Genomic DNA, 283,982 nt, shown 5'->3' with positions numbered 1-283,982 from the left:
CCTGAGGTGTATGTTTCGCAAAAATGCCGGAAATATCTGTCCATAAGGTTTCGGGTCAATTGGCAGCACCTTCATGTTTGGGGCTGCACGATGGCTCAGAGGTAGAGTTGCTGCCTTACAGCAGCAGAGACCCGGATTCGATCCTGACTACGGGTGCTGTCTGTACAGAAGTTGTACGTTCTCCCTGTGGCCACGTGGCTTTGCTCCAGGTGCTTCGGTTTCCTCCCACTCTCCAAAGATATACAGGTTTGGAGGTTAATTGGCTTCGGTAAAAATTGTAAAATGTCCCTTGTGTGTAGGATAGTACTTGTGTGCAGGGTGATCGCTGGTCGGCGTGGACTCAGCGGGTCAAAGGGCCTGTTTCCATGCTGTACCTCTAAAGTAAAGTCTAAAGTTTGAAGCAGTACATTATGGATATAAGCAGTACACTGGGAATTTGAGCTGGTGTTTCAGATTAACTCTACAATACGTCACCAGCGTAACCATCCCTTATACAATAAGTCACTGTGCTCTACTGTTAAATAACTTGGAGATCTTTCAAGGTAATGAGATGATATAATATTACTTTGTATTTTTATATGTTTTACCAGTGAACAGGAGATAGAAATAACATGTCTTTTTTGCGATATTCCATTAGCATTCATAGTTTAGTACAGTTTACTGTCACGTTTACCGAGGTACAGTGAAAAGCTTTTTTATTGCGTGCTATCCAGTCGGCTAAAAGACAATACATGATTACAATCAAGCCGTCCGCATTATACAAATATAGGATAAAGGGGATAACATTTAGTGCAAGATAAAATCCAGTAGAGTCCGATTAAAGATAGTCCGAGGGTCTCCAACGAGGCAGATGGCATGTCAGGACTGCTCTCTTGTTGGTGAGAAGATGGTTCAGCTGGGAAGAAACTGTCCCTGGATCTGGAGGTGTGTATTTTCACACTTTTATACCTCTTGCCTGATGGGAGAGGGGAGAAGAGACAGTGACCAGGGTGAGACTCATTCTTGATTGTGCCAGTGGCCTTGCCAAAGCAGAGCAAAGGTTAGGTGGAGTCAGTAGAAGGGAGGTTAGTTTGTGTGATGGTCATCTGTGAGTAAAGAATTTTCATTTTGTTCCTAATGTTGCTACGGTAATTATAAATGTAGAAGCAAAAAACTGCAGATGCTGGTCAATACACACAGGATAGAACTTCTCCAATGTGCAAGGGTCCCAACTGAAAAACGTCACCTCTCCAGAGATGCTGCTTGACCTGCTGAGTTTTTTTGTGAGTTATCCAGTCGGCAGAAAGACTATATATGACACAGTGTATAGATGCAGGTTAAAGAGTATAATGTTCAGTGCAAGATAAAGCCCAGTAAAGTCCAATTACAGCTAGATGGGAGGTCGGGATTGTTCTCCAATTGGTGACAGCTCTTGTGCGCTAACTTATCTCCACCAAACTACATTGGGTGTTGTCAGTGAATTTATAGATGGCAATTGAGCTGAACTCAGCCACTGCATGTGGTCAAGGGATTTGAATATTAAGTGAGGCGTACGGGTATGTAGGTTAATTTGACTGGGTAAATGTAAAAAAAAATTGTCCCTAGTGTGTGTAGGATAGTGTTAATGTGCGGGGATCGCTGGGCGGCACGGACTTGGTGGGCCGAAAAGGCCTGTTTCCGCGCTGTATATATATGATGATGATATATGAGGCATCCAATTCACAATATCAGGGATGAGTGATACTTCTTCCAAGTAAAGGGGATGGAGTTAACAGGGAAATGCTCGGGAAGTGGTTATTGCTACCTACTGTTTTGCAAATGTTGCAAATATCTTTGTTGGTTTCTGATGAATGCATTAGGGTCATTTGAACACTGACATGCTCTGATGATTAAAAAAAAGGTTTTGAAGCCACAGTGGCCAATGGTATGAATGGCGTACTATTTTTGCAGAGAGATCACCTTTGTTTTAATGGTGCATTAAAAGGCCATTTAAGGCTTTTGCACCCTGATTGCTTTCTGTGATTCATTATGCAGCTGGCACAAATCCTCTGTGGAGTCAACTGTGGGAATAATTTTAAAGATAGTCAGGGTCAGAAAACTAGACATTTTTAGATAAACATTAGTTGTAGCCGACTGAGGGTGGCACAGTGTCACAGGCAGTAGAGCCTCTGCCTCACAGTACCAGAGACCCAGCTTCGTTCCTGACCTCATGTGCTGCCTGTGTGAAGTTTGCACGTTCTCCCTGTGACCGTGTGGGTTTCTGCCGGTTGGGCAGGTTAAGCTCAGTGGCATGAATGTTAATTTCTCTAATTTCAATTAACCCGTGCGTTCTCTCTCTCTCTCCGCCCCTCCCCCAGCCTGGTCGTCCTGCCAGTTCCACTGTTCGCAACCATATGCCCCTTTATTACCACCTCTTCCACAGCCAACAATGGACCATTGTGGGTTCCACCTTTCCTTGGTCACTGGTGTTGGCTCTGATTTGTTCTGAACCTTTACATACCTCTAGTTACCCTCAACCCTGACTCTCAGTGTGAAGCAGAGTTTCAACTAAAAACGTCACCTGCACCTTTTCTCCAGAGATGCTGCCTTACCCGCTGAGTTACTCCAGCATTTTGTGTCTATCTTCGGTGTGAACCAGCATCTGTAGTTCCTTCCTACACATCCTCCAGAATGAGACTGAAGGAGGGTCATGACCCGAAAAGTCACCTGTCCCATGGTTCTCCAAAGATGCTGCCTGACCTGCTGAGCTACTCCAGTACTTTGTGTGCTTTTTTCCCAGTATAAATTGTCAATGCCATACATTTTCTTCCAAGGAGCTAAAATTCCTTGCGGAGGCATTACATGATCCATCAGGCTTAGTTTTGCTGTTTGTTTTTTCGGTGTAATCCAATCTTGAAACAACCTCTTTTCTATTGATCAGGTTGAACATCCATGGCAGCCCAGTCTTGCCAATTGAAGAACAAACTACATCTATAAATTCAAACGAATCTTTTCTAGATTATAACAGTGCCAAGGATGAGAGTGAATCCCTTCTAAAAGGTATGCAAACATTTGCAGTGCATACTTCACTCTGTGTGATGGTTCATATTGTTACTGGTCCATAAAAAGGCCATTAAAATATTTTGAAATACATCCATAATTGGTTCCATAAAATGTGTTTACTAATTGTTAAATAGTGACCTTGAAGTTTATTTGTTTTACCATATTTGACCACAATCTTTTTGCCAAATAAGAAAATAAAATGTTGGAAATATTCAGTCAGAAAGAGAAACAGAATTAATATTTTCAGGTAAAAGAAAACACACAAAGTGCTGGAGTAACTCAGCGGGTCAGGCAGCATCTCAGGAGACCATAGATAGGTGACGTTTCAGTTCTGAAAATCAATCAGTCTGAAGAAGGGTCCCAACCTGAAACATCATCTACCCATCTTCTCAAGAGATGCTGCTTGACACACTGAGTTATTCCAGCACTTTGCATCTTTTAAAAAAATTGTAAACCAGCATCTTCAATTCCTTGTTGCTACTTAATATTTCAGGTACAAGAGGTTGCAGATGTTGGAAATTGCAGTTAAAAAGTGAATAGTGAAAGGCTTGGATAGAGTGGATGTGGAGTGGATGTTTCCACTGATGGGAAATGCTAGGACCAGCGGCCATAGCCTCAGAATAAAAGGATGTACCTTTAGAAAGATGAGGAGGAATTTCTTTAGTCAGAGGGTGGTGAATCTGTGGAATTCATTATCACAGAAGGCTGTGGAGGCCGTCATTGGATATTTTGTAGGCGGGAATTGATAGATTCTTGATTAGTGCGAGTGTCAAGGGTTATGGGGAGAAGGCAGGAGAATGGGGTTGAGAGGGAAATGTAGATCAGGCATGATTGAATAGCGGAGTAGACTTGATGGGCCAAATGGCCTAACCCTGCTTCTTTTACTTATGAAAGAGGAGATCAGCTGGATTAACTCGGCAGGTCAGGCAGCATCTGTGGAGGGAAATGGACAGACAGCATTTCAGGTCGAGACCCTTCATCTGGACTGAAGTGATAGAGGGGAAGTAGCCAATATGAAAGGGATGGGGCAAGAACTCGTAAACGAGGGTGGGTACGGGTGAGGAGGGGTTGATTGACAGATAGCTCTATCCCTGTTCTGTACCGAGAACTATTCTGCACTCTTAGTTTTTTATTCTCATGTGTACCGAGGTACAGTGAAAAGCTTTCGTTACGTGCTATCCAGCCAGTGGAAAGATGATACATGATTATAATCAAGCCATCCACAGATACAGGATAACATAGACAAAATGTGAAAGAAGGAATTGCAGATGCTGGTTTACACCGAAGATAGACACAAAACGCTGGAGTAACACAGCGGGTCGGGCAGCATCTCTGGAGAAAAGGAATAGGTGATGTTTCGGATCGGAACCCTTCTTCAGACTGAAAGATAGAGAAGGCCAGAGCAAATCAGGGCTAGCAACAGATGGCCTCAGGAAGGGTCCATTGTTGGCTGGGGGGAGATGTGCTAATGACAGGGATACAAGGTTGCGAACAGTGAGCCGAGTAGGACGACTAGGGTGGGGGAGGGGTGATGGAGAGAGGGGGGGTCGGAAAGAAATGCAGGAGTTAATTGAAGTTGGATATATCAACGTTCATACCGCTGGGTAGTAAGGAGCTCAAGCGAAATGTGAGGATCTTCCAATTTGCATGTGGCCTCCTCCACATATCCTTGTTCTGTCATAGGGGATGAGCAGAGAGCAGACGTGTGGGAGGTGGAGGAGATGTGGGTGAGGGCTTGGTCAATAACAGGCAAGGGGAGCCAGGTTTCTTAAAATTTCCGATGTCCTGACAGATTTCAGATGTCCTGGTGTGCTAACATCTCAGGTTGATGCATTTCAGTGATAGAGCTGCTGCATCACAGCTCCAGAGACCCGGGTTAAAACCTGATCTAGGGTACTGCCTGTGCAGAGTTTACACATTCTCCCTGTGACCGCGCGACCTTGGTGGCTGTCAGTGTGGAGTTTGCACGTTCTCCCCATGGAGAGGGTTTCCTACGGGTGCTCTGATTTCCTCCCACATGCCAGAGACGAGCGGGTTTGTAGGTTAATTGGCCTCTGTGTGTAGAATGAGAAAGTGGGATAACAGAGAACTAGTGTGAACAGGTGACCGATGGTCAGGAAGGACTTGGTGGGCCGAAGGGCCAGCATCTATGCTGCATCTCTAAACTGAACTGGACTGAGACTGTGGCAGAGTGAAGACCAAGACAGACTGTAGTTTAAATTGTGTTGCTTCCTCCCGAATGTAGTGAAGTTGGTGCAAACGGGAGTTAAAAAACAATATAGTCTCTTAAAAACTTTGTGCTTTGATGATTTAAAATTATAATATTTTTAAAGAATAATGCTTTACAGACTGGACACATGTAAGCTGCAATATATTTCACAGACATTTATGGTAGCAGATGTTATTTTGCAAGAGAAACAGATATATATGTATAAAAATAAGATTCTGCAGATTTTGGTAATTTGCAATTAAAATGGGAGTGCATCAACAGTCTGGAAGTGGATACATAAGAATATTGTGTGTGGATGTGTGTGCATCTATGTGCGTATATGTCTGTGTGCTTGTGTGTGCATGTGTCTATCTACCTCTGTGTGTATCTGTGCCTGTGTGTGGCTGTGTGTAATCTCTGTGTATCTATATCTGCTTGTGTCTCTTCCTGTGTGTATGTGTCTCGGTGTGTTTGTGAGTCTGTCTGTGTCTGCATATGTCTGTGTGTGTGTCTGTGTGTCTGTATGTGTCTGTGTGTGTCTATATGTGTCTGCGTGTATCTGCGTGTATCTGTGTGTGTCGGTGTGTTATTTTGTGATCATATGTTTTTCTGTGAAAATGTATCTGTATGCCTGCGTGTCTGTGCGTCTGTGTGTCTCTAAGTCTGTGTGTCTGTGTATGTGTCTGTGTATATCTGTGTCTGTCTGTGTGTCTGTGTCTGTATTTCTGTATGCCTGTGTGTCTGTCTGTGTCTGTGTGTCTGTCCGTGTGTGTGTAACTGTATGCCTGTATACCTGTGTGTATATCTGTGTGTCCCTTTATCTGTGTGTTGTGTATGTCTCAGTGTCTGTGCGTGTGTGTGTCTCTGAGTCTATGTGTCTCTCTGTATGTGTGTGTGTGTCTCTGTGTCTGTGTGTGTATGCCTTTGTGTGTGTGTGTGTCTCTCTGCGTGTCTGTATGTGTCTGTGCGTGTGTATGTGTCTCTGAATCTGTGTGTCTCTGTGTATGTGTGTGTGTGTCTTTGTGTGTGTATGTCTCTGTGAATGTGTCTGTCTCTGTGAATGTGCGTGTGTGTGCGTGCGTGTGCGTGTGCGTGTCTGTCTATGGGCATGTGCGTGTGTGTGCGTGCGTGTGCGTGTGCGTGTCTGTCTATGGGCATGTGCGTGTGTGTCTCTGTGTGTGTTTGTGTGCGTACGTGTGTGTCTGTGTATCTCTGTGTCTTTGTGTGTGTGTGCCCCTGTGTGCATGTCTGTGTGAGTGTGCACGTGGAAGCCTCCATGTGTGTATGTGTCATTATGTGCATTAGAGGCACTGAGGGTATTTAATGGACATTTCGCCTTGCCTGACCAGCCAAGTTCAGCTTATTCTTCTGCAGGTTGAAGTTTTCATGGAGGTCAGCGTTTAACCAACTGCTTCGTAAGAAAAATTTGAAAATGCAAATAAACCTTTGTTTTTGGATTAATAGATCAGCCGAAGGAGAACAGTATTAGAATGTCCTTCTCGCCATGGGGCAAGCTGTTAAATATGTACAGCAAAATGAAAAAGTCTCCTGTTCCCAAAGTAGGTTGGCATTCTCTTTATGCTTTTTTCCTCTCTTGTGCTTGTTATTATTAGGCTTTTGTCATCTGATCTCTGCAGAAAACAATTCCCATTGTCTCTTTTGTTATTAAAATCTTTCTCAATGATAACTTTCAAGCTTTTGATGGTTTCACTTGGCACAGTTGCTGGCTAAATTCCAAGAGTAAGGTCTTGGCAACACACCATAAACAATACTCATGTAAAATAATACAGTAGACAGTTACAGTCAAAGCAAAATGTGAGGAGTCGCAAGAGACCGCAGATGCTGGAATCTCAAGCAAACGCAAATGGCTGGAATAACTGTGTAGGAAGGAACTGCAGATGCTGGTTTACACCGAAGATAAAACACAAAATGCTGGAGTAACTCAGTGGTTCAGGCAGCATCTCTGGAGAAAAGGAATAGGTGACGTTTCGGGTCGAGACCCTTCTTCAGCCGGTGTGAGGAAGTGTTCCAACCCAAAATGTCACCTATTCCTTTTCCCCAGAGATACTGCCTGACCCTCTGAGTTACTCCAGCATATTGTGCCTATCTGCTGGAATAACTGTTTATTCAAACACAAACGTTATCCCTTGGAGCGTAGGAGGCTGAGGAGTGTTTAGTTTATTTTATTTTAGAGATACAGCTTGGAAACAGGCCCTTCAGCCCACCGAGACCGTGTCGACCAACAACCACCCCTCCACAGGTTATATCCTTCACACTGCGGATAATTTGGAGAAGCCAATTAATCTACAAACCTGGACGTCTTTAAGATGTGTGAGCATCAGGAGAAATCCCACGTGGTCACAGGGAGAAAATACACAGACATCACCCGTAGTCAGGATTGAACCCAGGTCACTGGCACTGTAAGGCAACAGTTCTACCACTGTGCCGCTGTGCGATTATATATATATATGTATAAAATCATTAGGTGAATGCACAGTTTTTCACCCAGGTAGGGGATTCAAGGTCCAGAGAACATAGGTTTAAGGTGAGAGGTGAAAGATTTTTAAGGAACCTGAGCGACAATTCTTTCACTCAGAGGGCTGTGGGTATATGGATCGAGGTGCCAGTGGAGGTTGTTGAGGTAGTTACTGTAACAGCACTTAAAAGACACTCGGTGAGGTATGTGGAGAGGAAGGTTAGAGGGATATGGGCCAAACGTCTGCAAATGGGACTAGCTTGGGGAAATCAAGAACTAGAGGGCATTGGTTTAAGGTGAGAGAGGAAAGATTTAATGTGAACCTAAGGGACAACTTTATCATACAGAGGGTGGAGGGTATATGGAACAAACTGCCAGAGGAGGTAGTTGAGGCAGGCACTATAACAGTATTTAAAACACTTGAGCAGATAGATTGGATAGGAAACATTTAGAGGGATATGGGCCAACACAGGCAAATGGAATGAGCTTAGCTTGGTCAGCATGGATGAATTGGTCCAAGTTATTCCATGCTGTATGACTTTAACTCAGTGGGCCAGGCAATATCTGTGGAATGAAAAGGACAGACAATGTTTGGGGTCGGAATATTTAATTGGGAAGTGAGAAAGATGGGGCAAGTGATAAGTTGTCAGGAAGAAATAAGAGAAAAAGTTGTTTTAACTTGCGATCAGAAGGCTGAAGGGTAATGCACAAAAAGAGTGATTGTTACAAGTTTTTAATTTGTTGACCTGAAACGGTTTCTCACCTTTCCACTTCTTTTCATTTTGAGTTTGAGTTTAGTATATTGTCACGTGTATCGAGGTACAGTGAAAAGCTTTTGTTGCATGCTGACCAGTCAGTGGAAAGACAACACATGATTACAATCCAGCTATCCACATTATACAGATACAAGATAAAGGGAATAATGTGATTAACGTTTAGTTTAGAACGGAGATGAGGAAAAACTTTTTCAGTCAGAGAGTTGCAAATCTGTGGAATTCTCTGCCTCAGAAGGCAGTGGAGGCCAATTCTCTGGATGCTTTCAAGAGAGAGCTAGATAGAGCTCTCAACGATAGCGGAGTCAGGGGGTACGGGGAGAAGGCAGGAACGGGGTACTGATTGTGAATGATCAGCCATGATCACATTGAATGGCGGTGCTGGCTGGAAGGGTCGAATGGCCTACTCCTGCACCTATTGTCCATTGTCTATTGTCTATGAACAGAAGAAGAAATGTTGGTCAGTGTGTATTATTAAATGTTGTTTCTTAAACTGACTTCTAGGATTTACAACAAAGCCAAAAAATATTACTTAGAGTTAATATTGTTTTTCAAGAGAGAATTAATATTGATGTATTCAAGAGAGAGTTAGATATAGTTCTTAGGGCTAACAAAATCAAGGGATATGGGGAGAGAGTAGGAATGGGGTACTGATTTTGGATGATCAGCCATGATCATATTGAATGGCGGTGCTGGCTCGAAGGGCCGATTGAGCTACTGTTGCGCCTATTTTCTATGTTTCTATATTTCTCAGAACACGTGTATGAAATCGTAGAATCTTTCAATGATACAACGCAGAGGACCAATTTACATTTTGCATGCCTGTGCCGTGACTTTGAAAAAGCTATCAGATTAGTAGCACTCACCTGATCTTCCCCTTTGCTCCCTGAATTACTTTCTTTTCAATTATTTATCGAGCCCCCTTTTGGAAGTATTCATTGTCTCAGCTTGTACCATGGTTTCAACTAGCTCATTCCAAATCACATCAGCTCGCTCTATAGGTACAACAATGACATTTAAAAGACATTTGCATAGGGTACATGTATAGGAAAGGGTTGGAGAGATATAAGCTTGCACCATGCTTCCAGCTAGCTCATTCCAACTCGTAGCAACTCATCCTTGCATGGTGCCTGGCTTAAGCCTTTTAGCTTAAATCGCTGTCATCTGTCAGAATCTCTCCCATCAGCAAAAGCAGTTTTTTCCCCCCTTATTTACGACATGAAAGCTGATTGTGACTTTCAATGAAATCTTCTTTTAATCTGCTCTGTTCTACGAATACATTCCCCACATCTTCACATAACCCGAGCCAGCAAAATTCAGTGAAATAAAAACAACAAACATTAGAAATAAATGGCAGATTTGTCAAGATTAATAAGCAGAAATATAAATGCATGCGACCTTGGTACACGTGACAATAAACTAAACTAAACTAAAATGCTTCAGGTATGGATTCCTCAGAAGCATTAAAGACTAATTGAGATCCTGTTCTCGTGTGCTGTCTGTGTGGAGTTTGCATGTTCTCACTGTGACCATGTTGGTTTCCTCCGGGTGCTCCTGTTTCCTCCCACATCCCAAAGGCATGGGTGTTTGAAGATTAATTGGACTCTGTAAATTGCCCCCAGTGTGGAGGGTGGATGGGAAAGTGGGGTAGTATAGAAGTAGTATGGATGGGTGTTCGATGGTCGGCATGGACTTGGTGAGCCAGAGGGTCTGTTTCCATGCTGTAGCTTTCAATCAAAAAAAAACCAGTGTGTAAGGAAGCCTTAAATAGTGGCAAATGTAATATAAGAGATAAAATAACTGTCGTGAAGAGCAGCAATTGAAGTTTGAGAAAAGCAGCAACATGTTAGATAATGTATTTTGGTGAGTTATTACAGGGTGGCACAGTGGTGCAGAGATAACCTTGCTGCTTTACAGTGCCAGAGGCCCGGGTTTGATCCTGACCTCGGATGCTGTCTGTGTGGAGTTTTCACGTTTTCCTTGTGATCGATCGCATGGGTTTTCTCCCGGTGCTCCGGTTACCTCCCACATTCCAAAGATGTGCAGGTTTGTCGGTTAATGAAGGTAATAAAACAAATGAGGCAGGTTACATCAGGGGGTAAAGCTAAAATGTGCAGCAGATCTGTCTGTCATCAATGTGTTTTGAAGACATTTCAAGGCACTTTCACCTACACCTAGAACACCAGTCCCAATGTAGAGAGGAACATTGACATGGTGGAGACAGGTGTGGTCTGAGTTACAGGGAGAGGTTGGGCAGGCTCAGTCTTCCTGGGAACAGGGAACTAGGGTGTATAACATCAAGAGAAGGAACAGGTAATGTGAATGCATGCAGTCTTTTTTGCAGAGAAGGGAAATCAAAAACCAGACAATCATCCATCATTAGTTTATTACATTTACTGAGGTACAGTGAAAAGCTTTTGATGCATGCTAACTAGTCAGCGGAAAGACAACACATGATTACAATCGAGCCATCCACTGTGTAAAGATATATGATAAAGGGAATATCGTGAATAACATTTAGTGGAAGAAAAAACCAGTGACGTCTCCAATGAAGTAGACTGTAGTTTAGGACTGCTCTCACTTTGCTGGTAGGACTCTTTGCTAGTTGCCTGATAACAGCTGGGAAGACACTGTCCCTGAATCTGGAGGTGTGTGTTTCTCACTTCTATACCGTTTGCCCGATGGGAGAGGGGAGAAGAGGGAGTGGCCGAGGTGCGACTCGTTGTTGATTATGCAGCCATAGGTTTAAGATTTGATCTCACGGGCAACTTCTTCACACAGAGGGTGGGGGTATATCGAACGAACTGCCGGAAAACATGGCTGAGGCAGGTACAATAACTACAGTTAAAGGACATTTGGATAGATACATGTATAGGAAAGGTTTGCAGAGAAATGGGCCAAACATAGGCAAATGGGATGAACGTAGATGGGTATAAGAGTTTAGTTCAGTTTAGCTTAGTGGTACAGCATGGAAACTGGCCCTTTGGCCCACTTAGTCCACGCCAACCCGTTCACACTAGCTCTATGTTAGCCCACTTTCTTATCTACTCCCGACCCCCCAGAAGCCAATTAAACTACAAACCCGCATGTCTTTGCAGTGTGGTATGAAACCGGAGCACCCAGAGGAAACCAACAGTCACAGGGATCATGTGCTAACTCCACACAGGCAGCATCCGATATTAGGATCAAACCCGGGTCTCTGACACTGTGAGGCGGCAGCTCTACCTGATGCACTGCTGTTGGCATGGATGAGTTGGGCTCAAAGGCCTGTTTCAGTGTGATATGACTCTGTGACTCTCAGTGCTTTGAGACATCTTGGGAACACGATGTAACATTTGATAACCGCAAGTTCTTTTCTGTGTGGCCTATGCCTGGCACATGAGGTCTCAATTTGGTGTTTATATGCCTGTTCTGTATCTCATTGGTAGGTGACCTTGGCAAAGGAAAAGGAATAATTAGGGTTTGCTTTCTTCCTGTTCCTGTATAATTATCATTCCAGCTATACAGCACGGAGAATACTCAAGAGGCTCTGAAGGAAGATGGTCAACGCATTCAACTGATAGTGTACAGATATAATGAGAAAAACCCCATGGTTTTCAGTCATTTTAGAACAACTGATTCCGTAGGTAAGATTAGCATAATTCATTTTGAAAACTGATTGGTTATTAAGAATTTTTAGAAGATCCAAAAAAGAAGCATTGAGACGCAGAAGAGGTTTATCAGAATGCTGCCTGAATCAGAGGGTATTAGCTGTAAGGAGAGGTTGGACAAACTTGGATTATTTTCTCTGCAGCGTCGGAGGCAGAGTGGAGACTTGATAGAAGTGCATAAAATGATGAGAGGCCTAGATATGGTAGAACCTTTCTCCCAGGGTGGAAATGCCGAAGACTAGAGGGCGTAGATTTAAGGTGAACGGGGCAAAGTTTAAAGATAGATGGGGGAAGTGGTGGGTGCCAGGGGTGGTGGTGGAGGCAGATTCGATAGTGGTGTTTAGGAGGCTTTCAGACAAAATATAGATATGCAGGGTCTGGAGGGATATGGATCATGTGCAGGATAAGCTTGGCATCAATGTTTGGCACAGATATTGAGGGCCAAATGGCCTGTTCCTGCACCGTACTTTTCTATCATTCTATCTTCTATGTTTATTAGCAAGTAGGAGCGCTGCATGTGTCATCGAGGCTATAGATTTGAGAATATTAGCTGGTGCTCAGGATTTAAAATCGCTCTTTAAAAGGAAAATCTAGGAAATTTCTGGATAAATAACAGCATCTGCTGAAAACATGTTCTCTAAAAGCTGCATTAACACTTTTTAATAGTCAGGAGTGCTACTGAGCAACATTGAGATACTTCAATGCTCCAACACTGTTAGATTTTTTTTTAGATTTAGAGATACAGGGTGGAAACAGGCCCTTCGGCCCACCGAGTCCGCGCTGCCCAGCGTTCCCCGCACATTAACACTATCCTACACACACTAGGGACTATTTTTACATATTACTCAGTCAATTAACCTACATACCTGTATGTCTTTGGAGTGCAGGGCTGTAGGTCAGAATGCCTCTAATTCACCCTCTTGGAACATGCAACATAGAACAGTACAGCACAGGAATGGACCCTTCGGCCCACAATGTCTGTGCCGAACATGATGCCCAGCTATAACTGATCTCACCTGCCTGCACCTGATCCATTTTCCTCTATTCCCTGCACTTCCCTGTGCCCATCTAAAAGCCTCTTCAACACCGCTATTGTATCTGCCACCATTCCCACCCCAGGTGTTCCAGCCCCTCATCACTCTCTGTGCAAACAACTTACCCTACAAATCCCCATAAAACATTCCCCTTCTCAACTTGCAACTACGCCCTCTAGTGTTGGACATTTCCTCCCTGGGGAAAAAAGATCTGACTGTCTACAGTATCTGTTCCTCTCATAATTCTGGATACTTCCATTAAGTCTGCCCTCAACTACCAATGTTCCAGAGAAATCAATCCAAGTCTATCCAACTTCTCCCCGTAGCTGAAACCAGTGCTGCAGTACTAATTTTTTAGGTGCCGGACCTGTCACTGGTGCCGGTGCGGCAACTGTTAAATTCCCCGCTGTTTATTGTGGTTTTTTTTACAGAGGTGCCGGAGCTCCAGTGAGCTTCAGCAGCACTGCACACCTGGCTGAAACCCTTTAATCTAGGCGGCATTCTGGTACACCTCCTCTGCATCCTCTCCAAAGCCACCACATCTTTCCTGTAATGGGTTGACCAGAAGTGCACGCAACACTCCCCACGCGGCCTAACCACAGTGCTCTATGCTTTTCGTATGAAATAGAACTCTCTGCTGGGAGAAGGGACCAGTGTTGATCTTGGGAGTCCCAGTCCGATTGACTGCATTCAAATCAATCCTCAAGTTTAAACCTATTTGAAAAGGATAATTCTAATATGAAATATTTTCCTTTAAGTTCCTGCTTTGAAACTGAAGCAGTTTGTAAATCCCTCTATGTTTCTGTAAAATTCCAGGGTGGTTCAATTGAGATAGGAGTGGCAGAGTGGTACAGTGGCACAGCGGTAGAGATGCTGCCATACAGCGCCAGAGACCCAGGTTCGATCGTGACTATGGCTGCTTTCTGCACAGAGTTCTCCCTGCGACCGCGTGGGTTTTCTCCGGTTCTCCAGCTTCCCCCCACACTGCCAAGACGTGGTTAATTGGCTTCGGTAAAATAGAAAATGATGTAGGATAGTGCTAGTGTACGGGATGATGGCTGGTCGGCGTGGATTCGGTGGGCCAATGGGCCTGTTTCCACACTGTACCTCTAAAGTCTAAAGTATTGAGAAAATAAATAGTTTTAAAATCAGCAGAACCTCCTGGATCTTAAATAAACACAACGAAGTTCAGAAATCCCAATTGCATGCAGCATTGCACAGTGGAAGCTTATTTGTGGTGGAGAATTCAAAGTCAGCCTGAATCTCAAGCCATGGTTGAAGAAGAATAAAATGAATGTAATGATGAAGGGTCAACAGCTTGAGAGAGCAACGCATTCAACTACTGCCACAGTCAAGGGAGCTCCAGGGGAATGGAGACACACAAAACTGCAGATGCTGGAATCTAGAGTCGACCACAAAGTGCTGGAGGAACTCAGTAGGTCAGGTAGCCTTTGGTGAGGGACTAAGCAGACTATTCTCTCTTCTTTCATCAGGCAAGAGGTACAGAAGTGTGAAAATGCACACCTCCAGATTCTGGGACAGTTTCTTCCCAGCTGTTATGAGGCAAATGCACCATCCTATCACCAACTAGAGAGCAGTCCTGACCTCCCATCTACCTCATTAAAGACCCTTGGACCATCTGTAACCGGACTTTACTGGATTTTATCCTGCACTAAATGTTGTTCCCTTCATCCTGTATCTGTACACTGTGGACGGCTTGATTGGGATCATGAATAGTCTTACCGCTGACTAGTTAACACACACCAAAAAAGCTTTTCACTGTACCTCAGTACACGTGACAATAATAAACTAAACCAAACTAAATTAAACAGACGACATTTCTGGTTGGGACCCATCCTCAGACTCCAGGGGGATTCAATTTGAAGATGCTACATTCCCAAGGATGATGGATGGAATATGATTTTTAAGCTAAGGATGTCTTATGATGAGCGTTTGACGGCTCTGGGCCTGTACTTGCTGGAGTACAGAAGGGTGAGGGGGGACCATATAGTGAAAGGTCTGGATAGAGTGGATGTGGAGAGATCTTTCCATGTGGGAGAGTCCAGGACCAAAGGGTACAGCCTCTGCAGAATAGGAGGTAAGTTTATAATTTCAAAAGTTCCAGGAGCAGAATTAGGCCATTCAGCCCATGAAGTCTATTCCACCATTCAATCATGGCTGATATATCTTTCCCTCTCAACCCCATTCTCCTGCCTTCTCCCCATAACCCCTGACACTTTAAGTACCCGCGGTACCATTAGAAAGGAGATGAGGAATTTCTTTAGTCAGAGGGTGGTGAAGCTGTGGAATTCATTGCCACATATCGCTATGGAGGCCATCATCGGGTATTTTAATAATAGACAATAGACAATAGGTGCAGGAGTAGGTCATTCGGCCCTTCGAGCCAGCACCACCATTCAATGTGATCATGGCTGATCATTCTCAATCAGTTTCCCGTTCCTGCCTTCTCCCCATACCGCCATATCCTTTTTAAAGAGGATATTGACTGGTTCTTGATTAGTAAGGGTGTCAAAGGTTACGGGGAGAAGGCAGGAGAATGGGGTTGAGAGGGAAAGATTGATCAGCCATGATTGAGTAGCGGAGTTGACAACAGGCCTAATGTCTTAATTCTGCTCCTATGACTCGTAACCTTTTGAACCTATTTATTTGATCACTGGAAATTGGTGAAACCGGCTCAGCCACATTTTTCACCCGAGGGCAGATTAGGTAGGCGTGGTGCACTCCCTCAACTAAAGGGCATTACTGTATTTCAGTATTTCAGCTTTTATAACGATCCGGGCATTAACCAAAAGATTATTTGGTTTGATATTACCCTTATTGGTTTAATTGTCCAATATCACAGCCAAACCCAATGTGCCATGCACATTGAAGGCAACCTTAAAGTCCTGGCAGATTTGATCCTCAGCATAGGAGTACCAAGGATGTATGGTTCAGAAACATCAGTGCTAGAACTCACTGGGCAGCACCATGGCTTTGTTTAGTTCAGTTCAGTTTATTGCCATGTGCACCGAGGTAGAGTGAAAAGCCTTTTTTGAGTGCTGTCCAGTCAGTGGAACATGATTACAATCAAGCTGTCCACAGTGGACAAATACAGGATAATATATACAAAATGTGTAGGAAGGAACTGCAGATGCTGGTTTGCACCGAGGATAGACACAATATGTTGGAGTAACTCAGCGGGTCAAGCAGCATCTCTGGAGAAAAGGAATAGGTGACATTTCTGAAGAAGGGTTTCGACCCGGAATGTCACCTATTCCTTTTCCCCAGAGATGCTACCTGACTCACTGAGTTACTCCACCATTTTGTGTCTATCTTCAGGATACAGGATCACAGGACTCTATATCTTCCCCTTTGCTCTACCTGTGGTACTTGAGTTTGCCATGATCTTTAGTACTATTTGCTCTTATTGGAGAGCATCCAAAACAAAGCTTTTCACAGAACCTTGTACACGTGACAATAATAAACCTAAACCTAAACCCAATTATAATTGAATATCTGGCAACAAATGTAAGTTGCGATGAGATATGCACTTGACAATAATAACTCTAAACCTAAACACATCAAATTAGAAAACTAATAGATCTTTGATGCAACTAGATGAACAGAATAATCTAGCTGTACATTTCAGCAACTCAGATCAAATTAAGCAACCACTTTTCCTCAAAACATGAACCATTGATTACTGGTTTAGTTTAGTTCAGTTTAGTTTAAAGATACAGTGTGGAAACAGACCCTTCTTTGGCCCACTGAGCCCACGCCGACCAGTGATCCCTGTACATTAGCACTATCCTAAACACTCGGGACAATTTACAACCAAAACTGATTAACCTACAAATCTACAGGTCTTTGGAGTGTGGGAGGAACTGGGGAACTTGGAGAAAACCCACGCGGTCACTGGGGAGAATGTACAAACTCCATTCAGACAGCATCCTCAATCAGGATTGAACCTGGGTCTCTGGAGCTGTGATGCAGTAAATCTACGGCTGCAACATTGTGCCCGTTTGTTTTCTAAATTTACCAACTACATTTTAGATATATTAGTACTAGTACTGTATTTGTACGGGTGTTAGGGGACATGGAGAGAAGGCAGGAGAATGGGGTTGAGAGGGAAAGATAGATCAGCCGTGACTTGATGGGCCAAGTGGCTTAATTCTGCTACTGTAACTTATTAACTTGTGAACTTATATTTTATTCCACTTGCATGCATTATTTTTTTAAAAAATTATGCCGGAACATCATCCAAAAGCCAGACAGCAAATCGAAAGATACAAAGTGAATTGTCCAATTAATTTCAACATGTCATCTAATACAGATGAAATGTTAATTTCTGAAAAGGTTTCGTTGAAATGGAAATCAAGAAAATGCTTGATGTTCACCATGATGTCCGGTTGTGGAAGAAAGGTTTGAATGACGAGACCAGTCTACTGCAACGGTCAGATTCAACACTGAAAGATGCTGGAATCCTTCACGAGCAGGTAGAGGAATTGTTCCTAACCTTTTTAACACCCCTTCCCAATCCCATACTGACCTTTCTGTCCTGGGCATCCTCTATTGCCAGAATCTAGGATAGAACTAGCGTGAACTGGTGATTGCTGGTCGACGCAAGCCTGGTGGGCATATCTCTAACAAAAACCGATGCTATGTACTCTCTAATGTTCTTTCCCTCTTCTTTAGGTTCTGCTTCTCGAGGAGAAAACTATACACGGAAGCAAATCTTGGCATTAGGATGGAAATTCTAATTGAGAAAATGAAATAAAAAAGATAAAAATTATTCCAATAGTAAAAGAAGACAGAGCATACCGAAGAAATATCACGTTAATTTAAACAGACTTCAGATTTCAGCCTCAGTGGCCCAGTAGGAATAGAATGAATTTGGGTAAAATGTCCATTTTATCTCCTTTCCACCCCAACCAATGAAAAGTAAAATCAGGCAGGGTGTAAAATGGATGGCCAAACCAAACCAACCCTTTCTCTCCACATTAGAATGGAATTCAGGGTTCGTGTCTCCGAAAGTTTTTAAATCCAGTCAAATGTATTACCATTCCAAGTATTCTCATGGACCCACTTTCTCAGGGTTACAATTCTGCCACAAAATCATCTCTTCCAGAATGTTCAAAGTCCGTCACATCAGACTTGGTGGCCCTCACATTCACAAGACGAACAGGATCTTCCTTTGAAGAATGCATTGGTTTTATGGAAGGAAGATGGATTGTGGTGAAGAATATCTCCTTTGCACTTGCCACTTCTGTCAAAATAGACTGTTCAAAAGGTTGATCGTATTTTTGCTGGATACTGGATTCAGGACTTGTATGCACATTCATGGTTTGAATATGACCTTCTGTGGACTAGTAAAGTAATTGCAATTTTGCAATTAGCACATTTTGATGCATATGGAATCCAAAAATAAATGGCTGTGCCAAGCAGATGAATCCTACTGTTTTTATGAAGTCCACATTTAAAAGTACATAGAGATAAAATTCTGTAGTAGAGTGAAGCAAATGTTTGTTTTAAAACTTGAACCTGTACAATTTATCGCCTAGAACTTCTTGGCTTGAATTCTGGAAACTCTTTATAATTTTCCCTTTTTATATGCACTACATTCTGACATATTTCTCTGCAACTACCGAGAGCGAGGGGGGGGAGGGGCTGCCGAGAGCTTAGCTCGCTGCAGAAAGCGAGGAGTGACCTGCACTTCCAAGAGCTAAGGGGGATCCGCTCTGTTGAGAGCAAGAGGGGACCTGCGCTGCCAGGAGCATGGGGGGCTGCGGAGAATCTAGGAGGTCCCGTGCTGTCCGGATCAAGAGGGGACCCGCGCTTCCAGGAGCATGGGGGGCCGCGGAGAACATAGGGGGTCCCGTGCTGTCGAGAGCGATGGGAGCCGCCGAGAGCAACCAGGCGGGGGGCGTAGAGAATGAAGGGGGGACCCGAGAACAAAGATGGCGTCCCACTGGCGGCCCACCAAGAATGAAGGGGGGACCTGGCAAGGGGCCACCTACTGTCACGTTCAGCGGCAGGCCTGGTTTGCCGCTGCATGCAGAAGAAAAGACCGTTTTGATGAACAATTTGTAACTTTGTCGGCGTCAGAAACGTGATTCTTTGTGTACTGCCTTGGTGAGGTCTGCTGTATGATTTTACCAGGTTGTATGCAAAACAAAGCATCTCACTGTACCTGGGTACAGGTGATAACAAAGCATCAATGAATCATTGTATTTCTCAGTAGAGATTGTCTCCCTTCTGTACGAGACATCACACTCAACACGACGTGTTTGACCTGAGGGGAACACAAAACTGAACCATAAGGAAACATGAGGTGGTTAAGGCTTAAATTTTTCATCGGCTTCGTCATTATAGAGCTGGAGATATTCACATAAATCTAAATCAATTTGCAGCAAGTTATCACCATCGATGTGTGACAGTGTTTCTCCTGCATTTCCATATGACAGTAAGGAGGATCGAGAACCAGAGGACATATGTTTAAGGTGAAGGGGGAAAGGTTTAATAGGAATCTGAGGGGTAACTTTTTTACACAGAGGGTGGTAGGTGTATGAAACGAGCTGCCAGAGGAGGTAGTTGAGGCAGGTACAACCGCAAAGTTTAAGAAACATTTTGACAGGTACATGGATAGGATAGGATAGGTTTAAAGGGATATGGGCCAAACGCAGGCAGGTGGGACCTGTGTAGATGGCACATGTTGATCGGTGTGGGTAAGTTGGGCTGAAGGGCCTGTTTCCACGCTGTATGACACTATGACTCTAAGTAAATTGAATTAAAGAGCATGACTTATTACATATTGGTTAAAAGACGCTATGTTTACAAAGCTGTAATTCAGCAGCTTTGTAGCTGTCTCAGTTCTCCTAGTTGTATCAACTTCAACACAATCCCAAAATAGAATGATGGCCTTTAATTTGAGGTGAACGTTAAAGACAGCTGGTAACTGAGTTCCGACGCCACTTAAGAAAGGTTAAGATTGATGGTTTGAGCAATAGTGGATCTCAGTGATACTGCAAGGTTCACAGAAGAGCAACAGAGGAAGGGTCTGAAGAAGGGTCTCGACTTGAAATGTCCCCTATTCCTTTTCTCCAGAGATGTTGCCTGACCCGCTGAGTTACTCCAGCACTTTGTGTCTATCAGAAGAGTAACAAAGATTGTTTTCAGTTATCCCGTGTATTTGGTGTGATGGGGGTAGCAAAGTATATGGGATCCATGATTTCTTTGAAAGTTCTAAGAACACCACCAACATATTTTTTTTGCCATTTTGTTTCCTTAATCACATGCCTTACATAATCCATCAATTACTCCCTTGTTAAAGGGCTGTGCAAATTATATGTTTCCAAGTCTTTTTGGCTGACCCATGTGTCTTTGAGAATCAGATCTTCTGACTGATATTGGAAGTACAACTGTACAATGAAAGGACAACATATTTTGCTCGTCGGAAATCAAGCTTCCAATTGGAATGTATTCTTGCTGTATTGTGCAGAACGGATTTGTAAACATATGCAAGGGACCATGATATGCAGTCATACACAACATTCTTTCAGATCATTAAAACAGAGAGTCCATGTGCTTGTGATATGTTCACAGTTTGTTTTAATGATTGTACCTTTCAGATAGAATTTGGTATTAATGAGGTGCTAATTGGGAACCACTTTCCCCTTCGATCAGCCATTCATCTAGTAAACTCCCTCACTAAAATGTTCTGTGCATCACTTAGTAAGTTCACCAATGACTCTAAATGGCAGAAATTGGTATTGCATGGTGAAAGTGAACGGTCGGGCTCTGGGGAGAGTTGTAGAACAGAGGGATCTAGAAGTGTAGGTGCATAGTTCTTTGAAGGTGGCGTCACTGGTAGATAGGGTGCTCACAAAGGCTTTTGGCACACTGGCCTTCATCAGTCAGAGTACTGAGTATAAACGTTGGGAGGTCATGTTGCAGATATATAAGACATTGGTGAAGCCGCATTTAAAGTATTGTGTTCAGTGCTGGGCACCATGTTATAGGAAAGATGTCATCAAGTTGGAAAGGGTGCAGAGAAGATTTACGAGGATGTTGCCAGGACCCAAGGGTCTAAGCTATGGGGAGAGATTGAGTAGGCTGGAACTCTATTCCTTGGAGCGCAGAAGGATGAGGGCTGATCTTATCGACATGTATACAATTATGAGAAATATATCGGGTAGACGCACAGTCTTTTGCCCAGAGTAGGGGAATTGGGAACCAGAGGACATGGGTTTAAGATGAAGGGGAAAAGATTTAATAGGAATCCGGGGGTTACTTTTTCACACAAGGGGTGGTGGATGTAGAGAACGAGCTGCCAGAGGAGGTAGTTGAGGCAGGGACTATCCCAACGTTTAAGAATCAATTAGACAGGTACATGGATAAGACAGGTTTAGAGGGATATGGACCAAACACAGGCAGGTGGGACTCATGTAGATGGGACATGTTGGTTGGTGTGGGCAAATTGGGCCAAAGGGCCTGTTTCCATGCTGTGTGTCTCTATGACTCTATAAGTGTGGCTTTCCTACCCCATTATCCTCAGAGAGAAAACAGATTCATCACCATTGGATACAAATAAAAATACCAACCTGACTCAAATAAATTGTGGTTATGAACCCACTTTTAGGGATTGCAATTTGATGCCTGGTTCCGTTACATGAATTCCTTGTTGAATCTGGTTCATCGCTGGTCTCCAGAAGTTCAAGTGGATTCCTACACCACAGATGCAAGGAACTTAACAAGAAGCCAAAGAGTTGGACATCTGAGCTTCTAATCACTGCAGCAGAATAATTTCCAACACAATCTGAACTTTATTTTGCGGTATTGATGGCGTACAAGAGCAGCCTGAACTTCATTGAATTCTATCTCAGTACTTTGTTCAGGAATACCAGTGGTTCTGTTCCCCAGAATGTTTTAAAATCTGTAATTAATATGTATTCTCCCTGCGTTGAGTGCATTGCATCTTTACAATTTAGTTAAAAAAATCTTCACATCTATTATTAACACATGAGACTGTCAAATGCAGGTCTTGGGTTTGGATCCTAGAAGTGTGTAATTTTCATGACCAAGTCGCATGAGAAAACAGTTAAAACTGGATTAGATTACTGCCAATACTCATTGCTGATTGAAATCATGCTCGTTGGGAAATTGTTCTGACCACTTCCGTTGACAATTTGCAGACGTGATCACTCACTAACTAACTCGCTGTGTATCCACACCAGCCTTGCCAAGAAAGCATGGTCTCAAATTCAGATCTGTTCAGTAATATGACGACTGGGACCACCTAATTTCCAGCAGTTCTCAATTCGTTCCTAAGGAACTAATATCTCTTTTGACATCAATCATTTTAACCGTACAATGTGCGTAAATAAAGTGGGTAATTGGAGGCTGGTAGGTTATTATAGTCGAGTCAGTAATTGCATGTGAGTAGACTTCTTAAGTGCGTGAGAGTCAAGAGTCAGAAGTGAAGAGAGCCAAGAGTGTTTAATTGTCATATGTACCGACAACAGAATAATTAAATTCTAATTGCTACATCTTTGCTTTATTGTGCTTTATTGTGCTTCTTGTGCTTTATTGTGCTTTACAACTTTATTGTGTTCAGTTCTGGGCACCATGTTACAGGAAAGATGTTGTCAAGTTGGAAAAAGGTACAGAGAAGATTTCCGACTTGGAACATGCTGGTCCCTGTGGGCAAGTTGGGCTGAAGGGCCCTTTTCCATGCAGTATGACTCTATGACTCCATGACTCTACGAGCTAAACGGGCCTGTAAACACAATGACATTCAGATAAATATATCATTATCGACAATACAATAAATTAATAATCGTAATACCAGGTAACCACAATAATGCAAAATCGAAGTCTGAAGTGCAACCAGAGACACAGTCTACAGAAAATCGTAATTGCTGAGGTTAGTGTTGTGCAGTGTTCAAGAGCTTGATGGTTGCTAGGAAGAAGCTGTTCTTGAACCTGGTGGCCATGGTTTTCAGGGAGATAGAGAGCGAGGCAGGTGGGAGATGGAGGGCATCAGGAAGCAGAGGGAAGTTTGGGACGAGTAGTACAGCAGGGGTGACAGGACCGATGGTTTGGGGGGCACAGAATAGGGAGTGAAGGGGGAGTGGCACTTAGACATTAGGGAAGTATTGGCTGCATTGTTCAGTACAAGGGCACGGTGGAATCCAAGCATGTTGATAAGCAATTCACCTCGCAGGCCGACTAGATTGATGCTATAGTTGCAAGATCACTTCATTCCAGGAGTGCCTAACAGTGAACATTCCTAGGACAACATGATCTGACTTCCCCAATAATGCTCCAAAATGAGCAAATGGTTTAGGTTTGGATTTAAGTTTAGGTTTATTATTGTCATGTGTACTGAGGTGTAATGAAAAGGTTTGTTTTGCATGCTATCCAGTCTGATCAGATAACACTGTACAGAAAGGCACTACTATATCTTGGTGTTATGGCGAGTCCGGAAACTTGTTCTTTGTTGAAGAAGTTTATTGCGACAGCAATATTCGATTACAAAGTTTCTTTAACAAGATAACGGACAACCATCAAAACTCACTGTTTTCTTCGAAGACGTCTCCTAACTAACTCTTTTCGGGCGCCAAAAGCGCACATGACAACATTGTCCAATCAGCGATGTCGCTCTCTGGACCAATCCCTACGGTTGCGCCCACACGTGACCTTGCTGGCCAATCTGAGGGTTCGACGACTAGGACCACTCTCTATGGTCGCTACATGACCCCCCCAGAACCCGAGGTACGGAACCTAGCAGGGAGCCGGATTTCGCGACCAGCACGAGTAAGGAGAGGGGCAGCCTGAACCACAGGAGCAGGGGATTCTGGACTTGGTGGAACTGCCGGAGCGGGGGGTCCTGGACTGATCGGAACTGCCGGAGGCCGGCCTCTCCTAGGTGGTTGGCCGACCAGGACTGGGCGGTCTGGATCTAAATGCGCAGGTTTAAGCCTGGACGAGCTCACTCCTGCCACCCACGTCTAAGGTGAAGGTGACCGTCCCCTTACGCAAAACCCGGAACAGCCCTTCATAGACCCTCTGCAACGGGGCGCGATGGGCATCCTTGCGCAAAAATACAAACTCACAGTCCTTCAGGGCAGGCGGTTCGTGGACCATGGAACACCCATGACGTGAAGTCGGAACTGGGGCCAGGGAACCCACACGTGCCCGGAGTGATGCTAAGACTGATGGGACTGGAGGCAGCTGGCCGGAGGGGTCCGGAAGCAAATCCCCGGGTACTCTAAGTGGCGAGCCATATACTAGCTCCGCGGACGAAGCACCGAGATCCTGCTTAGGAGCAGTCCGAATGCCCAGAAGGACCCAGGGGAGTTGGTCCACCCAGTCCAGGCCTTCTAGCCTCGCACTGAGGGCCGCCTTGAGTTGACGGTGGAACCTCTCCACAAGCCCATTTGCCTGGGGGTGGTATGCTGTAGTGTGTTGTAACCGGGAACCGTACAGCTCTGCTAGCGTGGCCCAGAGGGACAAAGTGAACTGCGGCCCCCTGTCGGTGGTAATAACCGCCGGAACCCCGAAACGTGCTACCCAATGGAGGGCCAAAGTCCTGGCACAAGAGGCAGCAGAGGTATCGGACAATGGGAAAGCCTCTGGCCACCGGGTGAACCTATCCACCACCGTGAGGAGATGGGTGTAGCCCCGGGAGGAAGGCAAGGGCCCGACTAAATCCACGTGAATGTGGAAAAAATGGACCGCTGGGACCTCGAACTCCTGTACGGGGGGCTGGACATGGCGCTGGACTTTAGCGGTCTGGCAGGGGACGCAGGAACGGGCCCAAACAGCTACCTGTTTACGCAGGCCATGCCAGACAAACCGAGCAGCTACTAAAGCAGAGGTGGAGCGGATGGACGGGTGCGCCAGCCCGTGAATAGCATCGAAAACCCGGCGCTGAAGGGTGGGCGGCACTACCGGCCTGGGACGGGGAAGAGAAACATCACGCCAGACTTTTATGCCTTCCGACCCGCAGGCTACCTGAGCCAACTTCAACCCCGAAGTGGTGGACTGGTATGCCGAGGCGGTATCCGCCAGAAGTTGTGCTTCCGCAAGCTCCTGGGGATCCACCTCGCAGTCCACCGCCGAAACGGGGGAAAAAGCAGGCCGGGACAGGGCGTCAGCAACGGCATTAAGCTTACCCGCGATATGACGGACATCGGTGGTAAATTCGGAGATGGCAGTCAGGTGCCGCTGCTGGCGGGCCGACCATGGGTCGGACAATTTGAAAAATGCAAAAGTTAATGGTTTATGGTCCGTAAAGGCCACAAATGGGCGGCCTTCAAGGAAATACCTGAAATGACGAACAGCTAAATAGAGAGCCAGAAGCTCTCGGTCAAATGCGCTATACTTCAGCTCAGCCGAACTCAGTTGCCGGCTGAAAAACGCCAAAGGCTGCCAAAGGCCACCGACCTGCTGCTCCAAAACCCCACCCACCGCCACGTCAGATGCATCAACCGTCAGGGCCGTGGGGGCGGAGGGGCTCGGGTGGACCAACATGGTGGCGTCTGCCAAAGCTGCCTTAGCTGCTGCAAAAGCCAACTCCGCGGCCGGGGACCATATCAACTCTACCGGTTTACCCGCAAGGCATTGGAAAAGCGGGCGCATGACTCGCGCAGCTGCCGGAACGAACCTATGGTAGAAGTTAACCATGCCTACGAACTCCTGTAGCCCTTTTACTGTGGTGGGCCTGGGAAATGCCCGGATAGCCTCCACCTTCTCGGGCAAAGGGGTGGCGCCGGCAGGGGTGATTCTGTGCCCTAAAAAATCAAGAGAAGGGAGGCCGAATTGACACTTGGAGGGTTGGATTATGAGCCCGTGGTCTTGGAGCCGCTGGAATACAGTCCGCAAGTGGACCTGGTGTTCTTGCACTGAGGGGCTGGCGACCAGGATGTCGTCTAAATAAATAAACACAAAGGGTAAACCCCGACCCACACGGTCCATCAGTCGCTGGAAAGCCTGTGCTGCGTTCTTTAAACCGAAAGGCATGCACAACCATTCGAACAACCTGAACGGAGTGATCGTGGCAGTTTTTGGTATGTCCTTCGGCCGCACAGGAATCTGGTGGTATCCTCGTACCAAGTCAATCTTGGAGAACACCACCGCACCTTCCAGCCCAGACGAGAAGTCCTGCAGGTGCGGTATGGGGTAGCGATCAGCCGTGGTGACAGCATTGAGACGCCGATAATCGCCACATGGTCTCCACCCCCCAGATGCCTTGGAGACCATATGCAACGGCGAGGCCCACGGGCTGTCAGACTGACGGACAATTCCCATTTCCTCCATCTTCCTAAATTCCGCCCGTGCCACCACCAGTTTGTCGGGTGGTAGCCTCCGGGCCCGAGCGAAAACGGGAGGGCCCTCGGTGCGGATGTGGTGGACCACGCCGTGCTTGGTCGAAGGGGTGTCAAAACGCTGGATGAGCAGCTCTGGAAACTCCGCCAGGACCTCAGCATACGAGTCAGGGGCCGCGACGACGGCCTGGACAGTAGGGCTGGGTGGGGAGGCGATTGTCGGAGCGACGGGCTCCTCGCTGGCGGAGGGTCGGAGGTCGTTACCGCGGACATCGGGGACCAGTGAAAAGGCCCAGAGAAAATCTGCGCCTAGGATCGCTTGTCTGACGTCTGCTATAATGAATGGCCATTCGTACGTGCGGAGGCCTAAAACAAGTGACATCTTCCGCGTACCGAACGTGCAGATGGGGCTGCCATTAACCGCTATGAGGGTAGGACCTGTCTTACCCGATCTGGTCTCAAGGTCGGTCGGCGGCACTATACTGACAATGGCTCCCGTGTCCACCAAAAATTCTGTGTCCGTGAATCGATCTCGGACGTAGAGGCGTCGGTTCTGGCCAATCGCAACTGCCCCTATGTACGATCGGCCGAGGCATTTCCCGCGAAGGTACAAGGTGAGCGGCAGTTGCGGGATTCTCCACCCCATTGTAGATGGTAATAGCACCAGCCGCGCTTGTGCGGATCCTTTTGGCGGGCTTTTGGAGGACTGGCAGGAGACGCGGCGCCATCTTGATGTCGCTGTGGCGTGGTCACTGATGTCGAGACCTTGTTGATCGAACCGCTTCGTTTTGATTTGGACGCCATGAGCGCATCAGCTTTTTCTGCATATGCTTCAGGGTCCTTAAAAGAACAATCCATGAGCATAAGTCTGACATCTTCGGGAAGTTTCTCTCGGAATGCCTGCTCGAACATGAGGCAATCCGTATGTTCACCGGCTAGCATCATCATCTCGGCCATGAGAACGGACGGCAGCCGATCTCCGAGATCCGGTAGGTGCAGAAGTGCCTATGGAACCCGAAGGTTCATAGTAACAGTGCTTTCATGGCCTCGTACTTGTCTTCCGCAGGAGGATTGACGATGAACCGCATCACGCGTGTGGTCGTCTCCGGCGACAGAGCACTGACGAGGTAGTAGTATTTCGTGGCATCTGTCGATATGTTTCTTAAATGAAACTGGGCTTCGGCGTGGACAAACCAAGATTGCGGTTGATGTGTCCAAAACGACGGAAGGTGAACGCTGACTGCGCTTAGCTCCGGTGTGCCAGGCGCAGCAGTCGACAACGGGGCGTCGTGTTCGCTCATGGTCGGTGATCGCCCAGATCACGTCGGGGTCACCAATATGGCGAGTCCGGAAACTTGTTCTTTGTTGAAGAAGTTTATTGCGACAGCAATATTCGATTACAAAGTTTCTTTAACAAGATAACGGACAACCATCAAAACTCACTGTCTTCTTCGAAGACGTCTCCTAACTAACTCTTTTCAGGCGCCAAAAGCGCACATGACAACATTGTCCAATCAGCGATGTCGCTCTCTGGACCAATCCCTACGGTCGCGCCCACACGTGACCTTGCTGGCCAATCTGAGGGTTCGACGACTAGGACCACTCTCTATGGTCGCTACAGTGTCTCAATTTGACGGTATTCGACGTCTACAGCAGACATGGAAGTAATTTCCCCAACTCTGTAAATGACATTGTGTGTTCATGACCACTTTGGGCAATGACTTTGAATGAGTAGGCCCTTAGTCCACAATGTATGAAAGAATGGGATGAAGTCACAGTCTCAGTCTGGCCATTAGGTGGAGACAAAGAATGGAAGATGAATATTCTCCCGAGATGCTGTCTGACCCGCTGAGTTACTCCAGCACTACATGTCATTTAATGAAGGATGGACGTTTACTGCCCAGAAAGAGACAGAGAATCTCCAAGATTTATTGATCAAATAACTGGCTAATGTGGCAAAGGTTCAGCTGCAATTCATTGACAAATTTATCAGCATGATCAAAATACATGGTGCAGAATTTTGTCAACAAAGGGAGAAAGTAGCTAAAAACTGGAAAATACTTGGATTGTAAATAAAATACCAAATTTAATTAATAATCAGCCAGTGTATAAACTGTAGACTGTGGTAAAGAAGTAGATTTAAGAGCAATCATTTAATATTAATTGTGCTTCAGGCCAGATTTTTTAACCAAAATATTGTTCTTTAATAGCCTTCAGAAGTGCAAGCACCAATCTAAACCCATTTTAATAATATACAATACAATACAATACAATATATCTTTATTGTCATTGTACCCAGGGGTACAACGAGATTGGGAATGCGCCTCCCATACGATGCACTAATTTAGGTAATTTAGACAGCAGCAACCCAACGAAACGAACAGTTGTAACAGTTTTGGACAGGGTAAAGTGCAAGTTGATCTATGCGTTGTGGCCATCCGGCTCAGCAGGACCGGTTCATAGCAGCTATGGCCCTGGGGATGAAGCTGTTCCTGAGTCTGGAGGTGCGGGCATAGAAGGCCTTGTATCGTCTGCCCGATGGAAGGAGTTCGAACAGACTGTTGCAGGGGTGTGAAGAGTCTTTGTGGATGCTGGTGGCTTTTCTGAGGCATCGTGTGTTGTAGATGCCCTCCAAGTCTGGTAGCTGTGTTCCGATGGCCCTCTGAGCTCTATGGACTACCCGCTGTAGAGCTTTCCTTTCTGCCTCCGTGCAGCTGAGGTACCACACAGGGATTCCATGCGTTAGGATGCTCTCTATGGTGCAGCGGTAGAAGGTCTTCAGCAGCTGTTGGGGTAGACCAGACTTTTTCAGTGTTCTTAAGTAGAACAGTCTTTGTTGTGCCTTCTTGACCAGCGCAGCAGTGTTATTGGACCATGTTAGGTCCTCCGAAATGTGAGTGCCCAGAAACTTGAAGCTGGACACTCTCTCCACACTGACCCCATTGATAGAGATCGGGGCATATTCCCCGTTATGTGACCTACGGAAGTTGATGATCAGCTCCTTGGTCTTGGTGGTAGGAGTCAATTATGCTATCCATAAGACAATATTATGCTAAATTCAATTCTTAGTTCGTAGCTTAGTTTATTGTCACGTGTACCGAGGTACACTGAAAAGCTTTGTTGCCTGCTAACCAGTCAGCAGAAAGGCAATATATGATTACAATTGTGCCATTCACAGTGTACAGATACACGATAAAGGGAAATAATGTGTAACATTTAGTGCAAGATAAAGTCTGGCAAGGTCCCATCAAAGATAGCCTGAAGGTCTCCAATGAGGTAGATAGTAGCTCAGGACTGCTCTCTAGTTGTTTGGTAGGATGGTTCAGTTGCCTAATAACAGCTGGGAAGAAACTGTCCCTGGATCTGGAGGTGTGCGTTTTCTTTTTATTTTACCTTTTGCCTGATGGACAGCTTCCAGTGTGAAACTTTACTTGTTACAAATCAAACAAGTTGTGCCATGACCTGAGGGCCTGAGCTATTGGGAGAGGTTGGGCAGGCGAGAACTTTCTTCCATGGAGCGCAGGAGGATGAGGGGAGGGATTTGAACACGTTTCTCTGGGTAATCTGTCCCTCACTGCCCTTTAATACAATTACTATTCTCCTTTTTTATTTCAAAAATAAACTTTATTTCTTGTCCATCTCCCTCAGGTGCCATGATGGGCAGCAGACTTTCAGCAAGAGAGCTCTCCATTACCTCCTCAAGAGGAATTGAGGACGCACAATAAGTGTGGCATTGCTCGTGATACCGATATCCTGAAAAATGATTAAAGAAAATTTAAAAATTTGCATTGTTAAATGCAACACATTAAAGTACAAGTTTAACAAACTTTCCACAAGTACCTGTATTATACTTGTATTACCTGTAATTTACCTGTATTACCTGTAATTTACCCCTAGCTAAAATAATGTAAGAATTAAGTCAAATTATCCAGGGGGTGAAAATAGTTTCTAGATTAAGAAAAATTATTCTGCATTGATTTAACGACACTTATCGGCCATCAAATAGTTGCGCCAATCAGAGTAAGGTTTGCAAATGCCGAAATAAAATATTGTGATGTAGAAATATTGTTAGAATTAGACCGTCAAAATAATACACATTTAGTCGAGAAAAATTCACCTAACCAGGATCGAACTCGGGTCTCTGGCGCAATAAGGCAGCAACTCTACTGCTGCACCACTGTGCCACTGGTGTATACAAGGAACTTCAGATGCTGGTTCACAAAAAAACCCCAACGTGCTGGAAAATGGGTGCCAATCTGAAAAGTCACCTGGCCATGTCCTTCAGAGATGCTGCCTGACCCACTCCAGCACTTTGTGTCTTTTTACTAAACCACCATCTGCAGTTCTTTGCGTCATCAGAGATGCTGCTTGACCCACTAATCTACTCCAGCACTTGCTTTATATTTGGTAAACCAGCACCTGCAGTTCCTTTTGTCACAAAGAAGGGTCGCGACCCGAAACGTCACCTATCCATGCACTTCAGAGATGTTGCCTGACCCGCTGAGTTACTCCAGCACTTTGTGCCTTTTAGTTAGAAACCAGCAATTGATGTTCCTTCTGCACCAGAGATGCTGCCTGAGATACTCCAGCACTTTGTAGACAAATTGCTACTTACTGTGGGTTATTTATGTTTGAAACGTTAATGGTTTTCCATTAATGTCTGACAACAAGAAGGGTAATGCTACTCAAACATCCAGTTTTGGAGGTTTGCTATTTTGCTATGTCCGGGCTGGGTAGTTCCAAGGCAGTTTGTATGGTGAGCTTCATCGGGCGCGCTGTACAGTCTTCACATCTTCTCAAATGCTTTTCACCCAGCTTGTCGAAATTTCCTTTGCACACTAAAAATAGGAGAGTATAATTGCTATTGCTGAAAGAGTCGCTGAAACATGTCTATTTTAGAAACAAACTTATTTGTAAACACTTAATGAGATTATTATTAACCGTATTAACAATCGGGTTTGGCAGCATCCGAATTGCTTCTGATTTATGATTTAGCTTCAACAGAAAGTTACAAAAATGTAGTTAATAATGTAAATGGCAGAATGTGAAATAATCATAGAGTCATACAGCATGGAACTAGGCCCTTCGGCCCATCACACCCATGCCAACCAAGATGCCCCATCTAAGCAAGTTCCATCGATCGTGGCATTGGACTTTGTCCATGGAGCAGGTGCACTACAATGCTGAGAATTCTATTCAGCACTCTGTATCTTTCCCCTTGCTCCACTATTGTACTTGAGTTTGACTTGATTGTATTTATTTATGGTAGCTGGATCGGTTGGGTAGCATGTGAAACAAAGCTTTGTACTGTACCTCAGTACAGGTGACAATAATAAACCTAAGCCCACACCTATCCATATGTCTATTATACATGGTTATTGTATCAGCCTCAACTACATCCTCTGGCAGCTCGTTCCATAAATGTATGTGAAACTCCCTTCCAGTGATCTGTGAGGAAAATACATAAGATTTAAACTCTTATTGTTGGATTTCTGTGGAAAATAAAATGAAGAGGGAAACTGAGGTACATTTTCATAAAATTCAGAAACAGGACCTCAAGAAAATCTTTGAATACAGAAAGCCATTTAAAAAAAAATCGCAATATATTTAATTTAAAAATAGAAATCTGTCAACTGTAGTATTTTCATTTTCTTAAATATGATTTTACAAATATTGCGACGAACTCTTAATGTTTATTTAAATATATTTTGCCTCCAGCAGTGAAGAATTACTACACTGCTTTCTCCCCATGCCATAAGGAATTACAATTTGCACAATAATTTAAATAATTACAGGAGAATTTAAAGGAACAATTATCATTACAATTATCTCTAAGTTCAGGAATGTTTATTAAGTAATTTTCAGTGGTAGTGATTTTTGAAGTTTCAATGATCATATACATAGTTTTAAAATGTGATCATATGAAGCAGATGAATCATTACAGTAAGGTAGCCAAACAGCAGCAAATTATTTACAATCTAATTTATTGAAGGCAACATAGAAGGTGGCACAGTGGCACAGTGGCACAGTGGCACAGCAAGGTAGAGTTGCTGCCTCACAGCGTTGGAGACTTGGGTTTGATCCTGACCTCAGGTGCTGTCCATGTGAAGTTTGCACGTTCTCCCAGTGACGGCGTGGGTTTTCTCCTGGAACAGGCTCTCGCGCCCACAATGTCCCCGCTGCCCATTGTGGGAAGATGAACTATCTCCTCTGCCTGCACGTGATCCATATCCCTCCATTCTCTGCATGTCCATGTACCCATGCTGGAATCTTGAGGACGAAACCAACTGCTGGAGGAACTCAACAGGTCAGGCAGCATCTGTGGAGGAAAATGGACTGGGCAGTCTAAAGAAGTGTCCCAAAATGAAACGTTGCCTTTCCATGTTCTCCACAGATGCTGCCTGACCCGCTGAGTTACTCCAGCACTTTGACTGGAGTAACATAGACTGTCCATTTCCCTCCAGAGATACTGCCCACCCAGCTGAGTTTAATTTCGTTTAGTTTGTTATTGTCACCTGTACCGAGATACAGTGAAAAGTTTTTTGTTTGCAAGCTATCCAGTCAGCGAAAAGGCCATATGTGAATACATAAACACAATCAAGCCATCCGCAATGCACAGATAAAGGGTAAAGTGTTCCAGCACTTTGTGTTTCGCAAGGACTTGTAGTCTGGCGAAACTCCAGGTCTTGACACTGAACAGTTAAAAAAGATTGTGTTGAGGAGATAGGTCGACCCCTACATATGACTCAATAGTTACCCTGAGGTCTGGAAGCTAGCAGGCATTGTTGTATTTCTGCAGCTACATAAGGGCTCCTCAGCAGTTTGGGGCTCCCAGGTAATATCCTTGCCTTGTCCCCACTCCGGTCATTATGAGTGGCAGCACAGTGGCGCAGCTGGGGCGGCACACCGGCGCAACGGTAGAGTTCCTGCCTTACGGCGCCAGAGACCCAGGTTAGATCCTGACTATAGGTCCTACCTGTGTGGAGTTTGCACGTTCTCCCTGGGACCACGGGGGCTTTCTCTGGGTGCTCCGGTTTCCACCTACACTCCAGGTTTGTAGGTTAATTGGCTCCTGTAAATTGTAAATTGTCCCTAGTGTGTAGGGTAGTCCAGGGTGATCGCTGGTCGGCGCAGACTCACATAACTCCTGAAGTTGATTGCACGTGGAAACTGTCTCTAACAGCACTAAAGGCCATAGAAACATATCCCTTAATGCAAGCCATTTTCCTTGTCAAGTACAGACAAAATTCACTATCTTATGGTCCAGGAATCTGGAGAAGGTTGACTACATAGCTTTATTTTAGCCTGCAATTATCTGCCTGATACATTTGTTAACCAAATCCCATGAATTAAAAATGCTGGTTGCAAAAGTTTAACTAATCCATCTAAAAATAGGCTTGTCGCGAAAAAACATTTTAATCGCCCTGCCAATCTACCATTTGCGATTAAAACAAGTTCAAGTTGCAGCAAGTGATACAGATATACAAAACCATTTCCTTGTTATCTTTGGGTGCAGCAGCTAATTCATTTAGTAAACAGAAAAATAAAATTGAAAAATGTTCTAATTTTACTTTTTAAAGCTTGCCTTAAATCCCACAAATAGCCATGAATTCCCAATTGTCATGAATAAACCGAATGACAAATGGACAAGTATTGACTTGTATCCACTTATCACTTGCCAGGCTTTGTCCTGCCCCTATCTCTCTTTTCCAGCTTTCTTCCTCCTCCTACAACCAATCTAAAGAAAGGTCCCAACCCCAAATGTCGTCTGTCCACTTCCTCCGCAGATGCTGCCTGATCTGCTTAGTTCCTCCAGTACTTTGTGTTTTGTTCAAGATTCCAGCATCTGCAGTTCCTTGTGTCTTCAAGTTAGACCAGGGGTCCAGTTTTTCTAGTTCTTTTGCTAGCATGATTATCTTAGTTAGCCAATTCCTTATAAATCCATTTATTTGTTGATCTGTCAACCTCAAGGATTAAAATCTATTTGCCTTTGGAGGAGGATGCATAGATATCTTCAACATTGTAAGAGCAAACATGATTGTGTACCCAATAACATTTTTTTATCAAGCGTTACATTTAAAGTGACATTTGTGGCTCTCTTTTCTTTAAAACTGATATAAATACAGCAACCACACACTTAACAATTCCACCCTTCCACTAGTTTTCTGTTTCACTGTGCAACTAATTAGTGATATCCAGCATCAAATGAGTTTTCTTTGCCCCCCCCCAGTTATTCCTTCTTCTCCCTGCTCCCATTGGGCAGAAGGTACAGAAGCTTGAAAGCACGCACCACCAGAGTCAGGAACTGCTTCTTCCCCTCCGTTTTGTTTAGAGATACAGTGCAGAAACAGGCCCTTCGGCCCACTGAGTCCGTGTCGACCAGCGATCCCCGCATATTAACACTATCCTACACACACTAGAGACTATTTACAATTGTACAATTTACAATTAGCCTACAAACCTGCAGGTCTTTGGAGTGTGGAAGGGAACGGTAGATCCCGGAGAAAACTCATGCAGTCACAGGGAAAACGTACAAACTCCATACAGACAACACCAGTAGTCAGGATCGAACCTGGGTCTCTGGCGCTGTTAGGGCAGCAACTCTACCGCTGCGCCATCGCGCCGCCTCTGTTATTGGGCTCCTGAACAGTCTCTCCTTAGATTGGGGTCCTGTTTTCCAAGGCACAAGGAGGGTTCAGTCCCGATTCTTCAGTCTACCTCATTGCAGACATTAGACTCCTTCTCTGGAACCGTAACACCTTCACACTCGGAACTATGTTCTGCAAGGCCCTGGGTAGAGTGGACTTCCAAATCTCTCCTATCCAACATAAAGCAGCTCTATTTTTGTCTCCCATTCTTTCACCTTTCTCTGCTTCTGAGAACTTGTTTTAATTTACCATTTTTCCTCATTATAATGCAAGATCAGTCAGCTTGAAATCCTAACGTATGAACATTGAATTCTCCAATTTTAGGTAACCTTCCACACCCCTCCATCTCCCCTCGTCTTTCTCCCCCACATCCCCTTTCCTCCCCACTTCCCCTTCTCTGTGTCCCACCTGCACCTATTTCTCCCCTCCCCGTCCCCCTCCCCCTCCACCTTTCTCCGCCTTCACAATTCATGACTCTTCAATCCTTTTGTCTCACAACTTTTTTTTGCATCTAAGGCCTTTGTCCAACTATCTGCCTATCATGACCCTCCCTCGCCTGTGTCAACCTGTTACCTGCCAGGCTTTGTCCTGCCCCAGCTTTCTTTTCCTCCCCTACAATCAGTCTCAAGAGGGGCCCCGGCCCGAAACGTCACGTATCAGTGTTCCTCAGGGATGCAGCCTGATCGGTTGAGTTACTCCAGCACTCTGTGTCTTTTTTTTGTTGTAAAGCAGCATCGACAGTTCCTTGTGTCTTCAGTAAGCTTACATATTGACTTTGCTTCTCCACGGATGTTGCATATCCTGCATTGGAATTAAAGCTTGTTTGTTTTAGAGGTTAGCACAATTATTTTTGCAAGGGTTCAAAGCTTATTTGTTTTGGAGGTATTGCTCAAGAGTACTCTGTTCCACCAGGTGCATGGTATCTTAACGTGCAGAGAACATAGACCCGGGCTTGGGGAGACAAGGAACTGCAGATTCTGGAATCAATGATACTTTAGTGTCACGTGTACCTAGGTGCAGTGAATTAATTTGTTTGCGCATACAATCTAGTAAAACCACACAGCAGACTTCACCCAGGCATGACACAAAAAGTCACCATGTTTCTGGTGCCGACAAAGTTTCAACAGTTCTTAGTAAAGTCTTATCTTCTGATAAACCAGGCCCTCTGTCGCACTTGGCCACATGAGGCCCACCAGGTGCCCTCTATTCTCGGCACCCAATCCTCTCGCTCCTGGCTGGACCCTCTTTGTTCTCGGTGCCTCCCCCCCCCACCTGGTTGCTCTCTGCAGCCCCCCCAGCCAGCCATTCGGCTCTGCGGTGCATCCTGGGAATTTTAAGCAAAGCACAAACATAGAAATATAGAAAATAGGTGCAGGAGTAGGCCATTCAGCCCTTCGAGCCTGCACCGCCATTCAATATGATCATGGCTGATTATCCAACTCAGTATCCCGTACCTGCCTTCTCTCCATACCCCCTGATCCCTTTAGCCACAAGGGCCACATCTAACTCCCTCTTAAATATAGCCAATGAACTGGCCTCAACTACCTTCTGTGGCAGATGGATAAGATTAGTACATGACAATGCTCTGATCATGAATTTGCTCTGCTACAGAATTGTTCCTTTTTTCCAAAACACCAGAATGTAAATGAATAAGTTTAAGAAACCCTGAGCAGTTTCAACAGGCAAGATTTACATCTGAAGCCAGTATTAAAAATGATTGCCGCTGAATCTTTAACTCTGCAGGTTGATGGGACCAAGTTGGGGAATTCAACTAACAGTTGGGTTCACATTGAGAATTTGCCAAGGAGCCATTATTAGACTAATAATGAAATGTCACAGTGACCCATAAGAACACCACAGCAGGGCTAAGCAACAAGTCCGAACAAATCCATGGCTATTTTTAATGTTCTCCAAAGTCATTTTAAAATCTCCCCCGGTGACGACGACAAGACCTATTTAAAATGTTAACACTAAATCTCTGTGTGATGTCTGACCAATTTCCAACTTTATATTGGTGCAATGACCAACATGGTAATGTTTACATTATGTGGTTACCCAGGAATGTACTTAGGGCTAAAAGGACACAAGGTGCTGCAGTAACTCAACAGGTCAAACAGCATTTCTGGAGAACATGCATAGGTGACGTTTCGGGTCAGGACCCTTCATCAGTTTAGTTTAGTTAATTTATTACTGTTATCACATGTACCGAGGTACAGTGAAAAGCTGTTTGTTGTGTGCGATCCAGTCAGCGAAAAGACTTTACATGATTACAATCAAGCCATCCACAGTGTACAAATGGAACAATGTTTAGTGTAAGATAAAGTCCAGTGAAATCCGATTAAAGACAATCTGAGGGTCTCCAATGAGGTAGATGGTAGGTCAGAACCGTTCTGCAGTTGATGATAGGATGGTTCAGTTGCTTGATAACAGCTAGAAGAAATAAGGAACTGATTGTCAAGCTGAGTAGCCACAAACTCACCTCCTCGTGTTTCACCTCTGGAACCCATGTAGGAGCTTGGCCAAAAGTCTCAGTATTTGCATGCAATACATGAACTGGCATTTTCGTGATAAAAGCCAACAGTCCCACAGGTCTAAAGGGGCTGCTCCTTGCTTTTTGGCTGCATTTTTCACCCACCATCCTCATCTTTGGACACCCTGTGCGTAGGGGAGAGGGCAGGGCCGAAGATGTCCTTGTTGGGCCTGGCCAAGCTGGCCATCCGCGACTCACGGCGCCAGGCGGAAGAGGGCTCTGCCCGAGCCAGCTGCCTACCCCTTTTCCGGGGTTACATCCGTGCCAGGGTGGTGCTGGAGAGGGACTATGCGCTGTCCACGGGCACCCTGGGGGATTTCCGGGACCGCTGGGCACCGCGGGGGATTGGATGTATCCTGGATGGGGATTGTAATATAATTGTATAATAGTTTCAATTGGTATATTTGTTTGTATAATATTCTGGTGGTGGGTTCTGTTTTGGTTTTATTGTATTGTATATATTATTTTAATATTTGAATAAATATTTTTGATTAAAAAAAACAACCAAAAAACAGTCCCACAGAGTCGGTAATGGTCTGAACCTTTTATTTTCCTACAGCTCTTAACCAGTGTTAGTGGCAAGCTGCACAAGTCCTTCCCCTGACTGCCAAATTGGAGCTGCATTCCCCAGTTTACGTCCTTTAGACCAGAGATACAGCACAGAAACAGCCCTTTCAACCCACTGAGTCTGTGCCGTCCAGCGATCAACCTTCACACTTGTACTGCTCTAATAATAATAATAATAATGTATTTTATTTATATAGCGCTTTTCATATACTCAAAGACGCTTTACAGAGATTTAGAGAGCATAGGGAAATGAATAAATAGATAAATAAGTAAATAAATAAACGAACAGAGAAAGGAGACAGAAGGTGAGGTGACCTTCAGTGACCTTCAGTGGTTGAAGGCAGTACTGAACAGGTGAGACTTCAGTGATGTTTTGAATGTGGTGAGTGTGGAGGAGTCTCTAACGGTTTGGGGTAGTGAGTTCCATAGGGTGGGAGCAGCGATGGAGAAAGCCCTGTCCCCCCAGGATCTGAGTTTGGTCCGGATGTGGGGGGATAGGAGATTGGCAGCAGCAGAGCGGAGGGTGCAGGTGGGAGTGTGCCTGTGGAGGAGGTCGGTCAGGTAGGATGGGGCCAGGTTATGGAGGGCTTTGTTGGTTATGAGGAGGATTTTGTACTGGATTCTCTGGGGGATGGGGAGCCAGTGGAGTTTATAAAGGACGGGGGTGATATGGTCACGGATCGGGGTGGGTTGAGTAGACGGGCAGCGGAGTTTTGAATGTATTGAAGTTTACTGATGATTTTTGAGGGTGCGCCATAGAGGAGGCTGTTGCAGTAGTCCAGACGGGAGGTGATGAAGGCGTGGATGAGGGTTTCTGCAGCTGTGGAGGAGAGGGATGGACGGAGACGGGCAATGTTTTTGAGGTGGAAGAAGGCTGTCTTTGTGATGTGTTTGATGTGTTTGTCGAAGGAGAGGGTTTGATCAAAGATGATTCCAAGATTCCGGATGTGAGGTGAGGTGGATACTGGGAGACCATCAATGTTGATGGTCTACACACCAGGGACAAATTTACTCCCTACCAAAGCCAATTAACCTACAAACCTGCACATCTTTGGGGTGTGGGCAGAAACCGGAGCACCCGGAGAAACTCACGCGGTCACAGGGAGAACGTACAAACTCCATACAGATAGCACCCGTAGTCAGGATCGAACTCGGGTCTCTGGCGCTGTAAGGCAGCGTCACTGTGCCGATCCTCTTTTAACCCTGCCCATCTTGACAGAAACCTTGGAGCAAGATGTTGTTTGATTCGCTGAGTGTTACCTGCATTTTCCGTTTTTATTTAAAAATGGTGGCGCAGCGGTAGAGTTGTTGTCTTACAGCGTCAGAGAAACGGGTTCAATCCTGACTATGGGTGCTGCCTGTATGGAGTTTGTACGTTCTACCCATGACCTACATGGGTTTTCTACGTATGCTCTGGTTTCCTCGCACACTCCAACGACGTACAGGTTTGTGGGTCAATTGGCCTTGGTAAAATTGTAAATTGTCCCTCATGTTTGTAGGATAGTATTAGTGTGCGGGGATCGCTGGTAGGCGCGGACTTGGTGGGCTGAAGGGCCTGTTTCCATGCTGTATCTCTAAACTAAACTACCTACCTTAGTCTGAAGAAGGGTCTCGACCTGAAAGGTCACCCATTCCTTCTCTCCAGAGATGCTGCCTGACCCGCTGAGTTATGCCAGATTTTTGTGTCTATCTCCGCTCCGTCAAAGAAGCACTGAAGGTACTATCATGTATGAAGGTAGACAAATCTCCAGGGCTTGATTAGATATATCCGAGGACATTGCGAGAAACTACAGAGGAAATTGCAGGAGCCCTGGTTGAAATTTATGTCGTCCTTAAATACAGGAGAGGTGCCAGAAGACTGGAGGGTGGCAAGTGTTGTGCCTCTTTTCAAGAAGGGTTGCAGGGAAAATGTTGGGAACGATAGTCCGGGGAGCTTAACATCTGCAGTTGGTAAGTTACTGGAGAGTATTCTGAGGGATAGGTTATCCAGGTTTTTAGATGGGCAAGGGCTGATTAGGGATAGTCAGCATGGTTTTGTACGTGGGAGGTCGTGTCTCACATATCTGATTGTTTTTTTTGAAGACATGACCAAAAAGGTCGATGAGGGCAGAGCTGTAGATGTTGTGTACATGGATTTCAGTAAGGCATTCGACAAGGTTCCGCATGGTGGACTGCTCTGGAAGATTAGATCGCATGGGATTCAAGGAGAGATAGCTGAATGGATAGCAAATTGGCTCCATGGAAGGAAGCAGAGGGTGATGGTGGAAAGTTGCTTCTCGGACTGGAGGCCTGTGACTAGTGGTGTGCCTCAGGGTTCGGTGCTGGGCCCATTACTGTTTGTCATCTACATCAATGATATGGATGAGAACATACAAGATTAGCAAGTTTGCTGAGAATAGACAATAGACAATAGGGGCAGGAGTAGGCCATTCAGCCCTTCGAGCCAGCACCGCCATTCACTGTGATCGTGGCTGATCATCTACAATAAGTACCCCGTTCCTGCCTTCTCCCCATTTCCCTTGACTCAGCTTTCTTTAAGAGCTCTATCTGTTGAAAGCATCCAGAGAATTGGCCTCCACTGCCTTCTGAGGCAGAGAATTCCACAGAATCACAACTCTGAAAAGAGTGAAAAAGTTTTTCCTCATCTCCGTTCTAAATGGCCTAGCCCTTATTCTTAAACTGTGGCCCTTGGTTCTGGACTCCCCCAACATCGGGAACATGTTTCCTGCCTATAGCGTGTCCAATCCCTTAATAATCTTATATGTTTCAATAAGATCCCCTCTCACCCTTCTAAATTCCAGTGTATACAAGTCCAGTCACTCCAGTCTTTCAACATACAACAGTCCCGCCATCCTGGGAATTAACCTCGTGAACCTACTCTGCACTCCCTCAATAGCAAGAATGTCCTTCCTCAAATTTTGAGACCAAAACTGCACACAATACTCCAGGTGTGGTCTCACTAGAACCCTGTACAACTGCAGAAGGACTTATTTGCTCCTATACTCAACTCCTCTTGAAGGCCAACATGCCATTAGCTTTCTTCACTGCCTGCTGTATCTGCATGCTTACTTTCAGTGACTGATGAACAAGGACACCCAAATCTCGTTGTACTTCCCCTTTTCTTAACGACACCATTCAGATAATAATCTGCCTTCCTATTCTTGCCACCAAAGTGGATAACCTCACATTTACAACAATAGTGAGTGGTTTTGCAGATAGTGAAGAAGGTCGTGAAAAATTGCAGCAGGATCTGGATCGATTGGCCAGGTGGGCGGAGAAATGGTTGATGGAATTTAATACAGAGATGTGTGAGGCGTTGCATTTTGGGATGTCTAACAAGGCAGGACCTACAGAGTAAATGGTAGGCCTCTGGCTAGTGTTGTAGAGCAGAGGGATCAAGGAGTGCAGGTGCATGGTTCTTTGAAGGTCGAGTCGCAGGTAGATAAGGTGGTCAAAAAGGCTTTTGGCTCATTGGCCTTCATCAGTCAGAGTATTAAGAACCAAAGTTGGGAGGTCATGTTGCAGTTGTATAAGATGTTGGTGAGACCTCATTTAGAATATTGTGTTCAGTTCAGGGCACCATGTTATAGGAAAGATATTGTCAAGCTTCAAAGGGTTCAGAAAAGATTTACAATGTTGCCAGGACTAGAGGGTGTGAGCTGTAGGGAGAGGTTGAGTAGGCTGGGTCTCTATTCCTTCGAGCGCAGGAGGATGATGGATGATCTTATAGAGGTGGACAAAATCATGAGAGGAATCGATCGGGTAGATGCACAGAGTCTCTTGCCCAGAATAGGGGAATCGTGGACCAGAGAACATAGGTTCAAAGTGAAGGGGAAAAGATTTAATAGGAATCCGAGGGGTAACTTTTTCACACAAAGTGTCGTGGGTGTATGGAACAAGCTGCCAGAGGAGGTAGTTGAGGCTGGGACAATCCCATCGTTTAAGAAACAGTTAGACAGGCACAAGTGTAAGAAAGAACTGCAGATGCTGGTTTAAATCGAAGGTAGACACAAAATGCTGGAGTAACTCAGCGGGTCAGGCAGCATCTCTGGAGAGAAGGAATGGTGACGTTTCGGGTCGAGACCCTTCTTCAGACTGATGTCAGGGGAGAGCGGGGGGTGGGGGTAGGGCAGGGGTGTGGGTACATGGATAGGATATGTTTGGAGGGATATGGACCAAGCTCAGGCAAATGGGACTAGTGTAGCTGGGACATTTTTTGCCGGTGTGGGCAAGATGGGCCGAAGGGCCTTTTTCCACACTGTATCACTCTATGACTCTATGACTCTATAACCAGCTTAATTTAAAGTGATCATCAGATGCTCACTGATCAAATTTCTCCTGCCTTTTGCTGTAATTCTGCAATTACCTACTTCTAAGTTTCCTTTAATCACCTCAATAACAAACCAAATCAGCGCCTGTAAGGATGCAGGGTTGGATTTCCTACAATACGTAATAGCTGTGTATCATCATATCATATCATATCATATATATACAGCCGGAAACAGGCCTTTTCGGCCCACCAAGTCCGTGCCGCCCAGCGATCCCCGTACATTAACACTATCCTACACCCACTAGGGACAATTTTTACATTTACCCAGCCAATTAACCTACATACCTGTACGTCTTTGGAGTGTGGGAGGAAACCGAAGATCTCGGAGAAAACCCACGCAGGTCACGGGGAGAACGTACAAACTCCGTACAGTGCAGCACCCGTAGTCAGGATCGAACCTGAGTCTCCAGCGCTGCATTAGCTGTAAAGCAGCAACTCTACCGCTGCGCTACCGTGCCGCAGTGTAATGTGTTCCAACACGTTTTCACCTTAGGCACAGTATACATCCATCAAAATGATAGGATGAGTCTGAATAAGGGCCTCGACCCGAAACGTCACCCATTCCTTCTCTTCAGAGATGCTACCTGTCCCGCTGAGTTACTCCAGCATTTTGTGTCTACCTTCCATTGAAATGATACGCAGGTTAAAGTTAAAAGTTAAGTCACTTGCTTATCTTCTCTACAACAATTGGATTGTTGTTACTACAGTTATTCCAGCTGAGATAGGAGATGCATATTTCTGTCTTTAGAAGGATCCTGACCCCAAAAGCCACCATCAGACTTAATCGAACTTCAATGTTATATCTTGTATTAAATGTTGTACCCTTTATCCTTTTATCCGTGTACTGTGGACGGCTTGATTGTATTCATGTATCGTCTTTTCTTTGACTGGAGAGCACGCCAACAAAATATTTTCGCTGTACCTTGGTACGTGTGACAATAAACCAAAACACAACTAAACGAAAATACTGAACTACACGTTGCAATGAACTGAACTAAATTAAACTAAACTCAAAAACTAAACTGCACATGACAATAATAAACGAAACAACTAAACGACAAGTGACAACAAAACTAAACTAAACTAAACTAAAATACGAAACTACACGTGACAATAAATTAAATTAAAATAAACTACGGGTGACAATAATAAACTAAACTAAACTATCCATTCCCTCCACGGATGCTGCCTGACCCGCTGAGCTCCTCCAGCCCTTTGTATTTCGCTCAAGATTCCAGCACCTACAGTTCCTTGCTCCTTGCGCACATTTCAATCCGTCAGATCAAATCGAGAGGAAAAATCCAGACTGAAATTGTGTGGGGCATATAAAATGAGATGATTTATTGTGCTGACAGTGTATAGATGGTTCAAAAGGCTGATCAGAACGTCTATGTTAGGGAAAGGCAGCAAAGATTGCTGAGCCGGGTCTAGCTGGCTGACTGACTTATGGACAGTATTTTTATGAGCAACCATTTCTCGCTCAGAACTGTCAGAAACATTAACTCGTAAAACGTACTTCGCCGCGCCAGACCGGGTAAGATTAATTCATAGGTTGCGATTTGAAGCCAGAAAATGTGACTCTGCTGATCCTTGCAAAATGCGAGGCAGAAGAAATGGTGCGTGAGAAGATGTGGTCCAGGAGATGTGCTGGGATAACTAAGGGATGAGATAAACTGCTCCATGAGTTATTCAGAGTCGTTTGAGATGGTAAAACATTGTGTGGTAGTTTATCAATGATCGATTGTGGAGTGGTTGAGACTTTAAGATCGTGATACTTACTGGATCGGACATTCACCTCTGATTAGTCGTTCCAGACGTGCGATAGCTACATGTTAGGTTTCATATTTTCTTCCATGATCGGTGGCCTTTCAGCTCGTCATGTCCACTCTAGCTTTCAGTCCCACATCGCAGTTATTTTTTTGTAAACTGTTCTCTCTAACATGCTAATCAAATCTCGTCGCCCCCTCTAATACCCTTCTACACAAGAGAACATAGGGCATTACAGCATAGGAATAGGCCCTTCGGCCCACAATGTCCATGCCGGACAAGATGCCAAGCCCAATTCTTATCTACCTACACATGATCCATATTCCTCCATTCCCTGCAGATCCATGTGCCTATCCAAAGGACTCTTAAATCCCACTATGGTATTTGCCTTCACCATCCCTGGTAGTGTGTTCCAGGCACCCTCCACCCGCTGTGTAACAAAATCCTTGCTCCGCACTTCTCCTTTAAACTTTACCTCTCTCACATTAAAGCTGTGCCTTCTCGTATTTGATACTTCCATTCTGGGAAAATATTCTGACTGTCGACCCCAATTATTTTCTTGTAAACTGTTCGCCCATACCTGCTAATCAATTCTTCCGGCAACCTCTATTGCCCTTCTACAGAAGAGAACATAGAGCAGTACAGCACAGCAACAGGCCCTTCAGCCCACAATGTCGGTACCGAACATGACGCCAAGCCCAACTCTTATCCGTCCACACATGATTCATATATCTCCATTCCCTGCATATCCAAAAGCCTCTTAAACACCACTATCGTATCTACCGCCACCATTACCCCAGCAATGTGCTCCAGGCACTCAACACCCTCTATGTGAAAGCTTGCCCTCACATCGTCTTTAAACATTGTCCCTCTCATCTTCAAGCTAAAGAGATAATTTCCAACAGTCAATTAAGCTAATGGTCTTAAACGTTGTGATAGTACCTGTCTCAGATACCTCCTCTGGCAGCTCATTCCAAACAATTACTGCCTTTCGTGTAAAAACATTGCCCTTCAGGTTCCTGTTAAATCTTTCTCCCTCAGCTTAAAGCTACGCCCTCTGGTTTTTGATTCTGGGCATGCTTTGTGCATTAACCAATCTATTCCTTTCATTCTGATCTAGTTGTACAAATCTATACAGTCCCACAGATGTTAGACTGTTCTATGATAGATATGCAGAGGCACGGGGAGTTATTGTGAGGCCGTAGGTTTTGATGGAGACAGACCTGAGGAGGTGTCTTTACCCGAACCATCACCCGTTCCTTCTCTCCAGAGATGCTGCCTGTCCCGCTGGGTTAGCCCACAATGCATTTTGTATCTATCTTTGATTCTTTGGTTTAGTTTAGTTTAGAGATACAGCATTGAAACAGGCACTTGAGCCCACTGAGTCCACATCCACCAGCGATCCCCTTTACACTAACACTATTCCACACACACTAGGGACAATTGTACAATTTTACCAAGCCAATTAGCCTAGAAATCTGTACGTCTTTGTAATATGTAATATGGGAGGAAACCAGAACCCCCGGAGAAAGCCCACACGGTCACAAGGAGAATGTATAAACACCGTGCAGAAAGCACCTGGAGTTAGGATCAAATCTGGGCCTCTGGCGCTGTGAGGCAGCAACTCTACCGCTACGCAACTGTGCTGACATCTATCTCCCATCCCTGAGTCCTGCCTTGCCCTTTTGTCCCCCCCTCTTTCTTCCACTGCCCTGCCTCCTTCTACTATATCCCTTCCTCTGACTTTACATTTCACTCCTTTATTTTACCTATTTCGCACATCTATCTTCTCTCCTTATCTGATACATTTTTTTCTCCTTTCCATGTCTAGCCTTTATCACTTGCTCCAACCATCTACCAATCAAACTCCTCTCACCTGAATCCACCTATCACTCATCCTGCTCCCCACCTCTCTTTTCTATCTTTCTTCCACCCCAGACTACAATCAGTCTGAAGATGGATCCTGACCCGAAACATCGTCTGTCCATTGCCTCCAAGATGCTGCCTGATCCGCTCAGTTCCCATTTCATTCTGTGTTTTGCTCAGGATTCCAGCATCTGCAGTTCCTTGTTTCTCGAAGTTCTGGGTTCATCTGTTGCCACCGGTAAAACAAAACTATTTTATTGCCCCTTTTGCTGGAAAGTTACTCACTGTGAGGAAGACAACCAAAACCTTTGCCAAACAAAACTAAAACTCCACATCTCTCATGTGAATTTTTGTGTCCTTCTATTCCCCCTTAAAAACTTGCTTCAAAACGTAATAAGAGAGACTTTACTAAGAGAGTAAATGGTAAATGTTCACAACAATTAAACCAATCTAAGATTATAAAGAGTTTATGCATTGGAGTATTGTGATCTTAATTATACCCTGCGATACTCCAATCAGTCCAATAAACTGGCAACTGATTTTAAACAGAAACTTGATTGTTGCAACTACCAACAAAACTGACCATGCGAATATGAGCCTCACTGAGATAGTTTAGAATGCCAAGTCTTTTTTTATGTTCCATGTTTTTTTCCAGAGGACAAAGGTTTAAGGTGAGAGGGGGAATGAGTTAATCAGAACCTGAGGGGCAACTTTTTCACATAGAGAGTGGTGGGTCTATGGATCGAGATACCAGAGAGATGGCACGGTGGTAGAGTTGCGACCACTGTGGTAGAGTTGCTGCCTCACTGCGCCTGATACGTGGGTTTGATTCTGATTACGGGTGCTGTCTGTATGGACTTTGTACGCTCTCCCCGTGACCGCGTGGGTTTTCTCTGGTGCTCCGATTTCCTCCCACACTCCAAAGAGGTACAGGTTTGGAGGTTAATTGGCTTCGGTAAAAATTGTAAATTGTCCCTGGCATGTAGGATAGTGACCGTGTACAGGGTGATTCCTGGTCGGTGCGGACTCGGTGGGCCGAAGGGCCTGTTTCCAAGCTGTATCTCTTGGTTGTTGAAAGAGGCACTATAACAACATTTAAAAAACATTTGAACAGGTACATGGATAGAAAAGGTTTCGAGGGATATGGGCCAAACATGGGACTAGCGTAAATGGGACATTATTGCTGGCATGGACAAGTTGGGCTGAAGGGCCTCTTTTCTTGCTGTATGACTCTATGACTAAATGATGCAAGGTGCCACAGAGATACAGAGGTGTGCAGAGCTGTTTTTATTTGGCTGTCTTTGTGAGATCATTAAATTAGTGTCACTCGGAACATTGCTTGTTATATTGTTAAATTGCATCCAATGCCATTAATGCTGAGACATTTACTTAGTTATCTGCCATCAATTAATTACATAATTTGAAATAAGAATCTGGCGTTCCAGTTTTGTCATGAAGCCATGAGAGAGAGGTAAAAGTCCATCGAGTTCATTGATGTCCTTCTTTTACTTTGGACTTACTTGACTATCCAGCACAGAAATAGGCCCTTGGCCCATCGAGTCCGCAATCCCCGTACACTTGCACCATCCTGCACACTAGGGACAATTTACAATTTTACCAAAGCCAATTATCGTACAAACCTGTCCGTCTTTGGAGAGTGGGAGGAAACCGGAGCACCCGAAAAAAACCCACGCAGTCACGGGGAGAACGTACACACTCTGTAAAGACAGCACCCGTAGTCATTATCGAACTGGGTCTCTGGCACTGTAAGACAGCAACTCTACCACTGCACCACCGTGTCACCCTGCGAAAAAAATTGACCATCAGATCGATGATGAGTTCAGACCCAGAACTGTGTATGAAGGCAATGACTTCACCAAAGGCTAAATCAAGGAGCATAGTCAATAGATTGGCACGAGGCAAATTACATACGCCTCACAATTCTGCTCAGGGACATTTTTTGGCAGTTCTAGGCCGTCCCATTACAAGAAGGCTGCGGAAGCTTTTGAGAGGCCGTAGAAGAGGTTTACCTGAATGCTGCTTAAATGAAATGGTATTACCTATGTAAGATTGGACAAACTTGGATTGTTTGCGCTGGAGACAGTCGGCGACAGTCAAAACCTTTTTCCCCTGTGTGGAAATGTAAAGACTAGAGGGCATACCTTTGAGGTGAGAGGGGCAAGTTTAAAGGGCTATTTTTTTACACCGAGGGTGGTGAGTACCTGGAACACCGGAAGTGGAGGGGAGACCTGGTAAATGTATATAAAATGATGAGAAGCATAGATAAGGTAGACAGTCAGAACCTTTATCCCGGGGTGGAAATGTCAAGAACCAGAGGGCATAAGTTTAGAGGGGCAAAGTTTAATGGAGATATATGTGATCTCTTCCCCACTAGCACAATGTTTTGCAGGGTGTATCGTGTACAAAATTCTTTACCACTCACTCAGAAGGTATTTACCAATGGTTTCTCAAGGGAAATCAGGAAGGGAAATAAATACAAACCTAGATGTTGTAAATAAAGAAAAAATACTAAAACTGTGCACGACAAGAACTTCAAGAAAAGTCTCTGCAAACTAGCAATAGAATCATATTTCCTGTTGCTCAACACTGCTGCAAACTTGCTTAGAATTGGACAGATAACCAATCTACACATTGATAATGAAAGCTGTTGAAACTTAACAGAAACAATTTAACTGAATTCAACTTAATTCAAGTTGAACTGAATTTAACTTAACCAACGCAAGTTTCATTTTTATCTTCATTCTTATTCTGCCAATTCAAACAGTTCACCACCTAGCAAACCAAACAATTAAATTATCTAATCTTTCGTGTTACCTGAGCATGAGCTGCCCGAGCATAATTCATAAATCAATCTATTTATCTTGTGCGATGTTGACAATTGAAATATGTCTATATTCTCTGGAAAGATAATAATGGGACCAACCCTGGCAAACACAACACTGAACCAAATAAAATGCATGACTCAAACATGAATAAGCAGATTGCAGCAGATAAGCAGATGGCGGCAAAGTGGCGCAGTGGTAGAGTCGCTGCATTGCAGTGCCAGACACCTGGGTTTGATCCTGACTACGGGTGCTGCCTGCATGGGATTTATACGTTCTCCCTGTGATCGCATGGGTTTTCTCCGGGTGCTCCAGTTTCCTCCCACATTCCTAGGATGTGCGGCTTTGTAGGTTAATTGGCATCTGTAAATTGTCCCTAGTGTGTAGGATAGAATTAGTGTATGGTTGGCGCGTAGACGGTAGACGAAAGGGCCTGTTTCCATGCTGTATCTCTAAACTCAAAGTGAGAATGTTTTTATGCGGCTTAAAATGAGCAAGAATAGCCCTAGGCACTTACATTTTTGATCTTGTTGATGAACTATTCTTTATTTTCTCACCATATTTACAATTAAAAAAAAAAAAAGTATTGGAGGCCATTTAGTCTCTCAAGGCAGTTCCAGGAAACATTCAGTAAATGACTAATGACCAATACCTCAATTCAGCTTATCCACTTTACCTTGATATCCTGGTAGACCTGCTGCCTCACAACGACAGAGGCCCAGGTTGGATCATGACCTCGTTTGGTCTCCGTGCGGAGTTTGCACATTCTCCCTGTGGCCTCTAAAAATTGGCCATAATTTGTAGAGTGGATGAGAATGTGAGATAACATAGAACTAGTGTGAACGGGTGATTACACAAAATGCACTATGGGTTAGGATGAATGTCCAAGGGAAAGTGTATGGTTCTGGGTTACCGAGTCCATTAGTTTAGATTCATTTGTATGAGGCATAGTGGGATAGATAGTCAGAACCTTTTTTCCCCAAGATGAAACTATGAGAGGGCAAAAGTTTAAGGTTTGAGGGGCAAAGTTTAAAGGAGATGTGTGGGGAAGAAATTTTAAGCAGAGGGTGGTGAATGGGGGCAGGTACAATAATGCGTGGGTTTTCTCCGGGTGCTCCGGTTTCCTCCCACACTCCAAAGACGTACAGGTTTGTGAGTTAATTGGCTTCGGTAAAATTGTAAATTGTCCCTAGTGTGTAGGATAGTGCCAATGTGTGGGTGACCTCTGCTCAGCGCAGATTTGTGGGCTGAAGGGCCTGTTTCCACGCTGTATCCCTAATTTAAAGTAATCAGAGTGATACAAGGAAAGATTCTTTCCCACGCAGTGATTAGTCATGAAAATCTACTGCCTGGATGAGTAATAAAGACCAATCCATTTGTCATAGAGTCATGCAGCAGGGAAACAAGCCCTTCGGCCCATCTCTGCCCAAGCAGGCCAAGATGCACCATCCATGCTAATCCCATTTACCCGTATTTGACCCAGATCCCTCCAAACCTTTCCTGTCCATGTACCTATTTAAACTTAGATTAGATTAATTTGGTTTATTGTCACATGTACTAAGTTACAGTGAAAAGCTTTTTTATTGCGTGCTATGCAGTCGGCGGAAAGACTGTACATGATAACAATCCAGCCATCCACAGTGTACAGGTACCAAGATAAAGGGAATCATGTTTCGTGCAAGATAAAGTCCAGTAAAGTCCGATTAAAGATAGTCCTAGAGACACTAGTAAGGTAGATGGAAGGTCAAGATCGCTCTCTGGTTGGTGGTAGGAAATTTCAATTCAGTCAAACACACGCAAATGTGACTTGGTTATAAAATGTGGTCGGCATGGATGAGTTGGGCCGAAGGGCCAGCTTCCAAACTGTATGACTCTGCGAAACTGGAACAAACCAAAAAAAAAAGTCCTTCTTGAGAAAATTTGTTTCAAGTTGTTTGCGAGTTCTCAGATTGCCATTAAATCTTGATCCTGTCGTATAAATTAAACAATGGAGTGTCAGTAAGCTCACACAATACCTGTTTAATAAAGCTCCTGAATGATTAGTTGCTGTTTGCAGCCGGGCCTACACTGAAAGACTTGTAAAGAAAGCATGCACATTTACGCAATCGGGTTTGACAATAATATCCAGATTTCTTATCGGTTTAAGCAAAATTGGCTGCAACCTGTCTCTACACGGTTTCACATGCCAGTTCTCCTTGGCCAGGTGCATCAAAGCATTTTTAGTGTTCAGGGTGACAGAAGCGTAAACAACTGAGTTTCGGAGTCCAAGAATTACAGTATATCTTAGTAAACATTCCCATTCATTGGTGTGCGTGGCAAGCAATCATTGCTAAAATACCCTGCTCCAGGCAACGCTATCAAAGCACTTACAACGTTCAAATGTAATCTGAATCCTTGCAGATTTTGGTATCTCACAACACATTCTGATATCCGACACTAATTTGTATAACTGCTTCTAGTGTGACAAAGAGCATCGTCGGTGAGCTTCTGGGTTTACGGGAAGCTTGATAAACTCATGATGATGATGTGGAAGGATCACATTCCCAGGATTGGGTGAAGAGGGGGAGGGAAGGCCGTTGGTGAGTCCAATCATAATCATGGACTTATTGGTGCCAATGAGCTAGACGAAATCATGAGGGGAATATGTAGGGTGAATGCACAGTCTTTTACCTAAAATAGGGGTTATCCATGTGATTATGCTGGAAAGAGTGCAGAGAGGATTTATGAGGATGTCGCCAGGACTTGAGGGCCTGAGCAAAAGGGTGAGCAGGCTAGGACTTGGAGTGCAGGAGGATGAACCTGCATCCGCCCGCCCCGAATCGCGGGGCTTGGGTCGGCCCGCTGTGGACCTTTCACCGTCCGGCGCGGCCTGGAACGTGGCAACTACAACAGCCTGACCGCAGGAGAAGACGGCAGGGGAAGAGAAAAGACATTCTGGCCTTCCATCAATCACAGTGAGGAGGTGACTGGAGGAGACTCACTGTGATGGATGTTTCGTTTTTTTGTGTTGGTTGTGATTGTGTGTGAAATTGTTTATTTTTATTGCTCTATTGCTGGACTGTGGGTGACCTTTCATTTCACTGCACATCTTGTATGTGTATGTGACAAATAAACTTTAGATTTAGATTTAGTGATACAGCGCAGAAACAGGCCCTTCGGCCCACCGGGTCCGTGCCGCCCAGCGATCCCCGCACACTAACACTATTCTACACCCACTAGGAACAATTTTTACATTTGCCCAGCCAATTAACCTACATACCTGTACGTCTTTGGAGTGTGGGAGGAAACCGAAGATCTCGGAGAAAACCCACGCAGGTCAAAGGGAGAACGTACAAACTCCGTACAGACGGCGCCCGTAGTCAGGATCGAACCTGAGTCTCCGGCGCTGCATTCGCTGTAAGGCAGCAACTCTACCGCTGCGCCATCGTGCCGCCCTTGACTTGACTTGAGAGGTGATCTTCTCGAGGTGTACAAAATCATGAGAGGAAAAGATTGGGTAAACACACAGAGTCTCTGCCCAGAGAAGGGGAATCGAGAACCGGAGGACATTGGTTTTTAAGGTGAGAGGGGAAAGATTTAATAGGAACCTGAGGGGCAACATTTTCACACAGAGGGTGATGGCGAAACAGAACGAGCTGACAGAGGAGGTATTTGACCAGGTACATGGATAGGAAAGGGTTCGAGGAATATGGGCCAAACGCGGGCAGGTGAGCTTGCGTAGATGGGGCATTTTGGTCGGCATTGGCAAGCTTTTTAAAAAAAGTTTTTTTTAAGTTGCTATCTTCTTTAAGTTGCTATCCAATATTCTTTTCATATTGTCAAATCAAGAATCTTCCATGAAAGTCAAGTCAAGTCAAGTCAATTTTACTTGTATAGCATATTTAAAAACAACCCACGTTGACCAAAGTGCTGTACATCTGATTAGGTACTAAGGAAAAAATAAATGAAACATACAGTAGCACGCAAACATAACTGCACATAAAAACAGTTCACAGCACCTCCTCAATGAGCCTCAAATGCTAGGGAGTAGAAATAGGTTTTGAGCCTGGACTTAAAGGAGTCGATGGAGGGGGCAGTTCTGATGGGGAGAGGGATGCTGTTCCACAGTCTAGGAGCTGCAACCGCAAAAGCGCGGTCACCCCTGAGCTTAAGCCTAGACCGCGGGATAGTGAGTAGCCCCAAGTCGGCTGACCTGAGGGACCTGGAGTTAGAGAGGTGGGTTAGAAGATTTTTGATGTAGGGAATCATTGGGAAAGAATTTTGAAATAAAAGCCATTCCATTTCTCCTTATTGATTTAGGCATTGCGTGACTTTATTTTTACACCCAGAGATATGCATCTTTAATCAAGGAGTTTAATCAAGAATAATTTCTAATTGTTTAAGCAGTAGTGAAGTGGTAGAGTTGCTGTCTTACAGCGCCTGAGACCTGGGTTCGATTTAGTCCAGAGATTCAGCATGGAAACAGGCCCTTTGGCCCATCGTGTCCGCGCCAACCAGCAGTCACCCATTCACACTAGTTCGATCCTACACATATACACATAAGGAACAATTTGCAGAAACCAATTAACTTACAAACCTGCGCGTCTTTGGGATGTGGGAGGAAACCGGAGCACCCGGAGGAAATCCACGCGGTCACAGCGTGAACGTACAAACTCCATACAGACAGCACCCGTTGTCAGGATGGAACCCGCGTCTCTGGCGTTGTAAGGCAGCAAATCTATCACTGCGCCACCGTGCCGCCCAAAGCTTGATAAAGCTGTTGACTGTCCATTAACAAAAGTCGAACAGTTGTCCTGAAGGCTAGCAGGCAGCAGAATTAGCCAGAGGGACAGTAGCCAGAGGGGTCACACAGCCAGTGTGTGGACTCACACAGCCAGTGTTTTTAAGACCACGATGAAAGTGTGTGGAAACGTCAGTTGCACCAGTGAGATTTTGTGCCTGAAGGTTTGTGTCTGGTCTTTGACTGACTTGGTGGATTTTGAGGGAGTTTTGCTGAAAACAAAAACTCTACTGGAAATTTAGAGCCAGGTATTGCCACGTATTTTGCACTGAGACAGTCGTCTACACATTTCATTTTTTATGCTCTCAAAAACATAAAATGGAAAAGATAAATTTCAACACAAAATGTAAGTTTCTGTTGCCAGAAAACTCATTTCCTGGCGGCACAGTGGTGCAGCTGGTAGAGCTGCTGCTTCACAGTGCCAGAGACCTGGTTTTGATCCTGACCTCAGGTCCTGTCGGTGTGGAGTTTGCACGTTCTCCCTGTGACCGCGTGGCTTTCCTCCGCGTACTCCGGTTTCCTCCCACATCCCAAGGACGTGCGGGTTTATAGGTTAATTGGCCCTCTATAAATTATCCCTGGTGTGTATGTAAACCGAGTGTTTCCATAAAACCATAAATGTATCCCTAGTGTATCCATAGAACTAGTGTGAGTGGGTGATCGATAGTCAGCGTGGACTCAGTGGACCAAAGGGCCTGTTTCCATGCTGGGAATATTGAAGATGTACAGTTGTACAAGACGTCAGTGAGGTCACACTTGGAGTACTGTGTTCAATTTTGGCCAATGGATAATTGTTGGTCAGCATGGACTCAGTGGGCCAAAGGGCCTGTTTGCATGCTGTGTCTTTCGATAAATGATGATCTAGCAAAGGAGGAACTGATGCTTGTGTTCTTGATTTTACAGTTCTTATGCATGACATATCAATTAATTGAGCAGACCAATCCTTTCATTGTTATTGATTTAAATTGTCTCCACAAAATCCACAAAAGACTCCAGAAGAGATGATTCCATCCATATCACATTTATCAGACCTGCACTATCACAGTGAGTTTGAGAAGTTTTATTCCTGAGATGTTCTTCTCAGGAATAAAACTTCCCAAACTCACTGTGATAGTGCAGGTCTGATAAATGTGATATGGATGGAATCATCTCTTCTGGAGTCTTTGGGATCGGATTGGGATGAACTGGCCTCTTGTCCAGGCATGAAATAGCCTCTGAAAGTTAGAAAATGGAGAATTCACGCTCGACCAGCGGTCACACTGCATCCTAACATTATCCTACACACTCGGGACAATTTACAGAAGCCAATTAACCTATAAACCTATACGTTTTTGTAGTGTGAGAGGAGACTGGAGCACCTGGAGAAAACCCACGCAGTCACAAGGAGAAAGTACAAATTCCCTACAGACAGCACCCGTAGTCAGGGTCCAATCCGGGTCTATGGCGCTGTAAGGCAGCAACTCTACCACTGCGCCACTGTGCAGCACAAACATTGTCCAAATAAATATGGATCTTTATTTTTAGTAGTGGCTCGGATGAAATGTGCGGACAAATCTGTAGGAAAATGTCAAGTCTTTCAGCTCTATATAAAACTCGGCGCACAGAGTTAAAAGGGTCATTCGATAACCTGGATGGGGTTTCCCTTTGTATTTTGTCATTTATCAGTCAGAACTTATTGGAAATATTCTTCACGATCTTGGCTCTTAAATGAAAATAATGGGTGACTTCACAGGATAAAATAGAGATTTTATGAAAGTTGCTGAGATAGTCCAATTTAATGAGGGTGAAGATTGAATTAATATCCAAATTACTGGAGACATGGACAGCTGACACGTTTGGTCAGGGCCCCTCTTCAAATTGAGGGAGTGGGGAGATAGAAACATAGAAAATAGGTGCAGGAGTAGGCCATTCGGCCCTTCGAGCCAGCACCGCCATTCAATATGATCAAGGTTTCAAGGTTGTCAGTTTATTGTCACATGCACCAGTTAAGGTCCAGTAAAATTTGAGTTACCATACAGCCGTACTAAGTGAAAAGCAACAAGATACACAGCCACATAAAAGTTAACATAAACATCCACCACAGTGGATTCCACATTCCTCACTGTGATGGAAGGCAATAAAGTTTAAACTTCTTCCTCTTTGTTCTCCCGCGGTCGGGGCAGTCAAACCGTCCGCAGTCGGGGCGATCAAAGCCTCAGCAGCTGATGATCGAAGCCCCCATCGGGGTGATCGAAACTCCCGCGTCGGAGCGGTTGAAACTCTCTCCGCGGCATGGAGCTCCCGAGTCGGCCTCTTTGTACCAGAGACTGCGGGCTTCACAATGTTGAAGTCCACAGGCCCCACGGTTGGAGCTTCAATCCCCTGCAAAGGGATCGCAAGCTCCGTGATGTTAAAGTCCCGCAGACTTCCGCGGCTTGGAGCGCCAGGCCGCAAACTCCGTGATGTTAGGCCGCAGTGGGGACGGAGATACGATACGGAAAAAATCACATCTCCATCAAGGTAAGAGATTGAAAAACAGTTTCCCCCAACCCCACCCCACACCCCACCCCACCCCCCACCCCACATAAAACAAATCAAGGAACACTAAAACACATACTAAAAATAACCAAAAAGAAGAAAGCACAGACAGACTGTTCGCGAGGCAGCCACATGGCTGATCATCCAAAATCAATACCCCGTACCTGCTTTTTCCCCATATCCCTTGATCCCGTTAGCCCTAAGCGCTAAATCTAACTCTCTCTTGAAAACATTCAGTGAATTGGCCTCCACTGCCTTCTGTGGCAGAGAATTCCACAGATTCACAACTCTCTGGGTGAAAAAGTTTTTCCTCAACTCAGTCCTAAATGGCCTACCCCTTATTCTTAAACTGTGACTCCTGGTTCTGGACTCCCCCAACATCGGGAACATTTTTCCTGCATCTAACGTGTCCAATCCCGAAAGAATTTTATATGTTTCGATAAGATCCCCTCTCATCCTTCTAATTTCCAGTGAATACAAGCTAGTCGACCCATTCTTTCCTCGTATGTCAGTCCCGCCATCCAGGGAATTAACCTGGTGAACCTACGCTGCACTCCCTCAATAGCAAGAATTTCCTTCCTCAAATTAGGAGACCAAAACTGCACAAAATACTCCAGGTGTGGGGAGAAAGCTGGAGAGGAGATGGGGGTGGGACAAAGCCTAGCAAGACAGGTGAATACAGGTGAGGGGGAAGAAGACTAGGAAATAGGGACATGTGTAGACTTCTGATAACCTGCTCTAACATTCAAAAAGATCGTCCCTGATCTATAATGTAGAGAAATGTAGTCTTTGGAAGAGCAGCGGTGATTGTACTCACTTCCAACTCATTCTTTCACATTCAGATCAGTGGAATCGAATGAATAGAAGTGAGTGCAGCTTACTTTTACTGCCGAAGATAGACACAAAAAGCTGGAGTAACTCAGCGGGACAGGCAGCATCTCTGGAGAGAAGGAATGGGTGACGTTTCGGGTCGAGACCCTCTTCTTCAGACTTTTACTGCCATTGACTGAAGACAAAATCCTCTCCTGTGCTGTTTGTATTTTATCATGCAAAACAAATTGAGGTTGGTATCCAGAGAACATAGTTTATATTAATCGATAATCGAGCGATAGAGCTTGATTTAAAAAAAATCACTTTGTTATAATCGGACTTGCTTTCTGAAGGAAAAACATGGAAACAGATTTTTCTCATGTACAAAATCACGAGAGGAATAGATCAGGCAGATGCATTGCCTCTTGCCCAGAGTAGGGGAATCGAGAACCAGAGGGCAGAGGATTAAGGTGAGGGAGGAAAGATTTAAAAGGAACCTGAGGGGTAACCTTTTCACACAAAGGTGGTGAGTGTATGGAATGGGCTGCCGGAGGAGGTAGTTGAGGCAGGGACTATTGCAGCATTTAGGAAACATTTGGACAGGTACATGGACAGGACAGGTTTAGGGGGGTAGAGTCATAGAGTGATACAGCGTGGAAACAGGTCCTTCGGCCCAACCTGCCCACACCGGCCAACATTTCCCAGCTACACTAGTCCCACCTGCCTGCGTTTGGTCCATATCCCTCCAAACCTGTCCTATCCATGTACCTGTCTAACTGCTTCTTAAATGTTTGGATAGTCCTTGCCTCAACTACCTCCTCTGGCAGCTTCTTCCCTCAGATTGCCATTAAATCTTTTCCCCTTCATCTTAAACCAATGTCCTCTGGTCCTCGATTCACCTACTCTGGGCAAGAGACTCTGTGCATCTACCCGACCTATTCCTCCCATGATCTTATACACCTCGATAAGATCCCCTCTCATCCTCCTGCGTGATGGAAACGAGCCAAGTGCAGGCAGGTGGGACTAGTGTAGATGGGACATATTGGTCGGTGTGGGCAAGTTAGGCCGATGGGCCTGTTTCCAACTTTATGACTCTATGACTCTGCAAGATTCAGTATTAAAGAACTGGATAACCAGGGGGGGGGGGGGGGGGGGGGTTAAGGGCTTTCTCCATCGCTGCTCCCACCCTCTGGAACTCACTACCCCAAACCGTCAGAGACTCCTCCTCACTCACCACATTTAAAACATCACTGAAGTCTCACTTGTTTAACACCGCCTTCAATCATTGACCGCCGCTCCCTTATTCATCCTTTTCTGTTCGTTTATTTATTTATCTTTATGTTAGATCTAATATGTAAAGCGTCTTTGGGTTTCTAGAAAAACGATATGTAAATGTAATGTATTATTATTATTATTATTAACATTGCATGATTATGGGGAAAAAGGCTGGCAAGTGGCTTCCATTTGTTTTTAAACACAGAGCAGCAAGCAAGCTGATGGTTTGATAAAATCTTTGCATACATATTTGTCTTTTTGATAAGGGTTTTGTTTGGGCTTACTTGGAAGACGTAGTAAGCGTTTAATAAAATAATTAATACCACGTGGGAGATACATTTTTCCAGGTAAATATATTTCTGGATAAAGAGATTGTAAGATTTAGCCTACAGTGAATTAGCTTAAGAGTAGATTAGTATCATAATGGAACACAGAGGGACATGATGTGAAGTTAAAGATGTAATGCTTTACTCTGCAGGGTGGCCTTTTAATGTCGTGCTGAATTTGAATGAAGATTAGCTAAATTAACGTGTCACAGCAAAAGGGATTAAAAATCACTTGTCAAAAGTATATTGTGAAGGGAAGATTGTACATTTTGTGGCACAGGGGATCAGCATTGACTACACTGGCAATCATAGCAGGGAGAACTTACACAATAGGCTTTATTACCAATGTCGGACAATAATGTCCATAAGGTCCCAGTCCCCTCGAAGACACAGTCCCCTGTTATCAGTGAGGATGAACAGGCAAACTGGACTCATCCCAGCAGCTCCCCCTGCCCTCCAGAGGAAGTGCTGACAGTCTTGGGTTTGACTGGATAGCTCACTCTTCATCCAAGCCTGGAAAAACAGTACAGTTAACAGGGGATCAGGATTCCTTCTTCCCTCCCTTCGTCCCCCCCCCTTCTTCCCCCCCTTCCTCCCTCTCAGCCTCACCCCCCACCCCCTCCCCTCCATCCCCTCCCCTCCATCCCTCTCTCCCCCTCCCTCTCTCCTTCCCCTCTCTCTCTCCCTCCCCCTCTCTGTCTCCCCTCCCCCTCTGTCCCCCTCCCCCTCTCTCCCCCCCTTTCTCCCTCTCTCTCACCCCTTCCCCCTATCGTCTCTTCCCCCCTCCCTCCTCCTCCTCCCTCCCCCACTCTCCCCCTCCCGCATGGTGCAGGTGAGTGGGTCCAGTGCCCACTAATTGTTCCCACCTGTGGCTCGTTTACCTGAGGCCTGGATTTGCCGCAGAGTGCCGGCGTTTTCCATGATTGAATGGGCAGTAGATGATGGGCCGAATGGCCTAATTCTGCTCCCACAATGTATGAACCTATGAACTTATGCCTATTGGATAAACACCATCTCCGGAGAAAAATACATTAGAGCCAGCATCAGAATGTGTATCATGAAACCCTTCAAGGTAAATGTGACCAACATTGTTCAACAGTTCAACAGTTCAACAACAGTTCAACAGAGCTTTATTTGTTATTCGGTACCGAGGTACCGAACGAAACTACATAGCAGTCATACACAAAAAAGAACACAAGACATAACCCCAACACAAACGTCCATCACAGTGACTCCAAACACCCCCTCACTGTGATGGAGGCAACAAAACTTCCACTCTCTTCCCCACGCCCACGGACAGACAGCTCGTCCCCGACCGACCCGCACAGTCCCCGCAAGGGGATGGAAGTCCCCGCGGCCGAGCCGCACAAAGTAATGTAAACCTTTGAAGGACATTGAAATTCAATGCTTTGCCCCATTCACTAGCACTATCCTACACATTAGCATTATCCTGCACACCAATGACAATTTACATAAGCCAATTGATTTACAAACCTGTATCTCTTTGGAGTGTAAGATGAAACCGGAGCACCCGGAGAAAACCCACGCGGTCACAGGGAGAACATACAAACTCCGCATAGACAGCACCCATAGTCAGGATTGAACTCGGGTCTCCGGTGCTGTAAGGCAGCAACTCTACCACTGTCCCACAGTGCTCCCCCGTAAACTCTATCTATTGGCCTCTTGATTTTACACACTTCTATAAGATCACCCTCCAGCCTCCCGCGCTCTAAGGAATAAAGTCGTAGCCTGCCCAACCTCTCCCTTCTTCGCTCAGTGCCTTGAGTCTAGTTTAGTTGAGTTTAGTTTAGAATTGCAGTGTGGAAACGGGCCCCATCGGCCCACCAAGTCCGTGCCGACCAGCGATCACTCATTCACTAGTTCTATCCTCCACACTGGGGACAATTTACAGAAGCAAATTAACCAACAAACCTGCACATCTTTGGAGTGTGGGAGGAAACCGGAGCACCCTAGGAAAACCCAGGGGTCACGGGGAGAACGTACAGACACCGTACAGATAGCAGCTGTAGTCAGGATCGAACCCGGGTCTCTGGCGCTGTAAGGCAGCAACTCTACCGCTGTGTCACTGTGCCGCCCTGGGTCCTGGCAACATCCTCGTTAATATGCTCTGCACTCTTTCCAGCTTAATGCCATAAGCCTTCTTGATAACATCATTCCTGACCACCATATTCTTCGACAAAGGCGTGATTCTGTGACATTTTACCCTTCCGGTATATTTTAAAGCAGATGCGGGTTGATTATTATCACAAATGAATATGTACGCTTAGAAATGATATTTGAGGTCAGAATAACAGCCACGGCTAAATTCTGACAACACAGACAGCAATGTGTGTAAACTATATTTGGTTCACTTATTTTCTGAAACGGATTTGTAACGCTCATACTTGACCAGTTATTTTCTTTTGGTCCATCTTAGCTCTGTTCTCGTCAATGTTCAAAAGAGGTATTTACTTTACAAAAGAAGCATTTATCCTTAAAATTCAGAAAAAGTTCATCTGGCACCATTCATATTGTAGTTGCTGGCTTACCATCCTCTCAGTTAATAACCCAGTTACTTATGCTTACTCGTCAAAAACAATTGCTAACCACCGCTCAGAAGTTTTATCTCGATTAAACCAACGCTGACTAATTAACATGTCATGTTATACCATACAGTGGAAGCTAAAGCAGATAATACAGGATTCTGAGAACGGTTAGATAAGTGGCTGGTAATTTTCTGTCATTCCTTCTTGAATAACTGGGTGTCAGGGGTCATGGGGAGAAGGCAGGAGAATGAGGTTAGGAGGGAGAGATAGATCAGCCATGATTGAATGGCCTAAATCTGCTCCTATTCCTTATAACCTTATGACGTAACTGAATATTTATAAGACGGAGATTGACATACACTTCATTCACCCACCAGCTCCTGTCTCACCTCTGCCCCGCACTTCTACTGACTGACCACAGACGGCTGTGGAGGACGTCAATGGGTATTTTTAAGGCAGAGATTGAGAGATACTTGATTGGTGAGGATGTCAGGGGTGGTGAAGAATTTAAACTTTGTTGCTGACTTCACCCATCTGCCAATCACTCCCGCCACCTCACCCGTGTCCATCTATCGCTTCTCAGGATTCGCCCCACCCCCACCTCTGCTTCATCAACCTGAAGGAAGGTCCCGACCTGAAACGCCACCTGTCCATTCGCTCCACAGATGCCGCCTGACCCATTGAGTTCTTCCAGCACTTGTTTTTCCTTGTCACTTTATCGACCGGGGAGGAAATCTGGTGTGAGAAGCTAGAGTGTAGGATTTGCATCTTCAATATTCATGTCAAAAGAAACAAATGTGCTAATGTAGCAGTGTTATTTCACCAATATACAGCAAGAAATTCACAGCAGAAAGCGAGCCTTAGTTTAGTTTAGTTTAGTTTAGAGATACAGCATGGAAACAGGCCCTTCAGCCCATTGACTTTATGTCACCATTGATCACCCGTTCACACTAGTCCTATGTTATCCCACTCTCTCATCCACTCCCTACACTTTAGGGACTATTTAAAGAGGCAAATTAAACTACAAACCTGCGCGTCTTTGGAATGTGCGAGGAAACCGGAGCAGCCGGAGAAACACGATGACCACACGGTCACAGGGAGAACACAAAAACTCTGCACAGTAGTCAGAATCGAACCCTGGTCTCTGACGCTGTGAGGCAGATCCCAAGGACAAATCTATCCAAAAGGACAGACCTACAAGGAAAAAAATCTAGGGCTCCAGAGAGACTGCAAGGGTGAATGGTGAAATGAAAGTGAATGAAAGCAAAACAATGAAGGGATATTTTGCGTCAGAAGGAATTGGATGCAAATAAGGGTAATGCTTAATATATTCAAGAATATCTCAACTTTGCATACATTATGGAAATCACGAGCTGCAACAAGCAAATAGATGACACCATGCAAAGCATCAAACAAGATGCCTACCTTTCAACACGCATTTCCTGATGATGGGGGTTCAGGTAGACAGGGTGGTGAAGAAGGTTTTTGGCGCACTGTCCTTCATCAGTCAGGGTATTGAATATAGAAGTTGAGATGTTATGATACAGTTGTGAGGTCACATTTGCAGCATTGTTTCCACACTGTATAATGACTCGGTGGCTTGTTGATTCTCGGCTTAAAACTCCTTCGGCCACAGGGACTAATTATCTTCATGTTTTCTTTAATTAAAATTGGAATTAGCCATAAACACTCCTACATTCCTCCTCCAGTTAATCAACAACTTCACAAACTTCTTTACTCACTCCTAAGCATCTAAGTATTTGGCTGAATATAAAATCTTTGTAGCTACTCTCACCCTGTTTATTTAGTGTCATAGAGTCATACAGGGTGGAAACAGGCCCTTTGGCCCAACTTGCCCATGCCAACCAACATGCCCCATCTACGCTCGTCCCAAAAGCCTGCTCTTGGCCCATATCCTTCTAAACCTTTCCATGTATTTGTTCAAATGTCTTTGAAACATTGTTAAAGTACGTGCCTCGACCACCTCCTCTGGCAGCTCGTTCCATATACCCACCACCCCTTGCGTAAAAAAAGTTGCACTTCAGGTCCCAATTAAATCTCCCCCCCCCCCCCCCTCACCTTCAACCAATGTCAGATTCTTGATTCTCCTACTCTGGGTAAAAGAGCCATTAACTGACTGCATTTAGCCTATCCCCCTTATGTTCTTACACACGTCTAGAAGATTACCCCTGATCCTCTGTGTTCTCAGGAATAAAGTCCTAGCTTGCTCAACCTATCCATTTAGCTCAGGCCCTCGAGTCCTGGCATCATCCTTGTTAATTTTATTTGCACCCTTTCCAGTTTAACATCAACTTTCCTATAACAGGGTGACTAAAACTGAACACAATATTCTAAATGTAGCCTCACCAATGTACTGTACAACTGTAACATAACCTCCCAACTTCTATACTCAACACTCTGACTGATGAAAGCCTTCTTAACCTACCTATATAACTGTGACCACAAGGAACTCTGTACCTGCACTCCCAAATCCCTCTGCCCTGCAACACTCCGCAAAGCCTTGCCATTCACTGTGAAGGTCCTGCCCTGGTTTGACCTCCTTAAATGTGGGAGGAAATTGGAGCATCTGGAGAAAACCACGTGGTCACAGGAAGAATGTATAAACCCCGTACAGACAGCACCCGTAGTCAGGTTCAAACCAGCGTCTCTTGTGCTGTGAGGCAGCAACTCTGCCGTTGTGCCATCATGCCGCCCTAACTCTTCTGGAACACTGGAGGTTGCGGGGAGATCTGATAGAAGTATATAAAATGACCAGCGGCACAGACAGGGTAGACATGCAGAATCTTTTTCACAGGGATGGAAATACTAGAGGGCATAGCTTTCAGGTGCGAGAGGTAAAGTTGAAAGGAGATGTGTGGGGACGTTTTTTTAGGCAGACGGTGGTGACTGCCTGAACATGCTGCCAGGTGAGGCGGTGGAGGTTGATACATTAGTGGCATTAATGAGACTTTTGGATCGGTACATGGATATGCAGGGAATGGAGGGACATGGAGGCAGATACAATAGTGGCATTTAAGAGACTTTTGTATGAACACGTGCATATGCAGGGAATGGAGGGATATGGATTATGTGCAGGCTGGTAAGAGTTGGTCTTGGCATCATGTTCAGCACAGCCATTGTGGGCTGAAGGGCCGTTGCTGTGCTGTACTGTTCTATGTTCAATGTATTGCATTCAATGTATTTCAATTGATATTGCTTCAGGATTCCTTTGGATCCTGATTGGTTTCTTTCCGAAGCAGGTGGCTAGTGGAGTGTTTAGTTAGGTAGAAACTTGATGGCCTGTGTAAATATATGATGTAAATGCATGAGGTATGAGTACACATACCAGTGCCTGGGGAGCTGAATGATCAAGAACTACATGCTTCAGCAGTTTTGGTTACGCCTCTACACATTAGCTGTAGTGCTCACAATTAGAACAAAGATTTTGCACATACGCACATACATTACAACTTTATCGGGAAAGAAGGAACTGCAGATGCTGGGTCACAAAAAAAGACACAAAATGCTGGAGTAACTCAGCAGGTCTGGCAGCATCTCTGCAGAACATGCATAGGAGAACATGAAGACATTTCAGGTCTGCAGACTAAAGAAGGGTCCCAACCCGAAATATCACCTATCCATGTTCTCCAGAGATGCTGTCTGAGTTACTCCAGCACTTTCATTCATACGTTCTAGGAGCAGAATAAGGCCATATGGCCCATCAAGTCTACTCCGCCATTCAACCATGGCTGATCTATCCTTCCCTCTCAACCCCATTCTCCTGCCTTCTCCCCATAACCCCTGGCACACGTACTAATCAAGAAGGTGTCAATCATCGCCTTAAAAATATCCATTAATGGCCTCCACAACCTTCTGTGGCAATGAATTCCACAGATTCACCACCCTCTGGCTAAATAAATTCCTTCTCATCTCCTTTCCAAAGGTACATCCTTTTATTCTGAGGCTGTGGCCTCTAGTGTTAGACTCTCCCACTAGTGGGAACATCCTCTCCACATCCACTCTATCTAGGCCTTTCACTATTCGGTAAGTTTCAATAAGGTCCCCCATCATCCTTCTAAACTCCAGCGAGTACAAACCCTGTGCTGTCAAACGCTCATCATACGTTAACCCATTAAAACATTACTGTTTCATTTAAACTTGACGGTACCTTCATTACTGATCCTTTACCATACAGGTAAATCCATCCTCCAGCAAAAAGGGTGGCAAAGTAGCTCACATGGTCACATCTAACTCCCTCTTAAATATAGCCAATGAACTGGCCTCAACTACCTTCTGTGGCAGAGAATTCCACAGATTCACCACTCTCTGTGTGAAAGAAAACGTTCTCATCTCGGTCCTAAAAGACTTTCCCCTTATCCTTAAACTGTGACCCCTTGTTCTGGACTTCCCCAATATCAGGAACAATCTTCCTGCATCTAGCCTGTCCAACCCCTTAAGAATTTTGTAAGTTTCCATGTTGTATCTCTAAACAAAACAAAACTAAAAATCCAACGAAGTATGTAAAATTACAGATATTCCCATTGTTTCTATCTTTTCTCTGCAGATTTAAACAGGCATGTTTTCTCATTTTTCCAGTTCTCTTGAAAAGTAATAAGCCTAAAAGTTTAACTCTGTTTCTTCCTGCAGAGAAGCTTCCTTTCTTTTTAGCTTAGTTTTAATTTAGTTTAGTTTGGAGATACAGCGCAGAAACAGGCCCATCGGTCCACCGAGCCCACGCCAACCAGCAATCCCCGTACACTAGTACTATCCTACACACACTAGGGACAATTTAAATGTTACCAAGCCAATTCACCTATAAAACCCGTAAGTCTTTGGAGAGTAGGAGGAAACTGGAGCACCCGGAGAAAACCCATATGGTCACAGGAAGAATGTACAAACTCCGTAAAGACAGCACCCGTGGTCAGGATTGAACCCGGGTCTCAGGCACTGTGAGGCAGTAACTACCACCCCTCTCGCCAGCATTTTCTATTTTTTTTGTCTGGACTCTTCTTACTTTGTAGATGGTTCCCGGACTGAATGAAAATCTATTTTTCAAATAACTCTGCATCATTGGCTATATTTTGTATGTTATCTTTGTTCGTGCAGCCCACAATTAATTCCTGGTTAGTTTAGTTTATTGTCGTGTGTGGTGAGGTACAGTGTAAACCTTTTTTGTTGCGTGCTATCCAGTCGGCGGTTCAATCAAGTCATCCACAGTGCACTGATACAGGATAAAGGAAATAACATTTAGTGCAAGATAAAGTCCAGCAAAGTCAGATTAAAGATAGTCTGAGGGACTCCAATGAGATAGATGGGTCAGGACTGCTCTCCAGTTGGTGATCGAATGGTTCAGTTGCTTGAGAACAGCTGGGTCTTCGAGGTGTGCGTTTTCAAACTTCTGTACCTCTTGCCTGATGGGATAGGGGGGAGAAGAGGGAGTGACTGAGGTTATTTCTTTCCGCAGAGTATCTGCCAATATTCTACCATTGAGATTCTTCTGGACTTATATGTCTGTTATCTCTCCCACTATTTGAATCAATTCATCAATTGTTCAAAAGTTCATCAATTTTCCAAGCCGACCAGAACAGCTTGGAAAACATTCTTTACAAATCATCATCATCCTAAAAAGCAGCAAATTAATTGAAGAACTCTTTTCTCTTTCCTGTTGGTTTTTCTCATTCTCTATTTATTAACACATAGGGATATAAATCGTGGCATTATGCCACTCCTATCCTTTTGAGGTTTTGCAAATCAGTGGATACTCATCGTAAAAACATTTTTGCCCCCAGGTCTGAAATACTTTTCATTCAGAAAACTCCATCAACATCAAATATAATTAATAATTAACCTTGTCGCATCTGATACTTATGGAAGAGGCTTATACGATCTTTTGAATATTGAAGTGTTCTATTACTGCCTTCGGGTTCTGCTTTTTACACTGTTGTGGGCGGCACGGTGGCGCAGCAGTACAGCCGCTGCCTTGCAACGCCAGAAACCTGGGTTTGATCCTGACTACTGGTGCTGTCTGTATAGTTTGTACATTTTCCCCGTGACCGCATTGGTTTTCTCTGGGAGCTCCAGTTTCCTCCCACAATCCAAAGACGTACAGGTTTTTTTGGTTAATTTGGCGTCTTTAAATTGTAAATTGTCCCGAGTGGATAGGATAATAATAATAATAATAATAATGCATTACATTTATATAGCGCTTTTCATATTCTCAAAGACGCTTTACAGGGATTTAGAGAACATAGGGAAGTGAATAAATAGATAAATAAGTAAACGAACAGAGAAAGGAGACAGAAGGTGAGGTGACCTTCAGTGGTTGAAGGCAGTGCTGAACAGGTGAGACTTCAGTGATGTTTTGAATGTGGTGAGTGTGGAGGAGTCTCTGACGGTTTGGGGTAGTGAGTTCCATAGGGTGGGAGCAGCGATGGAGAAAGCCCTGTCCCCCCAGGATCTGAGTTTGGTCCGGATGTGGGGGGATAGGAGATTGGCAGCAGCAGAGCGGAGGGTGCAGGTGGGAGTGTGCCTGTGGAGGAGGTCGGTCAGGTAGGATGGGGCCAGATTATGGAGGGCTTTGTAGGTCATGAGGAGGATTTTGTACTGGATTCTCTGGGGGATGGGGAGCCAGTGGAGTTTGTAAAGGATGGGGGTGATATGGTCACGGATCGGGGTGTGGGTGAGTAGACGGGCAGCGGAGTTTTGAATGTATTGAAGTTTACTGATGATTTTTGAGGGTGCGCCATAGAGGAGGCTGTTGCAGTAGTCCAGACGGGAGGTGATGAAGGCGTGGATGTGGGTTTCTGCAGCTGTGGAGGAGAGGCATGGACGGAGACGGGCAATGTTTTTGAGGTGGAAGAAGGCTGTCTTTGTGATGTGTTTGATGTGTTTGTCGAAGGAGAGGGTTTGATCAAAGATGATTCCAAGATTCCGGATGTGAGGGGAGGTGGATACTGGGAGACCATCAATATTGAGGATGAAGTTTTGGGTGGATTTGGTGAGCGTTTTTGGACCAATGATGATGATTTCAGATTTGTTGCAGTTGAGTTTGAGGAAATTTGATTGAAGCCAAGATTTTATTTCAGTGATGCAGTTTGTCAGTGTAGAGTGTGTGGTGGTGGAGATTGACTTGGTGGAGATGAGGAGCTGGATATCATCGGCGAAGCAGTGGAAGTTGAGACCATGACAGCGGATTAATTGACCAAGGGGGAACAGGTAGAGGATGAAGAGGAGGGGGCCAAGGACTGAGCCTTGGGGGACACCTTAGGGGAGGGGAGCGGTGGAGGATTTACAGTTGTTAATGGAGATGAACTGGTGCCTGTCAGAGAGGTAAGATTTGAACCAGGATAGGGCTGTGCCGGTGATGTTAAAGGAGGTTTCAAGTCGGGTGAGGAGAATGGAGTGATTTATGGTGTCAAAGGCGGCGCTGAGGTCAAGTAGGATGAGGATGTTGAGGTTGCCAGCGTCGGAGGAGAGGAAAAGGTCGTTTGTGATTTTGAGGAGCGCAGTTTCAGTACAGTGGTTGGAGCGGACTCGCTGGGCCAAAGGGACTGCTTCTGCACTGTATCTCTAAACTTATATAAACTCAGAAGAAAGAATTTTACTTCATTCATCCTATTAATTTCTTTTGGAATTTGCAACGTCAACTAATTTATTTTTAAATTTTCAACTCTTCAAGAATGAAACCATACCTGTGTAAACTCTCCTTGTGAATGATCTTTGGAGCCAGGCATATCTCTTTTACCTCCTGAGGAGATGGAGGAAATTCAGCATCTTTCCGATGACTCTTGCAAACATCTACAGATGCACCATAGAAAGCGTAATGTTAGGTTGCATCACGGCCTTGTTTAGGAATAGCTCTGCCCAAAAAACCACACGAAATTGTAGAGATTTGTAAATGTAGCCCAGTCCATCACACAGACCAGACTCCCCACCATCGACTCCATCTACATTTCACGCTGCCGCGGGAAAAAGCAGCTAACATAATCAAAGACTTCTCCCATCCTTCTTCATTCCTTCTTCTCCCATCCCGGTCATTCCTTCTTCTCCCAGCTCCCATCCGGGAAAAAGTAAAGAAGCTTGAAAGTGCGCACCACCAGTCTCAGGAGCAGCTGCTTCCCCTCTGTTATCAGGCTTCTGAACGGTCCTTCCATAAGCTAGGGTACCTTCCAATTCACCTCTACCTCATTGCGGACATTGGACTTTGTCCATGGAACTGATGCGCAAACAAGCTGAGAACTATATTCTGCACTCTGTATCTTCCCGTTTGCTCTGCCTATTGTATTTGAGTTGCACTTGATTGTCTTCATATATGGTATTATCTGAACTTTTTGGACAGCATGCAAAACAAAACTTTTCACTGTACTTCAGTACATGTGACAATAGTAAAACTAAATCTATTGGTGTTAAGTCTGTACTGTATGGCCTGTTTTCATGCTGTGTGACTTTTTGTCTCTATAACACAGCTTTAAGAGGTGAGGCGGTCAAAGTATGAAGGTGATGTACAGGGCATGTATGGGGTGATCGCTGGTCGGCGAGGACACGATGGGCTGAAGGGCCTGTTTCCACGCTGCATCTCAAAACTAAACTAAACGAAGAAAAGTAAATGTCTTTGGAATAACCAGATCATAAACAAATATGCTGAAGTCTAAAACCTTGGTGCAGGAAGGAACTGCAGATGCTGGTGTACACCAAAGATAGACACAAAGTGCTGGAGTAACTCAGCGGGACAGGCCGCATCTCCGGAGAAATGGAATGGGTGACGTTTCAGGTCGAGACCCTTCATCAGACTAAGAAACCTTGGTGATTGGACAATGCCTTGGAATAAAATCATTCAACATTTTTCTTGTCCATGTTGACCAAGATGCCCCATCTACGCTAGTCCCATTTGCCTGCAGTTGGTCCATATCTTCCTAAACTTTACCTATCGCTACATTTGATATATATATATATTTAAAATTAAAATGTTTGAAGACCTGAAATGTCACCTATCAATGTTCTCCAGAGATGCTGCCTGACCCACTGAGTTACTCCAGCACTTTGTGTCTTTCTTTGGCATTAACCAGCATCTGCAGTTCCTTTTTATTACTCTTCTCCAGAGATGCTGCCTGACCCGCTGAGTTACTCCAGCACTTTGTGTCTTTCATTGGTATAAAACAGCAGTTCCTTGTACTCTAAATAGCAATTTTGAAAAAAATCAATGTTATGTTTTATTTGTGTATCTGCAATCCGTATACAGTAGGTTAATTTGGGACTCAACAAAGACATTCAGAGATTAACGTTTTATTTTGACCGGGCCATTGAGTGCCAACGACTAAATGCGATGGCTTTTATCTTTGTTGATTTCCCATTCATTAATTGCGTCTCGATTTGTTTGTTCGAATTCGGAAAAACAAAGTTAATATGAGGGGCGGTAACTAATTAACGACCACGTTTAGTGGGTTGAGTCAACTTGTTAACCACCTTCAACTTTCCCCGCAAACACCTTCTGCTTTCTGTCTTATTTTTTTAATAACAACACTGGTGAACATTGGACAACAACTTTGCTGCACACGCGTGCCCGTCTCCTTCCAAAACATTGGAGTTCATTTGAGTTCTGGCTTCCCCTGGAAATAGCCCTCCTATTGCATTTCTATGCAGTGCTGCAAAGTAGTTATGAGGATCTGGCTGTGTTTGTTTTTTTTACACGAGGGCTTTGACTATTTGCAGATAAAAAGTTGCAGCACACACTAAAACTTCCTGTATTGACATTTCTGCCTCTCCATTGGCTGCAGGTGACCACATTGACGAGCGCGCTCATGCAAATACTTGCAGCTGAGTTTTTTTGGATCTCTTTGCTCTCAAGGGGGTGGATGCTGACGGCGAGGGTGGGGAGATAGATGTCAGGGCGGAAAGTTGCAGCGTTGCCTGCCAGCGCTTGAAGAAAGAGACTCTGGGCGTCTAAACTCGAGTTGCAAGACCTGTTCAGGTGGTCCCCGGGGCGCAGACTGCAGCGAGCGCACGGTCGGGCAGTGGTGAATTGGGGACCATGTCTGAGATGTCAAGCTTCCTACATGTCGGGGATATCGTGTCCCTTTACTCCGAAGGCTCGGTCAATGGCTTCATCAGCACACTGGGGTAAGCGAGCACTGCGCCTACATTCCACACAGGGCAGGGCAGGGCACCCACAACTTCTCAAAGTCCAAGCCAAGTTTGGTATTCTTTAGTATTTAAATGCCAGTTGAAGTGCCTGTGGAGGTAAAGCAAACCCCCCAGCAGTGTCTGTATAAGGAAATAACTGCAGATGCTGGTACAAATCGAAGGTATTTATTCACAAAGTGCTGGAGTAACTCAGCAGGTCAGGCAGCATCTCGGGAGAGAAGGAATGGGTGACGTTTCGGGTCGAGACCCTTCTTCAGACCCTTCTTCAGTGTCTGTGCCGGGTCCTAATTTCAGCCAGGCTCCCCAGCTGAAATCTGTGCTGCAATTGCATCTCGGATTATTAATCGAAAATGAAACAAATTTAGTTAGAACAGACAAACATGGAACACAGTGCAGACGAAATGTGCAGGAAGGAACTGCAGATGCTGGTTTAAACCGAAGACAGACACAAAATGTTGGAGTAACTCAGCAGGACAGGCAGCATCTCTGGGGAGGTCGAGACCCTTCGACTGAAACGTCACCCATTCCTTCTCACCACAGATGCTGGCTGTTCTGTTGAGTTTCTCCAACATTTTGTGTCAATGGAACGGTACAACACAGGAACCAATGTGTTTTTTTTACCCCAATGTTTGTTAAACTGATCTCATGTGCCTGTACTTAATCCATATCCCTTTGTTCCCTGCACTTCCAAGTAAAAGCCTCTATCTCATAGCTTCTATCTGAACGCCACGGTTGTGTCTGCCTCCACCACCATCCCTGGCAATGTGTCCCAGGCCCCCACCACACTCTGTGTAAAAACAATCTTGCCTGCACATCTCCATTGAACTTGTCCTCCCTCACCTTTACAGTGACGCCCTCTAGTGTTGGACATTTCCACCCTGGGGAAAAATGGTCTTGACTGACTACCCTATCTATGCCTCTCATCATTTTCCCAACTTCTATCAAGTCTCTCCGCATCCTCTGACATTCTGAAGAAATTATACTACTTTATATACTTTTTTTTAAAAAAGGAAAACAACGGTGGAGTAACTCAGTGGGTCAGGCAGCATCTGTGGTGGGAATGGACACTCGACCTTTTGGGTCAGGATTCTTCTTCTGATTTTGTTTGCTGTCCTGTCCCTGCGAGAAATGTGCGAGAGTTTTTGAAAATTGGTTTGAAAAATTGAAACTCCAAGTAATTATCTCAGAGCTGCTTACATTCTTATCTCCAGTAACATTCCCTGTGGCGTTTACATGCAATATATTTTGCTTTGGGTGTTCCAAGGATAAGAAAAGCTGTTTTAAACCTTCTGCTTTCCCACATCTGTTCTACTCTTTAATTTCACAATCCCTTCCTCTCCCCTCCCTTCCCCCAAATAGCAGTGACATTCTCAGTGACATCAGTCCGAACTACACAATGGCAGGTCTCAGAGTTTGAAACAGTCCTGGCTTAAAGAGCCACTTCTCCCACATCCCAAAGACATGCATGTTTGTCGGCCGATTGGCCCCTAGCGTGTAGCTAGAAGCAAAAATGGGATAACGCAGAACTAGTATGAACAGAGAGCTTGTTGGTACAGAGACGCAGTGGCCTTACAGCGCCAGTAATCCGGGTTCCACCCTGACTATGGGTGCTGCCTGTATAGAGTTTGTACGTTCTCCCTGTGACTGCATTGATTTTTTCTGGGTACCTTCCATATCCCAAAGATGTGGAGGTTTTGTAGATTAAATAGCTTCTGAAAATTGTCCCTGGTGTGTAGGATAGACATCATAATCTGTATGTGAAGCAAAACTGCTGCAAGCTGGCCAGTTACTGGGCCTGCTCTTCGGGGGTATGTTACTGGAGCTGTTAAACTACCTTGGAAAGGGATTTGGAATGGCTGAGCTAAGTCAGAAAGGAAGAAACAAATCAGGAAGAGAAAGTTAGAAGAGTAGCTGGCAGAATGAATAGGCCGAGGAAGCAAAGACTAGCATTAGCTGGGGTCAAAGTACAGAACATAATTAACAAGTTAAAGACGCTATGTTGAAATACGCACAGTGTAAATAACAATGGTTTAAATGTGCATTCTTGTCACATGCACAAATGCACAGTGAAATTCTTTTCTACCTTAACCCTGCCAATTTAACTTGTCCGGTCGAGATGACGAATAAAGTCCCAAAAGTTTATTATCTCACCCTTTTTACATGCACTCAAATTTCCTGATTTCTGCTGTGTAACTTTATAAAAAAAATGTTAGTGGGAGATATTCATAAGTTATATTGTGCATTATAACTTAGGAATGTCTCCCACAAACATATTTGTTTTGCTCTTTTCAAACTGATTCTTAGTCTAAATCACAATCTACTGAATCCAGGTCATTTCTCATGATACATGGATCCAACAGCACTACCACATTTCCTTTTCTCTGCTCTTACCCAAGATGAATATCTTAAATATCCAGCAAAACATCTTAAACATCCACCGGGACCATCAGTGATTGCCATCGCCCTTTGTCTTTATCCGACACACTAGCGACAATTTACAGAATCCAATTAATCTATAAATCTGTATGTCTTTGGAATGTGGCAAGAAACCGGTTCGTAGAAAACATAGAAAATAGGTGCAGGAGTAGGCCGTTCAGCTCTTCGAGCCAGCACTGCATCACTGGCGGAGAGGGGTTAATGGAGGGGGAGTATACAGAGACACAGCTCTGTATCGCTGTCTCTCTGCTAGATCACACGGAGAAAACCCATGTGGTCTCAGGGAAAACGTACAAACTCCATATGGATTCCCCCCCTGAGTCAGGATCATAGAAACATAGAAAATAGGTGCAGGAGTAGGCCATTCGGCCCTTCGAGCCAGCCATTCAATATGATCATGGCTGATCATCCAGCTCAGTAACCTGTACCTGCCTTCTCTCCATACCCCCTGATCCTTCTAACCATAAGGGCCAGTGGGTTCCAGGCACCCACCAATCCAGGCACCCAAGGATCGAGTTTGGCACTCTGGCGCTGTAAGGCAGCAATTCTACCACTGCGCCAACGTGCCACCAAATATTAACGCTTCTAAATTTCTAACACCCAGAATGATTTGATGATCATTCAGCTCCCAGGACCTATGGAGCCAAGTGTGTGTGTCTTTTTTTTTTGGAAAGGACAAAATATCTGAAAGAAAGATGACAACTTTATTTTTTGGAATAAATGTTTCAGTTGTCTGCATTGGTGCACTGTATTTGAATCATCATGTATCGGAAGTGACCCGAGTCATTCAACATGAATGTCAGGGTTACTGAATTGCTTGCCAATTAAATACTGAATTGTGTAAAACCATTAACAGAGACGATAGAAAAAATGTGAAACACAGTACAAAACTGCCTTGTGTATGGATTTGAGCAAGGAATGCAGTGAGCAGAATCCAGCAGTTAGTTTTCTGAAGTGGTTTCCTTTTACGAACAGCAACCAGACTCCATACAATTGATAGGTTTCCATCTGCTGAAAACTGTTTCTCTAACTTCATTCATTCTCCCATTGGTCTGGCTTCAGTTTTACTCTCTCGCTACATGCTCTTGGTTTCTTCAGGACTTCTATTTTCTTATACAGAACATTCATTGACCTTTTGTGCACTTCCCCTGAAAACATCTGACTGGCTATTAAACGGAACAGCATTGATTAGTTATGTTATCCATCATTCTATGTGCTGTAACTGCCCCTAACAAAGTGTCAAAAGCTGTTTCATTTTGAAGCTCATCAGTTTGAAGTCACAGCCAAAAATCAATAAAACCTGCTTTCTCCAGACGGCTTCTTCCCTTGGAAAGGAAACGTTCTGGGTTCCCACTGGATCTTTGTGCTTTGATATTCACACAGACCAATGATTAATGGCAGAGGAAAAATGTGCCCAATATTTGTTTCTTCACACTATCATTTTGAAACAATTCATACTTAACTTAAGAAGCCTCAAATAAATTTGATGCAAGTAATGCAATTTACAAAATTTTGTATCAACAGCCTTATAAGGCACAGTGGCACAGCGGTAGAATTGTTGCCCTACAGCGCCAAAGACCCAGGATGCATCCAGGTGCTGTCTGTCCGATGTTTGTACATTTTCTCTGTGACCACGTGGGTTTTCTCCGGGTGCTCTGGTTTCATCCCACATTACAAACACATGCAGGTTTGTAGGTTAATTGGTGTCTGTAAATTGTCCCTAGTGTAGAGGATATAACTAATTTACGGGGGATCGTTGGCCAGTGCGGACTGGGTGGGCCGAAGGTACCGTTTCTGCTCTGTATCTTCACACTAAACTAAAGCAAAACAAAAGATATACATCGAAGAGCAATTAAAGCACAATTCATCCATAACTTGATTCTAAATTTCACAGCTTTAAGGTGAGAGGGGCAAAGTTTAAAGGAGATAAGCAGGGCAAGTTTTTTTACACAGTGATTGGTGGGTGCCTGGAACCCACTGTCAGAGTGGTGATGGTGATAATACACTTTTGAATGTAGAGTTTAACTTACTTTAGAGATGCAGCATGAAAACAAGCCCTTCGGCCCATCGTCCACGCCGCCCAGCAACTCGCATACGCTAGCACTATGCTGTAGGCTTGGGAAAATTTACAATTTTTACTGAAGCCAATTAACCTGCAAACCCGTACGTCTTTGGAATGTGGGTGGAAACCAGACAACACCCATAGTGAGGATCGAACCCGGGTCTTTGATGCTGAAAGGCAGCAACTCTACTGCTGCGCCACTGCGCTCTCGGACAGCACCAGTGATGCAGTCTGAGGGTGTGTACTCCACCCTGCATCTTGCCATCAGTGACCAGCTCCTTTATGTTGCTGACATTGAGGGGTGTTTTCTTGACACCATTTCACGAAGCTCTTTTTCCTTCCTGTACTTGGTCTTGTCATGGTTTGAGATCTGGCCCATTTCTGTGGTGTCAGCCGCAAACCTGCAAATGGAGTTAAGATCGGAATTTGGCCGCCCATTTGTGAGTGTGTAGGGAGTAGAGTAGCTGGCTGAGAACGTGCCCTACCCAGAGAAGTAAAAGAAGGGTCCAACAATGTCGCCTGCCCATTCCCATCCCAGATGCTGCCAGACCTGCTGAGTTCATCCAAACACTTTGTGTTTTGATCAAGATTCCAGCATCTGCAGTTAAGTTTAGTTTTGAGATGAATCGCGGAAACATGTCCTTCGGCCCATCCAGTCTGTGCCGATCAGTGATCCCTGTTCACCAGCACTAGCCCACACACATTGGGGGATATTTACGATCTTTACCAAAGCCACTCAACCTACAAACCTGTACGTCTTTGCAGTGTGGGATGAAACCAGTGCACCTGGGGAAAACTCAGACGGTTACGGGAAAGTGTGCAAACTTCGGGCAGACAGCACCCACAGTCAATATCGTACCCGGGTCTCTGGTGCTGTGGCAGCAACGCTACCGCTGCGCCACCGTGCCGTATCTCTGATGTCTCCAGTGAAACTATTGGCTTGGCATTTGAAGGCTCAGTGCCAGCACTTTTGAAAAGCAGATTGAATGATGCCTAAGGTGAAAATAGTTCAAAATATGACTGATTCAAATTGTGCTACTGATAATAGGAAAATGTCACAAAGAAAAACTTAATGCATTCTGTAATATTTCTACATTGAATATAAGTCATTGAGATGACCCTAAATATAGTTTACTGAAAATGAATGATTTGGAAGTGGAATTAAGTTTGTGGAAATGTTTCATTGTGGCTAATATGCATTTATTTTTGATGTAACGTTCTCTGAAATATCTCTTTAATCTGGTGGTTGGCTGCCTGTTGAAAACTTCCCAGCCCCCGAAAATATCCAGGGATTAGGTTCAGTGAAGAATTTTATAAATGTGTTACAAAGCAGTTAATTTAAACTTTGAAGGCTCATGACTGATCTTCTTTAAATTCATGCAAATTCAAAAAAATGGCTCACTTCTTACATTGAAAAATGTTGGGCCTTGCATTTCAGAATTCATTGGAAGTTATTATGAAATTCAATTGAGGGATAATAGGTTGTGAGCAGAAAGATAACGTGAACAATAACTGCCTTTTCAATGAACTCTCTAAATGAATAAAAAGGCTTAATAATTAACCTTGTGTGATAGGAATTTTATCATAATACGTGTTCCAACATAAATATAGTATATCATCATCATCATATACATACAGCCGGAAACAGGCCTTTTCGGCCCTCCAAGTCCGTGCCGCCCAGTAATCCCCGTACATTAACACTATCCTACACCCACTAGGGACAATTTTTACATTTACCCATGTCTGAACCTCAAAATTATTTCACTCAAATTTCTCATGTCAGAATGATCTTGGGGGAATTTTTAATGAGAAGATTAAGCCATTTAGGCTTAATAGTTAACATCTCTGTAAAATAGTGGACAGAGGCAATACGTAAAAGAAAGTCTTTTGCGCATTTAAAAGATAGTTTTGCTTCAACTGATTTTCCAGGATTGTAATATTAATTTGTTAGAAATTAAAGGTTGTAAGGCACAAATGAATGGTATTGTATGCACGTAAAGTTATATTAAGATTGCTAATCTGGTCAGCTGCTTATATGTAAGCTTTTGTGGTCAGACTGTATTTGGTGGTATCTTAATATTTGTACTTTTTAGTTGGACTTTAGAAATACAGCGTGGAAACAGGCCCTTCAGCCCACCGAGTCCATGTTGACCAGCGAATACCCCATAGACTTGCACTATCCTACACAATAGGGACAATTTACATTTAACAGAAGCCAATTAACCGACAAACCTGCCCATCTTTAGAATGTGGGCGGAAAACGGAGCACCCGGAGAAAACGCACACGGTCACAGAGAGAACGTACAAGCTCCATGCAGTCATTGTCTGTAGTCAGTCATTGCCTGTAGTGTTGCCTGTTGAACCCCCCCCCCCCTCTCTGGGGCAGTAAGGCAGCAACTCTACCTTTGCATCACCGTGCTGCCCCATCACTAAAGATTTGTTCTTTTATTAACTCACTGTACATTATCTCTTGATTTCAGTGGATTCTAACATTCAGCAAAAACATTAGTTTAGAGATATAACATGGAAACAGGCCCTTCAGCCCATCGAGTCCATGGTGACCATTGAACACCCAGGAACATGCCCCTCTAACCTCAAAGCTATGTTTTCTAGTCTTTGACAGTTCCACCCTGAGGGGAGAAGCTTTCTGACTCTCTATCCAATCAATGCCTCTCATAATTCTAGCAGGTAATATATTACCACAGTTTCTGTACAGGCCATATCTTGAGGCAATATTAAGTCCCTCCCTGCTCCCAAGCAAGTAAAGTACATTTGTTAATTATAGTCTTAGCCTTAAGAATAGTATTTACTGCACATCTGCCATTGTCTATTTGATATTTCTTCGTAACCCCTTCCTCATCTATTTGTCACCTTTACACTAATCATACATTCAATTTGCTGAGCCCATAAGGGTTTCCACAGATGACAATAGAATCCACGCGGTCACGGGGAGAACGTGCAAACTCTGTACAGCCAGCACCCGTGGTCAGGATTGAACTCTGGTCTTTGGCGCTGTGAGGCAATATCTCTACTGATGACGGCATCTTGAGCAAAAGAGAAAGTGCTGGAGGAACACAGTGGGCCCGGCAACGCTGAGTTCCTCCAGCACTTTGTGTTTTGCTCAGACAAGTACTTGAGTCGCCTGCAGACCTGACGTGAGCAAATGGAATTAGTGTGGATAGTTACACCAGGTAGCATGGTTAGAGTGGGCCGAAGGGCCGGTTTCTGCATCAGACCACTCTAACTCATGCTCGCCCTTCTTAATACGCAAATTCTTAACTTCATCCTGTTTGACAGACTTGCTATGTCAGCAGGTGAGCTGGTAAATCAACTCAGTCTGGTTTTACAATTATACCTCAATAAAAATTTTAACTGATTGAAAATGATTATCTTATTTTAGCAGAATGTTGCCTGGATTAGGGCAATTTAGCTACAGGGAGAGGTTTGTCCAGATCGTCTCTTGCAGTCTTGGGACATTTTCTCTCCATAAAGCTTCAAATAAGTCTTCAAATAAAATGTTGCCTGTTTTTGAAAGGGGTAAAGTTAAAAGGAGATGTGCAGGGCAAGTTTTGTTCACACAGATGCATGCCTGGAATATGCTGCCAGGGGTAGTGATGGAGGCAGATTCGATAGTGGCATTTCAGAGGCCTTAAGACCAGCGCACAGAGATGCAGGGAATGGAGTGTTATGGATCGTGTGAAGGCAAATGAGATTTGTTTATTTTGGTATCATGTCAGGCAAAGAGAATGTGGTCTGTAAGGCCTGTTCCTGTGCTGTACTTTTCTATGTTCTCCTTGTCTAACCTGTCTAATTTCAGTCAGAGCGACTTCACTTGTTTTTTGACATGAATCCCTGTTTTTTAGTTGTGTAATGTACAAATAAAAAAAATGCAGCAAAATGTTTTTTTGATTTGGTATTTGAGGCAAAGTAGTTTGGGCCATTTCTGATTGTGCCTATAACATCAGCGAACTAGGAGAACAGACACAGATAACTTGCTCACCACAGATGAAGTCAACATGTGATAACAGGTATATTTTATTGGAGGTTATTAAGCGAGACAGGATGAAACATGCTTCTGGATAGGCAAGGACTGATGGGCACGGAATAGTCAATGCGGCTTTGTGTATGAGAAATTATCTCACGAATTTGATTGAATGTTTTTGAAGAGGAGACCACGCCGATTGATGAGGACAACATAGTAGATGATGTCCACGTGGACTTTGACAGGATACCACATGGTAGGCTGCTCTGGAAGGTTAGATCACATAGGATCCAGTGCAAGCTGGCCAGCTAAACGGATATAAAATTGGTTTGAAGACACGCGACAGAGACTGGAGGCCACATTATACATAAGCACGATCAAACCATACTCAAGGACCACACAAGTATTCTCTTATCCTGTATCTGTACACTGTGGATGGTTTGATTGTGATTGTAATCGGTTTGATTGTGATGGTTTGATTGTGTAGCATGCACACAAAAGCCTTTTGCTATACCTTGGTACATGTGACAATAATAAACTAGACTAAACTAGGTAATGCAAAGAAAAAAAAAAACAGAGTGCAGAATATAGTATTTCAGCATTGTATCATTACAGTTCCAGAGAAAAAAAGTTCAATGCCTGTAATAGGTGGGTTGGAAGATGGGGACTACACCCTAGCTTATGGGAGGACCGATGAGGACTCTGATAACACTGGGGAAGAAACTGTTCCTCCAGATTGTAGATGATGTGGAAGAACATTGCCAAGAAGGTCTGAAATGCAAACTAGAACTGATCAATTAAGAATTTTGTCTTTGTTTTGCAGGTTGGTGGATGATAGATGTGTCATCGAGCCAGGAGCCGGAGACCTAGAAAATCCTCCCAAAAAATTTCGAGGTAAGTTTCCATCCCAACATATTACAGTATAAAAGATTAGAAGCTGGATAATGCAAATGGCTAACATGTATATGTCAATTTATTTTGCTAATGCAAACTTGTAGTAGTAATTTCGGTCTCGATCCGAAACGTCATCCATTCCTTCTCTCCAGAGATGATGCCTGCCCCCGCTGAGTTACTCCAACATTTTGTATCCAAGTTTCTTAATCTGATGGGCGGTATCTGAGGGTCTGAAAAGAGGTGGCTAAAGAGAAAGCAGATGATTTAGGAGTAACATTCAAACATTTACGAGATTTTGGAAAGGTTCAATATGTTTTAAAAACCCAAATTTAAGGTATCCTTATCAATAGACAATAGACAATAGACAATTGGTGCAGGAGTAGGCCATTCAGCCCTTCGAGCCAGCACCGCCATTCAATGCGATCATGGCTGATCACTCTCAATCAGTACCCCGTTCCTGCCTTCTCCCCATACCCCCTCACTCCGCTATCCTTAAGAGCTCTATCCAGCTCTCTCTTGAAAGCATCCAACGAACTGGCCTCCACTGCCTTCTGAGGCAGAGAATTCCACACCTTCACCACCCTCTGACTGAAAAAGTTCTTCCTCATCTCCGTTCTAAATGGCCTACCCCTTATTCTTAAACTGTGGCCCCTTGTTCTGGACTCCCCCAACATTGGGAACATGTTATCTGCCTCTAATGTGTCCAATCCCCTAATTATCTTATATGTTTCAATAAGATCCCCCCTCATCCTTCTAAACGGAGGAAGACAGAAAACAAGGAATGATAAACCCATTAGCCTGATGTTATTCCTTGAAAAACAGTTGTAATCCGTTATAAAGGATTATTAAAGGAAATATTAAAGGAAAATCACTTTTGAAAATGTTATTGGAGCTCTTTGAGGATATAACAAATGTAAGGGCTGTAAACATAAACAACTGCAGATGCTAGTTAACGAAAAAGGATACAGTGCCGAAGTAACTCAACGGGTTAGGCAACATCTCTGGAGAACATGGATAGGTGATGTTTTGAGTCAAGACCCTTCTTCAGACTGATTGTGGTTCGGGATTGGGTTGGGTAGGAAGCTGGTGGAGGCAAGATAAAGACAATGTGCCGGAGTAACTCGGCGGGTCAGGCAGCATCTCTGGAGAACATGGAGAGGTGACGTCTTTGGTTGGAACCCTTCTTCAGACTGCTTCAGACGGCAGGATGTAAGTGGTTGGACAAAAGCCAGAGTAGAAAAGAGGAAAAAGTGTGAGGTAAGAATAGAAGAGGTACGAATTGTGAAGCCAGAGGTATGAATATAGATGGAAGGGGAAGAGGTGTGGGAAGAAGGAGAGTAATAGGTGTAAATCCAGGTGGGACATGGAAGGGGGAGGGGGAGGGGGAGGGGGGATGGGGGGTGGGAGGCGGGAGGCGGGAGGGGAGGCGGGAGGCGATGGGTTTGTGTATAGGTTAGTTACTTGAAATTGGAGAATTCAATGTTCACATATAGTGTATTTGTATTTTCAAAGTTGACAGCAAAAACTGAGTTCAAGGCGTTGAGGGTAATATCTTGGCATAGTTAAAATTGTTTATTGATAGGAAAGAGAATCAGGATAAATGGATCTTTTTAGCTTGGCAAGCTCTGATATTGGCTAACTGTCTTGGCCCTGAACAACTTACAAAATCTAAATTAATGACTTGGATGAAGGAACCTTGAATATTGTAGACAAATGTACTGAAAGATAGGAAGCAGATCGGACAGCAAGTTGCGATGTGGATGCAGTGAGTCTCTCGGGAGGTCGAAATAGATCTGTTGAGTTGGCAACTATTTGTAATGTGATTTTTGTTTAGTTTAGTTTACAGATACAGCATAGAAACAGGCCCTTTGGCCTACCAGTCCACTCCAAACAGCGATCACCCGTACACTAGTTTTATCCTGCACACCAGGAACAATGTACAGAAGCCAATAAACGTACAAACCTGCACGTCTTTGGAATGGGGGAGGGAACCGGAGCACCCGGAGAAAATCCATGTGATTTAACGCTGTAAGGCAGCAACTCTTCCCCCTGCGGCACTGTGCTGCCCAAATGTGGGGAAGTGATGAGGTTCACGACTTTGGTTCAAGGCAAGCAGAAGATTGATTAGTTAGAGTGAGACTACAGAACGCCGTGGATTTGAGTGTCCACAGGTACAGGACACAGCAGGTTAGTGTGCAGCTGAAGGAAGTGATTAGGAAGCCAGATGTGACGCCGGCATTTATTGCAAATGGAAAAGGTATATAAAAGGAGGGAAGGCTTAATACAGTTGCACCAAGTGTTGACAGGATCACCCCTTGCATGGGGGAGGTCTGTTATGTTGAAACGTGGGATAAAAGTGGGGATGAAGGGAGTGGAGGGATATGGATCATGTGTAGGTAGACGAGCTTAGTTTAACTTGACATCATGTTTGGCATGGACATTGTGGGCCAGAGTGCCTGTTCCAGTGCTAGATCATAGAACATGGAACATTGAACAGTACAGCACAGGGCCGTTTTTACAGCATTATGGGCCCCCGGGCAAATCAGTGTACTGGGGCCCCTACTGTTACTCTCCCCCACCCCCCTTTCCCTACCAGCCCCCCCCCCCCCCATCGTGCCGGCGAAAAGCACTTGCCAAAAAGCACTTAGCGATGGACTTAGGGTGCTACATTGTTGCGAAAAGCACTTACAGATCACTGTGAGAAGCACTTAGTGACCGAAAATGTTGCGAAATAACCACTTATTGAACCTACATTTTTAAAGTAGTATTTATTTATTGCAAGTCACTTAACATACACAGATCAACATGGGGCCCCTATGCTCGTGGGGCCCCGGGCAAGTGCCCATCAGGCCCATGCGTTAAGACAGCCCTGGTACAGCACACTTAGGCCAACAATGGAAGGGACAACAAGGGAAGGAATATCACCTCATGATGCCAAGCTAAACTGATCTCATCTGCATGATCCATATCCCGCTCATCCTTGCATGTCCGTGTGCCGGTTCGAAAAGCCTCTTAAATGCCAATATCGTATGTGCCTCCAACACCCCTGATAGTGCGTTTCAGGTCCATAACAAAAAAAACTTGCCCCGCTCATCTCCATTAAATTGTTCCCCTCTCACCTTACTGCGAAACACTCTAGTGTTGGACGTTTCCACCCTGGGGAAAAAGGTTCTGACTGTCTACCCTATCTATGCCTCTCATAATTTCATATACCAATCAAATCTCCCCTCAACCGTTGATGTTCCAGAGAAAACAGTCCAAGTTTATCCAACACTTATTTCCCTGCAGCTGAATGTCTCTAATTCAGCAGCATTCTGGTAAACCTTCTCCACACCCTCCACAAAGCCTGTCGGCGCTGTGCTGTTCTATGTTCAATGTCATATGAGGAAATGTTGAACAGATTGCCTCCATGTTCACTAGAGCTTATAAAAAATAAAATCTGATCGATAAATATATTCAGAGCTGAGGTAGACAGAGCCCGAGGACATGGGTTTGAGGTGAAGGGGGCAAGATTGAACAGGAATCTGAGGTGTAACTTTTTCACACAAAAGGTGCAGGGTGTATGGAATGAGCTGCCAGAGGAGGTAGTTGAGGCAGGGACTATTGCAACATTCAAGAAATAATTAGACAGGTACATAGATAGGACAGGTTTGGAGGGATATGGGCCAAATGCAGGCAGGTGGGACTAGTGTAGATGGGAAATGTTGGTCGCTGTGGGCAAGTTGGGCCAAAGGGCCTGTTTCCACGCTGTATGACTGTAGGTAGACAGATTCTGGGTGATGGTGAATTAGCAGGAGAATGGAACAGAGGGCAAGATAAGGTTGGCTGTGATCCTATTGAATGATGGAGTATTCTGGTGAGGCCATTTGGCCTACTTCCATTCCTATTTCTTAGGTTCTTGAGGAAAGCGACAATTTGCCAAGGCTCTGAGCAATTTATCCAAGCTGATACTAAATCTTCTGTTCCATGAATCTCAATTATACTCATCAGTCTTTTCCATGGTACTTCATCAAACACTTTCGTACAATCCATATGGATGGTGCCCTTTGAAATTCCTTAATTATCTCACATTGTTATTTCATCAAAAACTTTAGTTCGATTAGACAGACACCACCCGCCTTTTACAAATCTACACTGGCTCATGTTAAAATTGACATTAACTTTTCTATGTATCCCTTTTTTCCCCTTGTTATTGTTTCTTAAACATTACCAAAACCCGTTGTTGTATTGACACCTTTAATTACAAAGAATGTCATTGCAATTTTCTGGCTTGTTAAAAAAAAAAGTTTCATTAATTGCACCTGTCAAAGTGTTCACATTGAGAACTGTTGGGAGATGTGCACAGATAATACCCAAATAGGGAAGATTCCAATCAATAGTTTAAAAAAGTTAAGCTGTTCTGCTGGTTTGGCAAGTGTTTTCCTTGCTGCATGATCCACCTGATCTCTTGTGCAATAGATCATACCTGCACGAGATAACCACTTATGAGGTGTTTGTGTGGTAATCCACCAGAACCAGAACCTGGTGGAACGGGTGAGGGAAATTTGTCCGAGGGCAGGATATTTTGCGTGCTCCTTCATTGACTAACACTGAGCTGATGATGCTGAAACTCGGCTAAGGAACTGGGCACCCATTGTTCACGTATGGAGGCCCAGAAAGTATAAGGCTCGAGAACAAAGTAACATGGTGAAGAAAATTGAGATTCTTAACACTAGCAATCTTTTCTCCAGATATTAGAACATTGTAATTTATTATTTTTGGAAACATTTCCTTCTTATTTTGAAAGTAGCCAATATCCCACCAGCCATCAGACTATTAAACACAACCAACACCGACAAAACTTCAAACTAGTAACTGTCTTGGTTGTACCAGAGACTTTGGGCTTTGTTTTGTTCTACTGTATTTAAAAAAAATTATAGTACTTTTTTTTGTTTTTGTTTTTTATGTTATCTATTGAGTACTGTGTTTGCAGAACTATTATGCTGCTGCAAGTAAGAATTTCATTGTTCCATTTTTGGTACATATTACAATAAATTTAGAGATACCAGATGGAAACAGGCCCTTCGGCCCACCAGGTCCACGCCGACTAGCAATCATCCCGTACAGTAGCACTATCCTGCACACTAGGGACAATTTACAATTTACAGAAGCCAATCAACCTACAAACCTGCACTTCATTGAAGTGTGGGAGGAAACTGGAGCACCCGGAGAAAACCCACTCTGTCACAGGGAGAACGTTAAGAAGAATCCATACAGACCACCCATAGTCAAGATCGAAACTGGGTGTCCAGTGCTGTAAGGCAGGAACACTACCACTGTGCCACCCAACTATTGACTCTTTTGTGGCAATCTCTTTTACTGGCCCTTTCTCTGACCCATGGCTTCTGTACCTTTTGCTGCAACATCATAGTTGAATCTTGGCCAAACTGACCTTGTGACAGCCATCTCCTCTCCAGGTATTCCAAGGTGATCTATCTGAGCACTCTAATTCTTTCTTCTTTGGGGGTCGCTGCAGTGGCGGCTTTCTGGGTTCTGAAGTAGCTCATGATGGCAACATGAAAACTGGGGCCTCTTCCGAAGCGATGTGACAGGAGATGCTTGAATGGCTGGGCACGTGGGTACTTTGTGGTGATGTGTTCCTTTTGCCACTCAAGTGAGGTTTGTGTAAGATCTCAATGCATGGAATCCAGGTTCTCATTGTCATCTTGAAAGCTCCTTCTCTTTTGAATGGTCAAGGGCTGAGGGTTGTCAGGAGTCACTGGAGATATCTCTCTTCGCTGTTGTGTGTATTTATGCACAGTGGTGTCTCCTTATACACATGGTGGTAGGTATGTGGAATTTTACACAGGGTGGTAGGTATATAGAATTTTACACCAAGGGGAGTAGGTACCTGGACTTTTATATAAAGGGCAGCGGGTGTGTGCAATGAGCTGCCAGAGGTGGTAGTTGAGACGTGTACTATCACAACATTTAAAAAGTATTTGGAGAGGTACATGGATAGGACAGGGTTAGAGGGATATGGACAAAACGCAGGCAGGTAGGACTAGTGTAGATGAGGAATGTTGATCGGCGTTGGCAAGTTGGGCTGAAGGTCTTGATTCCGTGCTGTATGACTGTGTCGCAAACACCATTTATGGTAAGCTCTCCACGCATTAACAGCATGCATTTTAAAATAAGTAACTTCCTTCTTAATTATCTCCTCTGTCTTGTAATTGATTTTCCAAAGGATAGCGGAGTGAGGGGGTATGGGGAGAAGGCAGGAACGGGGTACTGATTGAGAGTGATCAGCCATGATCGCATTGAATGGCGGTGCTGGCTCGAAGGGCTGAATGGCCTACTCCTGCACCTATTGTCTATTGTCTATTGTCTATTGAAAGGGATTCCAGATTCTGTGAAAATTGGTGTTCGTGTGAGAAAACGAGTTCAAATCCTCCCTCAAGTGTAGAAACCTAAAATTCCTGCTGTTGACTCAGATGCCTGTCTAAAGATAAGATTACTTTGCAGGGCGGGGAAGGAAATAACACCGCGGCGAAAGAAGTTTATATAGATTTTGTCGAATCTTTGAAGAATTACAATTACAGAGCATTACAATTGTTCGAATGAATGCTGGTAAAATGGAGCAAATGAAAAGCACAGTACAAATACTGAGCCTTTTCCGCTTTGTAAAGTGTTACCAATATTGATGTGTAGGAAAATAACTGCAGATGCTGGTTCAAATTGAAGGTACACACAAAATACTGGAGTAACTCAGCGGGTCAGGCAGCACCTCGGGAGAGAAGGAATGGGTGATGTTTCGGGTCGAGACGCTTCTTCAAATAATGTTTTATTGAGGCACAAGGAACTGCAGATGCTAGAAACCTGAGCAAGACACTGTGTTCCAGGTACCCACTGCTCTCTATGGAGCCACAAACCTGCCCTGCACATCTTCTTTACACTTTGTAGGAAGGAACTGCAGATGCTGGTTTGCACCGAAGAGAGACACTGAAGAAGGGTCTCGACCTGAAACATCACCCATTCCTTCACTCCGGAGATGCCACCTGTTCCATTGAGTTACTCCAGCATTTTGTGTCAATCTTCTTTAACCTTTGCCCCTTTCACCTTGAAGCTCTGCTCTCTCGTCTTTGACATTTCCACCCTGGGAGAAAGTAGTTCTGACTGCCTTAATTTCATGTACTTTTATCAGGGCTCCCCTCAATCAATTGAATGAGAAGCAATTATTGCAGAAATAGGTCATAAGGACCTTATGACCTAATCTGCGATTATTCCTTCTCATTCGATTTTCTGCGGTCATAAGGAATAGGAGTCGACTTAGGCCATTCGGCCCATCAAGCCATTCAGTCATGGCTGTTCTATCTCTCCCTCCTTACCCCATTCTCTTGCCTTCTCTCCAGAACTTCTGACACCTGTACTAATCAAGAATCTATCTATATCTGCCTTAAAAATATCGCCGACTTAGCCTCCACAGCCTTCTGTGGCAAAGAATTCCACAGATTCGCCACTGATTAGGGTCCAATCAGGATCATGGATCCTAAACCTGGGCTTGGCTTGGTTTATCTGGAATGCTGGTGGTTGGCGGGAGACCTGATGGAAGTTGATGAAATTACAAGAAGACAGGTCGACAGACAGAACATTTTTCTCAGGATAAAACAACCTGATCCTAGAGAGCACAGGTTTAAGGTAAGATTGGCAAAGGTTAAAGGAGGTGTGCAGGGCAACTGTTTACACAGAGGGCAGTGGGGAGACAGATACTTTAAAAGAGTTTTGGTTAGGCGCATGGATATGCAGGGAATGCAGGGATATGGGTTATGTGCAGGTTGATAAATGATGGTCTGGGCATCATGTTCAGCACTGACATTGTGGGCGAAAGGCCTGTTCTTGTGCTGTGATGTCCTATGTACTTCTGTATCTAAAGCCATTAAGAATGGGCTATAGGGTGGCACAGTGGCGTAATGATAGATTTGCTACTTCACAATGCCAGAGTACGATACTGACTATGGGTGCTGTCTGCGAGGTGATTGTACGTCCTCACTTTGACCGCATGTGTTTTCTCTGGGTGCTCCAGTTTCCTCCCACACTCCAACGACATATAGGTTTGTAGGTGAATTGGCTTTGATTAAAATTGTCCCTAGCGTGTAGGATAGTGTTGGTGTACAGTGTGATCGCTGGTCGACGTGGACTCGGTGAACCGAAGGGCCTGTTTCCGCGCTGTATCTCTAAAGCTTAAATTAGCAGGTTGGGTGACCTGTGTCAATCGACCAGCTATATCAAAGCTGCTGATAACTTTCACAAACACACCTTTATTTGATTCAGGACAAAGTTTGATCAAACTATTGCAAATAACAATGGATTAGATATTGTTGGACATGACCCTTGACAGACTTTGAAAAGATGAATTGGAATTCTGTACAGATCATTATTCATACTTGGTGACATAACATTAAACATAGAAAATAGGTGCAGGAGGAGGCCATTCAGCCCTTCGAGCCAGCACCGCCATTCATCGTGATCATGGCTGATCGTCTACAATCAATAACCCGTGCCTGCCTTCTCCCCATATCCCTTGATTCCACTAGCCCCTAGAGCTCTATCTAACTTTCTCTTAAATCCATCCAGTGATTTGGCCTCCAGTGCCCTCTGTGGCAGAGAATTCCACATTCACAACTCTCTGGGTGGAAAAGTTCCTTCTCACCTCAGTTTTAAATGGCCTCACCTTTATTCTAAGACTGTGGCCCCTGGTTCTGGACTCCCCCAACATTGGGAACATTTTTCCTGCATCTAGCTTGTCCAGTCCTTTTATAATTTTATATGTTTCTATAAGATCCCCTCTCAGCCTTCTAAACTCCAGTGAATACAAGCCTAGTCTTTTCAATCTTTCCTCGTATGACAGTCCCGCCATCCCAGGGATCAATCTCGTGAACCTACGCTGCACTGCCTCAATTACAAGGATGTCCTTCCTCAAATTAGGAGACCAAAACTGTACACAATACTCCAGGTATGGTCTTACCAGGGCCCTATACAAATGCAGAAGAACCTCTTTACTCCTATACTGAAATCCTCTCATTATGAAGGCTTTCTTCACTGCCTGTTGTACCTGCACGCCAACTTAATTCTGCCTCCTTGTTTTTGCCGCCAAAGTAGATAACCTCACATTTATCTATATTATCCTGCATCTGCCACGCATCTGCCCACTCACTTAACCTGTCCAGGTCACCCTGCAACTTCCTAACATCCTCTTCACAGTTCACACTGCCACCCAGCTTTGTGTCATCCGCAAACTTCCTAGTGTTGCTTCTAATTCCCTCTTCCAAATCATTAATATATATAGTAAACAGTTGAGGCCCCAACACCGAGCCTTGCGGCACTCCACTCGCCACTACCTGCCATTCTGAAAAGGACCCGTTTACTCCTACTCTTTGCTTCCTGTCTGCCAACCAATTTTGTATCCACGTCAACACCCTACCCCCAATACCATGTGCCCTAATTTTACTCACCAATCTCCCGTGTGGGACCTTATCAAAGGCTTTCTGAAAGTCTAGATACACTACATCCACTGGCTCCCCTTCATCCATTTTACTTGTCACATCTTCAAAAAATTCCAGAAGATTAGTCAAGCATGATTTCCCTTTAGTAAATGCATGCTGACTTGGACTTATCCTTTTACTGCTATCCAAATGCACCGTTATTACCTCTAATAATTGACTTATTTAGCATCTTTCCCACCACCGAAGTCAGGCTAACTGGTCTGTAATTCCCCGTTTTCTCTCTCGCTCCTTTCTTGAAAAGTGGGATAACATTAGCTATCCTCCATTCTATTGAACATTGGAAAATGATCACCAATGCGTCCACTATTTCTAGAGCCACCTCCCTGAGGATCCTGGGATGCAGACCATCAGGCCCAGGGGATTTATCATCCTTCAGTCCCATTAGTCTACCAATACTATTTCTCGCCTAATGCAAATTTCTTTCAGTTCCTCTATCCCCCTAGATCCTCTGTCCTCTAGTACATTTGGGAGATTGTTTGTGTTTTCCTTTGTGAAGACAGATCCGAAGTACCTGTTCAACTCTTCTGCCATTTCCTTGTTACCCATAATAATTTCACCCGTGTCTGCCTTCAAGGGACCCACATTTGACTTTGCTACTCTTTTTCTCTTAACATATCTAAAGAAGCTTTTACTGTCCTTCTTTATATTCTTGGCCAGCTTCCCCTCGTACTTCATCTTTTCAGCCCGTATTGCCCGTTTTGTTACCTTCTGTTGTCCTATGAAAGTTTCCCAATCTTCTGGCTTCCGGCTACTCTTTGCTGTGTTATACATCTTTTCTTTTAGTTTTATTCCATCCCTAACTTCCCTTGTCAGCCACGGTTGCCTCCTACTATATTCTGAGACATCAAAGAAGGAAAGAGCAACAGATGCATGGAACTGCAGATGCTGATGTACAAAAAAAAGACACAAAATACTGGAGTAACTCAGCGGGTGAACATGGAGAATGTGGACAGGTGACATTTCAGGATTTGACCTTTCAGGTCAGGACCCTTCTGAAAGGTCACCTATCCATGTTCTCCAAGATGCTGCCTGAATCCGCTGCGTTACTCCAGCACTTTGATCCTTTCATTGGTATTATACCATGTTTTCCCACTTTCTCATCCACTCCCTACACAGTATAATTGGCATCAACACGTTGCCCCGAGTGTGTGGGATGTGAAAATGGGACAGCTTGAAACTAGTGTGCTGGTGATCAATGGTCAACGTGGACTCGGGGCTGACGGGCCTGTTTCCACACTGTATCTCTGAACTAAACTCAGCAGGTCAGGCAGCATCTCTGGAGAACGTGGGTAGGTGATGTTTCATGTTGGGCCCTTTCTTCAGACGGACGTAGTGGTGGGTGGAAATGTGGAAGAGAGGAGGGGTTGGACAAAGCCTGGCGAGTGATAGGTGGATACAGGTGGGGGAGAGGGGGTTTTGATAAGCAGATAGTTGGACAAAAGCCAGACAGGAAAAGACAAAAGGTTGAGATAAGGAGAGAAGAAATGTGAACTGTGAAGCCAGAAGGAGGAATAGAGGGGGAAGGGGATAAATGGATGCGAGTCCATGGGAGGCACAGGGAAGCGAAGGGGAAGTTGTTAATATGGTTGTTAATATATTGTACAATTGAATATTTATTTCGGTGTCATTATGTCAATGGACCTGTTGAGCTGCAACAGGGAAGTATTTCATTGTTCTGTTGGCAATTAATCTCTTGATTTGAGTCTCAAATCATTGGACACACCTTATGGTCTTTGTGCAATGATTTATAGACAATAGACAATAGAAAATAGGTGCAGGAGAAGGCCATTCGGCCCTTCGAGCCAGCACCGCCATTCAATGTGATCATGGCTGATTTGTCATGTGTTAGGGAACAGTTCTGAACGCTGTGTGTGAAGTATTCTAGATTGTACCCTGCCTTGTAAATAACAACGGTTTTAACTAGTCTGTGCTTAAAAATAGTTATTCAAAATAATTTCTGTGTCAGCATGTTCTGATTATGTACCATTTAAGTGACCGAGAGGCACTTCCTTCTCCCTCATTGTCACTGATTGAGAAAATAGGGGCAGTTATACTGTTAGAATGGATAAATCTGATGAAGCATCTTGTGAGATCTAAGTAGAGAACTTTGTAGATTTAGGCCACTTTTTTAAAGTACTGAATCCTTTCCATACCTCAGTGGACTCGACAAGTACCATCATAAAATTTAGGAGACGTTTGTACATTGTATGGATAGGATATGTTTAGAGGGTTATGGGCTAAGCGCGGAGTAGTGGGACAAGTGTAAATGGGTCATGTTGGTCGGCATGGGCCAAGTTGGGCTGAAGGGCCTGTTTCCATGCTGTAAGACTCTATGACTTGAGTTAAGACCTGACCATAAACAATTCTGAACTGGAAGTATCTATCGGAGCTAATCCAACCTTGGTTTTCTTTCAGCACAGGCTAGTCTTTTAACTAGAGGGCGGCACGTTGGCGCAGCAGTAGAGCTGTGGCCTCACGGCGCCTGAGACTCTGGTTCGATCCTGTCTATGGGTGCTGTTTGTACAGAGTTTTGTACGTCGTTCTCCCAGTGACCACTGGGGTTCTCTCCGGGTGCTCCGCTTTCCTCCCACGCTCCAAAGACATGTAGTTTTATAGGTTAATTGGCTTCTGTAAATAGTCCCTAGTGTGTAGAACTAGTGTGTGGGTGATTGTTGGTTGGCACAATGGGCCACAACATTCCCTGCATATCCATGTGCCAATCCAAAAGCCTCTTAAACATTACTATTGTATCTGCCTCCATGAACACACCTGGCAGCACGCTCCAGGTATCCACTACTCTGCGTGTGTGTAAAGAAAAATTGCCACATGCATCTCCTTTAGACTTTCTCCTCTCACCTAAAAGCTGTGTTCTCTCGTCTTTGGCGCTTCCATCCTGGGGAAGAGGTTCTGACTATTCACCCTATCCAAGACTCATTTGACATACTTCAATCAGGTCTCTCCGCAACCCTCGGTGTTCCATAGAAAACAATCCGAGTCGTTCGATGTTCTCTGTAAACAGTAGAAAATTTTATCCTTTCATGGGTGAAAAGGAAACAAGGGCGTGGATTCCAACTCTCTCTGGAGGTGGAGAGGATGGAGAGAGTGACTCTCGAACTCTTGAAACAGGCTCTTATTTGATCATTGAATGATTCACCATGCAGCTGCTCAGGGAAACATCCCAGCCCAAATTAGTGGCACTGCTGGTAAAGCTGCTGCCTCACACTGCCAGAGACCCAGGTTCAATCCTGACCTCAGATGCTGTCTGTGTGGAGTTTGCATATTCTCCCTGTGACCACATGTGTCTTCTTCAAGACCTCCAATTTACCACCACAGCCGAAAGACGTGCGGGTCAGTGGGTAAATTGACCTCTGTAAATTCACCTATTGTACAGGGAGTGGAGTTGACACTGGCGTTGTAGACTGCTATCTTTGTCTTCACTGTCAGCTTTGGATTGGTCCACACTCGAGTTGTGAGGCGAGCGAGAGTTGTAGCTGCCTTCCCGATCCTCTTGTCAATCTCCGTGTCCAAGGAGAGGTTGTCAGTGATGGTGGAGCCGAGGTACGTGAACTGATGGACGGCATCGAGTTCGTAGTCGTCGATGGTGATGACAGGCGGTGCCTCTGTATCCTGTCCCAGGACGTTTGTCTTCTTCAGGCTGATGGTCAGCCCAAAGTCCTTGCAAGCCCGATAGAAGCGTTCCATCAATGACTGTAGTTCTTGCTGTGTGTGGGACACAACTGCTGCGTCATCGGCGAACAACATGTCTCTGATGAGAGCTTCACGTACTTTGTCTTGGCTCGGAGGCGGGTGAGGTTGAAGAGCTTGCCGTCTGATCTAGTACGCAGGTAGATCCCTTCTGTTGGGTGCCGAAGGCATGTTTCAGGAGCAGAGCGAAGAAAATCCCAAAGAGTTTGGTAGCGAGGACACAGCCTTGTTTGACGCCACTGCGGATGTCGAAAGGCTCTAAGAAACTGCCATTGAACTGCACTGTCCCCTTTGTGTTGATGTGGAAGGATTCTATCATGCTCTGCAGTTTTGGTGGGCAGCCGATCTTTGGGAGAGCCTTGAATAGGCCATCTCTGCTGACGAAGTCAAAAGCCTTGGTGAGGTCAATGAAAGCAATATACAGGGGCATCCGCTGTTCTCTGCACTTCTCCTGGAGCTGGTGAAGAGAGAAGACCATGTCTACTGTTGACCTTCCAGCTCGGAAACCGCACTGTGCCTCTGGGTAGACACGTTCTGCCAGCTTCTGCAGGCGGATCAAGATGACCCGAGCAAAGACCTTGCCGACGATGTTGAGGAGGGAGATGTCTCTGTAGTTGTTGCAATCGCTTCTCTCACCCTTGTTCTTGTAGAGGGTAATGATCGTGGCATCCCTCATGTCCTGCGGTACAGCTCCTTCTTGCCAGCACTGGCAGAGGACTTCATGCAGACGAAGCAGTAAGGAGGTCTTGCAGTGCTTGATCAGGTCAGGAGGAATCCCGTCGCTGCCTGGGGCCTTGCCTGAGGCCAGGCTGTCAATGGCCTTGCTGAGCTCTTCTACCGTCGACTCTCCATCTAACTCATCCATGGTCGGCAGGCACTCGATGGCATCAAGGGCTGAGGGGGACACAGTGTTCTCTCTCGAGTAGAGGGTGGAGTCGTGTTCCTGCTCTTTTCCCAAAGCCCTCTGATTTATCTTCTTTTTCCCCTTCCATCTGTTTATCCAATTCACGTTTGAAATTTACTGGAGAAATTGGCTTCCATCCGTTTTTGAACAGATCACAGCTTGCATCAGCATTCCTGTCACTGCAGACAGTTTATCATTTAGTCTTTGATGACCATTTATAACTACTTCAAGCACACTTCCCTGTTGCCCCTTTGTGACACCCAAGAGGCTCACTAAATAATTCTGGTGGTTTCTGTTTATCTAAGGAATGCACAGTGGCAATGTAATACTGGTGTTGGCTGCCTCTGTTTATTTGGATGTGAACGTGTTCATGGCCGAGACAGCTGTTTGATCTGACATCCTTTGCCACATGTTGTGTCCAGGACAAAATTTGAAATGTAAACAGTTATGTAAGATTTATTGCAGCCCTGCTGGCATTTCAAGCTTGTACAGTGACAAATTTCCACTACAAATCACGGGACTGATACCTTTATTCTTCATCAAATCACCATTCTGACAGACGTAATGCAAGAACTGTACTTGGAAGCCAAGTCTTGAATTGGTTGTGTTGCCGCCAGGACAACAGGCCTTCATGGCCAGGTTAAGAAACTCTGACTTAGAATGACTGGGACTCGAACATGACACCAAATCTGGTGACTCTTCTATACTGTCTCGGTGTACTATTTCTAGACACTTGCACTATATCTAAGCTTTGCTTATTTATCATAATAGTTGGACTGAACGGTATGTAAAAATGAATTTCGCTATACCTTGGCGCTTGTGACAATAATGTTCATGTCATCGGAACAGAATTGGTCCATTCAATCCATCGAATCCACTCCGCCATTAAATCCGAACTGATTTATCTTTTCCTCTCAACACCATTCTTCTGCCGCCTTTACTTATCCTTTGACAATTTCTTGATTAGTAAGGGTGTCAATCTCCACAAAACTACCCAATGACTTGCCCTCCACAGCCGTCTGTGGCAATGAATTCCACAGATTCACCACCCTCTCACGAGAGAAATTCGTCCTCTAAAGGAGCGCCCTTTTATTCTGCGGCTGTACCACCCTAGACCTAGACTCTCCCACTGGTGGAGACATCCTCTCAACATCCACTCTCTCCAGGCATTTCACTGTTAGGTAGGTTTCAAAGAGTTCCCCTCTTCTCCTTCTAAATTCCAGTGAGTACGGACCCAGTGCCGCCAAACGCTCATCATACGTTAACCCAATCATCCCCGGGATCATTCTCGTAAACCTCTGGACTCTCCAGCGCCATTCAAAATCCCATTGAACCATTGTCTCTCTTTGCAAGTCCACACTCAGCGGAGAGTTGAGAAACTGTCTCCAGTCCGTAGCAGCCGTCCCGAGGGTGGCGTGCACTGGCAGTAAGATTTAGATGGTGCAGGAAGGAACTGACTGGGAGAGTCCCTGTCATCACCAGCGAAGCGAGGTCCTTCAATATTTTTTTAACTGAATAATAAACTTTATTCAGAATAAAAAATGTATGCAAAACAAGAGCTGCACAAAAGTTATTTTCAAAACATCATTGGCGTCATATTGCAGCATTAGCAGAAATACCATTAGACGCGGCACCCTTGCCACTCATGGCCCTCTGGGGTGATATCCCTTCCCTTGTTTGAGGGACGTCTCCACCACACCCTGCCCCCCAATGTGCAGCAGCAGAAGGACCCTAGATAGTGGTCCTCCCCCACAGGGCGTTGGTAGCACCGAGCTTCAGTGCGTCCCTCAGCACGTACTCCAGCCATCTGGAGCGGGCCAGGCGGCAACATACCCTGACGGACATCTCACTCTGCTGGGCGGTCAATAAGTTTCAGGCAGACCAAAGAGCGTCTTTCACCGAATTGAAGACCTTCCAGCAGCACTTGATATCCTTCTCTGAATGTGTCCCTGGGAACAGCCTGTCAATCAGAGAGCCCTCTGCTACAGAACTGTTCGGGATAAACCGTGACAAGGACCCTTGCATTCTTCTCCAGACTCTCTTCGTAAATCCACACTCTGCGAAGAGGTGGGCAATCCTTTTTTTTAATCAAACTAAACATCATTCAAAGTTTAAAAAATATATTCATTACATGAACTCTGCAAAAAATTCTTCTGACATTCTCGGAATCTGTACATACATACATTGAATATTTATTCAAGGAGAGAATACATACATGCATACATTGAATATGTATCCAGGGGGAGTTTAAATTTAGCCCGTTTGACAGCATATTGTCTTTGAGGATAAAATAATTAAAACCTCCAGGCATAAGTCATGTGGCACCTAATTACTTAGAATTTACTACTGTAATTATTTTGTAGGAACTGTTTTTCTAACCAATCTTTAGTAAGACTGATGCACCTTCCATTTATGTAAAATCCATCCAAATATTTCAGGTAAGGAATCGATTGTGTTACAAAAGTTATAATAGGAAATTGCAAAAGTGCACAAATATTAACTTATCTCACTGTACTGACCAATTCTGTAGAGGTTGTTCAAAATCCTTCTGACATTCTCGGAGGCTGTACATCCATACATTCAATTCATTGTTACATCGTGTTTTCACAATTTTACCCCCCCACACACTTTTGCCACTCATGTGCCCCCTGGGGTGAAATCTCCTCTCTAATTTTGAGGGGCATCTCCACCAAACCCTGCCCCCAGTGTTCAGCAGTGCAAGGCAATCCAACTTTGTATCGTAGTGTGCTGCACTCTACCTGAATACCATGTTTCATGAGAATTGAACTTTCAAGTCGTAGTTACACTGTTGAGCAAAGGTGATTTTTCCAATATTTTATTTTGCTGCCAGTCCAAATTGATATTTAAAAAAATATCTAGCAAACAGCACATTTGCAAACATCAGTGCATCATTTTCAAAAAGTCACAGGTGACTCCTGGCAGTTGTAACCTGGGCCATGTGAATTAATTATCATTGCATGACCCTCTGGGCAGAAGTACCTGGACTTGTATGCAAATAGTATTTAATTTGAATGCAATTTAACTTTAAGAGGCTAATGCAATCCTCTAGTATTCTCCAGGGAGAGTTTAAATTTAGTCCTTTTGACAGCATATTTTCTTTGAGGAAAAAATTATTAAAACCTCCAGGCATAAGTCATGTGGCACCTAATTACTTAGAATTTACTACTGTAATTATTTTGTAGGAACTGTTTTTCTAACCAATCTTTAGTAAGACTGATGCATCTTCCATTTATGTAAAATCCATCCAAATATTTCAGGTAAGGAATCGATCGTGTTACAAAAGTTATAATAGGAAATTGCAAAAGTGCACAAATGTTAACTTATCTCACTGTACTGACTAATTCTGTAGAGGTTGTTCAGTTGTACATTGATTATTGAATTATCAATAATCTGTTCTTTTGAACAGCTGTTTCAAGTTTTCTGAAATTTTTAGTTCAATTTAGTTTAGTTTACGATTGTCACGTGTGCCAAGGTGCAGTGAAAAGCTTTTGGTTGCGTGCTAGCCAGTCAACGAAAAGACTAGACATGATTTACAATCAAGAGATCCACAGTGCACAGATACAGATACAGTGTGAGATAAAGTCTGATTAAACATAGTCCAAGGGTCTCCAATGAGGTGGAAGGGAGAACAGGCCACACTCCAGTTGGTGATAGGACGGTTAGGTTGCCTGATAACAGTTGGGAAGGAGCTGTCCCTGAATCTGGAAGTGTGCGTTTTCAAACTTCTGTACTGATGGGAGAGGGGAGAAGAGGGTGAGGCCGGTTATGACTAATTATGCCTGTGGCATTGCCGAGACAGCATGAAGTGTAGATTTGTGGTCGAACAGATATGTAAATTGCCTGCAGGTAGCAGAATTAATTCCATTGAATGCTGAACATAAAAAACATCCTGGCCGTGTGGTTGAGGTTTGATCCAGTGGCTGTAAAGGAAGTGTGTTCAACATTACTGGCTGGGGGATTGTGGTGCTTGGCTATTTAAAGGTAACCTTGAAGGAAGTCATTTCCCTTGGCATTTCCCACTAAGTTAATTGAAAATGTTTCTGCAAAGAACAATTAGTTATTTGACATTGCAGTTTATCAGTGACTGATACTGATGAGGAACCTCAAGGCAAGTGTTAGTTTTTTAGTTTAGGTTTGGAGATAAAGCGAGGAAACAGGCACTTCGGCCCACCGAGTCCGTGCCGACCAGCGATCACCTGTACACTACTTCTATCCTACACACTAGGGACAATTAACCTACAAACCTGTACATCCTGGAGTGAGGGAGGAAACCGGAGCACCCGGAGAAACCCATGTGCCACAGGGAGAACGTGCAAACTCCGTACAGACAGCAGCCTTGGTCAGGATCGAACCTGGGTCTCTGACGCTGTAAAGCAGCAACCCGACCAAGATGCCCTATTTAACCAAGACCCATTTGCCCACATTTGGCCCATGTGTCTCTCAATCTTTCCTATCTGGATAGAGCTCTTAAGGATAGCGGAGTCAGGGGGTATGGGGAGAAGGCAGGAACGGGGTACTGATTGAGAATGATCAGCCATGATCACATTGAATGGTGGTGCTGGCTCGAAGGGCCGAATGGCCTCCTTCTGCACCTATTGTCTATTGTCTATCCATGTATCTGTACAGGTGTCTTTTAAATGCTGTTATAGTATCTGCCTCAACTACTACTTCTGGCACAAAGTGACAATTGACTCTAAGCAATCTATGGTGAAATAAGGAACTGCAGATGCTGGAATCTGGAGTAAAACACATGGTGCTGGAGTAACTCAGTGGGTCAGGCAGCGTCTCTGGAGAACATGGAAAGGCGACATTTTGGGTCGGGACCCTTCTTCAGACTTCTTCAGTCTGAATAAGGATCCTGACCCGAAACGTCACCTATCTATTTTCTCCAGAGATGCTGGCTGACCTGCTGAGTTACTCCAGCACTTTGGGTTGTGGTTTTGTAAACCAGCACCTGCATTTCCTTGTTTCTACCTCCTCTGGCAGCTTGTTCCATATACTCACCACCATCTGAGTCAAAATGTTGAGGCTCAGGTTCCTGTTAAATCTTTCCCCTCTCAACTTAAATCTATGGCCTCTGGTTCTTGATTCACAGGTGCTGGGTAGGAGACTCCATGCGTTCATTAAAAAAACTCTGCAAATTTATAGTTATCATGGGTTTTGTTTTGGTTCTAACCATCAAGTGAACTCTTGTGAAATTAACAGTCCATTTATTTTCTGTTGTGAAGGCACAAGAGTTGTGGGTGGACCATAACTCTTATCTAAATTCATACGAAGGAATGTAGGAGTTTCAAGCAACACTAATGTTTGAAGTCTATTGCCAACTACTGTTGAGAAGGCACATGTGAGCTGCCTTCTTGAACTACCACAGTCCTGGTGGTACTGGTATCTCACAACACCATGATAAAGCCTCCCAGGATTCTACATTGTTAAAGTATTGGCAATATTTTTCCAAATCAGAATGACGTGGGATTTGGAGTGCAATTTTAAGGGTCTCCCAAATGTCTATTGCTCCTAGATTCATAGAGTCTCTGGAACAGCTTCTGTGCTGCACCTGCATTTATAGAGTCATGCAGCGTGGAAACAGGACCTTCTGCCCAACTTGCCCACATCGACCAACACGTCCCTTCTACATTAGTCCCACCTGCCTGGGTTTGGCCCACATCCCTCTAAACCTGCCCGATTCATGTACCTGTCAAAATATTTCTTAAATGTTGCGATAGTACTTGCCTCAACTACCTCCTCCGGCAGCTTGTTCCACGCACCCATCCCCCTTTGTGTGAAAAAGTTACCCTTCGGATTCCTATTAAATCTTTCCCCCCTCGTCTTAAACCTACGTCCCCTGATTCTTGATTCCCCTATTCTGGGCTAGAGACTCTATGTGTACCTGTCGTCCAAGGTGATAGTTGGAAAGAGGTGGGAGAAAAATGGTTGTGGTCGTGTTGTTTGCAGGTTAACTGCCCAAAATTGTACCAGGAAGACGTGATGCATGGGCCAAAATATACTGGCCTCTGTTCGATTTCCAATATTTAGCATAAAAACTCTACCATATTTTGCTTGTTTGCTGAGGACTTTGCAATAATTTCTCACAGGGCTAAAATCAATGTTCAAGAAGGTTTCTGAAATTCTTTAAATTTAGCAGGTAAAAAAAGGCAGAGGTACTGCCAAAAATTTGCAAGATAAAATAACTTAAACTTTTCTGAACAACCAATTGTCATGTGTATGAAGATAGACACAAAATGCTGGAGTAACTCAGCGGGACAGGCAGCATCTCTGGTGAGAAGGAATGGGTGACGTTTTGGGTCAAGACCCTTCTTTAGACATCATGATTATGATGCAGGAGGTTACGTTCACTGAATAATTATTTCTGAAACCCAGTTAAATAACCTAATTGACGTCAAAATTTAATTCTGCTTCATTTATGGTTGTATTTCTATCCTCATTTCTCATCCCCCTATCGAGATTCGTCACTCAACAGATTTGAGTTTATACTTTGAATAAACTTGTTGTGAAACTTTGAGGTTTCTGGCAGTGCATTAATCCTGTTGGGCATTTCTGCTTTTTAAGGCTTGTGCTTTCCATACTGATTGTAGTCAGATGACAGATTGGTCATTTTCTGCATTTAGAATATAAATGAGCCAATAATTTAGCAAACTGTGAATGACTTAGAATTAGGGGATTTGGTGCTAAAAGGATTGAGTGGGTAAATTTGAATCATGACTAGACTTGTATGAATAATCCAACTCATCCCATATTCACTGTGAGGCCGAGAAACAAAAATCAAGGGCTGCACAGTGGTGCAATGTTGGAGCTGCTGCCTCTCAGCGCCAGAGTCCCAGGTTCGATCCTGACGATAGGAGCTCAGACTTTAGAGTTTAGGGAGACACAGTATGGAAACAGGCCCTTTGCCCCACTGTGCCCACTCTGATCAGTGATCACCCCATCCACGAGCACTGTCCTACACACGAGGGACAAATTACATTTTTTTTTACCAAAGCCAACTAACCTACAAATCTGATTATCTTTGGAGAAACTGGAGCACGCGGAGAAAGCCCACACAGTCACAGGGAACGTACAAACTCCGTACAGACAGCACCCATAGTCGGGATCGAACCCCTGTCTCAAACGGCTGTCTGTGCAGAGTTTGTACGTTCTCCCTGTGACCGTGTGGGTTTCCCCTGGGTACTCCAGTTTCCTCCCACATTCCAAAGATGGGAAGGTTTGTTGGTTAATTGGCTTTGGTGAAAATAGTAAATAGTCCCCAGTGTGAGAAAGAGGGATAACATATAATGAGATATGGTTGGCATTGACTTGGTGGGCTGAGGGCATGTTTCCAAACTCTTTTTAAAAAAAGGTTGATGTTAAACTCTGCAGGTTAGAGATGGTAAGAATGTGATTTGAAACTTGTACAACCCTGTTTTACCATTATACCATGCAATAAAATATGCCTGTCTGAATTTTTCACTGGTTAATTACACTGAAAAATTGAAGACCAAAAGCTCTTTGCCCATGATTATAGAAAGAGACATCCACACTTTTTTATGAAATGTGAAATATCGGTAAGGTTAATAATTGCAGAAAATTAATGCTCTGTGCAATTGTTGATAATTTGAAGACTTGCATTAAAATTGGTGATGGTAAAAAACAAAGTCTGCATGATTATCTGGAGCAATAAATAATGGAATTTGAAAGGCAGATTGAAAATATATGTGAAATGGACACAAAATGCTGGAGTACCTCTGGAGAAAATGAGTTCACACTAGTTCTATGTTCCCCCCCACTTTCTCCTCCACTCCTTACGGGCTAGGGGAAATTTACAAAGACCAATTAACCTACAACCCGCACGTCTTTGGGATGCGGGAGGAAACTGGAGCACCCGGGGGAAACCCACGTGGTGTGAGGGAGAACGTGCAAACTCCACACAGACAGCACCCAAAGTCAGGATCGAACCTGGGTCACTGGCACTGCGATGCAGCAACTTTACCAGCCGTGCCGCCGTGCAGCCCCGTTCCTGCCCCTCTGACCTTAAAGCTATGATCTCCTGTCTGTGAGAGGTTACAAGAGACAGCACCCGAGGCCAGGATCGAACCTGGATCTCTGGCACCGTGAGGCAGCAGCTCTACCGGCATGTGAAAGTGAAGATTTTATGAGGATTGGCGACTAGTCCAGTGATGAAGCTACAGAAAGAAATGGATGACTAAATTTTCCTTAGATCTCTTTAATCCTCCAAGAAGACTTCTACCCTGCACTAGACCACTGCGTACGTCCCCCTGCCCAATGAATTATACCTTGAGGAGGCTGAAGCATTGTGGCATTTGCAGCATTTCTCAGACAGGATTCAGCAATAGACTGTTGAATGGATTTGGAAGGACGGTTGACTCACGAGCTGACTCGCAAGTGGTAACCTTGCTCAGAATGAATAGATTTCGACAACATTCATGGCAAAGTGGGGTGGCTGGAAGGGAAAAGGTTTGAGGAACGTGTATGAAAGTTCCTGCTGAAACTCATCCACCACATGATTAGAGGGAGCCTGTTTTGGAAGATGGAACTCCTGGCATCCATCCCACTGTGAAACAGAAGCTTGCTTTTAGAACCAAAGTGAACTATTAAGCTTAGCCCAAACATGCAGCCAAGTAGATAGAGAAGTCTGCCAGCGATACTTACATTATTGCCAGGGTAACGAGTTCAATCACGATGATATTGGAAGTCTTTGAATTCGTTTGCATTTGCAGGGTTTGTTAAAAAAGGCAATCAGTTGCAAACTGTGAAGTGGTACTTTGAGGATGTCTCACCCCCTCTTCTCCCCTCTCCCATCAGAGAAGAGGTACAGAAGTGTGAAAATGCACACCTCCAGTTTCAGGGGCCCCGTTTCTTCCCAGCTGTTTTCAAGCAACTGAACCATACTATCAACAACCAGAGACTGGTCCTGAGCTAGTATCTACCTCATTGGAGACCCTTGGACTATCTATAATTGGCCTTTACTGGACGTTATCTTGCGCTAAACGTTATTCCCTTTATTATGTGTCTGTACACAATGGATGGCTCGATTGTAATCACATACATTCTTTCCGCTGATTGGTTAGCACGCAACAAAAGCTTTTCACTGTACCTTGGTTCACGTGACAAAACACGGAAGACTAATGCCATTGAGGTACATAAGGAAGTGAAGACTGCCTGCTTCAAAGTTTGCACTTTGATTAGCTCTATCTATTGTACATGAGTTTGGCTTGATTGTATTTATGTGTGGTATATCTGATCTGATTAGATATCAGTGGATTCCATTGACTCCATCTGTACTTCATTCTGCAGTAAGGCCGCAGGCATAATCAAGGAGCAGTCTCACTTCCTCTTCTGGACAGCTGGAGAGATACAGAAGTTATCAGGCAACTGAATGGTCATCTCACCAGCTATTAATTGGCTTCCGTAAATTGTCCCTACTGTGTAGGATAGTGCTGGTATACAGGATGATCGCTGGTCGACACGGACTCGGTGGGCCGAAGGGCCTGTTTCCATGCTGTATCTCTAAAGTAGTCTAGAGTAAAGATGGTTGTGGTGAGGTGGGGCAAGTGATAGGTGGATACTGGTGAGAGTTATGATTGGCAAATGGGTGAACAACGGCCAGAGATGGTAAGGAGACAAAAAGGTGTCAGAAGAAGAGTGAAATGTGAAGCTAGAGGAAGGTGGAAGAGGAAGGGATAGTGGTGGAAGAGGAAGAAATAATGGTGGAAGAGGAAGGGATAAAGGTGGAAGGGGAAAGGGGGGGCAGGATCGTGGGAGTATTCCTGAGTTGGGCACATGGAAGAGAGGGGGCGGAAACTGGAGAGGGGAGGAGAGGAAGTTTGTTACATGATATTGGGGAATTCAATGTTCGTACTGTAGCGTTGTTTATGTTGAGGGGAAATGCTAGCAAGTTGTTTTGCTCACATTTTACACATCCCAGTGGCGGAAATTTGGTGTTGGTGAGGAAGGGGGGGGGGGGGGGGGGCAATAAGAACAAGGTGCGCACTGGCAATAAAGGTGGGCCGTCGATTAGCAGGTCGATCCACATGTCCAAGGACGGTGGCAGCTGGAGCCCCCTCAGCAGCCCAGGTCTCGCCTGGATCGGGCACCACTCACAAGACCCAGTGAGCAGACTGGACTTTGAAAATGGTGCCAAAACATGGCACCTCTTGCATGCAGGCTCAGTGGACTATTTCTGTACACTTTGCTAATGAGGGATGTGTTTGTGTATGGCCATACAGTACTGGACTGTTTATAAGAAAAAAAAATCACTGTGCATTTGCACATGTGACAATAAATCACCATTGAACCATTAAATAATGGATACCACTTACTCCCACTCATCCCATTTCCTTGATGCCTTAGGTGTTTACCAGAGCTCCAAGTTTCATGTCATGGCGGGACTGTCATATGTTGAAAGACTGGAGCGACTAGGCTTGTATACACTGGAATTTAGAAGGATGAGAGGAGATCTTATCGAAACGTATAAGATTATTAAGGGGTTGGACACGTTAGAGGCAGGAAACATGTTCCCAATGTTGGGGGAGTCCAGAACAAGGGGCCACAGTTTAAGAATAAGGGGTAGGCCATTTAGAACTGAGATGAGGAAAAACTTTTTCAGTCAGAGAGTTGTGAATCTGTGGAATTCTCTGCCTCAGAAGGCAGTGGAGGCTAATTCTCTGAATGCATTCAAGAGAGAGCTGGATAGAGCTCTTAAGGATAGCGGAGTCGGGGGGTATGGGGAGAAAGCAGGATCGGGGTACTGATTGAGAATGATCAGCCATGATCACATTGAATGGCGGTGCTGGCTCGAAGGGCCGAATGACCTCCTCCTGCACCTATTGTCTATTGTGTATTGTCTATTTAGACTTGACTAGACTTTAGAGATACAGCATGGAAACAAGCCCTTCGGCCCACTAGTACTATCCTACACACTAGGGACAATGTACAATTTTACTGAAGCCAACTAACTAACAAACCTGTACGTCTTTGGACTGTGGGAGGACACCGAGTCACCCGGAGAAAACCCACGTGGTCACATGGAGAACGTACCAACTCCGTACGGACAGCACCCGCAGTCATGATTAAACCTTGGTCTCTGGCACTGCAAGGCAGCAATTCTACCGCTGCACACCATGCCGTCAATTGTGAGACAGCATGTAAGGTGCTATAAAATGAATATAGCTACAATGGATTGAGTTGCATTGATAACCTGTTGGTAGGTGTTCCTTTAAATTGGGCACCAAACTTATTCAACTTAATGCCACAGAATGCACTTGTTTTAAATAATCTAACTTCCTCATTACTCCTACTGTACAATCCACATTTTATAGATTCCTTTAATGCAATTTATAAAAGATTGCACTTGATTGTTTTCATACTTCTGAGTATTATCTGCCTTGCAATTTCCCTTCAATTCAGCTTTCCTCTGTTGGTTATTGTGCAAGATGACAGGTGCTTATTTCTATAAATACAACCTATCCACCAGTTGTTAATGGTGGAAGTTGACTGTTCAGATTGGTCACATTGGTCACACGATGACCATTTATTGTAGGGCCCCGTATACACTTTGCAGCTTAATCCATATTATGACTGTTATACAGTTGGCACAGTGGCGCAGCGGCAGAGTCTCTGCCTTACGGTGCCAGAGAACTGGGTGCGATCCTGACTGTGGGTGCTGTCTGTATGGAGTTTATACATTCTCCCTGTGAACGCGTGGGTATTCTCCGGATGCTCCAGTTTAATCCCACACTTCAAAGACATGCAAGTTTGGAGGTTAATTGGCTTTGATAAAATTGTAACGTCCCTAGTTTGTAGGATAGTCTACGGGATGATCGTTGGTCGCTGGGGACTTGGTAGGCTGAAGGGCCTGTTTCCAAGCTGTATCTCTAAACTAATTTTTCATTGATATTTTCATTTCTGGGGAAAGACTGTAATCTTGTAAAAGAATTGTTTTCCAAAATGAGCAATTTGTATTATTGCCTTGCAAAGGTAAAATCCAACTATTAAACTATGAGTTGGAAAATAGCACAGAACTCAATGCCCATCATGACCTCAATTTTTATTGGTATAGTCAAGTGAGTGCAATAGGTGGACCTTCACATGATGATCAATATTGAGGCTGAAGAAGGATCTGAGTCTGAAGAAGGGTCCTGACACGAACCATCCCTCTGTGTCGCCCCCTCTCCCTCTCTGTGTATCCCCCTCACCTTCTCTGTGTCCCTCCGTCTCTGTGTCTCGCTCTCGCCCTCTCCCTCCCCCTACCTCCATGTGTCCTCTATGTACATGTGTGTAAGTGGGTGCAGAAGAGTCCCTGCGTGAGTGAGTGTCACAGGCAGTGGGCTGGGCAGCTGGAGATGTAGGCCCGTGACCCTTCATTGACGTTCCCTGCTACGTTGTAGACCTGAAGCCAGAGCACAGATGTGAATGGGAGACCATGAGTCACATCCTGTCCCGTCCATTGCCCAACTTCCCATATCCTGCCAGCCGGCCCATTTCCAAACAAGGCCTATTTGTTGTCGGCCGTGGTGCGGTGCTTAAATTACAGGTCGAGTCATCCACAAAACAAAGTTCAAATCTGACTTTGACAGCTGTGGATGGTAAACGCAGCTAGTCATTGATAATAATCACAAAACTACCCGATCGTTGCAAAAACTCATCTAATTTGATCTCACAAGGGAAGAGGAAAACTGGTATCATTTCTCCTTCCGGCCAATATATACGATTCCACACTCACTGATTGACTCTTGCATCTCCTTTTAACATAGATACGCCACTCCCTCTTCTTCCCTCTCCCATCGGGCAAAAGGTATAGAAGTGTGAAAACGCACACCTCCAGATTCAGGGTCAGTTTCTTCCGAGGTGTTATCAGGCAACTGAACCATCCTAACACAACTCGAGAGCGATCCTGACCTACCATCCACCTCATTGGAGACCGTCGGACTATCTTTGATCGGACTTTACTGGCTTTATCTTGCACTGAACATTATTCACATTATTTCCATTAGCATGTATCTGCACTCTAGGTTAATTCCCGGAATGGCGGGACTGTCGTATGTTGAAAGACTGGAGCGACTAGGTTTGTATACACTGGAATTTAGAAGGATGAGAGGGGTTCTTATCGAAACGTATAAAATTATTAAGGGGTTGGACACGTTAGAGGCAGGAAACATGTTCCCAATGTTGGGGGAGTCCAGAACCAGGGGCCATGGTTTAAGAATAAGGGGTAGGCCATTTAGAACAGAGATGAGGAAAAACTTTTTAGTCAGAGAGTTGTGAATCTGTGGAATTCTCTGCCTCAGAGGGCAGTGGAGGCCAATTCGCTGAATACATTCAAGAGAGAGCTAGATAAAGCTCTTAAGGATAGCGGAGTCAGGGGGTATGGGGAGAAGGCAGGAACGGGGTACTGATTGAGAATGATCAGCCATGATCACATTGAATGGCGGTGCTGGCTCGAAGGGCCGAATGGCCTTCTCCTGCACCTATTTTCTATTGTCTATTGTCTATTGTCACACTGTGGCTAACTCGATTGTAATCATGTATTGTCTCTCTGCTGACTGGTTAGCACGCAACAAAAGCTTTTCACTGTACCTCGATACACGTGACCATAAACTAAACCAAGATATGTGATGTTTCGAGTTCCAACTGGTTCTGGCAGCATCTCTGGAGAACACAGATTGGTGCCGTTTCGGGTCACCTTTACCACGTTCTCCAGAGTCGCTGCCTGACCCGCTGAGTTAATCCAACATTTTGTGTTTGTCTTTCATAACGTTGTTCATTGCTAACGAGAAGGGCATATTATTTGGCATGTAGACACAAGGAACAGCAGAAGCGCGAATCTCCAGCAGTTTGCTTTTTGCTATTCCTTAAACATTTTTGTTTTGGAACTCAAGGTGTTTGCCATGAATTTCAAAGGACAATTTAACGATGACAGTTGCAGTCACACTTTTCAACTTACCAAAAGACCTGTTGAGGAAATACATTAAAGTATGAAGAAACATGACATCTCCTCACACAATCGTCTCTGTTTGTGTTTCTCAAGTGTCTTTTTACTGCTGATATCATGCCCCATTGTTCAGTTAGGAATTTGTTGCTTTGTATTTGTTGAACAGGATGTAAAGACTGCATGTTTGTTCAGCATATTTGTGCATGGTGAATCAAAGGATATATTTTTGGGGCTAGTTTTCAAGGAAGCATACAAAGCAGGACTTTGTTCTGTGTACATAAGGACTTTTAGTTTATCGATACAGCGTGGAAACGGGCCCTTCGGCCCACCGAGTCCGGGCTGTCCAGCAATCACCCCAGGCACTAGTTCTGTCCTACACACTAGGGACAATTTACAGACCTGCACGTCTTTGGAGCATGGGAGGAAACCGGAGCAGCCAGAGAAAACCCTGCAGTCACAGGGAGAACGTACAAACTCCATACAGACAGCACCCGTAGTCAGGATCAAACCCAGGTCTCTGGCACTGTGATGCAGCAATTGCTGAAAGATAACCAATTCAAAATAAATGCAAAAATAAATCCTTTAGCTACAACATAGGAGAGGTCGTATCTTAATTGAAAAGAGTCGAGAAGACATTTCAAAGGATTCTCTCCAAACTTTTGGTTATTTGCTGATGGAAATTGAAGTCTGACTTCCTTGTCAGATGAATTATTTTGGAGTAAAAAACAACACATGCACTTGCATCATGTAACAGAAAGCCCAGCCAGAAGAAATAGGCTAAAGACCAGCTTGTTCTAGGCTTTGCTTAGTTGCACAGCACAATGTTAGTAATGGACTAGTCTTGGCAAGCAAGCACTATTAGTGAGACAATAGTAGGGCCATAGCTTGGGAGAGAAAATACCTGGCAGTCCACATCACAGAGGATCTGACATGGACAACACCATTGCCGCACTTGGTGAGTAAGGCAAGGCAGCGTCTTTACCACCTCAGGCAGCTGAGGAAATTCAGAGTCTCTCTGAGGATCCTTCAGTGCTTCTACTCAGGGGCTGTAGAAAGCATCTTGTCCGGCAACATCTCAATCTGGTTTGGGAACAGCTCTGCCCAGGGCAGGAAGGCTCTGCGGAGAGTAGTGCGTTCGGCTGAACGCACTATGGGAACTACACTCGCCCCCCTGCAGGACCTATACATCAGGAGGTGCAGATCCAGAGCCAGCAACATTATGGGGGTCCCCTACCACCCCAGCAACGGACTGTTCCAGCTGCTACGGTCAGGCAAACGCCTCCGCTGTCACGCTGTGAAAACAGGGAGGATGAGATGGAGTTTCTTCTCACAGGCCATCAGGACTGTTAACTCTTATATCACCAGGGACTAATTTACTGTATTAATTGATTTTTTTGTGTTGTGTCTTTAAAAAAAAAAAATTCTATTCTGTTTTGTAGTTTTAGCATAATCCGCAGGCATTGCCATTTTCATTTTCACTGCACATCTTGTATGTGTATGTGACAAATAAAGTAGACTTGACTTGACTTGACTTGTAGTAAAACTGCCAATCTATATAGTATGTTATCAGAGCAGAATTAGGACTTTTGGCCCATCAAATCTACTCCGCCATTCAATCATTGCAGATCTATCTTTTCCTTTCAACCCCTTCTATCCCTCACATGATTTTGTTCAACTCTAGAAGATCACCCCTCATCCTCCTGTGCTCCAAGGAATAGAATCCCAGCCTGCTCAACCTCTCTCGATAGCTCAGACCCTCGAGTCCTGGCAACATCCTCATAAATCTTCTTTGTACCCTTTCCAACTTAACATATTTCCTATAACATGGTGCCCAGAAATGAACTCAATACTCTAAATGTGGCCTCACCACCATCTTATATAACTGCAACATGACCTCCCAACTTCGATGCTCAACACTTTTACTGATGAAGACCAATCTGTCAAAAGCCTCTTTAACCACCCTATCTACATGTGATGGCACTTCCCAGGAATTTTGTGTTCTACTGAGGGCAGCTATTTGCAACGAGTTGAAACAAGTATTAGATGGAAGTGTTAGACCATTATGTTATAAAAAAATAAACAGGTTAGCTAAAAATAACTGCAAGTTTGTAATCAACAAGGGAAAAGGTTGGTCCCTTCTATTTATTCCTTTGAATGAGCAAGAACAAACTCTAGATAACAGTGGTAATCTGATTCCTTCCTGTTACCGTGCAGTTCCAGAGAAATAGCTTTGTGGAAAATATTGATGATCATTTCCTTCTCTGCTCTCAGACCAAAGAACATGAAGAGCGGAAATGAGAAAGTCGGTAATTCAAATCAACTGCATTCCAAACAAACAAACAATTAGTCTGAAGAAGGGTCTCGAACCGAAACGTCACCCATCGCTTCTCTCCTGAGATGCTGCCTGACCCGCTGAGTTACTCCAGCATTTTGTGAATAAATACCTTCGATTTGTACCAGCATCCGCAGTTATTTTCGTAAATAAATAAAGCAGACAGACAAGCTTTTCACTGATTGAATGATACTTTATTGTCACGTGTACCAAGATGAAATCGTACAGTGGACCTCACCTAGGCAGTACACAAGAGTCACCATGTGTCTGGCGCCGACTAAGTTACAAAATGTTCATTGTTATCAGTGTCGTCTCCTGCTCTCCGTGACCCCCCCTCGCTGGGTTCCCCTTTGTTCTCGGTGGCTCCCCCCCACCCTGTCCTGGCCCCCCCGCCAGGTAGCTCTCGCCGGCGCGGGTCCCTCTCCCCCCCTCTCAGTGGAGCGGGTTCTCCTATATCGATGGCCCTCCTTGGTGTTAACCGATGCTCCTTTTTAAAACGTCTCTCGGCAGCTAACCATCTGATAATGGAACAAGATCCGATCACACAAATAGATCATTCTTCCCTTGTTGAAACCAAGTTTAGATTTGGTTTACATCGACACCTGTAAGATCATATCAAGCAGCCCCTTTAAGACCACATTTTTATGTGAAAAGCTTAATTGATTTTTGATCTTGACTAAAACTGGTAACATTACACTGATAACATTTAAATGAACAAAATACAGCAAAGAAGGTTTAAGGTGAGGGGGAAAAGATATAATAGGAACCTGAGAGGCAATTCTTTTACACAAAGGGTGGTGGGTATATAGAACGAGCAACTACCTAGGAGGAGGTAGTTGTGGCAGGTACATCACAATGTTTAAAAAAACACGTGGACTGGTACATGGAAAGGACAGGTTTCGAGGGATAAGGGCCAAACGCAAGCAGGTGGGACTAGTGTAGTTGGTCAGTGTGGCCCAGTTGCCCCAAAGGGCCTGTTTCCATGCTGTATGAATCTATGACTCGGAGGACATTTGGCCCATTAATCCAGTGTTAGCACTTTGAAAAAAGAAGGGTCCCACCTGATACATCACCCATCCTTTTTCTCCAGAGATGCTGCCTGACCCCCTGAGTTACTCCAGCACTTTGTGTCTGATCCTGACTACGGGTGCTGTCTGTGCAGAGTTTGTACGTTCTCCCCAGCACCCTGTGGGTTTTCTCCATGTGCTCCGATTTCCTCCCACACTCCAAAGACGTACAGGTGTGGGGGTTAAAAGGCTTCAGCAAAATTGTAAATTGTCCCTAGTGTGTAGGATAGCACTAGCATACGGGGTGATTGCTGTTGGTGTGAATTCGGTAGGCTGAAGAGCCTGTTTCCACGCTGTATCTTTAAACTGAATGAAAGTAAACTAAGCCACACTTATATTCGTAAAGATATTGTAGAATCTTAAAGAGATCCTTCCATAAGCCAGGGTACTCTACAATATACCTCGACCCCACTGTGGACATTGGACTTTGTCTATGGACTTAATGCGCGACATTGCTGAGAACTACATTATGCACTCTGTATCTTCCCCTTTGCTCTACGTATTATACTTGAGTTTGGCTTGATTGAATTTATGGATAGGGTTATCTAATTTGACTGAGTAGCATGCAAAACACTGTACCTCGGTAGTATAAGAAAATAACTGCAGATGCTGGTACAAATCGAAGGTATTTATTCACAAAATTTTGGAGTAACTCAGCAGGTCAGGCAGCATCTCAGGAGAGGAGGAATGGGTGACGTTTCGGGTCGAGACCGTTCTTCAGACTGTACCTCGGTACATGTGACAATAATAAACCTAAGCCTAAGATAAATATAAGATGTAAAGAAACTGCAGGTGCTAGTTTATACCAAAGATAGACACAAAATGCTGGAGTAACTCAGTGGGTCACACAGCATTTCTGGAGAAAATGGATAGGTGATGTTTCGGGTCGGGACCCTTCTTCAGACCCGAAACAACTTTATGAATCTAAGGACATTCAGCCCGTTGATCCAATGTTAGCACTCCCGACCAGAAGGCTCCCGACCTGAAACGTCACCCATCCTTTTTCTCAAAAGATGCTGCCGGACCTGCTGAGTTTCTCCAGCAATTTGTGTCTATCACAGGTATCAACCAGCATTTGCAGTCTCTTTATGTGAGATTAAACCCGAAGCTGACTGTCGGCTGGGATGGTGTCTGTTTGCCCCAGCACAAAGTACCCGCCTCTGCTTCCTATCATTGCAGTATCACTCAGTGAGTGGGAGCACGTCTCTATGGTTGGTTATCAAGCGTAGTTAGTCCTGTACTGTGTGCCTTTAAGAGCCGAGCTGAATTGAATATAGAACGTAGAACAGGATAGCACAGGAACGGGCCCTTCGGCACTCGATGTTTGTGCCGATAATGATGCCAAGATAAACTGATCTCATCGCCTGTACATGACGCATCTCCCTCTGTTCCCTGCACTTCCACGATCCTATCTAAAAGACTCTTGGACACCACTGCAGTAGCTGCTCCGAGCACGATCACACTTGCTGACAGCTCTGATCAGAAACAGCACACCAGAATGCAATGTCGTTCTGAATACACCCAGTTTCAGCACACTGTTACAGAAGTAAACCTGGTCACATCGTCCTGTCAAACCTTCCATTTAAGTTCTCACTCTTTATCCATTAATGTCATGGAGGTGCTCCCCGACTGCAGCGTTAACACCAACAAAATGGCGATGAAAGATGTAGGAAGTTACAGCTCAGTAACGGGTCCTTCATCCCACCAATTCTGCACCAACCTGTGACCGCATGTGCTTTCTCCGGGAGTTCTGCTTTCCTCCCAAAGACATGCAGATTTGTAGGTTAATTGGCTCCTGTAAATTGCCCCAAGGGCCAATGAACCTACGAACCCACACATCTTCGGGATGTGGGAGGAAAATGGAGCACACGGAGGAAACGGACACGGTCACGGTCTCTGGCGCTGAGAAGCAACGGCTCTACCAGCTGTGCCACTATACTGCCGTCATTCTTCCATCTTGCAAATGGAAGCAAGATTGGCCTAAGAATTTAAGCTGCGAAGATTTGCGGTAGTTACAACGCACGGCACAGGAGACAGCAGAAGAAACACTCTTACTGAAGCAGATGTTTTGTTCGTTGAACAGAAATTGACTTTCATTCGCGTTTCCTGCTTGAACTCTTGTGTCTGTTGTAAAGGATGCACAATAGCAATCTGTTCAAAAGGTTTAGGCAAACAAAACGTGCTCATGGATGCAGCTGTACGTGTACGTATGTGCAATCTGGCAGCTTCTCAGTGACCTTCAGTGAGGAAGGTGGAAATGCAATTCCCACCAGGGCAACATTTCCATAATTTGAACCTCCTCTGAGTTTTGTAACAATACTGAAATATCCTCAAAGGTTTCAATGACTTAAAGATTTTTTTAAGTTTCAAAGCTGGAAGGAGAGCAGAGGAGATTTGCAACGATGTTGCCAGGGCTCGAGGGCCTGAGCTAGAGGGAGAGGTTGAGCAGGCTAGGATTTCATTCCTTGGAGTGTAGAATGGTGAGGGGTGATCTTATAGAGGTGTATGAAATCATGAAACTGGTGAATTTATTATGGGGAACAAGGAAATGGCAGACGAGTTGAACAGGTACTTTGTTTGTGTCTTCCTAAGGGAAGACAGAACCAATCTCCCAGATGTACTAGGGGACAGAGGACCTAGGGTGACGGAGGAACTGAAGGAAATTCACATTAGTCAGGAAATAGTGTTGAAGGCTGATAAATCCCCAAGGCCTGATGGTCTGCATCAAGGAGATGGCTCTAGAAATCATGGACGCATTGGTGATCATTTTCCAATGTTCTATAGATTCAGGATCAGTTCCTGTGGATTGGAGGGTAGCTAATGTTATCCCACTTTTTAAGAAAGGAGGGAGAAATAAAGCAGGGAATTATAGACCAGTTAGCCTGGCATCGGTGGTGGGGAAGATGCTTGAGTCGATTATTAAAGGTGTAGTTGTGGCGCATTTGGATAGCAGTAACGGAATCGGTCCAAGTCAGCATGGATTTACGAAGGGGAAATCATGCTTGACTAATCTGTTGGAATTTTTTGAGGATGCAACAAGTAAAATGGACAAGAGAGAGCCAGTGGATGTAGTGTACCTGGACTTTCAGAAAGTCTTTGATAAGGTCCCACACAGGAGATTAGTGGACAAAATTAGAGCACATGGTATTGGGGGTAGGGTATTGACATGGATAGAAAATTGGTTGTCAAACAGGAAACAAAGAGTAGGGATTCACGGGTCCCTCTCAGAATGGCAGGCAGTGACGAGTGGGGTACCGCAAGGCTTGGAGCTGGGACCGCAGCTATTTACAATATACATTAATGATTTTGATGAAGAAATTAAAAGTAACTTCCTAGTTGTTACTTGCGAGTCGTGTTGTTACTTGCGAGCATAGCACCAAGACAAATTTCTTGTATGTCTGCATACTTGGCTAATAACATTTATTCAATTCAATTCAATTCAACATTAGCAAAGTTAAGGGATTGGACACTCTCGAGGCAGGAAACATGTTCCCGATGTTGGGGGAGTCCAGAACAAGGGGCCACAGTTTAAGAATAAGGGGTAGGCCATTTAGAACTGAGATGAGAAAAAAACTTTTTCTCACAGAGAGTTGTGAATTTGTGGAATTCTCTGCCTCAGAAGGCAAGTGCCGATTCACCATTCAAAAGAGAGTTAGATAGAGCTCGTAGGGCTAGTGGAATCAATGGGCATGGGGAGAAGGCAGGAACGGGGTACTGATAGTGGATGATCAGCCATGATCACATTGAATGGCGGTGCTGGCTCGAAGGTCCGAATGGCCTACTCCTGCACCTATTGTCCATGTATCTAGGTATCTATGAGGAAAATAGATTGGGTGAAAGCACGGAGCTTTTTGTTCCCTTGCTAAGGGAAATCAGGAACTAGAGGACATGTGGCCCAGCGGTAAAGTTGTTGCTTTACAATGCCAGAGACCCAGATTCGATCCTGACTACAGGTGCTGTCTGCACGGAGTTTGTACATTTCCCTGGGACCGCGTGGGTTTTCTCCGAGTGTTCCGGTTTCCTCTCGCGATCCAAAGACATGCAGGTTTGTAGTTTAATGAGCTTCAGTAAAATAGTAAATTGGCCCCAGAGTGTTGGATAGTGCTAGTGTACGGGGTGATCGCTGGTCACCACAGACTTGGTGGGCTGGAGGACCTGGTTCCGCCCTGTATCTCTAAAGTCTAAAAGTAAAGTCTAAAATTCTAAAGCATAGGTTGGAGGTGAGAGAGGAAAGATTTAATCGGAACCACAGGGGCAACCTTTTCACACAGAGGGTGGTGGGTGTATGGAACGAGCTGCCAGCGGAGGTAGATGAGGCAGGTACGATAAAAGCATTTAAAAGACACTTGGACAGGTACATGAATAGGAAACATGTAGAGGGATATGGGCCAAATGCAGGCAAATGGGACGTGTAGATGGGGTGTGTTGGTCAGTGTGGACTTATTGGGCCATGTAGCCTATTTCTGCACTGTATGACTCTATGACAATGATTCTAAGACTTATTAATTTAGATGCACTAATCATCTATTTTTGTTTGGTATTGCAGATTGCCTTTTCAAAGTATGTCCCATGAACCGTTATTCGGCACAAAAACAATACTGGAAAGCAAAGCAAGCCAAGCAGGACAAAGAAAACTTTCCGGACATGTTGAAGAAACTTCAGGTAACATATCCATACCTTGTATTGCTGGCATGGGAAAATGTTTTAATGAGCACGGTATTCAGGACAGATTTGATTTGTTTTGCTTCATTGTGTAGATTTTGTTTGTTTAGTTTAGAAATACAGGACGGAAACAAATCCCTCGGCCCACTGCGACCGTCCGCGCCAACCTGCGATCCATTGTTGGCTGTGGGAAAGGTGATAACAAGTTATATGTCCTCATATTGCACTTAGGCAGCTTCCAACCCTGCAGTATGGATATTGATTTCTGCAACTTCAAGTACCCCTTGCATCCCCTCTCTCTCCATCCCTCCCCCACCCTAGTTTGTCGTACTAGGCACATGGCATCCCTGTGTGGTATCTCAGCTGCACGGAGGCAGAGAGGAAAGCTCTTCAGCGGGTAGTCCATAGATCTCAGAAGATTATCGGAACACAGCTACCAGACTTGGAGGGCATCTACAACACACGATGCCTCAGAAAAGCCACCAGCATCCACAAAGACTCTTCACACCCCTGCAACAGTCTGTTCGAACTTCTACCATCGGGCAGACGATACAAGGCCTTCTACGCCCGCACCTCCAGACTCAGGAACAGCTTCATCCCCAGAGCCATAGCTGCTATGAACCGGTCCTGCTGAGCCGGATGGTCACATCGCACAGTGATCCGGCACAGATCTACTTGCACTTTATTCTGTTTTAAAACTGTTCTAATTTGTTTCATTGGGTTGTTTAAATTAATACTGACTCGCTAATTGATTTATTGCATCGTATGGGAGGCGCATTCATAATCTCATTGTACCCCTGTACAATGACAATAAAGATATATTGTATTGTATTGTATTGAGTTCCACTGTCTGTATGAACTCGTTTTCACCTATCCCACAGCCAACAATGGACCATTCTGGGCTCTACATTTCCTTGATTATCGTTGCTCTCTGTTTCTCTCCCATTCGTTTGTTCTAAGTACCGTTTATATCTCTCGTTTCCCTCTCCCCCTCCCCTGACTCTCAGTGAAGAAGGGCCTTGAACCCGAAATCTCACCTAGTCCTTTTCTCCAGAGACGATGCCTGACCCAATGAGTTGCACCAGCTTTTTGTGTCTACTATGGCGAGTCTGGAAACTTGTTCTTTGTTGAAGAAGTTTATTGCGACAGCAATATTCGATTACAAAGTTTTCTTAACAAGATTACAGACAACCATTAAAACTAACTGTTCTCTTCGAAGACGTCTCCCAACTGACTCTTTTCGGGCGCCAAAAGCGCACATGACCACGCTGTCCAATCAGCGGTGTCGCTCTCTGGACCAATCCCTACGGTCGCACCCACACGTGACCTTGCTGGCCAATCTGAGGGTTCGACAACTAGGACGACTTTCTATGGTCGCTACACTACTCTAAATGCAGCCCAGCCAAAGTCTTATAAAAACCTGCTTCATGAAATATGCAGCACCTAACATCAGCAATCCTGGAGAAATGCTGTCCCCAGTATACAGAAAATATAGTTAGCCAAAGCTTTAGAACTTGTTTATAACGCTTCAAGGTGAAACGTTGTTTGCAGTTGTCCTCAAAAGTTGTCATGTAATGTGGTTGTTGGAATGTAGAATTTCAGGGGAGGCTTAAAGACAATGTTTATTATATTAAAGTCATTATAAACTTCTGACTGTATTGATTGTACATAAAAAGGGACTCTAAAACCTTCTCAGCTCACACTTTTTTTTGTGGTTTTGCAGGATGCTGCAGACCTGGAGCAGAAACAGAATGAAACGGAAAATAAGAAAATACATGGAGAGGTGATAACGTATGGCGCTGTGGTGCAGGTATGACCCAACATAACAATTACTTCCATCAAAAGTTGCAGCCTTACGGGTTTGATCCTGACTGCGGGTGCTGTCTGTATGGAGTTTGTACGTTCTCCCCGTGACCTGCGTGTCTTTTCTCCAGGTGCTCCGGTTTCCCCCCACACGACAAAGATGTACAGGTTTGTAGGTTAATTGGCTTTGGTAAAAATTGTAAATTGTCCCTCATGCGTGTAAGGCAGTGTGAGCTTGCAGGGATCGCTGGTCGGAGCGGACTTGGCGGGCTGAAGGACCTGTTTCCGCTCTTTATCTCTAAACTAAACTAGACGAAACCTTACGTAGCACCTCTGACATAACAAAACATGGCTGAAAGAAAATCAGCGAATGCTGAACTTAAAAAGTAGATACAAGCAGGCAGATTGAACAAGAAAGCAGATCATTATCTGAATGGTATCAGATCATCCGGAAAGGGGGAGGTGCAATGAGACCTGGGTGGCCTTATACATCAGTTACTGAATGTAAGCACACAGGTACAGCAGGCAGTGAAGAAAGCAAATGGCATGTTAGCCTTCATAGTGAGAGGATTTGAGTATAGGAGCAAGGAGGTCCTGCTGCAGTTGTACAGGGCCCTGGTGTGACCACACCTAGAGTATTGTGTGCAGTTTTGGTCTCCTAATTTGAGGAAGGACATTCTTGCTATTGAGGGAGTGTAGCGAAGACTCACCAGGTTAATTCCCGGGATGGCAGGTCTGACATATGATGAAAGAATGGATCGACTGGGCTTATATTCACAGGAATTTAGAATGATGAGAGGGGATCTAATAGAAACATATAAAATTCTTAAGGGATTGGACAGGCTAGATGCAGGAAACATGTTCCCGATGTTGGGGGAGTCCAGGACCAGGGGTTACAGTTTGAGAATAACATAGAAACATAGAAAATAGGTGCAGGAGTAGGCCATTCGGCCCTTCGAGCTTGCACCACCATTCAATATGATCATGGCTGATCATCCAACTCAGTATCCCGTAGCTGCCTTCTCTCTATACCCCCTGATCCCTTTAGCCACAAGGGCCACATCTAACTCCCTCTTAAATATAGCCAATGAACTGGCCTCAACCAGGGGTAGGCCCTTTAAGATTAAGATGAGGAAAAACTTTTTCATCCAGAGAGTTGTGAATCTGTGGAACTCTGCCACAGTAGGCCGTGGAGGCCAATTCACTGGATGTTTCTAAGAAATAATTAGATATAGCTTTTAGGGATAACGGAATCAAGGGATATGAACTTATGAACGTATAAGTCTTGAGAAAAATATATCCTCTTAGAAAATTGACAGTGAAGAAGCATTATAGGATTTGAGAGACATGGCACAGTGGTGCAGCGGCAGAGTTGCTGACTTACAGCGCCAGAGACCCGTGTTCGATCCTGACTACGGGTGCTGTCTGTGCGGAGTTTGTACGTTCTCCCTGTGACCGCGTGGGCTTTCTCCGCAGAGGTCCTCAGGAGAATTGGAGGAAGATGAAAGGGTCTGCTGTTGGATTGATGTGGCAGACCACACCAAAGAGAAAGTGGCTGAATGAATGGTGTCTTTTGACTCAAATGAACCTGCATGTCAAAGTAAAGGAAGCAAGGGCTAGGGGTTTATCAGAGGGGCTTGTTTGTTGAAAGATAAATCTTTGCCCTTTGGGACAATCCTGGGACAATCCTGGAGAGGAGGTATTTATTCACAAAATGCTGGAGTAACTCAGCAGGTCAGGCAGCATCTCAGGAGAGAAGGAATGGGTGACGTTTCGGGTCGAGACCCTTCTTCAGACTGATGTCAGGGGGGGGGGCGGGACAAAGGAAGGATAATGGTGGAGACAGGAAGATAGAGGGAGATCTGGGAAGGAGGAGGGGAAGAGAGGGACAGAGGAACTATCTAAAGTTGGGTCAGAATGTGGTCGTAGAGTAGGAGGGCAGGAGAAATCACAGAGGGGGAGCAGCGAGAGAGCATGTTGCTAAACTCTCGTCGAAGAGAGGAGGAGAACTTCTTCAAAGTGGACATACCTTGAGGGTCAGAATGTGGTCGTAGAGTAGGGCATCCTGGAGAGGAGTGTCATCCAACACGTTTTGATATGGCTCTGTTTAAAAAAAAAAAAAGTTGCAGAACAATGATATTTCTGCAACAAGGCAGATGAATTGACGTCAATTCCCAGAACCTAAAGGAAAATGAATTAAAATTGCGCCCACACATAAACGTGTTTTTTATAAATGTCAGTCAGTGAATGTTTATTTAAGTCGGGAGGGAACTAAGAGTTTGATTGTAATGGAGTGGGGATGGGCTGGGCCGACCATCTAATTCCAGTCTGCGGTTTATGAGAATGACTCTCAATTGGAAGTGCAGGAACAGATCAAGATTTTATAATCTGTGATAAATCAGCCATTACTTATACTTATCTATAAATTACACAGGGCTTTGGGCATTAATGCGTGGAATGTTTGCCTGCTGCTCTCCGTCAGTGAACTTCACAATGCTTTGAATTGAAGGTTTATTCACTGTTAATAGTGAAATTCTTGTGGTGATGATGATGACGATGATGATACTTTTCACCTGTACCTAGTTTGGTGCAGTGAAATTCTTTGTTTTTGCATACAAAGTACACAAAAGAATTGCCACGAAGGTGCTGACGAAATTACAAAAAGTACTCATCCCTTCTCTGCCCCCCCCCACGCTGGGTCATAGAAACGTAGAAAATAGGTGCAGGAGTAGGCCATTCGGCCCTTCGAGCCAGCACCGCCATTCAATATGATATTGGCTGATCATCCAAAATCAGTACCCCGTTCCTTCTTTCTCCCCATATCCCTTGATTACGTTAGCCCTAGCAGCTATATCTAACTCTCTCTTGAAAACATCCAGTGAATTGGCCTCCACTGCCTTCTGTGGCAGAGAATTCCACAGATTCACAACTCTCTGGGTGAAAACGTTTTACCTCGTCTCAGTCCTAAATGGCCTCCCCTTATTCTCCGGGTGCACCGACTTCCTCCCGCATCCCAAAGACATGCGGGTTTATTGATGAATCGGCCTCTGTAACACACTAGGGACAATTTTACTGAATCCAATTAACCTACAAACCTGGACGTCGTTGGAGTGTGGGAGGAAAATGGAGCACCCGGCGGAGAAAACTCACGCAGTCACAGGGAGAAAGTACAAACACTGCACAGACAGCACCCACAGGCAGGATTAGACAATAGACAATAGGTGCAGGAGTAGGCCATTCGGCCCTTCGAGCCAGCACCACCATTCAATGTGATCATGGCTGATCATTCTCAATCAGTACCCCGTTCCTGCATTCTCCCCATACCCCATGACTCCGCTATCCTTAAGAGCTCTATCTAGCTCTCTCTTGAATGCATTCAGAGAATTGGCCTCCACTGCCTTCTGAGGCAGAGAATTCCACAGATTTACAACTCTCTGACTGAAAAAGTTTTTCCTCATCTCCGTTCTAAATGGCCTACCCCTTATTCTTAAACTGTGGCCCCTGGTTCTGGACCCTCAACATTGGGAACATGTTTCCTGCCTCTAACGTGTCCAACCCCTTAATAATCTTATATGTTTCAATAAGATCCCCTCTCATCCTTCTAAATTCCAGAGTATACAAGCCTAGTCGCTTCAGTCTTTCAACATATGACAGTCCCGCCATTCCGGGAATTAACCTCGTAAACCTACGCTGCACGCCCTCAATAGCAAGAATATCCTTCCTCAACTTTGGAGACCAAAACTGCACACAGTACTCCAGGTGTGGTCTCACTAGGGCCCTGTACAACTGCAGAACGACCTATTTGCTTCTATACTCAACTCCTCTTGTTATGAAGGCCAACATTCCATTGGCTTTCTTCACTGCCTGCTCTACCTGCAAGCTTCCTTTCAGTGACTGATGCACTAGGACACCCAGATCTCGTTGTACATCCCCTTTTCCTAACTTGACACCATTCAGATAATAATCTGCCTTCCTATTCTTACCACCAAAGTGGATAACCTCACACTTATCCACATTAAACTGCATCTGCCATGCATCCGCCCACTCACACAACCTGTCCAAGTCACCTTGCAAACTCATAGCATCTTCCTCACAGTTCACACTGCCACCCAGCTTTCTATCATCTGCAAATGTGCTAATGTTACTTTTAATCCCTTCATCCAAATCATTAATGTATATTGTAAATAGCTGCGGTCTCAGCACAGAGCCTTGTGGTACCCCACTAGTCACTGCCTGCCTTTCTGAAAGGGACCCATTTATCCCCACTCTTTGCTTTCTGTCTGCCAACCAATTTTCTATCCATGTCAGTACCCTACCCCCAATACCATGTGCTATAATTTTGCCCATTAATCTCCTATGTGGGACCTTGTCGAAGGCTTTCTGAAAGTCAAGGTACACTACATCCACTGGCTCTCCCCTGTCAATTTTCCTGGTTACATCCTCAAAAAATTCCAGAAGATTAGTCAAGCATGATTTCCCCTTCGTAAATCCATGCTGACTCGGAACGATCCTGTTACTGCTATCCAAATGCTCTGCAATTTCGTCTTTTATAATTGACTCCAGCATCTTCCCCACCACTGATGTCAGACTAACTGGTCTATAATTTCCTGTTTTCTCTCTCCCTCCTTTCTTAAAAAGTGGGATAACATTAGCTACCCTCCAATCCACAGGAACTGATCCTGAATCTATAGAACATTGGAAAATGATCACCAATGCGTCCACGATTTCTAGAGCCACCTCCTTAACTACCCTTGGATGCAGACCATCAGGCCCTGGGGATTTATCAGCCTTCAGTCCCATCAGTCTACCCAACACCGTTTCCTACCTAATGCGAAGTTCCTTCAGTTCCACTGTCACCCTAGGATCTCTGGCCACTAGAACATCTGGGCAATTATTTGTCTCTTCCTTAGTGAAGACAGATCCAAACTACCAGTTCAACCCGTCTGCAATTTCCTTGTTCCCCATAATAAATTCCCCTGCTTCTCTCTTCAAGGGACCCACATTTGCCTTAACTATTTTTTTCCTCTTCACCTACCTAAAAAAGCTTTTACTATCCTCCTTAATATTATTGGCTAGCTTACCCTCGTAATTCATCTTTTCTCCCCTTATTGCCTTTTTAGTTATCTTCTGTTGCTCTTTAAAAGAGTTCCAATCCTCTGGCTTCCCGCTCTTCTTTGCTATGTGATACTTCTGCTCTTTTATTTTTATGCTGTCCATGACTTCCCTTGTCAGCCACGGGTGCCTCTTACTCCCCTTAAGGGCCTATCCCACTTAGGCGATTTTAAGACAACTGCTGGCGACTAGGCTGTCACCGACAGTTTGCCGGGGTGTCGCGGGCATGATCGTGAGGAGTCTTCCAAAAATCGTAGTGGATCTCGGCGCGTCGCTGACAAATCATCCGGTTTGAAATTTCTCGGCGACAGCTGGCTTGTCGCCAGGTATCGTTGCTTATTGCGGTCGCTGTCGCATGCTGTCCCCAGGTTTGTTAGGTTCTCTGAGATGCAGTTAGAAGCACAAAATATTAAAATTAGTAAAGTCATTTCCAAATACCATAAAATACCTGTGTTTAACCAATTTATTTACCGTCAGGCCATTTGACAGGTAGATTGGAGGCGACAGTTTGACGGTCAGGTAAGCGTGGGAATTTTCGCGATGTTTTTGGCCTCAGCCATTACATTTAAAGTGGGCTCCAAACCCAGATATTCAACCCAGAAACCAGATATACATCTCCCTTACATTTTCAAAGAATGTCCACACACTTTTCACAAAAATCCACTTAACCACTTTTTAAATTTTTTTTTTTAAGACTGCTATTAGTAAACTGGAAGTAAATCCAGTTTAGGCCTTGTTACAATGAAGCTTGGTTTTTAAGTAACCCATACAAGGTGTTATAGTTCAAAACTCCCAAGTACTTACCGACTTGTCAGTGATTTCACCGAAAATTAGGAAGCCGGAGAAGCATGGACAGCGTGGGAATTTCGCGATGTTTCAGAAGACGCTGTAATCTCGACCTGACTCAGCATTGTCGTGGTCATTGTTGTCGGGAAAAGAAAATTCTGGCGATCTGCTGCGACTTTGACAGTCGCCGGCAGTCGCCAAAAAAATCGCCTCAGTGGGACAGGCCCTTTAGAATCTTTCCTCCTCTTTGGGATGAATTGATCCTGCAACTTCTGCATTATTCCCAGGAATACCTGCCATTGCTGTTCCAACATCTTCCCTGCTAGGGCCTCCTTCCAGTCAAATCTGGCCAGCTCCTGCCTCATGCCTCTGTAATCCCCTTTGCTATACTGTAATACTGACACTTCCCTTCTCCCTCTCAATTTGTAGATTAAAACTTATCATGTTGTGATCACTGCCTCCTAATGGCTCTTTTACCTTGAGACCCCTTATCAGAACAGGTTCATTACACAACACTAAATCCAGAATTGCCTTCTCCCTGGTAGGCTCCAGTACAAGCTGTTCTAAGAATCCATCTCAGAGGCACTCCACAAACTCCCCTTTCCTGGGGTCCAGTACCAACCTGATTTTCCCAGTCTACCTGCATGTTAAAATCTCCCATAACCACCGTAGCATTACATTTGTGACATGCCAATTTTAGCTCTTGATTCAACTTGCACCCTATGTCGAGGCTACTGTTTGGGGGCCTGTAGATAACTCCCATTAGGGTCTTTTTACCCTTACAATTCCTCATTTATATCCATACTGATTCTACATCTCCTGATTCGATGTCACCCCTTGCAAGGGAGTGTATATCATTCCTTACCAACAGAGTGACCTCACCCCCTCTGCCCACCTGTCTGTCTTTTCTATACGTTGTGTACCCCTGAATATTCAGTTCCCAGCCCTGGTCCTCTTGTAGCCATGTCTCTGTAATTCCCACAACATCATACTTGCCAATGTCTAACTGAGCCTCTAGCTCATCCACTTTATTTTTTATACTTCGCGCATTTAATTACAACACTTTAACTTCGGTATTCACCTCACACCGGTCACCATTGGCCCTGACCTTACTCTCTTACCCCAACTAGAACTTTCAATGGAGATCCGTGGGGCAAGTTTCTTACGCAGGGTGGTGGGTGCCAGGAACGCGCTGCCAAGGGTGGTGGTGAAGGCAGATACGAGAGCAGTGTTTAAGTGGCTTGAAGATAGACACATGGAAGTGCAGGGAATGGAGGGATATGGATCACATACAGGCAGATGAGATCAGTTTAACCAGGCATCATGTTCGGCACAAACATTGTGGGCCGAAGTGCCCGTTTCTGTGCTGTACTGTTCTGTGTGGTATGTTCTATAGAAACATAAAAAAATAGGTGTAGGAGGAGACAAGGTGTAGGTGCACACAAGAATTGTATGTAATATTTCAAAACATGCACTGTGTATTTGATATTTTGGTGCATAGGTTCATAAGTACTCAGAGAAGAATAAGGCTATTCGGCCCATTAATTCTACTTCGCCATTCAATCATGGCTGATCTATCTTTCCTTCTCAAGCCCATTCCCCTGCCTTCTCCCCATAAACCCTGACACCCTTACTAATCAGCTAATCAACAGCATATATCATGACTGCAGAAATGCATGGCAGCATCATGGAGAGATGCCAGTGAAGCTTTGTGCATTTCTCGCAGCCGAGGGAGATGTCATCGGAGTTTGATTACATCATATTCTGCAGGGTAAATAAAATGTTCTGCCGCATGACAGACATAGGGCATTTAGAACCATCCATACCTTTGTATGAGGATTAATGTGTATGGTGTTCTATTCTTAGACGTGGAACGACTTCATAACAGGTGTTCAGTTTGAATCTAGCCACATAATGTCTAAATTAATTGCAGCAAACATGTTGATAAAAGCAACTACTTTGTTTATCCCTGAAAGTGGAAACGTGTCACAGTTCAAGTGGGTGGCACCGAGGCACATCTGGTAGAGCTGCTGCCTCACAACGCCGGAGATCCAGGTTCAATCCTGACCTCAGGAGCTGTCTGCATGGAGTTTGCACATTCTCCCGATCACTGTGTGGGTTTCCTCTAAGTGCTCCGGTTTCCACCTACACCCCAAAGACGTGCGGGTTTGTAAGTTAATTGGCCCTCTGGAAATTGCCCCCAGAGTGTCAGGACTGGATGTAAAAATCACAGAACTATTGTGAACGGGTGATTGTTAGTCAGCATGGACTCAGTGGGCCAAAGGGCCTGTTTCCACATTGTACCTCTAAATTATACTCAGTAAACTGTGTGTGGGGGGGAGGGGGGGACACACAAAGTGCTGGAGTAACTCAGCGGTCAGGCAGCAGCCGTGGAGGAGATGGTCAGGTGACGTTTTAGGTCGGGGCCGTTCTTCTGTCTGATTCAACATAATCTGTGGTTGTGGAAGAAAAGAACCGCAGACACTGGTTTACACTAAAGATGGACGCAAAGTGCTGAAGTAACTCAGCAGGTCAGGCAGCATCTCTGGAGAAAAAGAATGGGCGATGTTTTGGGTCAGGACCTTCGTACTGAAAGTAGGAGGGAGGGGGAGGGAGATGAAGTTCTGAAGGTTAAAAAAAATCAGGATCAGTCTGTGCCAGCCACAAATGACCTCGGGCAGGGAGGGGCCTGGCGGGCCCATTGTTGGCCAGGGAAGGTGTGATCTCAAGGAGGAATACAATGTGGTGAACTGTGGAACTGGTTAAATGACAAGGGTGGGGGAAGGAGGCAAGGAGGGAGGAGGAGAGTGAAAGATGACGTTGCTTAAAATTTAGAAAATTCAATGTCCATACCGTTGGGTTGTAAGCTGCCCAAGTGAAATATGAGGTGCTGATCTTCCAATTTGCTAGTGGCCTCACTCTGAAAATGGAGGAGGCACAGGAACAGAAAGGTCAGTGTGGAAATGGGAAGGGGAATTAAAGTGTTTGGCAACAGGGGGATCTGTGTTTACCCCCTTTCCAGGTGCTAAATATTTGAAAGAGCATTGGAATAACTCAAATTTGGGGAAGTAAATAGTTGTAGATTTCAAATGAAAATTCCAATAATAACCTTGAACATTAGTGCAGTCATTTCTTTAAAGTATGTAAATGAAAGTTGCATTGAACCGACGTGAAGCCTCGGCAGACAGTTTAGACTCATTGGCGCTGCAGGAAAGCATTTGCATTGGCAAAATGTCAGATTTAAACCACAGTTTAGTAGTTTAGTGAATGAGGTTACGTGTCACTTTTGCAGATGACTTGTGTCGAAACTATCGATCGGAAGTGACAAAATTAGCACGGAGCGATTCACTTCTATGCAGTTCGCTTCACGTTTACTTGACTGTAAACGGGAGTGCCGCCTTTCGAGGTTCCATCAATACGGGAATAACGCGGGCTATGTGTATCCATCGACTCCATCTACACCGTGCTGCCTCGCCAAGGCCGCCAGCATAATCAAGGCCCAGTCTCACCCCCGATCACCCTCTTCTCCATCTCCCGTCAGGCAAGAGGTGCAGGTGTGTAAAAACGCACACAACCAGATTCAGGGACAGTTTCTTCCCAGAATCAGGCAACTGAACAATCCCATCGCCAACTACAGAGTGGGTCTGACTTATCACCGACTTCATTGGAGACCCTCGGCCTATCTTTAATCGGACTTCACTGGGCTCTATCTTGCATTAAACATTACTCCCTTTACCCTGCATCTGTACACTGTGGACGGCTTGATTGTAATCATGTCTAGTCTCTTTGACTGGATAACATGCAACAAGATAGCTTCTCACTGCACCTCGGTACACGTGACAATAATAAACTGAACTAAACTGTAGTAAATACCAACAGTATTTAGAGTTGTTATTGGGTGGAATGTGCCTGATAATGATTTCCATTGCTGGGTGAACATGTCAAAACTATCAGGTTTGATCTTGACCTCAGTTGCTTTCTCTGTGGAGTGTGCACGTTCTCCCCTTGACCATGTGGGTTTCCTTCAGGTGCTCTGGTTTCCTCCCACATCTGCAAAAGCATGTGTGGTTTTCGGTTAATTCCCCCTACTTTGCAGGGAGTGGATGCGAAAATGGGATAGAACGAGTGTGGATGAGTGATCAATGGTCAGCATGTTCTCGGTGGGCCTTCAGTACTTCAGAAGTGGAAGCATTTAATCTATTACGCTTGGACTAACAAGTAAGTGGCCATATGACACCACATGTGGACATAGAGTGTTGGATTAAATCAGCAGGTCAGGCAGCATCTCTGGAGAACCCGGATAGGTGACTCTGAAGAAATGTCCTGACCCAAAACATGGGACGTGGGAGGAAACCAGAGCGCCCAGAGGAAACCCAGGTGGTCACGGGATAGAACGTGCAAGCTCCACCTAGATAGCAACTGAGGTCAGAATCGAACCTCTGACTCTGTGAGGCAGCAGCTCCACCAGCTGCGCCACTGTGTCGCCCTCTACAAGCGCCTGAATGTAACCATGTGGAGAGGATGTTTCCACTACTGGGAGAGTCTAGGACTAGACTCAGAATTAAAGGACATTCTTTTAGGAAGGAGATGAGGAGACATTTCTTTAGTCAGAGGGTGGTGAATCTGTGGAATTCTTTGCCACAGAAGACTGTGGAGGCCAAGTCAGTGGATATTTTTAAGGCAAAGATTGATGGAATCTTGATTGTTACAGGTGTCAGTGGCTATGAGGAGAAGGCAGGAGAATGGGGACAGGACGGTGAGATAGATCAACCATGATTGAATGGTGGAGTAGACTTGATGGGCCGAATGGCCTATTTCTACTCCCATTCCTTATGACCTTATGATTCACCAGATAATTCAAGAGCTAAACTGGGGGGGGGGGGGGGATGTAGAGAGAATAAACTGGGGGCCACTGGTGCTGTGAGCCAGCTGCACTGGTGCTTTGAGCCAGCTGCACGGGCGCTGTGAGCCAGCTGCACTGGCGCTGTGAGCCAGCTGCACCGGCGCTGTGAGCCAGCTGCACCGGCGATGCGAGCCAGCTGCACCGGTGCTGTGAGCCAGCTGCACCGGTGCTGCGAGCCAGCTGCACCGGTGCTGCGAGCCAGCTGCACCGGTGCTGTGAGCCAGCTGCACTGGTGCTGTGCAACATGAGAACTGATCAAACTACTTTGCCTTCAGTGACTTATTTACATGGTTGATGCAGTGAGTGATAAACAGAGGCACAAACAAGCAGCAGGAAGAATGAACACCTTGGCCAAGGAGGGATATTTCCATTGTACAGTTGGTTGTGCAGCTTGATTGAATCATAATCATTTGACTCTCATACCAAATACTACTATCCGCACAAACCTGTTTGCTTCTATCTTTGGCAGCTTAACATTTTTTTTCACCTCAGTGTCACTTGCGTAAGTCTACTTGGCAGAAGTTTCTTTTCCTCTCTACAAGGAAAAAACTTTGAATCTTGCGTCAAGACAAAGTGGCTCAGGGGCAGCACAGAGGCACAGCTGGTAGAGCCACTGCCTCACAGCGCCAGAGATCTGGGCTCGATCCTGACCTGGGGTGCTGTCCGTGCGGACTTTGCACGTTTCCCAGTGACTGCGTGGGTTTCCTCCGGTTTCATCCCATGTCCCAAAGACGTGCGGGTTTGTAGGTTAATTGGCGTTGTGAAATTGCCTCCAAATTGTAGGGAGTAGATGAGAAAGTGGAATAACATGGAACTCGTGTGAACGGGTGATCGATGGTCAGTGTGGACTCAGTGGGTCGAAGAGCCAGTTTTCACTCTATCTCTGAAACTAATAAGACATTGAGAATGGATTAAGGAAAAAGACTTGCGATCTTCCATTGCTAATCGCTGTACAGAACAGTCAGCATGCACTGCCGCCCATTGACTCCATCTATACTTCACACTGCCTTGGCAAGGCCACCAGCATAATCAAGGACCAGTCTCACTACCTCTTCTCCCCTCTCCCATCAGGCAAGAGGTACAGAAGTGTGAAAATGCATGCCTCCAGATTCAGGGACAGTTTCTTCCCAGCTGTTATCAGGCAACTAAACCATCTTCTAACCAGCTAAGGAGCAGCCCTGACCTCCCATCTACCTCATTGGAGACCTTCTTTTCACAGACTTTATTGGACTTTATCTTGCACTAAATGTTTTATACCTTTTGTCACTGTGGACGGCTCGATTGTAATCATGTATGGCCTTTCCATTGACTGGTTAGCACGCAACAAAAGCTTTTCACTGTACCTTGACACACGTGACAATAAACTAAAAACTAAACTATAATCTCTGAACATATTGAATCAACCAGGGGAACCGGGCATTACAGTCCAATTAAAGTTTTAAAATACTGTCCAGCCCAATATGGTAATTTTAACCACATGAAAAAAATAACGAGGACAAACTTTTTTGCTGATGTATTGCGGATAAAGTTATTTAAAGTACTATTCACCCACAGCTCGTTATGCTGAAGGTTGGATCTTTTCCATGATTTTGAAGGTTACATTTTCTTCCTGGAATAGATTTATTTGTAGCCGTTATTGCCGACCAGATATGGGGATGATTCTACTTGTATCACAGAGTGGAGTTGCCTGTCCATGTTCTCCAGGGATGTTTTCCTGACCCTCTGAGTTTTGTGCTTTCCATGGGTTTATCGCTAGCAGAATATATATATTGTAGTTGTGATTTACATCTGGAAGAGGGGAGGAGCAGGACAGAGCATGGGCGGTAATAGGTGAACACAGGTGAGGGGGTACCCTGATAGACAGATTGTTGGGGGCAAATGCCAGAGATGAAAAGATGGGTGTGAGCCCAAAAGGATAAAGAGTTGCCTATTGTGAAACCCAAGGGTTGTGCATTTGGAAATCATTTGAGCCATTGTAAGGGGTGGAGGTGGAAGGGGTGGAGGTAGAGGGGGAGAAGGGGAAAAACCTGTGCAGGGTCAGCCAGGGTTCAGAGGATGGGAGTGGGGGGAGTGGGAGAAAGTAGGGGAGGGGTCTTGGGTGAGAAAGCGGAAGGGGAAGGAGAAGGGGACTGTTTGTAGGTGAGGTGTCTAATATTGGAGAATCCAATGTTCATTCCTATTTTATTTGATGAACCCATGATCATTTCTGACATAAACATCAATCTTAAGACTGAAGAGTCTGAAGAAGTGTCCCGTCCCGACCCAAAACGTCGCCTGCTCATTCCCTCCGCAGATGCTGCCTGACCCGCTGAGTTCTTCCTGCACTTTGTGTTTTGCTCATCAATCTTAAAGCTGTATTTCTGTTTATGAGAAGATAGTGTGGATAAATTGGAAACGATTTTGTTGCACTCTTACCCCAAACGAGCTGCCATTCCCTCTGTTACCCTCAGCACCGTTCTGTCCTGAGGTCCAATATGATACAGTCTGAATATTAAGAGTCAAGAGTGTTTTATTGTCATCTGTCCTGAAACTGAACAATGACATACATGCTCATTAATCCATCGGGCAGCATAGCGGCCAGCGGTAGAGCTCCTGCCTCACTGCGTCAGAGACCCGGGTTTGATCCTGACCTCAGCTGCTGTTTGTGTGGAGTTTGTACGTTCTCCCAGTGACCGAGTGGGTTTTCACTGGGTGCTCTGGTTTCCTCCCACATCCCAAAGATGATCCTGACTTCAGCTGCTGTCGGTGTGGAGTTTGTACATTCTCCCAGTGACCGAGTGGGTTTTCTCTGGGTGCTCTGGTTTCCTCCCACATCCCAAAGACGTGCAGGTTTGTAGGTTAATTGGCCTCTGTAAGTTGCCCCCAGTGTGTCGGATATCGAACTTGTGTAAGGGTGATCGATGGTTGGCGTGGACTCGGTGGGCTGAAGGCCCTGTCAGAGGAAGGATCTCGGCCCGAAATGTCACCCATTCCTTCTCTCCAGTGATGCTGCCTGTCCCGCTGAGTTACTCCAGCTTTTCGTGAGTACCCTTGGCCCAGTTTCTACGCTGTCTCTAAAACTAAAAAAAACTGAAACTCAACCCTTGACTGGCATTAATGAATAATAAGTGCCTTCATAACTTCTAATATATAACTGATAGATCTTTATGCAGAAGTGAGACCAGTTCTGTGTCATTTTTCTTCTCGTGCTGCATTCATTCCTGGAGAAGCCACACCTGTTTGTCAAGACCTGAATTCGGCAGAAGTGGGAGGCACAGGAATTTTAAATGTCTGCATGCCAGTCACAGAACGGATTAGAAGTTTGAAACCCTGCCAGATTTCAACATGTTTGTAATTGTTTAGAGCAATTTGCTTCCTTTTGCAACAGCAAATTCTCTCCTCACTCCTCTCATTGCAGGTGTCCCAAGCACTTTCAATGCAATGTCCACATCTCCTAGACCTGAGATTAACTACCGCCCCAGGGAATTAGAAGGTGTGCCCGGCCCCTGGTCTGTTCCCAAAAGTGAACTTGTGGGACATTATGGATGTGTAGGTTCAGGAGGAATATTAAACTAATTTTGACTGAGTTGAGTGCCCAAGGCTGCACTCATAGTAGATTGCACCGAAACTCGCACGATTGACACAGAGGGTGATGAGTGCCTGGAACGCACTGTCGGGGTGGTCGTTGAGGCAGATACTGCAGTGGCATTGAAAAGACTTTGCAAGAGGCACATGGGTACACAGGGGATGGAGGGATATGGATTATGTTTGAAGTTTAGTTTATTGCCGCGTGTGCTGAGGTGCGGTGTAAAGCTTTTGTTGCGTGCTAACCAGTCAGTGGAAAGACCGTACACGATTCCAGTCGAGCTACCCAGCCACGGGCGGGTAGATTAGTGATTTTCTTGGTGTAATGTTCAGCACAGACATTGTGGGCAGAAGGGCCTGTTCCTGTGCTGTACTGAAACAAAGAACTGCAGAAAGCTGGTTAAGCTAAACTCAACTGAAAGTAAACTAAAATGACACAAAGTGCTGGAGTAACTCAGTAGGTCAGGCAGCATCTCTGGGGAAACATGGACCGTTGACATTTTGGGTCAAGATCCCCCTTCAGAAGAAAGGTCTCGACCCAGAACGTCATCTATCCATGTTCTCCAGAGATGCTGCCTGACCTGCTGAGTTACTGCAGCACTTTGTGACATTTCCTGTACTGTTCTATGTTCTAACTACAATAGATCGGGACTATCCATAATTACACCAATTTAATCATTCTCATTAGTTCTTACTGAAGTCTCTTTTTAAACTGCATTGAGACATTATATCACGCATCAGGAATGCAATAGACGTTTGTGAACTGCAAACTGTTAAAATGTCTTGAATTTGAATAAAAACAAGATGGTATTGTCCTGACGTGCATAATTTCTGAATTCTTTAAAATTATTAGACGCACGACATTAACAGATCACTTGCCGATTCACCCACAGTGTACTTCACATCAAGCTCGTTGTGGTCTTTTATTTTAAATGAAAAATGAGTGGGCAGTGATTTTAAAAAGATGCCTTTTAAAATTGCAGTGCATGCCTCCGTGTGTGTGTGTGGAATACAATCAAGCTGTGTTCTCTGTGAATGTGCTTTGAAATAATTTGGGAATTATTAAATACTGACTGGCTCTTGCAATTGTATTGCTAAAATTCCATTTCCCTGCAAACATGCTTGACTGAGGTTCAGAGCAAATTTATTCTCAATAATCAGGCCATTATTGCAAATAAAATGAAATCTGTGCTCTTCTACATGAGGTGAATGAGATGGCAAGATACAGCATGGAAACGGGCCCTTCGGCCCACTGAGTCCATGCTGACCATCGATCACCCGTTCACACTAATTCTATGTTTCCCACTTTCTCATCCACTCCCATCACTCTGAGGGCAATGTACAGACCCCAAATAACCTGCAAACCTGCACTTTTTTGTAGATGTGGGAGGATACTAGGAGAAAACCACAGTCAAGGGGAGAACATGCAAACTCCACACAGATTGCACCCAACCCGGGTCTCTGGCGCTGTGAGCTGCATACCAGCTGAGCCACCATGCCACTCAATGAAATGTGATCTTCCATTAATTTTTATTTTGACTCTCAATTTCACAGTGAAGACCCCATTATTATTTACTATTCAAATGCAGCAAATTGACTGCATTGTCCCCCGATCTATTGGCCCTGTATGCAAACTGCAGGGGGTCCAGCAGGGGGTTTGTGATGTTTTTCAGCTGGGCCAGCATGTCTTTCAAAGGTCTTCATGACTACAGAGGTAAGTGCGACAGGCCTGTAGTCATTAAGACCAGTGATCCTTGTCTTTTTGGGTACATGGACAATAGTGGAGACCTTGAAGCAGGCAGGGACAGTGCAGGTTTGCAGGGATTGGTTGAAAATGTCTGTGTAGATCGGTGCCAGTTGGTCGGCACAGAGCTTGAGGGTGGAGGGGGAAACATTGTCCGGTCTTGGAGATTTCTGGCTTTTCGGTCTCTGAGTTGGTATGAATTGCCGCTTGGGGAGGAGTGGGTGGGGACGGATCCAGTCTTTGCAAACTAGAGTCAGTCCTTGAGTACGTGTGAAGTGGTGATTGGGGGTGGGGGAGTGGGGGGAGTGGAGGGGGTCCCAGGGTTATGTTTCTGTTTCTCGAACCTGCAGTAAAACTCGTTCAGGTCGTTGGTCAGCTGACGATTGTCCAAGGAGCGTGGGGTTTTCCTCTTGTACCTGGTAATTTCTTGCAAGTCCTTCCAAACTGAAGAAGCGTCATTAGCTGAGAACTTGCTTCTCAGAGTACCTTTCCTTGGCAGCTCTGATTCCTCTTCGCAGCTTGTACTTGTCCTGCCTGTAGAAGTCTGTATCCCCGCTCCTGTAGGCCCCATCTTTTGACTGGCGGAGCTGTCTGAGTTCTGCTGTGAACCAGGGCTTGTTGTTGTTGAACCAGATCCGGGTCTTCGTGGGAATGCAACTGTCCTGGCAAAAGCTGACATAGGATGTCACAGTGTCTGTGTGCTCATCGAGGCGTGTGGTTGCTTCCCTGAACACATTCCAATCAGTGCAGTCAAAGCAGGACTGTAGTTTTTCAATGCCCTCGCTTGTCCACCTTTTCGTTGTTATGACCACAGGTTTAGCAGATTTTAGTTTCTGCCTGTTGGTCGGAATAAGGTGAACTAAACAATGATCAGAGAGACCCAGCCGCCCGAGGAACAGAGCGATATGCGTTCTTGATTGAAGAGTAGCAGTGATCAAGTGTCCTCTCCTCTCTGGTGGGGCAGGTAACATGAAGTCTGTACTTTGGGAGCTCGCGACTGAGGTTGGCCTTGTTAAAGTCCCCCAAAACAATGACCATGGAGTCACTCTCTACCCTCAATACCTGGTCAGCAAATGTAAAAATGTTATTAAGCAAAACCAACAACAATGAAAGTGTGTGGATCTGAGAGACAGTTTATTTTGGAAAAATAAATCAAAGCAAATTCAACAGAAACCCTTTTCCCGGTGCCAATAAACAAAGCCCTTTATCACCACTCCCTCCTCTCCCAATATTGCGTCTTTCATCTCAGCAAGCTTTGACAAGCAAGATCACAGGCTTCACTTGTTAACTGATTATTGTTCGTGACACTAATCTTTACACACCTCAATTCTCTTCAAAAACCTTAATTCTCCCCTTGTCAAAGTGTTTATACAGCTGTCTGACTCTTTGAGGCAAAACGTTCCCCCTCATTTCTGTGTTAAATGCACGACCTCTTGTTCTGAAACTGTGGCTCTCTGTTTCAACCCCACAGGTTGACATTCCCTCTGAATCTACCTGACCCCCCTCACCTCTCGTTCTTCTAAACTCCAATCGGTAAAGGGCCGAATGATTCGTGCGTTCGAGAAAAGACAGGCTCTTCACGTTGGGAATCAATCTACTGAGCTATCACTGAATTTCCCTCGGTACCGTAACCCTTATCCCATTCTGTGTACAGCCTCCACTTTGTGTACACAAACTGAGGACACGAACCAGTCCTGTAGACGGTTTGACTCCAGGTGTGGTCTCACCAAAGCCTTGTACACACAAGGTACTGCAGATGCTGGTTTACCAAAAAAGACAAGTTTACCAAGTGCAGGAGAAATTCAGTGTGTCCGACGGTATCTCTGGAGAACGTGGATAGGCAACATTTTAAGTCGTGACGCTTCTTAAGACTCATAAGGGCCCCGACTTGAAACGTCACCTATCCATTTTCTCCAGAGATGCTGCCTGACCTGATGAGTAAATCCTTGTACAGTTGTTGTAAGATTTCCTGATCTTTCTGCTCCTTCACCCTTTTTAATTAACTACGCAGAAACGTGGAAAAAAATGTGCACAAAATTAAAATTCCTCTCTTCCTGCCTCACTGTATATTTTTGTTTCCTCTTTCAGCTGCTGCATATGAAAAGCAACAAATACCTGACGGTGAACAAAAGACTGCCAGCCCTTCTCGAGAAAAATGCCATGAGAGTGACACTGGATGCCACGGGGAACGAAGGCTCTTGGCTTTTCATTCAACCCTTTTGGAAGTTACGGAGCAATGGAGACAATGTAAGGATGCCTGCAATTGGTTAGAAATAGGGACAGATCTTTGAAGACAACTGAAGCAAAATGTAAATGTACGGTTTTAGTTAAGTTTGTTTGGTGGCAGCGGACACAAGAGCAAAGGGCCGTTTAGTGAAACCGGGGTCTTACCTTCCACAACCTCAAGGTTGGCTGCGAGAAGCACCCTCAGGTCACAAAAGCTGAACGGTGGCCGGGCGAGGAGAGGGACGATGGTTTGCTGGACGATCTGGATGTAGGCATTGGCTGCAACGGGCCTTTATGACCACCCTGCAGCTTGGATTGTAAAATTATGTCAAAACCTGGCAATTCTTGTATTTGGTCTCAGTGGGCTGTTTCTATACACTTTGGGATTGTGCCGATGTATAGTAATAAATGACTTCACCGCATGCAACAAAGAATTTTACTGTCCCTCAGTACATGTGATAATAACAAGCCATTGAACCATTGAGATGCAGCATGGGAACAAGCTCTTCGGCCCACCGAGTCCACGCCGACCATCGATCACCCGATCACACTAGTTCTAGTAAACACCCAGATTAGGGGAATCGAGAACCAGAGGATGTAGGTTTAAGGTGAGGGGGGAATGATTTAATAGGAACATGAGGGGTACGTTTGTTTTACACAAAGTATAGTGGGTGTGTGGAATGAACTACCTGAGGAGGTAGTTGAGGCAGGTACCATTGCAACGTTTAAGAAACATTTATACATGTATTGATAGGATAGGTTTAGAGGGATATGGGCCAATTGCAAGCATTAGGACTGGTGTAGATCGGACATGTTGGTTGGTCTGGGCAATTTGGGCCGAAGGGCCTGTATTCCACGCTGTATGACTCTGACTCCAAATACTGTGTTTACTGGCCTATTATGCTGCTCCATGTAAATATTTAATTGTTCCATTGTCGGTAGAGATTAAACATTCTTGATGCTTTGACCCTAAATCCTTCTCCTTCTTGACATTTTAACCAATGTTTTTCCCCTTCTCACTTAACATTTATCTCTTTAGCACAGAGTCCACTTTCATCTGATAAAATAATTTTTATCTTAAATTTTTTTTTAATAAAAGATTTTGGAAAACAATTTTGTTTGATTGCTGGTTGGTAATAATTTTACCGTGAACTGTCTCGAGATCGAGTGTGTTCTTAGATCATCAGATAAGACTGAGAACACCAGATAATATAAAACCCAGATGAGAGAGAAAAAAAATGCATGGAAACCTTTACCCTGAGGAACCTGAGGGCATGGGTTTAAGGTGAGCGGGGAACCTGAGGGCCAATGTTTTCACACAGATGGTGGTGGGTGAATGGAACGAGTTGTTAGAGGAGGTATGTGTTGGAAGGAAGTGCAGATGCTGGTTTATACCAAAGATAGACAAAAAAAAGCTGAGGTCACGCTGAAGGTCAGACAGCCACTCTGGATAAAAAGAATCGGTGACATTTTGGGCTGGAATCCTTCTTCAGATCCAGTCTTAGGTCGAAACCAGCATCTGCAGTTCGTTCCTACACAGGTTTCAAAGTTAAAAGATTGCACTGTGTTGCCATTGTGTGTCATTTTTAAGGGGATACTTTTATGTATCATGCTTACACCATGTTAACGGTACATTTCAGGTGGTGGTTGGAGACAAGGTGGTGTTGAATCCGGTGAATGCTGGGCAGCCGTTACATGCGAGCAATTACGAGCTGCTTGACAATGCAGGATGCCAGGAGGTAAGAGTTTAACGAGGGGAATAGAGCGCAGGTGGATAACGGGTGATCCATGAGTGGAATAGAGCGCAGGTGGATGAGGGGTGACCTTGTAGCGGTGTGTAAAACCATGAGAGGAATAGGTAAAGCTTCCAGGTGTGCCCTCAGATCAGAGGAGTTTACTTTAACGCTAAGTTGTGGTAATAATTGGGGCTGCACAGTTGCGCAGCGGTAGAGTTGCTGCCTGACAGCACCGGAGACCCGAGTTCCATCCTGACTACGGGTGCTGTCTGTGCAGAGTTTGTACCTTCTCCCTGTGATGGCGAGGATTTTCTCCGGGTGCTCCGGTTTCCTCCAACACTCCAAAGACAGACAGGTTTGTAGGTGAATTGGCTTCGGTAAAAATTGTAAATTGTCCCTAGTGTGTAGGATGGTGCTAGTGTTTGAGGTGTTGCTGGTTAGCGCAGACCCAGTGGGCCGTAGGACCTGTTTCCACCCTTTTAAGACTAAAGTGATATCTTTGAAGAGCAAGTATTGAGCAAGGTATCTATTCAAGAGTTGCATTTTACAGTTGCATGGTTTTCGATTTGTCAATTATTGAAATGTTCTGTGGAAGAAGACCCAAATGTCGTCTTCATCACAAGTAATAGGAGATCTCTTGGAGACCTGCTAGAAGTATACAATATTACAAGAGGCATAAAATAGGGTTGGCAGTCAGAACCATTTTCCCAGGATGTATATGTCAAAAACGAGAGGGTACAGCTTTAATGTGAGAGGGGCAGAGTTTAAAGGAGACTCGACAAAGTGGACCCGTTGGGCCCAAACCTCTCCTGCATTGGTGCAGCACCATGTCTTCCCCCCCTCCCCTCTCTCCTCAACCCCCCCCATCCCCTCTCCCTTCTCCCCCACTCACCCCTTCCCCCTCCCTCCTCCCCTCCCCCTCCCCCCCTTTTAAACTTTAAAATGTGAATAACTTTAAATATATAACACCGATTTCAATGAAACTACTTGCATTATCACTAACGTGACAACGGTGAGTAAGGTGGGCCTAAAATTGTCGCGCTATCGTGTACCGTTTTGGCTGAAGTTCAGTCACAAACAAGATAACAAACGAGAGTTTTATTATATAGATGTGTGGGGCAAGCCGTTTTGCACAGAGTGGGGTGGGCACCGGAGGTTGTGGTGGAGGCAGCTACAGATACAAGAGTGCCATTTCAGAGGCTTTCAGAAAGGCACAAGGACATGCAGGGAATGGAGGATATGTATCACGTGCAGGCAGAGGAGATTTGTTCAATCTGGAATCATGTTTGGAACTGTGCCGCACTTTTTCTACGTTCAATGTTAAATGCCCACACCAAAATGAACACAAGGATAATTCCTGTTCACAAGCAATTACAATAAATTTAGAACCATTTTAGGAATGCTATGAAGCGATTTGTTGTAGGAGAGGGTTAATTGGTTGTCTATTACATGATCTCTGTTTTGTTGTCATGTTATTCTATTTTTAATCTTCCAACTCTAGGTAAATTCCGTGAATTGCAACTCAAGCTGGAAGATAAACCTGTTCATGATGTACACTGACTATACGGAGGATGCTTTGAAAGGGGTATGGATTACCAGTTAAACACGTTCGTGAAAGATAATCTTGATAAAGTGCAAGGCATTCACGTAGAAATTGTGAACACTGAAATTTAGGTTGGACACCAAATGCATCAGCAACCTTTTTAAACCCGTGACCATTATGGGGTTATTTTAAAATGTATTTAAAACAGAATATTAAGAAGTTGCCTCCCAGCGCCAGAGACACGGGTTCCATACTGAGTACAGGTGTTGTCTGTACAGAGTTTGGACGTTCTCCCCGTGACCACGTGGGTTTCCTTCGGGTCCTTCAGTTTCCTCCCACATCCCAAAGACGTGCAGGTTTGTAGGTTAATTGGCTTCAGTGAAATTGTAAACTGTCCCTGGTGTGCAGGATAGTGCTAGTGTACGAGGTGATCACTGGTCGGCAATGACTTGGTGGGCCGAAGGACCTGTTTCCACATTGTATCCCTAAAGACGAAAGCCATGAAGTGCAAGTATACCCATCAAGTTTATTGGGTTATCATAAAATATATTTAAAACAGAAAAAAAAAAGTTGCCTCGCAATGCCAGAGACCCAGGTTTGACCCGGACCTCAGGCGCTGTCCATGTGGAGTTTGCACATTCTCTCTGTGACTGCGTGGGATTCCACCAGGCGCTCGGGTTTCTTCCCACATCCAAAAGACCTGCGGGTTTGTAGGTTAATTGGCCTCTGTAAAATTGCCCCTGGCGTGCAGGGAGTGGATGAGAAAGTGGGATAGCATAGAGCTAGTGTGAACGCGTGATCGATGGTCGGTGTGAACAAAAACTAAAACAAGAAAGCAGAGTTTGGGACAGGTTGGATTTGTCTTGGGAAGTGCTAGCAGAGGTGCAAAGGGCCAAATGGCCTCCTTTTGTGCTGCAAGCTGTTCTGGTCCCACAATTTTCTAAATTTCACCACTCTTGCATTTTTCAGAATTTCCTCAGTGTCATGGAATCCATATTTTGACATTATAATCGTGCACCAAGCTTGCCAGAGTGAGTCTCCTGGTGATGGGATTGCCTTATGAGAAGCAAAGCCAAGCAGCATAGAAAAATAGAGAAATTAAAACTATTGGAAGTCTTTAGTTCTGGGGAGAGGTTGGAGACACTGGGCTTGTTTTATAACATTAAAGTTTCTCATATATGAGAACAGTAAACTCATACAGTCTCTTGTGAAAACTTTCATTGGTACATAAATAATCTTAAATTTGCCGCAGTTAAAATGGATGATATTGTTGTCACCTGCCTTGTATTATACACCCCGTCTAACACGGACAGTGAGTTGTTTTTCCATTTATATTGTTGCAGAACCAAAGTCAAGTAAAGTAATTCTTCTAAGCTCAAGCGAGACTTTGTTCTCTTTTTCTCCTGTAAAAACCTATCATCGCACCAATCAATCTGGTGAATCATTAGTGCATTTCTTTTATTGCAACGACTTCCTTCCCTGATTGATTGATTGACTGACTGAAAGAGACAGCATGTCAATCATGTTCAATTGGGATATCAATAAGCTGTTCACACTGTTGTTGTCAGCCAACTGAACCACCCTATTACCAACTAGAGCGGCCCTGACCTACCATCTACCTCATTGGACACCTTCAGACTATTTTTAATCGGACTTTACTAGACTTTATCTTGCACTAAACAGTATTCCCTTTATCCACTGTGGATGGTTTGATTGTAATCATCTATAGTCTGTCAATTCAGTGGATAGCATGCAACAAAAAAGCTTTTCACCGTACCTCATTACACATGATGATAACCTAACCTCAAACTCAAACTAAACCCCAAACAAAACCTAAATTCTTGTTCTATGTTATCACACTTTCTCATCCGCTCCCTACACACAAGGGTTAATTACCCAACTAACAATTAATTAGACAGCTGTCCTATACACAACTTTGAAGCTGTGGTCTCACCATAAAAAAAGTGTTTTAATTAAGTAACTTTCCGAAGTTAAGATTATGTTAATAATGAGGATACTAAAACTATAAATTGGCAAGTGTAAATTGTCCTGGATACCAAGCCATCATGTTTGTGCCCTGCAGTGCACTCTTGTGGCTTCTGTACAGGTCTGACATTGGGAATTTTCACTTGGATCAATAGACACAAGCAACTGTAGATGTTGGTTTGCAAAAAAAAAATAAAAAGAGATGTCGTCTGACCCGCTAAGTTACAATTTGTGACAATTTTTTGTTGGAAATTCCAAAGCACACTTATTTAATGTAATATAATGTAATACAAATAATCTGTAGGTGCTGATTTAGACTGGAGACTTTAGAGATACAGGGCAGAAACAGGCCCCTCGGTGCACTGAGTCCACATCGACCAGCGATCACCCCATACACTAGCACTATCCTACACACTAGGGACAATTTACAATCCTTACCCAAAGCCAATTAACATTCATGCTTGTACGCCTTTTGGGTGTGGGAGGAAACCGGAGAAGCCGGAGAAAACCCATGCGGTCATAGGGAGAACACCCCAACTACGTACAGACCGCATCCGTAGTCAGGATCGAACCCGGGTCCCTGGTGCTGGAAAGCAGCAGCTCTACTGCAGACCTGCTGTGTATACCAATATGTTGGAGTTGGGATAGTCCCAGCCTCAACTACCTCCTCCAGCAGCTTGTTCCATACACCCACCACCCTTTGTGTGAAAAGGTTACCCCTCAGATTCCTATTACATGTTTTCCTCTTCACCTTAAACCTTTGGGTCAACGTGCGTTGTTTTTAAATGTGCTATACAAATAAAATTGACTTGATTCACCTACTCTGGGCAAGAGACCTAGAATTCCTAGAAATGTAATCACAAAATGCTGGCTTTTTTCCCCTTTATTTGATTGAAAATATATTTATTTTGTCAAATCCAATTAAGCGCTGCTTTTGGTTTAATATGTGTCACTGCAGATATTCAACTGGATATGTTTGTGTAACTACTGCACCCATTTCTGCATTTCGGTGTACGAGGATAGTCCAGGATGAATGACCCAGGATTTCCTCTGTTGATAGAAGGGAATCCTGGAGTATGTTTCCCTTGTTCCCAGGAACAAGGGGTGAAGAGGGCCGAGCAAGGAGGGGGACAACGTTTGCGATTGAAATCTGCCATTGTCGCTAGGCTGGGATCAAGTTTCCATAGATTGAGTCGGAAGAAGGGTCTCCACTCGAAACGTCACCCATTCCTTCTCTCCAGAGATGCTGCCTGTCCCGCTGAGTTACTCCAGCATTTTGTATCTATCTTCGGGTATAAACCAGCATCTGCAGTTCCTTCCCACACATCACGTTTATGAAACTTTTTTTTACTGTTCACCTGCTTTTAGGTCACTGTACTCGCTTTGCTCTAGTAGGTTACTGAAATAAAAATAATATCTCTCGAGGCTTTTAGCATTCCTTTTCAGAGCTCGACGTTAGACCACTATTTGGCCTGTAAAACTCGTTGGGCTTGTCAAGCTTTGACTTTTTATTTTTTACTTTTTAATTTTTTTAGAGATACAGCGCGGAAACAGGCCCTTCGGCCCACCGAGTCCGTGCCGCCCAGCGATCCCCGCACTATCCTACACACACTAGGGACAATTTTTACATTTACCCAGTCAATTAACCTACATACCTGTACGTCTTTGGAGTGCTTTGGAGACTTGTTTAATCATTCCAGATTTCTCCCAATTCCCTTCCCCTCAACCCACCCCCCCTCCATTCTAATCGGTCTGAAGAAGGGCCCCGACCCCGAACGTCACCTACCCATTCCCTGCACACAGGCTTCCTGACTCACTGTGGTACTCCTTTGAGATACCCGGAGAAAACCCGCGCGGACACACAGAGAACGTGCAAACCCCACCTGTTCACACTAGTTCTATGTTATTCCACTTTTACGTCCACTCCCTGCACACATGGGCCAACTTACAGAATCTAATCGATGTGATTCTTTTCATCAACTCCATTCTTCTGCTTATTCCTTGTCACACTTTTAGTTTAGTTTAGACATACGTACTGGGATAATTTACAGAGGCCAGTTAACCCACAAACCCGCACGTCTTTGCAAGGTGGGAAGAAACCGGGGCACTTGGACCAAACCCGCGCTGTGATGCAGCAGCTCTACCAGCTGTGCTGGCCTACTCTCCTTCCAATTCATGAATTGCAAGGAGAATTCAAGAGCGGAACATCACTTTGGTGAAACTATTGGTGATGCAGCGTAAATCCGTCACCAATTTGTGTTGAGGTGCAGAGCGGTTCTGCCTCGCCAGATGTTCTGACAGATGTGTTCTTTCAGACGGTATGCCGTCCAGATGATGCTATTCCTTTTGGGAAATCAGGAATAAAGCCCTTTGATTAGATATATTACCCAACTGAAAGTTTACTCCAATGAACATTGAGCTTCCTTGGATGTGACGCCTTTATTCTCATCCATCTCAGGGCGACGTGGTGAGGCTGTTTCATGCCGAACAAGAGAAGTTTCTCACCTGCGACGAATACAAGTCCAAGCTGCACGTCTTCTTGCGAACAACGCTGCGCCAATCCGCCACTTCTGCAACAAGCTCCAATGCACTCTGGGAAGTTGAGGTAATTCTGGCTGGAAGAAAAGTTCCTGTTTGTCTTGAGCAAAGTCATGTTCCCTGCGTTTTATCAGCTCTTAGCATTCATAATCAAGAAAGATTCATTTATGATTCAATTTATTTTTTAATAACAGCAAAGAGAACCACCAAGGTTCAACAAAGCCGTAGAAGGGAAAGGCAATCATGCTGAAAGTCTTCCAGCATGAAATTTAGCAACTTAGCAACACCAATGTCCTGGGTTTGCTCTGTGAATGAGACTGACTAGCTGTGTATCATATTCAGTCACATAAGGGATGAGTGAACTGAAGCTCGATACTGCTGGAATATACTCCAGGCACTCTGATGTTTCCTCAGGGAATATCTTGAGCAACAGATACATCTTTGGGCCTTGACTCAACCAAAGGAGAATCCATCCTGTGTGTCATGTAAAAACAAACTTACTGAGTATGGCCTAAAGGAGGCCATTCAGCCCCTTTGAGTCTGTGCTCACCCCCCCCCCTCCCCCCAGTAGAGCAGTCCCATCGATGCTTTGCCTTCTCCCCGTGTTTCGTTGTAAAACATGGACCATAACAGGAATGCCATATGCTTGGGATAAATAACCTGTTAAAGAAATGTACGACTCTACTTTAAAAAAAAAGTGAAACGCTGAATGTGTTGGTTGATTGCCAGTTGCAGAACTAAATTCATTTGAAGTTCATAGGATTAAAAGTGAGTGCAGGTCGGCGCAGACTCGGTGGGCCGAAGGGCCTGGTTCTGCTGTATCTCCAAAGCTGTATCTCTAAAGATGGTGTGCAGTCTCTGCCATAATCACCGTAGTTTTTGAGCAATAACAGTCCATTCTTCTCCTTGCAGGTTGTCCACCATGACCCTTGCAGAAGCGGTGCTGGTCATTGGAACAGTCTCTACAGGTTCAAGCATTTAGCTACAGGCCACTACCTGGCTGCTGAGGTATGATACCCTTCACCTGGTGCAGCAATGGTTCAGTGGGTAGGTCAGAAACTGAGAGGCCTCTACTGACAATCCAGATACTTAAGTGAAACTTGTGCATCACGTGAGAAAACCTGCCATCTGTACTTAATGGGGCCGATATATGATTTCTTACACACCAATTATATTGCCTGTGGCGTAGTAATGTATAGTCCTTCCGCTGACTCATTAACACGCACCTGTTACTGTACCTCGGTACACGAGACAACCAACTAAATTAAACTGAACTAAATTCTGAGATACGAAAGCAAATATTTACCTCAAGGGAAATTAGAGATGTGCCATATAAATGTTATTGTCAGTGGCGTCCAAATCCTTCAAAAATGAATAAATATATAAAACCCACAATCCTTCAACATCGTTTCGAGATTAAAAATATATGGCAGAGGCAAGCTAAGAATTCTAAAGCAGATGCTTGGAAAATCTTCAATTTTAAGCTTCGGGAAGAATTACTTGTGTGACTAATATGATTGATGCTTCTCCTGTTGAATGCCTTCGTCATGAATGGACATCTTTGTTCTACTGGCTGTTGATTGCAGTGGGACTTGAGTAATAATTCACAGACAATTACACCGATCAGCCAAAACATTATGACCACCTGCCTAATATGCTGTTGGTCCTCCGTGTGCCGCCAAAACAGCGCCGACCCGCCGAGGCATGGACTCTACAAGACCCCTGAAGGTGTCCTGTGGTATCTGGCACCAAAACATTAGCAGCAGACCCTTCAAGTTCTGTAAGTTGTGGGGTGGAGTCGCCGTGGATCGGACTTGTCGATCCAGCACATCCATCCACACAGATGCTCAATCGGAATGAGATCTGGAGAATTTGGAGGCCAGGGCAACACCGTGACCACTTCATAATGTTCCTCAAACCATTCCCGAACAATGTGTGCAGTGTAGCAGGGCGCATTATCCTGCTGAAAGAGGCCACTGCCATCAGGGCATACCATTGCCATGAAGGGGTATACCTGGTCTGCAGCAATGTTTAGGTAGGTGACACGTGTCAAATTGACGTCCACATGAATGGCCGGACCCAGGGTTTCTCAGCAGAACATTGCCCAGAGCATCACACTCCCTCCACTGGCTTGTCGTCTTCCCACAGTCGGTTTGGACCAGACGGGATAGCCTTCGTTGCCCTCGCGCATTGATGAACCTTGGGCGTCCAACACCCTGTCGCCGGTTTGTGGTTTGTCCCTCCTCGGACCACTGTCGGTAGGTACTCACTACTGCTGACCGGGAGCACCCCACAAGCCTTGCCATTTCAGAGATGCTCTGACCCAGTCGTCTGGCCATAACAATTTGGCCCTTGTCAAAGTCACTCCTGCACATTTCTCCTGCATCCAACACATCAACTTCAAGAACTGTTCACTTGCTGCCTAATATATCCCACCCCTTGACAGGTGCCATTGGAACAAGATAACCAATGTTATTCACTTCACCTGTCAGTGGTCATAATGTTTTGGCTGATCGGTGTATACTGCTGGGCACCTAGAATGATAGAAGTAGCAATATCTCTGAAAAAGAAACTGGCTGAAGATATACTTAATCAATATGTTTGAGTGTACAAGTTGGGAGGTCATGTTGCAGTTATATAAGACATTGGTGAGGCATCATTTATAGTATTGTGTTCAGTTCTGGGCCCCATGTTATAGGAAAGATGTTGTCAAGCTGGAAAGGGCTCAGAGATTATTTACGAGGATGTTGCCAGGTCTGAGCTATGGGGAGAGGTTGTGTACACTGGGACTCTATTTATTGGAGTGCAGGAGGAGGAGGGATGATCTTATAGAGCTGTCAAAATCATGAGAGGAATAGGTCGGGTAGGTGCACTGAGTTTCTTGCCCAGATTAGGGGAATCGAGGACCAGAGGACATAGCTTTAAGGTGAAGGGGAAAAAATGTAATAGGAATCTGAGGGGTAGCTTTTTCACACAAAGGGTGATGGGTGTATGGAATGAGCTGTCAAAGGAGGTAGTTGAGGCAGGGACTAGTTAGACAGGCACATGGATAGGACAGGTTTAGAGGGATCTGGGCCAAATGCAGGCAGGTGGGAATATTGTAGCTGGGTTATGTTGGCCAGTGTGGGCAAGTTGGGCTTGTTTCCACACTGTAGGACTCTTTGACTCCATTCATGTTAAGAGGTGCAAATCTCAAAGTACTGGATCTTTGTCAGGTTGGTGCAGAGTGATCTTGGATCACAAGGCTTTTGTTCAAACTAACATCACTTATCAAATTTGACACTTGCACACCTTGATACTAATTAACGATTGTCACTGTGCACAGTAAACATGGGGTACACTGGATTTATTATCTAGGTGTTTGAAGATCAAAAGATTGTACTAATATGTTTTTTGAGGTTTTTTTTTGTGGACAAAATTAGTGCCCATATGCACCTTCAATAAACATACATGTCTAGTGGTCGGAAAATGAAATATTGACTTTAATTGGCTGGGTTTTGGTTCATTGAATTGAAAGATACAGCATGGAAACAGGCACTTCAGCCCACCAAGTCGATGCCGACCAACGACCACCCATTCGCACTAGTTCTATTTTATCCCAATGGTTCAATGGTAATTTATTTTTTACATGTACCCAAGGACAGTGACATTTTTTGCATACATTTCAGTGGCAATCTTACTACACATTAGGCACAATCATAGTTTAAGATGGCGAAGCACACTGAGACACTACACAAGAGTCACCACGTTTTAGACACCATCCTATACCCTTTAAGTCCAAAAGTGTAAAAAATATTTTTGCATCCACTCCCCACACACTAGGTGCAATTTGCAGAGGACAATTGACCTACAAACCTTTGGGATATGGGCGAATCCTGGCGAATCCAGAGGAAACCCACGTGGGAGAACATGCAAACTCCGCACAGGCAACACCCGAGGGCAGGATTGAACCTGGGTCTCTGGTGCTGCGAGGTGGCATTTTTACCAGTTGCGCCACTGCCGTCATCGATTTTAATTCCTGGAAATGCCTGGGGAATCTTTGAAGATTTTCATCCCCTCATCCACGTAGACCTGCTACGGGTGCCTGGTTTCCTCCCACATCCCAAAGCTGTGCGCGGGTTTGTAGGTTAATTGGTCTCTGTAAACTGTCCAGTGTGTGTCAGGAGTGGAGGAGAAAGTGGGATAACAGGTATCGATGGTCAGCGTGGCCTCGGTGGGCCGAATGGCCTGTTTCCATGCCGTATCTCTAAAACAAAACTAAAACTAAATTTATATATTGGTGATAGTGAATTCCAATTATTCTCTGTTCGAACTCTATACACATTGTCCCTGACAACTTTGAGTATATGGGCATTACTACCTCCAGCTACCTATGTATAACATCTGCATGCCCCTGCAATATCACTGTTTGCCTATTGTGGACTGTTGTACAGTCTGTTGTGCACATGTTGATACTTTTTTCTTTCGCGGACAAAAACGATTTGTTTCACAATTTTGAATTTCAATTTTATTCAGGAAAACGCAGCTTACAAAGGAGATGCCTCTGATTCGAAAGTTACGGTGAGTTTTATTTTACTGCGGAACTAACAGGAAGATTGCTCAGTGAGTTCACCGTGGGCCTTGTTTCTGTTCATCTGAGCTAGGCTAATGCTGCCCAGTCATAGAATGTAGAACAATATGGCACAGGCCACAATGTCTGTGCCCAACATGATGCCAGATTAAACTAATCAAGCTTTGCCTGCAAGTCAAGAGTCAAGTCAATAGTGCTTTATTGTCATATGTCCCTAAGAGAACAATTACATTTTTACTTGCAGCAGCACAACAGAATATGTAAACATAGCACTCTGTAAACAATATAATAAATGAAAAAAAAGAAAAGTTCAGCATATGTTTATCTGTATATGTCTGTACAGACAGCACCCTTAGCCAGGATCGAATCAGGGTCTCTGGTGCTGTAAGGCAGCAACTCTACCGCCGGGCCACCATACTGTCCCCGAAAGTTGTTGAACCGATGGTCAGATTGAATCGTGTGTTAAATGAGCACTTTGCAAAGGATTTATTTTTTTCTGCTCATATGTCGACGACTATTGATCAAATATGATACAAGTGGTCAAATTTGGCGACTACAGTTTCTTTACTGAACATTCAACAGGTTGTAAGCGTGGTGAGACTGTGGTGTTCTGGATGTGATGAATGGTCTAATCTGGATTTGATCCTTTCTCGTTAGGCGGAACCTAAAGCACTGAGTCGGACCAGCAAGAGAAGAGGAGGGGACAAGATCCGATACAGACTCGTGGCTGTACCGCACGGAAATGATATCTCAAGTCTGTTCGAGCAAGACCCGACAACTCTACAAAAAACGGATTCATTTGTTCCCAGGTACTTACTGTATGAAAGGTGGCACAAAGTGCTGGAGTAACTCCAGGCAGCATCTCTGGAGAATGTGGTTCGGCTACATTTCCGGTTCGGGTCCCTCCTTTAGATGCATCACCTCCAGAGATGCTGCGTGACCCACTGAGTTGCTCCAGCACAGTGATGCGGCAGAAGAGTTTCTGCCTCACAGCAGTAGAGACCCAGGATCGGACCTGACCATGGGTGTTGTGTTTGTGGAGTTTGTCCATTCTTCCTGTGACCACATGGGTTTTTTCCAGGCGTTTTGGTTTCCTCCCACATTCCAGATATTCCAAAGACATGCATGTTTTTAGGTTAAATTGTCCCTAGTGTGTAGGATAAAACTAGTGTGTGGTCGGTGCAGACTCGGTGGGTCAAAGGACCTGTTTCCATGCTGTATTTCTAAACTAAACTAAACTAAACTAAAGCTGAAAGAAACAAAGAACTGCAGATGCTGGTTTATAACAAAGATTGACACAAAGTGCTGGAATAACACAGCAGGTCAGGCAGCATCTCTGGAGAACATGGATAGGTGAGGTTTCAGTTTGGGACCCTTCTTCAGACTGAGAGTCAGGGAGTGGGGAGTGGGTGAAGAGTTGGGGGCAAGAAAAGATCAGGTCTTTGTGTCTTTTTTTGTAAACCGGCATCTACAGTGCCCTGAAACTGTGTGAAAGGTAACAGGTTGTACCAGCTTCCAATGACTCTGATCATGTACTCAACCTGTTACATGATTCATGACAATTTGAATTGTTCTTCATGTCACGTAAAACGTCTGATGCTTTAAAATCCATGTTTAATTACTACTTAAACTAATAAGTATAATGTGTAAATCTGAGTTAGTGTACTTGTAGTTTATGTGGTTTGGCCTAGAATCAATGATGCAGGTTCATGGAATAAAGACACTATTTATTAGATTGGTTGATTGAACACTGTTTGGTTTCCCAAAGTTGTGGTATCTGTGAAATGGTTTTGCATAATAAAGGGGAACGCACTGCGTCCAACGGTATATTCCTGAGTAGTAGCCTTGGGATCCTTCTTCGGACTGATTCAACACTAAACTCAGTCTGAAGAAGGGTCTCGACCCGAAACGTCACCCATTCCTTCTCTCCTGAGATGCTGCCTGACCTGCTGAGTTACTCCAGCATTTTGTGAATAAATACCTTCGATTTGTACCAGCATCTGCAGTTATTTTCTTACAACACTAAACAGTGGTTGTAGACACAAAGAACTGCAGATGCTGGTTTATACCAAAGATAGACACAAAGTGCTGGAGTAACTCAACGGTTCAGGTAGGATCACTGGAGAAAATGGGTCAGGCAGCAACTTTGGAGAAAAAGGATGGGTGACGTTTTGGGTCGGGACCCTTCTTCAGACTGAAAGTAGGAGGTGGGGGGGGGGGGGGGGGGGGGCGTGAAGACAAAATGTAAAGCCAGAGGGAAGGATATGTGTATCACTGTCTCACTTGGAAGGGCTGGTGGGTCCCTGGATGGTGGTGAATGTGGGCATGAAGGGAAAGTGCCTGGGGAGAGGGAGGGAGGAGCAGACAATTTTGCAGAAAGCATTTGGAGGTGCTAACATGATGCCGATTCTATGCCTGACTCTAAAACACAACGAGATTCATACCTTTACCAAAATCTGTGACAAACATGTGACAGAGTTCGCTCAGGTAACGATCAATGGTCTATCGATTGTCACGAATACCAGGGAAAGTGAAATACATTTTTTGCATACAGCTCAGCAAAACGATCCCCATACATAAGCACAATCGTCCCAGTTAGTACTGTATGCACAGAACAGCCCACTGAGTCCATATGCAAGAGGCGCCATTTTGGCACCATTTTATGGTCCCAACTGCAGCTGCACACGAAGGCCCTTTGCAGCCGTTGCCTCCATTTCTGTATTCCCGTGAACCAATTGTCCCTCTCCATGCCTGGCCCTCTTTAGCCCTTGTAATGGGGCATGGTTAAATGAATCTGAGTTGGCCCATTGGAATTTGCTGCCTTACAGTTCCAGACACCGCGGGTTCGATCCTGACTGCGGGTGCTGTCTGTATGGAGTTTGTATGTTCTCCCAGTGACTGCATGGGTTTTCTCTGGCCATCCAGCTTCCTCCCAAAGACATGGGGGTTTGTAGGTTAATTGGCCTCTGTAAATTGTCCCTTGTGTGTAGGATAGAATTAGCGTAACGGTGATCACTGGTCGGCGCACACTTGGTGGGCCGAATGGCCGGTTTCCATGCATTATTTGAATTTAATTTAATTAAACTAAAAGTGATTTAATACAACAGCACAGCATGGGAAATTAGTGCTTAATGCCAAACAGTTTATCTTTCTTAGACACAAGGAACTGTAGATGCTGGAATCTTGAGTGAAAAACACAGAGTGCTGGAGTAACTCACAGGGCCAGGCAGCATCTCTGGAGAACATGGATAGATGATGTTTCGGGTCGGGACCCGTCTTGAAACCCGACCCGAAACGTCACCTGTCCTTGCTTTCTCCAGAAATGCTGCCTGACCTGTTGAGTTACCCCAGCACTTTGTGTTTTTGCTCTGTTTTTCTTTCTTTTTCAGCATGAATTCTTTACATCATCTCTGTATAAAAGTGTTCCTTTTATCTCCTGCTATTTTCTTCAATATTTCAGGAATTCGTTTGTGAGATTAAGGCACCTGTGTACCAATACATGGATTCAAAGCACAAATATCCCCATTGATACCGATGAAGAGAGACCAATAAGACTCATGGTATTTATTGCATTCGGGTTTCTCTGTTTAATTTAATCTGTCATGTTACTTTATAACAGTGGGACATTCATGTTAAGCGATATTTAGAGTCATGGAGTCTTATAGTGTGGAAACATGCCCTACGGCCCAACTCGCCCACGATGACCAACATGTCCCATCTACACTACTCCCACCTGCCTGCGTTCGGACACATCTCACCATTTCCCCCGTATCGCATCTACCTGTTAGTGCCGCTGCCTCACAGCGCCAGAGACCCGCAATCAATCCTGACCTCGGGTGCTGTCTGTGTGGAGTTTGCATGTTCTCTCTGTGACTCCAGGAGCGACGGTTTCCTCCCACAGCCCAAACACCTGCCAGTTTGTAGGTTAATTGACCTCTGTAAGATTGCCGCTAATGTGTCGGGAGTGGATGAGAAAGTGGGATAACATAGAACTAGTGTGAATAGAGGAATATGGATTATGTGCAGGCAGGTAAAAGTTGATCTTGGCATCATGGTCGCCACAGAGATGGTGGGCTGAAGGGCCTGTTCCTGTGCTGTACTGTTCAATGATCTATGCTTTAATTAAAATATATAAAATTACAGCACAGGAAAAGGCCACAACGTCTGAGCCGAACATAATGCCACGTTAAGCTGGCCTCATCTACCTACACAAGATATCCATACTGTTCTACTCCCCCCATGTGCCTTTCAAAAAGCCTCTTAAAGCCACTGTTGTATCTGTCTCCACCACCACCACTAGCAGCGCGTTCCAGGAACCCACCAGGCAATCTCTGTTTAAAAAAAACACTTGCCTACCCATCTCCTTTAAATTTAGCCTCTTTCACCTTGAAGCTATGCCCTCTAGTCTTTGACATTGATTGTGTGTGACTTGCTCTGTTAATAATCTGTTCAGGAGAATTTTACGATGGGATCAAAATTGCATATGAGAAGTTTACTGACGGCCTGTAACTTGTTTACGTGAATGATCCCAGGAATAATTGGGTTAGCATATGATGAGCATTTGACGGCATTGGGCCTGTACTCGCTGGAGTTTAGAAGGATGAGGGGGGACCTTGTTGAAACTTACCGAATAGTGAAAGGCATAGATAGAGTGGATGTGGAGAGGATGATTCCACTAGTGGGAGAGTCTAGGACCAGAGGCCATAGCCTCAGATTAAATGGACGCCTTTAGAAAAGAGATGAGGAGGAAGTTCTTTAGTCAGAGGGTGTTAAATCTGTGGAGTTCATTGCCACAGACGGTTGTGGAGACCATCATTGGGTATTTTTAATGTGGACATTGACTGATTCTTGAATAGACAATAGACAATAGGTGCAGGAGTAGGCCATTCGGCCCTTCGAGCCAGCACCACCATTCAATGTGATCATGGCTGATCATTCTCAATCAGTACCCCGTTCCTGCCTTCTCCCCATACCCCTTGACTCCGCTATCCTTAAGAGCTCTATCAATCTCTCTCTTGAATGCATCCAGAGAATTGGCCTCCACTGCCTTCTGAGGCAGAGAATTCCGCAGATTTACAACTCTCTGACTGAAAAAGTTTTTCCTCGTCTCCGTTCTAAATGGCCTACCCCTTACTCTTAAACTGTGGCCTCTGGTTCTGGACTCCCCCAACATTGGGAACATGTTTCCTGCCTCTAACGAGTCCAACCCCTTAATAGTAAGGGTGTCAGGGGTTATGGGGAGAAGGCAGGAGAATGGGGTTGAGAAGGAAAGAGAGATCAGCCATGGTTGGAAGGCGGAATAGTCTTAATGGGCAGAGTGGCCTAATTCTGCTCCTACAACTTATGAACTTGACAGTACTGGCTGAAGTACATTGAATACAATTACACTTGGATTTTGTCCATTGCACAAGGTTTTCATGAAAATTCTAAACATGATATCTTTATGTTTAGCTTGGAACATGCCCCAGCAAAGAAGACAAAGAAGCTTTTGCTCTTGTGTCTGTTCCAGTTTCAGAAATCCGAGATTTGGACTTTGCAAATGATGCCAGCAAAATTCTAGGAACAGTTGTTGAGAAACTGGAGCAAGGGACCTTAAACCACAACGATCGAAGGTAATGTTCAAACTATCTTCTGAAGAATTATAATAATGTCTCACTTATTCTGCGGTAGAATTGCAGCACAGGTGCAATTTTACAATATAGAAGTTTTGTGGTCATGTTACAGTTGTACAGGATGGTGGCAAGGCCACATTCAGAGTATTGTGTTCAGTTTTGATCACCCTGTTCTAGGAAAGAAACATCAAGCTGGAAAGGGTGCAGAGAAGAATTATGAGGACGTTGTCTGGACTCGAGGGCCTGAGCTATAAGGAGAGGTTGAGCAGGCTAGGACTTGATTCCTTGGAGTGCAGGAGGATGAAGGGCGATTTTATCGAGGTGTATCAGATCATGAGCTGAATGGTTTGGATAAATGCACAGAGTCTTTTGCCCCGAGTAGGAGAATCAAGAACCAGAGGACACGGGTTTAAGGCGAGGGGGGAAAGATTTAATAGGAACCTGAGGGTCAACTTTTTTAACACTGAGGGTGGTGCATGTGTGGAACGAGCTGCCGCAGGTGGTAGTTGAGGCAAGTACCTTCACATAGTTTTAAAAACATTTGGACAGTTACATGGATATGATACATTTAGAGGGAGAGTTACGATAGTGATGATTAGGAGGCTTTTGGATAGGCACATGGATATACGGGGAATAGAGGGATATGGATCACCTGGAGGCAGAGGAGGTTATTTTAACTTGGCATCATGCTTGGCATGGACGTTGTGGCTGTGCTGTACTGTTCTGTGTTCTGTTCAAGTGAAATGAGGCTGCATTTGTGCAGTTCCACCTGAGAGGCAGCACAACAGCAGAGAAATTTGTTCCGTTAATATTTTACTCATTAAAAACTTGAGGATTTGTCGATCAGTTCTTTTATCCACTGCGAAACACTAGGCCAAGGGCGTTGAGAGAAATGAATGTTTATTTTGGCTAACAGCAAAGTAGATAAACTTATTCACATTTGCCCAAAGCTGAAAGTTAGCCCTGAAGTGGGCATTACATGTCTGCATATTATTTCGTTTCTAACAGCAAACTGTTGCAGTAAACATGTTGGGGGGGGGGGGGGGGGGGTTGTATAAAAAGAATACAGAAAAATGTAGCACAGGAACAGGCCCTTCAGCCCACAATGTTTGTGCTGAACGTGAGGCAGAGACAAATGAAACTCGCCTGCCTGCAAGTGATCCATATCTCTCCATTCCCTGCATAAACACATCTTGAGCCTCTTAAATGCCACAATAGTATCTGCCTCCGCTACCACCCCATAAAAAACAACTTGCCCCTTCCATCTTCTTTAAACTTTGCTTTCTTCAGGCTGAGTGTGGTGGGAGGGAAGCAAGCTGGAAGAGAAAAAGGGCAGGACAAAGCTTGGCAAGTGATAGGTGGATACAAGTGAAGGGGTGAGGGAGGGGCTGAGGTTGATAGGCAGATGGTTGGATGAAGGCCAGGAATGAAAAGGCAAGGTGCGAGAGGAAAGAACCGAAGAGTTGTGAATTGTGAAGCTAGAGGAAGGAATGTAGGTGGAAGAGGAGGGGGAGGGGAGAAATAGATGCGAGTCAAGGTAGGGCACAAGGGAGATTGGGGAGGGGAAAAGAAAGAGGGGACTTGATTTTATGCTGGACTTACATCATGATCAGTAGGACATGACGAGAGACCACAAATGGTGGAATCTTGAGTAAAACACAAAGTGCTGGAGTAACTCAGCGGGTCAGGCAGCATCTCAGGAGAACATGGACAGGTGACGATTTGGGTCGGGACCTTTCTTCAGGCCTCTGGTTTTCTTGTTAGCTTTTCAGCCTTCTTCTTTTTGATGACTAACAATGACTTTGCATTCCAACTTGTCCTTTGCAGGTTTGCAATTAAACTATTGGAAGATCTTGTATTCTTTGTTGTGGATGTTCCCAACAATGGTCAGAATGTTGTGGACATTGTTATGACAAAACCCAACAGAGAACGGCAAAAGCTGATGCGAGAGCAAAACATCCTGAAGCAGGTACCTGGTGGATCCGAACTGTAACATTGCCATGAATAAAGTTGGACAAAATAATGCTTACAATAAGCGTTACGGTATATGGCAGTGGTAACACCCAAAGTAAAATCAATACACTCAATTGATTTACTGTTAGTCGATATTAGACTTTATTTAAGATTAAGGGCGGCAAAGTGGCACAGCAGTAGAGTTGCTGCTTTGCAGTGCCAGAGGCAAGGGTTCGATCCTGACTACAGGTGAGGTATTTACGGAGTGTGCTCGTTCTTCCTGTGACTGCCTGGGTTTCCACTTTCCTCCCCCATTCCAAAGAGGTGCAGGTTTGGAGGTGAATTGGTTTCTGTAAATTGCCCCGAGTGTGTTGAATAGAACAAGTGTACGGGTGATCGTTGGTCAGCGTGGACTCAAGTCAAGTCAAGTTTATTTGTCACATACACATACAAGATGTGCAGTGAAATGAAAGTTCACCCACAGTCCAGCAATAGAGCAATCAAAATAAGCAATTTCACACACAATCACAACCAGCACAAAAAAAAAAAAAAGAAACATCCATCACAGTGAGTCTCCTCCAGTCACATCCTCACTGTGATGGAAGGCCAGAATGTCATTTCTCTTCCCCTGCCGTCTTCTCCTGCTGTTGAAGTTGCCACGTTCCAGGTCGCGCCGGACGGTGAAAGGTCCGCAGCGGACCGACCCAAGCCCCGCGATTCGGGGCGGGCGAAGACGCCGCCGCTGCACGTCGGGGCGGTCGTGGCTCCCGACATTGAAGCCCCCGCCGGGCGGAGAAAATCCCGTGGCCTCTGTATCTCTAAACTAAACTGAACAAAAAAAATTGTCGACAATCCTTCAAGCAAGCTTCCAAAATTGCAGCTGAGAAATTCTCTCACTTTTTCTGCTTTCTTTAATTAACAGAATTGTAGCCACAGATAATTGCGATCTGTCTGTTAGTAAATGAGCGACAGATTCTCCAATGTTTACTGATAAGCATAATATTCCCACAATCTTTCCATTTCCTACTGAAAAAAAAACAAAATCAGATAACCCAACCCTATAATTCCTGACAAAAAAATAGACCGCTCCTGCCATTGGAAGAAGGTACAGGAGCCTGAAAATGGTCACCTCCAGGTTTATGAACAACTTGTTCCCATAACACAGGTGGCATGGTGGCGCAGTTCTCTGGCGCTTACAGTACAAGCAGTGCCAGAGATCTGGGTTCGATCCCGACTACGGGTGCTGTCTGTATGAAGTTTGTACGTTCTCCCCGTGACCCGCGTGGGTTTTCTCCGAGATCTTTTGTTTTCTCCCACACTTCAAGGACATAGTTTGTAGGTTAATTGGCTTGGTATAATTGTAAATTATTGTAAATTGAGAATGATCAGCCATGATCACATTGAATGGCGGGGCTGGCTCAAAGGGCCGAATGGCCTCCTCCTGCACCTATTGTCTATTGTCTATTGTCTATAAATTGTCCCGAGTGTGTGTTGGGTAGTGTTAATGTGCGGGGATCACTGGTCGGTGCGAACACGGTGGGCCAAAGGGCCTGCTTCCTCACTGGATCTCTAAATTAAACTAAACTAAATTAAGCTAATGTGCTGTGGTGGCACAGGGAAGCTGCTGCCTTACTGCGCCAGAGACCCGGGTTCAACCCTGACCTTGGGTGCTGTCCATTCGGAGTTTGTGCATCCTCCCTGTGACCATGTGGGTTTCCTCCGGGTGCTCCAGTTTCCTCCCACACTCCAAAGACGTTCAGTTTGTAAGTTAATTGGCTTTGGTTAGTTGTAAAATTGTCCCTTGTATGTGTTGGTTTGTGTATGGGTTGATCGCTAGCCAGCACGGACTCGGTGGGCTGAAGGGCCTGTTTCTGCACTGTAACTCTAAAGTATCCCTAAAGTCTAATATCTATCGAACACGACAAACACTAACTAAACTACGAACCATTTTGTTTCAATGAGGGAATTTAGTTTTTTTGCACTAATGCTGACTTTTAAAAAAATGTATTGAACTTTTTGTTATCACATTATCTGAGTACTGTGTGCACTGACTGTAATGCTGCTGCAAATAAGAATTGAATTGTTCCATTTTTGACACATATGACAATTAAACACTCTTGACTATTTACTATAATTATCTACGATCACTTTCTCTCTGCAGAGACATCTTCAAACTTCATACAAACCAGCCAGGCCTGACCATTTTCCAATTAACCTTTTACACCCATGGCTCTCCATGTTAGTATGATTAAGTTGCCACATTTTCTGTTCTGACCTTACCCCCAATTACTAGTGTTGGAAAGGCACTTTGGTTAATCCAGAGAGCTCGACTACAAATTTCTAACGTGCCAGTAAGATTCAATTCTTACACCAAATATATCGGGCGGCACAGTGGCGCAGCTGTAGAGGTGCTGCCTTACAGCGCAAGAGACTGGCTCTGAGTGCTGTCTGTGCGGAGTTTGCACGTTCTCCCCTGTGACTGCGTGGGTTTTCTCCGGGTGCTTTGGTTTCCCCCCTCATTCCAAAGTCGTAGAGGTTTGTAGGCTAATTGGCCTGCTAATTGTAAATCATCCCTAGTGTGTGAAATTTAGTGTTAGTGTACGGGGTGATCGCTCATCAAAGATTCATGCAGCATGGAAACACGCCAAACTTGCCCACGCCAACCAACATACCCCAACCAACATACCCCATCCACCATAGTCCCACCTGCCTGCGTTTGGCCCATATCCCTCTAAATCTATCCTATCCATGTATCTGTTCAAATGATTTTAAAATGTTGTGATAGTACCTGCCTTAACTACCTCCGCTGGCAGCTCGTTGCATGTACCCACCACCTTTTGTGTAAAGAAGTTGCCCCTCAGGTCCCTATTAAATCTTTCTCCCCTCACCGTAAATGTATGCCCCCTGGTGCTTGATTCCCCCACTCTGGATAAAAGACTGTGTATTTACCCAATCTATAAGATCACCCCTCATCCTCCTGCGCTCCAAGGAATAAAGTCCTAGCCTGCCCAACCTCTCCCTATGGCCCAGGCCCTTGAGTCCTGGCAAAATCCTCATAGACCTTCTTTGTGACCTTTCCAGTTTACTCTTCACTGAACGTATGCCATCTTGTCTTCGGCACCTCTGCCGCGGGGAAAGGTTAACCACCTGCCTGTTGCTTGCATTGCAGATATTTGGAATCCTAAAGGTTCCGTTTGCAGATAAAGGGGAAGGGCCTTTGTTAAAGTTGGAGGAGCTGACGGATCAGAAGAACGCACCGTACCTGTACATGTTCCGCCTCTGTTACCGAGTGCTGCGGCACTCTCAGGATGACTACAGGAAAAACCAGGTATGGTGTAAGAGTCACAACCCTTGGTTCAGGCCCAATTCCTAACCGTGACCTTAAGTGGGACTTAATTTCTTCATTCAGCATGAGCAAAGCAAAAGTATGGCGTGAGATGTTTGTCCAGGTTGCTGTGAAGAATTATCGTGTTTATTAGAAGGAGTGGTGGAACCAAGAACTAACGTGAACTGGTTTGTGATGAGACCCAGGACATCGTTAGCTCTCGTCTCCACTGCCATCAACATGTGGACTTCTGGTTTGATCTAGGAGGCTTTGGCAAGGGTGCAGAGAGAGTATATCAGAATGATGCATGGGTTAGGGGTGGCACAGTGGCACAGCGGTAGAGTTGCTGCCCTACAGTGCCAGAAACCCAGGTTCAATCCTGTCTACGGGTGCTGTCTGTACGGAGTTTATACAATCTCTCCGTGTCCGCGTGGGTTTTCTCCAGGTGCTCCAGTTTCCCCCCACATCTCAAAGACATGGGGCTTTTAGGTTAATTGGCCTGTAAAATTGTCCCTCGTTTCTAGGGAGTGCATGCGAAAATGGGATAACATGCGATTGGTGTGATCAATGGTAAGTGTGGACTCAGTTGGCCGAAAGGCCTGTTTTCATGCTGTATTTTTCAAAAGGTGAAAGAATCTTTTCATTCGTAACTAGTTGCCTTTAGGACACAAAGTGCTGGAGTAACTCAGTGGGTCAGGCAGCATTTCTGGAGAACGTGGTAGGTGACCTTTTGGGTCAGGACCTCATCTGAAGAATGGTCCCGACCCGAAACATCACCTATCCATGTTCTCCAGAGATGCTGCCTGACACGCTGAGTTACTCCAGCATTTTGTGTCTTTTTATGTAAACCAGCATCTGCAGTTCCTTGCATCAACTCATGAATCGATGCTTTTGCATGTTCTGGATTGTCGTTTTGTTAAGGGAGGAAATGAGAGGTGGGAAATGCGGAGGTAAGATTTTGGTATGATATTTTCCCAATGTTACTGTTGCAGGAGCACATAGCCAAGCAGTTTGGGGTGATGCAGTCTCAGATTGGTTATGACATTTTGGCCGAAGACACGATCACAGCTCTGCTTCACAACAACAGAAAACTATTGGAACAGCACATCACGAAGACAGAGATTGAAACCTTCGTCACACTAGTGAGGAAGAACAGAGAAGCTCGGTGAGACCTTCATTTTCCTGTGCCCATCCGTTAAAGCTATAGGGGTGGTGCAGCGGGCTAAACCCAGTCAAGAAGATGCCCAATCATTAAATTAGACCCAGCCTATTCAACGCTGCAGCCCCTGTGTGGCCTCGAAAAAGGACTCAAAGTGCTGGAGTAACTCAGCGGGTCAGGCAACATCTCTGGAGGGCATGGATAGGCGAAGTTTCTGGTCGGGACCTTTCTTCAGTCTGATCATTTACAGGCTTTTGCTCATTTCAGTCACACATTCCATGACAACTTTTACAGAAACGCCAATGAACCTCTATGAATTCCAGGACACATTAGACCAGGCTTTGAGTGGTATCATGAGGAGGCAGATACTTTGGGATTAATTTTGCAATTGCCTTTTGGGGTGGATATAAAATGTCCCTTGACATTGAAATTAATACCATGATTTATTTTTTTTAAATGGGCCTGGTGGGCATTTTATTCCAGTTTATGCAATGTTATGGATGAAGATTCATTGCCATATATAAAATTTACTACACTCCCTGGTAATTAAATGAATTTATATTTTGCTCGGGTAGCTCCTATCCCAGCAGTATTAAAACTGACTTCTGTAATTTTAAGTAACTTTTACAAACACTCCCCTCCCCTCCCATTCTGGCCCCTTCCTCCACCCTAGTCATTTAACCAGTTCCATTGTTCGCCATATTGTATCGCTCTTGAGATCACACCTTCCCCGACTAACAATGGGCCTACCAGGGCACCACCCTGCCTGAAGTCATTAGTTGCCGTCCCTGGTAAGTCCTTGTGTTTTCTTGTCTCCAGTTCTTCAACCTCCCCCCTCCCCCCGACCTTCTACTTTCAGTTTGAAGAAGGGTCCCGGCAGGAAACGTCACCTGTCCTTTATCTCCGGAGATGCTGCCTGACCCGCTGAGTTTCTCCAGTACATCGTGTCTGTCTTTGGTATACACCAGCATCTGCAGTTCTTTGTTTCAATAATTAAATGAACCTGTTGCTTTATTAGATGGGGTGAATATGTAACTTGCTGCCCAGGTATTAAACTAGCAGTGCGAATTAACCAATAGAAACCTGGGTTTCTGTGATAAGAGCCTTATCATAATATCTGGCCTTATCATAATTCCAGTTTCTGGAATCTAACATGAACAATCGATGCAATGTTCTCCAGGGAAGATAATTTGACACCCTTGACTCATTTGATGGTTCGATCCTGACCTCGGGTGCTGTCTGTGTGGAGTTTGCACACTCTCCTGAGTGGATTTACTCTGGGTGCACTGGCTACCTCCCACATCCCAAAGACGTGCGTGTTTTTGAGTTAATTGGCCCTCTGTAAATTAGCTCTAGTGTGGAGAGTGGATGAGAACGTGGGATAATATAGAACTAATTAATGTAAGCGAGTGATCGATGTTCGGTGTGGATTCGGAGGGCCGAAGATCCTTTTTCCATGCTGTATCTCCAAACTAAACTAAAGTCTTAGAAAGTTTTCAAAGTGTACTTACAGTCACCCATAATGGTATGGAAGAGCAGGCATAAAGTAAGAAGGGCGGGACAGTGGCACAGCTGTAGAGTTGCTGCCTCACAGCGCCAGAGACCCGGGTTCAATCCTGACTACAGGTGTTGTCTGTACGGAGTTTGCACTTTCCCCCTGTGACCGTGTGGGTTTTCTCCGGGTGTTCTAGTTTCCTCCCACACCCCAAAGAGATATAAGAAGATAACTGCAGATGCTGGTACAAATCGAAGGTATTTATTCACAAAATGCTGGAGTAACTCAGCAGGTCAGGCAGCATCTCGGGAGAGAAGGAATGGGTGACATTTCGGGTCAAGACCCTTCTTCAGACGAGACCCCAAAGAGATACAGGTTTGTAGGTTAATTGGCTTCAGTAAAATTGTAATTTGTCCCTAGTGTGCAGAACAGTGGTAGTGTACGGGGTGATCATCGGTCAGCGTGGACTCGGTGGGCCGAAGGGCCTATTTCCGCGGTGTATTTCTATTCCCCAGTTATACCTGTTATACCTGTTAATGTCTAAGAAGAGCAAGAGAGTTAAGGAGAAAGTGAAATAGATCTCTTTTTAATCAAGCGGCTTTCTCTATTTGTCCTTTTCCAACAGATTTTTAGATTATTTGTCCGATCTCTGTGTGTCAAATCATGTGGCCATTCCAGTGACCCAGGAACTAATCTGCAAATGTGTACTGGATCCAAAGAATGAAGACATTCTGATCAAAACTGCGTGAGTTCCAGCTTCTTGCCTCAAAATAATGGTTTATTGTGAATGTGTGATGTTAATTATCTTTTTTTTATATGGTAATTTTATCTAATTTGCAGCTGACACTGTTATGTTTTGTGTTGCTCTGAGGTCCATCTTCAAGATAAAGAACGGAGACAGTACTTTGTGTCGTAGTTCTCTTTTACTAGTGCAATGTTGTACAGGCTTCTCATTCTGCAACTGTTCGCGCTATCTAGATCGCATGATGTCTCTACGTTATGCATTTAATTTGCATGTTACAACCCAGTTTCAATTGTAGCAATATATCAGACTCCAAAGCTTTCTGCCTTTATCTTGCTTTAAACTTTATTCACGTTATTCCCATTAACATGTATCTACACATTGTAGATGGCTCGACTGCAATCACGTGTTGTCTTTCCGCTGACTTATTAGCGTGCAACAGAAGTGTTCTTTTCACTGTACTTCGGTACACGTGACAATAAACTAAACTAAACTCAAAAGCTCAGTTGATGATGTGCTGGATGGTGGAGAAGGTTGTCTGAATTTGCATCAGAATCTGGATCAACAGGGAAAGTGGGCAGAGGAATGGCAGATGCAATTTAACTTGGATAAGGGCAAGGCATTGCATTTTATGAAGTTAATCCAGGTCAGGATTTGCACAGTAAATGTCAAGGCCATAGATTTATTGATTCATTGTGCTGAATACAGGACAGAAACAGGCACCTTGACCCAACTTGTCCATGCTGACTAAGTTGGGGGCAGCACAATGGTGCTGTGGTAGAGTTGCTGCCTTTCAGCGCCGGAGACACAAGTTCGATCCTGACTACAGGCCGAGCACTTCAACTCCCCCTCCCATTCCCAGTCTGACCTTTCTGTCATGGGCCTCCTCCAATGCCATAGTGAGGCCCACCGGAAATTGGAGGAACAGCACCTCATATTTCGCCTGGGCAGTTTGCAGCCCAATGGTATGAACATTGACTTCTCCAACTTTAGATAGTTCCTCTGTCCCTCCCTTCCCCTCCTCCTTCCCAGATCTCCCTCTATCTTCCTGTCTCCACCTATATCCTTCCTTTGTCCTGCCCCCCTGACATCAGTCTGAAGAAGGGCCTCGACCCGAAACGTCACCCATTACTTCTCTCCCGAGATGCTGCCTGACCTGCTGAGTTACTCCAACATTTGGTGAATAAATACCTTCGATTTGTACCAGCATCTGCAGTTATTTTCTTATACTCTCTGACTACAGGTGCTGTCTGTACAGAGTTTGTACGTTCTCCCTGTGACCAAGTGGGTTTTCTCCAGGTGCTCCGGTTTCCTCCCACATTCCAAAGATGTGCAGGTTTGTAGGACAATTGGTTTCTGTAAATTGTAAATTATCCTTAGTGTGTAGGATAGTGCCAGTGCATAGGTTGATCGCTGGTCAGTATGGATTCAGTGGGCCGAAGGGCCAGTTTCCACGCTGTTTCATAATCATAACCATACTTTATTAGCCAAATATGTTTTGCAACATACGAAGAGTTTAATTTGCCATACAGTCATTCCAATAAAAAGCAACAAGACATAGATGTATTATACCAAAACTCTTGTTTGTTTGTTTGTTTGTTTGTTCCTGAACTACAGCCAAAACGCTACACGATAGCGCGACAATTTTATGCCCACCTTACTCACCGTTGTCCCTTTGGTGCTAATGGAAGAAGTTTCATTGAAATTGGTGTTTTATTTTTTAAGTTATTCACATTTTAAAGTTTAAATCTATCTCCTAGGGAGAGAGGGAGGGAGGATAAGGGGGGTTGAGGGGGATGGAGTGGGGGGGAGGGGAAGGGGGAGGAGGAGGGGGTCGAGGGGGGAGGAAGAGGGGAGGAGGGAGGGGGAGGGGAGGAGGGGGGAGGGGAGGGGAGGTATGGGGCGGAGGGAGGAGGGGAAGGGGGGAGGGGGAGAGGAGAGAGAGGAGGAGGAGAGGGTGCTGCACCAATGCAGGAGAGGTTTGGGCCCAATGGGTCCACTTGGTCTATTTTAACACAAACATCCACCACAGTGACTCCTCCAAATTCCTCATTGTGATGGAAGGCAAAAAAGAAAAGAAATCTCTAAAGTCCAAAGGTTACCTGGTGACTGAGTTGGTACGTGGACATACCCAATAGACACAAAGTGCTGGAGTAACTCAAAAGTTCGGCAGCATTTCTAGAGAAAAAGAATAGGTGACGTTTTGGGCTGGGACCCTTCCAACAGATTAATACATAAAAGGACACAAAATGCTGGAGGAACTCAGCAGGTCAGGCAGCATCTATGGAGGTAAAGGACAGGCAATGTTTTGGTTCAGGACCCTTTTTCAGACAGAAGAAGATTTTGAGTTTGCACTGGTGTGTGGGATGTCATTGCAGGATACGGATTGTAGTTTTAAGCTTTTTTATCAACAAATGCAATACAAGTAGAGATGGAATTTATGTTCTTATGATTCACAATTTGCACACAACTCATGTTTGCAGCATAAATCATTATTCCATGGACAATATGCATGAAATCAATACCCCTTCAATTGTTAAGTATTTGTTATGACTGAGTTTTCGTGGCATTGCAGCAAGTTCTGGCACTGCAGTTACTCTGTCCTACCTTAATTGGGAATGTCCATAGTCATTTGAGACAATGGTGTGGAGATATGTTATTTAATCCAGTGCTTTATATTATTTCAAGAGTGGCCCTACACAGAACGTCAATTTTTGGCTAATGAAAAGAATGCTGGCCAATACCAGTAGCCTGCTCAGAGTTTAGAAATGCCGTTCAAAGTAACAAGAAATGAAGTGAGGGTTTATTTGGAAACCAGCAATAGATGTGCGCTACTCTGCTTCTCAAGCACGCTCCACACTTCAGTTTGATTGTGACTGATCAATAAGACAATTTGGCTTGTTGTTCATAGTTTGGTAACTCAAAACAGCATTGGAAAATGTCCCATTACAGTGTGCTATTCCACCCCTCAGACTTGTTCCACCCTGGTTTGATCATGACTGATCAATATCCTCATTCTCCTTTGTGTCTCATCTCTGAAGTAGGTCTTGACCAGAAACGTTGTCTGTCCATTCCTTCCATACAAGTTGAGATGGAGTTAGAGTTACTGTATGGAGTCATTTGGCCAAAGAGGTCTATTGGCCAAAACTTGCCCACGCTGACCAACATGTGGTTTTGGGTCAGGTCCTACTTCAAGCACGAGACGTCAAGTAGAATTAGGATATTGATCACGCGCAGTGCTGTCTGACCCACTGGGTTCCTCCAGCACTCAGTGTTTTGCATAAGATTCCAGCATCTGCAGTTCCTTGTGTCTTCTAATTCAACCTGCTGTTTATAGCTTGGCAACTCACTGCAACATTGCGAAATGTCCCATTGGAGTAGTAAAATGCCAGGCGTGTCTCATTCATTATTCTTTACCATCTCATTACACTTGACACAGCAGTGTGGAACGATGTCAGATTTTTGATATTTTCTGTAGGTATTAATAACTCTCTACAATAACAGTAAAACAAACTGCTGGAGGAACTCTGGGGCTGGCACGGTGCTGTGGCAGTGGAGTTGCTGCCTTACAGCCCCAGTGATCTGGGTTTGATTCTGACGATGGATGCTGTCTGTACCAAATTTGTACGTTCTCCGTGTGACCGCGTGGCTTTTGTCTGGGTGCTCTGGTTTCCTCCCACACTCCAACGAATTGGCTTTGGTAAAATTGTAAATTGTCCCCAGTGTGTTGGATAGTGCTAGCGTACGGAGTGATTGCTGGCTGGCGCGGTGGGCCGAAGGGCCTGTTTCCACGCTGTATCTCTAAAGTCTAAGGTCTAAAGTCTTGAGCCACTCCCCTTTGTCACACCCTGTTCTCGAAAATAATTGAACGGGTAGATGATAGACAATAAATAGGTGCAGGGGTCGGCCCTTCGAACTTGAGTAGGAGATGTTTAGTGGGATATGAGTCAAACACGGGGAGGTGGGACTAGAGTAGAATGGGCATCTTGGTCGGCATGGGCATGTTGGGCCGAAGGGCCTGCTTCTCTGCTGAATGACTCTCTGTCTCTATGAAATGGCCGGCGGGTGGCTTAGCGGCAGAGCTACTGCCTTCCAGCGCTGGAGACCTGGGTTCGATCCTGACTATGGGTGATTGTCTGTACAGAGTTTGTACGTTCTCCCCGTTACCGGCGTGGGTTTTTTCCGAGATCTTCGGTTTCCTCCCACACTGTAAAAATGTAAATGTTAAAAGGTTAATTGTGCCTAATATGTTTGGGATAGTGTTAATGTATGAGGATTGCAAGCTCGATAGGCCAAAGGTCTTGTTTCCACTCTTTATCTCCAAAATAAACGAAATGCTGCCCTTTAATATTAGTCTTAACTCCACCTCATTCAATTATTCCATTATTGTACTTAAATGCTCTTTTCTTGGATTTTGCATTCAATCTTGCACCATTCTGCCATTATGCTGTTGCATTTATTGTTGTATTTACATTACTGCATGTATTATGTTTCCTCTGAGCTTCATGTGAGCAAGGAATTTCATTGCACCCCAGTGTATATGGCAATAATCTAATCTACAATTCTATTGAGTACAGGTTGTTCAGAAATACTGATTAGTCATGTTAAGTGAAGCACATTTCATTGTGTGCAGTCATTTTGAGATCTCCAATACTCCACTGATAAGAAATTTTGAAGAATGTATCTCATCCTCTGCAACAGAAGCAAATCCAGAAAATCAAAGAGCAAGGTTGTTTAAGAGGCTTTTAGATGGGCAGATGGATACGCAGGGAATGGAGGGATATGGATCATGTGCAGTCAGAGATTGGCATTGTGTTTGTTGCAGATATTGTAGGCTGTAGGGCCCATTGCTGTGGCGTACACTTCTATGTTCCAATCAATGTTACTCTATGAATGGAGAGATGCAGAGAAATATAGCACAGAATTGAGCCCAATTCTGCTTTAATATAGAAATGCTTTTCAAAATATCCCGAATAGAACTTCATATTGCTGGTGACAATGTCACTCAGTGGACAATACAGCTGGGACCTACACTTTGATTAAAACAGTGTTCAACACAGCAATAAGTTTAGTTCAGAGATACAGCGTGAAAATAGGCCCCTCGGCCCATCGAGTCCATGCCGACCAGCGATCACCCCGTACACCAGCACCTCGTACACACTGGGAACAATTTACAATTCTTAACAAAGTCAATTGACCTACAAACCTGTCTGACTTTGGGATGTGGGAGGAAACTGGAGCACCCGGAGAAAACACGCGGTTACAGAGAGAACGTACAAACTCCGCACAGACAGCACCCGTAGTCGGGATCGAACCTGGGTCTCTGGCGCTGTGAGGCTGCAGCTCTACCACTGTACCCCTTTGCCAATAAGTTGAAGCAACACTTAGAAACAGAAACAGCACCGAAAAACCATACAACAGTTCAGCACAGCAACAGGCCATTGGTCCACAATATCCACGCCAAACATAATGTCACGTTACACTTAACTCCTCTGCTTGCACACGATCCATACCCCTCCATCCCCCTGCATATCTATGCACCTATCCAAAAGCCTATCAAGTACTACCAATATATCTGCCTCCACCTCCACCCCTGGAAGTGTGTGCCAGGCACACGTCACTCTCTGTGTAACAAAAACTGCACGGCACATCTCTCTAAACTTTACCCCTCTCATCTCAAATCTATGCCCTCTAATCTTTGACATTTCCACTCTCAGAAAAAGGCTCTATCTGACTTCCCTATCTATGCCTTTCCTAATTTTATATTCTTTTATCAGCTCTCCACGCAAATTTCTGCGTTCCAGAGAAAACAATCCAATCCTACCTCTCCTTGTAGCCAATGCTTTCTAATCCAGGTAGCATTCGAGTAGACCACTGCTGCACCCATCTCCAAAACCTCCACATCCTTCCTGTAAAGGGGGCAACCTGAACTGCACACAGTACTCCAAAATAAGCTTGGCCAGTGGGCAATGATTTTCTAATGGAAAGATTGAGATACTTCCCATCTTTTCATGAGCTACAGAATGTATAGTACCTCACCTAAAATGAACCAGTTGTGATGTTGTCCATGTGGGGAAACTCTTTTATTTCTATACGAGATGGAACTAGCTTAATTAGGGCATCTTGGTCGGCATGGATGTATTGGGCTGAAGGGCCTGTTTCTGTGCTGTATGACTACATGAACCTAAAACATGAAACAGAGAACTCAACCATCTTCTCAAATGGACAGAAGATATTTCAAGTCACTGTTTAGTATTGAAACCCTTGCCAATACTCGTTCCTCAAAGAACACTCGTCAATCTGCTCATTTGAAATTTCAATCTTGCTTCTCTTTCCACAGACGCTGCCTGACCTGCTGAGCGTTTCCTATATACTTTTTAACTTTTATTATCCAGCATTTGCAGTTTTGTGGTTTAGATCTGCCCGTTAACTGTTGTGTAACCTGGTTCGCTTGCTTCTGTCCCAAGAGGAAGGATTCTCACTTGTTTTTATTGTTAATAGAATAGTGAAAGAAGCGGAGAAGTTGAATTCTCGTTTCCATCTTTATTTTCAGCTTGAGGCCAGTGAAGGAGATGTCGCAGTCTCCGGAGTACATGGGCTTGGAGTACTTTGAAGATGAGGTTTGGCTGATCTGGACAGACAAGATTAATGAAGTTCAAGAGAAGGGCATCAGGCAACTTGCTCAGGAAGCAAGAGCCGGTAACGCCCATGATCGAAATATCCTGACTTATTACAGGTAATTAGCACATGGTTTCTTGATATCAGGGAAGTTAATGACTGGCATAAATCAATGCTTTGCGATTATGTTCTGTAACAATGCTTCATAATGAGAAGCAGTTGAGTGCAATCCTCGATGCACAACCCATTTCTTTCTTCCCGCACCCCCCCCCCCCTACATTTCCTTCCACCTATATTCCTAATGGCATGAAAATTGAATTCTCCAATTTTAGGTAAGTAACCCAAATACTACCCTAACCCCCCCCCCCCCTTCTCTCTCTCTCCCCCCCCCCCCCCTCTCTCTTTGCTGTGCCCCCACCTGGATTTGGGTATATACCCATTTCTTGCTGCCCCCCCCCCAATCCATCCATATTCCTTCCTCTGGCTTCACATTTCACACCTCTTCTATCCTTATCTCCTTAACTCACCATTTTTGGTCTTTTCATTTCTGACCTTTGTCGAGCCATCTGCATTCTATTACACTGAACAAAACAGTCTGGAAAAGGCTGTTCCTGGGTCTGGATAGGGATGGGTGGGTTGGCTGGCTGGGAGTCAGCATGGATTTGAGGGGCCGACTGACCTGCTGTTCTGCAACAACACTTCCCTTGCAGTTGAAGAGGTTTATGCTGAAGGATGACGGAGCAGGTTCCTAATGCAAGTCTTGAACCTGTCCCAACCATTCTGTTTCAGGTACCAGCTGAAGCTTTTTGCAATGATTTGTCTGGATCGGCAGTATTTGGCAATCGGTGAGATTTCCAAACAGCTGAGCGTGGATCTGATATATCTGTGCATGGCAGATGAGACTCTGCCCTTCGATTTACGGGCTTCCTTCTGCAACCTGATGTTACACGTGCATGTCATCAGGGACCCCCAGGAACTGGTGACGTCAGTAAAGTTTGCTCGTCTGTGGACCGAAATACCGACATCGATTACTGTCAAAGAGTAAGAGCATTGTTCCTCATCTCAGCGGATGTTTTTTTTTTGGCAAGTACAGGTCCACCACTGATTTCCCGGCACCGTTGGTTCCAGAGCTTTTCTAGATTATCCATTATGCCGGACCGACAGAGGTCACGGCCTTGGGGGGGGCAGAGATACCGGCCGGGGGAGTCGCCCGTGGAAGCCAGCTAGGGGAAGGGTACTGCTGCCTCCTGCTCCAGAACCCCGGCTGCAATGGGCAAATTTGACCCGCCGATCGGCACGGATGAGGTTGCGATCGGACGTCTCACCTGGTTCCTCACCTGTAGGCACCTCATTGTAGGGGGGAGTTCTGGGGGGGGGGGAAGATTTTGTCCGGATTAAAGTGTGGGGGGGGGGGGGGGGGTGGACCACCAGTTGCCAGACAATCAGTGGTGGAACTGGACATAACGTTTAAAGCAACCAGGAATATGCGTCATATCTCCAGTAGCCCATTATAACTCAGTCATCAAAATAGATTATCATGACCTGAGAAATGGAGACACAAGGAAATGCAGACGGTGGAGTAAGATGCAAAGTGCTGGCAGAACTCAACAGGTCAGGCAGCATCTGTGGAGGAATTGCATAGGTGACATAGGACATATAGTACAGTACTGGAACAGGCCCTTCGGCCCAAAAGGTCTGTGCTGAATACGATGCCTACTTTAATTAATTCCGTCTTCCTGAATTTGATCCTTATCCCTTTTTAAAAATATTTTATATATTTTTGTTGTTGTTTATTATGGTGTTTACAGAGTACTACATTTACAGATCTGCGGTGCTGCTGCAAGTAAGAATTTCATTGTCCTGTTTCAGGACGTACGACAATAAAACATTCTTGAATCTTGAAGCTGACCATCAATCACCTGTGTGCAAGTTCTGTGTTCTTCCAGTTTCCCCATCCCACACACTAAACACAGTTTTTACCGAAGCCAACTAACCTACAAACCTGCACGTCGTTGGAGTATGGGAGGAAACCGAAGCACCCGGAGAAAACGCACGCGGTCTCAGGGAGAATGTACCAAACTCCGTACAGACAGCACCCGTTGTCAGGATCGGACTCTGGTCTCTGACACTTTGAGGCAACAGCCCTACCTCAGATCATTGTTGCCCCCCAATGATCCTTTAGCTAAAAGGGTATATGCTTCCAATTATTTTCACTTCAATTCAGTGATACCTTTCTTGATCAACCAAAATGCAAGGGCAAGATATCATTCCAACAGAGCAAATAGTGGAGAACACTGTATCTAATGCATTAGGAAGATGTATATTTAGCCCATGACGTTGCTTGAGTTGTCAACTTGTGGTCAACTCAATAATGGCAGGGTGCATTAATAAGTCTTTCCTTTCCCATGAAATTTTGGATAGTCATTTCCTTTCTTTTAAGATGCCTTTCCTGTCAGATGTCAACATAACCATTCCAAGTGTGGCAGCACAGTGGCACAGCTGGTAAAGAAGCTACCTCACGGCGCCAGAGAACGCGGGTTTGATCCCACGTTCGGAACTTGGGACTGCGGGGTTCCTCTGGGCGTTCCGGTGTCCTCCCACATTCCAAAGGCGTGCGGATTTGTAGGCGAATTGGTCTCTGTAAACTGCGCCGAGTGTGTGGGGAGTGGATGAGAGAGTGGGATAACATAGAACGTGTGTGAACGGAAGATCGATGGTCAGCATGGATTCGGTGAATGAGTGATACGTTATTGTCACATGGACCTAGGTACAGTTTTGCATCCGACCAAGGCATCACACAAGTATCGCAAAATGCTGGAGTAACTCAGCAGGTCAGGCAGCATCTCAGGAGAGAAGGAATGGGTGACGTTTCGGGTCGAGACCCGTCTGAAGAAGGGTCTCGACCCAAAACGTCACCCATTCCTTCTCCTGAGATGCTGCCTGACCTGCTGAGTTACTCCAGCATTTTGTGAATAAATACCTTCGATTTGTACCAGCATCCGTAGTTATTTTCTTACACAAGTATCGCCACGCTTTGGTGCCGACAAAGTTACAAAAGTACCGAACAGTCCTAACTACTGCCTGCCGCATGTAGTAGCAGCACCCCCCCCCCCCACCAACGAGTCCCCCTCCCCCTTTCGTTCCATTCGGTGGGCCGAAGGGCCTGTTTCCAGGCTGCACCTTTCAATCAATCAATCAATCAATCAATCAATCAATCAATCAATCAATCAATCAATCAATCAATCAATCAATCAATCAATCAATCAATCAATCAATCAATCAATCAATCAATCAATCAATCAATCAATCAATCAATCAATCAATCAATCAATCAATCATTTAATCCCAGCCTGATTGAACTACGACAAAACAAGTTTTGTCCAGAAAACAAATCCTGCCTCGGTCAATAAATAAAAATTGGTGCTGGTGAGAGGAAAGTTGATAAAGAATTAATTTCCCTCTGCAGTTATGACTCAAATCTGAATGACTCGAGGGCTGACAAGAAGAACAAATTTGCGGCAACAATGGAGTTTATGGAAGACTACCTCAATACTGTGGTGAACGATACACTTCCATTTTCCGATGAAGAGAAAAATAAGCTCACATATGAGGTAAGTATTATTTTTTATGTTCTCTTCCTTGTGATTAGTTATGATTCCCACTCAGTGTCAATAATCCTGATGGTGTAATGATACTGTACTCGCTGGAGTTTAGAAGGATGAGGGGGGACCTCATTGAAGCTTACCGAATAGTGAAAGGGCTGGATCGAGTGAATGTGGAGAGGATGTTCCCCCAAGTGGGAGAGTCGAGGACCAGAGGCCATCGCCTTAGAATAAAAGGACCTACCGTTAGAAAGATGAGGAGGTATTTCTTTAGTCAGAGGGTGGTGAATCTGTGGAATTCATTGCCACAGACGGCTGTGGAGGTATTTTTAAGGTGGAGATTGACAGATTCTTTATTAGTATGGGTGTCAGGGGTTATGGGGAGAAGGATAGATCAGCCATGATTGAATGGCGGAGTAGACTTGATGAACCTAACGGCCTATTTCTGCTCCAAGAACTTATGAACTTGTGGTACTTTTAGCCCCACTTTATTTACACTGAAGGATGTTATTTTTCATTGATTTTTCAAAAGCAGGGGCCTCTTATCTCAGAGTGACCGTGTCTAAAATCAATATTCTTTAAGCTGTTTCTCACCTCTTCAATTACCAGTTACATATATAAATATCCTCATTTGTACTTTGCTAAGAATGCCAGGTAAAAGCTAGTTATTGTGCTGTGCTTGGCTTCCTCAGTCTGCTCTGGAATTTACATTTTGCTCTAAATCATGTAGAACAAAGAAGAGCACGGCATGGCACAGGAACAGATCTTAAGGCCCACAATATCTGTGCTGAACATGATGTCAGAATAAAAATGTAATAAAAATAACCTGTAGATGCTGGTTTACACCAAAGACACACACAAAATCAGCCATGATCACATTGAATGGAGGTGCTGGATCGAAGGGCTGAATGACCTACTCCTGCACCTATTATCTATTGTCTAAAATGCAGAGTAACTCAGCGGGCCAGGCAGCATCACTGGCGAACATTTCGGGTCGGGACCCTTCTTCAATCCTGACTGAAATGTCACCTATCCATGTTCTCCAGTGATGCTGCCTGACCCAGTGAGTTATTCCAGCACTTTTTGTCTATCTATGATGTCGGGATAAAATCATCTCAGCTGCCTGCATGTGATCCATATCCCTCCATTCCCTGCAAATCTACGCAGCGACGTACAAAACTCTTAAATGCAACCACTGTATCTGTTTCCACCACCACCCCTGGCAATGCTTTTGAGACACCCACCATGCTCCGTGTGTAAAAAAACCCATATATCACTTTCTTAAAAAAAAGACGCGATGTGCTGGTGTAACTCAGCGGTGGCGGCAGCAGCTCTCGAGAACACGGATAAGTGACGTTTCGGGTCAGGATCCTTCTTCACACTGATGCCGGTGGGGAGGAGGGAAGGAAAGCGGATAGACAGGAGGGTCAGGAGAAGGGTCTCGTTCCGAACGTCACCCATTCCTTCTCCCCTGAGATGCTGCCTGTACCACTGAGTTACTCCATTATTTTGTGTCTATCCTGGCAAGTGATAGGTGCATACAGGTGAGTGGCCCTCTCACCTTATAGCTATGCCCTCTAGTCTTTGGCATTTCCACTCTGGGAGGTGGGAAGAGGCCAGGAAGCTCCCCGACAACCTTTTTACAGTGTCATTTCTTTTCTCTTATTCCATTATTTGCTGCTGACTATAATCCTGGTCCGTGATCTTCTAAGACAGATTCTACAGAATGTACCCGTGTTCGCCTTCACATTAGACACTGTGACCTGAGCTGGTAATTGCTGGGGAGTTAGCTTAGAGAATAGAAATGCATTCCAGTTGGATGCCTAATGCAATCATAATTTTACACACCTACAGTCTTAATGCCAGAGGAAAGAGCCCAGCAGGAAGTCCATTAATCCTACTTATGAAATGTTTAATTGTCCGAGTCTTGACAGCTTAATGTGTGCAGGAGTTCCAAACTTCCCTCTGCCACTGTCTGAAGAATTCTTTCAAGACATTATTTTTGTGTGACCTGACTCTGATTTTAAGATTGCGCCATTTCATTCCGGATTCCTCCCCAGAGTAAATAGTTTTTCGTGACCCACCCTGTCATTCCTGTAATCATCTTGAACACCTCAATTAAATCACCCCTCGATCTTCTAAACACAAAAGAAGGAAAGCCTTGTCAATACAAGCTGTCCATCGCACTAACCTGCCTCCCATCCATTGACTCCATCTACACTTCACGCTGCCTCGGCAAGGCCACCAGCATAATGAAGATACCAGTCTCATCCCGGTCACTCCCTCTTCTCCCGTCTCACATCAGGCAAGAGGTCCAGAAGTTTGAAAACACATATCCCCAGATTCAGGGACAGTTTCTTCCCAGTTGTTATTAGGCAACTGAGCCATTCTATCAACAACTAGAGTGCAGTCTTGACCTCCCATCCCACAATCCCATTGGGGACCTTTGAATTATCTTTAATCAGACTTGATTGGACACCAATGTTGTATTTTTGCACCCTTTATCCATGTACTGTGAACAGCCTGATTGTAATCATGGATAGTCTTTTCTTTGACTGGATACCATGCAAACAAAAGGTTTTCACCGTACCTCTGTTCATGTGACAATAATACAGTAAGCTAAACTACACTTTAATTTGGATTGTTTCAAATAAAACTGAACAACTTTTAAGCATTCTAATGGCTTCATGAAAAAACAATGTTGATTTGGCTTGAAGAATTTATTTAATTGACATTAGTGATCATATGAGTTATAGAAATGTGCTAAACTATGACAAAGATATACCAGCTTTGAAGGGAGTGAGGTTTAGCCATGTTGAACATTTTGTTATCTAAGGGACTGTTTGAACTGTTAAATAACACCAAGTGCATGCAGATGCACATCTGTCTGATGTTAGAGACATACAGCATGAAAACAGGCCCTTCAGCCCATCTACTCTAGTCCCACCTGCCTGCGTTTGGCCAATATCCCTCTAAACCTATCCTATCCACATACCCATCTAAATGTTTCTAAAAAATGATAGTACCTACCTCAACTACCTCCCCCGACAGCTCATTCCATACACCTACCACCCTTTGTGCAAAATAAAGTTGCCCATCAGGTTTCCATTAAATCTTTCCCTTCGCAGTGTCATGAGAGTCAGTGAATCATATCACCACTACCGCATTAATGGTGCTTATGTTCTGTCGGAATACCTAGTCCCATTTTATTTGAGCCCCCCCATAACAAACTGAAGGACGGCTTCTATGATGCATGCTGACAGAATGAATTGTGGTTCTACTGTGCATCTTGTTCACATATGACCAGCATACGATGAAAGAAGATCATACTCAAAACATAAATGTGATAAAGTTGACCATTGGTACTCTGAAACAAACCATGCAATATTGTAGGCAATCAATCTTGCGCAGTACCTATCTTCAAATATCCTCTGTCTGTCTTAGGACACTAAGCATTATTAATTTTAGTTTTAGAGATACAGCATGCAAAACAGGCCATTTGGCCCAATTAGTTCACATCGACCATCGACCTCCCATTAACACCCGTTTTATGTTGTCCCACTTTCTTATCCACTCCCTACACACTGGGGGCAATTTTACAGTGGCCAATAAACCCACAAATCTACACAACGTTGGGATGTGAGAGGAAACCAGAGCACCCGGAAGAAACACACACGATCGCCGGGAGAATATGTAAACCTTTATCGGGAATCTTGCAGATATTCTATCATAACATTTTGTGTAGACTGAATAAATGTATCATTTATTCATATGAAGAAGTTTGAAGCAGGTTCCCGATCTAGCGGCACAGCGGCTGAGTTGCTGTCTGGCAATGCCAGAGACCCGGGTTCAATGCTGTCTCCACAGAGTTTGGGCGTTCTCCCTGTGACCGCATGAGTTTTCTCCAGGTGCTCCGGTTTCCTCCCACACTCCAAAGACGTACAGGTTTGTTGGTTAATTGGCTTTGGTAAAATGGTAAATGATCACTCGTGTGTGGGATAGTGCTGGTGTCGCTGATTGCTGGTCTGCATGGACTCGGTGGGCTGAAGGGACTGTTTCCATGTAGCATCTCCAAACAAGACTAGACCCAAAATGTGACCAGTTCATTTTCTCCAGAGATGCTGCCTCTGACCCACTGTGTTACACCAGCATTTTGTGTTGATCTTTGATATAAACCTGCATCTGCATTTCAGTTGTATTACTTCTCATTGACTCAGCTGGGTAGGGAAACAAGTTCTGATGTTGTGCATGAATGTATCTTGCTTTGTATAAACTGTCACTGATCTTCTTGTTTTGCATTCTATTCAAGGTGGTAAGCCTGGCCAGACATCTGATTTATTTTGGTTTCTATAGCTTCCATGACCTCTTGAGACTGACCAGAACACTGCTTGGTATTATCGATTGTATTCAAGATCCCAGTGTTACTGATGGGGTGTACCAGGAAGAGGGTGCCGGTACGCATTTCAAACTAATTGTTTTGTGTGCTGCTTGTTTATGTTCGATGCTACTCCTTTTCCAACTGGCAGTGAAAGCTACGAGCCTTGTGTTTAATTTTTAGTTAATTCTTTTCGCAATACTGCATGGAAACAGGCCCTTAGGCCTACTGAGTCCACACTGACTTTTGATCACCGATTCATACGTTTCGTTTTGTTTAGATACAGAGCAGAAACAGGCCCTTCGACCCACCGAGCCTGCGCCGACCAATGACACTAGCACTATCCCACACACTAGGGACAACTTACAATTTACAGAAGCCAATTAACTTGCAAACTCGTACGTCTCTCGAGTGCAGGAGGAAACTGGAGCACCCGGGGAAAACCCACACAGTCACGGGGAGAATGTACAAACTATGTACCGACATGACTCGTGGTCGGGACCGAACCTGGGCCTCTGGCACTGTAAGCCAGCAACTCTACCGTTACGCCACTGTGCTCCCATTTTTCCACTCCTTTACAGCAGAACTACAAATTACTTCAAGTATGGTCACTCCAGCTTGAGGACTTCGTCACAATGTCCAAACTTATGTACTCAATACCATTCATAATAAAGGAAAGTGTGCCAAAGGCCTTCTTTACGAGACTGTCCACCTGACTCGCACCTGTACTCCCCAGATCTCTGTTCTGCAACACTCTCCGGGCCCCTACCATTTACTGTGCATGTCCTGCCCTAGTTTGACAGACCCAAAGTGCAGCACCTCACACTGGTCCAAGTTAAATTCCATTTGCCATTTCTTGGCCCATCTTCCCAACTGATCTAGATCGAGAACAATGGACAATGGTAAAGCAACTACCAGCACAATAATAAAGATAAGTCATAGAGTCGTACAGCTCGGAAACAGGCCATTCGGTCCAAATCGTCCATGCTGCCCATGGTGCCCCATCTAAGCAAGTCCTTTGAAAACTGAAGTAAAAAAAAAAAATTCTGTAATGGCAGGAAATTCATTCTCAGGGAGTGTGAGAACACATTGCTGACATAACAGGAGAAAACTCCTCAACTCTTTAACTGATAATCAGTTTAAAAGATGTTTCAAATACTTCCCTGTTAAAAGTTGCTTCAGAGCTACCATAATTGATCAAGAGTCAAGAGTGATCTATTGCCATATGTCCTGAAACGGAACAATTAAATTCTTACTTGCAGCAGCCCAAACAGAAATGAAAACATAGTACTCAGTGGACACCATGATTTCTACCTTCCTTTCAAAATAATTGATAACTTTACACTCACTATTTTTGGTTATAATTGTCAGAAAATATTTTTTTATTTAAAGTAAGAAAGAAATGCTACGGATTTGTTGATACTGTCCGAAAAATGGGCGGCACGGTGTCGCAGCGGTACAGTTGCTGTCTTACAGTGCCAGAGACCCTATTCAAAATTGACCTCGGGTGCTGGCAGTATGGGGTTTGCACGTTCTCTTTGTGACCACGTGGGTTTTCTCCGGGTGCTCCAGTTTCCTACCACATCTCCAGTTTCCTACCACATCCCAGAAACGTGCAGGTTTTTAGGTTAATTGGCCTCTGCAAATTGTGGATGAGAAAGTGGGATAGCAGAGAACTAGTGAACGGGTGATCAATGGTCAGCGCGGACTCGGTGGGCTGAAGGGCCTGTTCCCACGCTGTATCTCTAAACTAAACTAAACTGAACTAACCTAAACTGATCCAGACATTGACAGATTTTACAGGCGAAAGACACTGTTCATTGTACATAAATTACTTGTCTGTTTCCACCCATGCTCACCTCTTTTCCCTTATTTGTTTCAGGAAAAAGTATGAAGAAGTCCATCCATGGCGTTGGACACATTGTCTCTACCATGGTCCTAAGCAGAAAACAATCTCTCTTTCATCCTGCTCCACCTCCCATTTCCGAACCGCCAGTGAAGCCAAAGGATATTCCAGACCATAAAAACATCACTGTTATGGATACAAAACTGAAAATCCTGGAGATTTTACAGGTACGAAATATCGCTGTCACAATATTGATATTTTTATTTCCTCCATGATTAGTTGAGAGATAGGGCACTGAAACAGACTCTCTCACCCATCACCCATTGACATTAGTTCCACTCCCGACACGTTAGGGGCAACTTTACAGGTGCCAATTAACCTACAAACCCACACTTCTTTGGGATGTTGGAGGAAACCAGAGCACCCGGAGGAAACCCAGGCAGGAGAACGCATTAACTCACACAGACAGCGTCCAAGGTCAGAATCAAACCAGGGTCTCTGGTGCTGTAGGCAGCAGCTCTCCCAGTTGTGTCACTGTGCCGCCCCACACTTGCCCCTCTGACCACAAAGCTATTGCCTCCAGTCTTTGACGTTTCCACCTTGGGGGGGAAGGGTTCTGTCTGTCTACCCCATACACCATGCCTTTCATAATTTTATGTATTTCTAACAGGTCTCCCCTCAGCCCCCAATGTTCCTGAGAAAACAATCCAAGTTTGCCCAGTCTCTGCCGATAGCTAAAACTCTCTAATCCAGGCGGCATTCTGGTAAATCTCTTCTGCACCCTCTCCCTCTGTAATGGGGGGCCTAGGACTGCACACCATATTAGGCACATGAAGCATCATGCTCATTTCATACTGTAACACTGTTGTGAATCTTGATATATATATAATTTATATTGTATAAGATCGACACAAACAGCTGGAGTAACTCAGCGGGACAGGAGCATCTCTGCAGAGAAGGAATGGGTGACGTTTCAGGGCGAGATCCTTCTTCAGACTGCTTCAGGACAAGGGAAACGAGAGAAATAGGCGATGAGGGAGAGAGATAAAGGAAATTCATTTCTTTGAGTGCAAGATATGCAAAAAAGTAACGATGATAAGTGAAACAGGCCATTGTTAAATGTTTGTTAGGTGAAAACAAGAAGCTAGTGCGACTTGGGTGGGGGAGGGATAGAGAGAGAGAGGGAATGCTGGGGCTACCTGAAGTGAGAGAAATCAATATTCATAAAAAACAATATTGGGCAGTAAGCTGCCCAAGCGAAATATGTGATGCTATTCCTCCAATTTGCATTCAGCAAATATATACATTTACATTTACAGTGATATATACATTTACGGTGGCATAGATATATGTGGGTGAAATGTGAGCAGGTGGGACAAGTGTAGACGTGGCATCTTGGTTGGCAAGGGCAAGTTGGGCTGAAGAGCCTGTTTCCAAGCTATATATATATATACTGTATATATATCTTGGAAGCAGGCCCTTCAACCCAACTTGCCCATGCTGACCAAAATGCCGCATCTACACTAGTCGCACTTGCACAATATATTTGAGCTTTGGAAGATTTTCAAAGTAAATTCATTTAATTTACTCTACTTTTCAGTTCATTCTTAATGTCAGGTTGGACTTCAGAATCTCATACCTGCTGTCCGAATTCAAAAAGAAATTTTCTGGCACTGAACCTGACCCAGAAAACCCAAGTGAAAATTCTGTCAACCCATTCATGGAGTCAGCAGGTGAGCAGATTTTTAACTCGCCTTTCAGAAATATTAGCTGTGAAATTCCAATGAAAGCAATTTGTTTGTACAGAACGTACAAACTCCCTAACAGACAGGATCGAACCCAGGTCGATGGTGCTGGAAAACAGCAAATTCTACCACGATGCCACTGTGCCGCACAAATAGTTAGTGGAGAAGAGAATCTTCAGGCTTCTGAAGGGTCAGTGCAAAATATGGATGTGCAAAAATGATGCAGTATTGCCAATAGGTCTTGGCATTTTTTTGTGGTAATTATTGGTCAAAACAAAAAAAATGGTGATTAATTATCAAGCATTTATTCACAAAATGCTGGAGTAACTCAGCAGGTCAGGCAGCATCTCGGGAGAGAAGGAATGGGTGACGTTTCGGGTCGAGACACTGAAGCCCCGAAACGTCACCCATTCCTTCTCTCCCGAGATGCTGCCTGACCTGCTGAGTTACTCCAGCATTTTGTGAATAAATCGATTTGTACCAGCATCTGCAGTTATTTTCTTATACTAATTATCAAGCATTGTTACTTGAAATCTGCATTTCTCTTTTCAGTCCCAACAATAAACCTGGATTTTATTGGTGAACAAGCAGAATTAATGTTTGTGTTTGGGTAAGTGTTCTGGTTGAGTTTTTTCAAATCAATTTAATTAAATGGCCAATTAACAGTTTTTTCCCTTGATGCGTGGGAGTCCAGTTTCTGGAGCAACTCAGCGGGTCAGGCAGCTTCTCTGGAGAAAAGGAGTCCCCAGTCTGAAGTAGGGTCCCGACCCGAAACATCGCTAATCCATGTTCTCCAGAGATGCTGCCTGACCTGCTGAGTTGCTTCAGCACCTTGTGCCTGTTTTTATATCCAGAGACCTTGCCATTTTAAGGCCTTGCAGCGTAGGTTCACTAGGTTGATTCCCGGAATGGCGGGACTGTCGTATGTTGAAAGGCTGGAGCAATTAGGCTTGTATACACTGGAATTTAGAAGGATGAGGGGGGATCTTATTGAAACATATAAGATAATTAGGGGATTGGACACATTAGAGGCAGGAAACATGTTCCCAATGTTAGGGGAGTCCAGAACAAGGGGCCACAGTTTAAGGGGTAGGCCATTTAGAACGGAGATGAGGAAGAACTTTTTCAGTCAGAGAGTGGTGAAGGTGTGGAATTCTCTGCCTCAGAAGGCAGTAGAGGCCAGTTCGTTGGATGCTTTCAAGAGAGAGCTGGATAGAGCTCTTAAGGATAGCGGAGTGAGGGGGTATGGGGAGAAGGCAGGAACGGGGTACTGATTGAGAGTGATCAGCCATGATCGCATTGAATGGCGGTGCTGGCTCGAAGGGCTGAATGGCCTACTCCTGCACCTATTGTCTATTGTCTATTGTCTATTGTTTTGATTTTGATGTGCAGACGAAAGGTACTGGAGATGTTGCCTTACCAAAAAAGATACCAAGTGCTGGAATAGCTCACCAGGTCAGGCAGCATCTGGTGAACATGGATAGGTGATGCTTCGGGACTCTTTTAGAAAACGTCTCCAATTGCGGGTGATGGTGGAATGTGAGCTTGGGTTTCTGGAGACATAAGGAATTGCGGATGCTGGAATCTTGAGTGAAACACAAAGTGAAGTGATTCAGGCAGCATCTATTTTGGATCGGGACTCTTCTTCAAATGAAGAAAGGTCCCACCCCGAAACATCGCTCTCCAGAGATGCTGCCTGACCTGCTGAGTTACTCCAGCACTTTGTAGAAACATGGAACTGCAGATGCCAGTTAATACACAAAAGGTAACAAAGTGGCTTCACAATCTGCAATTCTTCATACCTGTATCACACCTTCCCCCTGTATCACCATCTGAAACTCTTAAGACTCTATGACCTTCCTTTCTTATCTCTGCTCTTTGTTTCGACCATCTTCCTATCAAAATAAATCCTCGACTATGTTGACCTATTACCTGGCACGCTTTGTCCTGACTCTCCCCTTTCCAGCATTTTTCTTCCCCCCCCCCCCCTTACAGTCAGTCTGAAGAAGGGTCTCGACCCAAAACGTCAGTAGACTTTAGGCTTTAGAGATACGGCATGGAAATGACTCTTAGGCCCACCAAATCCACGCTACCCAGCAATCACCTTGTACACTAGCACTATCCTACATACTAAGGACAATTTACAATATTCAGAAGCCAATTAAACTACAAACCTGTACGTTTTTGGATTGTGGGAGGAAACCAGAGCACCTGGAGAAAACCCACGCTGCCCTAGGGAGGACGTACAAAACTCAGCACCCATAGTCTGGATCGAACCTGGGTCCCTGGCGCTGTGAGGCGGCAACTCTACTGCCGCTCCACTGTGCCGTGCGTCATCTATCCATGTGTTCCGTATATATTGCCTGTCCCACTTTGAATGTGGGACTTTGTGGCACATACGTGGCACTTTGTATCTTTTTTTTGATTTTGATATCTTCACTCAGATATTAAAACGCAAGCTCCATTAGTTTTGTAGTTCGCGTGTGGTGTCGGGCGTACTAAAGCCACGGGTGATTTTACCGATCGTGAATGCACTTAATTGTCTTTTCCGCAGTAAAAGCAACAGTACCCTGGAGGTGGATGACGAGGGAGGCACCATGTTACTACGAGTGCTTATTCACCTGACCATGCACGATTACCCACCGCTCGTCTCCGGCTCACTGCAGCTCCTCTTCAAACATTTCAGTCAAAGGCAGGAGCTGCTTGCCACCTTTAAACAGGTGAGGGGCGCCACTGAAGTGTCTGCATCTGAAGAAGGTTCTTGACCCGAAACGTCACCTATTTATATTCTCCAAAGATGTTGCCTGACCCGCTGAGTTACTCTAGCACCTTGTGCATTTTGTGCCATTGAAGAATAGGTTCTAAATTTAGAATGAAACCAGTTTGAAGTCATGGACATGTCGGCTGGAGTTTTAGTTTAGTTTTAGAGATACATTATGGAAACATCGGTGACATCTTCTCATTTGAGTCTGACGAATGAGAAATTACCAGGCAGGGTGCTTCACTTAGTTTAGTTTAGGGATACAGTGCGGAAACAGGCCCTTTGGCCCACCGAGTCCGCGACAACCAGTGATCCCTGCACACTAACACTGTCCTACGCACATTACGGACAGTTTACAATTTTACCAAGCCAATTAGCCTACAATCCTGTATGTCATTGGGTGTGGGAGGAAACCGGAGCACCTGGAGAAAACCCACGCAGGTCATAGGGAGAATGTACATACTCCGTACAGACATCATCCATAGTCAGGATCTAACACGGGTCTCTGGCGCTGTCAGGCAGCAACTCTACCGCTGAGTCCCGTGTCGTCCTTAATTGATTGATTGAAAGATCCCACATGGAATCTGGTCCTTTGGCCACACTGACCATCGATCTCCCATTCACACTTGTTCCATATTATCCCTCTTTCTCATCGACTCCCCACACACTAGGCGTAATCTTACAGAAGCGAATTAACCTTCACCCTGGCATATCTTTAGAATGTGGGCGGAACCAGAGCACCCGACGGAAACCCACAAGGTCACAGGGAGAACCTGCAAACTCCATACAGGCAGCATCTGAGGTCAGGATCGAAGCAGGGTCTCTGGCATTGTGAGGCAGCAGCTGCACCACTGCGTTGCCCAAAACAACCATGACAGGACTCGAACCTGCAGTCTTCTGATGACATCGCATCAAATGCGATGTCAGATGCCTTATCCCTGAGGCCAAACCATTACATTGTCATGAGCTGCTAGGTTTGTCGATGTATGTGGACGTTATTTCCTTTCTCCCCCCCCCATCATAATTTTACATCAATAAAATCCAGTTGTAATGATGGGAAATATTCATTTATATGTTCTTTATTAGTTTACAAGCAATGTTGGGAAAGGGAGTTCTTGATTCTATCAAAATTATCTACTGATAATTTCCATTTGCATTGGCATTTGTTATTCTCAGTACCAATTTAATTGTTTGGAGTTATTCCCACTTCTGTTTCCCTGTGATGGTTCTCATCAGTTAAATTAAACCTCAAATCTACAAACAAATCTCTTAAATATCCTTTCACCTCGTACCATGTCGGTTTCCTTCAGATGTTGACGGTTAAAAGTATTTTGGTGACCAAACAAATCTCAAGCCTGGTTCAAGGATCTGAACGCAAGTCTGTTTAAAAAGTGTTTTATACATTTTGTTTTGGATTTCAAGGGATGGATGGAAACTTAATCCTTGGCAGTGCTGATCAACTTGTCATAACAAACATGGACTATTAAAGTATCCAATAACTTCACCGAAGGAGTAATTTGATGCTAGTATCAGTATAATGATCCACTTATTCCCCCGTCGAAAGCAACATTTTATAACTCTGCTCTCTCTCCACTTATCACTGCAACAATAAATTCCTCCCTGTCCACTGGCATCGTCCCGCCATCCCTCAAAATCGCTGCTGTCACCCCCATTCTGAAAAAACCTGGTCTCAACCCTGACACCCCAATCAACTTCAGACCAATCTCCAACCTACCCTTTCTGTCCAAAGGGTGCCGTAGCTTCTCAACTCAAATACCACCTCTCTACCAATAACCTGTATGAAACTTTCCAATCCGGATTCCGCTCCAACCACAGTACTGAAACTGCGCTCCTCAAAATCACAAACGACCTTTTCCTCTCCTCTGACGCTGGCAACCTCAACATCCTCATCCTACTTGACCTCAGCGCCACCTTTGACACCATAAATCACTCCATTCTCCTCACCCGACTTGAAACCTCCTTTAACATCACCGGCACAGCCCTATCCTGGTTCAAATCTTACCTCTCTGACAGGCACCAGTTCATCTCCATTAACAACTGTAAATCCCCCACCGCTCCCCTCCCCCAAGGTGTCCCCCAAGGCTCAGTCCTTGGCCCCCTCCTCTTCATCCTTTACCTGTTCCCCCTTGGTCAATTAATCTGCCGTCATGGTCTCAACTTCCACTGCTTCGCCGATGATATCCAGCTCCTCATCTCCACCAAGTCAATCTCCACCACCACACACTCTACACTGACAAACTGCATCACTGAAATAAAATCTTGGCTTCAATCAAATTTCCTCAAACTCAACTGCAACAAATCTGAAATCATCATCATTGGTCCAAAAACACTCACCAAATCCACCCAAAACTTCATCCTCAATATTGATGGTCTCCCAGTACCCACCTCCCCTCACATCCGGAATCTTGGAATCATCTTTGATCAAACCCTCTCCTTCGACAAACACATCAAACACATCACAAAGACAGCCTTCTTCCACCTCAAAAACATTGCCCGTCTCCGTCCATCCCTCTCCTCCACAGCTGCAGAAACCCTCATCCACGCCTTCATCACCTCCCGTCTGGACTACTGCAACAGCCTCCTCTATGGCTCACCCTCAAAAATCATCTGTAAACTTCAATACATTCAAAACTCCGCTGCCCGTCTACTCACCCACTCCCCGATCCGTGACCATATCACCCCCGTCCTTTACAAACTCCACTGGCTCCCCATCCCCCAGAGAATCCAGTACAAAATCCTCCTCATGACCTACAAAGCCCTCCATAACCTGGCCCCATCCTACCTGACTGACCTCCTCCACAGGCACACTCCCACCTGCACCCTCCGCTCTGCTGCTGCCAACCTCCTGTCCCCCCCCCCCATCCAGACCAAACTCAGATCCTGGGGGGACAGGGCTTTCTCCATCGCTGCTCCCACCCTATGGAACTCACTACCCCAAACCGTCAGAGACTCCTCCTCACTCACCACATTCAAAACATCACTGAAGTCTCACCTGTTCAGCACTGCCTTCAACCACTGACCGTCACCTCACCTTCTGTCTCCTTTTTCTGTTCGTTTACTTATTTATCTATTTATTCGCTTCTCTATGTTCTAGTAATCCCTGTAAAGCGTCTTTGAGTGTTTGAAAAGCGCTATATAAATGTAATGCATTATTATTATTATTATAACTCGATTTCACTTATTGGAAAGTGATATTTTCATTCTGCTTCACTGTTAGGTCCAACTTCTGATATCGCCTCAAGATGTGGAGAACTATAAAGTGATCAAATCTGATTTGGATCGTCTGCGCACAATGGTGGAAAAGTCGGAGCTGTGGGTCGTCAAGAAGAACAGACTAGGAACTGAGGGCAAGAAGCCAAACTCAGAGGTAACCTCCCACCTCCTAGAGTCATACAGCGTGAAAACAGGCCCTTCCGCCCAACTTGCCCACGCCGACCAACATGCCCCATCTGCACAAGTCTGACCTGCCTGCCTTTGGTCCAAATCCCTTTAAACCTATCCTATCCATGTAACTGTAAATGTTTCTTAAACGTTGGTGATAGTACCTGCCTCAACTACCGAAGATAGACACAAAAAGCTGGAGTAACTCATGAGGTCAGAAGTGATGAGTAGAATTAGGCCATTCGGCCCATCAAGTCTACTCTGCCATTCAATCATGGCTGATCTATCTCTCCCTCCTAACCCCATTCTTGTGCCTTCTCCCCATTACCCCTGACACCCGTACTCAGCCGTAACTCAGCCAGTCAGACAGCGTTTCTGGAGGAAAGGAATAGGTGACCGTTCTTCAGACTCGGATAGAGCTTCAAAACAATGTTATTTTATGGTATGCAGTATTTCTAATCTCTTCAAAATCATGCACATTCCAGAAGAGGCACAATTCACTGTTCACGATCATTTTAATTATGTCAGATACCACAGGTAGCGATCTTAGCAGCATCTGTGCACTGAGTGCTTTTGTGAGCATTCGAGATGCAGTGTGGAAACAGGCCCTTCGGCCCACCGAGTCCGCGCCGGTCAGCAATCACCCATACACAGGTTCCATCCCACACACTAGGGACAATTTACAGAAGCCAATTAACCTACAAACACACACTGTGGGAGGAAAGTGGAGCACCCAGAGAAAACCCACGCGGTCACAGGGAGCAGGTGCAGACTCTTCACAGACAGCACCCCTAGTCAGGATCGAACCCAGGTCTCTGGCGCTGTGAGGCGGCAGCTCTACCACTGCGCCACTGTGCCGTCAATTAACTGACAAACGCGCATACCTTTGGGATGCCGGAAAAAAACGGAGCACCGGAAGAAACCATTTCTATGGAGAGAGAAATAGTTAATGAGTTTGATCAATAATTCTACATGAACACTACACAACACTAACTTCAACTAGCTTAGTTTAGATTAGTTTAGTCTATTGTCACGTGTTTCAAGGTGCAGTGAAAATGTATTTGTTGCGTGATATCCAATCAGACGAAAGTATGCACGATCACAATCGAGCCATCCACGATGTACAGATACGGGATAAAGGGAATAACGTTTATTGCAAGATATTTCCAGTAAAATCCAATTAAAGGTAGTCCGAGGGTCTCCAATAAAATAGATGGTAGCTCACGAACGCACTCCAGTTGACTTTCTTCAGAATACTCAGCAGGTCAGGCAGCGTCTGTGGAGAGAGAAACAGAGTTTATGATTTGGTCAATAACTCTGCATGAACATCTCTAGAATTGTCGAGGCTAAAACTAATAGATGGAAAATTCTGGAAGTGCATACATTATTTTCGAGTATAAAGTCATGGAGTCCCACAGCCCAGAAATAGGCCAAATTTGCCCTGCCAACCAAGATGCCCCATCTACACTAGTCCCACCTGTCTGCATTTGGCCCATATCCCTCCAAACCCTTCCTATCCATGTACCTGTCCAAATGTATTTTAAATGCTGTACTTGTACCTGCCTCACATACCTCCTCTGACAGCTGGTTTCATATGCCTGCCACCCTCTTTGTGAAAAAGTTGACCCTCGGGTTTCCATTAAATCTTTCCCCTCTCACTTTCAACCTGTAAGCTTTGCATACTGGAAGCTGGATCTTGGGAAATATGTCAGATTATGATTTCTGACAACCCATTCTGATTTTTGAGCCACTTGTTCGGATGCATTAACAACATAACAACAGTTTCAACTTGCTCAGCAAAAAACTTTTACCCCATGTTTCGCTTAGGCAGCTTACAGCCCAGCGGTGTGAATATTGATTTCTCTAACTTCTAGTAACCCCTGCATTCCTTCTCTCTCCATCCCTCACCCTAGTCATCCATCCAGTTTCACAGTCGTCCTGTTTAGTTTCATGGTTTCACTCATTATCACCTTCTCCACAGCCAACAATGGACTATTGTGGGCTCCACCTTTCCTTCATCGTCACTGCTGGCTTTGATTTTTCCTTTTGCATATCTTTCGTTCCTTTGTTCTTTGTACCTGTTCATAATCTTTAGTTTCCCTCTCCCCTCACTTTCAGTCTGAAGAAGGGTCTCGACCCAAAACACCAGCTTTTCCTTTTCTCCAGAGATGCTGCCTGACCCGCTGAGTTACTCCACCATTTTGTGTCTATATTCCTCGTAATTGCAGTTGTATATGTAAATGTGTGCATAGTTGTTGCAAGTTTGTTTCACCACTGCATTACTCATCTTGCAGGAGACTGGTGATGATGCTACTAGTCTGCCCAAGTCAACAGGAGTGAAAAATTGTGGGAACTATCAAGAAGTAAAAGAGGTGAGTTTTATTTAGAAAGAGAAGTGGACTGTTATAGTTGTGGAACTCTGTCTGTCTCTCTGCCTCTCTCTCTCTGCCTCTCTCTCTCTCTGCCTCTCTCCCATTTGCCTCTCTCTCTCTCTCTGCCTCTCTCTCTGCCTCTCTCTCTGCCTCTCTCTCTCTGCCTCTCTCTCTCTGCCTCTCTCTCTCTGCCTCTCTCTCTCTGCCTCTCTCTCTCTGCCTCTCTCTCTCTGCCTCTCTCTCTCTGCCTCTCTCTCTCTGCCTCTCTCTCTCTGCCTCTCTCTCTCTGCCTCTCTCTCACTGCCTCTCTCTCACTGCCTGTCTCTCTCTGCCTGTCTCTCTCTCTCTGCCTGTCTCTCTCTCTCTCTGCCTGTCTCTCTCTCTCTCCGCCTGTCTCTCTTTCTGTCTCTCTCTCTCTCTCTCTCTCTCTCTCTCTCTCTCTCTCTCTCTCTCTCTCTCTCTCTCTCTCTCTCTCTCTCTCTCTCTCTCTCTCTCTCTCTCCCTCTCTCTCTCTCTCTCTCTCTCTCTCTCTCTCTCTCTCTCTCTCTCTCTCTCTCTCTCTGTGTCTCTCTCTCTCTCTCTCTCTCTCTCTCTCTCTCTCTCTGTGTCTCTCTCTCTCTCTCTCTATCTGTCTCTCTCTCTCCCTGTCTCTCTCTCTGTACATCTCTCTGCCTCTCTCTTTCTGTCTATTTGTCTGTTTCTCTCTCTGTCTTTCTCTCTGTCTCTCTCTCTGTCTGTCTCTCTGTCTCTCTCCCCGTCTTCCTCTCTCCCCGTCTGTCTCTCTCCCCGTTTGTCTCTCTCCCTGTCTGTCTTTCTCCCCGTCTGTCTCTCTCCTCGTCTGTCTCTCTCCCCGTCTGTCTCTCTCCCCCTGTCTGTCTATTCAAGAGAGAGTTGGATATAGCTCTTAGGGCTAACGGAATCAAGGGAAAAAGCAGGAACAGGGTGCTGATTCTGGGTGACCAGCCATGATCATATTGAATGGTGATACTAGCTCGAAGGGCCAAATGGCCTACTCCTGTACCTACTTTCCATGTTTCTATGTTTCTCTGAATTGGAAATCAAATTGAATATAAATCTGGGGCTGTTTCACAGTGGAGCCTGAGAAATGTGTCATGAATAAGTTTATGGATTTGGACACCACAGTGAGGGTCACATTTCTGATCTCATCCATATTGTGTTCTAGAAATAAAGATGGCCTCAATATCAATATTGGTCACACAGTGGCGCAGCTGGTAAAGCCACTGCCTCACAGCACCAGAGACCTGGGTTCCACCCTGACCTCAGGTGCTGTCTGTGCAGAGTTTGCACGCTCTCCCTGTGACCGTGTGGGTGTCCTCCAGTGTCCTCCCACATCCCAAACACATGCAGGTTGATTGGCCTCTGTAAATTGTCCCAAGTGCGTATGGGCGGGGATAACGTAGAACTAGTGTGAATGGGCGGTCGATGGTCGGCGTGGTCTCGGTGTGCTGAGGGCCTGTTTCCATGCTGCATCCATCAGTCAATCAATCATGAACTGATCTATAATGTCAACCTTGCAGATTTTGGAGCGTCTGAATCGAATGTGTGGCGTTGGTGAACAAGTCAGGAGAAAACAGCAGAGGTTGCTGAAAAATATGGGCGCTCATAAAGTCATGCTGGACCTTCTTCAGGTGCCTTACGACAAGGTGAGAACATGGGAACCGTTGTGACAATGGGCTGGACCAAACAAAAGGACATGCAGCCGTAGAAGGGAATGGTTGTTCAGTCAGCAGTAGTTCTTTGGGAGTTCCTCGCCTGTATCCACCTATCACTCACCTGCCCCTCCTCTCTGCCAGCTTTCTCCCCTCCTCCTGCCCACCATACTCGGTCTGAAAAAGGGTCCCGAGCCGAAACGTTACTTTATAGTTTCTTGGAGACTCGAGGAACTGAAGATGCTGGAATCTTGACCAAGGCATAAAGTCCACAAGTTAGGGCACTGTCCGATTCACCTCAACCCATTGCAGACATTGGACATTATGTCTGTGTAAAAAATCATGAGAGGAATAGATCGGGTAGATGCACAGAATCTCTTGCCCAGAGTCGGTGATTCGAGGATCAGAGGACATAGGCTTAAGGTGAAGGGGAAAAGATTTCATAGGAATCTGAGGGGCAACCTTTTCGCACAAAGGGTGGTGGGTGTATGGAACAAGCTGCCGAAGGAGGTAGTTGAGGCAGGGACTATCCCAACATTTAAGAAGCAGTCAGGCAGGTACATGGATAAGACAGAGTTGGAGGGATATGGACCAAATGCAGGCAGGTGGGACTAGTGCAGCTGGAACATGTTGGCCGGCGTGGGCAAGTTGGACCGACGGGCCTGTTTCCACACTGTACCACTCTATGATTCTATGACTCTAAATGGTGCACTCCAATTCTGCACTCTGTGTCTTTCCCTTTGCTCTTTCTATTGTACTTAAGTTTGACTTATTTGTATTTATGTACGGTGTTAACTGTCCTGATTGGATTGCATGCAAAACAAAGCTGATCACTGACAACGTCACGGGACAACATGGGCACGGTGGCGCAGCGGTAGAGTTTCTGCCTTGAGACCCGGGTACAATCCTTACTACGGGTGCTGTCTGTCTGTACGGAATTTATATTTTCTCCCTGTGACCCAACAAAATAAATTAAAAATAAATAAATAAATGAACCTTGTGTTGCATTGCAGACTGATGTAAAAATGTGTGAGATTTTGAAGTACACACACCAATTCCTTCAGAAGTTCTGTGCTGGAAGTCCTGAGAATCAAACTCTGCTCTATAAGCACCTGAACCTCTTCTTAACATCCGGAGTAAGTAAACTGTTGCGCATGTGGTTTCACGGGGTTAATCTACTTCGCTTCCAGGTGAGAGGGGTAAAGTCTAAATGAGATAAAGGAGGTGCAAGGTTTTACGCACAGCGGGGTGGTGCCTGGAACTGGATTCTGGGAGTCGTGGTAGAGGCAGATGCCATTGTGGCGTTTAAGAGGCTTTTAGATGGATCCTAGACCAAGTGGACCCGTTGGGCCCAAACCTCTCCTGCATTGGTGCAGCACCCTCTCCTACCCCCTCCCTCCCCTCCCCCTCCCCTCCCCACTTCCCCTTCCCCCTCAACCCCCCTTATCCACCCTCCTCCCTCCCTCACCCTCCCTCCCTCACCCTCCCTCCCTCCCCCTCCCTCCCTCCCTGGGAGATAGATTTAAACTTTAAAATGTGAATAACTTAAAAAATATAACACCGATTTCAATAAAACTACTTGCTTTACCATTAAAGCGACAACGGTGAGTAAGGTGGGCCTAAGATTGTCAAGCTATCGTGTACCGTTTTGGCTGTAGTTCGATCACAAATAAACAAACAAACGAGAGTTTTAGTATATAGATGCGATGAGTGGTGATATGGATCACGGCAGGCAGGTGCCATTGTCATAGAGTCAGACAACGTGGAAACAGGCACTTTTGGCCATCATGGAACAATGCTGATCCAGACGCCCCATCTACGCTGGTCGCATTTGCCCACGTTAGGCTCATCTATATACTAAAACACTTGTTTGTTTGTTTGTTTGTTCCTGAACTCCAGCCAAAACGGTACATGATAGCGCGACAATTTTAGGCCCACCTTACTCACCGTCGTCCCTTTGGTGCTAGTGGAAGAAGTTTCATTGAAATCGGTGTTATATTTTTAAAGTTATTCACATTTTAAAGTTTAAATCGGTCTCCTAGGAGGGGAGGGGTGTGGGAGGGGGAGGGGGAGGAGGGAGGATCGAGGGATGGGGGAGGGGGAGAGGGAGGTGGGGGGGAAAGGGGAGGGGCTGAGGGAAGGTGGGGGGGAGGGGTTGGGGGGAGGGGGGGGAGAGGGGAGTGGGGGAGGAGAGGGTGCTGCACCAATACAGGAGAGGTTTGGACCCAACGGGTCCACAGTCTCCTATCCCTCTAAATCTTTCCTATCCATGTACCATGAGTTTAGTTTATCTCAGCATCATGTTCAGCACTGACATTGTGGGCCGAAGGGCCTGTACCCGTGCTGTCCTGTTCCATGTTCCATGCGAATCTGAAAAATCCAGACCAACTTTTTTTAAGCTAATATAGTGTCTTTCAGAAAATGCAATAAAAAGAATAGACATCTATAATTTTCAAATAAAACCATGATGGCAAGAATTAAAACTGAACAGGAAATTCAGGAAGCACTCAGTTATCTTTTTTTATTGCAGGAAATACTCTGCACTTAGTTATTTTAGATTTGCAGTGTCAGCAGTATTTTGCTTGCAGTAGAGTTTGTCAGCTTGCTGAGACTTTGTTGCAAGGTGGTGAAATCTACTCTAAATCCTGTCTTGCAGAGTGGTGAGAATCTGTGGATGCTGGAATATGGGGAAAGGTCAATAAGCTGCTGGGGGAAGTCAGGAATGACTGAGTGGAAAGGAATGGTTGACATTTTGTGACAGAGCCTTGTGTCAATGTGGAGGGGGAGGAGAGAGGGGGCATAAGGAAAAGGCGTGTAGGAAAGAACTGCAGATGTTGGTTTTTGGGACAATTTTTTTACAACTTACCAAAAACAATTGTCCCTTGTGTGTAGTGTACGGATAGTGTTAGTGTACGGGGTGATCGCCAGTCAGCGTAGACTCGATGGGCCGAAGGGCCTGTTTCTGTGCTGTATCTCTAAAGTCTAAAGTAAAGACCCGGTTGCTGCGAGATGTGGCGTAAGATCGTACCTAGTGTCCTGTGATGTAAGTAAAGTAAAGGGGGAGATGTGATGTATATGTGATGTAAATGCCAGTGCCCCCTTGAGGCCAAGAATGTCCTTCAATCAGCAGTGATGAGTTCCGTCTGTCCTTCCTTCCTTCCTTCCTTCCTTCCTCAGCTCTTGGAGGCAGAGACGATGCAGCACATTTTCATGAACAACTACCAGCTGTGCTCGGAGATCAGCGAAACGGTTCTGCAGCACTTTGTGCACTGCTCGGCGACTCATGGCCGCCACGTCAAGTACCTCGAGTTCCTGCACACCATCATCATCGCTGAAGGGAAGTACGTGAAGAAGTGCCAAGACATGGTGATGACCGAGGTAAGAACAGCTGAAGGCTCTTGCAGTCGTTGAAGACACTGGAAGACACTGTCTCCAAAAGGCAGCCCGCACCATCAGAGACCCACACCACCCTGGCCACGCTCTCATTTCACTCTTACCAAGGTGCAGGAGTCTTGAAACCGTAAACTCCAGGTTCAGAAACAGTTTCTTCCCAACAACCGAAGATAGACACAAAATGCTGAAGTAGCTCAGCTGGACAGGCAACATCTTTGGAGAGAAGGAATGGGTGACGTTTCGGGTCGAGACCCTTCAGAGTCCAAAGAAGAGTCTCGACCCGAAACGTCATCCATTCCTTCTCTCCAGACATGCTGCCTGTCCCGCTGTGCTACTCCAGCATTTTGTGTCTATCTTCGGTTTAAACCAGCATCTGCAGTTCCTTCCGACACAATCTTCCCAACAACCACGAACACGACAAACCCCAACTAAACCTCTATTGACTCCACCTATATTTCAAACTGCATCGGCAAGGCCACCAGCATAATCAAGGACGAGACTGACTCCCTCTTCTCCCAATAGTCAATAGTCAATTTTATTTGTCACATACACATAAATGTGCGGTGAAATGAAAGATTCCCCACAGTCCAACAATAAGAGCAATAAAAATAAGCAATAACACACACAGTCATAAACCAACACCAAACAAAAAGAAACATCCATCACAGTGAGTCTCCTGCAGTCACCTCCTCACTGTGATGGAAGGCCAGAATGGCTTTTCTCTTCCCCTGCCGTCTTCTCCCGCGGTCAGGCTGTTGAAGTTGCCACGTTCCAGGCCGCGCCGGACGGTGAAAGGTCCCCTCCCCCATCAGGCAAGAGGTACGGAAGTGTGAAAATGCACACCTCCTGATTCTGGGACAGTTTCTTCCCAGCTGTTTTCAGGCAACTAAAGCATCTTATCACCAACCAGAGAGCAGTCCTGAACTACTATCTACTTCATTGGAAACCCTCGGACTATCTCTAATTAGACTTATTGGAATTTATCTTGCAATAAAAGTTATTCCCTTTATCATGTATCTGTACACTGTGGACGGCTTGATATTAATCATGTATAGTCTTTCCGCTGACTGGATAGCGCTCAATAAAAAGCTTTTCGCTGTACATTGGTACATGTGACAGTAAACTAAATCATGAACTATGGACAGTCTTGGTTGCACAAAGGACTTTGGGCTTTTTACACTAATATTGTTTTTTTTGTTACTGATATATTTTGTATTATAATGTTATCTGTGAGTACTGTGTTTGAAGGCCTGTGAAGCTGCTGGAAGTAAGAATTTCATTGTTCAGTTGCCGGTATATATGACAATCAAATAGTCTTTGACTATTTATCATGCTGGCTTTGAACATCTAGTGTGTAACCGTGAGATATAAAAATAAGGAACTGGAAATGCTGGTTTATACCAAAGTTAGATACAAAAATGCTGGAGTAACTCTGTGGGCCAGATAGCATCCCTGGAGAAAATGGTTAGGTGATATTTTGGGCCAGTACCCTTCTTCAGTCTGACCTATCTATTTTCTCTAGAGATGCCACCTGACCTGCTGAGTTACTCCAGCATTTTGTGTCTGTCTTTGTAACCATGAGGCCGGCACAATGGCGCAGCGGTAGAGTTGCTGCTTGAAAGCTCCAGAGACTTGGGTTCAATCCGGACTTTGGGTGCTGTTTGTACGGAGTTTGCACGTTCTCCCTGTTACCACGCGTGTTTTCTCCGGGTGCTCTGTTATCATCCCACACTCCAAAGACGTGCAGGTTTGTAGGTTAATGTAGGACAATGCTCGAGTATGGGCATCGCTGTTCGGTGTGGACACAGCGGGCCAAAGGGCCTGTTTCTGCGCTGTATCTCTAAACTAAACAAGCGTATGTGTTGTCGGCGCGGACTCAGTAGGTTGAAGGTCCTTTTTCCATGCTTTATCTCTAAACTAAACTAAACTAAATTAAAATAAATTAAACAAAACTAAATTAAACGAAACTAAATTAAACGAAACTAAATTAAACGAAACTAAATGAAACTAAACTAAACTAAACTAAACCAAAGGAAGACTTTCATTTTGAACGGTTTGTCATGTTTCAACAGCTGACCAATGCGGGAGATGATGTTGTGGTGTTCTACAATGACAAGGCCTCTTTTGCGACCATGTTGGAAATGATGAATGTGGCCAGGGATGGTGTGGAAGAGAACAGCCCCCTTGCGTATCATATCTCACTGGTGGAGTTGCTTGCAGCCTGTGCCGAGGGCAAGAACGTTTACACTGAAATCAAATGTACATCCATGCTGCCTTTGGAGGACATTGTACGAGTGGTCACGCATGAAGATTGCATCACGGAGGTATTCCCCACTGTTTTTGCATTCTACGAAACATTGTTAGAAAATAATTCCCAATCTGGTGCTGTAACTCATTTGGCAATGAAGCGGGCTAAAGCAGATGAAGAATGAGGAAACTTAAGGTGATCAATACATTCAAAAGACCTTTAATGTGAAACTTTGGAATAAATGGATGATGCAAAATCAGAGCAAAAAAATGAGTGCAAAACAAAATACTATAGGATACATTTCAGCATCTGTTATTGTAGACTTGCAGATGAGTTAGTGCTATCATGCACTTGATTTGATAAATCAAAAGAGTAAAGTTTAACCTTCGTGCTTTAATGCCCTTTAGTGTTGGACATTTCCACCATGGGGAAAAAGGTTCTGACTGTCTACCCTATCTATGCCTCTCCTAATTTTATACACTTCCATCAAGTCTTCCCTAAACCTCCAATGTTCCAGGTGTAAATGTCTGTTCTGATATAAATGTCTTTACATTTACAGTTTTTATCTTTATATATATTAGGTGAAAATAGCCTATGTCAACTTTGTGAATCATTGTTATGTCGACACAGAAGTGGAAATGAAGGAGATTTACACCAGCAACCACATCTGGAAACTTTTTGAGAACTTCACTGTAGATATAGCATTGGTAAGTGAAAGCACAATGTAATAGAGAACAAGAGAGAGGTAGAGTCGCTGCCTCACTGTGCCAGAGACCCAGGTTCGGTCCTGACCTCGGGTGCTATCTATGTGGCGTTTACCCATTCTCCCTGTGACTGCATGAGTTTCCTCTAGGTGATCCGGTTTCCTCCCACATCCCAAAGAATTGTGGATTTATGGGTTAATTGTCTTCTGTAAAATTGCCCCTAGTGTGTAGGGAGTGGGTGAGAGAGTGGGATAACATAGAGTTGTAAATAGAGTCATACAGCATGGGAACAGGCCTGTAGGCCCAATGAGTCCACACCGACAATTGATTACCCCTTTACACTAGTTCATTGTTATCCCAATTTCATATCATATCATATCATATTTATACAGCCGGAAACAGGCCTTTTCGGCCCACCAAGTCCGTGCCGCCCAGCGATCCCCGTACATTAACACTATCCTACACCCACTAGGGACAATTTTTACATTTACCCAGCCAATTAACCTACATACCTGTACGTCTTTGGAGTGTGGGAGGAAACCGAAGATCTCGGAGAAAACCCACGCAGGTCACGGGGAGAACGTACAAACTCCTTACAGTGCAGCACCCGTAGTCAGGATCGAACCTGAGTCTCCGGCGCTGCATTCGCTGTAAAGCAGCAACTCTACCGCTGTGCTACCGTGCCGCCCTATCCTCTCCGTACACACTAGGGAGTGAATGCGAATATTTTTCAAAGAATAATGGCGGCAGTGGTAGTGATGCAGTGGTAGAGTTGCTGCCTCACAACGGCAGAGATTCGGATTCGATCCTGACTCCGGGTGATGTTTGTGCGGACTTTGTACATTCTTCCGGTGACCACATGGGTTTTCTCCGGGTGCTCCGGTTCCTTCCACATTCCAAAGACATACAGGTTTGTAGATTTATTGGCTTCTGTAAACTGCCCCTGGTGTGTAGGATAGAACTGGTGTACCAGTGATTACTGGTCAGCGTGGATTTGGTGGACCCAAGGGCCAGTTTCCGCGCTGTATCTCGAGAATTAAAATGGAAAACTAATAACATAACAGTAATTTAATTACAATTTATCCTTTCATAAAGTAACTTTTTTACAAAGCAGAGTTTGAACAACAATTGTCAGATCTCATGATGAATTTGAAACTAACAAGTAAAATACTTTGTTCTGAGCTATGTACGTTTTAGTAAATTGAAGAGATTAAGTCAAAGATTCATAGAGTGACACAATGTGGAAGCAGGCCCTTCGGCGCAACTTGCCCACACCGGCCAATATGTCCCAGCAACACTAGTACCATCTGCCTACGCTTGGTCCATATCCCTCCAAAGCTGTTCTATCCATGTACCCATCTAACTGCTTCTTAAATGTTGGGATAGTCCCTGCCTCAACTACCTCCTCCGGCAGCTTGTTCCATACACCCACCACCCTTTGTGACAAAATGTTATCCCTCAGATTCCTATTAAATGTTTTCCCCTTCACCTTAAGCCTATGTCCTGAAATATGTCACTGCGTTTTCAGCTCATTTAAATTTATTTTTTGCGAACAAAGGTAACATATTTTATGTATTGCGGTTTTCAATTATTTAGCATCTCATTTCAAATGCTGTGAATAATAAAGTAACGATTCAATTTAGGTTTGTGCAGCTCAGACTGTGGTTTAGCCGGAGTTTTCTTTTAAATTCTTGAGAATGATTCGATAAATGAACGAAGAATAATTAGTCTTCATTATTTTTTTGCGGTGTTTTAATCAACTGAATAAATTGAAATTCTCTTAATGCAATTAATGTTTCCTTTCAATTGTACAGGTTTGTAATAAAAGAGAGAAGAGGATTACAGACCCAGTTCTGGAGAAATATGTGGTCAATGTTGCCATGGATACCATGAGTGCATTCTTCAGTTCTCCATTCTCTGAAAACAGCACATCGCTGCAGGTAATTCCCCTAGAATTCTTCATCAGTAATTCATGTTCATATCTGATAGGAGCAGAATTAGGCCATTCGGCCCATCAAGTCTACTCCGCCAATCAATCATGGCTGATCTACCTCTCCTTCCTAACTCCGTTTAGTTTAGTTTAGAGGTACAGCACTGAAACAGGCTCTTCGGCCCACCGAGTCCACACCGACCAGCGATCCCCGCGCATTAACACTATCCTACTCACACTTGGGACAATTTACAATTACACAAAGCCAATTGACCTACAAACCTGTGCGTCTTTGGAGTGTGGGAGGAAACCGAAGATCTCGAAGAAAACACTCAGGGGTCACGGGGAGACAATACAAATTCCGTACAGATAGTACCCGTAGTCAGGATCGAATCCCGGTCTCCTGATGCACCACCAGGCCGCCCGTCTTCTGCCTTCTCCTCATAACCCCTGACACCCGTACTAATCAAGAATCTATCTATCTCTGCCTTAAAAATACCCATTGACTTGGCCTCCACAGCCTCTGTGGCAGTGAATTCCACAAATTCACAACCCTCTGACTAAAGAAATCTCTCCTTTAATTCTGAGGCTATGAACTCTGGTCCTAGACTCTCCCACTAGTGGAAATAACCTCTCCACATCCACTCTATCCAGGCCTTTCACTATTTGGCAAGTTTCAATGATATTCCTCCCCCCCCCCCCTCATCCTTCTAAACTCCAGTGAGTACAGGCCTAGTGCCTTCAAGTGCTCATCAAATGTTAACCCACTCATTCCTGGGATTGTTGGGCAAAACAGCGTTTCCTCTCTTCAGACCATCACCTGTCTTCTGTGTTAGTAAATTCCTGATCAACCTACGTTAGTGAGATTAAAATTAAAAATCACAAATTCAAAATTTAAAAAATCATGATTTGTTTGCAATGACTTCAATGCAAAAAGCTCACCAATGCTATTGGATCAGATATCTTTTTCTGAGGTCTAAGTTAGTCCCGCATGCCCACGTTTGGCCCTTATCCCTCTAAACCTTTCCTATCCATGCACCATGAGATTAGTTTATCTTGGCATCGTGGATGAAACAGACGTTGTGGACTGAAGGGCCTGTTCCTGTGCTCTATATTCTATGCAATTATTAACCATCCGGACCAAAAGTTTAAAAAAAATCTAATGTAGACTGTCTTTCAGACGAGGATGTCAACTAAATCTCATTAAAAATGCAATTTAAGAAAAATAGGCATCGGTAATTTGCAAATCAAACCAGGATGGCATGCATTAAAATCGAACAGCATCTGCAATTCCTTGTAGTTTTTCCCATTTTAAACCCAATGCATATTGACCGTCTGTTTTATATTTCAGACACACCAGTCCATTGTAGTGCAGCTGCTGCAGTCTGAATGCCGACTTCTAGATTGCTCATGGCTACAACAACAGCAAAAGCCTTCCGTGGAAAACTGCATCCGGACACTAGCCATGATGGGTAAGATGGAGGACCTTTCCTGTACAAGATCAGAATTTGCCAAAAAATGGAAGCATTCACCCACTGAATACCATGGCGGCTGTCAGTGGAGAAGGATTTTCTTTCAGTCCGGAATATTAGCAGATCATAGAGTCATACAACACGGAAACAGGGCCAACCAAGATGCCTCAAATTAGCTAGTCCCATTTGGCCCATATCTTTTTTCCAAGGGTGGAAATGGCAAAGACTAGACTAAAGGGCATAACTTTAAGGCGAGAGGGACAAATTTAAAGGGGGTGGGGCAGGTTTTATTACACGGAGGTTGGTGGGTACCTGGAACATACTGCCGGGGGGTGGTGATGGCGGTAGGTGTGATAGTGGTGTTTAAGGGTAGGTGTGATGGTGGTGTTTATAGGCTGGCACATATCTATGCAGGGAACGGAGGGATATGGATCACGAGCAGGCAGAGGAGATCAGTTTAAACTGGCATCATGTTAACATTAACTTGGCACGGACATTATGGGCCGAGGGGATTGTTCCTGTGCTGTACTGTTCTATACTATTCTATAGGTGTTTAAACTAGCTAGTTGTTTCATGTGTCATGAAAGGAGTGAACACAAAGTGCTGGAGTAACTCAGCGGGTCAGGCAGCATCCCTGTAGACCGTGGATAGGTGACGTTTCGGGTTGAGACCCTTCTTCAGACCAAAGACTTTGTGTCTTCTTTTGGAAACCAAGGTCTGAAGTTTGTTGCCTCCACGCAAAAGCACAGGAGTGTCACAGGAGACTGTGAAAGCCAGCGTGCTGAACAGATCTCACCACTCTGCATTAAAGTCGGTGACGCCTTTGTGAGTTCATAGGTTCATAAGACATCGGAGCAGAATTCAGCCATTCGGACCATCAAGTCCACTCCGCCATTTAATCATGGCTGCTATATATTTTCTCTCAACCCCATTCTCCTGCCTTCTCCCCGTAACCTTTGACACCCTTACTAAGCAACAACCTGTCAAGCATTCCTTTAAAAGCACCCAATGACTTGCCCTCCACAGCCGCCTGTAATGTTGTGGATTTTTATTGCAGCAAAGAGCCGTTCGATCCACCTTCCCATGGACCTGGATGCTCAGGCTGGCAAGTTGTTGAACAATCAGTCGCTGGCGACACAGAGAAATGCGCCGAACGTTAAGGCAAACACGCGCACGTTCCCTCGTTCGGGAGTGTCTCCGCAGCAGTGGGACTACAAGAACATCATTGAAAGGCTACAGGTGTGTTTGCTGTCCCTTCCTTCACCTTCACTGTAATTCCAATGGAGTCATAGAGTCATACAGCACGGACCAAGTCGGCATGTTGGGTCGAAGGGTCGGCACAGTTGACCTTTCAGCCCAACTTGCCCATGCTGACCAAGACCTTTCCAAAGCCTCTGCATCTCTCCTGTAAGGGATAACCAGAACTGCTGACCAAGACCTTACCAATGCCTCCATGTCTATCCTGTGATGGGTTGACCAGAACTGCGCACAATACTCCAAATGTGTTCTCACCAAAGTCCTATGGAGATCAGAGTTGTTTAAATTGCAGAAAACGTTTAAAACTCGGGAAGAGCTTCAGTGGGCATTGGTTTCTTGAGTGATGATGCCTGCAATCAGGCCTTTATTTTGCTTCCAGCTGTGATACTTGTTTGATTTTCTCCAGGATATTATTATAACCCTGGAGGACCGACTGCAACCGCTGGTGGAAGCTGAGCTCTCTGTTCTCGTTGATGTCATGCACAGGCCAGAGCTGTTGTTTGCAGAAGGAACGGAAGCCAGGGAGCGGTGTGAAAATGGAACATTCATCGCTAAGTAAGTGCAGGAATCCAGATCAAGTGGAGAGGAATAGATGAATTTGCTACCCAGTACAACGCTGATACCAAACATTACTATCAATGTAAAAGCAGGACACAAAGTGCTGGGGCTACTCAGCGGGTCAGGCAGCTTATATGGAAAACATGGACGGGTGATTTTTCGGGTTGGGACCTTTCTTCTCACGAAGTGCTGGAGTCACTCAGCGGGTCAGGCAGCATCTTTGGAGAACAAGGATAGGTGATGTTTTGGGTCGGGACTCTTCTTCCTCTCTGGAGTACATGGATAAGTGATGTTTAGGATCGGGTCCCTTCAAAGTGATAAAGATGCTTTGTCCTACCTCTTCTCTCTTCCAGCTTTCTTTCCCCTACTTCCCTGCAATCAGTCTGAAGAATGGTCATGACCCAAAATGTCACCTATCCATGTTCTCTGGAGATTCTGTCTGACCCATTGAGTTACTCCAGCATCCTGTGTTCTTTTTTGTAAACCAACATCTGCAGTTCCTTGTGCCTCCATATCACCAGCAACACATCAAGAGCTGGAATAACTCAGTGGGTCAGGCAGCATCTGTGAAGGGAACTTGATTGCTGCTGCCCTTTAACCATGTTCTGACCCAGATTCATACAGCCTGCCCATTCCCTCACAGATGCTGCCTGACCTGTTGGTTTTTTTTGCGCAAGGTTCCAGCATCAGCAGTTCCTTGTGTCTCCAATGTAGTACATTCATTCTTGAATCATATAGGGCCTTGTTCTCCTAGGTATGTTGGCATTCATAGCGAGGGGATTTGAGATTAGGAGCAGGGAGGTTCTGCTGCAGTTGTACAGGGCATTGGTGAGACCACACCTGGAGTATTGCGTACTGTTTTGGTCTCCTAATCTGAGGAAAGACATTCTTGCCATAGTGGGAGTACAGAGAAGGTTCACCAGATTGATCCCTGGGATGGCAGGACTTTCATATGAAGAAAGAATGGATAGACTCGGTTTGTACTCGCTGGAATTTAGAAGATTGAGGGGGGATCTTACAGAAACTTACAAAATTCTTAAGGGGTTGGACAGGCTAGATGCAGGAAGATTGTTCCCGATGTTGGGGAAGTCCAGAACAAGGGGTCACAGTTTAAGGATAAGGGGGAAGTCTTTTAGGACCGAGATGAGAAAGTTTTTTTTCACACAGAGAGTGGTGAATCTGTGGAATTCTTTGCCACAGAAGGTAGTTGAGGCCAGTTCATTGGCTATATTTAAGAGGGAGTTAAATGTGGCCCTTGTGGCTAAAGGGATCAGGGGGTATGGAGAGAAGGCAGGTACGGGATACTGAGTTGGATGATCAGCCATGATCATATTGAATGGCGGTGCAGGCTCGAAGGGCCGAATGGCCTACTCCTGCACCTATTTTCTATGTTTCTATGTTTCTATATTATTTGGCATTTTAATGCAGATAGTGCAATATCAATGGATAAGATACTTTGTTGACCACTTAGAAGTTTCAAAAAAAAGTTTTAAGATGTTCAATTAAAATGATAGTGGAAGCATTTTTGTGACAATTTTGAAACATATTTCCACGATTAGATTTTTAGAACTTTTGGATCTTCTATAAGTGGACAATATCGGCTTTTCATGAAAGAACATTCCCCCTTTTCCAGTCGTGAGTGACTTCTTCCCCATTCCATTATTGTTCATGTTCATTTATGCTGCTGTCAATTTGAAGAACTGGCGCTAATGTCAAACCTTGTTCTTTTCTGAGATAAAGAGCTCATAACAATAAGAGGTGGCGAGGTGGCACAGCTGGTAGAGCCACTGCCACTGCCACTGCCTCACAACACCAGAGACCCAGGTTCAATCCTGACATTGGGGACTGTTTCTGTGGTGTTTGAACGTTCTCCTTGTGACTGTGTGAGATTTCTCTGGGCGCTCTAGTTTTCGCCCACACTCCAACGACGAGCGAGTTTGTTGATTAACTGGCCTCTGTAATTTTGCTGCTGGTGTAGTAGGAAGTGGATGGGAAATTGGCTTAACAGAACTATTGTGAATGCTAGCTGGCATGGACTTGATGTGCTGATGGACCTGCTTTCATTCTGTGTCTCTAAACTAAATGAAACACATTAGAAATACTAACTGGAAAGTCTCACTTTTCCATTAATTTTATATACTTCTATCAGGTCTCTCCTCAACCTCTGACGTTCCAGAGAAAACAATCTTAAGTTCATCCAACCTCTCCTTATGGGCAATACACCGACCAGCAATCACCCAGTACCCTGTTCCTGCCTTCTCCCCATATCCCTTGACTCCGCTATCGTTAAGAGCTCTATGGGCGGCACGGTGGCGCAACGGTAGAGTTGCTGCTTTACAGCGAATGCAGCGCCGGAGACTCAGGTTCGATCCTGACTACGGGTGCTGTACTGTAAGGAGTTTGTACGTTCTCCCCGTGACCTGCGTGGGTTTTCTCCGAGATCTTCGGTTTCCTCCCACACTCCAAAGACGTACAGGTATGTAGGTTAATTGACTGGGTAAATGTAAAAATTGTCCCTAGTGTGTGTAGGATAGTGTTAATGTGCGGGGATCGCTGGGCGGCGCCGACTTGGTGGGCCGAAAAGGCCTGTTTCCGCGCTGTATCTGAAATATGAAAAATAAATATATCTAGCTCTCTCTTGAATGCATTCAGAGAATTGGCCTCCACAGCCTTCTGAGGCAGAGAATTCCACAGATTCACAACTCTCCGGGTGAAAAAGGCTTTCCTCATCTCCGTTCTACATGGCCAACCCCTTAATTCTTAAACTGTGGCCCCTGATTCCACCTTGCACACTAGGGATAATTTACAGAAGCCAATTAACCTTCAAATCTGCTGTCTTTGGAGTGTAGGAGGAAACCGGGACACCTGGAGAAAGCCCACCTGGTCACAGGGAGAACGTGCAAACTCTGTAAGGACAGCACGCAAAGTCAGGATCAGGCAATGTGAGGCAGCAACTCTATCGCTGTGCCACTGGACTTTTGACAATGTCAAATTCCTGCAGTGTCCCGTTCTGAACCCACAACAGAACATTAAAATACAATGCACCCTGTAATGAAACAAGTTCTACACAAGCACAAAGACTGGGAAAAATAATGCCGACGCCTCCCTTGGTGACAAGGCAACATGTTTTTAGCCAAGTGACTAAGCACTAGATGAAAAAAAAGTGGTTGAGTTAGACTCTGTTCTAATGATCAATCATAGGTTGGAAGCTGTAAACGTAAAGCCAGTAACTCACTTTAACAAGACCGTTATTTTATGCCATAAAAAGTCACTGCCTTCGAATGGCCAAGTAATAGTTTTGCAAAGTCTGCAAAAGTCTTGCAGCACACAAGTTTTTGAAACAACCATCTTCTACACTTCTGAAGTAGTGCAGGTACTGGTTGCTACGGGGTACGGGTGTCAGAGGTTATGGAGAGAAGCAGGGGAATGGGGTTGGAAGGGAGAGATAGATCAGCCATGGAGGAGCAGACTTGATGGGCTGAATGGCCTAATTCTCCTCCTATCACATGATCTTATGACTTAAACCCTTGCGTACATGTGGAAAATATGGGTTAGTATTGTATTAGTATTGGATTTGGTGGAATGGTGGCGAATTTAAACAGGCAAATCACTGAATTTTAATGCCTGAATCCATTTTTTTCTGTAGTTGAATACTATAGAAGACAGCAGGTAGATTGTGAAGTATGGATCAGAATTTGAAGTGTTTCAAAGTTTTTCTGAGAGGCGTAGTTTTGATCTACAAAACTGCACATTTGGGTGATACTGGAAGGAAAATAGAATATAGAAACAAGGAACTGCAGATGCTGATTTACCAAGGAAAGATGCAAAGTGCTGGAGTAATGCGGCAGCATTCCTAGAATCTTACGAGTCATACAGCGTGGAAACAGGCCCTTCAGCTCAACTTGCCCACACCAACAAACATGCCCCAACTACAGTAGTCCCACCTGCCTGCGTTTTGTCCCATATTCCTCTAAACCTATCCTATTCATGTACTTGTCCGAAAGAATGTGGATAGGTGACGTTTCAAGTCAGAACCCTTATGCAGACTAAAATGGAGAGGTGATGTTTTGGGTCAGGGCCATTCTTCAAACTAACATAGATAAGCAACATTTTGGGTCGGGGCCCTTCTGCAGACCAACATGGATAGAAGAAGTTTCAGGTCAGAACCCTTATTCAGACTAAAATGGAAAGGTGACGTGTCTGGTCAGGACCATTCTTCAGAAAATAGAATCCCTTGTCAGCTGCTCACAATCTTCATAATAATAATAATAACTAGACCAAGTGGACCCGTTGGGTCCAAACCTTGCCTGCATTGGTGCAGCACCCTCCCATCCCCATCCCCTCCCCTTCCCCTCTCCCCTTCCCCTCTCCCCTTCCCCTCCCCCTCCCCTCTCCCTTCCCCTCTCCCCTTCCCCTTCCCCTCTCCCCCTCCCCTCTCCCCCTCCCCTCTCTCCCTCCCCTCTCCCCCTCCCCTCTCCCCCTCCCCTCTCCCCCTCCCCTCTCCCCCTCCCCTCTCCCCCTCCCCTCTCCCCCTCCCCTCTCACCCTCCCCTCTCACCCTCCCCTCTCACCCTCCCCCTCCCATCCCCACCCCCGCTTACACTCCCATTCCTCCCTCCCTCCCCCTCTCTCCCTAGGAGATAGATTTAACACCGATTTCAATGAAACTTCTTCCATTAGCACCAAAGGGATGAAGGTGAGTAAGGTGGGCCTAAAATTGTTGCGCTATCGTGTACCATTCTGGCTGTAGTTCAGTCACAAACAAACAAACAAACGAGAGTTTTAGTATATAGATAATAATATAATATATTCCTCTATTCGTCCCACACCGGGGAAATTTGCAGTGTTACAGCAGCAAAGTGGATAACAAGAGATCAAGGGTCCAACCCTGGTTATGAAGGTCCAAACGTATGATGCAAAGTAACATGCGGTAGATGAATTCTGATGCTGTCCAGATATCAACGTTGACCCTATAAATGGTATCCCCCCAAAATGTTAACTGATCATGTTTTTGTTTGGTGGATCTTGTGTGAAATTCAACTGCTGTGATTGCCCAGCAGAGATGCTGCCTTCTGTCTTTTTTGTTGTTGTAAATCAGCATCTGCAGTTCCTTGTGTTGCACCGTGTAAAATTAACTAGCTTGGCTTGTCACATTTGGTGGGGAAGGAGGGGGAGAGAGGGGGAAGGAGGGGGAAGGAGAGGGAGGGGGAAGGAGAGGGAGAGGGAAGGAGAGGAAGAGGAAGAGGGGAGAGGAGTGTGAGAAGGGGAGGAGATGGAGAGGGGGGAGAGGGAGGAGAGGAGAGGGGGAGGAAAGGAGAGGGGGAGGAAAGGGAGAGGGGGAGAAGAAGGAAGGGGTGGAGGGTGAGAGGGGGAGGAGGGGGAGGGGAGGTGGAGGGGGAGGAGAGGGGAGGAGAGGGAGAGGGAAAGGAGAGAGGGGGAGGAAGGGGGAGGAGAGAGGGGGAGTAGAGGGAGAGGGGGGAGGAGATGGAGAGGGGGAGGAGACAGAGAGGGGGAGGAGGCGGAGGGGAAAAGAGGGAGAGTGGGAAGTAGAGAGGAAGAGGAGAGAGTGGGAGGGAGAGGGGAGGGAAGGGAGAGAGGGGAGAGAGAGGATTATTGTAATTATCTGTTTCTTTTTCTAGGCTAATTAAACACACTAAGAACCTGATGTCAACAGACGAGAAGCTCTGTATTAAAGTTCTCCGCATCCTTCAAAGAATGCTGGTCAAAAAGTGCAACTTCGGAGAGCGGGTAAAAGCTCATTCAAGCTCATTCAAGTGCATGTGTTGTCGATTGTACAGAGACCTGTAAAAGATGCCCCATCAAATCACAGGCATGTGTTTCCATTGTGCAGCACAGGAACAGGCCCATCAGCCAACAATGGCCATGCTGAGCGCGAGGCCAAGTGAAACTAATCTCCTGAGCCTGCACAAATCCAGGTTAAACCAATCTAATCCATCCATATCCCTCCATTCCCTGCATAATCGTGTGAGGATTATGTGAAGGCATTCAGTTTAGATTATTAAAAACAGAAAATAGTGGAGGTGTTGAGCTAAACGATCGCCAAGCCTGCGTTTGGTCTCGCCGATGTAGAGAAGTTCCTACACAAGTTTCTGTGTAATCTCGTTAACAGAGAATATAAAATCAGTACCAAAATCGAGCTCAGGAGATCAGCTTTGACTGGGCTCCTGGAGCACACCAGTTTTAATAAATCACATGGAACTTCGGACACCAACTCCACGTGGCCCGTCCATTTATCCCTACAGTTTCCACAGTGGAAAATGCTCCATTCTCCACAAGAACCAACACTTTTGAAAGGAAATGGACTTACATCAAAACTTGTTTCAGCTCATCAACGTCAATACTCTCGCTTCGGACTGAACTGGACTTGAAGTGTTATCAAATGATGTTCTCTCTTTCCAATTGAAAACGAATTTACCGTTCAGATGCCACATTTGTTAAACCAAATGGAGTTACTACTATAGCTGCAAACATGTTTGAACTTTTAACTTCTATGCTCATCTCATGATTCTTTTCTTATAGGGAAATGATTTGAGAAAAACTCTTCTGAACAACTACCTTTACAACAAGAAGACAAACCCAAAAAACGACTGCACCGATATTTGCTTCACAGGTATTAACATAGATCATTAACATTACCTAACATTAACATGGTGTTAGCGTAGCTTGTAAAAGCTCCACTTTACAGCACCAGAGACCCGGGCTTGATCCTGACCTTGGGTACTCTATGTGTGGAGTTTGTACATTCTCCCTGTGAACATGTAGGGTTTCCTCCCACATCCCCAAAACAAGAGGGTTTGTAGATTAATTGGCTTCCGCATATTGTAAATTATCTTTAGTGTGTCGGATAGTGCTAGTGTACTGGGTGATCACTGGTTGGCATGGACTCAGTGGGCCGAAGGGCCTGTTTTCACACTATATCTTTAAAACTAAAACTAGTGTGTGTTGGAAGTGGATAGCTTAGAACTGGTGTGAACAAGTGATCGATGGTCATCGTGGACCCAATGGGCCGAAGGGCCTGTTTCCTCGCTGCATCTTTCAATCAAGATTCCAGCCCACAAACATTTCAATCAATCAATTCAATCAAAGAGAAAACCTTGAACGATACAGCACAGGAACAGGCCCTTCAGCCCACACTATCCATGATGAGTATGATGCCAAATTAAACTAATCACCTCTGCCTGCACATGGTCCATATCCTTCCAATCCCTGCATGAGTTCCATACATTTACCAAAAAGACGAAGTTTAATTTTATTCTTGCATAAGATCCCGACAAGACTCAGGACTGGATCCAGTGTCGTCTCGAAAGGAAAGGAGCCACACAAGCCACACAACTGGTGTCAGACCTCATCATAAACTCCAATGGTGACAAGATATTCCAGGAGAGTGTTTTATTGGCCATTGCTCTGCTGGATGGAGGAAACACTGATATTCAGGTATGTGGAATAGTCGTACTTTTTTTAATCTTTCAATAGTCTTTGATTGTTTCTCTGAAATAATGAACATTAATTCAGATATATTGGGACATGGTTGTATTTTCATAGACTGGGGTATTAATGTTTATTCCTTGGAGCGCAGGAGGATGAGAGATGGGTGATCTTACAGAAGGGTACAAGATTATGATCAGGTGTCACAGTGGCACAGCGGTAGAGTCGCTGTCTTACAGCGCCGGAGAACCCGGTTCGATCCTGACCTCCGGGGCCGTGTGTACGGAGTTTGCACGTTCTCCCTGTGACTGCATGGGTTTTCTCCGGGTGCTCCGGTTTCGTCCCACACCGCAATGACGTGCAGGTTTGTCGGTTAATTGTCTTCGGTAAAATTGTCCCTAATCTGCAGGATAGTGCTGGTGTACGAGGTGATCGCTGGTTGGTGTAGACTTGGTGGGCCAAAGGGCCTGTTTCCCCTCTGTATTCCTAAAATCTAATCCAAAGAATAGATTGGGTAAATGCACAGTCTTTTACCCAGAGCAGGGGAATCAAGAACCAGAGGACTTAGGTTTAAGGCGAGGGGGGAAAGATTTAATAGGAACTTGAGGGCAAACTTTTTTACACAATGGGTGATAGGTGTAAGGAAAATGCTGCCAGAAGAGGTAGTTGAGGCTGGTGCTATCAAAGTATCTAAGCAACATTAAGATAGGTACATGGTTAGGATCGATTTAGAGGGGAAATGGATCAAATGCGGGCAGATGGGACTAGTGTAGATAGGGCGAGTTAGCCCAAAGGGCCTGTTTCCACACTGTATGGCTCTGTGACCATATGATTTCTGCCAATGCTATAGAAATGGATTGCAACACCTTGCAACCTGAATTGTTCTCTCAGGATATTCTGTGAGAGGTTTTGCTGCAACTAGTTATAGTCATTCAGCAAGGAAACAGTGGTAGAGCTGCGTCAGACACCTGCGTTCGATTCTGACCTTAGGTGCTCGCTGTGTGGAGTTTGTACCTTCTCTCCATGATCGCATGGGTTTACTCCCACATTCCAAAGACGTGTGGGTCAGTAGATTAATTGGCCTCTCGAAAATTGTCCCAAGTGCGTAGGGAGCGGATGAGAAAGTGGTATAATATTGATCCAGTGTGAACGGATGATCGATGCTTGGCATGGACTCGCTGGGCCGAAGGACATTTTCCAATCAATCAATCAATCAATCAATCAATCAATCAATCAATCAATCAATCAATCAATCAATCAATCAATCAATCAATCAATCAATCAATCAATCAATCAATCAATCAATCAATCAATCAATCAATCAATCAATCAATCAATCAATCAATCAATCAATCAATCAATCAATCAATCAATCAATCAATCAATCAATCAATCAATCAATCAATCAATCAATCAATCAATCAATCAATCAATCAATCAATCAATCAATCACAATCTTTATTACAGGTCCTCCACCGATATTCCGGCACCCTAGGTCCTGGATTATACATTTTGCCGCACTAACAGAGGTCCTGGCCTCCAAGAGGAAGGGGTCCATTGGTACCGGAACGGTGCAGCTAGGCTGCTGAGTGGGTCGGGGCTGCAAAGTCGGCCTTGGAAGTCGGCTGTGGGAATGGATCTGTCGGCTCTGGCCGGGCCGGAGTTCCAGACCCCAGCCGTAGGGGAATAATTCGACCCGCCGATTGGTCGCGGAAGACCCGATGAGGTCGGGATCGGCTGCCTCACCCGGCCGAGGCGCCACATTTTCTGTTGAACTTCCGGGGGGGGGGGGGGGGGGGGAAGTGCGCTCTTTTTGTCCGGATTGAAGGAGGTGCCAGACCGACAGTTGCCGGAAAATTGGTGGTGGACTGTACTTGATCTATGAACTTTTCTACTGCACATGCTTACTAATATAGAGATGTGTATATATATATATGTGTGTATATATATTTATATATATATTTTTTTGTCTGCAGAATTATTTCCATGAGCTTATGACTGGTAACAGTAAATCAGAGAAGTTTTTTAAAGTGCTTAATAATCGGATGAAGACGGCTCAGCAAGAAATCAAAGCCACCGTCTCAGTCAACATGCATGACCAAGGAAGCAAAATAACAAAGGACACACCGGACAAAAAACAAGCCATCGCAGGAGGTAAGCAAAACGGTTGGAGGGTTTTGCTGACATTTAGACTCACTGTCTTGTGAATCTATTAGAAACTTGGAAACAGATAAATGGCAAACGGACACAAAGTCCTGGAGTAACTCAGTGAGTCAGGCAGCATCTCTGGAGGAATCTCAGTCTGAAGAAGGGCTTCGACCCGAAACATCACCCATTCATTTTCTCCAGAGATGCTGCCTGACCCGCTGAGTTACTCCAGCACTCTGTATCTATCTCTGGAGAACATGGACAGGTGACGTTTCGAGTCAAGACCCTTCTTCACAACTCATCCATACTGACTAGTCCCATTTACCCATGTTTGGCCCAAATCGCTTTAAAAATGTCCTATCCATGTACCTGTCCAAATTTCATTTAAATGTTGTCATTGTACCTGTCTCAATGATTTCCCCTGGTAGCTGAAGCAGGGACAATATGACATTTAAAAGACTATGAACAGTTCCCAAAACAGGCATCTCTCCTCCCTTGTCTCAGTTGACTTCTTGTCCCTACTTCCAACTTGTCTTAATACCTCTAATCCTGTCTCCAGATGTGGTTTACAATGGGTGGTAAATTAATCTTTACAAAGAAATGTGTTTCTTAACTCTGATCAACTTTAATTTGTGAGATTGAAAACTTTGGAAATCATTATGTTTATGAGATCGACAAAGTAAAAAATGCAGGGAATGGAGGGTTATGGATTATGTGCAGGCAGAAAAAAGCTGGTCTTGGCATCATGTTCGGCACAGAAGGCCTGATTTTGTGCTGTACTGTTCCATGTATTATCTGGTTATACATTTTAGATTTATTCGAGTGAATAGTTATCAATCAAAATTGGAGATAGAACTTTTTTTTCCCACTGTGGAAAAATAAGAAGCTAGAGGGCATAGCTTTGAGGCGAGAGGGGCAGATTTTAAAGGAGATGCGTGGGGCAACTTTTTTTTCAGAGTGTGGTGGGTGCCTGGAACGGCTACCAGGGTTAGTGTTTGAGGCAGATTTAATAGTGGCATTTCAGAGGCTTTTGGATAGACACATGTCTATGTCGGGATATGTCGGGAATGGAGGGATATGGACCATGCGCAGTGAATGAGAGTTGGTCTTGGCATCATGTTTGGCACCGACATTGTGGGCCGAAGGGCCTGTACTTGTGTTGTTCTAGGTCAAAAATGGAGCTAAAGAACTAATCTGATTTTTTTTTAAAGGCATCTTTATTCTTAAACTAGACCATGGGCCCAAACCTCTCCTGCATTGGTGCAGCACCCTGTCCTCCCCCCCTCCCCTCTCTCCTCAACCCCCCCCCCCTCCCCTCTCCCTTCTCCCCCACTCCCCCTTTCCCCCCTCCCTCCCTCCTCCCCTCCCCCTCCCCTCCTTTTAAACTTAAAAATGTGAATAACTAAAAATATAACACCGATTTCAATAATACTACTTGCATTATCACTAAAGTGACAATGGTGAGTAAGCTGGGCCTAAAATTGTCGAGCTATCGTGTACCGTTTTAGCTGAAGTTGTCACAAACAAGATAACAAATGAGAATTTTAGTATATAGATGTCTGCAATTTTCCACGTAATAATTGCTTTGTTTTGTTGCTAATATCTCAGTTGTTGTCAAAAGTATAAGGATAAAGAAAGAGAAGGGAATTCAAAAGAATTGCATTCTGAAGCTTGCAAACAATTCAGAGCATGCTGTGCGTAATTGGCAACAAATAGATTAACACCTCATATAACCACTTTGTTTCCTCTTTTTATGAATCGGTCACATCTGTTCCCCAAACAGATGAAAGAATTTTGTGCAGTATATAATGTGCTTGATGCTAATGCTACACAGAGGGTGACTTTATTCGTCATGAGTTTCAATCATTGCCTGTCTCCCATTTAGGAAAAGATGTCGATGTTTTGCTCGCAACTGCTCATAACAGATCACATATGAACAAGTCAGCAGGTATCGAACCCGGGCAGAAGGTAGCTGAAATAAGTCCAGCTGTGGCAATAATGCAACCTATTCTACGGTTTCTGCAGCTCCTGTGTGAAAACCATAACTGCAACCTTCAGGTTCGTCCATGCTGAGTCGTATAAGCGACCGTGCATTAATCATAACATTACAAACAGAAGTGAATGCAGATGAATGGCTGTTTAGTGTCTGGAGTTCCAGGGTAACTGAACCATCCTATCACCAACCAGAGAGCAGTCCTGACCTAACATCTACCTCATGTGTAAAAGAAACTTGCCCTGAAAACCTCCTTGAAACTTTCTCACTCTTACCGCATAGCTATGCCCTCTAGTGTTGGACATTTTTTCACCCTGGGGAGACATTGGAAAATAGGTGCAGGAGTAGGCCATTCGGCCCGTCATGCCATTCAATATGATCATGGCTGATCATCCCAAATCAGTATCCCGTTCCTGCTTTCTCCCCATATCCCTTGATTCCGTTAGCCCAAAGAGCTACACTAACTCAAAAAGGTTCTGACTACTCTATCTATGCCTCTCATAAGTGTATTTCCTTTAGTGGAGAGATTGAGAGAGAGAGGGAGCGTTTGATTGTCATGTGTACCAACAATGGAACAAGGAAATTCTTACTTGCAACGGCTTAACAGGCTTGTAAACATGCGCATGTAGGAACTGCAGATACTGGTTTAAACCAAAGATAGACACAAAAAGCTGGAGTAACTCAGTGGGTCAGACAGTGGAATGTGGGAGGAAACCGGAGGAAATCCATGATCGTATTGAATGATGGGACAAGCTTGAGGAATCTGATTATCTTCCTGCGCTCCTGTTTTCGCGTGTTCTTGTGCAAAACCACTGTCCGTATCTGACTTTACATTCTGCTCAATGCCGCAAGGGCTTGCTGCTTTATTTTCTTGATTGTTCTTGTGCTTCTCCTGAACAGAATCTACTCCGCTGTCAAAACAACAAGACAAATTACAACTTAGTTTGTCAGACGCTGCAGTTCCTGGATATCATGTGTGGAAGCACGACGGGAGGACTGGGGTTGCTTGGACTGTACATCAATGAGAACAACGTGCATCTTATTAATCAGACCCTTGAGACACTAACAGAGTATTGTCAGGGTCCTTGCACTGATAACCAGGTATGCATTACAGGTCCACCACCGAATTTCCTGCACCGCTGGATCCAGGGCTTTTCTGCATTATCTGTTTTGCCCGACCGATGAGGTTGAGACCGGGCGCTTCACCCGGCCGAGGCAATGCATTTTCAGGGGGAATTCAAGTGCTCTCTCGTGATTTGTACGGATTAAAGGAGGTTCCCAATGTTGGGAGAGTCCAGAACAAGGGGCCATGGTTTAAGAATAAGGGGTAAGCCATTTAGAACAGAGATGAGGAAAAACTTTTTCAGTCAGAGAGTTGATAATCTGTGGAATTCTCTGCCTCAGAAGGCAGTGGAGGCCAATTCTCTGAATGCATTCAAGAGAGAGCTAGATAGAGCTCTTAAGGATAGCGGAGTCAGGGGGTATGGGGAGAAGGCAGGAACGGGGTACTGATTGAGAATGATCAGCCATGATCACATTGAATGGCGGTGCTGGCTCGAAGGGCCGAATGGCCTCCTCCTGCACCTATTGTCTATTGTGCCGGACCACCAGTTGCCGGAAAATCAGTGGTGGGCCTGTATCATTCGACCATATCCACATCGTTATGGGTTAACATTGGACTATTGGTACAGTGGGATTTTTCGTTTGACATAAAAAAACAAATTATATGTTCCAATATTGGTTCAATTCAAGTGTGGACCTACTTCAGTTGGAGAAGGCTATTTCGACAATATTAGGCATAACTGTTCCAAAAACACTAAGAAGCACAAGAGTGGCGCACTGGTAGAGCTGGTGCCTCACGGCGCCAGAGACGCGGGTTCAATCCTCACCTCCGGTTCTGTTTGTGTACAGTTTCCATGTTCTCCCAGTGACTGCGTGGGTTTTCTCCAGGTGCACTGGTTTCCTCCCACGCCCCAAAGATGTGTGGATTTGTCGGGTAATTGGCCTCTATAAATTTTTGCTAGTGTGTAAGGCATGGATGAGACAATGGAATAACGTAGAACTAGTGGTGAACGGGTGATCAATGGTCAGTGTGGACTCGGTGGGCTGAAGAACCTGTTTACATGCTGCATCGTTCAGTCAAAACAGAACAAGAGAAGTTAATGAAGTGGAGAAAGGAAATAAATCAACAGATCAAGCTGCATTTGTGGGGAGAGAACAACATTTCTGATCCTTGCCTTTCATTGGAACTCTGTATGTGGGTAGCCTGTTAATGTGTTCTTTAAATCTCATCTTGACAGAATGGACATTTATTTTACTTTAATTTAGTTTAGAGATACAATGTGGAAACCGGCCCTTTGCCCCACCGAGTCCATGCCAACCAGCGATCCCCATGCACTAGGACGATCCGACACACTAGCGACAATTTACAATCTTTACCAAAGCCAATTAACCCGTAAACCTGTACGTCTTTGTGGTAGGAAACCAGAGCACCTGGGGGAAAACCCACGTGATAATGGGGATAATGTATAAACTCCACACTGACAGCGCCCGTGGTTAGGATCAAACCTGTGTCTCTGGCGCAGTGAGGCAGCAACTCTACCGCTGCACCACCTTGCCACCACTTAAGTACAGAATCATTGCTGAAGTTTAAATGATTTAAACAAGATTGCGGTGACTTGCTGTATTGTGCTCCTTCGCCCATGAGTATTTGTGGAAGGCTTTAGTTTAGTTTAATTTACAGATACAGCATTGAAGCAGGCCCTTCAGCCCACCGAGTCCATGCCGACCCATTCACACTAGTTACAATAGACAATAGACAATAGGTGCAGGAGTAGGCCAATCAGCCCTTCGAGCCAGCACCGCCATTCAATGCGATCATGGCTGATCACTCTCAATCAGTACCCCGTTCCTGCCTTCTCCCCATACCCCCTCACTCCGCTATCCTTAAGAGCTCTATCCAGCTCTCTCTTGAAAGCATCCAACGAACTGGCCTCCCCTGCCTTCTGAGGCAGAGAATTCCACACCTTCATCACTCTCTGACTGAAAAAGTTCTTCCTCATCTCCGTTCTAAATGGCCTACCCCTTATTCTTAAACTGTGGCCCCTTGTTCTGGACTCCCCCAACATTGGGAACATGTTTCCTGCCTCTAATGTGTCCAATCCCCTAATTATCTTATATGTTTCAATAAGATCCCCCCTCATCCTTCTAAATTCCAGTGTATACAAGTCCAATCGCTCCAGCCTTTCAACATACGACAGTCCCGCCATTCCGGGAATTAACCTAGTGAACCTACGCTGCACGCCCTCCATAGCAAGAATATCCTTCCTCAAATTTGGAGACCAAAACTGCACACAGTACTCCAGGTGCGGTCTCACCAGGGCCCGGTACAACTGTAGAAGGACCTCTTTGCTCCTATACTCAACTCCTCTTGTTACGACGGCCAACATTCCATTGGCTTTCTTCACTGCCTGCTGTACCTGCATGCTTCCTTTCATTGACTGATGCACTAGAACACCCAAATCTCGTTGAACTCCCCCTCCTCCTAACTTGACACCATTCAGATAATAATCTGCCTTTCTATTCTTACTTCCAAAGTGAATAACCTCACACTTATCTACATTAAACTGCATCTGCCATGTATCCGCCCACTCACACAACCTGTCCAAGTCACCCTGCAGCCTTATTGCATCTTCCTCACAATTCACACTACCCCCCAGCTTAGTATCATCTGCAAATTTGTTCTATGTTATCCCTCTTTCACATGCACTCCCTATACATTTGGGACAAATTTTCAACGGCCTATTAACCTGCAAACCCACACGCCTTTGAAGTGTGGGAGGAAACCGGAGAAAACCCATGCGGTCACAGGGAGAACGTGCAAACCCCACACAAACAGCGCCCGAGGTCAGGATGGAACCGAGAAACTGTGAGGCAGCAGCTCGACCAGATGCACTACTGTGCTGTCCGATAGCAAACCTTTCGTAAAATATTTAATAACTTGGTCTTTATTGGTTGATGTAAAGCAGAGTTTTACAAAGTTACTAACTTTGAATGTGCTTCCCCTCTCTGCCGTAAGATATTTCAGTTTATTTTATTTAACTTCCCAGACCTGCATTGTCACGCACGAGTGCAATGGCATAGACATTATTACTGCACTGATACTGAGCGAAATCAGCCCACTCTGCAAGTACAGGATGGATCTGGTGCTACAGTTAAAGGTAAGCAGAACTTTGGTTCATAAATACTGACAGTAAATTTCATCCAATATTTCACTGCAATCCACAACTAAAGCTACACTGTAAAATGTTTCTCGGGTGGAATTTTGATTGAAAGGTTGAAGGATACAGCCTGGAAACAGGCCCACTGAGCCCATGCCGACCAACGATCACCTGTTGACACCAGTTCTGTGTTATCCCACTATTGCACCCACTTCCAACACGTGCCAGAAGTCAACTTTAAGAGCTAACACAACTGATAGGTTTCCATTACCACAGCTGCCGCGTGGTCAGAGTCAGTGAATTATATCACCATTACCACATTAATGACGCTTATATTCTGTAGGCGTATTATTTTTAGTTTGAAAGGTGCAGCCGACAACGACCATTGATAACCCATTCACACTACTTCTATGTTATCCCACTTTTTCATCCACTCCTTCCACACTAGCGGCAATTTACAGAGCACCATAAGCCCGCACATCCTTACTTTACTTCATTGTCACGTGTGCCGAGGTGAAGTGAAAAGCTTTTTTGTTGCGTGCTATCCGGTCATGGAAACAACAATCATATCATATCATATCATATATATACAGCCGGAAACAGGCCTTTTCGGCCCTCCAAGTCCGTGCCGCCCAGTGATCCCCGTACATTAACACTATCCTACACCCACTAGGGACAATTTTTTTTATTTTATTTTTTTTTAATATTTTTTTTTTAACATTTACCCAGCCAATTAACCTACATACCCGTACGTCTTTGGAGTGTGGGAGGAAATATACTATATACAATATACAATATACGATAACAATCGATAACAATCGATAACAATCGAGCCATTCACAGTGTACAGATACACATTAAAGGGAATCACGTTTAGTGCAAGATGAAGTCTAGTAAAGTCCGATTAAAGATAGTCCGAGGCTCTCCAATGAAGTTTTGAGATGTGGGAGGAAATCGGGAACCCGCAAGGTCACAGGGAGAATGTGCAAATTGCACACGGACAGCCCCGAGGTCAGGATCGAACCCAGGTCAGGATCGAACCCAGGTCTCGAGTGCTGTAAGGCAGCAGTTCTACCAGCTGTGCCACCGTGCTGTCCTCATGTTGTTATTGATCAATGATGGCGAGAGAAGACTGGGGTTAAATTTTATTTCTTGCTGCGTCAATGTCAGGACAGATATTTTTATTGAGAGTTAGTTGAAGCCAGTGACTTGATTAAAATGATATTGAATATAATTCCTAGACAATCCTGACATTTGTTGACGTTGCAAAATGTACAATATTAGGTTAATCCCATTAAGCATCTGTAAAAAATATCTGCAATTGATCAGCCTGCAATCAGTGGTGCATGTGAATGTGACTGATTAAAAGATTTTACCAGGCTATCCTCATGTATTTCTGTGATATATATGTTGATATGTGAAGCAGGAAAGTACACATTTAAATTCATATTGAACTATAAAAGCCCATAAATCTTGCAATCAGAGAAAAGTGAACTTCGAATGTGGAACATAGGACAGTGCAGCATAAGAACAGGCCCTTTGGCCCACAATATCTGTGCCGAACATGATGCCAAGACCAACTCTTATCTGCCCGCACATAATCCATATCCCTCCATTCCCTGCATTTTTGACTTTGTAGATCTATAAACATAATGTTTTCCAAAGTTTTTCAATCTCACTAATTAAAGTTGATCAGAGTTAAAAAAACACATTTCTTGTCAAGATTAATTTACCACCTATTGTAAACCACATCTGGTGACAGGATCAGATGTATTGAGACAAGTTTGGAGTAGGGACAAGAAGTCAACTAAGACAAGTGAGGAGAGATGCCTGTTTTGGGAAATGTTCATGGTATTTTAAATGTCGTAGTGTGCCTGCTTCAGCTACCAGGGGCAGTCATTGGGACAGGTACAATTACAACATTTAAAAGAAATTTGGACAGGTACATGGATGGGAATTTGTTTAAGGGATATGGGTAAATGGGACTAGTTTAGAAGGGTTGGTATGGATGTGTAGGGCCGAAGGGCCTATTACCGTGATGCACAATATCAGTTCAGAGATACAGCGTGGATACATGCCTTTTGGCCCACTGAATCCCTACTAATCCACATCCCACCATTCACTGCATATGCACCTGCTTATTTGAAAGTCTCTTAAAGGCCACTATTGTATCTGCCTCGTCCATCATGCACAGGCATCATAAATTCCAAGGGGAATACTTTGCAGATGAATAACGCATTTCAGAGTTTATTGAAGTCAGTTTGCTTTTGACAGTGCCAATACTGACATCAAATACTCAGTTCGAACAAAGAACATAGACCAGTCCAGCACAGGAGCAGGTCCTTCAGCCGACCATGTCTTTAGACTTTAGAGTTACAGCGCGGAAACAGGCCCTTCGGCCCACCGAGTCGGCGCCAACTAGTGATCACCCCGTGCACTAGCACTATCCAACTAGGGACAATTTTTACAATTTACTGAAGCCAATTGATCTACAAACCAGCACGTCTTTGGGATGTGGGAGGAAACTGGAGCACGCAGAGAAACCCCACACAGTCACAGAGACTATACAAACTCTGTACAGATAGCATCCTCAGTCAGGATCGAACCCTGGTCTCTGGCGCTGTAAGGTAGCAACTCTACTGCTGCGCCACCGTAATGAACAAGAGGCCATGTTAAACTAATGTGATCTGCGAGCACCTGGACCATATAGGACCAGAATTAGGTCATTCGGCCCATTGACAGCTCCACCATTCATAAGTTCTTAAGTCATAGAAGCAGAATCTGGCCATTCGGCCCATCAAGTTCACTGCCATTCAATCATGGCTGATCTATTTTTCCCTCTCAACCCCTTTCTCCTGCCCCCTATCTGTAACCTTTGATGCCCTTACTAATAAGATGATCCATATAAACATAGCACAAAAAGTAAGGATTTCCTTACTTTTTGTGCTATGTTTATATATATATATATATGAGCCAACCTACAAGCCTCTAAATGCCAGTTATTGGCCTTTATTTTTTTATTAACAGGATAATGCTTCAAAGCTTTTACTTGCACTTATGGAAAGTAGGTATGACACTGAAAACGCAGAGAGAATCCTCTTCAATATGAGTCCCCAAGATCTGGTGAGTGCCTTAACTATTAGTCAGAACTAGTATTGATATAACATTGGTATTACAGGTCCACTACTGATTTTCTGGCAACTGATTTTCTGGCAACTGATGGTATTCAGTTTGACATGTTATTCCGGTCAAAATTGCCAGAGCATTGCGTGTGGCGCCACTCTTTCGGAACGTGTGCCCCTGTCCTGAAATAATTAATTGTTTACTTCTTTGTTAATTGTTAATTTAAGTTTCTAGCAGTCCATGGTGCTTTAGTGACACTGGAGGTGCATAATTAGTGGGTCCGAGGTGTATTGTTGAATTGTTATTACGTGACCTCTTTTTGGACCGGCAAGATGGATAATCCAGCAAGGCTCTGGAACCAAAGGTGACGGAAAAATGAATGGTGTACCTGCAGTCAGTTACTGACAGTCAGAAACTTTCACAACAAGTTTATCGCTTTGCACATTTCAGGTTGAAATTTGCATCAGGATATCCAGTCCAGCATTCAGGCATACAACTGAATTTCTATTACTGCACACAAATTAACAGGCAAAACTAAAATATGTAATCTTGCTCAATATATATTCCCGATGAAAGCTCGTAGAATTTGTAAAAGTAGACACTAAATTACAACATATTATCCTCCAACATTTCCGCCACCTCCAACGGGATCCCACTACTGGCCACATCTTCCCATCTCCACCCCTTTCTGCTTTCCGCAGAGACCGTTCCCTCCGAAACCCCCTGGTCCACTCGTCCCTTCCCACCCAGACCACCCCCTCCCCAGGTAACATAGAAACGTAGAAAATAGGTGCAGGAGGAGGCCATTCGGCCCTTCGAGCCAGCACCGCCATTCAGGGTACTTTCCCCTGCAACCACAGGAGATGCAACACATGTCCCTTTACCTCCCCCCTCGACTCCATCCAAGGACCCAAACAGTCTTTCCAGGTGAGGCAGAGGTTCACCTGCACCTCCTCCAACCTCATCTACTGTATGCGATGTTCCAGGTGTCAACCTCTCGACATCGGCGAGACCAAGCGCATGCTCGGCGATCGCTTCGCTGAACACCTCCGCTCAGTCCGTCTTAACCAACCTGATTTTTCAGTGGCTTGGCACTTTAACTCCGCCTCTCATTCCCAATCTTACCTTTCTGTTCTGGGCCTCCTCCATTGCCAGAGGAAGGTCCAGCGCAAATTGGAGGAACAGCACCTCTTATTTTGCGTGGGTAGCTTACACCCCAGCGATATCAATATTGACTTCTTGAACTTCAGATAGTCCCTGCTTTCCTTCTCTATCCCCTCCCCCTTCCCAGTTCTCCCACCAGTCGTCCTGTCTCCTACTACATCCTATCTTTGTCCCGCCCCATTACCTGACATCCGTCTGAAGAAAGATCTCGACCCGAAACGTCACCCATTCCTTCTCTCCAGAGATGCTGCCTGACCCGCTGATTACTCCAGCATTTTGTGTCTATCTTCGATTTTACCAGCATCTGCAGTTTTCTTTCCTACACTATATACTAAATGAGCTCAGCCAAACCTTGTACTCAAAAATGTGTTACAACAGTGGATTCAACAGTTCTTGAAGGTAAACAAATAGCTGGAGTAACTCAGCAGCTCAGGCAGCATCTCTGGAGGAAAAGGATAGGTGACGTTTCGGGTCGGAACCTTCTTCAGAATGAAAGCAGAGGTCGGGTGGTCGAGGTGGGGGGGGGGGGGGGGGGGGGGGTGGGGGGGGAAATAAACTGTAGGGCGGGAAAAGGCCAGACCAACTCATGGCCAGCAACGGATGACCTCAGGAAGGGTGGAACCCATAATGGCCCATTGTTGGTTGGGGAAGGCGTGATAGCAAGGTACAAGGAAGCGAACTGTGGAATTAGTAGGATAACTAGGGTTGGGGAGAGGAAGGGGAGGGAATGCAGCAATTACAGTACTTGAAATTAGGGAAAGCCACATTCACACCGCAGGGTTGTAAGCTTTAGGGATACTTATGATCTGTTTTGTGTTGTTTAGCTAACAGAGAACAGTGGCTGATTTTAACAGAAAAACTGCAGCTTTTTGTACTAAACCTATTGCTGTTCATTGTCCCTTGATTTTTCATGCTTATACAAAAAGGGAAAATATGAAAGCCATGTACTGATAACATTGGATGTTTGGCCTTGGTATTCAATTATTCTTTAAACATTGTCTCTTTAAGGTCAAAGTTATAGAGAGAGCTTACAACCAAGAAAAAGAATGTGAGAATTCCGAGGTTTCCCCAAGAAATGTGGGACATAATATTTATATCTTAGCGTTGCAGGTAAGGCTGTGTGGATTTTATTTTATAGAATGTCATCCTTTTCACTTTCTTTTTGTTCACTTTCTACCCTAATTTAGACTTTAGAGATACAGCGCAGAAACAGGCCTTTCAGCCCACTGATCAGCGATCTCTGTGCACCAGCACTATCCTGCACACTGGAGACAATTTTCAAATTTTCGAAGCCAATTAACCTACAAACCTGTTACACACGGTTACAGGGAGAACGTACAGACTCCGTGCAGACAGCACTGGTAGTCAAAAGAGTCATTGAGTGATACAGTGTGGAAACAGGCCCTTCGGCCCAACTTGCCCTCACCGGCCAACATGTCCCATCTACACTAGTCCCACCTGCCTGCGCTTGGTCCATATCCCTCCAAACATGTCTTATCCATGTATCTGTCTCACTGTTTCTTAAACATTTGGATATTCCCAGCCTCAACTACCTCATCTGGCAGCTTGATCTGTTTATGTATGTGCTGTTATGTTTGTGTGCCATTGTATGTTCGTTCTGAGTACCTGAACTGATGTTACAGCACTTTGGTCAACGTGGGTTGTTTTTAAATGTGCTACACAAATAAAATTGACTTGACTTGACTTCATTTGTACGAAAAAGTTACCCCTCAGATTCCAATTAAATCTTTTTCCCTTCACCTTGAACCTATGTCCTCTGGTCCTCGATTCCCCTACTCTGGGCAAGATACTCTGTGCATCTACCCGATCTGTTCCTCTTATGATTTTGTCAGGATCGAACCCAGGTCTTTGGCTCTGTAAGGCAACAACTCTACCACAGCACCACAGTTATCGCCCTTATACTTACAGCCTGGAAACGGGTACTTCAGCCCACCGGGTCCACGCTGACCAGCCGTACCCGAGAAAACCCATGCGATCACAGGGATAATGTACAAACCCCAGCACCCGTAGTCAGGATCGAAACCAGGTCTCTGGCACTGTTAAGCAGCAACTCTATTGTTGCCCCACTGTGCTGCTCACTGGATTAAAGGAAATGAGCTATTAAGTGAAGTTGGACAGATTTGGATTGTTTTCTCTGAAACTCAAGGAGGTTCAGGGGAGACCTGATAGAAATATATAAAATAACGAGAGACATAAATAGGGTTTTATCCACGGGTGGAATTGTCATCGTTTTAAAGTGAGAGGAGCAAAGTTCAAAGGAGATTCGCGGGCAGGTTTTTTAAACAAGATGGTGGGTGCCCGGAACACACTGCCATGGGTGAGTGAGTGAGATTTGAACTCTCATCCTACTAACCATGCTGAAAATGCTGTTAGCTAAACCAAGGTTATGTTCTTTTTATCAATTGAATGAATACAGTAGAATTCCAATAATCCAGCATGCTCGAGACATTGGTGAGTGATTGATAGATGGACTTTCTGCACAGTTGGATGTTACTTCTCTTAATACCTCACTACACATTTTTAAAAAGATGTTTCACAATAGAATAATATTTTGTTCTTTTGAAGTAGGTAAATTTAAAGGGAAAGGAACCTGAGAGAGTGGCCTGAGACTGCAGCAACCCTGTTGAGCCGATGATGAGGGATAACATAGAACTAGTGTCAACGGATGATTGATGGTCGGCATGGATACGATGGGCCGAGGGACCAGTTTCCATGGTGTATCTCTAATGTCTAATCTTATCTTGTCTTCCAGTTGTCCCGCCACAACAGACTGCTGCAGCAGTTACTGAAGCCAATCAAACGTGTGCAGGAGGAGGTGGAGGAAGGTATTTCAAAGGTGAGTCAGTGAGTTTAATAAAACGCTTGTTTACACAATCTTCTTGCTTAAGTACATGTATCTCCATCAGAATTGGTGTTTGTGACAGTGGCGCAGCGATCTTACAGCGCCAGAGACCTGGGTTCGATCCTGACTGTGGGTGCTGTCTGTGCGGAGTTTATACGTTCACCCTGTGTGCTCCAGTTTCCTTCCACATTGCAAAGACATGCAGGTTTGTCGATTAATTGGGTTTTGGAAATTGTCCCTCGTGTCCAGGATGGAACTAGTGTACTGGCGAGGACTCGGTGGGCCGAAGGGCCTGTTTCCCTGCTGTACAGTATCTCTAAACTAAACACGTGCCAAATGATATCGTAAAATGTGCAGATTATCTCCAGGATACTGATAAATAGCACAAATAAATCCGCGAATTGGTGATTTAACAGGTTTTCCGATGTTTTCCAGCTCATGCTCAATAAAATGCCAATGCTGAAATCTGGTCAGGATCCCCAAGAGGAGGAAGATTCTTTGACCTACTACTCAAAGCACACGGCGCAGATAGAGGTAAGGTCTGAACAGCGTCAGGGTTGGTATTGCACCCTGTCCCTGTGGAAGGCAAAGACGAGCTTTTCCCCCAACAAATTAATTCAGCTTATGCAAGGTATTAAAAATCCTGGGCCACAGTCTTATTATGGTCGTAGAAACAATAAGAAATGTGTATTATATAGCAAAAGACCACTTTATAATTTAGTTTAGTCTATTATTATCACGTGTACTGAGGTACAGTCGAAAAACTATTGTTGCGTGCTATCCAGTCAGTGACAAGCCTCCACATGGTTACAGTCGAGCCGTCCAGAGTGTACTGATACAGGATAAAGTGTTAGATAAAGTCCAGTTATGTCTGATTAAAGATAGTTTGAAGTTCTCCAAGGAGTAGATGGGAGGTCACAACCCCTCTCTGGTGAGTGATAGGACAGTTCAGTTGCCTGATAACAGCTGGGAAGAAACTGTCCCTGAAGCTGGAGGTATGCGTTTTCAAACTTCCCTACCTCTTGCCTGGTGGATGGGAGTGACTGGAGTATGACTGGCCATTGTTTCAGCTGGTGGCCTTGCTGATGCAGCGTGAAGTTGGTGTATGGTTATGTAGACTTGACAGTAAATTAAACTAAACTAAACATCCTCGTATCAAAGGCAGCGATAGTTGTTTGGAGAGACCACATTGCCCTCCTTGGTTTGCCTCCGGTTTCACATATAAATGATGTTCATTGTAAAAATATTTGTTAGCTCATTCAAATAAAAATGTGCAATGAAATGATTTTAAATTCATCATATTTCTCAAATTCCATTCACATTTTCGAGAAATTGCATTGCAATATATTATACAGCAGACAGTTCTTGGTCTTTTAGTCTACTTACGTCAATCTATCCCAATCTGAAACTTATTTGGGATGTCAATTCCAATTGTGGTCAGAATAAACCAATAATGAAATTTTACCAAATGTGCAAAAAATGTCTCTTTTGTGTTTTGCCATTTTAACTTTTGGGAGTGTAAATTTGTTTCATTCCGTGATGCTGCCCTTTTGGCCAATAAGACAATAGATTACAATGATCAAGGATAATAAATCTTCATGGCTCTTGGACACCTTGAGGATTCCTTTAAAATAAGTTAATTATTCTCATCTTGGTGGAGGAAGATTATAAAAAATGTAATTCTAAAATGTTATGACACCTAATACTCCTAGAGCTTGAGACATGGAAACAGGCCCTTCAGCCCACTGAGTCCACGCCGACCATCAATCACTGGTTCACACTAGTCCTGTTATCACATTTTCGTGTCCACTTCCTGTACATTAGTGGCAGTTTACAGAGGCCACTTAACTTACTAACCCGCACATTTTTGGGATGTCTTTGGATGTGAGAAGAAACTGGTGTACTCGGAGGAAACCCACAAAGTCACGGAAAGAACGTGTAAACTCCACACAGACAAGAACAAGATGGTGGTAGCCTTGACTGTTAGATCTGCCAATGATGCATATTTTAAAGTCAAAGATCAGCTAAGGCTTCCTGGTGATCACTGAACCTACTGAATTGAAGTACATCCAGTCATAAATCTAATTGAATTTAATCACATGGACTGGTAAACACAGGGTTAACGTATTTATTTATGAGCAGCAGCTAATTTTTATGCATGCTCAAGATATTGCAAGAGTAAAAAAATGTTAATAGCAGAGAGAAAACACGCAGACACGGGGAGAACTTACAAACTCCGTACAAACAGCGCCTGTAGACAGGATCGAACCCGGGCCTCTGGTGCTGTAAGGCAGAAACTCTACCGCTGCGCCACTGCGCTGCACATAATGTGAACGGGGATCGATGGTCGGCAAGGACTCAGTGGGTCGAAGGACCTGTTTTCATGCTATATCTCTGAACCTGTATTAAATGTGTGGATTGGGTTGGGGGACAATGCAGCAGGTAACACGGAGACATCAGAGTGCACTAACTGCTTCATCCACGTGTGTTTGTGGGTTGCTAGATTATTCGGAATGACCGCAACATGGAGCAGATTGTATTTCCCATGCCTACCATCTGTGAATATTTAACCATCGAGTCCAAGCAGAGGGTCATCAACACTACAGAACAGGATGATCAAGGGAGTAAAGTCAGCGACTTCTTTGAAAGGACCAACTTCCTCTACAACGAGATGATATGGCAGAAGAAACTCAGAAGTAAGACCTCATCCAAAAATATTTTTGTGTTTCAAAGTCGTAACTACTTTTGCATTCACGTTGGGAAATTTGTTACATTGATAGATTTAGATAAAAAATGATGGGCAGGGATTCGCGTGGGGTAGCGATTGGCTGGACTGAATTGGTTTAGTTGTTTATTGTCACGTGCACCAAGGTACAGTGAAAAGCTTTCGCTTGCATGTTATTCAGTCAAGGAAATTCACGCCGTCGACAGTGCACTAGTGTGCAAACTTCACACAGACAGCACCCGAGGTCAGGATTAAACTCGGGTCTCTGGCGCTGTGGGTGAACCAGCGATCACCCCCGTACACTAGCCCTATCCCACACACTAGGGACAATTTGCAGAAGCCAATTAACCTACAATCCTGCACGTCTTTGGAATGTGGGAGGAAACGGCAGCACCTGGAGAAAACTCACGCGGTCACGGGGAGAATGTACAAACTCCATACAGACAGCACCCGTGGTCAGGAACAAAGCCAGGTCTCTGGCACTGTAAGGCAGAAACTCCACCATTGCGCGACTGTGCTGTATTTAGACTACTACTGATCTTATTTTTCATGCATTCATAACCATTGTCTTTTCTGGTTAGGTATGCCCCTGCTGTACTGGTTCTCCAGGAGAATGACCCTCTGGGGTAGCATCTCCTTCAACCTCGCGGTGTTTATCAACCTTGTCATTGCCTTTTTCTATCCGTACGGACAAGCAACTTCGATGGGTAGGCCGTTCATGGATTACTTGATGCAAACAATTTCTGCATGGATGAATGAATCCATGACTGTTTAGACTAACACTGAATGAGTGACCTTGCTTTTAAAAGTTAATCCCGATAAAGACCATGTACTTTGCCATTCAAATGAATTATAGAGTCATAGGGAGATATAACATGGAAACAGGCCATTCGGTCCATTGAGTCATCACCAACCATTTAACCACCCATCTTAGATTAATCCCATTTAAAAAAATATTCTCCAGGCATTACCATGAACTAGTTTATTTTCTACCACTACCTGCACATAAGAGCAAGTTACAGTGGGCCATTAACCTACTAAACTTCATTTCTTTGTGATAAGGGAGGAAAATAGAGCACCACAGAGCAAACACAGATAATCACAGGGAGAACGTGCAAACTCCACACAGACAGCACTTAAGGTCAACCTGGGTCTTTGACGCTGAGACAGCAGCTCTACCTGCTGTTTAGTCTTAATTCCAATGTATAGCTCTTAAGATACCCCAAGGTAACACTGAAATAGTGCTACTGACTGATTAATAAAAAATAATACCAATTAAAAACTAGAACCAATTACACGATAATTGTTGGAGGTACCTAAATCAGAGACATGTCTTGAGACATAAGGAACGGCAGATGCTGCAATCTTGTATGGAACACAAAGAGCTGGAGTAACTCAGCAAGTTAGGCAGCATCTGTGGAGGATCCAGATACACGATGTTTCAGGTCAGGACCCTTCTTCAGATAGTGGGGTGTCCACTAGACGCACCTGCCTGTGTTTGCCCCATATCCCTCTAAGTCTACCCTTTCCATGTACCTGTCTAAATGTTTCTTAAACATTGTGGTGGTTCCTGCCAATTAACAACCTTATTCTGTGCTTTGATACTCATGAACAAAATTTGTTCAGGCCAGAAACGTAGAAATGATCCGTTCTCTTTTTTTCCCCCCTGCAGGAGCATTTGATTCGTCCTTTCTCTCGCTTGTCTTTTGGGGCGTGATAGGCTTCTCAGTAGTTTCTTTGTTTGCCAAGAGATACGGACTCAGACCATTAATTATAGCACTGATAGTTCGATCGATATATTACATTGGAATAGGCCATACGCTGCAAACACTGGGATTACTCAATGTAAGTATGAAGATAATAATCAGCATAATTATATTGAATCATGTAAAGAATGCACTTGGTCGATCCACTAATTAATCTCAATGTCAAAACAAATGTTTATCTGTAAAATGTATTCTATTTGCACAATGTATCTTTTTTTTTAGTTGCCTAATCTATTATTTGGTGCAATAGCTAGATAATTATCCAGAGAATTTTATGGGCGGCACAGAGGCAGAGCGGTAGAGTTGCTGCCTCACCACGCCAGAAACCCGGGTTCAATCCTGATTATGGGTGCTGTTTCTATGGAGTTCGTACGTTCTCCCTGTGACTGCGTGGGTTTTCCCCGGGTCAAATCAAGTCAGGTCAAGTCAATTTTATTTGTATAGCACATTTAAAAACAACCCACGTTGACCAAAGTGCTGTACATCTGATTAGGTACTAAGGAAAAAAATGAAACATACAGTAGCACGCAAACAGTTCACAGCGCCTCCTCAATGAGCCTCAAACGCTAGGGAGTAGAAATAGGTTTTGAGCCTGGACTTAAAGGAGTCGATGGAGGGGGCAGTTCTGATGGGGGAGAGGGATGCTGTTCCACAGTCTAGGAGCTGCAACCGCAAAAGCGCGGTCACCCCTGAGTTTAAGCCTAAACCGCGGGATAGTGAGTATTTATTTATTTATTTATTTATAGCTCAGTTTAGTCCCACACTACAAAAGCATACAGGTTTGCGGGGTTAATTGGCTTTTGTAAAATTGTAAATTGTCCCTGGTTCGTAAGACAGTGCTGGTTAGAGAGGACTCAGTGAGCCGAAGGGCCTGTTTCCGCGCTGTATGTCTAACGTCTAAAGAATCAATAGAATAAATCAATGTATGGAGCCTTCACGCGGCAATTAGCAGACCCAATACATAGTCATAGAAATTACATATAAAAGTGATGCAGGCATTTAATTATGGTTGATAAAGGATGTGACATTTCAGTTTATTTGCTGGAGTGGATCGGTAAAATGCCAAGATCCTTGAACACTGTCTCTATTTAATTTGTTTGGGAATTATCTGACGTAAGCTCACAACTGGACAGATGTTCATCCAGGTGAAACATTGATACGGTGGACAATCCCTTCCATATGAAGGTGAAAATGAGTTGACTCCGAGGCGTAGTCAGGCTTGTGCTGTCTAATTATACAGACAATGAGAGAAGCAGCGCAGCACAGTGGCGCAGTGGTAGAGTTGCAGCTTTAGAGTGATACAGTGTGGAAACAGGCCCTTTGGCCCAACTTGCCCACACCGGCCAACGTGACCAAGCAACACTAGTCCTACCTGCCTGTGTTAGATCCATATCCCTCCAAACCTGTCCTATCCATGTACCTGTCTAACTGTTTCTTAAACTTTGGGATAGTCCCTGCCTCAACTGCCTCCTCTGGCAGCTTGTTCCACACACCCACCACCCTTTGTGTGAAAAGGTTACCCCTCAGATTCCTATTAAATCTTTTCCCCTTCACCTTAAACCTATGTCCTCTGGTTCTCGATTCACCTACTCTGGGCAAGAGACTCTGTACATCTATCCGATCTATTCCTCTCATGATTGTATACACCTCTATGACATAATTCTCCTGCACTCCAAGGAATAGAGTCCCAACCTATTTCCTATAGCTCAGACCCTCTAGTCCTGGCAATATCCTCATAAATCTTCTCTGTACACTTTCCAGCTTGACAACATCTTTCCTATAACATGGTGCCCAGAACTGAACACAATACTCTAAATGCAGTCTCACCAACGCTTTATACAACTGCATCATGACCTCCCAGCTTCTATACTCACAGTGCCTGAGACGCGTGCTCGATCCTGACTACGAGTGCTATCTGTACGGAGTTTGTACGTTCTCCCTGTGACTGTGTGGGTTTTCTCCAGGAGCTCTAATTTCCTCCCACATCTCAAAGACAAACAGGTCTGTAGATTAATTGGCCACTATAACTTGCCCCTAATGTGTAGGGAGTGGATTAGAAACTGGAATAAAACAGCAATTGTGTGAACATGTGATCGATAGTTGCCATGCACTCACTATGCCAAAGGGCCTGTATCTATATTGTATCTCCATGCTGTATCTTTGAAGGCTAATTGGCTTCTGTAAATTACCCCTGATATATCGGATGAGAATCTGAGATAACATAGAATTAGCGTACGGTTGATTATTGGTAGGGGCTGAAGGGCCTGTTTCCACACTGTATAACTAAACTAAACTAAACTAAACTAAACTGACAGATTAGTTCGTTTTTGCAGTCGCAGGCTCACCATAATATTCATATACAACACTACTCTAGTCATCCATTCTGAAAAAGGGTTCCGACCCGAAACATCACTTATCCATGTTCTCCAGCGATGCTGCCTGACCCGCTGAGTTACCCCAGCACTTTGTGTCTTTTTATGAAACTGGTCTACTCACCTGGTTCCTTACCTAACTAATCAGTTAGTTATATTATCACCTGCCATTATCTTTCCTTGCCTCTGCATGTTTCCTCTGGCATATGCTAAGGATCTATCCTAAACAGTACAGTTGGCAGCATTAATAGAAACAAAGCATTTACTTCCACAAGCTTACTGACCATGCGTGACTGCAAGGGTCCTGATCCAAAATGTTGCCTATCTATGTTCTCCAGATATGCTGCTTGACCCGATGACTCACTCTTTAGACTTTAGAGATACAGCGTTGAAACAGGCCCTTCGGTCCACCGAGTCTGCACCAACCTGCGTTCACCCCGTACATTAGTACTATCTTCCACAAGATAGGGCCAATTTACAATTTTTTACCGAAGTCAATTAACCTATAAACTTGCACGTCTTTGGAGCATGGGAGGAAACCGGAGCACCCAGAGAAAACCCACGTGGTCACAGGGAAAATGTAGAAACTCTGTACCGACAGCACCCTTTGTCAGGATTGAACCCGGGTATCTGGAACTGTAGGGCAGCAACTCGATGGCTACACCACTGTGCTGACCCGCACTATGATTCTTTTTTTGTAAACCGGCATCTGTAGTTCCTTGTATCCATCTCAACATTATCTGTCTTGTCACCTCCATTGTTTCTAAATTATCAAACTACTTTTCAGCATCCAGTACCCGATGAACATAAATTTCCTTTTACCAAGCAATGGAAAGACCAAGGATATTGCCTCTTGTTCCCAAATCACAAATTATTTTCTCAAGTTTCTGAGAAAATGCATTTCCATGGATGGTGGTGGAAGCCAAGTATATATATTCCATGGATGGTGGTGAAGGCCAAGTCATTGGGTATATTTAAAGAAGAGATTGATAGGTTCTTGATTAGTAAGGGTGTCAAAGTTTGCAGAGAGAAGGCAGGGGAAGGGGTTGAGAGGGAAAATAGATCACCCATGATTGAATGGCCAAGTAGACTTGATGGGCCGAATGGCCTAATTCTGCTCCTACGTCTCATGGTCTAAATCAACATCAATCAGTGGTAGAGTTGCTGCCTTACAGCAAATGCAGCGCCGGAGACTCAGGTTCGATCCTGACTACGGGCGCTGTCTGTACGGAGTTTGTACGTTCTCCCCGTGACCTGCGTGGGTTTTCTCCGAGATCTTCAGTTTCCTCCCACACTCCAAAGACATACAGGTATGTAGGTTAATTGGCTGGGCAAATGTTTTTTAAAAATTGTCCCTAGTGTGTGTAGGATAGTGTTAATGTGCGGGGATCGCTGGGCGGCGCGGACCCAGTGGGCCAAAGGGCCTGTTTCCGCTCTCTGTATCTCTAAATCTAAAAAATCTAAAAAATCATTCAACATGAATATTGTAATATTTTTGTTGTCCATTATTATGCTAATAATTAACTTTCTTTTCTGTTCAGCTCATCAACAAAATTGTATATCTTGTTGCTTTTGTGGGAAACGGTGGCAAATTTATCATTGGATACAAGGCTATGATCCTGGACATGGAGTTCCTTTATCACATTGGATACATTGTGACAAGTGTGCTGGGGCTTTTCGTGCATGAATTCTTCTATAGTATCCTGGTATGTTATATATTCATCAATAACTATTTTATCCAGAGATGATTTTGCAAAATAATCAAAGAACAAAAGTCATCTAGACAAGTACATGGATAGGAACGGTTTAGACGGATATGGAGCAAACGCAGGCAGGTGGGACTAGTGTAGATGGGGTATCTTGGTCGGCATGGGGCAAATTGGGCCGAAGGTCCTGTTTCCGTGTTGTATGCCTCAATGACTCAAAAAGATGTTAGGACAGGTCCATGGATATGAAAGGTTTAGAAGAATATATGGGTCAAACATGGGCAGGTGGGACTAGCATAGATGGGGCATCTTGGTCGGCATGGGCAAGTTGGGGCGAAAGGACCTGTGCCCACATTGTATGCCTCTATGACTCCAGAAGACATTAAGACAGGTCCATGGAAAGGAAAGATTTAGAGGGATATGGGCCAAACGTGGGCAGGTGGGACTAGTGATGGGGCATCTTGGTCGGCATGGGCTAGTTGGGCCAAAGGACCTGTTTCCACATTGTATGACTCTGTGACTCCAAAACACATTTAGACAGGTTCATGTATAGGAAAGGTTTAGAGGGATATGGGCTAAACACAAGCAGAATCGGTGTAGATGGGGCATCTTGATTAGCATGGGCACATTGTGCTGAAGGGCTCATTTCTGTGCTGCATGACTCTAAGACTGACATTTCATCTTACCCCTGTGGCATTTTGGAATGGAGTTGATTTATTGCTTATAATGTAATATAAGCAATCTCGTACCCCTGTACAATGACAATAAAGATATATTATATTGTATTGTATTGTATTGTATTGTATTTTCAAATAGAAACAAAGAAAAATTGAAAAAGAGGTAGTGTTTATGTAATGTAGTTATTAAAGTCAGAGATAGATTTTAAATGTACAGGTAAATTAATGCATTTGGTTCACCATTGCATTTAAGCTGATTTTACTTTTAATATTACAGTCGGAAAGTAAATTATAAATGAATCCTGTAATAATATGTTAATCTTGCTGTTTCTAGAGATATGTTTAGAATGGAATGGATAAGATTAATGTGTATTATTAAAGTAAGAGTTGCAATTATTGACGAGTTAAGTTATCTTTACACTTTGTGATCACATCACCAACCTGAAGCAATCCTTGATCAGGCATCGTAGTACTAACCAGCCTTTCCTTTTAACCACTTGTTTGTACACAGGTATCACAATACTTTCTAAGATTGATTTTAAATTATTCCTATTTTTAACTTAGAACATAAAATAGTGCAGCAGAAGCACAGGCGCTTCGGCCCACAACGTCTGTGCCAAACATGACTGTGCCAAACATGATGCCAAAACCAATTCTTATCTGCCTGCACAAAACCCGGATCCTTCCATTCAATGAATATCCAGTTCTTTAAATGCTATTCACATGCCTGCCTCCAGCTCCACCCCCGGCAGTGCATTCCAGACACTCACCACCCACAGAAATAATTTATGATTCAGTGTTAGGAAGCCCAAATGCAGATGCACGTAGTTGGAGAATTCTATGTGCAAATTGACCAGATCAGGCCATTCTTTTCTTCTACCAAGATCATTGAAGTGGCTCAGTGAAGCTGCTGCTTCACAATGCCAGAGACCAGGGTTAAATCTTGAACATGGGAGCTGTCTGTGTGGAGTTTGCACTTTCTCCCTCTGACCACATGGGTTTCCTCTGGGTGCTTTGGTTTCCTCCCACATCCCAAAGACATGCAGGTTTGTAGGTTAATTGGCCCACTATAAATTGCCCCTAGTGTATAGGGATGCGAAAGTGGGATAACATGGAACTAGTGTGAGTGGGTGATCGATGGCTGGCATGGACCTGATGGGTTGATGGGCATATTTTCGTACTATATCTTTAAACAAAACTAAATAGGAATCAAGTGTATTTAATTGTCATATGTAATGACCACGGAATAATGAAATTCTTACTTGCAACAGCATAACAAAAAATGTAAACACAGTACTCATAGATAACATATAATAAACAAGAATTCAATAAATTAATAACCCCAATACAAGTCCAAAGATGCCCAAAGTCTTTAGTGAAAGTCCATAGTTTAGTTTGGTGTTGTGTTATGTACAAGAACCTGATGGTTGTTGGAAAGAAGCTATTCTTGAACCTGGTGATCACGGTTGTCAGACTTTAAGGAAGTAGAGGCGCTGATGGGCGTTCTTGATGATTGCATCAACATGCAGGGCCCAGAACAGATCTTTCGAGATTTGCGTGGCCAGGAACTTGAAGTTAGATAGAAAAGACGCGGTTCCATTCTGATAGATCTAACCTTGTTGTCTATCTATTTCTGTCTTTCAGCTGTTTGACCTGATCTACAGAGAAGAGACTCTGTTTAACGTCATAAAAAGTGTTACACGTAATGGCCGCTCCATCCTCCTGACGGCCGTGCTTGCTCTCATCCTTGTCTACCTCTTCTCCATTGTGGGCTTCCTCTTCCTGCAGGATGACTTCATTTTAGAAGTTGACAGGTTACCAAGCAGCAAGTCTTCAGGTAAAACTAGCTTGGCACTTGATCACTTTTGCATCGTCTCTACATTCATCGAAATAGTGATGAAGGCACAATGGTAGAGTTGCTGCCTTACAATGCCAAGAGACACGGGTTCAAACCTGACTATAACTCTGCACGGAGTTTGTATGTTCATCCTGTGACTGTGTGGGTTTTCTCCGGATGCTCCAGAGACCCGGTTTTGATCCTGACTATATGGAGTTTGCACATTCTCCCGACCACTGCATGGTTTTCTCTGGGTGCTCCGGTTTCCTCCCACACTCCAAAAGGGTGCAATGCAGGTTTGTAGGTTAAAGGGCTTCTGTAAATTGTCCCTAGTGTTTTAGAATAGAACTAGTGTAAATGGGTATCACAAAATGCTGGAGTAACTCAGCGGGTCAGGCAGCATCTCAGGAGAGAAGGAATGGGTGACGTTTCGGGTCGAGACCCTTCTTCAGACTGATGTCAGGGGAGGGGGCGGGACAAAGATAGGATGTAGTAGGAGACAGGAAGACAGTGGGAGAACTGGGAAGGGGGAGGGGAAAGAGAGGGGCAGAGGAACTATCTGAAGTTGGTGAGGTCAATGTTCATACTGCTGGGGTGCAAGCTGCCCAAGCGAAATATGAGATGCTGTTCCTCCAATGTGTGGTGGGCCTCACTATGAAAATGGTAAATGGGTGATCGCTGGTCAGCGCAGACCCGATGGGCCAAAGGGCCTGTTTCCACACTGTACCTCAAAAAAAATGCTAAAAAAAAGCCTTCCCTTTTCTGCATTTGTCACTTTGACAAAGACCTAACGTGATGGACTGAAGACACAGAGAAGGGACACTGTGGCTGGTATGTCTACCATCAGCCACTCAAGGTTTCTTCTGTAGGCAATGTTTTGGACATAGGCTGTGTTAATATTTGTGTCTATTGTGAATGAAGGCAGCTGTACATTAGAAATGTAACTTTGGCTGCATTTAAGTAATGAAAGGATTAGTTAATTTGTCCAAAATCCCCTTTGTTACTAAAGTACAAATAGTTTTAGTTTGAGTTTAGTTTATTGTCACGTGCACCAAGGTACAGTAAAAGCTTTTGGTTGAGGGCTGTCCAACAAAAGAAAAAACTGACCATGAATACAATCAAGTCGTTCACAGTGCACAGATGAAGGATAAAGGGTACAACATTTTGTGCAAACATATAGCATTGAAGTCCGATAAAGTACGATTAAAAATAGTTCACAGTGAGGTAGATGGGAGGTCAGGACTGCACTCTAGCTGATGAGAGGACCATTTACTTGCCTGAGAACAGCTGGGGAAAAAACTGTTCCTGAATCTGGAAGTATGTGCTTTCAAAGTTCTGTACTTCTTGCCTGATGGAAGAGAGGAGAAGAGGGAGTGACTGGGTTGAGATGTCTTGGATTATGCTGGTGGCCTTGCCAAGGCATTGTGATGTAGATGGAGTCAATGGAAGGGAGGCTGGTTTGTGCGATAGTTGGTGCTGCGTCCACAAATCTCTGAAATTGCTTGCGATCTTGGATGGAGCTAAGTGTAAGAAAATAACTGCAGATGCTGGTACAAATCGAAGTTATTTATTCACAAAATGCTGGAGTAACTCAGCAGGTCAGGCAGCATCTCAGGAGAGAAGGAATGGGTGACGTTTCGGGTCGAGACCCTTCTTCAGACTGATGTCAGGGGGGCGAGACAAAGGAAGGATGTAGGTGGAGACAGGAAGATAGAGGGAGAACTGGGAAGGGGGAGGGGAAGAGAGGGACAGAGGAACTATCTAAAGTTGATAGAGCTAAAGTCACCCGACTAATTAACTAACGGTGTTCCTTTTGGATGTGGAGTTTCTTGAGAGGGTGTAGAGGAGGATTACCAGAATGCTGCCTCGATTAGAGGGTTTCAGGTAGGAGAGGTTGGATAGTCTTGGATTGTTTTCTCTGTAATGTTGGAGGTTGTGGGGAGACTTGATAGAAGTATATGAAATTATTAGAGGCATAGATAGGCTGGATGGTCAGAACTTTCTTCCCAGGATGGAAATGTTCAACACTAGAGGGCACAGCTGTAAGGTGAGAGGCGAACAGTTTAATGGAGATGTGCAGGCAAGTTATTCACATAGTGAGTGGTGGGGGCCTGGAATGTGCTGGCAGAGGTGGTGGTCGACACAGATAGATACTATAGTGGTGTTTAAGAGGCTTTTAGATAGGCACATGTATATACAGGGAATAGAGGAATATGGATCACGTTCAGGCGGTGAGATTAGTTTAACTTGACATCATGTTTGGCACAAGAGCCTGATCCTGAACTATTCTATGTTCCATTAAGTTCCTTATTTGGCTTCAAGAAGAGTAATTGAGTGTGATAGTGCTCTTTTTTCACCACATAAAGGGAGGGGTGTTATCGGGTTAATTCGTAAATCAACCTTGACTCTGGACTTTGATTCATTAGGACTGTTGTCTCTGGTGCCGTGTGTAGCACTTTGGATTCTGAGCCACAAGTTACAAGTTCAAGTCTCAGCCCTGACATCTGAGCATTAAAGTCCAGACAAGTACCACAACATTGATTGAGTGCTGTATTGTCAGTGAATCCACTTTAATGTGCTGTATAAAATCAAGGTTGCACCTACTCCCACGAAGGATCACACAGTATCTCGAGGGCTATTTTGAAGAATCAATGTGATATCTCGTCTGCTGACAAAAATTTAAATCACCAAAACAGATTCTAAAGTCATAAATGCTTAAGTCATTGGAACAGAATTTGGCCATTCAGCCCATCAAGCCTACTCTGCCATTCAATCATGGCTGATCTATCATCCCCTCTCAACCCCATTATCCTGGCTTCCCTCATAACCCCTGACACCCTTACTCGTCAAGAATCTGTCAATCTCTGCCTTAAAAATACTCAGTGACTTGGTCATTGCAGCCGTCTATGGCAATGAATTCCACAGATTCACCACCCTCTGACTAAAGAAATATCTCCTTTCTAAAGGTGCATCTTTTTATTCTGAAAGTCATTTTCACATCTGTGTTTGTGGAAGTTTCCAGTGCACATTTTGGCTGTTGAATCTCATCATTAACAACAGTAACTGCACAGTCTGAAGAAGGGTCCTCATCCTAAATATCACTTGTCTATATTCTCCAGAGATGCTGCCTAGCCCTCTGAGTTACTCCAGCACTTTCTGTCCTTTTGTGTAAACTAGTATCTGCAGTTCTTTGTTTCTACGTACCTGCACTTCATTGGCTGTAAAGTACCTTTGGTTATCCCAAGGTTGTGATAGGTGCCGTGAATATAAGTCTTTCTTATTTTCAAGGGCTGAAATGTGGGAGGTGCCAAGTATAATTTTGAGATTTAAAAAAAGATAAATAAAAGACATTCTGAAAAAAAAACCCCAAGTACAATGAAATGATGTTGTTCATAACACGAATCTTCTAAGACCAAGTGTTGAAAATAGGGGACCCAAGCAAAGTGAGGTGCACGAGGCAATAATTTTTAAACTGATCACATGTGAAATATATATTTTTTGTCATTGTTAATTAGGTCCCTTTGATCTCAGTGGAACAGTAATGAAGGATTTCATTAACTCTTGCGCTGCGGATGATATTAATTGCGTTACAGGCATTCAGGAGAATCTAAATCAAGGTATGGCACATTTGTTTTCAATATATATAAACAACCTGGATTTATATATAGATGGGTTGGTTAGTATGTTTGCAAACGACACCAAAATTGGTGGAGTTGCAGACAGTGCAGTAGGTTGTCAAAGTGTACAGAGGGATATAGAGCAGCTACAGAAATAAATGGGCAGGGAAATGGCACATGGAAGTTAGTCCGAGCAAGTGTGAGGTGTTGCACTTTGGCAGGTTGAATGAAAGGGCAAAGTATATGGTTAATGGCAAGACCCATAACAGCACCGATGTACAGAGCGATCTTGGGATTCAAATTCACACTTACTGCAAGAGGCAATACAAGTAGATAGAGTGGTAAAGAAGGCGTATGGTATGCTTGCCTTCATCAGTTGGGACATTGTGTGTAAGAGTCAGGAAGTCAGGTTGCAGCTTTGTAGGACTTTGGTTAGACCCCTAATGAAATACTGTGTGCGATTCTGGTTGCCCCATTGCAGGAAACATGTGGAGGCTTTTGAGATGGTGCAGAGGAGGTTTACAAAAATGCTACCTGGATTAGAAGGTATTAGTTATAAGGAGAGGTCAGACAAAGTTGGATTGTTTTTATCCGCGGCATCGGAGTCTGAGGGGAGACATGATACACATTTGTAAAATTGTGAGAGGCATGGATAGGGTAGACAATCAGATCCTTTTCTCCAAGATGCAAGTTTCAAAGACTAGAGGGCATAGCTTTATGGTGAGAGGGGCAAAGTGTAAAGGAGATATGCGGGGCAAGATTTTATTTTAGAGAGAGAGTGGTGAATGCCGAGAACGCACTGCCAGGGATGGTGGTGGAGGCAGATACCATAGTGGCGGTTAAGAAGCTTTTAGATAAGTACATGGATATGCAGGGAATGGAGGGAAATGGATCATGTGCAGACAGAGATTACTTTAACCAGGCATCTTGTCTGGCATGGGCAATGTGTTCCTGCGCTGTATAGTTCTGTGTCTGCACTTTACAATTCAATCTACGTAAAACAAATGCACCAACACACAGATCTTGTAGGCCTTTGATGCATGTTGAATTACTTTATATAAAAATGTTGCTTATCTCTATTCCCCAATCTGAAACAGCATCCACAAGTTTCACAGGATCAAAATAGACGATACTACTGATATATAATTGAAAACACAACCATGTGTATTTTATTGATGTGTAAGAAGCAACAACAGATGCTGGTTTACACCGAAGACTGACACAAAATGCTGGAGTAACTCAGTGGGTCAGGCAGCATCACTGGAGAAAAGGAATAGGTGACGTTTCGGGTCAAGACCCTTCATCAGACCCGTGTCTGTCCCGCACAGAGTCCTTTACCCAGAGTAGGGGAATCAAAAACCAGAGGACACAGGTTTAATGTTTGAGGGGAAAGATTTAATAGGAACCTGAAAGACAACTTTTTCACACAGAAGGTGGTGGGTATATGGAACAGCTGTCAGAGGAATAAGTTGGTGCACGTACAATAACAACATTTAAGACATTTGGACAGGTACATGGATAGGAAAGATTGTGAAGGGTTTGGGTCAAATGCAGGCAGGTGGGGCTTGCGTAGATGGGGCATCTGGGTCAGCATGGGCAAGTTGAACTGAAGGGTATGTTTCCATGATGTGTGACTCTGAGGAACATTGTCACTCATCTCACCTGATGCTATTCATCATCATCATCATCGTTGTACCCCTGTACAATGACAATAAAGATATATTGTATTGTATTCATTAGTACGTTCTTCAAGTGTCCATACTTTAAAACCTTTTATCTACTTTAAAATGCAAGCTGTTAAAGGAAGAAATTGCATTTTACATTGTCGTTGACGTCTCTTGCAATTACTTAAAGGATCAGTGGGCAAAAGAGGCTGCCCCCTTTATACAAAGTAGAAACCGACAAACGGCAATGATATGAGTGAGCAATCTTTCTGGTTTTGGTTGTGATCATTCTCCACTGTCCTTTATGCTGAGGACTGCTGGGGAAAGGGGGTGACAGGAAGCAGGTACATGGAGCTAAATTCATCAATAAAATTTAGGTTAATGGATGAATGAAGAAGCATATCCAAACACCAGCCATTTTAAATCCTTACGCAAGTTCAAGTTCTTGAATAATACTATTGGATATGAAATTCAATGAGGCTGGTGCTTTGCCGATGTGTGGGAGAAGATAGCCGTGGTATTTCTTCCAGCACTATGTGAATGCCAGCATTAAATCAATTGAAACAGATTGTTGATGTTGGCATTGAAATTAAATTGATTGGAAAGTATTGATTTTGAGATAAGAGGGTGTGGATCATCTGTCAATGTGTTGGTTCTTCTCTGCAACCTCTCCATTTACTGGTGACTAAAATGAGCCAAGCAGTAATCAAAAGAGACAAAATATTTTTTAGCAGAGCATTGGACTATCAGGGAGTGTAATAGCATTGTGGTTAAATCACGGGTCTAGCTTCTGAAAGCCCTGACTATTGTTCCGTTTGAATCCCAGGGTGATAGCAAGGGAATTTAAAATTAGATTAGTTTAGATACAGTGTAGAGATACAGTGTGGAATTAGGCCTTTCAGCCCACCGAGTCCATGCTGAACAATGATCCCCCGTATACTAGTTCTATACAATCCTACACACTACGGACAATTTACAGAAGCCTGCAAACCTGCATGTCTTTGGAATGTGGGAGGAAACTGGAGCACCCGGAGAAAACCCCACGCAGTCACAGTGAGAACGTACAAACCATACAGACAGCACCCGTAGTCAGGATCAAACGATCAAACGCGGGTCTCCGGCGCTGTGAGGCAACTATACTGCTGCACCACTGTGCTGCCAGATAATTAAACAAATCTGGAATTAAAATTTACTATCTGCAATAGTAGCTATGGAACTTTCTGATTGTAATAAAAACCCAATTGTTTCACTCGTTCCCCTCAGGGAAGGAATCTGACCTCTGTGACCCTCCAAACCATCCAATGTATTGGACTCTAAAGTACCTCCTTAGGGATGGACCATAACATGGAACATAGAACAGTAGAACATTGAAACAGGCCCTTTGGCCCACAATATTCATGCTGAACATGATGCCCGGTTAAATTAATATCTTCTGCCTGCACATGATCCATTTTCGTTTCAGCATTGCCAACAACCTCATTATCCAATGCATCAATTAATTTAAATGTTAAGTATTTGGAATTCCTCCAAAAACTAGTTTGATATAGACACAAGGGTCTGCAGACGCTGGTTTACACACAAAATGCTGGGGTAGCTCAGCAGGTCAGGCATCATCTCTGGAGGACATGAAGACGCAACTGTAAACAAAACTGCAAATGTGGCCTGACCAAAGTCCTATAAAGCTACAACATGAATTCCTGGCTCTTATACACAATGCCCTAACCAATGAAGGCAAGAATACCATATGCTTTCTTTACCACAATGTCTATTAGTGTTGCCACTTTCATGGCAATTGGATAGGAACCCCAAGATTCCTCTGTGCATCATTGCTGTTAAGGGTCTTGCCGTTAACTGTATACGTTCCCCTCACATTCGACCTCCCAAAAGTGTTGGAGTAGTCTAGTGGTCAGGCAGCATCTGCAGGATGAGGATAAGTGACATTTTTCGGGAATGGGACCCTCCTTTAGACTGATTGTAGTTGGGGGGGGGGGGGGGGGAGAGAAAGCTGGAAGAGAGATTCATGTCATAGGAGCAGAATTAGGTAATTTGGCAATTCACCGTTCATTCATGGCTGATCCACCCTTCCCCCCTCAACTCCATTCTCCTGCTTTCTCCCCATAACCTATGACACCTTTTCTAACCAAGAAACAGTCAATCTGCCTTAGAAATACCCGATAACGGTCTCCACAGCCTTCTGAGGCAATGAATTCCACAGATTCACCACTCTCTGATAATAGAAACTCCTCCTCATTTCTGTTCTAAAGGGTATGTCCTTTTATTTTGAGGCTGTGCCGTTTGGTCCTAGACTCTCCCACTCATGGATATATCCTCTCCACATCCACTCTATCTAGGCCTTTCACTGCTCAGTAGGTTTCAATGAGATCCCCCCTTCACCCTTCTGAGCACAGACCCAGTGCTGTCAAACGCTCATCATATGTTAACCCAATTATTTTGGGGTTCATTCTCGTAAACCTCCGCTGGACCTTCTCCAATGCCAGCACAGCCTTCCTCAGACATGGGGCTCAAAACTGCTCACGATACTCCAAATGTGATCTGACCAGTGTCTTATAAAGCCTCATCATTACATCCCTGCTTTATAGGTGTGGGGGGGAGGGTAGAATTTGTAACATTGGCAATAATAAGGGGTAACCTGATTTTACGGTGCAAGGAATAGTCTTTGGAACAAGGGTGAAGTCTGAGAACTAAAAACGAGTGAGTAGAATGGCTCGTTGAATGTATGAGAGATCTCTTCATGAAGGGTTTCAGAATATTGAGGAGTGTAAACCTCCAGCGATTAACTTTCATAAAAGAGGTTACCTTGAGAACAATTGGATGGGACATACCGGCTAATTACTACTCATTACTATTTTCAATAGTGTGCAAAAGACAGTCTAATTTACAATTGATCTAACTTCTGCCATTCCAGATGAAGAAGAGAGTGGCAAAGAGCGTGCCTGTGACACTCTTTTGATGTGTATAGTAACAGTATTGAACCACGGTCTACGTAACGGAGGTGGGGTCGGAGATATTCTTAGGCAACCTTCTAAAGATGTAAGTAAGCCTTCATAATGAGCCAGATGGAAACATTCGTCTCTCACATTCTCAGTCTGAAGTTTAGAATCTCACAAACGGTTACCACAATTGCTTACTGTTATATGAAGCATTGCCAGGGGTTATGGGTAAAAACACAAATCATATCATATCATATCATATCATATCATATCATATATATACAGCCGGAAACAGGCCTTTTCGGCCACCAAGTCCGTGCCGCCCAGCGATCCCCGTAACATTAACACTATCCTACACCCACTAGGGACAATTTTTACATTTACCCAGCCAATTAACCTACATACCTGTACGTCTTTGGAGTGTGGGAGGAAACCGAAGATCTCGGAGAAAACCCACGCAGGTCACGGGGAGAACGTACAAACTCCTTACAGTGCAGCACCCGTAGTCAGGATCGAACCTGAGTCTCCGGCGCTGCATTCGCTGTAAAGCAGCAACTCTACCGCTGCGCTACCGTGCCGCCCCTATAGTGCTGGAGGAACTCTGCTTTCCCCCAGCACTTTGTGCTTTGCTCCAAATTCCAGCACCTGCAGTTCCTTTTGTCACTGGGATTATGGAGTCCCCTCGTGGATAGAACATAGAACAGTATAGTACAGGAACAGAATCTTTGGCCCACAATGTCCATTGTGCCAGATTAAACCAATCTCCTCTACCTGCACATGATTAATTCCTCCATTCCCTGCATATCCATGCACCTATCAAAAAGCCTCTTAAATGCCACTAATGTATCTGCCTCCACCATCATCCCGAGAGGCACCCATCAATCTCTGTGTAAAAGTCCTTGCCCCATACATCTCATTTTAAACTTTGCCCCTCTCACTTTAAAGTTATGCCCTCTAGTCTTTGACATTTTCACCCTGGGTAAAAAAGGTTCTGACTGTGTACCCTACTTATGTTTCTCATAGCTTTATCTGCTTCTATTGGGTCTCTCCTAAATCTTCGGCATTCCAAAGAAAACAATCCAAGTTTGTCCAACCTCTCCTTATAGCTAATAATGTCTAATCCAGGCTACATTCTGGTAAACCTCTTCTGCATCCTCTCTAAAGCTTCCACATCCTTCCTGTAATGGAGCGACCAGAACTGCACACCAAACTCCAAATGTGGCCCGACCAAACTTCCATGAAGCTGCAACAAGACATCCTGACTCTTATACTCAATGCCCCAACCAATGACAGCAAGCATACCATAGGCCTTCTTTACCACTCTTATCTACTTGTGTTGCCACTTTCATTGCTTTCACTGAGCTATGAACTTGGACCCCAAGATCCTTCTGTACATCAATGATGTTAAGGGTCTTGCTCTTAACCGCATATTTTCTGTTTACATGCAAATTCCCAAAGTACAACACCTCGCACTAACTTGGATTAAATGGCGTTTCTCTGCCCACTTCTGTAGCTGGATATATATCTCATATATACTTAAGGAAATCTTTCAACTACTACTTGTTTTTAAGTTAAATTTACTCTTAAACATAAACTTCCTTAATCATTTCAATATTATTACAATTGGAAAGATTAAAACTCATTACTTTTTTCACCTTTTTGTTTCTCTACAATAGTCTTCCTATAATTGTTTCGAAACACAGAATATCAACAAGGATGTATATGGGAAGAAAACTAGCATTTATGTCTATCACACAAACTAAACGATGAATTTATTTTCTAATTTAAACCACTTCTGTTTTAAAGCTTGTTGAATATAATCCCTTCCGATGTTTTATCTTCATCTGTTAAGAATTTACATGTTAGCTCCCATTCCCCATCGCAAGAGGAATGAATTATAAACCAGCTGTAATGCATGTTAAAATGGCTTATGAGTCCGTCATTAAAAGCCACATAAATGTGACAAGTGATTTAAGATCTGACATTATCTAATTTGGCTGAGTAAATTAGCCCATCCTGTTATTTGGCATCTACTCTGATGGTACAGATGGGAATTGCACATAAAGAAAACAAGAGACAAATGTACACTTTCCCAGTGCACTTTCTTTATGTACAATTCCCATCTGTACCATCAAAGTTCAGCATTTGTTTGTATTTACAATCCTAAAATAAGGCATCTTGGATAGTATCTTGGGCCTATTCAGAACACTGGGTTACCCAGAAAAAACACACATGCACAAGCTTGGAGGAAGAAAAGATAAAACAGAAAAAAAAAGTTTTTATTTTTAAACTGTTTCTTTTCATGTGGTTTAAAACCAGGCGGAATTGGAAAGAAGCATATCAATGTTGGGATCATAAAATTGTATTCAGAAACACCAGAACTAGAATAGAAAGAGAATATCGTCAATAATTGGCTTCAAACATTCAAAGTTACATTTTCTTTAGAGGGCAGTAAACTAAAGGGACAAGGCAAGAGAAAGAAACAAGTCATCACTAAACAAAGCGGAGACACAAGGAACTGCAGTTGCTGGTTTATAAAACAAAGAGGCACAAAGTGCTGGAGTAACTGAAGGGGTCAAGCAGCATCTCTAGAGAATATGGATGCCAACGTTTTGGGTTGATCCTTAAGCAGATTCATAAAAGAAAAACAGCTAATGTCTAAGGCAGAAGGTCCAACCAATAGGAAGAAAAATAAATATGACACAAAATGCTGGATTAACTCAGCAGGTCAGGCAGGATGTGGAGAGGTAACATTTTGGTTTGGAGCCCTTCTTCAGAATAAAACAAAAGATGTTTTTTGCAGTTACTTCGTGATAAGGTACAGAGATAAAGAGGACCAAACTTGCGAGGCAGAGAGGAAGAGAATCAGGGGAGACATGGTCAGGAAAGTCAATCAAATCAGTGAGACAGAATTTTCCATGCACAATTCCTGCAGAGGATCAACAACTTTTTCTTTGCAAGATCTCTGATGAATTTCTCTAAACTTTAAGCAGTTTATTGAAATTATATCTGTGGATTATCAAATTATACCCTGGTGGAGACCACACCTGGAGTATTGTGTGCAATTGTGGTCTCCTAATTTGAGGAAGAACATTATTGCTATTGAGGGAGTGCAGCGTAGGTTCACCAGGTGAATTCCCGGGATGGCGGGACTGACATATGGTGAGAGAGTAGGTTGACTGGGCTTGTATTAACTGGAATTTAAAAGGATGAGAGGGGATCTTATAGAAACATATAAAATGGACAGGCTAGATGCAGGAAAAATGTTCCCAATGTTGGGAGAGTCCAGAACCAGGGGTCACAGTTTAAGAATAAGCGGTAGGCCTTTTAGGACTGAGATGATGAAAAACTTCTTCAACCAGAGAGTTGTGAATCTGTGGAATTCTCTGCCACAGAAGGCAGTGGAGGCTAATTCACTGGATGTCTTCACGAGAGAGTTAGATTTAGGTCTTAGGGCTAAAGGAATCGAGGGATATGGGGAAAAAGCAGGAACGGGGTACTAATTTTAGATAATCAGCCATGATCATATTGAATGGTGGTGCTAGCACGAAGGGCCATATGGCCTACTCCTGCACCTAGTTTTCTATGTTTCTATGAGATACAGCGATTGATTAACTGCGCCCTGCGCTGATTGATTTGTTCCAGGAGGCACTGTTCCCCGCACGTGTTATTTTTGATCTGCTGTTTTACTTCATTGTTATCATCATTGTACTGAACCTGATCTTTGGTGTTATTATTGACACCTTTGCTGACTTGAGAAGTGAGAAGCAAAAGAAGGAAGAAACCCTCAAGTCGACTTGCTTTATCTGTGGTATGTACAAGCCTCTCGTAATTCTTATTCAAAAAGTAAATAACAATTAGCAAAGAAGGGTTGCTAATTAAATGTTAAAGTTGAAAGTACCACATCATACCTACTCCCTTAGTGCAATGAATTACATTCCAAGCACTGTGAGCTGCAATTGATTGTAAGACATCAGAGCAGAATTAGACCATTTGGCCCATTGAGTTTGATCTGCCATTCAATCTTGGCTGACCTATTTTTCCCTCTCAACCGCCTTCTCCTGCAATCTTCCTGTAACATTTGACGCCTAATCAATCAATCAAATCAATCAATCAAATCAATCAATCAAATCAAATCAATCAATCAAATCAATCAATCAATCAATCAATCAACCAGTCAGTCAGTCAGTCAGTCAGTCAGTCAGTCAGTCTCCTCTTTACAAAATACTCAATGTCTTGTTCTCTACAGCCAAGAATTGGCCCTGTACCCTTCCTATCTCACGTTTAAAAACATCCCACTTAGCAGACCACAATAGACCGAATTAGGTTTATTATTGTCACGTGTACAGAGTGATACCCATTATCCTGGAAGTGTTGATTACTGTGTTTCACCTTCAAGTGACCACATTTTCAATTACATTGTGTCAAACTAAACAGTTTAGACCAAAACCAATCCCTGACCAAAACCAACCCCCAACCAAAGTCACGCTCAACCAAAACTAATCCAACCCATCCACTTCTCCACTTGGCAACCCAAGCACCTATGGATGCTGGACATCTTCCTCTCATTCCTCCAGCCAGAACCTCAACTCTAGATCCAGCTGTGAATCTAGATGCCCATGTCTGTTCAGAGACCCCATGGACACCACTGAAGCTTACAGCACCGGTCTCAATACAAAACAGTATTTCACCTCTCACACAATAAAACTCCCATCCCACATAAACTGTTTTTGTTCCTTTTCAACATAGACATCAAGATGGCCATTAACATTGGAGAGAGAAATTTATAGCTAACAGCAGGAATAAATACCAGCCCATACAATTCAAAGCAGAATTAGGCTACAGAAAATACATTGGGAATCTTTCTTTTGGTTATCACCACTCAAACATCTAGACACCTCATTTATGCTTAGAAGCCCCAAGCAGGTTCCTGACAAAAATACAAGTCAAATCATTTGTCTCTGCTTCTGTTTGCCGACAGCGGAGTTCTTTATCCCTCCAAAGTTTTATCTTTCACAACCTGAAATGTTGCCTATTTATCTCCTCCAGAGATGCTGCGTGACCACCTGAGTTACTCCAGCACTTTGTGGTTTTTTTGTTGGGTAATCCAGCATCAGACTTCTCACCATTGACTCCATCTACACATCACATTGCCTCGGAAAAGCAGCCAACATAAAGACTTGTCCCACCCTAGGTCATTCCTTGTCATCCCTGCTCTTGTCTAGCATAAGATACAGAAGCTTGAAAACGCGCTCCACTTGACTCAGGAATGTCTTCCCCTATTTTCAGGGTTCTGAACGGTCCCTCCATAGCTACAGTACTGTCTGGTTTACATCTGCCCCATTTAGTACATGAGCCTTTTTCTCTGGAATGAATGTGCTATGATACTGAGAATTCAGTATGTTCCCTTTTGCTCTACCTATTGTACTTGACTGTTTATTGCGTTTGACTTGATTGGATTTATGCTTGGTATTATCTGATCTATTTGGCTGGCATGCAAAACAAGCTTTTCACCGTACCTCAGTACACGTGACAACACATGGTGGCACAGTGGCACAGTGGCGCTGCTGATAGAGCTCTACCTCACAGCACCAGAAACCCAGATTCAATCCGTATGGATACGGGGACTGTCCGTATGGAGTTTGCATGTACTCCCAGTGACAAGATTAGTTTCCTCCAGGTGCTCCCATTTCCTTCCATATCCCAAAGACGCGCGGGTTTGTAGGTTAAATGGCCTCTGTAAAATTCCCCAGAGTTTGTCAGGAGTGGATGCGAATATGGGATAGCACAGAACTCGTGTGAATGGGTGATCAATGGTTGGCGTGGACTGAAGGGCCTGTTTCCACACTGTGTCTCTAAACTAATCTAAACTAAACTAAACTAAACTAAACTAAACTAAACTAAACTAAACTAAACTAAACTAAACTAAACTAAACTAATAATAAACCCAAACATGATCTGCAGTTCCTTGTGGCTCTTCAGGAAATATTTAGCAAGAACAGCTGAAGTTTGCAGTACTTTTTGCAGGCAATAAGTAGATTGAGACAGGGTAAGGTCCACAGATGGGACATTAAATACTGCAATTGAGACTTGACAGCATGTTCTTTCCTCTGCTGCTTTGCTGATGATCTCAATTCCTTTGTGCAAGAAGGCATTAAAACATACCACAGAACCAGAAGTAATCAAACCAGCTTGCTGCCGGGCTCAGTAACTTTATCTTTTTTTGGTCTTTCCTGCAGGCCTTGAACGGGATAAGTTTGACAACAAGACAGTGTCATTTGAAGAGCACATTAAAATTGAACACAACATCTGGAATTATTTATACTTCATTGTGTTGGTTCATGTGAAGAAAAAGACTGATTACACCGGTCCAGAAAGCTATGTTGCTCAAATGATAAAGGTAACATTTTAATTTAGAAAAGGAATATTGTATTCTGTTTAATCCTGTCATTTAGTCATTGAGTAATAGTACGAAACAGGCCCTTGGGCCCAACTCGCCCATGCCGACCAAGATGTCCATCTAATCTAGTCCCATTTGCCAGCATTTGGTCCATATTTTCTCACATGCTTTCCTATCCATGAACCTGTCCTCGTGTCTTAAAAGTTCCTATTGTACCTGCCTCAACCACCTCCTCTGGCAGTCAAATACATATTAACTGGTAATCATTGCAAGCCATGATTAGATTTGAAGGTTTCTTCTCCGTTGAAGATGACACGGCAGATTTGAGGGAAGGCTTATTCTGCAGCTGAGAACCTGATCAAAGGTGTTGACTCCAAGCTGTTAATAACCTTTCACAGTCAAATGCTGCGTGGATCGTTAGTTGAATCATCGTGAAATGCCGCAGAACACTTGCCCCATGTTATTTATCTTGCTACCTATTTCACGACTTAATCCCACAATCATCTGGCTTTTCTTTGTAGATAAATATAACTACCCTCCAACACCTAAAATCTACTTCTTAAATTAGCTTTTTCCTGTCACATTGAATTTCTTTCAAACATTGGTGTGTGGCACAAATATCTGTACAGTTGTTCTTCACAAATGGACATTTTCTCACTACAAACTGGATTGTGGCAGTGTTTAGGTCCAGCTTTAGACCAGTGTGAACCTTTGCACTTGAATTTATAAGTTTAAAAACTCAATCCCAAAATGTAAGCAGCTACTCTACATGAATAGTATGGCGCAGTATTGAAGGAATTCTCCAGTGTTAGAGATGTTGATGAATGGATGTGTCTTATCTATCAAGTAGATTAAAAAAAATAATTCCCTGGCATAACTTTATAAAGAATGAGATTCTCCCAGTGTCCATCTAAAATGTTAAGGCAGGTTTCTTTGGTGACACCCTACTGAATGGTCCCGGACATTATTGGGTTAACGTATGAGGAGCGTTTGAAGTCTCTGGGCCTGTATTTGCTGGAGATTAAAAAGATGAGGGGGATTACATTGAAACCCACTGAACAGTGAAAGGCCTAGATAGAGAGGCATAGGAGAGACTAGAATCAGAGGTTCCTAGAACCACAGTTTCAGAATAAAAGGACTTACCTTTAGAATGATCAGCCATGATCTCATTGAATGGTGGTGCTGGCTCGATGGGCCAAATGGCCTACTCCTGCACCTGTTGTCTATTGTCTAATGGAGATGAAGAAGGATTTCTTGAGCAAAAAGGTGGTGAATCTGCAGGATTCATTGCCATGGATGGCTGTAGAGGCTAAAAAAAAAGGTGCATTTTAAAGCTGAGGTTCATAGGCAAGGAACTGCAGATGCTGGTTTAAACCGTAGACGCAAAAAGCTGGAGTAACTCAGACAGGTCAGACAGCACCTCCGGAGAAAAGGAATAGGTGACTTTTCGGTTTGACACCTTTCTAAGAGTGTTAAAGGTTACAGGGAGAAGGTAGGGGAATTGGGTTGAGATGGAAAAATAGATCAGCAATGCTTGAATGGCGGAGTAGACTTGATTGGTTGAATGGCTGAAATCTGCTTCTAACTCTTACAGTTTTTTTCATGTTGGTCCTGTGTGGGAATTGGCTGCATTTTTCTACTTAACTATGAAGTCTTTGCATTGCCCAGAAAAAATGAGAGGAACATAGTAAATATAAATATCCTTTTTATTCCATGTATTTAATATGCTGGAGATGCTTTGGCCCATTCCCAAAGATGGTGAACTGAACATCTTCCTTTTTACTTGCTGTAGACATCAAACCTGGATTGGTTTCCACGCATGCGCGCCATGTCCCTGGTCTCTAAAGAAGGGGAAGGAGAACAGAACGAAATTCGAAATTTACAGGACAAGCTATACTTGACAATGAAGTTGGTAACAATTCTCACGAATCAACTTACAGATCTAAAGGAACAGGTAAGCACTTAAAACAAAAGCACTTCTTGCATCCTACCAAGGTTACAAAGCAATGGAGAGATACGACAAGGGAACAAACCCTTTGACCCACTGTCCGCATTAACCATCAATCCCTACATTAATCCCATTTTTTAAATTCTCCCCACATCCCATCAACAATCCCAGATTCTATCGCTTATCTACATATTAGGGACAATTTACAGTGACTTTGGGAGGAAACTACAATACTGGAGAAAACCCAGCTGGGTCATAAGAAGAAATTTCTTACTCCACACAGTTAGCACTGCAAATCAGGATTGAGCAATCAGGATTCAACCTGTGTTTCTGGCACTGTGAGGCAGCATCTCTACTAGCAATGCCCACTGTGCTCAAATGCTGAATCTTCCATAGTATCTTCTGTGGAGGCAAATGGATGGTCAACGTTTTGGGTCAAGACCAGCAATAGGATCTGAAGCAGGTTCTCCATCTAAAAGGACAACGATCCCTTTGCCTCCACAGATGCTGTCTGACCCGCAGCGTTCCTTCAGCTGTATGTTTTTTTGCTCCAGATTCCAGCATCCACAATATCTTATAGACACAAAATGCTGGAGTAACTCGGCAGGTCAGGCAGCATCTCAAGAAAAAAAATGGATTGGTGACAATAGGATCGAGACCCTTCTTCAGACAGTTTTAAAATAAGAGTGAGTGGGATTGGAGTAGCTGAGGGCAGTAGAGAGTCAAGACAGTTCATGTCTCACTGGCAGTTAGAAAGAAAAACGTCCAAGAGGAGGAATGTTGGAGATGTCAGGGGCCATTTCAGGGCGGTAACGACTCCTTTCCATAGGAGGCCCAGAGGCAGAGCCGAGCGAGCCGTCACAGCGATGTCACAGCGAGCCCGGAAATTGTTGAGGTGGGGGTGGAGGGGTACAAAAGTACCCCTGTTGTGGGCAGTCCATTCTGTATTGGAAAGATTTTTTAAAGAAGAGGGGTTCTTATCCATCTTCTCCACAGATGCTACCTGACTTGCTGAGTTACTCCAGCACCTTGTGTTGATCTTTAGTATAAACCAGCATCTGTAGTTCCTTTTTATTACATTTTGTCTGTATTCTGTTGCCTTTATGCCTTGGATTGTTTTACCTTTACAAAAGAAACTTGTCATTTGCTACTGTTGGAACTATGATTTTTTAAAGCACTCAGGTTTTGAATTAATTGAATTCAAATGAGTCATTATTCTTTTTTTAGATGACAGAACAAAGGAAACGAAGACAGAGAATGGGATTTGTGGATGTGCAAGGCAATCCAGCTAATGCCAACCATCAGGTGGCCAAAGCATGAAAATTCCATGGCGTTATGATTTGTGTCCACAATATCACTGTCCAAGAATATTGTGTATTATTAACATCTTGCTCTACATCAAAAGAATAACTAAATGGTAAATTATAAGCAAATGAAATACATTATAATATTCTATAGGGCCATAGCAGAGATGCTAACATTAAGGGAACTACATCTTGAAAACTACATGTGAATCTAATACTTTGTAAATTAAAAATGAGTTTAGTTGTTTAGTTCTTGGGGAAGGGAATTGGTTTGATGTTACATGTTTTGGGGATTATGTCAGGTGCAATACTTTATGTTGAAATATGTGACTTATTACAATTTTCTTACTGTGGGTTTTATATATTTTGAAAGCTTGTGATGTATAAAGTTATTAATATCCATTTTACATTTTGGTAAAATTGGAAAACTTGAAGAGATCTGATTTGTCTCTCTCGGCAGAGATACATTACCACTCTGAATCTTCCACTACTAACTTCCTTTCTGGGCTGCTGAAGCATGTTTTGAATCAAAATCATTAAACTGCAGTTTCTGAACCCGCAAATTTAATACTGGAATAGGGGACTGAACAGTGTTGCCTCATAATTTAATCAAAACCTCCGGAATGAGCTTGTGTCTATGTGCACTCCCCGTAGCCGTCTGAATGTGCATATGCAGTGCCAGAGCTACTATTTAAACATTGTCTCCACTACCTTTGAAATTAATTCTCAGTCTCGAATCGACAAAAATGATCACTGTCCACTTTAAAGATGCATTCCAATAAAACTTAATTTTAAACTATTTATTGGATGGCAGAGTATTTTGTTATAATTTTATGCTATGACAAACTTTGAGGCAACAAAGCACATCATTACATTTATGTAAAATGATTCCAAGTTGCTCCACAAGTGCCGAAGTATCCTGCCATCTGGAGGAAGATCTGTCGATGATTATGGGTCCAAGGAGTATAGGTATTTCTAATTTTATATTTTAATATGCCCCATGGATGAATGAAAAATCTCCTCATCATTGGAACAATAGATTCTACGATGCACATGTTTAAAGGCAGTGGCATACTACGGAACAGTATTTCAAATGTACCCTTGGCATGTCTTCTATGCTTGAAATCCACTTCATTTGTTACCACAACTCTTGGCTAAAATAGGTCATATTGGTTCTGAGGATTATAATCAAGCATAATGACATGGAGTTACTCTCTTTTTAATGATTTCCAACAAGGTAAAATGGTGTCACAAGTCACAATCTTCTGTAAATGCAATCAAAGAAAGCAAAGAATAGCAAAGGTCAATAACCATTTAGTCAAGTCTAGTTCTGTTGACATTTTACTAAAATGTTTGTTTTCTCTTTGATAGGGCCTTTAATTTCTTCTTTCAATAAGAGTTGCTCTGTAGATAGGAACATCTCGATTATGAAAAGCTGATGCATGTGTGCAATTAGAGAATTATTTTTAAAAGGTGTTTTGAATATTAGGCCAAACTCCTTGCAGGGTAAAGAACACGAGGCACTTCAGTCTGAGGGCTCCCAACCCAAAACAATGTCTGTCCATTCCTTGCACAGATGCTGCCTGACCCACTGAGTTCTTCCAGCACTTTGTGTTATGCTCAAGAATATAAGTTTTTGCAATCTAAATGTTGAAACAAGGAACTGCATATGCTGGTTTACACAAAAGGACACAAAGTACTAGAGTAACTCAGTGGGTCAGGCAGAATCTCTGGAGAACATGGATTTGTGACTTTTCAGGTCAGGACCCTTTTTCGGACTGTTTATAGTGGGGAGTGAGCTGTGAGAGATGAGAGGCAGGACAAAGCGTGGTAAGTCGTAGGTGGACACAGGCAAGGGAAATTTTAGATAGGTTGGATAAAAGGGCAGAGATTAAAGCCAAAAACATGAGACCAGAAGAATTAATGAGTAGCATAATTGTGAAGCCAGATGAAAGAAAGTAGGAGGGATAAATAGGTGCGAGTCCAGGTGGGGCACAAGGGGGGGTGGGGTTTGCTGGAAGAACGGAGGGGTGGGGTGAAAGAGGAGGAATCTGAAGATATTGTTAGAGGTTACCTAAAATTGGAAAATTCAAGGTGCATACCGATGGGTTGTAAGCTACCCAAGCAGAATATGAAGCAGTGGGTCAGGTGGCATTTGCTGTTTCTCGTGTTTCCATCAGGCACTTCTTGTTCAAAATGTAAATATACTTCAACTGCAATAATAATGATTTTTACAGCACCAAAATCAGGTGGCCTGTACTTGAAAGTAGCTTACTTGATAATACGTTTTTGTCAAATGAGAATTGTTTATGTGTAAATATTACATCAGAAGTAACCTGTTGTGTTCAAACAGAAGAAAATGTTCTGTTCACCAAATCTGTAAGCATATGCAAGTATTTCTGACTGCATTGTTCAGATTATTTCAGTATCATTCATTAGTCAATCTGCTAAAGGACTGAACTGGATACTGGAGTAAAATACAAAGTGCTAGAGTAACTCAGCAGTCAGGAGCATCTGTGGAGGGAATAGACAGGTGGTGTTTTGGATCGGGAACCTTCTTCAGGCTGTGTAGCATCACTTTGGGGCATCAACTTAACTGCTAGGTTTTGGCCCACCTTTCACCATTGCCACTTTATACTCGCTATCTCCCCTCTACTCTCTCAGTCCAAATGAATGGTCTAAATCCAAAACGTTGTCTGTCCATTTCCCTCCAAAGATGCTACCTGACCCACTAAGTTCCTCCAGCCCCTTGTTTTTTGCTCAAGGTTCATTCGTTACTCCAGTATCCAGGGGACACATTTTTCGTGCACTGCTTCAGTTAAAATGGATCTGTCTACACAAAGTCTATGTTAACATGAATGGGAGATGGCCTGCACTTCTGGGGATTAAAACTATCAGGGTGTGGGCATCAAAACATAATTTCTAAATAATTACTTTTGACATCATATTTGTGTTTGAATCTCACGGACTATTGCACAATAAGTTTATTTAAACAAAAAGCAAACTTGTTGAAATTGAATTTCCTTATGATTCATAGTGCTCTTTTGAATTTTAAAGATACAATGATCTCGAAGGAAGAGGCTTAGGCATTGTAGTTAAAAGAATGATTCTGCTCAGCAGTAATATGCCATTATCAAAGGCAGTGTCGATGTGCTATAAGGTTGAAATACTTGAGAGGTGTAATTTTTAAAATATCCCTGCGCTTTCAAATCTTTCACAGCCACAAATGATACATTCAAATGTCTAAGACTCAATTAGGGATACATTGTGATTCCAAACTGATGAGGGAACACCGGGTTCTTAACAGGAAGACTATGGCAGATACAGGTTTACCTGGAGAAAATATGTTGCATGATTGCTAGTTTTCTTCATCTGCATCTGTTTCACAAAATAAATTACAATGATAACATTTCCAATTGATTATATTGTTTGGTTTTGGATTTATTTAAATGTATGCCAACTATAAGGTGAAGTAGAGCAGGTGCGACAGGTGGGGATGAGATATAGAAATGTTCTCGTACGTCTATGATGGTAAACAGCTTGTAATAAAAGACGTGCATCTGCCAAGTAACTATTTAACAATCCTGTGAATGTTAGACAAGTCGAGGCTCAGTAAAGGATGCCACAGATATTGAAAGGCGGAAGGAAATTATCAATATACTAGGCTGGAATTTAAAAGGAAAATACCAGTGATACTGCAGTTTTTTAGATTAGGTGCACTCAAGTCCCTCAAGTGCACGATGATTTTCTGCTTGTTCTTCCCAATTTCTCGAATGTTGCATTCCTTGTTGAACAACTCGCTGCAACTGCCTTCTGAATCTGTGCCAAGTTAGAGCTGCAGAGAAACTGTAGGTTTGTTCATTTGAAAGGAGGGAAATGGCTGCAAAGATTTCATCTTGTGAATATTTTTTCTGTAAATGCCCTTAACGGTTTTAAATGATTTTCATCTTTTGTGTTTTAACTTTAAAAATGTTTAATTTTCTGTGTATTTGTAATTTTGCCAATTTAAAAATATTTCTCAATGTCTGCAATATTCAGAAGCATTCAAGTTGCTTGACAGATCTGACATTCGGTTAATCGTTAGCTAAAGGTTGAGCCAAGTTTCAAACTTTTTACTACTGTTTTGTGACAGGAACTATTCTGGCCTGCCCACATTTTAGCATTATTCCATGCAACTTCCTTCTATCAAGCAGGGTTTTGCCATTTTGGCTGCGGACGTGTTTGGGCAGCAAGTCACCATTGACTGATCTAGAAAAGCTAGGGCATGTTTTCTGCAAACCAGCAGTGAGTTTAGGATATTTACTGCTGGAAACAATCTGTGACCCATTGGCACAAAGTTAGACGAGTGGCACACAGTATTGAATACTGGATGTTACGGTTTCCGAGCAATCTATCACAGAAATACCCAGGGAAGCACTCAGATACATGGCAAGATAGGAAATCAGGTAGCTGCCATTTTCCTATTTCATCATCACTTTTCCTCTGCAGATTTCTGCAGGTAATATCATGGGATGTTTTGCACATTTATTTAAATGTCAATCAGTGCATTATTGCACATGTTTATCATAATATGTACCTCAAAATTGCTGGTAAGCAACATTGCTATGGACTCTGAGGAAGTTAACATTTGTTTAAAATCTCTAAATTGTTTAAAATCTGTGTTGAAAGCAGACTTACAGTAAAATGACAGTATGTTCCTCAAGAAATATTGAAGTGTGATTGACTTACCCCCCCTCCCCCCAGATTTTAAATGACTAGAAACTCATACTGCTGAATATATTTTATTCTAAAAGCAATTCACTTATTTTTTTTAAATACATAGAATAACACAGTTGTGCAGTTCCTGCAGAAATGCTCCCAAATCATGCTTTAAACAAAATTTAATCCAAAACATGTCAGTGTTCAATTACATCCACTTTGATGATTTATTTTGTTCACCATGAGCATCACCAGAAATTATTTTAAAGCAGATTGGGGCGAGCCATCTTCTTTAACGGTGCATTCTCATATTTGTGTACAAAGTTACCTAGTGTATTCGGTCATCTGTTAAAGGAATCTGACCCAGCAATTAAGAAGGATCAGTAAGTCAGCGTGTCATCTGAACTTGGATATAATGACTACATATGCTTATCCCTTTACGTGACAATTTATGAGTTACAATTTTGCAAGGTGGTGTCAAAAAACTGTTGGAACTGATACTAAACATCTGAAAGAGAAAATGGCTCACATTGCAAGAGAAAGGGAAATAGTTGTTGTTCAGGTCAACAATCCTTGATCAGTTCTAGCCCCTGATAACAACTGCATGCTGAGACAATTCACCTATAGTATTGCCATCAAGGCTAGTTAGACGTTTATCTTATTGAAGATTGCCAATGCTTAATGCTGGGTCTGATAAGTGATGGGTGACGTTTATATCTCCTAAGTCTGAATGTTTCAAGTGCCTTGTTGCAAAAAGGCAGAGACTGTTTCATTATCAGAACTGTTGTCCATAGTAATTGTTTTCAAATAGTCAGCAAAACTTCAAAAGGGTACCTTGCCTTTCTAGCCATTATTAGAGCAGCTTATCGACTGAGGTGATAACCAGAAACATCGTCCTTTGCACTTCTTTAGCTTATTTAGGTGCCTTTAGTTCCTTCAAAATTGCACCCATTAAAATTTTCTATGCTCATTTTATAAGTAATCCTTTCCTTTGGTTGGGGTACGAGTATCACAACTTTTTTATTAAACTTAAAAGAAAATTTGGATTGATTTATATTTAGAAATATGGACTTTCACATTTGAACACGTCACATTTGAACACGGCATATTTCAAAATATCAAAATTAAACTTAGGAATTTTAAAGATTATTTCCATCAATATTTGTACAATTCAAAAAGACATGTCTAGAGTCAGACATTTATTATTTTTTAGCAACTATTATAAATACCAATTGCAGTTTCAATCAAATGCAACGGTTAGACATACTCCTTGGTGACATTTTCTGCTTTCCCTGTGAACTTTTCTTTGATCTTTTTCCACAATCCTTTTTTCATTTCTTCCATTTGTTTCATATTATCTATCAATAAATAATAAAAACAATGATAAAGAACAAATGACATGTGGGAATATCATAACTTTGGAAACATCGAAATCACTTTTCAGCAGCTTAAATATCAAACTAACCGAGAACAGCTAATTCAAAGGTTGGAATTGAATTGAAATTTTTGTTCAATATCAACTAAGGTATCAGGGAATGTTCAAAGAGCTGCTTCTCAAATGTATTAATTTGATGTAAAATAATGGAACAACCAGTTAAATATCAACTTTAATGTAGCAAAATGTCTCGAGGAGCTTTACCAGACAATGTTTGACATTGATATATGAATAAATGTTAAAGTTGATTACTTTAGACATGACCAAAGATCTCTTGGAGGGTGTTAGAGGTGCAGATACTCAAGAAAGAAATCTTAGTTTGAGCCTCAGCAGCAGAAGATAAACAGCAGAGTAATTAAACTAAGGAATGATCAACAGTTGTCAGACTGGAAGTTAAAACTATGGAAGGACGAGGCAATGTAGGGATATGAATAAATGAATGAGTATTTTTACAATTTTCAACAATGAATTAGGATTTGATGGTGCTAAACAAGCTTATGAGTAATGGCTGAGTGAAACTTGAGAGATAATGTTATGTAACCTAAAGTTTACATAGTGAAATAAACCAGAAGTACGTGCATCATCAAACTTAGAGATAAATAAGGCTGACATACAAGTTTGAGGGGTTGGATATGTCAGAGTCAAGCACCCGTATGGATAAGCAATATTATTATTATTAAAACAGCAGGTGCGGAGCAAAGTGGCGGGTCAGACAGCATCTGTGGAGGGAATGGAAAGGGTCTGAAGGGTCCCAACCCAAAACGTCCATTCCCTCCACAGGTGGTGTCTGACCCGCGAGGTTCCTAAGATTTCAGCATCTGTTGTTCCTTGTGTCTCAATAATATTGTTTTGCCATTTGAATGAATTTAACCACAGCAACATGTCATCAAAGACAATGGAGGTAGAAGTCTACCTCCGTTTATGTTGGTCCATTTTCCTGATTATTCTCGGTGTTATGGAAGCAAGTGTGTAAAGAGCCAAACAAAAATTGAAATCATAGAACATCCCTTCAATGTAGGACAATAAATAGCCAATGCTCAGTGAATGTGTCAGTGATACATTCTGTCCTGTTCCTCAATAGTATCAAAAGTTTCTGCTTTCAAAAAAATTAGTACGAGAAGATAAAATAATTTTAGATTTGTAAAATGAAAAAGAGTACATCTGGAAAAAATAATTAGGTTCAGCAAGTTAACATCAGGCATGTGAGTGAGGTTAAAAAAAAAGAGGAAAAGAGACTAGCGCTTGCGAGGCGTACAGCGGGGATCAAAAAATTGGAATTTTTGAAAATTTACACAAAATTACTAGTTTCAAACCTCTTAGTGGATTTCAAAGTAAAAACAGACATTACAAAATAATGTGAATATGTCACTGTATACTAATAATATTTTTATTATTTTAATTAATATAGTTTAATAATCTTGCACTTAAATTTAATATTTACTCATTACAGTTCCACCATTGATTTTCTGGCACTCTTGGTACCAGAGCTTTGCTGGTTTATCCAGCCGGCCAAGGAAGTTGGCTATGGGGATAGATGTGCTGGCCCCAGCTGGGGTGGAGTTCCAGAGCCCCGGCCGCAGGTTACAAATTCAACCCACCGATCGGTTGTGGAAGTCCAGATGAGGTCGAGATTGGCTGCCTTGCCCAGCCTAGGTGCCACATTTTCGGGGAGACTTCCAGGGCGGGGGGATTTCAAGTTGGCTCTCATAATTTTGTCTGGATTTCAATGATTAGCGGCTATTTCTCGCGGAACCCCTAGCGACCTCTAGCGGAACCCTAGTGTTCCGCGGAACCCTGGTTGAGAAACGCTGCTATACATCGTTTATTTTCTTTTATTTTTCGATCCAATTTCTCCGTTGGTAAACACGATTTTGGCAAAGTGAAAAAGCGCGGAAAATGGATTTTTAAAAACGCAGAAATCCACGGAAAATTCCCATGCCTGGACATGTGTGATTAAAATTTTCCAAATCAGTGTGGATGGCACAGTAGTGAAACTTTTAGTGGGCAGCCGCACAGCTCCATCAACATGGAGTTTAATCCTGATCTTCAGCGCTGCCTCTGGAGTCTGCATACCACCCCTATGACCGTGTACTCCAATTTCTTGCCACATTCTAAAGATATGTGGCTTGCTAGGTTAACAGGCTACTGAAAATTGTCAGTGGGGTGTAATGACGTGAAGATTCTTAGGGGGAAGAGGGCGGTGGGATTATTGGGAAATATCAATTGTCAGTGGGGTAAATGTAATTGCATGCGTGATGGTAGCCCAGATGCTGTGTGCTGAAAGGCCTGCTTCCATGCTGCGTAATACTATAACTTCGTAACTATTTTTTGCTTTCATCCCTTTCCATTTTTAAATCATTTACCAGAAGGCCAACACTCAATAACCATCTGATGATAAAGTCTGGAATTATTACCTGTTGCAAGAACCATTCGACATTCTTCCACTGTTACACCAGTAAAACATGTGTTTTTGAGACGGGGGTACTGAAATGAGATACGTTTTTACACTTAAGTATTGTTTTTGTTTGCCTAGTCCAAAACATAAGATTTCTGATATTCTGGCGTTATAAATGCAATTAAAACATTTAAACTCTGAAAATATAGGAAGAATTCAATTTTTAATGCATTGAAACTATGCAGAAAAAGGGGTTCAACAGAACTGTGATCAAATTTCTTGTTAATCTCAATATTCTATTTCCATTCCACTTGCACCTTGAATATTTTGTGTACGACTGCATTCCAGACTAAATTAGGGCACAGATGTCAGATACACAGATGTCAACATAGGTGCAGGAGTAGGCCATTCGGTCCTTCGAGCTAGCACCACCATTCAATATGATCATGGTTGATCATCTAAAATCAGTAACCCGTTCCTGCTTTTTCCCCATATCCCTTGATTCTTTTAGCCCCATGAGTGAAATCTAACTCTTGAAAACATCCAGTGTATTGGCCTCCACTGCCTTCTGTGGCAGAGAATTCCACAGATTCACAATTCTCTGGGTGAAAAAGTTTTTCCTCATCTCAGTCCTAAATGGCCTACCCCTTATTCTTAAACTGTGACTCCTGGTTCTGGACTCCCCCAATATCGGGAACATTTTCCTGCATCTAGCCTGTCCAAACCTTTAAGAATTTTATATCTTTCTGTCAGATCCCCTCTCATCCTTCTAATTTCCAGTGAATACAAGCCCAGTCGACCCATTCTTTCATCATATGTCAGTCCCGCCATCCCGGGAATTAACCTGGTGAACCTTCGCTGCACTCCCTCAATAACATAATGTCCTTCCTCAAATTAGGAGACCAAAATTGCACACAATACTCCAGGTGTGGTCTCTCCAGGGCCCTGTACAACTGCAGTACGATCTCCTTGCTCCTAAACTCAAATCCTCTCGCAATGAAGGCCAACATACCATTAGTTTTCTTCACTGCCTGTTCTTCACTGCCTGTTGTACATGCATGCTTACTTTCATATTTTTGCTTGGTTTGTCCCTTTTGGAGCATCCCTCTGACAAATTTCTCTAGACACTGGAGAATGCTTATTCACTGGACACTGTAGCATGCTTATTCACAGACACTGGAGCATGCTTGGGATTTGGTGGTGTGAGACTTGCGGAACTTCCAGACTATTGGCCATCCTATCCTATTAATATCCCAATTTTTAAAAAAAATCAAAGTTTTTGGTAAGATGTTCCACAATATTTGTAATAATTTTCCCAGTGACTCTGGTAAGATTAGAGAAAAGCGCAGCATCTGGGGCCCCGGTAAGCAGGAGAGCACAACGTACGGGAAAGTAGCATGGCGAACAGGGAGCAGGAAGGAAGGTAGGCCATGCCACTTTAAACAATTCAGCATAAGGAAGAACTATTCTCCATAAATCTTATAGCTTAAAATAAAAAATTGATCTACATTCTAACCATATCTGAACCCAATCAATGTCAATATTTCATCAGGTACAAAAAGATTACTTTGGCTATTTAAAAAAAACTTTTTCTGGCGAGCTATTGATGTTATTGTTTCTGTGGTGAAATCAACTCTAATCAGTCTTCATTGGACCAGATTGTACCCAACTAATTCCCTTTAATCTAGCAATGAGTTTGGTCTGTGAAGGTGAGGACTTAAATGGTCAACTGACAGTACCTTGTTTTTGTAATAAGCAGAGTTGATTCTGGCTAAACTGTCATACATCTGGTCACACTTCTCTGGATCTGCAATCTGAACAAAATAAGAACAGAAATTAAGCCAGCACATAATTCTATATAGAAATCAAGCGAAGTGCACATACTATAGAAATTATAACACCTTTTTTTACATGAAGGTCAAAAAAGTGTGGGTTTTCTGGACAACTTATTTAAATTAATGCTAGAGTATATTTTAAATGTCAAGTTTCTCATTCAACACTCGACCCAAGAGACAAATAGTCTGTCTGCCTGTTCAGCTGAAAAGTCTATGCCACAATATCTTGTATAAATTCTCGTTCAGCATCATCCATGTGCTTGCTGATTTAGATTGGTTGCTAAAAAATGTTTGCTTATTTTCAACTTGTACTTAGGGTGAATCCAAATGGGAACCAATTTGTTTTAGTCTCCTTCCCAGTTCTCACAGTGGTCTCCAGACCTGAAACATTAACTGCTTCTCTTTCTGTCCCAAGATATTTTAAAGCAAGTGAAATGCAGGAAGTGATTCAACAGTGCTGAATAATCAGTGCAGGAAGTACACAAGCAGTTGTATAACATCAGCTGCATCTGTAATGCCTCAAATATTTCATAACCAATTCATAATCTTATGAAGACACAAGAAACTGCAGGTGCTGGAATTTTGAGCAATAAACAAAGTTTGCAGGTATTTAGTGGGTCAGGCAGCATCTGTGGAGGGAATGAGGCTGAAGGTCCCTACCCAAAGCAGCATCCATCCATTACCTCTACACATGTTGCCTGAACCTCTGAGTTCCTCCAGCACCTTGTGTTTTGCTCTTAACTTTTTGAAGCAGGCAAATGCAACAATCAAGATGAAATTAATGATCATCTGAGCTCAGAATTTTAATTAGATTGCACAGCTTCTGGAGAAACCGATCAGCTGGAAGCCCCAAATTTGAAGTGACAAGCAGGGTTAAATGGGTCAAACAAGGCAAAATGGGGTTCAGTGCAATACCTGATGCCTATAATATTAGGCAGCACTTTTGGTCTGCCCACTGCCTGAGGTTGCAACAAGTCAGTTTGGGACCTTGCCATGGCCTCTCAGGAAGCTTAATATAGCTTTCTCACCTACCCTCAAATCTTGGACTTTGGTAAGTGGGCTGCAGAAGACAGTTAGCCACAGCACAGGAATAGAACCTTCGGCCCACACCATCCAGCAGCTGCAGGCTATTTTTATACGACTGCTTTTCGGCTGAAACCAGTCAAACTTGTTTCCCAAGTCTTTTCTCCCTTCACCTGCTCCCTCCTCTCAGCCCCTTAGTTTACCCACCCCCTCCCGTTTCTTCAACACTTTCCATTCCCGACAGCCCTCACCCTCGGCACCCATCAGCCCCCATTCCCTTAACTCCCCCACCAGCTCCCCCTCTTCCACCATCAGACCTCCCCACTCCCTGCCTCAGCACGCCTCATCCACCATCCCCCCTTCACTGCTCCCCCAGTTGCCATGTTTACCTATTCCCCTCCCCATGGCCAACATCACCCCCCCGTTGCCAGGGTTACTGCCCCCATTGCCAAGGTCACCCCCGTTGCCAGGGTTACTGCCCCCGTTGCCAGGGTTACCGCCCCCCCCCCCCCCCCCCGTTGCTAGGCTTACCTGCCCCCTGTTGCTAGGATTACCGCCCCCATTGCCAAGGTCACCTCCCCCGCCCCCCCCCCCCCCCCCCCGTTGCCAGGATTATCTGCCCCCCCATTGCCAGGGTTACCTGCCCCCTCGTTGCGAGGGTTACCGCCCCCATTGCCAAGGTCACCCCCCGTTGCCAGGGTTACCACACCCCCCCCCCCGTTGCCTGGGTTACCTGCCCCCCCGTTGCCTGGGTTACCTGCCCCCTCCCCCCGTTGCCAAGGTCGCCCCCCCCCGGTTGCCAGGGTTACCTGCCCCCGCCCCCCTTTACCAGGGTCACCCCCCCGTTGCTAGGGTTACCTGCCCCGCCCCCCCCCCGTTGCCAGGGTTACCTGCCCCGCCCCCCTTTGCCAGGGTCATCCCCCCGTTGCCAATGTTACCTGCCCCCCCGTTGCCAGGGTTACCTGCCCCCGCCCCCCCCGTTGCCAGGGTTACCCGCCCCCCCGTTGCCAGGGTTACCTGCGTGCTCTCCCCCTCGCGGAAGGCCAGCGCCACGCGCTGCCGCAGGAAGGCGCCCAGGTCGCGGCCGCCTTTGCTCTGGTCGAGCGGCCACTCCTCGCACAGGCGGAGGAACCGCCGGTACCGCGTCACCGCCATCTCGCCAGTGGCAGTGGGTTACGAGACGTCCTGAGCGACCGCCCGGCCCCTCCAGTTGCTGCTCGCCCACAACGAGGGAGGGAACGTCGGACACCCGCTCCCACTGCCTGGCCAGGCCCGGCGCATGCGCATGCGCCCCGTACCGCCCAAGCTGTCGATCATCGGGTGGTTGTAGCTCCCTGCAAACTGCATGCTCGTCCCTCTCTTGTTTTGCAATTTATGGCAAGTATACGGTAATTTAACAGTGCTGTTAATGAATGAGTGTCTGCAGAGCCGAGCATGCAACTCCTTGCAAACTGCATGATCGTCCCTTCTCTTGCGTAGGAAAATAACTGCAGATGCTGGCACAAATCGAAGGTATCACAATATGCTGGAGTAACTCAGCAGGTCAGGCAGCATCTCTGGAGAGAAGGAATCAGATTCAGACTGATTCTGAAGAAGGGTCTCGATCCGAAACCATCCATTCCTTCTCTCCCGAGATGTTGCCTGACCCGCTGAGTTACGCCAGCATTTTGTGGTCCCTTCTCTTGCAATCATTCTATTTATTAAGTATTAGTTAATCTAACAGTATTGTCAGTTAACGAGTGGCTGCACAGCCGAGCATGCAACTGCTTGCAAACTGCACACTTGTCCCTCTCTTGTCTTGCAATTATTCCATTTATGGCAAGTATACGTTAATTTAACAGTGCTGTTAATGAATAAGTGCTGCACAGCCGAGCATGCAACTCCTTGCCAACTGCATACTCTCTTGCAATGATTCTACTTATTACAAGTATAAATTAATCTAACAATGATATCAGTCAACGAGTGGCTACATTGCCGAGCATGCAACTCCTTGCCTGTTTCTCTCTTCCAGTCATTTGCTTTGCTCGCAAGTAACAACATGACATACAGTAAACAATTAAGAATAAAACATTACAATTTACACATGTGAAGAATGAAATAAAATATCAGAGCAAAAGGAGGTGACAGACTTTTGGTTGTGAGCAGAGTTACTGCTCATGGAAAAAAGCTGTTTTTATGTCTGGCTGTGGCGGCTTTGACAGCCCGGAATTGCCTTCCAGAGGGAAGTGCTTCAAAGAGTTTGTGGTAAGGGTGAGAGGGGTCAGAGGTGATCTTGCCCGCTCGCTTCCTGGCCCTTGCAGTGTACAGTTCGTCAATGGGGGGAAGGTTGCCGCCAACAACCTTCTCGGCTGATCGAAAGATGCGCTGCAGCCTCCGGATGTCGTGCTTGGTGGCTGAGCCAAACCAGACCATGATAGAGAAGATGAGGACAGACTCTATGATGGCAGTATGAAACTGGACCATCATTGCCTGTGGCAGATTGTGTTTTCTCAGCAGCCGCAGGAAGTACATCCTCTGTTGGGCCTCTGACAGTGGAGTCGATGGTGGCCTCCCATTTAAGGTCCCTGAAGATGATGGTTCCAAGGAATTTAAATGACTCCACAGATCAGCTATGTTGATGGTGAGTGGGGGGAGGAGAGGGGGAGCGCTCCTAAAGTCCACAATCAATTCTACTGTCTTAAGAGCATTGAGCTCCAGGTTGTTGCGAACAAGAATAGGTATGTAAACATAGTACTCTGTAAACACCATAATAAAGAATGAAAATGTTCAGTATATGTATGTATCTATATTATATATGTAAACCCATTCAAGGAGAATATATATATACTGCAACAGGGTGGACACGTTGGGCCCAAAGCTCTCCTGCATTGATCTAGATCTCCCCCCTCCCCCACTCCACCTCACCCCCTTCCCCTCCCCCTCACCCCCTTCCCCTCCCCCTCCACTCACCCACTTCATCCCCCCTCCCCTCCACCTCCCTCACTCACTCCATTAGCCCTCAACCGGGGTATTAGTCAGACCCCCCACATCCCCCCCTGCAAGAGATTAATATATTAATAGATATACAATATAACATTTTATATTCTTACATTATTATATTTTAAGTATTATTATTATTATTATTATCATATATAATTATTTTTATTATTACCCTGAAGGTGTGAGTGTGTATGCCACGCTGCCCGCTGGGGGTTGTAGTCCGGTGATGGTCTGGGGCGCTGGGGCTGGGCGAGAACATGAACTACACCCCCTGGCGGGCAGAGCGGTGGCGGGAGGCGCGCACAAGATGGTGGAGCAGGAGGAAGAGGAGAAGAAGGAAAGCGGCCGCCATTGTTGTTGGAGTCATCAACGACGCCGTTGGTTGAAGCGGGCGCTGGAGGAGACGCGGGAGGAGGTGGAGAAGAAGCTGCCCCTGGGGGTTGTAGTCCAGTAATGGTCCGGGGCGCTGGGGCCGGACGGGAGTGGGTACCCAACGACGTCGTTGGTTGAAGCGGGCGCTGTAGGAGACGGAGCGCAAAGGCATAAACAATCCCCCCAAGTCTATCTAGTTTGGAGCTTAGTCGGAGGTTGTAGTGTTTAATGGCCTGATGGTTGTTGGGAGGAAGCTACTCCTGAACCCGGGTGTCATGGTTTTCAGATTCCTGTTCTTTCTTCCTGATAGCAGGAATGAAATGAGAGTGTGGTGTAGTCTCTGATGCTGGCTACCCTTTAGAGGCAGAGACTCCTGTAGATCCCATCAATGGTGGGTTGCAGTCAGTTCTTTTGCTCTCATGATCAACCTAGTGTTTTCCATTGCACCTACTGACCTGATCTCCAGCAGAGTGGCAGAAGACTCATTAGGGGATGACCATTGAGATCAAGGACCTTAGAAGGATATTTTTTATATTCCAGCCACTTCGTCACCTCTCTGAGCTTGCCAATTAATGTCGCAGTCTCAGACGTCGTATGTTGTTGCTGGCAGATTGTAAAACTGCTTTTTCACTGCCTCAAGGCTTTTAATGAATTTCCCTGCTGCCAGGGAATATTTATTAGGAAGTATTTTGACTCTCCATTTTCTTTTGCCTATCTGCACCCACCTTTCTCCCCAGTCCATCAGGGCAAACATTTCTGGTGGGTTGAAATAACTTTGGAGCCTTTTGGAAACACCATCACAAAAAACTTAATTAACTCTATAATTTGTATTTACACATAGATACGTATTTAAACAAAGCTTAATAACATGTTGTTAAGACAACAACCTCTGCCTCAATGTCAGCATGATGAAGGAGCTAGCTTTTGACTTCAGGAAACAAGGTAGTGTACATGCCCCTGTTAGCGTCAACGGTGCTGTCATGGAAATGGTCAAGAATTTCAAGTTCTGAGGAATAAACATCACCAACAATTTGTGCTGCACCAACCACATTGAAGCCGCGGCCAAGAACGTGCAACGACCCCTCTACTTAGAAGAACAAGGAGGTTCAGCATGTCTCCGACAACTCTTACCAACTTCTACAGATGCACCATAGAGAACTTCCTATCAGAATGCACACTAACTTGGTTGACAACAGTTCTGCCCAAGACTACAAGCCCCCGTATGGCCACGTGCAGCAGAAAGCCCTGAAATTCCGCTCCCATACCCTGGCAGGCAACAGGCTTGGCTCACCCGCCTCGGATCCGAGGAACTCACATGGATTGGGAGCCTCGTCCGAGGCTCGTCTCCCGCTCACCCCCGAACGGAAGGGCGGAGGAAGTCACCGATGGTGGCGAACGCTGGACAAGGGGCCGGTAAGGAGAACCAGGGGGTCGTACCTCCCTCACCCACAAGGTCGGCTAAGGAAGGCACCCCCCCCGGACATGAAGGCTGAAGGTGGCTGGGTGATGGGAGGGACGAAGGCTCGCTGGCGATCTGGATGGAAGTGACGGCTGCAAAGGGCCTTTATGACCAGCTGCAACTGGGATTCTGATAATGGCGCCAACACCTGGCGTCTGTTGCATATGGACTCTGGATGTTTCTATGCATTATGTGCCTAATTGGAGATTGCAGTTATGTTCGCAATGACCTTACTGATCTGCATGCAGGGCAAGAATTTCACTGGTTTTGTACACATGATAATAAAGAACCATTGAAGAAATTGCATGGAGTCGTGGATGAAATTCCATCCATGGCACAAACCAGATTCTCCCCACCCTAATTAAAATGTAGCACATTATTCTACTTATCATTCTACTTGTACACATGTAATGATGAAATCAAAACCTGAAATATTGTAGCTATATTCCATCTGTAATAATAACATGGCCTTATTTTCTCTTGCAAGACAAAGTAGATAACAAGTTAGACACAAAATGCTGGTGTAACCCAGTGGGTCAGGCTCTGGAGAAAAAGGATAGGTGACGTTTTGGATCGGGACCCTTCTTCAGATTGAAAGTGGGGTGGGGTTGGAAGGAGAACAAGAGGAACAAGTTGGAAAAACTTAAAACTGGTCTCACCAGTTCTCCCACCTCTTCCCTCCCCACCTACTTTCAGTCTGAAAAAGGGTCCCGACCCAAAACTGAAAAAGTTAATAGCTATTAACATTGCATGATGGGATACTTGGCTATTGTCTGCAAACCTGCTTGTATGCTTTTGGGGCTTCTATATTGTTGAAAGTGGAGGAATGCTAATTGCTCATAAGGATGTGTCTGGTAGCTAAAAATTACAATCCTTGGAAACCACAAAAAAAAAAAAATGGTAGAATGAATGAACAGGATCAGCCTGAACTTTGGGTCCTGAATAGGTGATGTTTGCAAAATTGCACCAGGCAGGATGTAACTATGTGATTCCTAAAGCTTGTTTGCTGGTATATCCTGTTATGCCTGGGAAGAATGTCTGGGAAAGACGATGGACAATGCTCTCGCTAAGATTAGGATGTGGTTAACTGTTGACTGCTTGTGGGAGTGTGTAAAACAAGACCTTCTGTGGTATGATAAGGATTCTTACCTTCGACTAATAACTTATTGTGTAGAATATTTTATGATTGTAGGGTGTCAGGTATATTATGTTCGATACAGTTTGTGATTGATTTGAAGGAAATGTGTTAAACATTCTTGCTGCAAATTCTGTATAAAAATGCTGTGAAAATGCTGTATCTTTGAGTGGAAGCACGGGGAGTGCTAAGTATGGTCATACACCCTTAGCACTGCCCCCCCCCCCCCACTCCCATCTGACGATAATTAAAGCTTTGCTTGGTTTACCTTTAACTGTTTGTGCTGTTGTCTGTTTTAAGAACAAAACGACACCTATCTTTTTCTCCAAAGATGCTGCCTTACCCTCTGTCAATCCAATGCTTTGTGTCTTTGGAATAAACCAGCATCTGCAGTTCCTTTCTGTTACACAGATGACAAGTTAACTTTGACCAATGAAAAATTGTATGCAGACCAAACACCTTCCACACAGTCCATCTTAAAATCAATAATAATTTCCATATTTGGATTTTAAATCAAATCTCTCGCACCCAAATCTTGCTTTTCTGCAGGTGCGGCTGTAATACTGTAACATTTCTCTCTCTAATACATAAATATTTGCAAAGGGTAAATATTTTATTCATGATCATTATGATCTATAATGCCTCTGCGTGTGGCACAACAGAGAGAGTAAGTACCACTACTATGAGTAGGAAAATAACTGCAGATGCTGGTACAAATCGAAGGTATCACAAAGTGCTGGAGTAACTCAGCGGGTCAGGCAGCATCTCAGGAGAGAAGGAATGGGTGACGTTTCGGGTTGAGACCCTTCTGAATCAGCAAACAGTGTACTTACACTAGCGGGTGAATTCCATTCCTTCATGTTTGAAGATCTCGATTAAGCCACAGTGAGCACGGTATCAACTCTTAAATGTTGTCTGATCTTTATAACGCACTTGATGTAGATACTCATTGTAGTGGTAGGTATCACAAAATGATGGAGTAACTCAGCGGGCCAGGCAGCATCTCAGGAGAGAAGGGTGACGTTTCTGGTCGAGACCCTTCTTCAGACTGAATCAGCACGCAGAGAAAACACACGTGGTCACAGGAAGAATGCACAAACTCTGTACAGATACCACCCAGAGTCAGGATTGAACCCGGGTAACTCTGGCGCTGTAATGCAGCAACTCTACCACTGCACCACTGTGCCACCCTACTAGTAGAAATGTTTCACATGTAAGTTTTTAATTTTGAACATGGAATTCTTTAATTGTAGGTAATACACTCCCCCCCCCCAGCCTCTTTCCTGTGTCCCCCCCTCCCCGCACCCTAATGCCACCAATTCTCCCATTATCCTTCCCCTCCTCCTTCCCTTCCATCTGTAACTCCTATAGGTAAGAGTGAAGGAGATGATTTGGGAGCAGATGGATGATCAGAGATGGGCAGAGGGGAGGTTTGGGAAGAAATCAGGGGTCAGAAAAATAAGTGCAGTTGGAGGTGAATATGTATCAAATAGGTGAATTGTAATCATGTATTGTCTTTCCGCTGACCGGTTAGCACACAACAAAAGCTTTTCATTGTACCACAGTACACGTGACCATAAACTAAACTAATTATGTGAAGGGGCTGAGTGGTGTCAAAGTGGGGAAAGAGCCAAGAATCCATCATAGCATGTGAGGGGTAACACTATTGAATGGAAGTAGATTGTAGAAAATAGTGCAAGGAGAGTAAGTGGAGTTTGACAGTGATGGTTATTGAGGGTAATTACCAAGGCTACGAACAAAAACAAGAGCTTCCAGTGTGAAGGATCTATCTGGAAAGGTTCAAGTGATTTAATAACATGGCTTCAATTGTCATAGGGTCATCGAGTCACACAATATGGAAACAGGCCCTTTGGCTCAGCTTGCCCACGCTAACCAACATGCCCCATCTACACTATTCCCACCTGCTGGAGTTTGGCCATATCCCTCTAAACCTATTCTATCCATGTACCTGTTCAAATGTTTTTTAAACATTGTGACTGAACCTGCCTCAACTACCTTCTTTGGCAGATCGTTCCATATACCTACCACCTTAAAAAAGTTGCCCCTCAGGTTCCTATTAAATCTTTCCCCCCTCACCTTAAACTTATGTCCTCTGGTTTTTGATTCCTAATGCCTTGTAAGGAACTGTTTCTACAGTTGGGATTCAAATAGTTTGTAAATCACCTCTCCCTGTTTAAAGAAATAATGCACAAGCACAGCTAACAGGATCTGCTTGTTGGTTAATATAACAATGTGTACCCAACAGTTTTAGTGTGTCTGAATCGTAGTATGGAGAACCTCCCATAAACTTTGACTATGTAGGACATTAAAATGTACAATACAGTTTAATTTCCAGATACTTATGTTTCTCTTGTATAATTGAACTTGACAATCCACTTAACATGTTATAAACCTAAGAAAGATACAGCATGGAAAAAGGCCCTTCAGCCCACCAAATCCACACCGAACATCGATCACCCGTTCATTCTTGTTCTACGTTATCTCATTTTTGCATTTTCTCCCTACACACTGGGGGTGTGGGGGGGGTGGTGGTTACAGAGGTCCAATTACCCAATAAACCCACTGGTCACCAAACTTTCCGACCTTGGATTTTCCCAAACCATCTGCCAATGGATCAAGGACTTCCTGACCAACCGCCCCCAGACCGTCAAAATAGGCCCTCACCTCTCCTCCACCATTACACTGAGCACCGGCTCACCACAGGGCTGTGTGTTGAGCCCCATCCTTTACTCCCTCTACACTCACGACTGCGCCCCCACCCATCCCACCAACACCATCATCAAGTTCGCGGATGACACGACTGTGGTTGGACTCATCTCAGGAGGAGATGAGACAGCCTATAGGGATGAAATCCAAAGGCTGGCAGCATGGTGTTCAGTGAACAATCTGGTCCTGAACTCCTCCAAAACAAAGGAACTTATAATTGACTTTAGAAAAACCAGTGTAGAATACGACCCACTCTACATCAATGGGGTCTGTGTGGAAAGGGTACCCGCTTTCAGGTTCCTGGGTACGCACATCGCAGAGGATCTTACCTGGTCTACCAACACCATCACCACAGTAAAGAAGGCACAGCAGAGACTCCACTTTCTGAGGATCCTCAGGAAAACCAACCTGCAGGAGAAGCTCATGTTGTCCTTCTATCGCTGCTCCATCGAGAGTGTGCTGGCATACTGTATAACCACATGGTATGCCAGCTGCTCAGAAAAGGACAGGAAGGCCCTTCAGAGGGTCATCACGACGGCCCAGAAGATCATCGGCTGCTCACTGCCCTCCCTGGAGCACCTGTTCAGCCTACGCTGCCTCAGTAGAGCAGGCAAAATAATAAAAGATCCATCCCACCCCGGCCACCGTCTGTTTGTTCATCTGCCCTCTGGTCGACGTTTCAGGTCGATCAAATCCCGAACAAACAGACTTAAGAACAGTTTTTACCCCAGGGCCATACGAGAACTGAACACTACCTTTGCACTAGGCAACACCGTTAAAAAATCTTGTACTTAATATAATTGTAATTATGTATTTATTTGTTTTTGCATTTATTGCATATATGTTTGTACGCACCGTCAGGATTGGCTATTTTTTAAATTTCATTGTACTCGTTGCAATGACAATAAATGAATATTATTATTATTATTATTATTATTATGTCTTTGGGATGTGGGAGGAAACCGGAGCTCCCAGAGGAAACCCACGCAGTCACAGGGAGAACATGCAAATTTCACACAGGCAGCACCCCGAGGTCAGTGGTGGTAGGTGTATGGAATGAGCTGCTGGAGGTGGTGGTTGAGGCAGGTGCTATCACAATGTTTAAAAAACATTTGGACAGGATATGGACCAAACATGAGTAGGTGAGACTACTGTAGATAGGATCAATTGGTTTGCATTGGCAAGTTGGGCTAAAGGGCATGTTTCTACGCTGTATGGCTTTATGACTCTAAATATATCTTCCAGAGATTCTGTATTACTCAATGGTAAAATTGTATTTATCAACCCAGGGGTGTTCATTCTAATAAATACCACAACGGAAAATGTACAATTTGTGAAATTGTCTAAGCATCCAAGTACAACTGGGACTTAATTCTTGCACAGGAAAGTTATTAAAATTCACTGTGATTCTACAGTGCCTATTGCCTCTTCCCAATAAATACCCATCAAGGTTCATCTTGTAGTGTATGCAAATTTACCAACTGTTCGGCCATTAAATTGTGAGCAACGTGAAATAAAGAAGTTAATGCCTTTCATGAATATTCATATCAAGCTTAATTAATGCAATTGCCGATCTTTGACACTAATGTATTTTTCTAATAAGCACCACATTTTAAAACACCCCTGTAAACAAATTTGTGAAGACATATTGCAACATTTGCAATATACATCACATAATTCAAACGTCAAAGAGGCATGTTATTGGCTTAACCTAATTTTAGTTAATTGAAACAAATGACACCTATTTTTTCGTTGAGCAATCAATGTGAAATTTAGAGAGTAATTGTGCTGTTTTTCTATGTATGATTTGAGGAATTGATTCCATAGAATGCAACACCATTCGGTACAATCTATGCTGATTTGGTAAAAATAACATTTAGACTATTATTACCACATAAACTTATTTAAAAATATGTACAGATTTGATAAATAACTTATGCCACAGAGTAGATTGATGTCTGGTTTATAGCTCCATTTTTGTCTGCTTCCATTAGGGCAGCACAGTGATGCAGCTGATAGAGCTGCTGCCTTACAGAGCCAGACACTCTGCTTCCATTCTGACTTTGGGTCCTGTCCTTGTGTAGTTTACATGGTCTCCCTGTGACCACGTGGATTTCCTCCAAGTCCTCCGATTTCCTCCCACTTCCAAAGACGTGCGGATTTGTGGGTTAATAGGCCTCTGTAAATTGCCCCGAGTGTACAGGGAGAGGTTGAGAAAGTGAGATAACATAGAACAAGCGTGGACAGGTGACTGATGGTTAGCTTGGACATGGTGGACCGAAGAGCCTGTTTCGAATCTGTATCTACATCATGCTAAATCAATTCCACAACTCATTCATACAAAAACAGCATAATCAATCTAAAACTAAATTCATAACTAAATTATATGACTAGGTTATCTAAATTGTTCAGAAATCATTACAGAAGCTTGGTCCATTTGTGCCACAGCACAAAGACTTGCTTCCATATCACAAATTCAAATATAAATATAGTTTAAGATTGTCCAATAGACAATAGACAATAGGTGCAGGAGTAGGCCATTTGGCCCTTCGAGCCAGCACCGCCATTCAATGTGATCATGGCTGATCATTCTCCATCAGTGCCCCATTCCTGCCTTCTCCCCATACCCCCTGACTCCGCTATCCTTAAGAGCTCTATCTAGCTCTCTCTTGAATGCATTCAGAGAATTGGCCTCCACTGCCTTCTGAGGCAGAGAATTCCACAGATTCACAACTCTCTGACTGAAAAAGTTTTTCCTCGACTCCGTTCTAAATGGCCTACCCCTTATACTTAAACTGTGGCCCCTGGTTCTGGACTCCCCCAACATTGGGAATATGTTTCCTGCCTCTAACGTGTCCAACCCCTTAATAATCTTATATGTTTCGATAAGATCCCCTCTCATCCTTCTAAATTTCCCCTTCGTAAATCCATGCTGACTCGGAACGATCCTGTTACTGCTATCCAAATGCTCCGCTATTTCGTCTTTTATAATTGACTCCAGCATCTTCCCCACCACTGATGTCAGACTAACTGGTCTATAATTTCCTGTTTTCGCTCTCCCTCCTTTCTTAAAAAGTGGGATAACATTAGCTACCCTCCAATCCACAGGAACTGATCCTGAATCTATAGAACATTGGAAAATGATCACCAATGCGTCCACAATTTCTAGAGCCACCTCCTTAAGTACCCTGGGATGCAGACCATCAGGCCCTGGGGATTTATCAGCCTTCAGTCCCATCAGTCTACCCAACACCATTTCCTGCCTAATGTGGATTTCCTTCAGTTCCTCCATCACACTAGGATCTCTGGCCACTAGAACATCTGGGAGATTGTTTGTATCTTCCTTAGTGAAGACAGATCCAAAGTACCGATTCAACTCGTCTGCCATTTCCTTGTTCCCCATAATAAATTCCCCTGCCTCTGTCTTCAAGGGACCCACATTTGCCTTGACTATTTTTTTCCTCTTCACATTCTTAAAAAAGCTTTTACTATCCTCCTTTATATTATTGGCTAGCTTACCCTCGTACCTTATCTTTTCTCCCCGTATTGCCTTTTTAATTATCTTCTGTTGCTCTTTAAAAGAGTCCCAATCCTCTGGCTTTCCACTCTTCTTTGCTATATTGTACTTCTTCTCTTTTATTTTTATGCTGTCCTTGACTTCCCTTGTCAGCCATGGGTGCCTCTTACTCCCCTTAGAATCTTTCCTCCTCTTTGGGATAAATTGATCCTGCAACTTCTGCATTATTCCCAGGAATACCTGCCATTGCTGTTCCACCGTCTTCCCTGCTAGGGCCTCCTTCCAGTCAATTCTGGCCAGCTCCTGCCTCATGCCTCTGTAATTCCGTTTGCTATACTGTAATACTGACACTTCCGATTTTCCCTTCTCCCTCTCAATTTGTTGAGTAAATCTTATCGTATTGTGATCACTGCCTGCTAATGGCTCTTTTACCTCGAGTCCCCTTATCAGATCAGGTTCATTACACAACACTAAGTCCAGAATTGCCTTCTCCCTGGTAGGCTCCAGTACAAGCTGTTCTAAGAATCCATCTCGGAGGCACTCCACAAACTCTCTTTCCTGGGGTCCATTACCAACCTGATTTTCCCAGTCTACCTGCATGTTGAAATCTCCCATAACCACCGTAGCATTATATTTGTGACATGCCAATTTTAGCTCCTGATTCAACTTGCACCCTATGTCGAGGCTACTGTTTGGGGGCCTGTAGATAACTCCCATTAGGGTCTTTTTACCCTTACAATTCCTCATTTCTATCCATACTGATTCTACATCTCCTGATTCTATGTCACTCCTTTATTGTTCTAAATATTAGAACAAAATTCTAATGAAGGCAACCTCCTTCATCTTTTATACATGTATTATTCAAGATTCAAGATTCAAGATAGCTTTATTTGTCATCCAAAAAAACGATTTTTTTGGACGAAATTCAGTCACCCACAGTCCAACAATAAAACATTAAATTAGGCAGATTACACAATAAAGCATTAAAATAGGCAAATTACACAACCCCAAAAACACACAAAAAAAAAGAAACATCCATCACAGTGAGTCTCCTCCAGTCCTCTCCTCACTGTGATGGAAGGCCACAATGTCTTTTCCCTTCCCCTGCCATCTTCTCCCGCGGTCAGGTTGTTGTGGCTGCAGGCCGCACCGGACGGTGAAAGGTCCGCAGCGGGCCGACCCAAGCCCCGCGATCCGGGGCGGGCGAACACGCTGTCGCTGCCGCTGCTGCTGCACGTCGGGGCGGTCGTGGCTCCCGACATTGAAGCCCCCGCCCAGCAGAGAGAAATCCCGCGGCCTATTTTAGGCCGCGCCGGACGGTGAAATGTCCGCGACCCAAGCCCCGCAATCCGGGGTGGGCAAACACGCTGCCGCTGCCGGAGCTCCCGATGTCGGCATCCACGCGGCCCGGGCCTAAGGTGAGTCGCAGCCGCTCCCGCAGCCTCCGAAGACGGCTGGCTCCGCTGATGGTAAGTCCGATCCGCGGGCTCTGCGAACCAGAGCCCTGGAGGCCGCCAGCTCCAGGAGTTGGGCCGATGGTAGGCCGCAGCAGGAACGGAGACACCACCCAGAAAACAAAGGTCGGGTCTCCGTTCGGAAGGGACACATATTTACAATTTTACAGTTCCCCCCCTCCCCCCCACACCCACACATAGTACTCAAACACAAAAACACGACATCACATCAACAATTAAGACACAAAAAACAACAAAACACAAAGACAAATGGACCGCAGGTAAGCCGCAGCTGCTATGGCAGCGCCGCCATTTTGTGTCTGTATTTTTAAATGATAATAATTGTCTTTGACCCTTTGGCCCTCCAAGTCCATGCAACCATTGATCATCTGTTCATACTAGTTCTATGTTATCCCACTTTCTCATCCACTCCCTACATGAGGCAACACAGAGATCGATTAACCTACAGACCCGCACATCTTTGGGATGTGGGAGGAAACTGGAGCACCCGGAGGAAACCCACACGGTCAAGGGGAGAACGTGCAAACAGACAGCATCTGAGGTCAGGATCGAACCTGGGTCACTGGTGCTGTGAGGCAGTGGCTCTACCAGCTGGGCCATTGTGCCGGTCCTTTCACCGTACTGTTTGACAGTTGAGCTAATGCTACCTCATATGTAGGAAGGAAATGTAGACGCTGGTTTACACCGAAGATAGATACAAAATGCTGGAGTAACTCAGTGGGTCAGGCAGCATCACTGGAGAAAAGGAATAGGTGACGATTCGGGTTGAGACCCTTCAGACTGAAAGTCAAAGGAGAGCTGCCTCAAGGGAAAGTTGCCTTAATGGCTTTATTTAGATGTGGCCACTTTTCAGAACTGTGATGCTGGTAGAATGAGTTTTTAGCAGAATTTACCTTGTTAATTTTTTATCTTTTAATTTGGCTTTGAGCACTAAAAATAGATATTCAGAGAGTCTCATGAATAATTTTTGGCAACTTTTTGTTTGTACAGAAGATGGTGAGTGTTTGGAATGCAGTGCTGGGGTTGGTGGTTAAGGCAGATACGATAATGGCATTTTCGAGACTTGTATAGGCATATGGATATACAGGGAATGGAGGAATTTGGATTAAGTGCAGGCAATGAGTTGTTCTTGGCATCATGCTTGGCATGGACGTTGTGGGCCGAAAGGCCTGTTCCTGTGCTGTACTGTTCTATGTTCTGGAAAATATTTTTCACTGTTGTGTGATGATATGTGATGTTAAATCACACAGTTGGTGACAAGCAATTCCTGTTGCCTATTTCACAGAGCCAGTATATGGAGACACAAGGAATTGCAGCTGCTGGAACCCAACAGCAAGTGCTGGAGGAACTCGACGGGCCAGGCAGCATCTGTGGAGGGAATGGACAGACAAAGTTTCGGGTCAGAGCCCTTCTTTGGCCTGATGGAGTGGCGTATATTCACTCGACCAATTGTAACACATGCGACAACTCAGCTGAAATTGTATGGGGTAAGTCAGTAATATTTGACAATCAATGCATAAAAGGAGTTTTACTAAAGATAACTACCTTATGAGATGAAAATCTTTTGGGCTCCCAGGGGGAAAAATACTGCAAGCTTTAGCTCATTGCCTGTAATCATGACAACGTCTTTCGGTTTTAGACACAGCATCGAAACAGGCATGAAAAGATAGATCAGCGATGAATGAATGGCGGGGTAGACTCTGGGTGGAATGGCCTAATTCTGCTCCTATGACTTATGAACTTATGTTTTGGGACCTTCAGACTGCTAAGGTCCAGTTGGACTGTTGAAGAGGTACAAAAGCTGTCATCTTGACAGATGATAAATATTTTGCAGCAGTTTTCAGTGCCGGTGGAGGGGATTATCTAGCTCAGTAATCTGCTGGAGCACAGATGGCCTTGGCACTCACTAAGCCCCGGCCACAGGGGGAGCATATTCCTGATAGCAGCGAGCTGGGCTGAGATGCCAGGAAGCTGAATCTGTAGGGCAGAAGTCTGAGTTTTTGCACGGCCACTTGTGATGATCTGAGGCTTCTGCCTGCTGCAGTGAAATGAGCAATGACCGGTATCAAACCCCCAACGTGTTGGATCTGCAAATTTAAGTTCAAATTTTTTTTAGGGATATAGGGTGGAAACAGCCCCTTCGGCCCACTGAGTCCATGCTGACCATCGATCACCTGTAAACCAGTGCTATCCGACCCACTAAGGGAAATTTACAGAAGCCAATTAACCTGCAAACCCAGACTTCTTTGGAATGTGGGAGGAAATCGGAGGAAACCCAGGCAGCCACAGGGAGAACATACAAACTCCATGCAGACAGCACCTGTGTTCAGGATTGAACCCGAGTCTCTGGCGTTGTGAGGTAGCAACTCTACTGCTGCACCACTGTGCCACTCAATGTTGGCATAGATTTGGCTGCAACTTCCATATTAGGAAGATGAGCAGCGTATCGGAGCGAGATTGTCCCATTCTTCTTGACATTTCACGCTGTTCTTTCACCGAAGGGTCTGTTTCCACGCTGTACCTCTAAAGTCTAAAGGGAGTGTTGGTAAGTGCATTGCAATGCTTGCATGATGTGCTGTTGGGAAAATGCTTCTATGCAAGGCGTCATGAATGAGTAACAGTTGTACAAGACATTGGTGAGGCCACATTTGGCGCACGGTGTATGGTTTTGATCACCCTGCTACAGGAAGAATGTCATTTAACTGGAAAAAGTGCAGAGAAAATTTACAAGGATGTTGCCAGGACTGGAAGGCTTTAACCATATGGAAAGATTGGACAGGCTAGGACTTTATTCCTTGGGGTGCAGGAGACTGAGGGATGACCTTATTGAAGTGTGTAAAATCATGACGGGATTAGATGGGGTGAATGCACAGTAATTTACCTAGGATAAATGAATCGAGCCCGAGGACATAGGTTTATAGAGTCATATAGTCATAGAGTGATACAGTGTGGAAACAGGCCCTACGGCCAGACCTGCCCACGCCGGCCAACATGAATCAGCTACACTCATCCCACCTGCCTGCGTTTGGTCCATATCCCTCCAAACTTTTTCTATCCATGTACCCATCTAACTGTTTCTTAAATGTTGGGATAGTCCTTGCCGCAACTATCTCCTCTGGCAGTTCGTTCCACACTTCCACCACTGTTTTGTGTGAAAAGGTTACCCCTCAGCTTCCTATTAAATCTTTTCCCCTTCACCTAAAACCTATGTCCTCTGGTCCTCGATTCACCCACTCTGGGCAAGAGACTCAGTGCATCCACTCGATCATTT

The 283,982-nt window shown here is 44.3% G+C and overlaps 2 protein-coding genes and 1 long non-coding RNA gene across 3 annotated transcripts; 2 read left to right on the top strand and 1 right to left on the bottom strand.

The window, feature by feature from the left end:
- Positions 1-2,906: 2,906 nt before the first annotated feature.
- On the top strand, positions 2,907-12,055 carry LOC144605194 (uncharacterized). The gene is made up of 3 exons (XR_013548832.1): positions 2,907-3,018; positions 6,695-6,789; positions 11,979-12,055. It is a non-coding gene; the product is annotated as an uncharacterized LOC144605194 (long non-coding RNA).
- Positions 12,056-71,245: 59,190 nt separating this feature from the next.
- On the top strand, positions 71,246-256,623 carry itpr3 (inositol 1,4,5-trisphosphate receptor, type 3). Its single transcript, XM_078420692.1, has 58 exons — positions 71,246-71,412; positions 80,740-80,810; positions 116,873-116,988; positions 118,712-118,798; positions 136,989-137,147; positions 138,767-138,865; positions 140,364-140,447; positions 144,850-144,996; positions 145,842-145,937; positions 149,445-149,489; positions 150,157-150,308; positions 152,960-153,059; positions 154,951-155,111; positions 156,939-157,080; positions 160,234-160,392; positions 161,382-161,554; positions 163,669-163,788; positions 170,339-170,521; positions 171,193-171,444; positions 173,870-174,014; positions 178,315-178,459; positions 180,263-180,453; positions 181,827-181,959; positions 182,524-182,581; positions 184,526-184,691; positions 187,971-188,120; positions 190,429-190,506; positions 192,045-192,170; positions 193,190-193,312; positions 195,354-195,554; positions 197,642-197,893; positions 198,399-198,524; positions 200,336-200,461; positions 201,803-201,923; positions 202,981-203,162; positions 203,587-203,735; positions 209,377-209,485; positions 210,278-210,368; positions 211,023-211,192; positions 213,160-213,337; positions 215,217-215,389; positions 216,225-216,425; positions 219,434-219,544; positions 222,572-222,667; positions 224,840-224,941; positions 226,605-226,688; positions 227,130-227,228; positions 229,198-229,390; positions 230,001-230,126; positions 231,092-231,264; positions 235,099-235,263; positions 237,585-237,777; positions 241,293-241,394; positions 245,985-246,109; positions 249,655-249,820; positions 252,249-252,409; positions 254,202-254,363; positions 255,585-256,623. Exons 1-58 carry the CDS (start codon positions 71,324-71,326, stop codon positions 255,675-255,677), a joined length of 7,980 nt encoding a protein of 2,659 aa, XP_078276818.1. The 5' UTR covers positions 71,246-71,323; the 3' UTR covers positions 255,678-256,623.
- Positions 256,624-260,434: 3,811 nt separating this feature from the next.
- On the bottom strand, positions 260,435-268,345 carry uqcc2 (ubiquinol-cytochrome c reductase complex assembly factor 2). Its single transcript, XM_078420693.1, has 4 exons — positions 268,065-268,345; positions 265,929-266,003; positions 264,209-264,278; positions 260,435-261,717 (listed from the first exon to the last, which is right to left on the bottom strand). Exons 1-4 carry the CDS (start codon positions 268,200-268,202, stop codon positions 261,617-261,619), a joined length of 384 nt encoding a protein of 127 aa, XP_078276819.1. The 5' UTR covers positions 268,203-268,345; the 3' UTR covers positions 260,435-261,616.
- Between the last annotated feature and the right edge of the window lie 15,637 nt (positions 268,346-283,982).

This window comes from Rhinoraja longicauda, chromosome 24, assembly GCF_053455715.1.
Source record: "Rhinoraja longicauda isolate Sanriku21f chromosome 24, sRhiLon1.1, whole genome shotgun sequence".
Taxonomy (NCBI): domain Eukaryota; kingdom Metazoa; phylum Chordata; class Chondrichthyes; order Rajiformes; family Arhynchobatidae; genus Rhinoraja; species Rhinoraja longicauda.
The sequence above is the reverse complement of the archived record's forward strand: the minus strand, read 5'-3'. Positions and strand labels throughout refer to the sequence as shown.

What these genes read in the sequence shown, in the direction of transcription:
- itpr3 (XM_078420692.1), top strand. Translation starts at nt 71,324, where the DNA reads ATGTCTGAGATGTCAAGCTTCCTACATGTCGGGGATATCGTGTCCCTT. An exon ending in ACTATCAAGAAGTAAAAGAG is followed by an intron (nt 190,507 to 192,044) that starts GTGAGTTTTATT and finishes TCAACCTTGCAG; the next exon opens with ATTTTGGAGCGTCTGAATCG. An exon ending in ACCAAGCAGCAAGTCTTCAG is followed by an intron (nt 237,778 to 241,292) that starts GTAAAACTAGCT and finishes ATTGTTAATTAG; the next exon opens with GTCCCTTTGATCTCAGTGGA.
- uqcc2 (XM_078420693.1), bottom strand. Translation starts at nt 268,202, where the DNA reads ATGGCGGTGACGCGGTACCGGCGGTTCCTCCGCCTGTGCGAGGAGTGG. An exon ending in CTGCTTATTACAAAAACAAG is followed by an intron (nt 264,279 to 265,928) that starts GTACTGTCAGTT and finishes ATCTCATTTCAG; the next exon opens with TACCCCCGTCTCAAAAACAC. An exon ending in TCGAATGGTTCTTGCAACAG is followed by an intron (nt 261,718 to 264,208) that starts GTAATAATTCCA and finishes ATTTATTGATAG; the next exon opens with ATAATATGAAACAAATGGAA.